The sequence below is a fragment of the Chaetodon trifascialis genome, chromosome 6, assembly GCF_039877785.1.
Source record: "Chaetodon trifascialis isolate fChaTrf1 chromosome 6, fChaTrf1.hap1, whole genome shotgun sequence".
NCBI classification, from domain to species: Eukaryota; Metazoa; Chordata; class Actinopteri; order Chaetodontiformes; family Chaetodontidae; genus Chaetodon; species Chaetodon trifascialis.
The window spans coordinates 27,973,665-28,209,574 of NC_092061.1; the positions used below are offsets into that span (position 1 = coordinate 27,973,665).

At 40.9% G+C, this 235,910-nt stretch overlaps 4 protein-coding genes across 6 annotated transcripts; 2 read left to right on the plus strand and 2 right to left on the minus strand.

The window, feature by feature from the left end:
• Positions 1-533: 533 nt before the first annotated feature.
• adgrd2 (adhesion G protein-coupled receptor D2) lies at positions 534-37,867 on the plus strand. Its single transcript, XM_070963984.1, has 25 exons — positions 534-578; positions 860-917; positions 1,103-1,342; positions 1,442-2,071; positions 4,093-4,215; positions 5,358-5,452; positions 6,123-6,413; positions 8,433-8,544; positions 9,856-9,990; positions 10,340-10,448; positions 17,375-17,480; positions 17,587-17,642; positions 17,838-17,964; positions 18,170-18,273; positions 18,875-18,977; positions 20,137-20,290; positions 21,799-21,932; positions 22,433-22,548; positions 24,980-25,100; positions 31,773-31,814; positions 31,954-32,007; positions 32,160-32,307; positions 37,268-37,326; positions 37,416-37,446; positions 37,854-37,867. Exons 1-25 carry the CDS (start codon positions 534-536, stop codon positions 37,865-37,867), a joined length of 3,207 nt encoding a protein of 1,068 aa, XP_070820085.1.
• An 11,025-nt stretch (positions 37,868-48,892) lies between these two features.
• Positions 48,893-73,373, minus strand: LOC139332446 (steroidogenic factor 1-like). 2 transcript variants are annotated; one of them, XM_070964409.1, is made up of 7 exons: positions 73,347-73,373; positions 65,155-65,259; positions 64,529-64,670; positions 63,151-63,806; positions 54,036-54,155; positions 52,611-52,758; positions 48,893-49,146 (listed from the first exon to the last, which is right to left on the minus strand). In XM_070964409.1, the coding sequence occupies exons 1-7, from the start codon at positions 73,371-73,373 to the stop codon at positions 48,893-48,895; spliced, it is 1,452 nt and encodes a 483-aa protein (XP_070820510.1). The 2 variants fall into 2 exon arrangements, with proteins under 2 accessions (XP_070820510.1, XP_070820509.1); XM_070964408.1 differs by lacking the exon at positions 73,347-73,373 and adding an exon at positions 68,107-68,128 and having other exon boundaries at positions 65,155-65,273.
• A 15,323-nt stretch (positions 73,374-88,696) lies between these two features.
• On the minus strand, positions 88,697-181,698 carry nr6a1a (nuclear receptor subfamily 6, group A, member 1a). Of its 2 annotated transcripts, XM_070964026.1 has the most exons (11): positions 181,400-181,698; positions 158,040-158,087; positions 130,965-130,988; positions 104,031-104,261; positions 102,072-102,127; positions 100,993-101,153; positions 99,611-99,841; positions 97,942-98,196; positions 96,032-96,153; positions 95,784-95,936; positions 88,697-94,531 (listed from the first exon to the last, which is right to left on the minus strand). In XM_070964026.1, the coding sequence occupies exons 1-11, from the start codon at positions 181,464-181,466 to the stop codon at positions 94,401-94,403; spliced, it is 1,479 nt and encodes a 492-aa protein (XP_070820127.1). In that variant the 5' UTR covers positions 181,467-181,698; the 3' UTR covers positions 88,697-94,400. The 2 variants fall into 2 exon arrangements, with proteins under 2 accessions (XP_070820127.1, XP_070820129.1); XM_070964028.1 differs by lacking the exons at positions 130,965-130,988; positions 158,040-158,087; positions 181,400-181,698 and adding an exon at positions 114,149-114,258 and having other exon boundaries at positions 94,303-94,531.
• Positions 181,699-184,692: 2,994 nt separating this feature from the next.
• LOC139333023 (olfactomedin-like protein 2A) lies at positions 184,693-208,812 on the plus strand. Its single transcript, XM_070965262.1, has 8 exons — positions 184,693-184,976; positions 194,718-194,981; positions 195,767-195,874; positions 196,026-196,202; positions 197,715-197,958; positions 200,342-200,641; positions 200,845-201,030; positions 204,169-208,812. Exons 1-8 carry the CDS (start codon positions 184,908-184,910, stop codon positions 204,771-204,773), a joined length of 1,953 nt encoding a protein of 650 aa, XP_070821363.1. The 5' UTR covers positions 184,693-184,907; the 3' UTR covers positions 204,774-208,812.
• The last annotated feature ends 27,098 nt before the right edge of the window (positions 208,813-235,910 follow it).

The following is a 235,910-nucleotide window of genomic DNA, read 5'->3' on the forward strand; positions in this document are numbered from 1 at the left end:
ACTTCATTTGCATGACAAAGGCAGATGGCTTCAGGGTACTAAGGAGGGAAGGAGGGGTGGGGGGTCTGAAGGGAGGCAGGAGACAGACTGGGACTCTTGGACAGACACACTGGGATCACTGGCTCTCTCCCAGTCAGGAGACTAGAAACTCTGTTGGACATGCTGGATATTGAAGCCAAAGCACTGGATGAGGAGTCTGGACAGGATTTGGGTTTCATCATACCACACATGGAGTTTATTCTCAGATTTGTCAAAGAGACTTTTTGCTGCTTTGGATTAAAATTGGGGAGTGTACAACTGAGAGTGCAGTAATGAATCGGGATGGACAGTTTTTTAAAACCACTGGTGGAACAATGACACACCAAAATGCTCCTGGCTTTCCTTGCTATGCAATACTCAGAGCTACATTTGATATATTATTGGCTTAAACACTCATCATTTTTTTAAACTGAAGAACATCTGTATCCAGCAGAAATATTTTCTTGGTAAGCTTGGTAAGGTTTATTTCAGTTGGACACTACACTGGCTTAGAGATGACTGGAGCCCTGCATGCTGGACTCATACTCTTCTCATTTGTGGTAATAATCTTTTCATTCTATACTACATACTATAACAAGAGCCATGCAAACAGTTTTCTGTGTTTCATTTTTAACATGTATTCAGATTTCATTGTTGTGAAAATGCCACTCAGAGCCTCAACTTTGCAATATTTTAATGTGTGGAATTCCACAACACATTGCCCATTTATTTTTAAATGACAGCAGGTTTTGAATGCTACTTATTACATGTGCAGGGAAATGCTTCACAGCAACTGTTAATTAAATACAATTCTTAATTAAAAAACCTCCTTCTCCTGTAGGTGTTATGTGAGAGTGAGCCAACATATGCTGGACCAGACAGAGCAGGGGACTCACATGGTGAGACTCACTTTTGGTGGCTACTGAGTGGCCAACAGTTTCAATTCATAGTACTGGCTTCTCTTGTCGGTCTACTCTATCAATCAAAAAAAAAAAAAAAAGAGGATTAATACATATTTGATTGATCCCTCACTATTTTTCATTCATGCATTTGTTGTAATTGTTTTCTGTGTCTGACTCCCCAGAACAATCTCGACTGGTCCATCTAACTTCTCACTGGGCCTTCCAGCTGGTCAATGACTCACTGGCCTTCTCCAGAGCTGACAGCTTCTGTAGAGCCCAGTTCAGTTCCCTTGCCACCGTGGACCAGTCAGAGCATCGGGAAGGAGCCATGGAACTGCTTTGGCAGATTGGAATTCACTCACCTATCTGGGTTGGGAATCCCAAAAAAGCAGCCTCCAAGCCTTTGGCCCTCTCCAAGCAATGTGAGTGAAATTGTGGGACCTACAAGTTAACAAAGTAAGTAAAGACATACAAAACTAAAACGTAGAGTTTGATTGATGACTTCTTCTGTTCTTGTTTAGATTTACAGGTCTCTGCTCTAAACTTCCCAAGAGAATCCCGTGAAGGCTTTGCTCGTGTCAATATTTCCTTCCCTGCCCTGTCGTCCGTCAGTGTGTGCGTTCGTGTTCAGTGGAACCCAGAATGGAATGAGGTGTCCACCATCTTCTCCTATGCTGCACCTGTCTTTACCAATGAGTTCCAGCTAAGAGGTCAAGTGGACATGCAGGGACGCATCCTTCTGGCAATCATCATCCATGGAAAGCACCTGCCATATAAGGCATCCTTTCCCAATGACGGAGCTTGGCATCACATATGTGTCACATGGCACCGGAGCACTGGCCACTGGGCTATCTATGTTGATGGGGACAGGAAGGACATGGGCTCAGGGACAGACATGTCCAGGGATATCTACGGGGATGGGATACTAATTCTGGGTCAGGACCAAGATTCATTTGGGGGGAATTTCACAGAGCCCTTTTTTGGAAACATCACTGACCTGAATATTTGGAATATGTCTCTGGACAAAAGGCATGTTCTGTCCCTCAACACATGTTCACCCATGACCCAGAACGTGCTTTTCAGTTGGAACCTTGACCACCTAAGCAGCCACCCAGTGGTCAAACAGGTGCAGGTCCTTCTTTTTTGCCCAGGTAAGATCACATTTCAGGAACTTTCTAGTCAGCATCTCATAATAATTGACCAAGACATTGACCGAGACTGGTCTTTTTTTAAGGATTTACCAAATTGATATTCACCTTAATATTCAATCTTTCTGTGCCTGAATCTGGAGGTCACAACTAATGGCTCCATAGGTGAGAAGCAGGATGCCCTGTAAGAGAGTTTGAAAATTTTAAGCGGTCACATCAATGGAGGCATGTTTCAGATACCAGCGAGACATTGAAATACAATCCATGAGGTCCAGTTTGAGTAGTCAAGCATGGCATTGGAACCCACGCTGTGCCATTGCAGTTGCCTTACTCAAAAGAAGAAGAATTGTTCTCAATCTTTTTCACATAGGACTAATGTTGAAAAGGGAGCACAAGTTAAGCCACTGCCAGCCAAACCTTTATAGTCCAAAGCTTGTTAAATCATTACATTTTTGATTAAATGATTGGTGTTCGTAGGAACACTCTTACACTGATTTGATCTGAGTTTGAAGTAGGTGAAGGTGGACATGTTATAGTGTCCCTCTATTCAAGACAGTCATGGTGAGTTCACACCACACACACAAAACACAGAGTTCTGTGGTCATCCTTCATAGGGTGTCCTGGTTAAAGGATATTCCCAATTTATTACAACTTTGGTATTCCTTGTACTTTCAACCATCATTTCTTTCAGTAATATTATATTGTTTCTTCTCACCAAATTGCTAAGATCTGGCTCTGAAGGGGCAAGAAACATGAGCAGGAAAATTTGTTAGAAAAATGAAATAATTTTAAAAGAGGCAACAAAGGCAAAAGGTAACTTTATTACCAAAACCATCGTACCCAAACTGTTTACCCAAATTGTCTTTCCTGGTTAAACTTTTACATAATTTACTTATCATAGTTAGTACTAATAGATACTCATACCAAGAAACATGGAAACAAGTTTCAGTTGCATCTTGTTACACACAACATAATTCAAATCAGCCAAAGCATGTAAAGAGAAGTCTTACTCGGGCTGTGTAGACAGATGTATAATGTCTTGTATAGCTCTGGAGGATCTTTGTCAAGTCTGAGAAAATAACCCTGACTGACTACTGAATACTTTATAGTAAATGTTTTCCTCGTCTTTACGACCAAACAAACCAACATAGGACTGTGCCCTCATTCTCCCTGCATTTACTGCACACTGGAATGATATGATTATTCATTATACTGATTAAAGAATGGTCCTTACCTGGACTATATGGAAACTGTCTTGGGACAACTTCTGTTTTGATTTAGTGCTATAAAAATAAAATGTAATTGAATTACTGTATATATTGTATATTTTTGCATAAACCACCATTTTGCAAAAAGAATCAGAAAAACTATGACTATTGTGTGCAGCACTATGTCCCCTTGTAATACATTTTTAACCTTTCTCTTGACTATTTGTTTCTACATGCTAGCCTTTCTTATCCAGTGGTTCCTCTTACCTGTGTCTTAGCTTTGGAGTCATTCAGAAATAATTCCTCCCTAAAGAGGTCTGTAAACTCAGAGGGTGTGAAACTGACCAGTCTGACACGTAGACACCTCCTGAAACACATTAAGTAAAATGAAGGATGAGTGAAAGGGAGACAGAGAAGGGGGGGGGGATTCCCACAGCTCCAGCAGTGTGGGGGCTGCTAGTTGAAGAACAGAGCTCCATGCAGTGGTGAGCAGAAACTCCCCCACTGTCTAAGTTGTTTTTCTCTTACAAGATCCATGGAGACATTTTTTTTCACAAGTCAGTCGTAAAGAGTTTATAGCTGATAATGATGATGATGATGATTCTTCTTATTATTATTCACCATTTGTATTCATAATAAATATATTATTCTTTAATTTGCTGTCCATCCTCCTGAATGTCATATTTACTTCATCCATTGTTCATATTTTTCACCAGTGAAGACATTTAGACATACACAAGCAATCTCTCTGTCTCTCTGTCTTCTTGTGTGTCAATGTGTGTTTTAATGTGTGATCATGTGAATGTGTGTGTGTAGCAGTTTACCAGCAGATGGAGCTGCAGGGCTGCAGGACGCTGCAGGGCTGGTCAGATCAACTCCCGCTGTTTGGCCTGACAGACTGTTCTGATCCACTACCATTCATCTGCAGGAGCAGCAGAGGTGAGCCTCACACACAGTCCACAACCTTTTGGGGCCATCAGGTTTTGCCTGGGTTTGTACACCAATTGTTAATATCCATCAATGTAAGTGATAATTCTGACTGAACCTATTGACTCTAAGTGTTGCAATTGATAAGACAAAACCTGTAGTGTATGAAGGAGATCTCAAACACTCACTTTAAAATGTAACCAATGTAATGAAAACATTAAAGCTGATCTGTATCAGAAACAAGGCTATTCCTAAAATTTTATCCAGGGCCATAGACAGGATTTTAGAAATACTGAGGTCATATGTCCAAATACCACGAATACAACTCTAGTCCCACAGAAATAGTAGACCAGACAAAAAAGAAAGTATGTAAAATGTTATTATTATTTACTGTTGATGTTTCATATTTTATTCATTCTGTCAGCTGTTAAGGGTTTTCTGTATTTTTTCCCCTGGATGGAGGTCTAAAAGCTGTTTTACACAGCGTGCTGCTCCTGACCCATTTCATTCCTCACATTTTTGTTGCCATATATTTAATTCAAAATTAAATATACTGGAAATAGCCAATAAGATACCCACCCATTTTAAAGTTTCAATTGGAGAATGCTCCTCCAAGGTGTCTACAACACCCACGTTTCCTGAATAGTGTGATGAGTGCCCTCAAGAAGGGCAAATTTCCACTGGGGATAGGAGGGGGCGCATCCCCTCACTTTTAGAAATCCTTTTTTGTCCCCCTCACCTTTTTTGTTTCAGATTCTATTTGTGTTTTTTACATTTTTGCATAAGTATGTCAGACATTGTCTACTAACTTAGTTAGTCAGTTTGGGGATATAGTTTTGACCTGTGACCTTGACTGGTCACTGACAGTAACCTTCGAATGATTGCTGTCAGTGGTTACTAGAGTCACAAAATTGAAAAGGCAAATGTAAAAAAAGATTTGCCTGCTCTAACTAAATTATAGAGTCTAAGTCTTAAGTGAGGGAAAATCCCTGTTGACAAGGTGGACAGAGATCACATTCTGCTGGATGTTCAGTGTGTTATTCTACAATGCTTCAGTGGGCTCAGGGATAGCCAGCTAAACAATGAGTTCTTGGAGCACCAGAGCAACCAGCCATTATATCATATACACTGATAATATGTTGTTTTTGGCACAGAGCGATACCTGAAAATGAAGCAGATGAGTGATTTTCAGAACTCTCAGCCCACTGCTTTTATGAACCACCTGATGAAGATTTCCAACAGCACCCAGGTAGACAACAGACACATCTTCATTTAGATCACTCACCTGTCTTTCCCCACTTCTTTAAAGATTTTGTTGCATGAAACCTGCTGTCTTCAGTTCATCCAGAGAAAGTGTTTTAAGGCATATTTAGGGTTGACCATTCCACTTTTCTTTGTCTTTTGTTATTTGATTCCACTACTCTGTTTTGTTTAAGGCTTTGGTTGTAAGTCTTACATGTATGTTCATGGGGGTTTCATATAGATTGCTGTTGGCTGATACCAATATTTTAAACAAAAGCTGAATGTTTTGTGTTTATATAAACAGCTCATTTTCATGCCAAATCATCTAAATAAATAAATAAATAAAAATAATATGTTAATTTAAACATTATGTGGCATTACCTGAATTTATTATCCCCTAAAATTACAAAAGAAACCTTTAGATTTAGATCATTTTAGTATAAATGTTCTGGTCAGGTAACAGCTCACCAATAGTACTGCGAAATTAGACAAGAAACATATGATGAAACATGCTAAATGATATCCACATAAAAGATGAAGCTCTCAGTTTGGTTTCCCATGCAGTCCCATGAAAAACATCCAGTGTTCATAACAAATAGAAAAACACTGTTTTGGATGACAAAATGAAAGAAGTGCTGCAGCTTTGTTGAACCCAGTGCCTCTGTCTCCACTCTCAGGTAGTGCTGGGGCAGCAGCTGTCAGGGCTGAGCAGCCTGGCACAGGCGTCTGCCCTGCTGGATGTCTCTGTTCAGGCCCTGGAGGACACCCAACAGGAGGGACTACAGCCAACAGACATGGTGTCCCTCATCCAGCTACTGTCTCTGGCTGCTGATGTCCCTATACAGCTGCTTGCCAATGCCACCAACCACAGCCAGGACAACATCCAGGAGCTTAGCCAGCACTTCATCAGTGTGGCTGACAACATCATCAGTGAAGACAACTCCCTCAAGTGGAAGGCCATCAAAGAGGTAGCACATATACGTTAGCAATGCATATTCTCACTTCAGTCCTCACTGTACACACATGTACAGTAGAGTGTGCAAATCTGTGCAGTTTGTGTGTTGTATATGCATCTGACATGAAATGTCAAGGATTCAGAAAAGAAATCAATTTAGAAAATTCCCACTGGAAAATAAGGGAAAATCATGTTTTGATTAGGCTACTCTACAGGCATATGGCAGAATGTATTTTTCAAGACTTGATCCAGTTGTTCCATTAAAGGATCACTTTAGACTGTTGAAAGGGTCAGGATTAGGTTTGTTGTACTCACAAGGCACAGAACTATAATGCCATGGTCAAAACTGAAGCAGCAGAAGCCAAGATACTCTGACTTTTAATTTCATAGGGCAAAGCCCCCAAAAACTGGATCCTGCATTTCCCATGATGCAACTCATATGCCATATTTTGTTGGACCCCATATTGTCATGCAGGTAAATGCCCTTATCTTTCAAACTCAATGCACCACCTTGTAACAAATTCTCTCTGCTAGAAACTTACGGATGTATAAACCCAAGCCGTTCATCAGGATAATTTTGTCAGACTTTTGAAAAACCCTTCAAAGCCACAAGACTCATGCAACTGTTTTCACAGGCCTTACACTTATTTATTTTTTTATTCTTATTTTCATCTTGTAACTAGCAACACACATTTCTCTACACTGATTATCTCTATACTAAGTTCACAGATTTCTCTTACCATCTCACCATGCAGCTCAGCACAAGAGTTCATCTCATATCCAAAATATGCACTGATGCAACCAAACACATACACATCTCAGAAACAAGCCTTGAACACTGACAGCATTTGTCTCCCAACAAGAAAATTTCATCATTCATTACACAATGACCTAATTTACTGCATGGATTGTGTTACTTTGCAGCATATGCTTTTTTGAAATATGCATCAGTAGGCTTTATTTTCTTAAAATCTGTCAAGTCATTCCAGTGACGCAATAGAAAAGAGGTACATACATATATATTCATGAGATGTACAGGATAGCTACAGATATAGATATACAGCAGTCATAGTCACATTGTAGTTCACATTCAGGAGAGATATCTGATCATTTGTTTCTAAACTTTGTGAGTTTTAAAAGAGTTTTAAAAAATTCCACTCATTAGATAGATAGATAGATAGATAGATAGATAGATAGATAGATAGATAGATAGATAGATAGATAGATAGATAGATAGATAGATAGATAGATAGATAGATAGATAGATAGATAGATAGACTTTTTCATTTTAGCTCTTTAGCACTAGGGGGCAGTATGCTTCTATAGATACACCATTATAAGAGAGATCATCAGCAGCACTGGAATGATGAAGTTATCTCAGGAAGAGGTGAAAAGAGCTCACAAATGCAGTAGCAGCCTCCATATGTCTTGAAAAACAGATTTCAGTGAGGGAATCGTTCTCTAACCCAGTTCACAGTTGGTACATTGCGTTCTCCAAACTCTATTACCAAGCCCCCTTTCTTGTCACTTCTGCCTCTACACTATTGATGTGCAACTTGATGAGCTTGCTTTATGACAAGTGTTGTGTTTCTCTCAGCGCTTGCCTCCCTTCCCCCAGTCCTCTCAGCGTTCCAAGGCCACCTCAGCCCAGACTCAATGGCTGAGCAGTACTCTGAAAAACCGTGGCTGTACTCATCCACAAACCTCCCTCGCTCTGCTCAAAGCTCTGTCTCCAAGGCTCAGCTCTTAGATGGGCGTATTGAATTCAGAATGAGGGATTTCAAAACAGATAATGGCAAAATCCATGATTGTACCCTGCATTATAGGCCAGTCTATTGAACTGTGCATGCCCTCTTCAGCCAAACAGTGCGTAGACTCCAGCAAACAGTTAAGCGCTGAAAGCATTTTCTTATTGTGTGGCATTTGAATGGTCATTTTGAAATGTACCTCTTTAGCTTTGACGGCTGTCCTCAACAGGGCAGAGTGGATGAGTGTTGCTCCTGCTGAGATGCCAGTGCTTCATGTGTTTTAGGTGGTGAACGGCCCCATGGATGTAGTTAAGAGTATTGATCGGATGATGACCAACCTGAGCCCTCACTTGATGGCAGAGACTGGTCACCTGACCATTCACAGCCCCAACATCAGTGAGTCTCACACACACACACACACACACACACACACACACACACACACACACACACACACACCACACACACACACACACACACACACACACACACACACACACACATACTGAAACATATAAAACAAATCGTGCAAAGGAATTTTGAAATGAAAGGATAACACATTTGAGTTAGATCTGGGCCCATCATGGGAGACCTTTGCTGGGATAGGGTAAAACTTTGGGGAATACTCTTGATTACCAAGAGATTTGTGAGGAGGTTGGTTCATTACACTATGGGTTTCATTCATTTCATATAGCTCTGGCCGACACTAACCAATTGCAGAGATCTCTGAACAAAGTAATGTCCAGTAAGGGCGAGAAACACAAGACGTCAGACGACCAGAAAGGTTGTGAACAAAGCCACAGGTATGAGAAACTTATTTAAAGGAGACAATGAAGGTGAATAGTAAAATTATGACCCAAACTATCTGCTGTAAACATCCAGCAGACATGCAGCATGCATTCAGGTGTGCTTTCTTTGAATTTGACCTCCACATAAAGTGGACCCTAATCTGCCAAAATTGTTGATGTGTTTTCAACCCTTCTAACTGATTGCTTGTGCTTGTTGTCCTGTTGGACCTATTTTTAGCAACGTCATCGAGTACTAGCGATTTCAGTGACGGGGCAGAATTTGAGGAAGAAATTTCAAAATAATGACATCCAACATACACTGCCCTCGCCAATTGCATTGTGAAGATTTGTTCGTGGAACTTCTGACATCTCAACTTTTAAGGTGTATAATTTTCCTTGCATTGTACTTGCCTCAGGATGCCGCAAGAAAAATCTCAAGTAGATTCTCAATAAAATAAAATACTGCATTCTTGCAATCTGCCAGAAATATGCCAAAGTTGCCATGGTAACACTATTCAAGCAGAGTTTAATCAATCTTGATTGAAAATCAAACCATTACTCTTGATTTGATAGTGCAGTTATTAAAAATGTCTGGTGAGAAGCACAGAACAAGGAGTCAGAAAAACAGGGGTGTTACATGCATATAACATGAGAAAACATGTAAATGATGTAAACAAAGCAAATGATGTCATTTGAAAAAAAAACATACACACATTTTTTAACATTTTCTTTGATAAGGATATACTGTGCAATACAAATTGTCAGCTTTGAAAAATGTATTGCACCATCCAAATGGACTTCATAATATAACATTACTCATCTTTTGTTAATGACGTGACCTGAAGAAAATAAAAATAAACACTTTCTTCTGATTCTTTATGCAGTCTCAGTCTGGTCTTTGTTGTCCTGTCTTTTTTAGAACTGGAGGTGCAGCAGCAGAGGCTGCAGGAAGGATCCAAAGGATGGAGCTTCTGTGGACCTGAGACAGAAAAAAACACCAACCTAGACTGTATTTTAGTCCCACATCAGAGGATACAGGATCTCCATAACAACGGTAGGAAAATGCTGCATGAATAAATCCTCCTCCTCCACTTGAATTTACAGCAATCACTTATTCAGACTCATCTATCACAATTCTGAGTGTTTGCTAAGAGAGAAGACGCATTTTATTAACCTAAGTCTTGCTATGCACTAACGACAGACTTGTGTAGCTTGTATTCACCTACGTATACTCCCAAGGTCTTGCAGTGAAGTGCAGATGGAGGCGCATTGTTGGGTTTTGCAACAACTATTCATTTTGAACAATAAGCAATCCTAAATGAACTACATTTCTCTTAGAACTGTTTTATTTGGCTGTCTGATGCGCACTGAAGCCTCATCTTACTGTTGTGTTGACTGTGCAGGCTTCCATAAGCTCACGTTGGTCAACACATGGTACAGCTTTCTGCGGCCTCTTTTCAATCCTGAGGAGAACATCACCATGGTTCCAACCGTTACTGATGGCAGGCAGAGGTAACATACAAGCACAAGTGGTGCTGGAAATGGATGCTTTTTTTAAAAAAAAATCACCACACCTGTCACAGTTTAGAATGCATTTTTTCACCAGATTTTGTGTTTTGCAGTGTGCAAAAGACTTGTGGGCTCAAAGGCTACTGAATGCTCGAAATATACTCCAAAATGAAGATTACTACCTTTTTGTTGCCACAGTTTTGTTGTTGTCAAGAATAAGGCAGCACTTTATAGGACAACACTGACTTTAATCCACCTAACACCTATTGTCATCACAGAAAACACCAACACCTCCTCATACCTAAACAAATGAAGCAGTCTACTGCCAATGACTCCCAAAGTGACACTGGAGTGACATCTGACCACTGGAGACTAACAGCAATGGCCACACCAGACAGTCATCATCATGTGGTTAACATGGAACAATTGCACTTTGCTTTGATTTAGGCACCCAAAATTTAAGTACTTTGTTACATTTAGGCAACAAAACTGCTTGATTCCATCTTGAGGAAGATCATGGTGTGTGTTATGTATGTAGCGCTTTCTGTACCCATTACTATAGGCAGTGCACTAGGTTCATAAAATTCTCCTTTATGAGTTAGTTAACCCTCTATTTATATATTATGCGGGTTTATATTTAAACCCTTTAGTTTAAACACAAATGTGCTCCTTTGAGTTTTTTTCGGCTATAATTTACCATTTATGAGCTTAACCAAAAAATAGCTTAATAAATGTTGAATGTTGTAGTAGCCTAGTTCATATCATAAGAATCCCAGAAGTGCACCTCAGCACCGACAGGAGACGCAGGCAGGCTGACGTGGAGGACCGAGCTAGTCAGTCCAAGAAAACACTCTTTGCTAATTAAAAACTTAGCTCGTCTCACCCTCCTGCTCCTCTCCCGCAGCCGTCCTCTCTGCTTCTCCAGTCCAAAAAAATCCCACCTCCTAGCTCCACCACCAATCACACAACTTGAAACGTAACATGATTCACGAGCAGCGGATCACAAACATCAAAATGAAACAACATAGGTTGTAGTCAGCTTATACCACATGCTAGTCAAGTACATTACAACCAACCAACTTAAAGCTGCAATATAATGTTTGTATTCAAGTAACCATATTAATAACATTAAAACACATTAATATGGAGCAAAATTTACATGAACCTATTAGTTTCCAAGAAAACAGTTATTTAAATATTTAGGAGTAATTCAAATATTAGGGAGTAACTTAAATTAGCCGGGGCTACACCCTCCCCCTGCTAAATGTCTGATGTCCCTATCAGACTCACCAACAACACACTATACCCACCCATAACAGCTCACAAAGGGCTCCCTAAGAAATTTCTGAACTGAAAGTTAGCAGTGGTATATTAGTGTCTTTGGTCTCTGGGTCACAGTAAAAAAAAACTATGTAAAAAAAACCACTGTAAACTATGGTCACAGGTCTGTCAGTCCAGGTGTGTCATAACTGAGGCGCAGGACAGGTTTCACAGGCCGTTTCGCACAGGGTGTTTGGGAGGACTCAGCATCCACAGCTGAGATGCTAGGGGCAGGGACGTCTCCCTCGTCCTGCTCTGTGTCCACCACAGAGTCTCGGTGTGGCTGAAAGAGTTCTTCCAGATCCTCTGTTGCTTCTGGCAGTTCATCAGTTTGACTGCCCTCTTCAGGTGAGTCATTAATGTTGGAGCCAACCCTGTAGCATCATTTCTGGTGCTATTGTAAGCATGTACCAGCTGGCTTATATGTTGGCTCCATTTTGGCTTTTGGGTTGGATCGAGGGTGCCGAGCATTGACAGGAGAGTGCGAATGAATCTCTCCGGTTGGGGGTCTCCGTGGGGGTGGTAAGGAGAGGTTCTCGACTTGCGAATGCCCAGCATGGTCAGGATATCGTAGATGATTTTGCTTTCAAAGTCATGACCCTGATCTGAGTGGATGCACGCTGGCAAGCCATAGTGTACGAAGAACTTCTTAAAGAGGACCATAGCAACTGTCAGGGCTTTTTGGTCTTTGGTGGAGAATGCTTGAGCATACCTTGTGTAATGATCCGTGACAACCAGCACATTGTCAATGCCTTTGGAGTCAGGCTCAATGGAAAGGAAGTCTATACAGACCAGGTCCAAGGGACCATTGCTTGTGAAATGTTGCAAAGGAGCAGCTTTTGTGGGAGAGACTTCCTGGCCACACATCTTCCACAGTTCTGGATGTAAGTTGCAATCTCTGTGGTTGTCTCAATTCCGAGATGGCCAATGAACCGCTGATAATACACACAGAATCCTAGAAAAGAGCTCAGGAACTTTAAGTCAGTGGTTTTCTTCCAGTGGGTAACTGCACTGACTTTCTCAGGATCTGTAGCCACGCCAGCAGCAGAGACAATGTGCCCCAGGAACTTTACTTGGGGTTGACAGAATTGGCACTTGTCAATGGAGACTTTGAGCCCACATTCCTCCAGCCGATCCAAAACTTTAAGGAGACGTTTCTCGTGCTCTTCTAGTGTTTTTTCAAACACTATTAGATCACCTAGGTAGACAAGAACTTGGATCAAATTCACGTCTCCATCAGCTTTCTCCATCAACCTTTGAAAGGTTGCAGGAGTCTCTGAGTCTTATGTTGTGTGTTACACCTTTTGCAAGGCCCACATCCCGCTCATCCAATGAGAATACATTCACTCTCTCTGACAGTTTGTTGGCTAACCTTTTTCTCCAAGCTTTGGGAATAGGCAAATCCCCAAAATTGAAGAGCTCAGGATCAATGGACTTAGTCTATGGTGACTTCTTTAGCTCAATGACAGAGTCCACCAGATACACTTTGGCCAGCACTGTACCAGCAGGGAGAACAGACTCTTTTTCAGACTCATTTCTCAATAGGAGTGTGAAACTATTGGTGTCCATAGCAGAGGGTGGCAGAACTACTGGTGGAACCAGGACACCAGCAGGTAGGTTAATAGTTTCATCGACCTCCACCGTTAAGATGCTTTTGTCCATAGGCTGCTGCTGTTCCACTTTACAGACAGCATAGTGTGCACCTCCAGGCGGGATATTGAGAGTCCCAGGGCCCTGCCTATTTCACCTGACCAACTGCATTCATTGGTGGGTTACCAGGTGATGGCTGTTGTTCACATAAGGCCGTGCATATTCTCAGTGAATGAATGTCGTCACTTCCTTCAAGTTCATCACATTGGTTCAGCAAGGACCGCAGTTTCTTTGTGTTGGTGCCAATGACAACAGGAACTGGATCTGGGCTTGATGGATCAGGGCATATTAGAGCCAGGAAACTGGTGTGCCAGCTCTCAAATATGATGGTTTCTCTGGAACCGCTGTCCAAAATAGCTCTTCATGGCTGACCATCAATTTTCACATTAGCTGTCATGGACGGGCCAACCAGTCCCTCCGGTAGGTTACGAGGCTGCAGTGTGTAGACTGAACCATTTCTGACTGAACCAACTTCCTTAGACTCAGCAGAGTTTTTGGATGACGTTTTATCTCCCTCACTTTTCTGCAGAGCGCTGAGCAGTTTCTAGATTACTTTTGCATTGTTCTCTGGGGCTGTGCAGTGAGTGGCAATATGGCCATTTTCTCCACATCTGTAGCAGAAATAGCTGTCAGAGTCTTTTGCATTATGAGGTTTGGGTGTTGTGTTAGGTATGGTCTTCCCATCCCTCTTTTTAACATCTGCAGGCACTGAGCTGTGTGATACAGACATCACTGTTAGCTGATGTTGCAACTGCTGCACTTGTTGCTTTAACATTTGAACCTCATTTTCTTTTTCAGTGCCTGTAGGTTTCTTGGTTGGTTTAGACTTTGACTCAGTGTGTTTGTCTTGCTGTTTTTTTATTAACTCACAAAGCTCTAAGCGAAGCTCTTTAATCTCTGCCTTCAACTCTTGAACTTCTGTAGCTTTGGCACTTGTCTCGTCTCTGACTTTTACTTGTCTTACTGTTGCATTTAATTTGCGTCTTGCAGTTTCATAATCTTCTTCCTCACGAATCTCATTTAGCAACTTTAAAAATGTAGGTTTGTTTTATGTTTCCCTCAATCTCAGGTGTAATAACATCATATCAGAGTCAGCAGCACCTCGAATGAGTTGGTCGATTCGAGCATGATTGGCTCTGTGACTGGGGAGGCCTCCTTTTTGCACAACTTTGGTCAATAATCGCTCCAGTTTCGTGAGAAATCAGAGAGCTTTTCACCTGGCTGTTGGTGCAAACTAATGAAGGCGAAGTATAAGTCTTCTCCAGACACAGGTGTGCCAAAGGCAGCTTCCAAGGCCTCAACATAGCAGTCAGGGCTAGCATCTGGGTCATTCAGTCTTACGGCCTGGATTATTTCCGATGCAGGCCCTTTAAGGCTCTCAACTATTCTCTTTCATTTCTCTCTTTCAGAGCAGTCACACTCTTCAATCATTAGACAAGCCTGTTCAAGCCAATGATCAAGGCTTTCCTCACCTGCTGGTGTGGGGAGGTTTCCAGAGAACATCCGCAGGCTCACTAGTAGTTCTCATCGTTTTTCCTAAAAGATCTCCAACCGCTCGGATGATGGACTTAGGGGAACTCCCTGGTGGATCATCTGTAGACAGCATTGCTTGAACATCTTTTAGTGTTTTTCCTTCATCAGTCATTAGTTTGTTGAGCTTGGATACAAAGTCATCAGCAGGACTCACAGGTTCAATAAAGAGGAAGACTTTCCATGGTGAGCCTCCCTTTAATGGCTGCAGATGAGAGGGGATTCAGCCAGGAGCTACAGCTTCACAGAGTACCTGGTTACTGTCAGTCTGAGTGCCACTTGGATGTCTCTCACTCTTACTCTCCCAAATGCCTTTACTGTCTGAGCAGTCTCTTCAATGTCTGTTTGGTTAGTATCAGTCAGCACATCAAAGAGTACAAAAGCATGGTTTGGGTTAAACTCTGCCTCACTACACCAGCTATGAAGCTTAGCTAACTGGGATTCTGTCTGCTTGGCCATTATACTGCACCTGCTACTGGAGCACTTCAATGTTTATGGCAGGATTCAAAATACTTATTTAAAGGGCAAAACTAACAGTGTAAAAGAAATGAGAATAATCCCAGTGGTGCCTCCAATTTATGTAGGTTTAGGCAGCGCCCTAGGTTCGTAAAATTTAACTCCCTTATGAGTTAGTTAACTCTCTATTTATATATTATGAACTCTCTCGAGTGAATAGCAATGTCACTTTAATTTCAGTATTAAAGGATCACTTCCTACTTTCTTTAAACAGTTATGACTATATGCACTTAAAATGAATCACCTGACAAGTATGTTTCCAATGGATTGACTTAGAGTTTATTAACAGGAAAAAAAAATTATACTTGCACTGAAATGAAATAACACCCAAATTAAATAGTAAACCAATAATATGGTTTCACTCTTTTTCCTTAAAGCAATACTCTGACAACTCAAAAAATGAATTTAACTTAATGTCCCTTTAATCTATTATACCAGAAAATAGCTTAATAAATGTTGAACACACCAAAAGAACTTTTATAGCACCTTTTAGTAATATTCCACCCTTTTTCTGGGCCCAGCCACACACACGCACAAGCCGGCAACCAGGGAAAACAAAAACATGAACAAAACAAACCCCACATTGCAGGCCTGGTCGAAGCTGGGGAGCATGGCGGCCAAGTACAGTGGAAGCTAGTGCACTTTGACTGTGCAGAAACAACAGCTGAGTATTCACAGTAGCCTAGTTCATGTCATAAGAATCCCAGAAGTGCACCTCAGCACCGACAGGAAACGCAGGCAGGCTGCTGATGGGCTGATGGCAGGCTGGCAGCAAACAGGTGATGACCAATGGCTGGCGATGACCGTGGAGGACCCTCGGCGGCAGAAATCTTCTTCCTCCTCACGATAGGCTAAGAGCACAGCTAGCCGCTGTTCTCCGTCTCCAAACAGTCACAAATCCAAACGGTCTCAACTTCTCACCTCCACTTGTGGCAAAAAACATCAAAACACGGAAGACAGCTGACTGACCGGGCTAGTCAGTCCAAGAAAACCCTCCTAAAAACTATTAGTTCGTCTCACCCTCCTGCTCCTCTCCCGCAGCAGTCCTCTCTGCTTCTCCAGTCCAAAAAAAATCCAACCTCCTAGCTCCACCACCAATCACACAACTCAAAACGTAACATGACTCACGAGCAGCAGCAGTTTGCGTTCAAGTAACCATATTAATAGCATTAAAACACATTAATATGGAGTAAAATTTACATGAACCTATTAGTTTCCAAGAAAACAGTTATTTGAATATTAAGGAGTAATTCAAATATTAGGGAGTAACAAAAATAAGTCAACAAAGTGTTTGCTTGGACCATCCATCCATCCCATCTTCTCAATATGTGGACTTTCTTGCACCATATACTGGGTCATCTGACTTTGTCCTTTACTTCCATTGTTACTACTACAGCCACTAGAGCTCAGCACATTTAGTCATAATAGGTTATGTAATAGGTTATGAGACCAAATATAAATATGGGCTGTAATAACTTACTAGCACAGATGATCTCTACAGCTGATTTTCCGGTAAGTACGGGCTGGATAACGCACAGATGCAATTAATGAAATTAAAAAGTTATCAACCTACATAACATAGGCTTAAAGCGAAGAGATTTTGGCAACACATTTAAATATGTGATTTTGTTTATGTTTTATGTTTTCATGTTTTATGTTTTTGTCTAATTATTAGCACCTGACAAGTGGTGGGTGGTGAATCCAGGTTCTCTCAGCCTTCTCTGTACCACAGAAAAATCTAGCGTCTTGGTTGTGAAACTGTTACAGCTAACACATTAGCCATGATGTTAGCAAAAAAGCCCATCTTCCCACTTCAGCTAAAACAGAAAATGTCCATAGCAAATGACTTGCTAATTTCCTTGCACGCTCTTTGTGTCCATCGTTATAATGTATGAATTTGTGTACATAACCAGGTATTTAGGCACTGTCCTGGGCTCTTCTGTCATATCCACCACAGTGCTGGGAGATGACCAGCTGGTAAGCACAGCAGTTCACTTCAGGCTCCAGCACAGAGTACAGGTCAGCAAAATCTCTCTGAACTGCCCTCTTTCAAATTATATTGACATCTCCATCATGTTTTCCTCAATTAAATATCATATCCATTATATACTATATTTTTTTACAGAATCCCACCAGTACTGTGTATGATCCAGTATGTGCTTTCTGGGATTTTGATCTCACGTAAGTACCAATGAACACAAAGTGTGGGCAATTTGGAGGTCTCAGATTCCTCTGCAGTACAACAGTTATCTTACCTGTTTCATTTAACAAAAATGTGCTAAATGCTGCAAAACTTTTAGAGTGGAGAATATTTTCATTCCTGGCATTCTTGTTTGTATGTATATATGTAAGTATGTGCCATTTATGTCTAACTAGTCCAGAGGCTGGTGGGTGGTGGAATACCAAAGGTTGTGAGGTGGTGTCCAAACAATATGGATACACTGAGTGCTACTGTAACCACACCACCAATTTTGCATTGCTTCTTCAAGTTTATGAAGCCCAGGTAACATTCCTCTCTTCAATTATCACTGTGTATTTTGTGTAGGCTTTCATCTACAGTATGTACTGCTATTTACAGCTCATGGTCTCTGTGTGTGTGTGTGTGTGTGTGTGTGTGTGTGTGTGTGTGTGTGTGTGTGTGTGTGTGTGTGTGTGTGTGTGTGTGTGTGTGTGTGTGTATGTGTGGTGTGTGTATGTGTCTGTGTCAGAGGAGCCCAGAGAACGCAAAAGCTCTGCAGGTGCTGACGTTCATCGGCTGTGGAGTGTCTCTGTGTGGCCTCCTCTTCACCTTCATCCTCTTCATCGCTGTGGGGTGAGTCACACACGTCACAGAGTGCACTCTGTAAAGCGCACAGGGTGAAAAGCATTTCATAAAACCCTGCCAGATTCACATCAATAAATGGAAAAAACAGAACATTGTGCTCTGTAGATATGTCAACAGCACCATAGTGAAACATTTTTGAAAAATCTTGAAAACTACTGTGAGATCTTTACTCAAATTTTTTATGCTGTGCATGCACGGATCTCTGTGTGTGTGTGTGTGTGTGTGTGTGTGTGTGTGTGTGTTTGTGTGTGTGTGTGTGTGTGTGTGTGTGTGTGTGTGTGTGTGTGTGTGTGTGTGTGTGTGTGTGTGTGTGTGTGTGTGGATCTGTATTACTTATGTTGTGGGGACATAATCTGTTTACACAGTCACATTGCGGGTCCTCGTCTATCTTATGGAGACAAAAAACAAGGCATGATAATATACATCATTTAATTTGGGGTAGACAGGATCAAGGTGAGGATCAGGCCAGTAGTCCACTAGTTATGGTTAGGGTAATGTCCTCTGAAGTGATGGAAACACAACTCTCTCTGTGTGTGTGTGTGTGTGTGTGTGTGTGTGTGTGTGTGTGTGTGTGTGTACACCTGTGTAGTGTTCCTAAATCAGACCGTACCACTGTCCATAAGAACCTGATTGTTGCTCTGGTCGTTGCTGAGCTGCTGTTGATGTGCAGTGAATGGGCATCTGCCAGTGAGGTGAGACTCCAAGTATTACATATTTCGAAATTTGAAATGCATTAACAAACGTTAACGTTAACAAATGCATTACAAATAAAATGTATTCTTCTTCTTCTTCTTCTTCTTATTATTATTATTATTATTATTATTATTATTATTATTATTACACAGTACTTACACCTGCTGTTCACAATTAGCACCATAACTGCAGCACATTGAATGGCAGCTTTGATTCAAGTTCAGGCAGTCTAACAATTCTGCGCTTTACTGTTTTAGCTCAGTGCTCAGTCCACCAACCTGCTGTACACTACCTGCCCAGCACTTAACAGCACACAAAGTTAGCTGCTGCAAGTTTTTCTCAACAACATTAACCATTAATGTCCAAATAAACAAAAATCAAAGTCAAAGTTGGGGGAAAAAACATCATCCAAACAGTAGTTACCATTTATTAAAAGTTTAACACATGAACCAGCCACTCTGTTTCTGTAGGACTGCGTGGGTGTTGTTTTTGACTGACAGTGGTTGTAGCCTAAGCAAATAAGCTCATAGTTCTCATCACATTTTGATTCACATGAAATACATTGCAAAGATGAAAACAGAAATATATTAATCTGTAATGTGAAATAACCAAAACTGAAGCTGTCACTCATAGCAAGACACTGACAGAAAATACATTTTCTGGTTTTCTGAAATTCCAACTGTACCACTACTTTTGAGCTGTTAAGTTGAAGATAATCAAGTCATGCTACACCCTCTTTGTCTGCAATACTATAATGGTTTTCTAACTGGACAATTGATGCCACTTAGTCCTTATCTCAATGAAAAAACTCCTAATAATCACGTAATGGTAGTGGATGGAAACAAACATTCATTCACATTTTCTTTTGTCTTCACCTGTGCAGTCCTCAATCTATACATAAGAAGTATTCCTGTGTGTTTGACACCACATCTCAGATTTTTTCATTTCAGTCTTAAGATCAAGATTGTCATAAAATCTTCTGTCGGCCTCTGTCTCATGTGTGTGGTTTTGATTTCTCGGGACTTTTTTTTTTTTTTTTTTGCACTGATGAAGTACACACTCAAAGAATAGTAAAATCACTTTCGGAAAAGTACTGTAGTTAATACCATGACCCAGCCCTCAGACCGTCTTTGTTTTTGTATACTTTGAATCCTGCAGGCAGCGTGCTTTGTGGTGACTGCACTACTCCACCTCTTCTACATGGCCTCCTTCTCCTGGATGCTGGTAGAGGGCCTGCTGCTCTGGAGCAAAGTTGTGTCCGTCAATATCAGTGAGGACCGCAGGATGAAGCTCTACTACATCATTGGCTGGGGTGATGTCTCAAGATAATTAAATTATCTCTCTCACTATCTCAGACAAAATAGATATAAGAAATAGAGAAATAAGCAAGCATAACATCAGTTTTTAACTTCACCTTTTATTTCACACATATTTACCAAAATATTTGTTTTAATGTCAAATGTGTCCATCATCATTAATAAACATTTAAATCTGTTGAAGAAGTGTGTTACAGACAGCTAAATACTCAGTATTGCACTCAGTTTGGTGCAGTTGTTAATTTATGACTGTGTCTTTATGCAACATAACAAATGAGGCTGTCACATTTTACATCCAAATCTCCATCTATTTGCTTGGTTTCCATACACTTCATACACTAACAGAGTAACTTGGCTTCTCTCTGCATAATTTAGATAAAAACATAAAAGCAAGTGATAATCTTTGCAAGGTAGCTGTTTGTCAGATTAGGATTAAGAATGACAATAAACACAGAAGAAGACTTTGTAGTAGAATGTAGAACAAAAAGAGGAGAAAAGTGTTATAAATGATTCTGCCTCTAAACTGTTACAGCACAATCTGCTTGAAGGCCATAGCAATAATCTCACCAAGTGTTCACATTTACAGTTAATGTGTATTTAGTCATCCCTGATGACTTCACTTGTAAAGCTTACTGAGAGAGGAATTTACTTTTGCCTGGTTCAGCTGCTGGAGGAATGGGACATGTTGCTGGCCTCAGCAGAGTTCATGTGGGGACACAGGCAGGGCTGGGGGGGCACAGGCAGGCAGCCTCATGTTGCTACTGTGGCTAAATACCACTTCTATTTGATGCCTTCTGGGAAATGAAAAAGTCAAAAAGACCTCAGAAACAGTCAATACAAACTGTCAATATACCATTGCAGTATCTTTGTATATTCATTATGAACATACATGACTGGTGGCCTATACGTTCCTCACATTACCAGGTATTCTTACTGCCATTGCTTCTGTAGGGTTAGACCACATTTCCCAGAATTCCCTTTGCTTCTTTTTCACTGTTGCCCTCTTTGATTTTACAATAGGTAATGTTGTAGGCATTTTTTTTGCATATGGCAATATTCGTCTGTCATATGTCTGTGGTTGGAGCAAAGAATCTTAGCTCCTGATCAGACTTATGTAAAACATGTTGTGGCTATTAAGTGACCTTTACTGTTCTGATACTTACACAAACACTATGTGATGGATGTGATGTGATGTTATGCTCTCCTATACTGCAACCTTAACACAGTTTAAAAAGAAAAGAAACATCCTGCTGCTGCTGCTGCTGTTCATGTTCAAATCCATCTGTGTGCTATGTCACATGCGCTCACAAACACTCAGTATTCAGCTCTTCATGCAGATGTGCTGAATGTTCCCCATCAGACTAAACAGGGCCAAAGAGAACAGAGCAGACTAAATAGTGTCTCCGGCAGTCAATGTTCCTCTAATATGTTTTTAAACATGCTGCTTCTTTTGTTGTTACCACACTACCCCAGTTCATTTTCTTTTGTCATATTGTTTTTTCAGGACTACCTGTTCTAATAGTTGGTGTAACATTGGGAGTATCAGTGGACGAGTACAAGGCAGATGATCACTGCTGGCTCAATGCGAAGACTTACACGATCTGGGCCTTTGTGGGACCAGTTATATTTGTCTTAGCGGTACGTAATCATAATTTGTTTGTGTGTGCGTGTGTGTGTGTGGGGGGGGGGGGCTGTGTTACAACAGGAAAAAAGATGAAAATGATAAAGAAGATAAATATAATAAGTAAAACAGGTATACAATGATGTTGAGTGGATTTGTCAGGAAGGAGCTGCAGTATCTCTCCTTCACCCACTGCCACCACAAATTAAAAAAAGGTCCGCAGGAGCACTCCCTGCACTCGAGAGTATACACTGCTAATGCATGTACAAGATTATGGTAGCATGATTCTAGATCAAGATGGAGCTTCTGCATTATTTTCTCTATGTTCTATTTGTCAAGGAGCAATGAAAAATGACGTAACATACATCAGCTGTTTACTGTGATGTGATTTCCTGCAGCCTGTGGAGGAGGGTAAACTCTCTCTCTTCTACATGAGAGCTTGAGTCAAAGTGGATCTACAGAGGCACGTCTCATGTTTGCTGGAGGCCATGTTGATGCTGTTGTCCTCTGCCTGCAGGTCAATACAGTTGTGCTGTGTCGGGTTGTCATGGTGACAGTTTCCAGTGCTCGTCGTCGTGCTAAGATGCTCAGTCCAAGCTCAGCATCAAAGATGCAGACCTTTGACCTCACCTGGTGAGATAAATGGCTTATCTGTCTCTCTCTCTCACTCTCTCTCTCTTCGTGCTTTTTGTGTGCTTTCTTTCATGTATCTTTTTCTCTTCTGTGCTCCCTCTCCCTCTCTCACACTCTCGTACTCTCTCACATGTTTCCTTTTTGGTCAAGCCAGCCGTAGTCAATAGAGACAGTGTGAGAGTTTGGAAGTTTAGGCTCGGGAGTCTCCTGTGGGAGTTGTAAGGGCTTATCAGCTTAACACCTGGTCCAAACAAAACTGAATGTGTGCGTGCGTGCGTGCGTGCGTGCGTGCGTGCGTGCGTGCGTGCGTGCGTGCGTGCGTGCGTGCGTGTGTATGACATGTGACATGACATGTAAGACCATGCCAACTTTAAAGTTTGTGCTGTTCACTGAACAAACCTAATTACTACTGGTTAAAGGCCTTTCTGTAACATGTGAATCTCCCTCGTCTTTGGACCTTGAAAACATAATTCTAACTGGCCAAGGATCCCATTCTTCGACCTGTTATTTCACCACATCTTACAGAAATGCTGCTACTTTTATGATTTCCAATCATGTTAAAGGATATGTCTGGCCATGTTTTGTTTATTGTCAACAAATTCTGTGAAATGGCTCATACCAACAGTGCATTAGTGACTTTGTATGCATTATGTACACTGGACAATGTATTAGGTTGACTTTTTGACCACCCTACCCTTTCAGTGGTACACAGTCTCAAACCCCTTCATTCCTGCATTAGTCACACATCTTTGAAAATGTGTCACAAATATATGTTGTGATCTTTAGAAAAAGCTCAGTAACTTAGAACCTTAAACAGCTGACCACTGTAGTTTTTTTCATCAACTCTTCCTCAAACAGGATGCAATGGTGCATTTGCTGGGTACTATATCCAGCAAAGGGATAATCCACATTTGGTGTATGTGAGGTTGAGATATATAACAAAAAATTGTACTACCCATTCATTGTCAGTTTAGGTCTTTTCATGGGATTTGTTGACATTAAGGACACTATAGAATATCACCAGATTTTTCTTTTAAATAGAGCCAGCTTGTAGAAAAGAGACATTTTTGCTTTGTTATTACAAAATTCCTATTCCCTGTAACAACCACTTTCAACTTTGCATTCATACTGTATGATTGGCATTCAGAGGTTGAGCAGCAAACACGATTTGCCTTTTCATTGTGTCAGGTCTGTTTATGTTGCTATTGGTTACAGGGTGATAGTACAATCATTTCTTGTAATTCTTCTACAGTATGGTTATGAATGCAAGTGACATCTCCTGCAGAATAACCACACTATGGTACTGCTGAATGATTGACATTATTATAATAACTGTATGTAATTGGATTATAAGACAAATATTTTAAAAATGTTCTCCAAAATACAGGTGAATTAGGTGATTCTCATCTTGGGACAGCAAACATCCAGAAGACAAACAGGACTATAGTACTCAATTCACAACATTTAAGTGTGCAAACAGACTAACATTTCAACACTACTGTGTCTTCATTAGAGTCAAAATGGACAGAGACATGAGGCAAACAACGCATATAGTCAATCTAGACCAGGGGTATTATTGTCACTGGATAATTGGCTGAACAGCCCATTACTAGCATTTTTTTTTTCCAGTACACTAGAATTAGAAGGTATCATTAGTATCTTATGGCTGAGAACAGACTTGGTTCTTTTTTCATATTCAAGTGAAATGTCCTTCAACCAAACGTACAGCAGATCTCGTCTGTCCAGATATTCATTTTGTACATTTGTCTTAGCCTGATGTAAATGCTACAGCACCATTCCCCCTCTCACTGGATCTCTTCAGTCCCTCACAAACAGACTGAAAGTAGATGTCTGTGCCAGCTCTAGAGTGTTACATGAATTCAGGAAATTAGAGGGAAAACGACTTTCAAAAATAAAAGGAAAGCAAGGGAAGTGGGTGCTGGCTTTGTCCTTGCAGACACAGTGTAGTCTGAAAACTCAATCTCTACCCAGGTGCAGCCATGTGACAACAATAGTGGTTTGAACAAAGGCAACCTTTTCCGCCTTGCCCCATGAAATGGTTATTGGCCGTATAAGCACCAGGATCATTGAAAGGATGATTGAAAAGGAACAGGAGTATGACTGTGGTAGGCGGTAAAATCTATAGCTGTGTAGTGATGTTTGATGAGGATTCAAGGAGGAAATATTTGAGGAGAAAATGCTGCTGGCTCCTTCAGTCTACATTCATGTTTTCTAAAAAAAAAAAAAAAAAAAAAAAAGACAAGGTACACGGAGTACAGAGGAATCAAATGGCACAGTGTGAAGTTGTGTTTCAGCAGTCTGTTCGACCTCACTCTCATGCACCTGTATTGGAGAGTGTGTGTGTATAATTTATGCACATCCTGTATGTGTATTTATGCTTCATGTGTGTGTGGTTCATGTATGTCGGCAGGGCTGTGACCCGTCCAGTTCTTATCCTGCTGCCGGTGCTGGGTCTGACCTGGCTGTGTGGACTGCTGGTTCATCTCTCTGTAGTAGTTGCCTACATCTTCATCGCTCTCAATGCCTTCCAGGTAAAGAAAGACATGGAATATCTGCAAATTTGATCTTATTTTCATATCCAAGTCTCACACTTCTTACAATCTGGACAATGGTGTAAGATTAGGGGTTACTGAGAGCTGGACAAACAAGTTTACATAAAAAACGGTACGTTGAAATTATTAATACCATTATGCAATATCAAGTTGTCAACAGGGTACATAACTGCCTTTTTTCCCCCTAAAGCTCCTGACTTGTTAATTTTCATCATTAGTCACAACTGACTTAAAAAAGAGTCATGCTATCATCTTTAAGGTGGCTATAATCAAGATTTTGATAATAACAGTGTATCAAATGGCAATGTGAAAACCTTGGGCTTTACGGAGCTTTATAGTGAGATTCAGCTCATTGTTTATCTGTCTGGCTACAACTTCAGTGTTTTGGTTCATCCTCACCACTCTCACAGTGTCGTATTCAGACAAAGCAGGCAGCTGCTGTCAGTGAGAAAGCTCTAAGAACCCACTGCACACGACCTGCTCAGCAGCAAACAGCAGACACACATAGTTAGAGGTCAGAGGATGAAAAAAGTGGAGCATTAAGCAATTTGAGACTCAGATATTCCCTCAGGAGTTGATGGAGACAAAGTAAAGCTAATATAAATAATATTGCATATTAGCCTTCACCAAGTAGACAAACACAATGATCCCAATGAATGCTAATGTTGCCATGTAGGAGTAAATAAGCAACTGTTTACTAACAAATGTCACTGCCATACCAAGTCTGTAAGGTAATGTGGCATTTTGTGAAATTCATTATTTATTCATCCTTTACTGACATGGGCAAGGCAAGGCAAATTTATTTGTATAGCACAATTCATACACTAGGCAATTCAAAGTGCTTTACAGAAGCATAAAAATCATAGATTTTGATTAGAAGAGAACAAAAAAATAAAAATAAAATACAATTAAAGGAAAATTAAAAACAGACACCAGTAGAAGACAATAATTTAGCATTTAAAATGATTAAAACCATTGAGTAAATATATTTACTTTAAGTAAAAGCTGTAGCAAATAATAATGTTTTCAACCCTGATTTAAATGAGCTGACACTTGGTGCAGACCTCAGGTGTGCAGGTGAGGAGCATAATAACTGAAAGCTGCTTCACTTTGTTTGGTTCTGATTCTGGGAACACACAATAGACCTGTCCCTGATGACCTGAGAGGTCTGGATACTTCATATGGAGTCAATAAATCTAGAATATATTTTGGTCCTAGACCATTTAATGCTTTATAGACCAACAGTAAGATTTTAAAGTCTATTCTTTGACTCACAGGAAGCCAATGTAGTGATCTGAGGACTGGTGTGATATGGTCCATTTTTCTGGTGTTTGTAAGGACTCGTGCAGCCGCATTTTGGATCAGCTGTAGTTGCCTAATTGATTTTTTGTTTAGGCCAGTAAAGACTCCATTGCAATAGTCCAACCTACTGAAAATGAATGCATGAACAAGTTTTTCCATGTCTTCTTTGGACAGACAACCCTTGATTCTGGTTATATTTTTCAGGTGGTAGTAGGCTAATTTGGAAATCAGCTTTAAATGTTTTTTAAAATTCAGGTCCGAATCAATAATTACACCAAGATTTCTGGCTTTATCTGTTGTTGTTAGTGACATGGAGTTAAGTTGAGCACTGATTTCTGACCTTTCATTTTTGGGGCCAAAAACAATCACTTCTGTCTTATCTGCATTAAGCTGAAGAAAATTCTGGCACATCCACTCATTGATTTGATGAATACACTCACTCAGTGAAAGTAAGGGACTGTAGTCATGTGATGACACAGAAATATAAAGTTGTGTATCATCTGCGTAAGTATGATAAGAAATATTATGATACTCCATAATCTGAGCTAGGGGCAACATGTAGATATTGAAAAGAAGTGGTCCGAGAATGGACCCTTGTGGAACCCCACACATCATCTTTTTTCGTTCAGACACATGCTCACCAATTGACACAAAGTAGTCTCTATCTTGTAAATAGGATTTGAACCAGTGTAGTATAGTGCCAGTAAGTCCCACCCACTTTTCCAGTCTGTCAAGAAGTATGTCATGATCAACCGTATCAAAGGCAGCACTGAGATCTAATAATACTAAGACTGAGGTTTTGGAGGCATCATTATTCAGATGTATGTCATTTAAAACTTTGAAAAGTACAGTCTCAGTGCTGTGGTGTGGACGAAATCCAGACTGAAATGCATTAAAAAGATTGTTCTGCATCATGAAAGCATGCGTTTGTTGAAAAACAACCCTTTCAATAATTTTTCCTAGAAAGGGAAGATTTGATATTGGCCTGTAGTTACTTATTACTGAAGCATCCAAATTAGTCTTTTTTAGGAGAGGTTTTATTACTGCAGTTTTCAAGGCCTGGGGAAACTGACCGGACTGAAGAGAATTATTTATTATCTGCAACACATCTGGAGCTATGCAATTAAAAACATTTTTAAAAAAGTTTGTTGGCAGAGTATCAAGGCAGCATGCTGTGGATTTTAACTGTGATACAGTTTCTGTCAGCCTTTTATGATCTAGAAGGTTAAAATGTGCTAGATTAACCGGAGAATAAGAAGGCACAGATGGACTTATCATTTTGCCTGAGTTGGAGCTGCACACTTTTTGTCTTATCCTTGAAATTTTATCTGTAAAAAAGGCTGCAAAATCATTGCATGACTTGGAGAGCAGCTCAGGAGGGACTGATGCTGTGGGGTTTGTCAGTCTATCCACAACAGAAAATAAAGTGCGGGCATTATTACAGTTTCTGTTGATAATCTCTGAGAAGAATGCTTGCCTTGCCTTCTTTAGTTCATGGTTATAGGTGTGGAGACTGTTTTTGTAAATTTCATAATGAACCTGGAGTTTGCTTTTTCGCCACCTGCGCTCTGCCTGTCTGCAGACTCTTTTCTGGACTTTGACCAGTGTGGCGTTTCTCCAAGGTGCCTTTTTCCTTCCTGACAAGGGTGACATGGGTAGATATAGGTATTCACATTGTGATCAAGATTGCTTTTCGAGGGACACCTGAGCACAATTGAACAAAATGATTACAGGTAACATTAAAAATCCTCAAGTTAGTTTAGTTTTAAAATCTCAGGAATAAATGATAAATGTAATTTTCAAAGCTCTTTGTACTCATTCAGTTTCAGAAGAGTTCAGTTCAGAGTTCAGAGTTTATTTGTTTTTTGTTTTTAAATTCGGTTTAATCATGCGGTACAGCCAAAGTTCCCATGACCTGACTCACTTGGTTATAATGGCTGCAGTCAGTTCTGAGCAGAGGCAGAGGTTGAGGCAGGGGTAATGTGGCTTGAGTAGTTCGAGTAGTTTGAGTTTTATAAATAACAGTGGGGCTTGCAATGACCAAAGTCTATTGGAGCTGGGCTGCAGTTGCTAGTTCTGGCCCTCTGTCCAGGGTGCCACTAATCTGAGTTTCCTTCTCACAAGTAACTTCATTGTCTAAATCACATCTAATTATTACCTCACATATTCTACATACAGTGGTATTCTACATAAGTGTTAGATGGAGCACACGTACAGTCCTAACAATTGTTGTGATTTTACACAACCTCACCAGTTGTGGTGGTAAAAGTCTTTTGAGTCAATTTCAGGTAGTAATTTCATGGGGTTCTCTCATGGGTGGAGGTATCTTGTCCTACTGTATGGGTAGCACAAGAGGAAATAATATTTTGTCTTGTCTTGAGTGTCTCATTTCATTATATAATTTTTAAAATTATTTATTCATTTAATGCAAGTGGAAATTTTGGTGACGTGATTTGTGTTAGAGGAAAGGTGAATGGGTAAAATATCCACAGTGAATTTTAGGGAAAAGAACATTAGTTTTCATTATTTAATGCCAGGTGTATGTGTGCATATTCGTGTGTGTTCTTGTGTGTGGGAGAGGGCAGTCAGGCCTTTGAATGACAGGTCATACCACATCTACCTCCAGCTCTCCTCCCCTGATAACATAGCAGTTACTTCCTCTCTCAGACACCGTTCCCTTACTTCAGCCTTTCTCTATACACTGTCCCTGTTTTTCTTACACCTTCCGTCCATTCTGTACATCTCTCTCTCTCCTTGTTCTCTCTTACCCCACTCACCCTTTCCTTGTTATTCCCCGGTCTTTAATTAATCAAAATGAGCTAGCCCCTGGGTGACCCCCAGAGAGCTGCTAGTTAATTTAGATTTACTGCCAGTGTCCAGCTGAGGGAAGATAACACTACAGTAGGAGTTCTTCCTCATGTAGGTAGGAGGATGATGCTGGGCCAGCCCAAAAAAAAAATCACTGGGCTGCTTCAGCAGTCTATAAAAATGAAGTATGGGGGTGAGAGCTCGCAGGGCAACAGAGTCTCAAAAATAAGATGTAGCAAAGGCTTCAATTCACTCAACCCTCCAGTCCAGTATCTGATATTAAACCAAAACTTACACTTTTGCTCCTGTCTGCTCCAGTTCTGTAGCAGTAGTGCTTTTGATTAATTAAACAGAGACTCTACATTCTAGATTTTAACTTATTAGACATAATGTAGGCAATGCTGTGGTGCAGGTATACGCACTGCAGTATGGCTACTATATTTCTGTCATTTCTATCTCTTTACATTCACACGCTGTAGCTATGAGATTACACCCAATAATCAAGGTTAGAGTTGTCCGTAATAGGACTGTTTCATTAATAATTCTTTTTCAGTGCTACAGAGCAGACTCTTTGCTCAAATGTTTCAATTATACAGTGCTTAATCACAAATTATTACATTTCTTACAACACAAATTCAAGCCTCTGTCTCTTGCAGCTCCAGCAAAACAGAGAATTAAAAAGTAGTTTTCCCAGAGAAAGACACAACCCTTTATCAGCACACGAAGCACAGGAAGCCCAGAGAGCATTTCTAAGTAACTAAACAATGAAAACTCAGATGCAATCATAGTTTGATTAGTGTGTCCTTCAATAACAGAACCCATATCTGACTGATTATGCTTATTCTGAAGAGAAACATAATCGGCCAAACGTAATCAGAATGCTGTGCCTACTCGGGCTCCACCTTACTCACATCACTGTCTTAGTCACATGTTTGTATGTAAACAGTCTCTCATGCATGTACATATCTGCTCCAAAATAGCAGACTTGGTAGGCCCTGATTTCCTGTGACTTCTGTCTTCTGAAATGTAAACTGTGGGCTCTTGACAACACCAGCAAGAACCAATCAGCTCATCTCCTTCTTTATCCAATCAGCAACTTCCCCTCTGCGCTTTTCATATCCTACATTCTATTTTATGTGTAGCTTTATATTCGGTGTGTGAATTTTTCGATGAGTTTGATGAGACTGTAGGAAAACTAGGGCATTGGTTGTTGGTCAAACACTTGAAATGACCTAGTGTATGTTTGTGTTTTCCTGTTGTGAATAATGACTGTTCTCCCTTAGAGGCAAAGGTGGAATTAGCATGATGTCATAGTGACACAAAACTTCTTAGGGAGGAAGTTGGGGTGTGTGGTTTGGCATGCAGTGACAGCGGAGATTGCAGTTTGCATCCTTGTGTCCCCTACCAACAACCAAAGCCAGTTTCCTCCTCTGTTCTTAACAAAGTAATTTTAGATGCCTAAACTGATCCAAGCCGTAATCACAGAGGTGACAGATCAGAGAATGCTCTATGAATCTCTTTTGTCAAGGTCATGTGTGTTCTGGAAGGCACTGATTACTGATGTTATCCTAAAGATAATGATCATAAAATGCTCAGATTGGTTTTTGTGGAAAGTTTGCAAGACTTGTTGAGTTTGACACTACAAAGTCAAACTGACTCTTAGTTTACTTTAAAGAATAGAGTCTGTTTCACACCACAAGAGGTTTTTCCGTAACAAAAATGGCAGCTAAGGTCACCACTATACTTTACCAGAAGTCCTCTTCAGATGGTCAAACAACCTTTGAATTCCCTTATTTCACATGTTTCCTTTGTCAGAGCTGGGGGAGGTGAGTAACTTTCCTAAAGTGACAAGCTGACAATTAGGCCGAGTGAAGAAGTGATCTTGGTTTGAATTTCTCTCGAAAACTCTCTTTTTTAATTGGTTACACAACTACTTCTGACACTTTTCATGCTTACAATGGAGTAAATTGAATGAGAGACTTTCTGAAAACTTGTACTGTTATGTACAATATTTAAAAGGTTATCTCCCCTTCTCTACGATGCCTTCTCTATGATGTCAAGGCTTTTCTCGCTGCCTTGGAGTGTGGCCGTTGGGAACATCTGCAAACATTTCTGCCCACTGATGGGATCACATTTTTGTAGTAACCCCACTTCATCAATACATGATTGAACATACAGGAGGTTCTTAGACAATCTTAGAGAAAACACTTTTTCCAAATTATATTTCTGGTACAGATTTTCCCTGCAAAAGTAAAACAAGAGAGATCCAATTTGGATTCAGTTCAGACACACCCTGATGAATCCAACTGAGGCTTGTGCCAAAAGGGAGTAGAAAAACACACAGATTGAGAGCATGAAGAGCTATTTTGCAATACATGGTTCTCTCTTTGTTGTTTAAGAGAAAAACAGCATTTGACAGAGACGGCATAGTGGAGTACTAAATGGACTGAAATATTGTCAATAAAAGTTAAATGAATGGAGTTTATTCTTTTCCACTTTCCTCTCACATGTTTTCCTAATGCATCTGTCTCCTCTCAACAGGGCCTGTATATCTTCTTAGTATATGCTGTTTACAACAGTGAGGTAAGGAGGCATTCAGTCCATTGTCAGTGCATCTGCCTGTCACCACTGCAGCAGAATCTCAGAATGTATCTTTCTATGGTATGTGAGGCTGCAAGCCTTTTGGACAAACCAGTGGGTGTAAACGCTGCTTCTCATTTAGGTGAGGAATGCCATAAAGAGGATCAAAGAAAAGAGGAAGGCCTTATCTTTCACGGTTAGTGAGTAAAAAGCACACAGCAATGATTAGGTCCATCGGTTTGGTACAGAAAATGAATTCCCTCTTTACAAATGTTTTTCTTACTGGAACTCTGACTTTACTTTTTTGTCACTTGCAGCACTTGTTTTTGGGTTGTTGTTTATTTTCAGAACTGTTCTCAGCCAACCAGCTTCTTACCCTCCCAGAGGGTGCCAGTTACCTCCTGGGGTTGCAGTCATCCAACTCCCTCCAGCCCTGAGACCAGTGAGACCTCTGGACCCCTCAGCTCCACCTCCACATCCTTGGTCATCAAGAATGGTAGGCTGTATAACCTGGAATTGATATACGTGTGTGCAACATGGTCATTATTCAAGTATTATTTTAGGGGGCTATGGGATTTTTTTGGTATGGATTTGTAGGCTATTTTAAGACACCAAACAGTCAAATGCATATGCACATTTATAAGATAAGATAGAAGAACAGACAGACAGACAGAAGAAGAAGAAGAAGAAGAAGAAGATAATCGTTTATTAATCCCACAAAAAAACAACTAAATAAGGTATGCTAAATAAGAAACAATTCAAGTAAAACAGACAGTGGTTGAATTCACAAGATTGCACATAGGAGTTATTGAACTGCACACTTTAGTATACAGTGATGTTGCACCTGAGTGAATTTGTCAGGTGTGTGTGTGTGTGTGTGTGTGTGTGTGTGTGTGTGTGTGTGTGTGTGTGTGTGTGTGTGTGTGTGTGTGTGTGTGTGTGGTTGTGTGGTCTGCTCGGAGGAGTGTTGATTGGAAAGTCTGACAGCAGAAGAAAGGAAGGAGCTGCAGCATCTCTCCTTCACACACTGTGGGTGAAGCAGTCTGTCCCTGAACGAGCTGCCCAGTGCTCTTGTGTTGGATGGGACATGTTTTCCATCAGTGATGATAGCTTAGCCATCATCTCCCTTTGTCCCACCACCTCCACCAGTTCAAGGCCCCTTAACCCTAACCCTAAGATGCCTTAACCCTAACCCTAAGATGCCTTAGCATCAAACCTTGCACCATGGCGACATAAACGGTATCATGCGCATTTAATTTTAATACACAACACCATCAAATCAACATCAAATAAATTACAGTTTTGTTACAGGAAAGGCAAAGTGGACAGGATTTGTCTCCATAGCAACAATGGCTGAGGATCATGGGTAATCTAGCCTTCCACTATCCAAAACTCACAAAAACGACTTTAATTCTCAGAATCAACAGAGAAATAATGAAACCTGCTGGCCATAATATTAACTTATCATATGTGTTGAGAAATAGTGAAGATGTCATTAAAAGAAAATCTTAACCTGGACAGCAATGCACCTAGTCTATTGGAAGTACTTGGACTTTGATGTCATTTTAATGCTTGAATTTCTTGGTTCTTTTCTGAAACCATCATCAAACGTGCATAACATAACAGCTCAGATAACCAAAAAATGTTAAAAAATCAGTCAAAGACAAGACAATAAAGCCAACATTATCTATCAGTTCAAGTAAAAGTGAAAGTTGTTTTAACAACATGAAGGCAAAGGTCTAGAGGTTAAGCCTTACATTTATCATTCTTACGGAAAGCACAATAACAAATTTTATCATGGTCTGGGATGAGCAATCTCACTCGTTATTTTAATGGATTTCAAACGTTTCATGAAAAGTCTCTCATACATATTTTTCATAACTCTGACAACATCACACTACAAAACATTTCACCACATACAGACTTTCTCTCACAGAAATAAATGCACACATGCAGTACCAAAAATCTTTTCTTCCATCATTTTCCTGGTTCAGCAGCAGTAAACACCTTCTTCAGCACTCAGTTACTGTCCAGACATGCACCACATGCATCAAAATAGTTCAGGATCTGATTCTAATTATCTGCAATTTATGCAAATAAGGTGAACTACAGTTGGGCTCATTTCCATCTGTAGTCTTACTAAATACCTCGCCACATTTAATTTCCTAATGGTAATTTGTAACAGGCTGAGTATATATCCTCCTATACTTTGCACCGTCATGCTGGATTTCCATCCATCCATCCATCCATCCATCCATCCATCCATCCATCCATCCATCCATCCATCCATCCATCCATCCATTTTCTACGCCGCTTATCCCTTTCGGGGTCGCGGGGGGGCCGGAGCCTATCTCGGCTGTCAATGGGCGAGAGGCGGGGTACACCCTGGTCCGGTCGCCAGCCGATCGCAGGGCTGCTGGATTTCCTTATGTCTATAATTATTATATGCAGTATATTTCTGAAATGCAATGAAATGTTGGTCAGGCTTAGGTATGAGGAGTGAGACTGGTTAAGGTTGGGTAAGATTATCAGTGAGCCAGTCAGAGGGGAAATAGAGTGGGTGCTACCTTCATCATTTGGTTTGCCTATAGTTCACTTTCATCTGTTGCAAATGGAAACTTTCAGGTTGCTGTTCACCAAAAACATGAGCACATTCAATGAGTGCACTGGTTTTAGCGCATTCTTGAACAACACTGGACTTTGGATTTCATCTGTGGTTTTCTATCAATGTAGCTGACTCTCTGACACTAATTTTGCATTTCATGTATCAGTTCAGTTTACACTGACTGGGTGACCATTCAACTTTCAGGTAATTGTCCATTTAAAGCAAACAATGCACAGCTGAAATTGTGGTCAGGAATTCTATTTTCCCTAGGCTCATAAAGCCCCACCTCACCCCACATATACAGTATAGCTAGGCAGTGGTTTGGTTTTTTTTTGGGAGGGGGTGTTTGTTTGTTTTTTTACAGATGTTAATCCCACCTCCGGGAGAGCTTCAACCAGATTCCGAGGGAGGTTGGAGACATCAAGTCTGAATGGACCATGTTCTCCACTTCCATTGTTGATGCAGTCGTCTGTAGCTGCGACCGTAAAGTCGCCAGTGCCTGTCATGGCAGCAACCCCAGATCCCAGTGGTGGACACCAGAAGCAAGGAATGCTGTCAAGCTGAAGGAGTCCTATCGGGCCTGGGTGGCTCATGGGACTCCTGAGGCAGCTGACAGGTACCGGCAGGCCAAGTGTGCGGCAGCTAGGGTGGTTGTAGAAGCAAAACTACGGGTCTGGGAGGAGTTCGGGGAGGCAATTAAGGAGGACTACCGGTCAGCCTCGAAGAAATTCTGGCAAACCGTTACGCGCCTCAGGAAGGGGAAGCAGCGCTCTGTCAACACTGTTTACAGTGGAGGTGGGGAGCTGTTGACCTCAATTGGGATTATTGTTGGGCGGTGGAAAGATTACTTCAAAGATTTCCTCAATCCCACTGTCATGTCTTCTGTAGAGGAAGCAGAGACTGGGGACTCGGAGGTCGATTCACTGAGGTAGGTTGCTGTTCCCGGTGCATGTTGGAATCCGGCAGGGTTGCCCTTTGTGACCGGTTCTGTTCATTATTTTTATGGACAGAATTTCTAGGCGTAGCCAGGGGCTCGGTTCGGGAGCCAGCAGATTTTGTCTCTGCTTTTTGTGGACGATGTTGTCTTGTCGGCTCCCTCGAGCCAGGACCTTCAGCATGCACTGGGGCGGTTCGCAGCCGAGTGTGAAGCAGCTGGGATGAGAGTCAGCACCTCCAAGTCCGAGGACATGATTCTCGACCGGAAAAAAGTTGGCTTGCCCCCTCCAGGAGGAGGAGTTTAAGTATCTTGGGATCTTGTTCACGAATGAGGGAAGGATGGAGCATGAGATTGACAGGCGGGTCGGAGCAGCGGCAACAGTAATGCAGTCACTATACCGGGCTGTTGTGGTGAAGAAGGAGCTGAGCCGAAAGGCAAAGCTCTCGATTTACCGGTCAATCTACGTTCCTGCCCTCACCTATGGTCATGAACTTTGGGTCATGACCAAAAGAACGAGGTCCCAAATACAAGCAGCTGAAATGAGTTTCCTCCGCAGGGTGGCAGGGCACTTAGAGATAGGGTGAGGAGCTCTGTCACCAGCTCAGAGTAGAGTCGCTGCTCCTCCACATCGAGAGGAGTCAGCTGAGGTGGCTCAGGCATCTCTATCGGATGCCCCCTGGATGCCTCCCTAGGGAGGTGTTCCAGGCATGCCCCACCGGGAGGAGGCCCCAAGGAAGAACCAGGACACACTGGAGTGACTGTGTCGCTCGGCTGGCCGGGGAACGCCTCAGGATCCCCCTGAAAGAGCTCAAAGAAGTGTCCGGGGAGAGGGAAGTTTGGGCGTCCCTGCTCAGACTGCTGTCCCCGCGACCCGGCCCTGGATGAAGCGGGAGAAGATGGATGGATGGATGGATGGATGGATGGATGGATGGATGGATGGATGGATGGATGGATGGATGGTAATCCTACAGTATGTCACCATTTACTTTTGGCCCAACAAGCATCACTGTATGTGTCTGATTGTAAACAGGTTTACCCCTCAGCACATGCTATGTTTATAATCTTTTTGTTTTGTGTCAGCACAGAATACCTGTGAGAGCAAAAACAACGTGCTGCATAGATATAATGACTTATGGTGGTTGTAGTTCTGAGTGTAGTGCTTCAAAGTATTACATTTTAGTGATTTACAAAGCAGCAGGAGTGAACATTCATATTTTTTTCACCCAGATTTTGCTGTAATTTCTTTCATATGAAAGTATTGGATGGACAAACAACATGCTTAGGATTTTGTTATTCTTAGACCCTTAGTTGTGAATGAAGTAACAAGAAAGGTCAGGGGGTCAACTTTAGTATCTATCCTCCATCTTATAGGTCACTGAGGGTCAATGATGGTCTTTGCTGATGTCATTTCATATTTATTTTCTATGTCATAGCTAGTGACATCTCCAGCACATGCTGTGAATGAGTCTCTCCTGCACCTTCACTACACTTTGTGACTGAAATAAGTGAATGATGTGAAAGGATAAGGATAGACTGGGGATCAGATTGCAGATGAGACCTTCTCACTTCATTTCATATCTTGGTTTATTTCATCAGCAGCAATCTGTCTTGCAGACACAAGGTCATGATTAAATGACATTAATTGTTTAGAAATAAAAGGGCAAATAAAGGGGATCTGTATACAGAAGGAACCAAAAGACTTTATACTGAGAATTCTCATAATGTTCTATTGTCAGTTATATTGTTTGCAATTTTGTTTCTCTGTGTGTATTTTATAAAGGTTTTTTGTATTGTGCTTTGTGTTGTTTGTATGTCTTTGTCTTACATGTTTTGGCCTTGCGTAAAAAACAAATGTGTTGGCCTGAAAGAGAAATGCAAACTTTCGTTATAAATGGGCATGTTATTGTCTTTCAGAAAGCTTCAGAAAGGAGAGCTTTGTGAGTTTCTCTTTAAAACCTGCATCAGGAAGCCAAGTAAGTCACATGATGTTTTATCACGGCACTACATACATATATCACACTATTAAGTATGGTTATTGTGTATGTCTTTTTAATTCAAACAGGTGGTGCAACTGACTGGGTTCAAGCCATCAGGTACAATTCTGAGTCACTTGATACTGATCTCAAATCATTTAAGAGTTGGTGTTGGTTGAAATTAAGAAAAAGTAAACACTATTGATGCCACACAAAAACTAAAGGGGACACAGTATAGAATAGCAACATAAATAGTAGCTACAAAGTGTATTTAGACAAGATGATACAGTAAATAATTAGATACAGCAAATTGCTCTTGAGGGAATGGAAGTGAGGCAGCACGGTGGCACAGCAGGTAGTGCGCATGCCTCACAGCAAGAAGGTTGCCGGTTCGATCCCCGGGCGGGGCCTTTCTGTGCGAAGTTTGCATGTTCTCTTGCGTGGGTTCTCTCTGGGTACTCCAGCTTCCTCCCACAGACCAAAAACAGGCTCATTAGGTTTATTGGTGACTCTAAAATTGCCCCTAGGTGTGAGGGTGTGAGCGTGAATGGTTGTTTGTTTTGTGTGTGGCCCTGCAATCGACTGGCGACCGGTCCAGGGTGTACCCTGCCTCTCGCCTGTTGACAGCTGGGATAGGCTCCAGCCCTCCGCAACCCCGAAAAGGATAGTCAGGTATAGAAAATGGATGGATGGATGGATGGGAATGGAAGTGGATATTGGGTAGAGTGCCTTGGATGTGCAGATAGCAGTGTTAGCAGCACAGAATGCAGTTATTGCACTTTTAACAGCAAAAACATAGCATGTGAACTGAGTATCTCAAAATGCAGAGACAGTGGCACAGTAGCACAGACGTACACAAACACTCACACGGTACAGCAGTGTGACTGAATTACAGTGCAGCAGGATTCTGGTCTGCTGAGAATAGCAATGATTGAGTCAGCAGCAGGGACAAAAGACCTGCAGTAGAGTTCTTTCACAAACCTGCGTCACTTTAGACCCACTGAAGAAATGAAGAACAGGACAGCTATTAAAAATACAGGATGTTTCATAAAAATACTGGGAGGAAATTGAACATTTTAATTGTCTGTGTAGTGTATATGTACAGTCACTGTGCAAGAAATTAAAAGTTAAAATGTCAGCTGCCTACATGCCATGATAACAAAGGTGCCCTACCCTGGTCCCAGCATGGGCCAACACTGGCCCAGATTCAGTCTAAGTACTGGTTACTGGTGCTGGCCGTCAGCACAAATCAGCCATGCTCGTAAGACAGTCCAGATCTATGAAAATCTATAGGTTTTGAGAAAAACCACCTGCACTATGAATGCTTTCACACAAGTTTTTGGTTCACTTCAAGTGAACTCAGCTGTTGCTCAAACAAATGACAAATGGCAAAATCCCTTGCTCAGATCTAGTCAGGGTTGCTCTTCTCTTCTTGTCATTATCTTAAAAAAAAAAAGACAGAAAATGCCAAAAACATTACAAACTTAAACTGTGGTGCAGTTCATGGTGTGAAAGCAACCGCAGGATTTTGTGAATTAGATTAAATTCAAAAGCTAATTTACTAAAAATCCATCTGTAGATAGTGAGGACTGTCAAGAAAGCAGTACTCTAACCAATCTGTTGGAAGGATCGATGTATAAAAGTAACTGAAGGTAACTAAATCTTACTTGAGATCAGGTCTATCCCTGCTTTTCAGGGTTTCAATCAAACACAGGGCTAAGATTGCTAAGATTGACTTGGAATTACAGATAAAGGATTCAACTGTACTGTCCAGTTAAATCCCAATAAGTCACATGCTTTGACTGCTTTGAAGACTTTTTTACTGAAGATCCTGAACTTCAAGTGTGAATCCTGAACCCTGGACCTGGGTCATATGATGGCTGCTCCATACTGTCATAGGCATCTGACCCTGTGGTGAACACAGATTGGCAGGGTTTCACTGATCTCTCACTGCTGATGTGACAAAGAGTTTTGACTGCAAATACATATATCACTACATTTATTTAAGTTTGGTCAATGCCATCACCTACACATTTTTAAAATTGAAATGGTATTGTTCACCACCTGTAAGTTTCAACATCCACGTGTCTTTGTTCCTTCATGATTTCCCATGTTAGCAATGCATTGAGCTCTACCTGCTCTCGCTTTGTCTGGTTTTAAATTACACTACATAGGAGCATTTTGAAGCAGCCTTGAGAACAAAAAGAAAACTATGTATTTGCATTTATTCTCATTGAAATTCCTCATTTGAGTTGACTGTATGAAATGACTATTTCTGTCAGTTTATGTTAATATTGTTACTATTAGCAGAAGAGTTCTTTGTTGAGTGTGGAATTATGGTCTGAATGCTGAGTTTTCATATGTGTGTTCTCAATTTTCACTTATACATAAAGCAGGAGAAAACACAGAATAGTTGTCATTGTTTGAGTTGTGAAAATACTTTTTACTAAGTATTTGTAGAAAACATCGTCAATGAATGACTTCTAAACAGTATAAGATTCCGAAAACCTTTGTGGATAGATGTGTGTGAGGAGTGCATGGGTCAAAGCACAGCCACTGAAAACAAAAGAGATGCAAGGAAGATTCACATATGATATAAAGAAGTGACTGGAGGAGAAAGAGCGAAAGGAGTTTTATTTTTTTATTTGATTGTCTCTGTTTACCTGCACAGTGGACAGCATTAGGACTGTGTGAAAACTGCCCCAGTGTCTTTTGTTGATTTCAATGTGCAGGCAGACACAACAGATGGTCCCCATATTTCCAGAGGGTTAAGTCTCTGTCAATGGCTCTAAATTGCCTGGTAGTAGGGAGAAGGAAGTATGTCACAGATTCATTAAATGTTTAGCCGTATGTGAAGAAGGCCTGATGGATGGCGTTTGAGTGCTGCTGGGTGTTCATTGTTGACCGACGAGACAAAGGACAAGTTCATTCCCTTAATCAGGAATGGACAGTGGTAGCTATTCACGCTATCAGCCATTAACCACTCCAACACCTGCTCACTCTCACTCTGCCTTTCATTTCCCTCCTTTCTTGTTTTCTCTTTTGTACATAAACACACTTGCACTTCTGTAATGCAACAACATTAAACATCAGATTGAGCTGTGAGTCGTAGCTAATGCCTTTCACTTTATTTCACCACAGGTTGTTGAACTGCAAATGGAGTGGAGCCTGATACTCAGCTGCAGTAAACACACACCACACTGAAGGAAGAGAGAAATGGTCACACACACAGATGCCATGTGAAGAAGTGCACAACCATGACATATACGCACACACACACACAGACACACTGAGAAGGAGAGTGTGGAAGAAAATAAGCATGAAGAAAGGATGGAGATGTGAGCTCCCTCTTCTCTCACACTGTCACTGTTCTATTCTCAGATCATATTAATGTTCTTGCAACTACTCACTTGTTTAGCACATGGCTTGTGTTTTTTATGGTCAACAATCTTTTGGCAAGGAGCTGACTGACAGTCAGATTTGAGGTCCTTTGGAACAAATAGGTTAGTGAAGTGGTGAGTTTTGGATCATGGGGTTCATCATTTAAGCTATGTATCCCTTGTTGCCTGATAACAGTGTGAGCAAATGAACTGACCTCTTTAAGGAATAGATGAGTGTTTTTGTTTCAGAACCTAAAGCTTTTCAGAAGACAATTCTTGGTTACTTCACAGACCTCATTAATGAAAAGTTTTTAAAAGTAACTTATACAAAACAGCAGAAATACTTCCATGAAAACTGTAGACAGTTGTTTCTCAGACTTATTCTGCACGATCAGGACATTGTATTTGGAGAGACAAATTGCTGTTGTTTTCAGCATGAATGAAATTCTGTTCACCTCCATTAAAGGGGGGTGAAAGCAGAAATCACAGAAGCAGGTATGTCAAAAGTGAAAACAGCTAATAAAACTAAACAACTATTTGTTGCATGGCTAGACTAATGTGTTTTTTGCAACATTGGTGAGCTAACCCTTCAATTTAAAACCATGGAATAATATTCTTTTACGTTTACTTAAAATATTACTGACTTACCAATGCTCACACAGTATCAGCAACAACTGTGTTGTCTAACTGTCTTCCCCAAAGGCAAATACAGTTCTCTATTGGACCTCCATGGTGGTGCCTACTTGTGGTTGCTGTGAAATTTAGTAAGCAACAGTTGCCATGTAAAACCCCCTACAGTTCAATATTAGCTCAAGCTTGCCAAAAAGAACAAAGGCTCATGGCCCTAGTATGGCTCAGGGCATGTCTTATTTTTATCAAATGTTTTCTGCATGGATCACCAGGTTTCATAGTTTACCTTGGTGGAAAGTGTGTTTACAGATAGTTACATGAAACATTGAATGAGACTAGACCACTGTAGCTCAGCAGCAGCTGTAAAACACCACCAGACAGCAGTGAGATGCTGTGTGTGAAACACATATGTTTGAATGAACATCCCAGACATATTCTGAAGACTTGAGAAACAAGAGGCACATATTATTTTGCCTTCTGCCTTTTGTTCTGTAAGCCATGACTCTAATCAATCTTAAACCTATCTACAGTATCTACTCTCACACTACTGTTGGTTTCAGACACTGTAGAGATGTCTTATTTCTCCCTTGTTCTGTATTGTTACAAGAGGCAGCCATTTTAACTCTCCCCTATCTTTACAGCACAATGCACTGTAAACTAAAGGCCCACACTGTTACAACATGCTGAATATCTGTGGATACACCACAGGTCTGTGTCTGTCGCTAAGAATCATGTTGTAGTTGCTCTATATCTTCAAATAAGAATCACAGTTGTGGTGTTAGCTACTGTATTCCAGTACTCAGCTACAGTCTCTGTTGCATTGTTAGACACAGCGGTTTTTGTGTGTTCTCCAGCATGATCTACATGTGGTACCTTTAGACATTTTTGTATGTGGATGTTTGAGGAAGAAATCAATTTGCTTCTGAAGACTTTGTTCCACCATGACATGTAATCACTGCTTAAAATATGAGCATATACAGTTGTGAAAAAGTAGTACACCACATGAAATGTTTGTTTATGACATAGAATGTTGACCCATTGATGTTTGATCTTCTTTATCTGTAGATAAAGGGTGATGTAATTAAACAAAAAAACAATGCTAATTTGATTATGCAATCAATTATTCAACAAAAACAGATATTATTTTCATCTTGGGAACAAGAAGGCACACCAATGGCTTCAGGAACTAGCATTTAGCAGTGACAGAGAGAAATATTTGCCTTCCCTCCCCTTTTTGGAGAGGATTCTTGCATTTGTTCAAATCTCGCCACAGCATTTCAGTGAAATTCAGTGCTGATTTACTGATGTGCTTCAGATCATTATCCGGTGGAAGGTCCACTTTCTTACTTTAACCTCTTACACGTTCTCCTCAAGCACTCTCTGGTGTGCCAGAGGCTTTATTGCTGATTCAATGATCAGGAATTGACAATGAGCAGTCCCTGGAACAGCAAAGCAGCCCACCACCATGTTTTAAAGTATGAGGATCTTCTGGTGAAATACGGTCCTTGTTTTTTTGGTTTTGTTTTGTTTTTGTTTGTTTGTTTTTTATTTTGTTTTGGTTTTTTTTTTTGGGGGGGGGGGGGTGTTTGTTTGTTTGTTTTTTTTTTGGGGGGGGGGGGTTTGGTGCTTTGGCCAAACAACTCTGTCTTTGACTGCCTGTCCAGAGAATATTGTTGCAGAAATCGCCATCCAAGATAATCATTGGCAAACTTTAGTCTTGCATTGATGTTTTTTGCAGACAGCAGTGGTTTTCTCTGGGCACACACTGCCATTCAGGTCTAATTTGTGCAGTCTCTTTCCAATAGCAGACTCATTAAAATCAACAGTAGCATGACACACTAGGGTTCTTAGAGACGTCCGTTAGCATCCTACGGTCGGCACCTGGACTAAATGTACTAGGGCAGCCTCGCCTAGACAAGTTGGAAGTAGTTTGAAATCTTCTCCATTTGTATCTGATCTTCCAAACAATGGAATGATTTAGTCCCAATAATGTACACATTTTCCTAAAGCCCTTCCCAGAGTTATACTTCTCTACAACCATTTTCTTGTAGGTCCTCAGAGAACTCCTTAGACTTCAGCATCATGACAGAGCTTGCATCAAAAACAAAGAGCTAACCAGCCTAGATGTCTGAGGTTTAAATAGGACAGAATCCTCCAGTTAACTCTTGGCCAGATGATCTAATCATTTGTACCTGATTTTAATTCAATCCATCTGAAGGAATGACATATGTAGGGGGGTATACTTACTTTTCCACGAAGGAAAGTAGCATTTCTGTTGATTCAAACTGTAAACATGATGACAGAAGATCACTTTTAAGTGTTGCTGGTCGGGTTGTGTATATGACCTTTATGTATCCACATTGTTTAAAATGAAATATTTCCATATCTAAATTTGCTGAAAAAGTCCCACATTTTGCTCACACCATTGTGTGTTATGGCGGCATTCGTAGTGAACTGTAATAACACACATAATGCTGTCTGATGCATGATATCAATAGTCATGAACCATCATAGGTGAGACTTACAATATATTATAATAACAAGTGTCTTATGGATGCTCTTGACAAGTTATAAACTAGCGGCTGACTGATGGAGCTTACCCATCATGACTGCCTATACACACCTCAGCACCTCACACCCCACCTCAACTGCAGTAAGGACTCATAGTATGCCATGATAGTCCATGCAGTCTGGTAAGTTATCATTGTATGTGTTCAGTAAAGTGAAGTACATAATGATTAAAGTTTCATCATAATAACACACTATAGATGTGGTCTTCATAGAAAGTGATACCCACATTTTCCTGGGGTGTACTTACTTTTTAACATGACTGTATATTTCTCAAAAAATGAGAATGAAATTATAAATATCACAGTAAGATTTATGTCTGTTTTTGAGACATTGACTGACGATTTTCTAAAACTGATGATTAATGTTTTAGAATATAAGTGATGTGAATGCTTTTTCTGATAAGTCAGACAAGGCTAACAGACAACAGCCACAGTAGGACTGCTGCATTGAATCTTGTGTGTTCAAGCTCTGTGTCATTTGTGTGCAACTGAATGCTATGCAATAATAGCCGAAACACAAGCGGAGCTTCGCTTCACTGAATTTTATTGGTTTGATGCTATTACAATAAAATATATTTAAAGAAACCAAAAGGTGTTGGTCACTTTCACTTTTGGGAGAAAAACACTTTAGTTTAAGACGGGACAGACAGTCATCTCACAAGAGAATAAAAAGTGAACTAAGAGCAAAAACAAAGGCAATATCAAGAGAATCAATTCCACAACAGTAGCGATTTGACCTCAACATAAAGCAGAGAACTTTTTTGTGTTGAAATGTAACTTCATCTTGCAGTAGATATTCACTTCACAACATAAATATACTGTACAGAATGATAACACACAACGGTCTCAACAGGAAAACCAAGGTGTGTGTGTGTGTGTGTGTGTGTGTGTGTGTGTGTGTGTGTGTGTGTGTGTGTGTGTGTGTGTGTGTGTGTTTTCAGGCAGACATTAAGTTAAGGCAGGCGGAGTGATTGTCTACGACACATTGAAATGGCGGATGCTGCCATGTCAATGGATGAACAAGGAATGATTTGAAATGTCCACAGTGAGAAAGTTGAGCTGCACAATATAACAAACAAACACTGTTTTGGCTGTCTTTGTTTTTCGTTTGATTCCTGGTGACAGGGTCAGTGAATATCAGATACATTGTCATCATCGCTGAGAGTCACGGCTTTTAAAAAGGGTGTGTCACACAAATCTGTCCAGTTCAGGACAGCATACATTAGTGTTACTTTTCAACACAGTAGAGCCACAGATAAAACACGGACTGCTACAGATATACAGTACAGTGTTTTAGACCAATAGTTCAGGTTTCTGATTCTGTGTATGGGGCTGATAAGGCCTGCAGTGTCGTCAGCTGGTTGCCCATTTTGTTTAAAATGTATACGATGTGCAGCAAGGCTTTCAATTACTATTCTGATCGGTGGATTTAACTCTAACATGTTTATTTATTTAATCATTTATAAGGGACAATTTGAAAAAATCATTATGTATATTAAATAGTCTCTCTCTCTCTCTCTCTCTCTCTCTCTCTCTCTCTCTCTCTCTCTCTCTCTGGTTCTAAAGCTCTGAATCACAGTACAAATCTCTCATTTTTAAAGTGATTTAAAAAGGTATATTGTGCTGATTGATGGCGAATTCCACCAGGTTGAGTAACAATTGGCCAATCAGAGCTCTATAGGTAGGTTTAAGATTTTAGATGTCATCTTCCTACACAGGTAGTGAGCTTCCCAGCCTCATCCATCACAAAAAGCATTAGAAAAAAAGCCCACAAAAATGGTGAAAGGTGCGGATGAGATTGAGGCAGCTGTACAGGTTGTTGAAGTATGCCAGTGTAAAGAAACTTGAATCAACACATTTTTTCTTAAATGTTCTGCTCCTAGCAAACATTCCTGAAGCATCTATATTGACAAATATGTCAACTTGCAACTGATTGAATAGGGTAAAACAAAAGCAAAATAACTCCCTCCTCCAAAGAGAAATTGGCTAATATTAAGATGATTTCAGCCTGAATGGATGAAAGCTGTCTTGTAAAAATTATGTTTCTAGAGTAAGTAGTAATTTGCCAGCAGATACAATTTAAAAGAAATCTAATGCCATGTGAATTATGTTTTCAAAATAAAGCAAATAAATAAATAATTCTTTTAAATAAAAGAATTTGCATCCTGCAAGGAGGAAGATCTTGGTTCATATACTCCACACACCAACATGTAGAAGAAGGAGTTAAGTGAACATCCTGTGTGTTTTGGACTCAGTTTAACACTGAAAATTGATGGGAGAAAACTTCTAACTTTGGGGGCATTTGATGACTGTCCATTAGAAATTTTTCTGAAATTGGGGAAAAGACCTCACGTGATTATACACTTGCCATCACGCTGGTGTAAATATTTACTAAAGTATCAAATGTGTAAAAACTGGCAGGTGAAAATAGTCTAACAGTGTTGACCAAGCAACTTGGAAAGTGTAGTGAGCTAAGCTATCAGTTACTCTATATCAAACTGCGCTTCACTGCACTGCAGCTACCCCCAGAGAAATGTAGCACGCTAAGCTACAGCAACATGGCAGAATCAGTTTACTACATCAAGATGTTTTTGTTTTCATTCAAGCAACTTCATTCCAAGTCAGTGCTATCTCAGCTGTCAGTGAAACAGATAGGTAGGAAAAAATGCTCAATTGCTAATTAAAGAATGTGCTTTCTGCTCTCACTGCTCCAAAAAAAAAACATGGCAACAAAAACAAAAACAAACAAACAAAACATGTGCTGCACATAATAACAAAAAGCAGATGTCCCGAGTGTGTGTATGTTCATCTGTGTGTGTGTGTGTGTGTGTGTGTGTGTGTGTATGCATGCGCATGCACCAACCTGTGCTTGAATGGGTGTGTTCAATTTAGACATTTGCAGGACAAACTGTAAGTTAACTCAACATTTAATAACTCAACGCAAATCACTGTAGCAAAAGAATAAGAATCCAGACTCCCTCTGGATCAGTTCCTCTCTATCATCACCCTCTGTCATATTTCCATCAAGTGAACTCAAGCTCATGTGTCTGTACTCCCCTGCAGCAGAGACATTGTAGGTCTGAGCTATTACGTGATGCCACCATCAAACAGTAGTGCTTCTGTCAGCTACACATGCATGGCCATATATGTGGCTGCTCCACGGTGTTTGAGCTTCAGAAATACTTGGGGAAATGTAGCTTTTTAAAATTTTGTAAAGATTTATGTAATCTGTAGGAGCCATTGGGCTTGAGGATGAGAGCCATATAGGGAAGGAAATGAGAGGGTGCTGACAGACTTGGTTTTGGTCTTTTCATGGGATTTGTTGACAATGAGGAAAATAAGCATTAACATTAGTTACAAAGCATACCTTTGGAAAATGTAACATTTTCATTCTGTGTACTAAAAACCCTCTGTACAGCAGCTTCAGTATCAGCCTTTATACACTCAGTTCAGTCAATCCTTAGTCCACATACAGTACAGTGTGTTGAAAAGTGACACAAATGGGTGTGAACATGAAACCTTCATTTTTAAGAGTCCACTGTTTCTTGAGGCTTTGACCCATAAATAAATGAATTTTTACAAAGAAACTTGAAAAAAAAAATGTTTCCAGATGCATCTTCCTCCCTGTGTCATCTCTGTCTGGTTCCTCTGTGAAAAGTGAAGCACAAACATTTACAGATGCTTCGTTTTGCTTCACGTTTACTGAAAAACGCTGTCTTTGTCATTCAGCCGTCCCTTATCATTTGCACATTCATGTGTCTTTTTCCCCTCCTCTTTCGGCTCCTCTCTGCGCTGGATTCCTTCATTTCCAACAATGATGCATTGCCACATATTTTGTCTCTTTCTCATTCTCTCATTATTTTATCTGTCTCGGTCCACCTTTCACTTTCTGTTTTCATGGTAAGAGTTTGATGAATGATGGAATAAGTATAATAATACCATTTTTCTTAACATGTCTGGCTTTGATATATCAATATATCAACATCTAAAAAGATTCAAACAAAACTATATTGAACGCCATAGAGCTTTCATACTTGGGTTTTGGTGACAAAAAGAATGAGTGCAGAGATACGAGTTGTACTATTCTAGGCTGACGAGACCACAGTGTGTCATATTATCCTGAAGTCTGTCTTCATCCAAAAAATAATGATTAAAAATCTAATAATAATAATAATAATAATAATAATAATATACTGTCGAAACAGTGTTGGTGACCTTGGAATCATAAAGTTGCGTCTGACTTTTGGATTAAAAATAGCAAATTGTTAATATTAGAATCAATTTCTGAAATGAAGCAACAAAATCTGCCATACAAAGTGCACATTAGCTAACCCAGCAAGCTTCAGCAGATGTTACCAAACAAACAGTCCCATCCGGTGAAGTGACAGTTAAACATCAGACCAGCCAGCAACAGATCTCACAGTAAAACTCTTATCAAAGTGATGCTGGAAAGTGTTTAGAGTGAAAGAGATATTTAGGTGTGGATGATTCAAAATGATGACATCTCAACAATCATCATGTTTGGGTAACTGTTCAGTATTGGTGCAGGCTGGAGCCTCCTCCTCCTCCCAATCTAAATGTTTGCTGGGCAGCTCTGTTGTAGAAAATCTTGTCAGTGATGTTGGATTCTTATGATATTTATTCAAAGAGGAAATCATTTAACTCTAGAGGCAGATCTAACTTTAGATTTTTGAAAACAGGGCAGAAAATCAAGTTCAGAAAAGTCACATTAATGTGCCTCTGTAGGTTATGAAAACATGAGCATTCAAAATCTTAAATCTACCTTGAACACAGATGAAGCTTTATAATCCCAAACTCAAAGGACATTTTCTTCTCTCTAACTCAAACAAAAGCCTTCGTGAAGATCACAATATGAACCTGTCTATCTTCATTGGATTTTTTCATCTCACTCACACTTTGCCTCCCACACACACATACAGTCTCACGAGAGACACAACACATGATGGAGCATCCTGCGTGCATCCCTCACACACACGCTCTCTTGGCGTGCAGCATCTCGATGAGCAGGTTGTTGCAGGGCACCTCTCCACTCAGATGCTTGTAGCACAGGTAGTCCTCTGCCTGAGTGCTCAGGGAGCGCAGCTCCGGCAGCCGCACCACCAGCTGGCTGAACTTCTCCTGGAACTGTGGGTAGGTGGACAGGGTGTACTCCAGCAGAGCCCCGTTCACCTGCTCCTGGACGCCCTCCACGAATGCCTGGTCCTCCAACAGCTTCACATCTGCACACATGCAGAGGATGGACATGCATCACTCAGTGAGGACAAATATGAGCCTGCCAACGTGTAGCAGAGCCAGCCATATACATCCCTCAAACTTCAAAGACCTTAAAACTCATGCTGTGCATCCTAACACTGTTCATTTCCACAGAACTTCATTTTGGACTCCAGTGAAGGCACTTTGGATGGATTGGAATATCCATCCATCCATCCATTTTCTATACCGCGTATCCCTTTCGGGGTTGCGAGGGGTGCTGGAGCCTATCCCAGCCGTCAACGGGCGAGAGGCGGAGTACAACCTGGACCGGTTCCCAGTCGATCGCAGGGCACAAACACACAACCATTCACACTCACACTCACACCTAGGGGCAACTTCAGAGTCACCAATTAACCTAGAGCACTAGGAAGTCGGAGTACCCGTAGAAAACCCACGCATGCAAACTTCACACAGAAGGGCCCGACCCGGGAATCGAACCGGCAACCTTGTTGCTGTGAGGCACGCACATGATTTTTCCAAACTTAAATCTAATTTAGAGGAGATAAAATGATATAACTGGATTTTAAGAGGTTAATGATCTGCATCGTCGAAAAGATAAAGGAGCAAGACACAAGATGTGGTGTCATTTTATCACAGATGTGTCTTGTTTCATAGATCTAAACTGTGCTTTCCATCAACCTGCTTTAATGCATATTCTGAATTTCACTGAAAGAGTTTAGTATTGTATTTGTATTTGAAAATATGTCTTGATATCACGGGAAAGTTTGCCATTTTAACAAAGAGAAGATTTAGGTTTAGATCCTATTCAGGGTAGTGTAGATACTCATTTACACAACAACTATTTCAATAAAATGGTATGACCTAACAAGAAACAGAAAGGTTAAGCAGCAAGGATTCCCATTCTGAGTGTAAAAGTTCTTCCTGGACTTTGAGATACTAGTTCATTAAAATAGTTCAAGTAATCTTATCTTGAGTTTGAGTAACTGTAGGTGTTGCATCTCAGTCTTCACCAGGAAAAGGAGGCTTATACTCAGGCTGTGTTTCAAAGCAAGAGAAGTATTTTAGAAGCATTTTTTGTTCTATTTGTTGAAATTATCTTTACATCTCAACAGCAATCAGTAAATCAAGTGCTGTCTGTGGCTGTCCCACACCACGCTAAAGCAATATATGCAGCCAAAATGTCTCAGTGCTAAAATGCCAGCTTGACAGCTGTGAGCACTACCATTTTCATTATAAAAATGTCAGGTGTTCTCTGACATGAGGATGAGACCTGACAGTTACAATTAGTTGACGTACATATGAATTCACACACTGATGACGCAGCATCGGGAGCAGTTTTGGGGTTCAGTATCTTCCCCAAAGATACTTCGCCATGTGGACTGCCAAGGCCAGGGATCGAACCACTGACCCCCTGATCGGTGGACGACCACTCTACCTACTGAGCCACAGCCACCAAACGAGGTAGTTTCTGCGTTCCAGTAGACCTGAGCCAACAGACTCTGTCAGCAGCTAAACCAGTAACACAAAGCCTACATCCACAGCAGTGAGCAGTCAGGCACCCAATTCAGACTGAAAGACTGAATCGGATTTATCATGAATATCATGACTGCTATTTAGCGTGTGTTTATATGATTGTGGAATTTAACCGAGTTGTTCATTTTAATATTTGTTGAATACATAAATGCAATTATCACTACTCTTCTCTTGTGGACTCGTTCTCTAGCAGGAGTCAGCCAGTGCGATGGTTTTGGAGAGAGGCATGAAGGGCGGAGATGGGACATTTCTGTTGCCTGCTTTAAAATGTAGTTTACTCTTGCAGGTTTCTCCAACTTTACCAAGTCCAGCTTTAACAACTGAGCCATCACCATGACAACTGAGCAAACTGCATACCGTTGCGTGGACTGTGAGGTGCTGTTGAAAGAAAAAAAGGCTGGAAAGTGGACCTTGATTTAGGATCACTTTCGACAAGGTTCCTGTTTTGTTTTGCAGATTCTTTTAACAATTTGCTCAAAATGTGCACATTTGGATGGAAACTTTTGGCCTTTTGGAGGGTTTTGGCAGTATGGGTTTTTGAAGGCTTATACAGATAATATATTTGCACTCACAGTGCTTTGCTGTTCAAAGCCAATATTCAATATAAAATTTCCATTCAGAGAAATTCCTTTTATTTGTTCCAGTATGTTAGTGTAACATTATGTAAGTGAATATTAAAGAAGACACAAAGAAGACATAAAGCTGCTTTAATGTTGCATGCAGCCCATTCATTTAATGCACAAATCATGGCTACTAGATTTTATGGTGTATCTATTCTTCATGTATGAAATAAAGTGAGTGCATAGAGGGCGTAGCTCTGTGTGTGTGTGTGTGCAAGTGTGTCTGTCTGTCTGTCTGTCTGTCTGTCTGTTTGTGTGTACGTATGTGTGTGCGTGTGTGAGACAATAGCCAAGCCCTCCGGTAGACTGGCATTCAGCATCAGCTGAGCCCATCTTAGAGACTCCATTCACACAGTAATTAAATGTTTTGAATCAATGTTCTGAATCATCTTTTCAAACTGCTTAAGGGCAATTAAATGACCCCCGACAAACCTGACTCTGAAGATGAGGGAGAGCGCGAGCAAAGAAGCCACAGGCAAAGACAGCAAATATTTTCTGCCTATGACAAGTGCTCTCACCATTCAAAAGCTCTTTGTTCCCCGCTTTGCTAGCGCTAAACAGCAAACACTTCTGGGAATCTGGGCAAGCCACATCTATGCTCTCTCCATCTGTACAAGCCACTACATGAATGTTGGCCCTGCCATCGAATGACAGACCCATCCATTACGCTTCTTTTGAATGCCATTAGTGGACAATGGAGGAGGATGTCTTTGTTAATATTGGCTTTGTCAATCCTAGAAATTTAATTAAGTGAATTTATTGGAGGAAAAAGGCCAGTTTGGAAGACGCTTGTAACCTTACAGATAAATAGGTACTGCAGATAATTTGCAATTGTGACATTTTTTTCATTAAAATGTCAGTGTTGCTATTCAAATTCCGCCAAAGCACAGCATCAGTATAGCCCTGCAGTCCCATGAAGTTGATTGAATTTTACATCCAAATCAGCTATTCTTCTGAAAACTCAATCTATAGTCTGCACATATAAGATCAGGCCTTTAAAAATACATTTCTTTGAAGAAAGGCCAATCATAGATGAATCATTCTTACTTATATTATGAATGTTTAAAGGAAGAGACTCTGTACTGTAAGCCTATATATTAATACTGATTTTCCATTTTGAGCTATTTTGGCCTGACAAACCTCAATACGTCTGATATATGCTAAAATGACAGCATTTCTTTTATAACATTTTATTTTTGCCAGATGATGATCAATAACTACGTCATTGTTGGCTTTTTCTATTCAGTACTTCATCTCTGGCTACACCATCTGCACATACATCACAGTGATGAAGCACAAACATGAGGCTGACTCACTGGGGTTGAACAGCAGGAGGAATTTCAGGCAGGCAATCTCCCTGCGGTCCACCTGCAGGGTGCGCAGCCTCGCCACCAGCTCCTGACCCCTCTGTACCAGACTGGACAGAGTCGTCTCAGCTTGGGACAGGATGAAGGACAGCTCGACCTGAAAGCATAAGCTACGGGTTCATTTTCTAAGTCTCTTAAATTCTTGAGACCCTCATGTACATATTGTTTAATGGTTGCAGAGAAAAATATAGAGGCATGAGAAGTCCTGTAATTCTCCTGCTAATGTTTTCCAGTATCAGGTACATACACAGTATATCTGTATTATCTTCTGAACAGATGGGAAAACAACAGAACATTTCTTTACCTCTTTATCTGATGTATATTGGGTAAATAGAACTGATTTGTATAAATGAATAATTGTTTTAGCAAAATGGATTTTGTATGATGTTCAGCTGTCAGTATTTCAAACCTGAGATATATCAAATGATGATTATCAGTATTCTACAGTATGTGAATAATTCACATAAGCAGCTGTATGCTGATTTGACTAAATACATTAAATGAGAAATAAGCTTAATAGAGGCACAAAACTGTAAGAGTGCCATGGCCTCATGATGTTGCTAAAAAGCAGGACCCACTTTAAGGTTTTTATCAGTTGATAATGCTCTTTAGTGCTACATATTGCCAAACAATTTTCAAAATACATTAGCACCAGTCAGAATCATTTCCTAAATATGGTAATTAGGACATCATCAAGACCCCCTTATTATTCACCTATTTGGCATCATTTTAAAACTGACATAATATTAAAAAATTGTCTTCAGGAATCTATTTACTTCATTCAAACCATTCAACCAGCTCTAGGAAGGCTTCTCCAATTTAAAACTGATATGCCGACACACTATGTAGACTAGCATATGACATGCCTTTCACTGTCAGTCCACCTCTTACATAATAGAGTCTCCTCATGAAGCATGAAAGTATGGAATATCTAACATTTGATTTTGTCTTCATTCTAGAGATCCTTCCACAGAATAGGTGTGGTGGGTCACCATTCCTTGCAGAGATACTGACTGTAAAAGAATTTCACTTTCATCTGTTCTGGGGGGAACACTATATATTGTACATCTAGTTTTGGCATGAAAATAACCACATTTGAGAACGCAGCATTGTTATCAACCTTTTGAGTCTTATAAATACCTGTATAGTGATTTAAAAATTAAATAAATAAAAGATTCTGAACTTCTTAATTTATTTGGTTCATTTTGGTCCATTTGTTAGATCAAGCAAACGAAATAAACACTGATCTCCATTCTGAAACAACAGTGCAAAGATTTCAAACAGCCTCTCTTTAACCACATTTTGAATGCAGCCTGGTGCAAGTAAATGAAACAGGCAGTGGGCTGATGGGAAGTTGTGTGAGGGAGTTGTTACCTCCTGGCCGGTCACCAGCAGGATACTGTCTTCCTGTCTATGTTGCACTTGTCTGAAAATGTGATCCAGGACCAGAAGTTCAGACCAGCAGTTATGGAGGAGCTTCATTTGATCCCCCACCTTCAGGAAACACACACACACAAACACAGAGAGAGAGAGAGAGAGAGAGAGAGAGAGAGAGAGAGAGAGAGAGAGAGAGAGAAGAGGAGGAGGAGAAGGATTAAGAAAGAGAAAAACAAAAACATATTATCTTAAAGCACGTCTACAGTCTGATGTTCACTCTGTTCAAACACATGTATCTTTTTTCTGTCTTTGTTGTGTACTGAAAATCAATATTCTTTGAAACTTGCAAATAGTTCTGATTATTCTTCTGTTTCTGTCTCCCACAGCCTCTATGTTCATATTGTATGGAAGAAATCAATATCCTCTTTTTAAATGTATTTTGCAATTGCATACTTTGTGTTGTATTTATTGTGGTCAATAGAAAGGTCTCACACAGCTGAATTCCATCAATGTAAACTCACTTGTTCATTAAATTTGATTCCAGTTTAAATGAATAAAAAATACTTTCTACCCTACTGTCATGCTAGTAATCCAGAGCCAAGTCCCTCTGAAATATGTGACAAAAGAAAAATGAAACAAATGAAAAATGATGAGAGCATAAAAACAAGGAGTGAAGAGAAATGCAGTGACGCTCTGTGATACTTGTGTGCCCAAGTGTGTGTGTGTGTGTGTGTGTGTGTGTGTGTGTGTGTGTGTGTGTGTGTGTGTGTGTGTGTGTGTGTGTGTGTGTGTGTGTGTGTGTGTGTGTGTGTGTGCGCTGATGTCTTGGGTGTTTGTGCTATGCTGTGTATTTACGAGCATCGTCTCAGACCTGTTCAACCTGTGGACCTCTCCCTAACCCCCACCTCTTCCAGTCACATCTGCTCTGCTGTGGAGGATGGGTGTGTGTGTTCAGATTGACCCCCACATCCCACCCCACCCCCCCACTGCCCGCTCAACTGCAATATTGTGTATAAACTGAAGGACACGACAGTCAGTAATTCTGCAGCCACAGCTGCTAATAGGCCCAGAGACACATTCATCTGACACAGAGCTGACAGAATTACTGTCAATCTAAATGAAACTATATATCAGTTGCAAAGCAGAGGGTCCAATCTTGTTGTACACACTCATCTGGACTGGTGTAGAGGTGGGGGTCTGGGTGCACAGTGATAAATGAAAGGGTTAAGGAAGCAAGAGGTCTTCATGACCTCCTGCGCTTCCTCTCCAAAAGGAGTTGGATACTCAGCTGAAGCCAAAAAATCACTCTGAAAAACCCCTTAAATGTGCTGAACATAGGGAGAGGGGCTTTATTTTATCTCCCACATGGATTCTCATTGTTTCTGTCTGTCCATGTTCAAACATGGAACTGGGTTAGACTAATATATCAGGTTATATGCTGGTCAAGTGTCATGTTCTACCTGTGAGAGCCACATTGTATCTCACAGCCATGAAGTAAAAGTCTGTGTGATTGTCACAGAAATTCAAAGGTGTACACTGTAATTATGATTCAGAGGTGATATGTCAGTACACTGTAACATTACTCTGGTAGCTCTTCCTCTACGGCTGGCCAGTAGTGGAAGCAGCAGGCTTTTTTTCTGTACTTGTATGGACGACCTCATAAACATGATGGCAGCAGAACAGAGGTTCTCCTGATGAAAGCCAAGACAAAGTGCTGAAGTGTTAAATCCAACAAGCCAGGGTTTAAGCTGTTTTGAGGGAATGCAGATATTTGTGTATACCCATCATGCTTGGCAAGCAAATCAGTTCCTTAAATTTTGAAGACTTATCAGTTGAGGATGAATATGTTTGAGTGGGATCTGCAGTGGTCTGAGTTAGTTTGGTAGATTTTCAACCATGCACAAGAAATGTTCCATTACTGTGTAGCTGTAACCAGTAGCTATGTTCAGTGTTCAACCAACCCATTCTCATTCCCAGACCAGCAAATACTGGCGCTTTGTCATTACATCACTGTGTCTCATACAGACCTACAAGGTCCACTTTAGCATCTGTATGAGACACAGCTTTCAAAACCCTTCCGCGTCAGTCCTGCCGGAAAGCCTCTCTAAAACATGGGTTGTAAAACACTTACAGTTAGGTTAGGTTTATGCATCAGAACTACTGAGTTATGTTTTGGCATCAAAAGGATTTGCCTAGGTATAAGATGATTCACTTTGGGGATCACTTTTAGTTCCTCATGGAACACATCTTTCCGCCCCACCTTCATCCACTTACAGACTTTCTTGCTCTTTTTTCTACGTCACCTTGCTCTAAGCATATAATATTGATAGGTTTACATTTGAGTTAGTGGAAAGCCCAGTGCATTTCATACTGATGCTGAATGGCACCTTGTGCATCTGTTTGAGACATCAAGGGGCATGACAAAGCATCAGTCTTTGATGCTCTGTGAATGAGACTGGGCTCTATAAGCAGACATAGAAGCAATGTTTGGAGATGAAAAATCAATGCAGAACCATGATGAACTGCTTTAATGTGTGCAAAACAACATACTCTGGTATCCTGAGGACAAGCTATAGGCCAACTAACCAACACATAAACAGATTCAAAACAAACTTAACCTGTGTTGCAGCTCATTAACAACCTGTCTGGTTGAGCTGCAGAAATACAAGACAGGAAAACTGGCAACAGTGATGCATAGTCAGAAGTTCACAGGCACCACCCTGAACCGAGAAGACTTTTTCCATTCAGCCGACCCACACTTATCTTCACTAACTGCTAATCAATACAATGTTAGACTCACACTGGGAAAGACAGATAATGAACTTATCATCAGTGGACATCATTATCTAAGATCTTAGATACAGAAGAAAAATATCAATACGCTGTAAGGTTTACCTTAATTAAAAAGTGTCATCTTTCAACTGTTTCTTCAATTTCAAACAGTGTATCTCTATTTTTTTGTTCAGAGTAGATATCTATTACATCTATTTCTGGGCAAAACTCTTCAAAATCTTATTGGACATGTTTCTTTTAAATTGACTATCTCCAGTATACTACCTCTAGTGGCTGAACATTTATGATGTTTATTGTGTGCATTTCCTCCATGTTCAACAGGTGAATGGAAGGTCAAACACAAGACAGGACAAAGGCCACCTCTGGAGAACTGCAGCAATCAATAGCTTCCATTCTGCTCACAATATTACTACAATGTAGACAAGCCTAGTGCTGGGCTGCAGTGGAGAGCAGACATTTTCCCGTTATCATCTGCATGGAATGTAATTATCTAGCCCAGGGAAACAGCTCTTTCTGCAGGAGGCTTTCTTGGCAAAATATGCACAGCTTTGTACTCACTGTCCATGATGGTTGTCCATTGTACAAAAAAATGTTCCAGCTATCAACAGAAATATTTTAGATGTGTATAACACAAGCTTCTAAGGAGGCTGCACAGTTGTTATGGTGAGAAAAATTATATTACAAATGAGTGAAAAACTGGAAAACTATGTGACCTTTTTCACAATATGTAGGTTTTTCCTATCTCTGAAGGAATAAACCCACATCTTGATTGTAGATGTTTATATTTTCCCGCGTGTGACAATGCTAAATACATTTTCCTAGCTAGCATACCATCATTTTCACTCTTTATCTTCACACACAAATTGACACCAATGATCAAGTCTATTGCAACTGAAACAGCAATGTGAAATGTTTACATCATTCGAGTCATAAGCAAATTAAAACTGGCTCAAAAGTTTGACAGATTTTTATGGCTAACCAGTTATGTCTCTAGGAAAATACACATACACATACTAATTTGCAACAGCATAATGACCATCTCCACCAAGTCTTGAAGAACTTATCTGCAAAACTAATTTCTCATGTATTTCCTTCACTTTCTATCTTTACAATGTAATGTCTGTTCAAAGCAACTGCAGAATTTAAAAAAAAAAAAAAAGGTCATGTTTATAGTTCACATGTTTTTGATTAACGTTAGTGAAAGATGTCGGGCTTAATTTAACACAAATCTTGGCAACAGTTCTGTTTCCCTCTAAATATAACTGAAAAGACAAATTAGTTGTGAGAATTTCAAGAGGACAGGATTGGTCTAACATATGTGGCATAATAAAGACTTGGCCAACCATGTCACAGTGTTTCAGAAAAATTTCAGTGATTGAATAGTGGGTTGACAAAAGAGTGCATACACAGGCAGCTGTTCAGTACTGATGCATGTTTTTAGGTTCTGCTTCAGTAATTTGTGCATGTGTTGGAATGAACATATAAAGAGGATTAAGGGACACCCTGAGACTGCACTTGAACAGGGTTCACATTTTTGTGTTACGCCCCCAGTCATCAATGCTGCAACTATACTCTAGATGTCAAAATGAAAATAACAGAAAGTGCAACCTCATTTTTAAACATGATGACAAGACTGTAAAAGCAATTACTACTTTGTTTTAATGTATCACCTTCCTGTGCAGCACAGGATTTCTCCAATAAAGACAGGGACTCACTCACACTGAAGCTGTTTTTGACAAAAAATGTATAATCACTATTATAAATATAATGTGTAAACAAGTGGACAAGTATATCAGAATGTTAATTTTGTCAACGAAAATTCCAACAATAAGTATTCGTTGACGTCATTTTATTGCATGACTAAATTGTAACGACAACATAGATGAAAAAAATATTGATAACAAAAATTACAGCGAAATCCCTGTTCATCATGCCCTGACAAGTGAAGACGAGACAAAAACAAGTTGTCTGTGTTGGGGCGGACAAGCTGGTTGTTGTTTTCATTTTTAACTAATCACACACTTTTACTGTACATCCAGTCACAGCGCCATGTATGCAGAAAATAAATAGGATCAGCCGTGAGGAAACATAATTGTTTTATTGCACTTTATCTAGCACACTTAAGGCATTATTATATGATTTATAAAAGTATGGTAGGTCAGTCACACATTCCAGCCTACTGACTAAATGCATAGTTCAAAATCCATTACAGTATCATGAAAGAGAAAATTATGACTAAAACAGTTGAATAAAATGAAAAAAAAAAAAACTGGATTCCACAGACTAAATCTTGACAAAAGAAAATAAAAGACTAAAATGTGACTTAAACCAACTACAGTTATCAGTTAAGCGACTATGATTAAAACTAAATTTGAAATTATTTTCAGTAAGTGACTAAGACTAAAACTAAACTTAAAATTATTCTCAGTAAGTGACTAAGACTAAAACTAAACTTAAAATTATTCTCAGTAAGCGACTAAGACTAAAACTAAACTTAAAATTATTCTCAGTAAGCGACTAAGACTAAAACTAAACTTAAAATTATTCTCAGTAAGCGACTAAGACTAAAACTAAACTTAAAATTATTTTCAGTAAGCGACTAAGACTAAAACTAAATTTAAAATTCTTGTCAAATTAATACTGATGTGGATTCAATAGTAATGTGTCATTAAGATCTATATTTTTATGTAACAACTTCCATGATATGACATTTGAGCAGGCTTTCTGCTTCTGTCCTGCATCAGTAATGCAGAGGAGTATTTCAGCCAAGCATCCTTCTAACACGAGCGGTATAAAGATACCTTGTTGTTGTTGGTCTGAGACAACACGTCTCATCAGCACTACAATTTGTTTCTGAGTAAAGGAAGGTACAGAAGAAACAATGCTCTTGGATGTTCAGAATTCAGTCATCATTCATAGTCATTTAAATACTGTAGCTTTGATATTTGAACACTGGGAGAAGATGAAATGTTGTAAAAATCAGTTGTGAATTCGATTCATGCAACAGACAATTTGTCGCATGCGTTTATTATTGTTATTACTGCTGTATTAGTGATGTTGTGTGAATGACCATATTAAAATATGATCATTTTAACATAATGTTAATGTAGACAATGGCTACTGTCTTTACTGACGCACTTTTAATAAATCATCCACTTAAAAGGGTTTGTGTGCTCAAATTACAAGAAAAAAATGATTAAATTAAGTTAATCATCGTTTCTTCCATACTTCTAGCAGGATCTATCCATGCAAAGAGTTGTGATTGTATGTTGTATTTGCTCAAAATGTGAGCATGCCCACCTTCTCTGTCTCTAAAATTTCTACCTTCGATCCACCTAACACACTGTCAGCCATTTAATTTAGTATTTACTTCTGACTGAAAGGAAATTTTGATTGTGTGTTCTGAAGAAATGACATGTGCCGATGCTGTTTCTAGAAAGAGATGTTGAAATTATTACGTCTGCATTCTACTAGGGTGGACACAGAAATCTTTGTGAAAGATATTTCAAAACCTGGACAAATAAAACTAAAAATAACTCCATGGTTAGATGCCACTATAGGTGCATGGAACATTCAGTGTGTTTGAAGTGTGTAGTATGAGGCTCATAGAAGATGTGTGAGGCACTGTGTAGCATTCAGCCAGTTGCCCTAAAACGTGATTCACGGTAAAAGTCTGTGCTGCACTTTGTGCAAAGACACATCTACTTCAGTCTGTTGCCTTCTTGGTGCAAGCTGAGCATCCACACAGACAGAAACGAGACAAAGCTTTACACATGTTTCAGGGATTTGAACATCGATAAGTGATCCAACTCTGTTGATCACTTTCTGCTTAGTATGATCTCCAGCTAAATAGATATCCCAGGTGCTAAGAGTCCTGCTAAAACATGGCTAGAAACACAATTTGAACATTAACCCAGAAACCAGCTGTAGAATACGAGGTGGCTCGGTTCAAGCCCATGGTAGTCCCAGGAATGAATATCAACAAGTGCATAAGTGTGAAGCAGAAAAGGAGCAGAACTGCTCTGAATGTACCAAAGTAAATAAACTGTATTTGATCAAACGGTGGGAGGGAATCTCACCAAATCTCACCAAGGCCAGAATCGACCTTTCTGTTGCTAAACTGTTTAAATGGTTGAATCAGTTTGAGCATGGCTTGCTGAAAGACATTTGTTTGTCAGCACATGACTCACAGAGAAAAGTAAAATTTTATTCATTGTTGTGTAACTGGCCTGATTTGTCAGAAAGGAATTATAATCCTCCATTTTCCTCTGGAGCAGTCAGTGTATTCAGCCATATTATCAGCAGCAGCACCGTTAACCAGTTAACCACAACAACAGCATTGATTTCTCCAGCACTTCAATTTGACTATGTCACTAAATCATCTACACTGTCCAATACAGCATCATGTCACAGTGCTGGGGATGATGGAGGGCAGCACTGATGTATGTCCAATCATTATCCACAGATGTGTGTGCGTGTGTGTGTGTGTGTGTGTGTGTGTGTGTGTGTGTGTGTGTGTGTGTGTGTGTGTGCGTGTGTGTCTGGCATGTCTTACTCATGTTGTGTGTACATGAATCTGTTTACACAGTCACATTGTGTAAAACATCCCTATAATGTAAATCATGAAATTTTAGGGCAGAAACTTGGGATAGGGGTAATGATAGGGTTAGGTTAAGGTTAGGGAAGTAGTGCTTATGGTTGGGGTAAGTCTCCAAGAAGTACATAAACGTGACTCTGTGTGTGTGTGTGTGTGTGTGTGTGTGTGTGTGTGTGTGTGTGTGTGTGTGTGTGTGTGTGTGTGTGTGTGTGTGTGTGTGTGTGTGTGTGTGTGTGTGTGTGTGTGTCCGCTACTGTTCAGCACAGACAGGAAGCACAGAGAACACCAGCCAGGAACAATTATCCTTACAATGCTTAAAGTATTCCACCGCATGGCTAAAACAGTCCTCATTAAGGTAACTTCATATTTTTAGTGTGTATGATATTCATTAAGGATTATGCTGACTTGTCTGTAACATTACATTTAGCAACAGTTTCCATGAATAGAAATAAGCAAGAAAATACAAACATCTCTTTTTGTACATTTCCATTAAACATTATTGAATACAGTGTGCGCTTATGTGTTGATAGTGAACACCAGAGCATATAACCCACATCACGCATGTAAAAAGGTTATGATGCTTAATAATTCAATAATACGTGATGCAGTCATTACATAAAGCTTAATCTTTCTTTTGCTTCTCTTCAAGTAAATAGGGAATATTCAAGTGTTTGTGCATGTGTTAGTTCAATTAATGTCTAATTTTTTTATCAAACAGATCAGAGTTTTTCCCTTCCTCTCTCTAGTCATTACCAGAATGTACAATAAAAGACTTGCTTAAAAAACCATCACAGTAAACACTGATAAATCAATAACTTTATGTTATTATCAGCATAAAGTTTATGTCATTATCAGTTATCAACAATTGATCCAGTAGGTTTCTAGTTTCTGCAGGTTGATTTTCTTAACACAAAAATCAGCTGAATCAATTGAATTGAAAAAAAAATAAATAAATAAAAAAAAAAAATTAATGCCATTCATCCATATCTCATATATTTTTACAATTTGCTATATTAATGCTCATTTGTCATTCACTAGCCTGTTTTTAATTTTTCTTCTGTTTAATGGGAGAAGGTGTACAGCCAGAGGGAACAGCTAGTGCTAGAATTTGTGGTATGGACAACACGCCAATTCACACCACCACTAAGGGAGAGAAACAGAACGTGGCATTCAAGGATTCATAATATTTTGTCCCCCAAACCAGTCGATTTATTGACACATATGAGATTTTTATAACTGAAATCAGGACCACTGACGTGTCAAGGCGAGCAGGCACAATAACAGGAGAGATTATTATTTAAAATCAGTGCACAGTTCCTGCAGGGCCTGTATTGCCCTCATCTCCTAATGCAACATTTCATCCTTTTGTAAACCAACTATCATCTCTGTGAAGTGTAGCATAAATGAGCAATACAAATTATTTTTTTGATGGATGCCCATGTCTGTCTTAAAAATATTTAGTTCCACAAAAATAGGACTGTTTCTGTTTATAGGCTATAAAAGAAAAATGTATGGATTGTGCAGAATGTGTATAAACTAAGGTGAAGAGACGGGAGACAAACTCAAGCTTGTAACTGTGATATAGACGATTACAAAGAATGGAATTTTACATTTAAAACTGTGGAGTGCAACTGGAAATTATGACATTATTCTCCACCATTTAGAACAGGTGCATGCATGCATGTGTGAGCATGAAGATCGAATAAAGGGGTTGGGACTTACTCTGAGCTCCTTGAAGAAGATGCAGCTCCGGGCCCACTCCACTATGGAGAAGAGAGTCTGGTCTGCCATGCGACACATTAGACTGAAGGTGGTGGGCTTGTCCAGCCGGCCCCGACCGCTCTGCTCCTGCTGCAGATGAGCAACAATCTTATTCTGCACCACCAGCTCGTCTGGATCGCAGCGCAGCAGCTCCAGCACCAGCGGCGGCAGGCTGGGCGGCTGTGGTGAAGCTGAGGGGTACATGTCTGGGTAGGGGTATCCTGTCAGAGACTCGGGGGAGCTGGTATAGTCGGGACACTCTGCTTTAATTGCCCTGCCGGGGAAGGCTGTGTACTGGTACTGACTGGTGAGGGGCACATGGGACTGCATGGCCATGCCCAGGGATGGGGGTCCATAGAGGTTGGCCTCGTAGTCTGTAGGGGTGATGGAGCTCGGAGTGGAGGGGAGCAGACTTTTGGAGATGGTGGGCAGGCTGTGCAGGGTGCCGGTGAAGCCGTAGTCAGTCTGCAGAGGAGAGGCCGGTGGAGGAGCTGTGCTCTCCAGCTTGAACCCGTTGGATCGTATCAAAGCCTTCTTCTGCTGCTTCAAGGCCCTGTCTCTCTTGTACATGGGGCCAAATTTATTCCTCCCCCCACGCATGCGGTCTGCGCGCACCGCTGTCACACAAGAGACAACAGGTGAAAAAACACATTTCAAATGAAGCACTTACTCTACTGAACTCCCCTCTACTGCTAAGAGCCCCTTTGCAAAGATCCTTGATCAGCATTGAACTGTAACAGAGAGTAAAATAACAATTCACATTTCACCCTCATCCCCAACTATTCCTACAGAATGAATAGCAGATATGTTGGTCATTTTTGCTTCCCTTTTTAGGGCTGAGATGAATCCCCAGAGTGTGTGCAGCTCAACTCCTTCTTGTAGTCTAAATAGAGCTTTTGATTTAAAACAGGGGAGTCTCTGGGGTTTTATCAGTAAGTCAAGAATGTGTCCTTTTTCTGCTACGGAAGCAGGTGCTTTCCTGCATTGCTGTCTGGGAATTAATCCCATCCCATGTGTTTAGGAAACAACATGGGAGTCACCAGCCCACAAATCAAGATATATTTAAAGGGGTTTTACTGTAGTCATCGTAGGAGATGGTATATAATTCTTTTAAAAATAAAATTAAAATGCCATGAAATACACAAAAACAAATGTGTAACAATGGTCAATAATAATAATAATAATAATAAGTCAATAATAATAAGTCAATAATAACAACATTCGTCCCTATTCATTTCTCTCTATTATTATTGTTGTTGTTGTTGTTGTTGTTGTTGCTTATGTTGTGAAAAGAAGAACTGCTCTATTTTCATAGGGGCTAGTTAACAGTGAACTGTACCTTCTAGCCGCATCCCGACGCTCAGGCACTTTTGGAAGCGACAGAAAGGACATCTCTTCCTCTGAGTTTTGTCTATTTTACACTCCTGGTTCTCCGCACATGTGTACCGCTTGTTGTTCTGCACTGTCCTCTTGAAGAAGCCCTGAAAGACAGACGACACATTAGAAACAGAGGACAAGATAACGGATTTAGAGTGTATGGTATTTAACATTTAAGCACGCAATGAAACGTCGCGATGAAAATGACTTTTGTATTCATTAGAATTTGAGATTACTATGATTTACTCAAAAAAATCCAAAAATTACTCAATAATGGAATATTGTGCTAAAAAGTGCTTAAGGATTCTTTATCTCTGCAGTTTAAATAAAAGAGAAAATACATTTGAAATACCGATCAATCTCTTTATAAGTCAGAATATTTGATGAAGTTCACTTTGAACACTTTGATGTGATCATTAATGAAACTGAACATAATGACAACATTAGTTTAAACAGCAGATATTCTACGGGTTTTGGTATATTGGACTATCAATAACTAATTGGATTGATTTAAAGCTGGGTGACAATGTCGCCACTCTTCACGGAGCTGCTTCGTGTGCCGACGTGTTTTCAGGCCGTCATTGTTACCTTGCAGCTCTCGCAGGTGAGCAGACCGTAGTGGTATCCAGACACTTTGTCTCCACACACAGGACACAGCTCTTCCAGGTCATCATCATATGTGTATTCCATAACCTTCAAAGTCACACCTGGACACACACACACAAACACACACACACACACACACACACACCACCGCATACATGCATCCACCCACCACAGACAAAGCGCCACATTAAGCGCACAATGCAAATATCCCGTGCACAACTTTCTGTCGATAATAAAATGCCGTCTGTTTTTCTTTTTCATTTAAATGGCTTAGTCATGTGTCTTAATTTGGATTAGCTTTAATCTAAGCGAAATAGTTTCAGTTCTGCGTTGTATTTTTTTCTACCCTTTAATATAATTTAATCTGACATAAAAATGGCTAGAGGAAGTCAAAGAAAATAAGAAAATCTTTTTTTAAATAAACTTTAAAATACCCCCGGTGTTCCACGACAAGGGTTAACTTTTTAAACTATATTTGATCGAAATCATACTTTATAATAATAATAATAATAATAATTATTATTATTATTATTATTATTATTACGGTTATTATTATTATTAGATGTATATAAAATATGCATGCGGTATACACGTTTTAAAATGAAGAAAAGCTTTATATAATAAGACCTAAATGAAGGTCATCTTCGTTGCCCAAAACATATGTACATCCTAAATATATTCCTCTAAATTGAACTATTTCAATATACCTCATCTTCGTTGGTGTAGGATATTTTCTGTGTAGGCCTACAAGATGAGAGGTCTTTTTTTTCCCAATAACATTCCCGCAGTTGTTCAATATGAAAGAAACAAATATATGCGCAGGCATCTTTAAAAGATATGATGGTGTACAGATGAGATGATAAAGTCGTATAAAAGTTTCTGTAGCCAATAAATAGATACAACAATAAAACGGAGGCTATAGTAACCTGTGGTCTCCAGGTTCATCCACTCTAGCTAATAGCGACCAATTCCGACACAAATGTATTTTCTCTCTCTCTCTCTCTCTTCAAAGACCCCTTTTTTCATACCCATTAGCGTGACCCCGCAACACGCACTGCTTAGACGTGGGAAGAACTGGTGCTGTGGGTGCTGCAGCGCCCCCTGCTGAAAGAGGGTCAAGCTGCAGACATGCGCAGACCTCTATGCCAGGCGCAAATAATAATAATAATAATAATAATAATAATAATAATAATAATAATAATAATAATAATAATAAACGTGTTAACGTTTTGAGAAATAAATAGCTATACTGAATAACTTTTAATTATTAAAATAACGCTGTGACTCAACGAAAGTTACCTCCTCTAGCTCGCAGTGTAATGTAACTGGAAAAAAACAGCTCAAGAGAAAAGGTTTGATTTATTATGGGCAGCCGCCGCGCGGTGCATTATCATTACGCAGTCATATCACACTGATATTCTGACTTCCAAAATGTATTTGGCGAAATTGAGCTCTTGGGCTGTTTCAAATATTGAGAATATTGTGTGTGTGTGTGTGTGTGTGTGTGTGTGTGTGTGTGTGTGTGTGTGTGTGTGTGTGTGTGTGTGTGTGTGTGTGTGTCAGCGCCCTGTGACAGAGTCAGAGGTTTAAATAATGTAAAGTAACTGTGCTGTTAAAATAACATTCCCGACGGCCTTTTTGACTTGTTTTGTAGTATTGCAAACAATTTATTCTGTCATTTGATTCTGTACATTCCACAAATATTACTGATGCAAAAATATCCCTGAGGAAGATGCCATTAAAAGTCACTTCTTGCTGGGACAGCACTCAAAAATACAATAGATAGACAGATACATTAATGGGTTAAGGTAAATGTCTGTTCTTGTCCGCTTCAAACTAAAATATGGTTAACGTGAATTCACCTCCACTGAATCCATCGAATTAGCGCGCACTTTAAGTCTTGTTCAAACGGCTTATTTCCAGGCTGTGTGAGTGGATGCTGCCTATGGGCGACAGCTGCAGGCACCGGCCTAAGAGGTGACGGATGAAGCCTTTATCACTGAGTATAAAAAGAATGAATCACTCACCCGGTGCGTTTTGCATATGAAGTGATAAACATATTATCACAGAAAGAGTTGAGTTGAGTTGAGTTGAGTTGAGTTGAGTTGAGTTGAGTTGAGTTGAGTTGAGTTGAGTTGAACTGAATAAGAAGGGGAAAGTCAGTTATCCGCGGCAGATGTGCAGGCCGCCGCACTGAGCCGTCAGGCGCCCGCGAGGATGAAAAGGTGATGCAACTCCATCAGCAATACAGGTGTGTGTGTGTAGACACACGGTAATTATTATGATTATGATTATGATTATGATTATTATTATTATTAGTAGTAGTAGTAGTAGTAGTAGCATTATTATTATTACTAGTAGTAGTATTAATTTTTAGATGCTTTTTTTGCATTCTTAAACGATCGGCCTGTTTGTTGTTTTGTTTTTTATGTTGTTTTTTGTAACCTCGCTGCATAACTGGGATTTGAAGAAGTTTTATTGAATTAGGCACAGTCATAACGTTTTGAGTTAATTACTAGGCTACTTATTATTATATACTTTTATTTTGTATTTTATTTTTGGAAGTTGTTATCACTAATATTTCAGAATTTCTGCAATAATTCTTTTATCTTTTTTATACTATTTATTTTATTTAATAAATCTTCTTTAGAAAGTGTCATTCTGTTCTAAATTGGGTTTTTGTTTCGGTTAATTGCCGTTCTATAATGGGACTTAAACTGCATTTGACAATAAGTATTATTGAATTTTTCTGTATTGTGTCTTTATTAGACAAATACTAAAGCCAGTAACTGGAAAAAACAGGTTACGGATCTGTGGGTGTACTGGAGTAATTGTAAGCGTTAAACTGATTTCTCGACTCGATCAAAAATGTCATATCTCTCACCGACATACTGTGAATGCAGAAAGCGGCTGTATAATCAGAGTCACACTTACCGTGAGCCTTGTCTCCCAACATCTGAACAGAAGACCTCAGCCAGTCAGTGATGATTGTCTGATAATTGAAACCTGAATGTAGGTGTTGCTGCAGCCTTGCATGGGCTGAGGAGGACAAAACCAAACCAAAAAAGACCAGTGCAAATCCGGAGGGTCACTACCTATAACAATGATGGTTTAAGAGCCAGTTGGGCCAGTATGTGTGTGAGGATGATCATTGAGGATCGCAGAGTGAAACTCCTCCAGTCCGCTCGCTCTTTACTGCGATTCCCTTATCGCTCAAGTTAGATTGCCATAATGCAATTGGTCGACGCCGAGTCACGTGACGGATGCTCGCTGACTCCTCCATGAAAATGCCTGGACTGATAGAGGAGACGCAGTAAATATACAGACACACCAGGTTAGACTGATTAAATTATTTGGAAAAAGAACAGCCCAAAATGAGTGCACATGTAAAGTTTGTCAGTTTTACATTTAACATTCATTTAACTTTCAAATGAGGCCCAAACTTGATTGGAGATGAGGGTGAATACATCAGGCCGAAAGTTCTTAATACTACTACTACTACTACTAATAGTAGTAGTAGTAATAATAATAATAATAATAATAATAATAATAATAATAATAATAATAATATACACATATAAATGTGTATATAGATAGATATATAGAGAGAGTTGTTTGTATGTGTGTGTGTGTGTGTGTGTGTGTGTGTGTGTGTGTGTGTGTGTGTGTATATATATATATATATATATATATATATATATATATATATATATATATATATATATATATATAGTGTGTGTGTGTGTGTGTGTGTGTGTGTGTGTGTGTGTGTGTGTGTGTGTGTAGTATATGTATAATTCTGTTGACTTCTATATTTAACTGCAATGTTTGGCTGTATACACATGGAGTAGTAACCTCTCATACTGTATGCTGCAGCAGAATTAAAGATGCTGGCATTAATATTAATTGACTCCAACTGGGCATTTTGCTTGGTAAGCACGATGGAAAGTCATTGTTAGCCGGGGCAGGAAGGAGTGGGTGGCTGCTGAGGATCTGTCAGGCAGCCGAGGGTCAATGTGTGGAAGCTCAAACAAAGCTGAGGGTCCTCAACTATAGACCACTGCATAATTTTAAAGACAGGAAACACAAGGATGACTGAAGTCAACACAAAACATTCCCATTCATTCACTGTCTTTGATTATTGTTACTTTCTGCAGTGTCAGCTGGGGTCAGTCTCTGTAGTAAAGTGATGGTTTTTCTATCAGCAGACTCCTCTTCCTCATGAGATTGGGACGCTCACTCTTGGTAAAATTTGTCCTTGATGAGGAGGGGTCCTATGAATGATTGATTGATTGGTTGATTGATTTAGCTTTCCCCTATATATGTTTACCAGAATTGTCCCAGTTGGTCGTTGTATGGAGGATGACAGTTACTTTTTATCCCTTCAGAGTTGAGACAGTTTCTATAAGTCAAATTTCAAAACATTAGATATGTAACCTTTTCATAACATTGAAATGTCTTTATCACAATTTACATAGGCAAATCTTGATACTGATCAATCCTTAGATTTCTTAGCTTCAAAGATCGGCCTCTTAATTATATCTTCAATTCACTCAAAGTTTAAATCTTGTCATTATTATTGCAAGTCCTTATTGAGGACTGTTTACAGTGAGAAACTGCAACAAGTCTTCTTACCAACAGGTTGTTTGTCAGTGCATCCGAGGTTTTGATGATATGTAATTACCAGGGGTGAGGTGAAGACACACCAGTACTACTTTCATTCGAGGTTAGGCAACTAAAACTATGTTAATGTTAGGGGCTGATTATAGCAAACTTCGACTACTGAAGTCAATCACATCACTCTTCCATCCATAAAACTTTAATGGAGGAATAAAAATGTTAGGCTGCTGCCTGGTATGCTGCTGATATTTTTTATAGGTCATTTTGCTGTTCCTGGAACTGAGGATAGAATTAAATTCCTTTGGTCCATTAGGAATCAAATTCAGTTCTTTTAACCTTTTCCTCCATTCAATTTCACAATAATTTTATAATGAAAAGTCAAAAAGATTTATCTCAGGTTTATTTACCTCAATTTCTGCCACATCTTTACTCAGTTATCCTATAAAAAAAACAAAACAGGAAGTGCCTTAAATAATGAAATGAAAGTGTTTCAAAAACATCCCCCTATGAGACATCCGCACTAAAAACTAAATTATAAATTGCAAATCCTCACATTGCTTGACGATGAAGTTGAATATAGAGCTGTCAGGGTGGAAGAAATTGTAAATGGGTAAGGTCCTGGTAAAAGACAGTAAAATAAAATATGTCTTAAAGCCACAGTGTGCAGAAGTCCAAAATTTCTGAATATGGCACCACCTGTTGGTGACCTGTCAAAGCATGGTGGCTGCCTCATTTTTCTACAAAATTGTCAAAGCTTGGCAAGCTATTGACAGTAACTGGTAGTATGTAAGTATGTAAGTAGTATGTATGTGGAATCATTACCACTACCCATTACTGAGTATGGTTTAAGGTTATATTTACCTTAAAAGAGTGTTAATTTAAATCTGTAATTTTTATTGATATAATCATTTTAAATCAATGATGATTAAAAGCCAGTCATTGCTACACTTTCGCCATTCAGAACTTTCTATAACAAGTTTTGGTAGTAACTGATGCAGGAACTTTCCAACAGCTTTATGCAAAGATTAGTAAGCTAAATGAACCCATGCCCTGTCCCTGACAAAGTGATGGAAAGAACTTGCACAGCACATCTCTGCCATTAGACTGTTTGCTCAGCAGAGGGTGCGCAATGGGAGTTCTATCTATCAATCTCTTTCACCCCTGACCTCCCAGAGTCACTGCAAGGTCCTCGATTAGCCTATATCTACTCATCCGACTATTAGGGAGCACATCCCACAAAACAAGCCGGGCCAACTGGAGCAGGAGGCCCCTACTGAGCCGGGCCCTCTGTCACTGGGGCCAAGAAATATGGCCTATCTGCTGTTTGTCTCTGGCATGATTTTGTTTTGCAAGTGTGCTGTGGCTACAGGTCAGTGGAGCCCCAGCATCAGACAAGCTCTGTCTCTGTCTCACAGATATATTTGTACAATAAATAAAGGGGAAGGGCTAAGGCCTGGCTCGTGTTTTGACTTCATCATTTATATTTTGTTCATTTTGTACCCCCACACCAACAACCATTTTCTGCTAAAGTGGCAGGATCTTTGTGGATAAAAGAAGATAGCACTGCAATCACTCTGGGTGAAAGCTACAAGAGGTTCTCTGTTGTGCAGAATTTGAAGATAATTTGTAAGATTTCAGATTCTGAACTTGTTGATCCCTTGTTGATCAGCTGCCTTCTTCTCCTCTCCAGTGAAGAACACAGTAATGACTTGGTTTGCTGGTAAAAATAATCAACTAATTTATTAAGAAACAATTGCCATGAGTATTGCACTTATTCAGAAGCACAGCTTCAACAGCAATGTTAAATAAGTGAAACAGAAAAATGTGAAAAGGTCATTTCAGTTGGATCTTCGCAAAAAAAGGTCACTCTTCATGCCACTGCAGACCCACAGTGCAGGTAGACATAGTCCATTTGATTGTGGTCAGTATGCATCATTTTCTCTATTTGTTATGTAATACATTGGCATACATGTGTGATAGAATGGGATTATAAAACTGCTTGGCTGAATACTCAGTTCTGATTGCTCCAAGGGTGGGCATTAATTCTCTGTAAAGTGGCACCTCAGTCTGGCCAAACTCAAATGCGATATCATTGTAGGGGTCTATGACCTTTTATGGCTATGCAAATATGAACGTAGTTGAACTACCAGCTAACTACTGCAAAATGTTTGTTAACCTTCTCACGTATTTACATGTAGTTCACTACTCATTAATGCTGCTGGCATCTATTGAAGCCTTGCAGTCTGGCTAATGTATGCTAAACTCTGGCTCAACACGTCATGATTCAATACTTTTGTATACAACCTTTTTGTCACCCAGTGTGAGTGGACATCCAGTCCGAGCTGGGTCACCAGTCAGCCAAGAATTGTTGAGTGAAATGATAACAGATACTAAAATAAATTACAAATATATATCCTGTTTAAATATAAGTTTAATTTACTGCAATAGATGACTTTGTGAGTTGCACTTGTGAAGCCTTCGTGTAAACAAACAAAAATTATGTCTCATATCACATTATTGTTTCAGAGGTTAAGATAAGATAAGATAAGATAAGATAAGATAAGATAAGATAAGATAAGATAAGATTTATCCTATGCCAGGGAAAATCAATTGTCAAAGCAGCAAAATAGTAGGACAAACAAGACAAATAAAAGATACAAAATAAAATCAACAATAGATAAAAAGATACAAAATAAAAGAGTAAGAATAGGCTTAAAAAAAAATGATAAAGCTTATAGTTTGGACTTGCTCAGGCTTGCCTTGGACCAGCCCCTAGTTATGCTGCTATAGGCTTAGACTGCCAGGGATCTTCCCATGATACACCCCGCCCCTCATCTGACAGGTTCTGGATTGTGGATCGTGGTTGATTTGAATTGAACTGAAATGCATTGTGTGCAAAATATTTTAAAGCAAGCATAGTTTACACCTACATTTGCTTGCTATAAGTCGTCTTCTTCACTCCCTTTGTTGAGTGCAACAGTGTGAAAGTTCATAGGGTACCTGCAAAATGTGTTCATCTGTGGAAAATAGAAAATATTTGCATTTTGACTACCAAACTATAGTAGTTCATTAATGATAAAACTAATGAGCAAGTACAGATATTGTTAATGAAAATGATCAGTCTGTCTGCTTGACTTGAAGGTAACTAGGGACAGGTTTACTAGTTACAAGCAAGCAAGGACAGAATTGTGAGTGTAAGAGATGTTTTGTTGCAGAGAAATTGTATCTGTAGATTTTCAGTTTTGGCAGTTGGTGTCCATCTGATGCAAACCCCAGTGTACGAGTTTTGTCATCCTGCTGTCCTTGCCTGCTATGCAGTCAGGCTACTTCCTAACATGGAGACAGTTGGTTGACAGTATTGTTACACCTTGGAAGTTTTTGTTACTATCATTGTTGGATTTTTTATTGTATAACCCATTTTGAGCTAAGCATACATGAAATCAAGGTTTTGTTCTCAAAAGCTGCCTAGTGATATGATTAACATAAGACTAATCAACATTTCTGTTTTTGACTCTAATAATCTTCCATTTAAATCACTGCATACATTTGAGAACATTACCAAATACCACTGATCCCATCATTGGCCTTACCAATAAAATGTATTTATTTTCAAATCCTCAAGAAAGGCCTGTCTTCCAACTGTGATACACAACCACAACCTTTATATTTAATTAAATGATTCATTTCTACCACAGAGGAGAGCTGATTGGACAGGTGAGAGCACTAGGGCTTCGTGTTCCACAACATGAGAAGAAGAATACTGAGATTTTGTGCTAAACAGCCTGCATTCAGTGTCCTCTCAGTCTGTCCTTGACTAAGACAGGGTGCAACCACAATAAACCACTTAGAAAAGGGAAATTAAATAGAATGACCACAATAGCCTGGAGAGAAAGCAGACATGGCAGGGGTTTTCCTCTGTGTCATTCCACAAGGTCAAAACAAAAAACCCTAAACTCTCTGATCCCTATAACACACAGCTTCTTGAAATTTACTCAAGAAAATGAATTCAACCTGTCAACTGACCTGCATTAGTACTACGCTAAATGGTGGATTAATTGGAGAAGATAATAAATCGCTGTTAACTTGTCTGATTGACTCATGCCCCCTGCTGGTATATTTTAACCACTGACTGACAGTGTGGTTCCTTTTTGAAAAAAATCATTTAATTACAAGGTTTTACAAATTCAGGCAATATTCATGTTTAAACAAATGACAGCATACAGTTAAATAATTATTAAGTACTATTTGCTAATAGTAGACATCAGTAGCAGATAGACAGCATATGAGTAAACAAGTAAAATGATCAGACACATTAAATAAATGAGGTTTTCCCCAAAGAAATCCTAATCTTGTACAAGTACCAAATAACAGGTAGCAATGTAGAGTAACATGCACACTGAAACTACACTGCAAAACTATATGGACACACCTGAACATTACCATATGTGATAGTTGCACATGTCATGCCAGATAGTGGAAACTGGCTGCAGAATGACAGACTGGTATTATACTGATCTTCAGCAAGTTTATTTTCACAATAACTAATTAGCTACAAGCTGACTGCACCTGACCACCTGAATTTTGGTGATGCCATTGAGACTGAAATCAAGTTAGCAAGTGTGGTAACTGTACTGTTTTGGCAGTGAGTGCATACTGTACTTAAACTGCAGCTTTGGAATGTCACTGGCAAATAAACTTAAAGATAGAGGATAGACATACACAAGAGTGTAATAGTTGATGTTTTTTGTTTTCTGGTTAGCTCACAAATTTGTATCTCCACCACATTTGCTTGTTTGTTTGCTTGCTTGCTTGTTTTTCTACATTGCATTGTGGGGAAAATAGACCTATAATGTTATCAGAAATCTGGAAATTAACCAGTGACAGTATAGCTAGTATAGCTGTCACCTGTGTGTGGAAGAGTAGCAGTATGAAGAAGCTTCTATTTAAGAACCTCAAAATTGTATATGAGGGAAGCACATTAGTAAACACTGATTTTTCTCATTTATAGAAAGTAACAAGAGCACAGAGTCCAATGGTGTCCCTGTCAGCACCAGAAATGTAAAGAGAAAGACTGGCGCTGACAGAAGAAGAAAAGGTTCTCTGAGTTTGACTCTGGAAGCACAGGTTCACAGCACAGGGCCCAGAAAACGAAACACATCCAGAGATAAAGAGGGCATCATGGAGTTGAAGAGGACCTTGGAGCCTGAACCCTCAGAGGATGTTGCCAGGGTGAAGGGGACAAAGAGGAATGTCACCACAAATATGGACAGACCAAGAAAGAGACAGAGGGTGTCTGAATTGGACCAGAGACAGACCGGTCAGCTTCCAGGCTGGCCATTCCCTGCTGCTGACAGCAGTGCACGGACCAAACTCAGGAGTTGTTGGAGAATCACTAACCATAACCACTATTAGCTGCAAGAGGTGTCACTTCAGCTTGTTTTTCTTGGCCAACTGTTGTACTGAGTCTCAAACTGAGCAATTCCGTTTGCTTCCTGGGATCCTGAAGAAGAGTTTTTGTTGCAAGGATTTTGTATTGAGCACTGACTGCCTCCTTGCTGGAGGTGTGAGAGCATTTTCCCATTATGTATCTAGTTTGTTTTTTCCATGAGTCTGTACACACCAATATGAGTCATAGAAATAACATCATTTTTTAAGAAAGTGAAAATATTAAAAAATGATAGGCTAATAATAGGCTTTTTCTTCCATTTAAAAGTTCAGCCCCACATTTAGAAACATTCTGGCCCTTGGACAAATGTAGTTGATGGCCCCTGATATAGAACCAGTGCACAGGGTTGCTGAGGTCAGGGTGGATGGACAGGCTAAGACTTAGACTTAAACATTTTGTTAAAGGTAGTCAGCATTGGTTTCTTTTAACCATGAGCATGATTGCTCCCAAACTTTGACCACGGGCATATTATTCTCAAAATGATGACAGAAGTCCCCTTCTGTTAACTAAGTACTTTAACCCAAACCGTGATCTATCACTAAATCTAACACCATTGTTTTTGTGCCTAAACCTTGTCGAAGTCTAACTATAGCTTTGTCACAATACGAATGATTTTTTTTCATAATGGTTCATTTACATACTTATTCTGATTTATTTACTTTACAGATGGTAATATTAATGTAACTATGATTATAAGTTATTTTCCAGCATTCAGTGTTCATTTCAACATCAGTGTCGTATATGTCATGTTGCTGTTTTAGCTGGTGCCCAGGACAATGCTTGCTTGCGCCTACGGAATGCGAGTGCTGGCAACAGGATGCAGTTCACTTAACAGCCACCAGTGTCATTAATAACAAGGATTTTCTCTAAGTTCCCATAGTACCTTTAACATCAAATGAACATACAGTATGAATGAGTTATTTTTTATTTAATACATAGGTTTGAAGAAAATATTTTTTAAGTTTAAAATTACAAAAAGAGAATACAAAAGGAAGCACTTGAAAACATGACAATATGTTTACAATTACAATCAGTCATTTGGCAGACGATTTATCCAAAGCAACATACATATGAATTCACACGCTGATGTCACAGGATCAGGGGCAATTTTTGGGGTTCAGTATCTTGCCCAAGGACCGGCAAGGCCAGGGATCAAACCACTGACCTTCTGAGCCACAGCCACCCTATCCCACACAGTGATTTAAGAACATTATTACAGTATCATTTTTTACTCTGGCAGAGGCTTCAGTGCAATTTTAATGTGATGTATTCACGTGGGAGGCATTTGCGGCCTAAAAATAGTCATTTTTCTTCTTAAACCGGCACCTAACAACATTTTAAAAGGCATTTTTCAATTTTCTGTGAAAAGTCATTATCAGGCCAATGAATACCAAATGAATAACAACACAAAAACATCATCTTAAAAGTACAGGCTGTATGATGTGGGGCACTTGTGAGAGCTGTACAGCATTGTTGCAGGCAGTAGGGGAGAGGGTGCGGGGGTGTGTGGGGGGGGTACATAATAAATCACCACCTCTTCTTGCCCTTGACAATGTTCCTGATTTTGAACAGCCCCTATTCTTGACAGCGCTCCTCTCAGAACTTGGCTTTTGTGTTTGGTTAACAATAGAACAGCACTGTTAGTTAAGGCTAAACTCAATTGCAACCTTGCTCGCTCTTAAATATATCTCCTGTATAATAATCCATCACAGTGGGCAACAGCTCTGCAATGAACCACTTGGTTGCACAATTTCATATGTGAAACAGTTTGTCTGTATTCAGTGCTTAGAAACATATTGATTATGAAGGAACTAATGAGTGAATTGATGGAACTCTTAGCTTGACTCAAGCAAAAAGAGCAAATTCTGGCTTATTTCAGACATTTAAGTCTATAAATCTGTGTCAGTGTCATTCTCCCTGACCTTATTTGTCTCCAATCTTTTGTCTCTGTTAAAAGTTAAATAACTCTATTTCACCAGGAATGGTTTTTACAAGAGCCAAGACAGCAGCACCAGGAAAAATAAACGTCCCAAAACATTGGAGTTTAGACACATATAAAACAGGTGTGCAATGAATTCGAAAATTTACAAAGCACAACAAAGATCAAAAGGATGAAATAAGGAAAAAAAAGGTTATATCAAATCACATAAAAACAGAAATGCAATAGATTACAATTTCAAGTAATTCCAAAAAAGAGCATCTTGCCTGCAGTACAAAGTGAGTGGATCTAATAACTTGCAAAGAAACACAGGTTTCATTATAAATTCTAAGATGCTAATTAACTAAACTGTGATCAGCTACACTTCCTTTGCACCTTGTTTTTTAGGGAAGGACTCAATGAAGGGGGAAAAAGGGGAAAGGGGCTGAACCGAAATTATATTAGTATGCAGAGAGTGGAACGTGTAAAATATAAATGTAAAGCAAATGACACACTTTTGGCATCACTTTGTAAGGCACCGGGTACCCCTTTAGCATAATTTGTCATTGCTGGCTTAGGACCTTTTATGGGATATGTTGGCAGTAAGAAAAATAGGGAACATCAACTGAATTATACTTTTTCATAATTAAATTAATTACTCAATCTATGAGATCTCATATGGATTCATGGTAAGTAGCAGGCCAGCCGATGTCGATGCACACAATTTTTACACACATTTTGTCACACTTAATGTGAAATAATTAGAAAGTTTGCAAACATCTTACAGTGCAAATATTGCCGTAAACTATGCCAAACACTCCATCCAAACCGCTTCAAATAATCCTTGACCCACACACCTCTCTGAGAATTTGGAGAGAGATCTTAAAAGTTTTTCGATGCATTTCATAACAAATGAAAATGGGAAATAAAACTGACTCCTTTTGGTTTCTTTAAATCTCTTTTTGTCTCCAGATAATTGCCAGGCTTATCACTGTTTATGTCGAAGATGATTTTAATACATTATGAGTGTGGTGCTGGGAGATTTTATTATCTGGACACCAGATGTTGCAAGTGTAAATTTATGCCAGAGTCACATTCATTTCCAAGGCTAAAGCAGGCTCATTGGTGGGTAATTAGCTGTCATAAAAGAGGCCTTTACAAAACCACCAAAATCACACTGAAGAAAGAGAAAAGCGCTGACAGAAAGGCAATTCCAAATGCACTTACTTACAAAACAAAGTGAATTAAATTCTTGTCTGTAACAATCAAGGTTTGTTTATCAATTTATGCAAATAAATGCTGTGAGGTCAGGGGGCATGTGATGGTGCTGTTATTATTATGTAGTCACTGAGAACAGTACATTCATGGACACACTAAGGACGTGATTTCTGGTGATGATGAAAGTCCTGCATATGTGTGCATGTGGTCCCATGGCCAGATGACTACATTTATGTCACGTGGCGTTACTCCTTGAAAATATCATTTCAGCTAGAAGTATGTGCATTCATCAGTAAATAAATATAACGTGTCAGGGCCTCCAGGTGTTGCAACTAATTTTTAACCATCGGCAGCAGTACTGTTCTTTTTTCAACCTCATCACTTGCCATTTTGATCATTCCATGACTTTTGGTTTGCAGACACAGAATTTAAAAAAAAAAAAAGCAATCTTATCAGTTGCATTTAAACACACAGTGAAGGTTATATTCAGCTGTCAGCTAGCTTTAGTCTCAGCTGTGTATCCTTTCTGAGTGTCTTTGCAGGCTTGAGTCATTCAAGCTTATGTTCAGTGATTACTAGCCATGCTTGTTAAGCACATCCTCAACAGATCCTGACATAATTTTTATCATTTAGCTCAAGTTCAAAGTTGAAGAAAACCATTGATGAGTTGTTATGTGGGTAGCACTTGGCATTGAAAAATGTAATACCTTAAAATTTGAATCAGAGGCAATGCACAAATCATTGCAAGGAAACACCATCACTGTGAAGGAATGGAACAATACTGGAATTGGGGAGCCAATGTATTGGAAGAGCATGCAAATCTGTTGCAAGTAACTCAAACATTTTTCATTCTTGACATTTCAGGCACTGCATCAAGCAGAGCTAATGAAAAAAAACATCCACTGTATTGGTCTATAAGCTGGTGTAGTAATGTTGTTAATGCATTTTAATCAGTCTGTGCAGCACAGCTACTCGGCAACAATATGTTTTGTCTGGTTTACCTTGAGTGCATAAATTGATATTTTGACACTCTTTCTCTCCATACCATTTCAGCCTTGTTCTAGCCTGATGCTTAGCTTATCATCTCTGGCGGGATGATTCTGTCACTGTCTGACAACAATACGTGTCTGGTAACATCTATGTGAAAATGTTCTTGCAGATTGTTGCCATTTTCCACCAGCAAAGCCCCACCGCCAGGCATTTCTTCCAGTTCTTGTCATTGCTCTTTCACAAGGCTCCACCACATTTTTAGAAAATTCTAGTTTTTGTTTGTTGTTATTTGTACACAAGGAAATCATTGGTCAAAAAGCAGATACCAAGGCTAATTTTCTGAGCTGAATCACTGTTGAGTTGTGTCGACGGGTGACAATCACAAAGTAAAACTGTAATGGATTGGTCATTAAAATAGAGTGGAAGGAGAAATAGAAACACATAAGGAGAGAGCTCTGTCAGGAGCACAGAGGAAATGGCAGCAGAGGCATCAGAGAAATGTGAGGGAACAAGGTTATCCCCCTCTGGAAGTGTGTCAGTTGGCAAGGGGTGAGGAATGGCGAGGCTGTTCTCCCGTTATCGGCGTCGAGGTTGTCGCAGGTCAGGGTCAAGGGGAGCAAGATGAGAGGGATGGGGGAGGGAGGTGGGGCGGAGGAGGTGGGGGAGTGTGGCGGGAGGAGGACCACACCTGGTGAAGGCACGCTTCAGGAGAGTGGTGGAGCACACGCTCTGCTAACATGAACCAGGAGAAGCCAAAGTGGAAGAGTTTAGAAAGAGCAGCACAGCCAGTCCCAGCCTTGACATGTGTCTTGACTGACGTACAATAGGCCTAGACCACACTAATGTGTGTTCATGGGGGGGGGGGCCTACTTCATCTGCTGAGTAGAATGGAATCAACAGACTGAATGTTGTATTTGATATCTTCATAATCTTATCTGACATTTGCAAAAAATCTGATTAGAAAGGTTATCCCATAACACACACCACCAACAAAATACTTCTTACTACTTCAGCAAATCCTCCATTTTCTCTGTTCTCTCTCTGAACACTCTCTAAAAACAGACTATCAAGTATACTGATGCTGATACTGCATGCACATGGAAAAATCTGGGACTAAAGACAATTAATGATGAAATGAACATGTATATCTGAGATTTACTTTATGTCAGCAACTGGCCTGCAAATAATTTTTAAGATACCTACAGGAATTCTATGAAGTCTTTCTTCCCATTTTTATGTCACAGTAAAACCAGTTGATTAATGTCTTTGGCTGGGTATGAGGTCGCTAAATCATATTTGTGATGTTTACATTGCCATTCAAAATCTGGAAAATCCATTTTACAGAGGACATAAAGAAAACATGGGAGGAGGTATCAGGTGTAAACATATCAGCTGACCTCTGTGAAAGACAGCCTGTCTGTAGTTTGTCACTACACACTAGTTTGATAAATAGTATCTATGTTCCATATGTGTGATATGCCTCACAGCTATAACAATAAAGAATTGGAAACAAGTATTAGATTTAATGGACATAAGTGTCAGGCTGAATTTGAGGAATTCTAGAATAGCTTTGAAATTGGAAATTGGTGGTGGCACGGTGGAACAAGTGGTAACACCTCACAGCTAGAAGGTCCCGGTTCGAATCCTGCTGTGGGCGCCGGGGGGCGTGTCCTCCACCATGCCTTCAGTGCCTGCTGCTTGAGGAAAAAGGGCCTTTCTGTGTGGAGTTTGCATGTTCTTTCCCCGTGTTCACCTGGGGGATCCTCCTTAAAAAAAAAAAACCCTACTAAAAACATGCAAGAAGATCACCACCTGACTGATGGTGACAGTCCTCCTCCTGGTCTGTCACGGAGGAAGGACTGACCAGGATGGGTTAAATGCGGAGGAAGCAATTTCACTGAGGCATGGCATGTGCATGTAATGTTGTTGTGTGCACCGAATAGCATATGCATGTTGTGTTGTGTGGGTGATTAATAAAGGAAGAATCTTAATCTTAATCTCTTAAATTAAGGGTGTAATACAGCTTTATTACATCTATAGTGCAGACATTAATTATAAACAGTTAATATAGAACTGTTTATGAAAAAACATTTTAAGATTCATGGTCCATTTTGAATACGCACATTAAAACTACAGATTATTTACAGCTTCAGTCCAACTGGAGTCCTTCAACATCACACATGTATCATTTTAGCAAGAATTTAACAGAGAGGCAGGGCATCGGATATTTCTAACCTGATATGAGTCATGCACAGGCACACTGTGATGTATTTTCATCATGCAGCACAACATATTTTTCAAACAATTCAACTGGCTGAATCAGCTCTCTTGGACAACTCACAGGTTTGATGTCATAACACTTCCATTTGTGAGACAAGGATGACACATAACATTTCTTAACGAATCAAGGTCATTCGTTGAAATAACAAGCAATAGTATCGGCACAGTGCTGCTCAGTAGGTATGCTACTCAGAGAAAATGAATGAACACAAAACTTTATTGGAGATTCACCATGAAAGCAACACAGGAAGCATGTTTTGCTTTTCAGATCCAATGCAGCCATGCAGTCTGCCAGCAGCTCATTTTTGAATGGCCATCCTGTATCATAGTCATGTATGAACAATTTGCCATGTTTCTTTACTGTCATTCAGCCCAGGGACAATTTTGGACAAAACCCTTGGTGGGCTCTGCAAAGATGCTTGACATTGAACTTTGCAACAGGAAACAGAACATGTCTCTGCCATCAGTTTGAAAATAATGAAACTTAGCTTGCAAAATACCAATACGTCGCTGCACCAGGCCTCTACTCTGAATGCCCTGATTTCACAGTAGGCTCACCCCGCAAGTTGATGGGATTGGTTCCTCAGGTATGTTTTATATGAAACCCTTTGTGGCACTTGTCCAATGCAATTCCAAGGTGGAAATGCTCAGACATGGCGATGAAAAACACCATATGGGCATATTAACAAGGTGAAAAACCTTTTCACTGGAGGGGGTCTTTACATCTGTTCATTTTTCTATTGATTCGATTTTTCATATTTTATTTATTTTCTTAAAGTTGGACATGACCTTGGTCTTACAAACATTCTTCACAACATTCTTGACAAATCACATTAAAACGAAGCCAGGCACAACGCTGCTGTTCAGCATGTGAAATTTGCAGGCTGTTCAACTGTCTGCTGTATCAGAAAGAGTGATATGACTCAGCTTACAATGTTGGTGGTGTGGTGGTGGAGTGGTAGGAACATCAGTTAGCAGCAGCAATAGTTTATATTGAGTAAGATGGGTGAATGATGGGGTAGTGGGTGGCATTTTTCAGCTTGAAAGGTATTCGTGGCCATTGTCTGGTAGCAGTTAGCAACAGTAGCACTAAATGCAGACCACTGTGTTACTTCAATGTGTGTAGGTGTGTGAGTGCCAGTAAGGGAGATCAGCTAATGTGATGGCTTCAAAGACATGTCGTGCTCTGAGCCTACACTGTGAGACACATGTCAGACATCCTTCAACACACACACAGTCAATTTTCTTTTGTCCCTGTTGTTTTATTACACAGCAATGATGCAACTTGACAAAAACGTGATTACCTATCGCAAGTGACGGATCCCCCCCAGTAAAATGACCTGAACCCACTGACTTATGCAAGGAAATCAATATGAACAACTATTGTATGCTTTGGAAAATGAAACATAAAATATAGGCAATCACTAGGTAATTGTTGATAACTGCATTTTCTTAAATGATGATCACCTGATTTAGACTTGCCAATTGAGCTTGACAATGTGATACAATTCAAAGCTGCAGAACATGGTAGGAAGTGGACCTTGAGTTGAGATTGTTTTGTCAAACTGCTGTTTCCTAGGTAAGGAATGGACCATCGCACTCAACTTTTAAACTGTGACTGAAATTAAATTGCATGTTTTTTTGTCTAAGACAGCATACATATGTGCTCTGTAAGTACAGGAAAACAAAAGAGAAGAAATATATTTTTCATAGAATTTTTATTCTGTTGTATGTTGGATCATAGTTAGAATATCTACAGCTCAACAGCCTCCATTCACTGATGAAGACTGTGAAAGCTCATGAACAAGCTAGTATGTGGACCTTAAGTTCAGATTGTTTTGTCAAATAAGACTTTGACATCCAATGATCAGTGTTGGGCAGTAACACATTCCTTAAAGGATTAGAACTTTGGGACAGAGTGGTCCAGTTTGTGCTGGCTTGATGCAGGGACTGGAGGTGAAGAGAGAAAGATAGCATCAACCTAGAGAGGAGAAATGAGAGTCCTGGCAAGAACAGTCTAATTAAGTGGTCTAATTAACATGTTGTTAGGTGGCTTGCTAATGTTAATCACTGGTGAGCCTACATTCAGGAATGACCTGTGTGTGATCTTTACAGTGAATTACATCTAGAGTGCTGCTGCTTGCCGTCAGCAGGGCTGAGCTACTTGTTGATGGTCAGATAATACCATCAGACAGTAGCCTTGCTGCTTTCCAAACCATAATGTCTTGTCATCTCTTTCTAAACAGAAGATATAATGGGTGAGCGTGGAGGCAGAAGTAGAAGTTGAAGTAGAAGTTGTTTAAAGGCACCTTTGATGGAAGTGCGCTAACAGAAAAGATGTGATGGCTGACAGATGCCTTTTTCTCTTGATCAATTAGTAAAACACTAAAATTATTTTTCAGTGAATAATATGCAATGAGAAACTGATAATATTTCTCAAGTTACTTTCCCAACACTGGTTACGATGATGCTATAGGTGTACCTTCACTGAAAGTTTCATAACATCAAATATTGCAGAAGTATTGTAGTTGCAGTTAGTTAGTTAGTCGGGATCAGTGATGAATGGGAGGGTAAGTCATGCAACAAAATTCAATGAATCATTTTTAGGCTGGCACACTTTAAATGTGCAAGCTGGGTTGCATTTTCTTGGCTATTATTGTCATGTTATATCAGCAACAATAACATTATACTCACTGATGTAGTTGCTTAGATCTGAGAAATTGGCTTTATTGCTAAATTAAGTTTTCTAACTAAGTTTGAGAACAAAGATTTTTCATTTCTGCACAAAGTACTTAAGCTTGCCTGATTTATCTTCTTCGCACCCCTCCCCCCAATCCCTTGTCTCTGGTTTGAATGTAGAAACCATCAGGGCTTTAACTGAAAATTCGAGAACATCCGAAGAGGCGGCTCGCCCACCCTCAACTCCCCTGGTTCCATCCTTTCTCCACACCAGCAGCTCACACAGGTCCATTGTCACACTCCATCCATCCATTACCTGGATCTCTCTTCATCCTCTCATCTCTCACCTTTCTTCCCCTACTCTGTTATCCCTTTACCCTCATCCCTCCATCCCTCATCTCTTCATCCCTCGCTCCTCATCCCCATCCCTCACACCTCATCCACTCATTCCTCTTTCCCCTCATCCCTTCATCCCTACATCCTGCCTTCCCTTCATCCCTCAACCCTCACCCTAATATATTATCCTTCATCATCTATGCTTTCCTCCATCTATAATACGCATTAAACCATTATAAATCTGTATCTGATTGGCGTGGTCTTTGTTAGTGAAAGTCTGATGGATAAACTGTGCAAACTGATGTATGAGACTAAATGAGCTGACTGACTTCCATTGGTTGATTTGGTACCTTATACAGATGGTTGCATTGAGTGTATTGTATTTACACTATAATTGTAATGAAAGCAGTGATCCCACTGTGAGTTTGAGGTCCAGCTCGAGTCTTATCACTGTGTATGTAATGTGTAGGTGCTTTATGAAAGAGAAGGAGGATGTTGGTCTTTAGGTACAGATAACACAATTGCAGTGGCATTTGTGAAGGGCAGCATCTGATGCTTTGTGCCAAAGTGAGATGAAACACAAACACATCAGGCAAATAAACACCCTTCACGCTGATAATAATGTGTCTGACAGTGAGGCTCCGGTCCTGCACGCTTATATAATCATGTATAAAATTCATCCTCCGGGCCCCCGACCCCCAACCCAAGCCCGCCAGTGATGTTGTTGTGCCCTGGGGGATCCGCAGCCTTGACTGGCTCTGATCTGATTAGAGGCTTGTTAGGGGGTGGAAGGGTTGGGACGCTCTGTCAAAAGGCACTCTGTCAGCCTTGAGGAGATAAAGTGATGCCTCCTGGACCTCTGGCACTCCACACTCATGATGCAATCAGCAGCCTCACTGACAACCATCACTCACTGATAACCTGAGTGTGTATGAGTGTGTGTAGTGAGGTTGACTGGGTGTTTAGCCTTAGTATTATTTTAGCAGTGCACAGGGCATTATATTAAAGCAACCATCCAACATTGTGAGATTATATGATATGGATGATATCATTATATCAGTGTGCAGTGGCAGAAATATAGATAGATCCAGTCTGCTTTGAACAAAGCAGTCTATATACACTCTAATCAACTAACTCATGTCTATGATTATGCATTTTCTATCTGTGTGGATATATGGAATTTGAGAAGGCTACTATGGCAGCGTTTGGAGAGAGTTTTCAGATCAGCCATCATGACAACCTGTTTTAATTCATCTGTTTGCGTAGCTAAAGTCAGTCTTGGCCTCATATGCATTTATTTATTTCAAACTGCTACTTTTGATAGTTGTGAAGCTCAGGTAAATTTAGTAAATATAGTAGTTCATTGTTTGAATGAAGAAACCTTCATTTATTATATTCTGAGAATATTCTGTGCTTGCTACACAGATTCACAATCTGTCTGGACCACAAAAGAATAATTTTTTGGGGGATTTTACTTTCATTTTATCCAAGAATTGTGCTGTTAAAATCTGACATGAAATCCAGTTTGTCTGCAATTATACTGTATGTGCTGCATGGTGTGTGTAATGTGTAATTGTCAGCAGCTCAGTTTGTGTCAGATAGAATCCTGGCATAGTAAAAACTGGACACACTGCACAGAATATGGGCAGAGCAGGGGGTTAAAAGGAATAGTATGACATATTGGGCACTCTTATATATGTTCACTAAATCTAAAACTACAGCTAGTGCCAGTTATCTTAAATTAGCATAAAGATTGTGAGCAGGGGGAAACAGCTACCTTGGTTCTGTGTAATGGAAGAAAATCCAGTTGCCAGCACCTCTGCCATATCATTTAGTCATATGCTGTAAATTGGAAGAGTCGCCATTGCATCCAGAATGCCGTGTGCAGTCACTGTGCTCAGCGGTTGTTGGTCAAGAAATAGCTCTAATAGCTCAATAGCCTGTGTGTAGGCAGTGATGAAGTCATGTCTGTGTCAGCAGTAAACAGTTTCCCAGTTTGTTTATTAATGTTATCATCAGAGTCAGTTTGAATAAATAATCTAATCTGAAAGCAAAGACAGTGATATTAAGTGAATGTCATTTACCTATTGTGTGTCAGTGTGTGGGAAGGAAGCTTTAATAAATCCAAGCCTTGATCCTGGACTGTGAGTGAAAACCATCAGATGCACTGCCTCATTACTTCAAATCTGCGATTTGTAAATATTTGTGTGTGTTTATGTGGGTGATATTATTTGCCACCTATAGAACTTCCATCTGTAAGTTGTAACATTTTTCTTGCACTTAGCCTGCTGAGGGTAACTCTGGAGTTTGTTCCTGTCACAGCCCCAAAAATCCTGGATTCTAATATTTTCTCTTCATATGTGGTATTCATGTTTTCAGGCCTGTTTGGAAGTCAGAAACTGACCTGGCTGTTTGAGCCATTATAACTTAACAAACCCAGCTATATTACACTGGACATCTTTACTTTTAATCCTATTTGCACTGGACATGTGGACATTTTTACATTTTTTACTTTTAACTTTTAATTCTTTGCTCGCTGTACTTTTAGATTATTTATCTATCATCTATCTATCTACTTTCTGCCTCCAGAGCATCAGCACTATACAACATTTGTCCCCTAACTAATATAGAATGACATTTCGATGGTCCTCTCCTACTTATGGCTTACAATTTCATAATTAAGACATGGTATGTCATTAATATGACTGAGTTCTTATAATGATGAGACATTAACGAATTAGATAAGAAAATTTCCTTTAAAAGAAGTCAGTGTTATTCTCTCTCCATGAAAATACCAAAACCAGCAATGCATTAGTCTCAACAAGTTTTTCACTGCCTTGTCACAAAATCATCGATAGGTACTGAAGATGTACATCTTTAAAAATGGCTCACAAATACAAAGTTTCACGTCTTAAAACTTCATGTCTGTTTCCTGGAACAGTTGCTCACTATTTTTAAACACACTTTGCTCAAACAGGAGGAAATGCATTTGCTGGGGACTATTTTCCGCTGTGGATGAGTCCACATTTGTCACTCTAGTGAGTATTTAAAAATAGTCAAAACGCTACAGTGTACATACTACTAGTGTGTGTGTGTGTGTGTGTGTGTGTGTGTGTGTGTGTGTGTGTGTGTGTGTGTGTGTGTGTGTGTGTGTGTGTGTGTTCGTAGTTATGCAGGAATTAGCCATTGATGTGTTTTTAATGGTTGTGGGACAATAATGGAGCTCTGTGGCACAGAGGAAGAAGATACTGTATATCAGGCTTTCATATACACAGTACACTTGCTTGTACTGTAACTATTGGTTTTGGTCTTTTGTTGGAAGTTGTTGACAATAAGAAAAATACTGACAACTGAAAGCCTTATACTTTAATGAGGAAAAGTGTTGGAAATGGCTTCAACAGCATCTGTTGTCATTTCAATTGGACAGTCAAAGCTGTGCTGTCGAAGTGCGCTTTTGTTTGGATCAATTCAAAATACAAGTGCAGTACAGATCATATTTGAAGAATGTTTTTCTTTCTCAGTGAAATACTCTTTGAAAATAGGAATTTCTTATGAGAAAAATCAATTCAGATCTAAAATCTATTCAAGTCTAAATCAAACATGATGGTAAAATATGCTGATTGTTTTCCTGTATAAATGTATGAACAATTATTAACAGCAGCAGCCAAGTTATTACACTGTATATATTACTAATTTCTCAGCATTGATCAGTGGAGATGAAACACATATTCTCATCTTTGTTGCCATGTCTTTCAGTAAATGAGTTGATTTGGCATATTTTAACACATCTCTGCTGTATGTGTTTTATGATAGTCCCACATTGTGAAAAACACTTTGGAGTGTGCTGAGCCACAGGTCAGGGACAAACACATCCAAGCTCCATTCCTACAGCGTTACACTCTATACCCTCTGCCTAGTTATCCGTCAGTAAGCCCAGTATCACTGAATAAACTCTCATCACATCAGTTCCTGTGATCACCTTACCTCTCTCTGTGTATGAAAATCAACATTTAACAAAAAAAATGAGGACATTCTGTGTACTTGCATAATGCTCACATTTATTTGGTTTCAAGTCCTAACACATTCTACACATGCTTTTAACACGTAATGGATCACATTCTTCACAGGTAGTTAAAGTAACAAGAGCAGACAAGAGATTTTGGAAGAGAAAAAAATAAAGGCGTTTCAATTGTCTTTTCACAGCGATGACAGTGTGGAAATCTATTTCTTCCCTGAGATATGTCAAGATTTTTCTGCTCTTTTACTTCCCCGTAACTCTTCTCATCTTGTGCTCCTGTACAACAGGCTGCTAACAGTGGTGAGCGAGTCTCTGCACATCAGCCAACTTAAAGCTAAAGCTTAAAACTGGTGCCTCAGCAGACAGACTGAGGAAGGATCTGGAAAGATGAGATCTGCATCTTGAACCTGAAATGTTAATTGCTGCAACTTATTAAAAGCTCTTACTATGACCCTGTGCTCCACATCTCGTCTTTCCAGGGCTCGAACTGTTACAGCGCTGAGGTTGGACATATGTGCTGGTTTGCCTGTACTGTCCTTTCACAGGAGTCACTCTTTCACTTCATGAAATGGATAGTGATTCCTCCCTGAACACGGCTGCTAGAAATAGTGCAATATCTGGCTTAATCCTTTCTTTTTTTAAAAGGAAAATTCAGCATTTTTCCCAACCTGGATGTTATTTTTCTTTCATTATTGATATGTGATGTGTTTTTTATTTTCATTACTGAGATCTGGGTATGTGGTGTCAGGAGTCCTAGACAATCAACATGAGCAGTCAGACGATCAGATTTGAAATAAATCCAAAAGAAATGTCTGTTGCAACCACCCACTGCTCTGTGATACATAAATATCTACAGAAAGCACAGTGTAGTAGTAAATAATAGTAACTACAGATGTTATAAGTGAACATTTTGGACAATATCTAATGATGGTTCTGGTTTTCACATTCAGAAAAGGTGGTTCAACTGTGAACTCAGCAACTCCAGGTCTTTGCAATCAAAGGTCCAGTGTGTTGGATTTAGGAGGATCCATTAGCCATATTTCTGCAATAGCCCAGAATGGACAAACCAAACACTGGCTCTGGAGCAAGCCTTTTGCATGCTTATGTACCTGAAGGCCATTCTAGGTTGCAATCTGCAACCTCACTGCTACATGCCACTAAATTCCCATTGAGTAAAATGTACCATAAGTGACTGGAAGGAAAAGTATGCAAGTAAGATCTGTGAAAAACTTTAAAGGCAACACTGTTTCTAAGATTTCCCTTATTACAGGGTGTCATGATATTTCATGGCAGTAAGTACAGTAAGGCTGGCAGCATCGATTCAATAGTCATAGAGGTCCAACCCCAGTGACATCACTGCAGTAGTCTGTCTGTGGCCAAGTGAGCGAAAGCATGTAAACATGAGGAGGTGTCAGTTTGACCACAATTACATTCTCCTATTGATAATTGATCACAGGCTGCATTGAGTCAAATATGATAGTGTTCCCATTGTTACCACTCCATGTTACCTTGAACCGCCTTTCCAATGGACAACAATCATGGAGCACAATGGGAAAAAAAAACACACTGGCATATCATGATGTGGTGAGTATAGTGTACACAGCAAACAGCTATTCACAAGATAACATGACGTATTCCAAAAAGGTCAACACAGGAAAATAAAGCAATGTTTAACTGAAGAAAGAATGCATCACGTGAAAGCTTAATCAGTATGCTGACATTGTCATTGACATTTCTTCATCTTTGGTATTGGATTCATGATAACAGGGCATAAGTGACATGAAAGATGACGCTAATATAACATGAAACAAAGCAAAAAAGGAGGAAGAGGATCCCTGAAATGAGAGATTAAGAGTGTTCGGTGTGTAACATACTTACAGCTGGAGGTCAGAGAAAATAAAAGTTGCTGACAGCAGGCGAGTATGAGGTAGAGGATTATGAGGCAACAAGTTTACGCATTAATAAAAAAGAGGAGAAAAAAACAGGTATCAGCACTTGTTATAGATCTGAGAGGTCACGGAGTGAAATAAGAGACACAAAATAACAGAACATTGGTGCAATGAAACCAATAAATAAGACAAAAATCACCTATTTGAAAGTAAGCAACATGTTGACAAATAAAGAGGTAGTTTCAGTACAGAAATTGCAAATGACATATCCCTTGTCTGCAAACAAAAAAATACACATACAGAAAATAAAAAGAACACTTTTCATCATGTCTGTCAAAATGTGACAGGAAGTCAGAGCAGTGGCAGCACGGTAGCTGAGGTGAGTTTTTATTTAATGCTGATGAGCAGAGGCGGGTATTGGTATCATTTGCTGCAACATTAAAGGAAAAATCCCCCTTCAGATCTTCTTCCACTGTCAGATCTCAGCAGTCTGTGATGTTCAGTGCATTCCTGGAGTTACTTTGAGATGAAGTGACTGTGTTGTTGGCCACCCTGAACCTTTCTCTTCTACCTCTGCAGCACTACATTTCCTAGACTGTTTCTGTACAAACATCAGTGCAAAATGGTTGCTCAGCAAAAAAAAAACAAAAAAACTTTGCTCTTTACATTCTGACATTAAAACTTGCTGGTATATATTAATTTAGATATTTTTTTGTGTGGAGAAAAATCTACTATGAAACTCAATTGTAGCTGTGTCTCAGCAGTGGTTAAGAATTTTAGGGGGATATTTCTTTTAAAGATACATCACATCACTCAGACTTTGTTACATAAAAGCACATATCCCTGAGATTATGTGGCTTAAAGGGTCAGTTCACTAAAATTGCAAAAGTTGAATTCCATTCACCGCCCTTGTTTTGGGGGGAGGCAAATATCTTAAAACCTGGACAACTAAAACCAACGCTATATGAAGGGCTCCATATTTAGGTGAAATGACCTTTAAACTCAAGTCTGTGTGATGAATGATGCACATTTTACAAAATGGAGATCTTCACTGCTCTGAGAATCCTGGTGGCAGAAAATGACTGTAATTTTATCCAAGTTATGAACCAGAGATGGCTACAAAACACTACATTCGCATTGTAAAATGATTCAAATAATACATAAAAGGCTCCAAGATATCAGTATTGTCCATATAAAATGTGGCTGAGTAATACTTTTTCATAAACCACTGTGGACAAGGGAATGAGTTATTAAAAATCATGTCCAAAAAAGTCAAGAATTCATTCAAAGTTTATAAAATGATAGGGGTTGTCTTCACTCCAAAAAAAAAAGAGAAAATGAATATGTGAAAAACAACAAAAACCCAAAACATTCATAATAACTACAAAGGTACATGAAAATGTATAAAAATCAAAAGAGGCTAACTGGAACATCTGAAAGAGGAACACTGCATTGGACTGGTGGTGGTGTTAAGGCTGCACACAGAGAGGTGGATGGTAACAGGAAAGAGAAGCTTCTCACTCCATCCATCACCAATGCCAAGAGAAAAATCCACCCTGTATGTCTCACCTTCAAACTACATCCACTTTCACTGAATGAAGGGGGGTGGAGGGTGGGGGTGGGGGCCTTGAGGGAAATAATGTGGAAAAGAAAAACGCTTTTCTACAGAGGACCTACTATGTCCTAAAACCTACATCTACTAATACTACAAGTACATCAGCGTGGTCACTGAAGAACTCCTGAATGCAATACATAACACTCACTTTACCCTGTTTAGATCCAGGTCGGCAGGGACCTGAGAGAGAGGAACACACTGGGTGGGCAGTGGCCGAGGTCAAGAGTCAAGGTCTCCAAACCTCACCGTCGTGTGCAAAAAAGAGAGTCGTTGCGAGGACTGCATTTCAAATTGTTTGTACATCATGAAACAGCCTAAGAGTTGAAGAAGACACTTCAAGCGGTTTGAAATGATCATCTCATACTTCAAAAATAAAGACCATTTCCTATGGCTTTTTTAATAATGTGCATATCTATCAAAGAGGGTATGCAAGCCAGAGGTAAGTCAACTAAATTCTCTAAACCTCGCCTGGATCCACTGAGACATGGGTCGAATCAATCACACCAAATCCACTGCTAGCCAGCTTAAAGTGATAATCTGCAAAGCGTGTGTTAGCCAGTTCATAAAACAAATTTCCTTTGGTGGTCTGGTGGTCAAGCTTACCCAGTAAAACCCTGAGGACCACATCTGAACAGTCTCTGGTGCACACTTTCTAGTGGCCCTTGGATGTGGATCAGGTCTGATTGCTACTGGTCTACAAGTTTGTGCAAAATTTTGATTGGACTTGACAACATATGAATACAGTACAAGTCGCTCTAAAACTGACATGAACTGACTAATGGAAGTCTTTAATAGACCAATTGGTTTTCCAAACTGGTTTGAAGCTGGATAAGCTCACAGAGGTTTGCAGTCTATACTGGTTTCAAATGACCTGGAGGCCACAAACACAGAGTGTTGAGCACTTTTTATCAACTCAGGTTCATCTGACACACTTTCAGACTTGGGTCCAGTTGTTGTTGGTTCCATTCTGGTTCTAGTAAATCACTAATGTATTTTATGGACCCATGAACATACATCACTGTTCAAATCAACATGAACTGTGTTTCTGGTTTTTGGTTTGCTCTAAATAAAGCGAAGAATGCGAGATTTCACAGACACCACTTTAGCCAGTACCGTGGACCTTAAATTTAGGTGATAGTGTGTTGAGCGCAGGCTAAAATGCATCAAGTTCCTGGCACTGAAGGCAGCAGAGCCCAAAAAAAAAAAAAAAAAAGCCATCTGACAAGAAGCAGAGGGAAAAACAAAGACTGGGAATCACATCTGCTCTGTGCATACGTGTGCACAAGAAAGAGTGCACGTTTAGCAGCATTTAGAATGAAATCCAGCAACATACTCGTCTGTCCAGCAGAGGGTTCTCCCCTCAAACACAGATTGATTCATTTCTTATCCTGATCCTTCATTGACAAGAAATCATTTTTGTGGAACTATCAGCTTCCTACCCATCACTGGGTGTTTGAAAAAAGCATTGCATAACACTTTGGTCAAAAAAGAAAAACAATAAATCTAAAAAAACAGCAAACCTAGCTATCCTCCCCTTCCCCTGCAATAGCGCCTTACATCCCCAGTCTATGATTGTAAAAAATACCCGTATGCTCCTTTTTCAATAAGATCCCACAGATCCAACAACTGTCACCTTAACTCATGGAATGTTAAATTGACAAGACTGCCTCCCATAAGAAGGATGTCTGAGAGTCCATGCAGATAAAGTAGCTCAGTTTTGCTGATTAATTTTGCATTTTCAGTGTAATAAAACACTGTTTTCCAATCTTAGATTTATCCAACTCCTTTGAACATTCAGTCTCTGATTGAGGTGCCAAAGCATCCACAGGGATTTAGTTTTAGACTGGGCAACTCTTCATTTAACAGCAAGAAAAAGTACCTGAAAATAGCAACAATATCTTCCTGAGGTAGTCTCAAAACGCTCGTCATGTGTCTATCCGCCCCCGTCTGAATAAAATAAACTCTTTTAAAGTCTAGTTCTAACAATAGCAACACTGACACATTGAGCAAACTGGATACACACTTGTAAACTCCAAAGACCAATGCATCTACGAGCATTTGTTTTGTACAGAAGCATGTGCACAGTGTAAATCAGCATACATTCAGCTCTGTCGTGTAATAAATATATAAAGAAAAAAGTTACAAAAAACAAACTAGCTGCTTGTCACATTCACAAGAGGGGAGACCAGTCCCTCGACTCGGGGGTGGGGGGTGGGGGTCTAGTTTCCAGAGGAGGTGGTCACGCAGGGCGACAGGCTGGTCCTGTAGCTGGTCAGGCTGGATTTGCAGGAGTGCAAGACTGCTTTGAACAAAAGGGGAAGCTGCTCCAGGGGGACATTCACCAGCTTCCCTGTAAATAAACACAACATGCAGCACTTCAGCTTAGGACTAGCTTAGCTTCTCTGTAACAGCCTTTTTCTTCTACGGATTCTACTGAGTCCTTTAGAATTAATTCTGTGAGTAGTATCATAGTCACCACTCTGCTGCTTTCAGAGAAATACTGTTTTCATTCACCTATTAGTTTCAATGGCTTCTATTTCACAGTTTTTGCTCTGTGCTAAGACGCTGTCACTGAAACAAAGTACTTATATCACAAACTGGAAGCTAACCACAGCAGGGAGGGACCTGTTAGAAAGATTTCAATGTGAAACATCAGTGCGTCAAGATTCATAAACAGTAACTTTAACACGGATAACTTAAGGAACTGAAATGTATTACTGAGTGGAAACAGTGTCCTTAAAGTGGTAAACTCAGAGCAGCAGAGTGAGGAGCATGGCACAAACGAAGCTGCAGTAATGGAATGGAAGTGCATAGCCAGTTCATAGCCACAGCTGGGTTTGAGAAACAAATATTAGAACTGTGGCGATGTCACCATTGTACCATGAAACCACTGTCCCCGAGTGCTCCTTAACGACTTCTTAAGCAACTGCATGTGTAGGCTACCCCAGAGGATTACTGGTACAATATGGATTGTGGTATGGAGCTATCATAATCCTACAGTTGGCTATGTTTTGTGACTACTGAACTTCCTCCTACTGGATGTTAAGATGTATGGCATTTGTTCACCAGGGTCGAATGCCCTATCTCACGTTGTTAACAACAGTGAAAAATAATTTGTGTATCTGCCCAGTGATTCACATCTGCTCCAACAGTTATGGGTCACATCTTAGGTTCTTCCATGGCTCATACTACACCCTTCTACAAAGTTTCATGAAAATCGTGCTATTAATTTTTCCAGAATGCTGCTGACAAACAAACAACCAAGAAAATAATTGAATACATCCCTCCTTGTCAGAGGTAATGAAGGCCTTGTTTTCTATGCAGGTGATGTGAACAAAGACCATTTATGGTTGACAAAATCCTGAACACACGCTGCACGAGGAATTTTTCCATTGGTCATTGGCTGATTGATGGAGCCTAACAGTCGACATGTTTTGGCTAAGTAACGCTGGATGAGCATCCCTGCTAGCACTTGAAACAAGAATACATTTCTAAAGTAAACAGCATCTAAAGGCAGCATTATTCATTACACCATACAACTGTTGGATTTCACCAAAAAATGTATACTGCCTCTTGTCCCATACATTTCTTAGAGGCCTCACCTGCAATGCAGCGAATCTCCGGGAGACACATCATAATCTCAGGGAAGCGTTTGGGTTGGTGCGGGTACTTGTATTCAGTGTAGTCCTGGCACACATACCAGTAGCGCTTGTTCAGCTGCTCGAGCTGGGAGATGTTGGACAGTCCTCTGATATCTGCAATTACAAATGAAAGAAAGTCATTTGGGGAAAACAGAAAGGGCCAAGAAAGTCTTTCCCTCAGTAATAGCAGAGCTAGCTAGCATTGTTACCTTGGTTGAGGAAGTTGATGGCTTTCATACAGGCATACTCCTCATTACTGATCTTCAACTGATGAAACTTGCGAAACAGATATATTAACCTCTCCATCACCTCCATGCCGTCCTCGCTGAAGCTGAGGAATCAGATACAAACTCGTCAATAATGCTGGAAAATAATGCTGTGGTACATAACATATACAACAATGTAATAAATAATGTCTCCAGAGGATTAGTTTTTGGATCATTTGAAGCCAAATTCTCCAAAAGATGGACTGAGTTTTCAGACATTTACTGTCCGCATGTTCCCATTAAATCTACTGTGATGAAAAAAAAGGCACTCCAAAATATATAAAATCCCTCAAGCCCAATTATCTTAAGCCTCTATGCTTCAATGAACAAGACAAAAATTAGGGAGGGAATGCGTCAGATCTACCAAAAGTGCTTAACAGACGTCTTGCTGATCCCACAGCTTTTTGAAAGAAAGATTCATAAAGTTTAATTCCTCTCATCTCACTTCAATTCCCCATCTTTCTGGCTCTCACAGCTCCAATCTCTCTCACACACATTAGCGCTGCCACTGTAAATCAGATATGCACTCCTAAACTACAGCAAATTGACCAAAGCAACAGAACAGCACCGTATATTAGGAAAATGTGTGTCACAAGGTCAGATAATTCTGGTTTGATTTACACAGAGCCAAACCCCCACACATCCCTTTCTACCTAGTGAGGGACATGCAGGTATTTCACATGCCAGACGGTGCTAGCCACAGCTCTGTCCTAAGGAGTCCTCCCATTCTCGGACCACTTCACTGGCCCTCATCCAAAAACAATGCTTTCCCTGCTGTCATAGGGAGAAATATCAAGCCCTTTCGGAGATACTGAGCTAGAATGGAATGTCTCGCTTTGCAGGATTATTGTTACAGTGGGGAATATTTAATTCCTGATATCCACCTTTCCTCTTAGTCATATAATGAATCGGCAAGGTTCCTGAAGGCAGCATCTAATGTATAATATCTTTTGTATGTTAATGGTGGGGCTGCACGGTGGCGCAGCAGGTAGTGCGCGTGCCTCACAGCAAGAAGGTTGCCGGTTCGATCCCCGGGTCAGACGGGGCCTTTCTGTGTGAAGTTTGCATGTTCTTCCCGTGCATGCGTGGGTTCTCTCCGGGTACTCCGGCTTCCTCCCACAGACCAAAAACATGCTCATTAGGTTAATTGATGACTCTAAATTGTCCGTAGGTGTGAGTGTGAGTGTGAATGTTTGTTTGTCCTTGCATGTGGCCCTGCAATCGGCTGGCGACCGGTTCAGGGTGTACCCCGCCTCTCGCCCATTGTAGCTGGGATAGGCTCCAGCCCCCCGCAACCCCGAAAGGGATAGGCGGTATAGATAAGGGATGGATGTTAATGGTGCAATAGAATCCAGAAAAAGGAGGTAAGTGCTAGTATGAATCAGTGTAGGCAAGACATTATCAACTCATGAGTGAGGGCTATTTCCACAGTCCTTCTTCTGACATCAGACTGATGAGAGTGAACTAAACGAGTAAAGTTGCAGGCCATGAGAGTTGAGGGAATCTTCAGTGATCATTGTCTGTGGGTTTGTACATACGAGCAACTCCTTTCACATTACGAATAGTTATTTGAATCAGCGTTAGTATAAAATTATTCACCAGTGATTTAAGTGATTAAATATACTTTCAATGAAGTCATACTTTTGGTTCTTTGTTTAATACTAATTACCAAATTATAACTGTAGTGTGGTTACATAGAGATAGGGTGGTTACAGTTATAATAATTGTAATGTTGCATTTAAAGGATAACTCCAATTTATGTTTTGCAGTTTTTGTTTCATACCTATCCCAAACTAAAAAATAGGGCAATAAAACAAACGACAGTAGCTCTGACAAAACTCCTTGTCACTCACCCCTGCAGCTCATCGTCAGATGGTGTATACTTGGCCGTGACGTTGGCTAGGTCTCCGAAAATCTGGGCGCTGTAGATGGTGAGGCAGGAGAGCAGGATGAGCTCCTGCCAGGTGGAGCTAAGCAGGCAGGTGTAGTCCTCTATGGAGAGCTCACAGAAAAACGGCAACTTTTTGATCCAGGAGATTTGGCGAAACAGAAGCTCGTCTGCAAGGCGGCACAGAAGGGCGAACAGCTCCACCTGTGTCACTTTGTACCTGGGAAACAGGAAGGTAAAGAATAAGGGTAATGCTGAACATGGAATCAGGCAGACAGTATACGGCTGGATAATCTGGATATTATTTTAGTGGACTCCTCCACAACAGAATTTATAAATGGTCATGGTAGCTTCCTGGACAAAACGGGTGATCTGAACAACAGGGAGCAAATAATTCTGGTGCAACAACAATTATATGATCAGGGCAGCGATTCTCTGTTAACAATACCACATCACTGAAGACACATCATCATGCCTACCATTCCATCTGACTGTTGTTTGTTTGTGTCTGCCTTCTGCCTGAATGCATGTGAATGTAGCTTGAAGAGGGGGAGGCTTGTGTGAAAGCAGGTCTGTTATGTTCACTCTGCATCAACTCCAACATGATACAATTTGAGAAATTATATATTCAATGCTTGTTACTCAACCACACGAATACTCAGGGTTTGAAATGATACTGGCCAATCAGCCAGATGAGAGTACAAAAACTGCAGCAGGCTTTAGTATTATTGTCTAGTTACTAGCCAACGTGGTGGACGCTGTATAAGTTAAAATATTACTGTAGGCTTAGGCCTCAATTCTTCATGTATAATGTGTTTGACTAGTTTGATTTGTGAATAGGTTTGAAGTGGACCCAATGACTTGTGATCTGGTTAATTTGGGGGGGGGGGGGGGGGGGGGGAGTTTTGGCTAATTATATCAGAATTCCATCCATCCATTTTCTATGCCGCTTATCCCTTTCGGGGTTGCGGGGGCCAGAGCCTATCTCAGCTGCCAACGGGCGAGAGGCGGGGTACACCCATCGCAGATACACACACCATTCACACTCACACTCACACCTAGGGGCATTTTAGAGTCACCAATCAACCTAATGAGCCTGTTTTTGGTCGCATGGACGCATGCACGGGAAGAACATGCAAACTTCACACAGAAAGGCCCGACCCGGGAATCGAACCTGCGACCTTCTTGCTGTGGGGCACGCGCACTACCTGCTGCGCCACCGTGCAGCCCTATATCAGAATTCATTATAACTAATTCAGAGCTTTGAGTCTATTAGCCATTTTGGCTGTGATAAATATTGTTTGTGGAAAAGTTCTGAATTCAAAAAATGAATTTGAATTTGCTCGTCTGTGTGAGCGGTTGTAGAGGAGGTGAGGACATTCAACGTCTGCTGAGACGGCGGTTTGTTCCACTAGGTGGCTCCCGTTTCCTGCCCTGTCTACTTTCTGGTCTTGACACATGATCATTGATGAACATGCAAACATACAAAAGACCAATACAGTGCCGAAATTTCACAAAATATACTTCAAGTCGTCCAGCAGTTTGTGTCCTTCCTGTCACTGTGCTTACTGGTCTATGTTATATCTACAGAATGGAGTCAGTGGATGCAGTATCTTGTGTATGTATTGACTCACCCATCTTCTATGAGCATAGGGGTGGCCAGGGGGGCCAGGTCTTCAGCAGCCACCAGCTGCAGCACCAGTGGGTGGGATTGTGGGTAGAGGGTGCGGGGCTGGGGGGCCAGCAGGCCAGACTGGGCAGCATAGCTGAATAGGTGAGGTAGGAGCTGGTAGTGTGTGGACATGGAGGTGTTGATGTACTGGTCCCTGAGGGCCGCCGTGTAGCCGTTCATTTCCACAGAGCGACTGCAAGCACACACACAAGGTTACACACACTTGTTCATATAGGCAGTGATGAAATGAAACTAAGTACATCCATCCATCCATCCATCCATCCATCCATCCATCCATCCATCCATCCATCCATCCATCTTCTATGCCGCTTATCCCTTTCGGGGTCACGGGGGGGCCGGAGCCTATCTCGGCTGTCAACAGGCGGGAGGTGGGGTACACCCTGGACCGATCGCCAGCCGATCGCAGGGCAGCAACTAAGTACATTTAGATGAGAATATTCAGATAAGATTTGTAGTGTACTTGTAGTGAAGTATTTTCACAGTGTGGCATTAGTACTTTTACTGAAGAAAAGGATCTGAATACTTCTTCCAACACTGCATATATATTTTTTTTAATTTTAATTTTTTGTTAATATAACAAAGGAATACTCCGACATTTTGAGAAATATTCCTGTTTACCATCTTACCGGATACAAATATTAATATATCTCATATCTGTGTGCACAGTACAGAAAGAGTGATTTGCCCTGGCTTCCAGTGTTTATGCTAAGCTAGGCTAAACATGTCTCAGACCTACTATTCTCTCTACTGGACACATAAAGTTTTCCATCCAACTTCATAACCTTTAAACTTTATCTATGGAGGCATGCTGGAGCTCCATTCTCCTTGCCATTACAAATCTCTGTAATTTTTTTAGAAACTTGTAGACAAAACTTTGCAGTTTATTTTGTACCTGCATACCAAAGCGTACGCTGCACAGGCATTCTGCTATTGTTCATTTCTTCTCAGATTTAATTTGATAAAACAAGTATTCCTCTGAATAGCTATGTGGCTGCAGAGATAAACCTACTGTTTATACAAAATGAGACTGAAATAAATATAGTCATGTGAGTGCCTAGACAATATTCGTCCTTGATGAATGTAGATAGACAATATGCTCGTCTCTGTAGCAAGAACAGCAGATAGTGCGGCGAGTTCTTTGTGTTTGCTATCATCGCCAAGCCTGAGGAGCTGTATATTCAGGCATTCTTTAGCAGATGAATACCTTAACCAAAGTCTGGGTGAGATGGGAACAAGGTGTAAACTGTCAGGGCCGGCTCATTATCTCAATGGTGTGCCCCACCATGGCGTTGCACGGTGGAGTAGTCGAGATGAACAACTCACTTGGATGACAGAGTGGAGGCGGGTGACGGCTGGTTGCCCTCTGAGGCTCCGTTGCTGGGAGAGCTGTGGTCGCTGTCACCATTGTTGCCCCAGGTGTGCTCCGGGGCATCCTCCTTGAACTCCTGCCCCGACATGATCCGCTCTATCTCCTCCTCTGTGATCTAAACACACACAAAGAGGGTTTGGAGCTTACAGCTCATCGTCATGTGACCAAAAGCACTGTGTCTCAGTTGAATTGATTAGCACTGACTAGCACCGCACTGCTTTTCACTAAACTGTTGGGGAGCAAGGACACAACCACACAATGAAACATAGAGCTAGAGAAAGAAAGAAAGAAAGAAAGAAGGCAAACAGGTATGTGCCTGTGTGTGTATTTCACTAGCTGATACACACACACCTAAAATAACAGAATCCTTGCAGGTCCGTACAGAGAAAACACAGACAAAGCCATTCTGAAGGGCATTAGCATGCCTAAAATATGTCTTGTATATGTGGCTGGGGTCAATTCACTTTAATTTCTATCAATTCAGCACATACACCGAAACAGCAATTCATTCCATAGTAATGCCAGAGAGGTCCTTCTTTCATTAGGTCTTAGAAAGAAAGCCGTCTTTTAATGGAAGCAGGCGCTTCTATTTTTTATTTTTTTTAAACTTGCTGAATTGAGCTGCACTGAATTGACCACGTCCCTCCCCTGAATAGTGGCTCAGTGGTACTTAGCCTGATGTCACACATTTTCCTGACCATTTGTTCTCTCGCCAGTGTTAATAATGAAGGCTGCACTGAATAGGAAGTAATCATCAGCTACATGATTATACTGATGATACAACAAGGTCAGGGCTCACTCTCATTACATGCTTCACAAGTATTTCTACACCCAAATCATTAGCATTACAGCACTCCAGCTCAGTGTTATTTAAGTGATTGGTTTGTGCTCTGCATGTATTCACCATGAGTGAGTTAACTCTGGGACTGAGTCAGAATAATATGTATTGAGTGACTGTAAGCTAGGAGAGGGTCAGTGAATGTCACAAAAACAACATTTCTGCTGATTATTGAACATGAAGTTGGTAATTTACCTGAACAGGTCCGATGCTTTTGTTCCTCCCCCCTGGCATGCCATCCTCCCTGATTGCTACATGACAAAAAGAAAGAATAGAAATCTCAGTCAACATGTGTTCCATTAACATAACATCGTACGTGATTAGTATCATAGTATGATAGCTCTACCTAGTGGCTGACAAATCACACAGTGCTTTGCTTCACGTCACTAATTTCCATGTGGTGATTTTTCTCTTCAGTTCTGACATAACTTTTCCTGCTTCTGTTGGCAGGCAGACATTTTTTTTCTGTTATCTGGGAATGGTTGGTCCAAATCTGGGAGTTAAGCAATTCTATTTCATGTGTCAAGACAATCTTGCTTTAATCAAAGTATTTGGAGAATAAATCTTCTAAAATGAGGCAGAGTATTGAAAGGTCACATACCAATTCTTATCCACTAGGGGGCAGCATGTACTTATGGAAGCATGAATGTAACACAAGGACAAACTACAGCTCCTGTCCACTGACTTACCACTATGTGTGTCACTAAGCATCCCAGAAGATCTGTGTGTGCAACGATTTATTGGCAGAACTGATGTATTTCAGCCTTCATCAGAGCAGGCTGGAGCTCTAACACAAAGGCAGCTACACCTGAATCTTTTGATCAGTTTATGAAATGCTTGGTAGAGCACATTTTGAGCTGTGAGACATCGATGGAAAAATGGTTGCACCTAATTCAACCTGACTGAAACATCTTTAGCAATGTTATTGTTCAGATGGCTTCCTTCAGGAGGTTGGCAGCAATGAATCATTCTTTACATGTGACATGTCATAAATAAACATTTCTTTTATTTAGTTGAGTTTTAGAGGACCTAGTGAGCAGAATGATGTAAATGAAATGAATGTCTCGTAAAAGTTGATGACTTTGTAAAAATTCTTCAAAAACATGCTCTGCCAACTGATAGAAATGTCCATTACATGTGTTACTAACATTTTTGACTTAACAAAAAATAGATACTGCCATGGGACACAGAGTCTTCTAATTATACACTGTTAGAGAGCTGATTCATTTGATATTTATTGAAATGATCATAATATGATTTTTAAGACTTTCAAAGCTGGTGTATGGGACTTTTACATATAAACTAATGTAACATATAAGCCCTTGACAAATGCGTTCACACAATGCTGATTAAGTCCATCACCACACTCATCACCACTGTGTCACTCACAGCACCAGAGGTTTTAAATGTGGTTTCTGTGGCGACATTCCTGCACTGGTGCACCAGTAATGATGCCTTTTATGTCAACCAGCAAAGAGCTGACGGGGGAACAGCCACTGCGACAAGTTGCTACAGCAACTGGGAGTGTGGCAGAGCCTGTGGCGTCATAAGCACGTTGACAGTGTTTGTGTAATTACTTTCACTTCCAGCAGGGGGAGACAAAATTTCTGCACTGGAGGTCTAAAGGTTTTTTGTTGGTTTTTTTTTTCATAAAAATGTGGTCACATATATACAGGTGACGCTGTATTGATTGATTCATCAAAGCCAGATTTAATCACAGTAACAGATTTGAACCCAGGGGGTGCCTAAATTGTATAAGAAATACAAGCCAACAATGGTTTATAGAAAATAGCAAAAAGGGGATCCATCACCTGAAAAAGTGTTGAGCTGTTGGCACACAGATGTTTGTACATGTTTACATGTTTTTTTCATCTGTAACAAGTAAATGTCTTACTTTCTGAGTTTTACACATTGTTGAAAGTGTAATAGCCCTGCAATCAGCTGGCGACCGGTTCAGGGTGTACCCCGCCTCTCGCCCATTGTAGCTGGGATAGGCTCCAGCCCCCCGCAACCCCGAAAGGGATAGGCGGTATAGATAATGGATGGATGGATGAAAGTGTAATAGAAATGGATCGAATCATTTTGCAGAGGCTCACAATTGAGTGTTTAAAATGAAAACTCAAGGCATGTCCCTGTGATGTGTCCACCCTTTACCTTTGCGGTTCATCCCCATTTGCAAACACTTGAGCAGACGGCAGTACTGGCAGCGGTTGCGCTGCTTGCGCGACATCTCACAATTCTTGTCGCGGCTGCAGCGATACACGCGCTTGTTGCAGATGCTGCGTTTGAAGAAGCCCTTGCAGCCCTCACAGGAAATGATGCCATAGTGCAGGCCTGTGGCGCGATCTCCACAGATAAGGCAAGTACGCTGGTCAGTTGGATCATCTGCAGAGGGAAAGGAAATATAAAGAAAAGGGAGGCATTTAGAACTGCTTCCACCCACCTCTTCACTGTAATTCATCCACACTGTGAAAAAAAATAGTGGGTGCAAAAACCTTGCTGAAGGCACAAGTTTTTAATTGAGATCATGGGGGCGGTTGGGGCTTAAGCACTAACCAGGCGCTGGCTAATCCAAAGCATTCTTAAGCTCTAACTCTCATTATGTGAAAGTGGAGGTGTAACAGGCAGCAGGACGGGAAAGTCTTGTGTATGTTTTATTCAGTAGCTCTGAAGAGAGGAGGCAGCAAGCTAAAACGACATGACTGATTTGTTTACAGTCTCTCCTTTCTCTTTTCTTAAACAGAGGTATCACATGAGGGCCCTAAGAAGACCTCTGAGACGTATTACTCTGTCTAAAACATTGTACTTTGTGAAACATTGCTCCATTAATTAGTGACAATTCAGTGTTTAAAATTGGATATATCCATACAGCAGGTATAGTATCCTTTAAAACGCGTCATCTTGTAACCTTTTCTTTCACTTGGTGGCTAATTTTCCAGCCAAGCCAATACAGTGCTTTGAAATCCGACAGGACTGGTGCACATCAGCCTCTCATTTGCCTCAATGTTCCACACTGGCGCTCTCTTAATCAGTAACCTTCACCGTGTCTCCTGAAAGAGCCCATGCTTTTTGCTGATGGCTCCAAACTGTGAAAAGTTGTTGGGACAGAAATAGTGACGGCAGTAATTTGGAACACCTGTGAGGGAGTATTTAGGGGCTCGGGTCAGGAGGAAGTGGGAACTCACAGCAAGGAAGTCATGTGGAACAGGATGTCTTAAAACAAAGTAAAACTAAAAACAGCAGTAGAAATTACACATGATGTGGGTTTCTAAAGCTGGCTGACAGCCTGCTGACCATGAAAGAATGAGACATTAAGACGGCGAGAAAGGAAATGGGCCGAAGTCTTACATACTGGTTTGAAATGACTTTGGAGGTGTGAGAGAACATGTGTACTGTATCTGACAAGGAAGGTGGGGAGAGGATCAATGAGAGATGGATCCTACTGAGGACCTTCCTTGTGAAGCTACTTTGCTAATCATGAAGGTGCTTTCAAACTGTAAAGACAGCAATCTGAGAGAGCTGCTGAAAATCATCTCTTAATCCCCCATCTACCTCCAGGCCACATAATGCACATAACCAAACTCACTAAGGAAGCTGAGAATTAAGTTGGAGCGCGTTCTCTGCTGTCCACAGCGGTAAGCTTTATCCCCCCCCCCCCCACACACGCACACACCAAGGAGCCCTCCACCACCCAACCCCCGCTAATAGCCGCAGAGCAGATGGGTTGGACTCCATGGTTACAGAGAATAGCAAAGCCTGCAGGAATGTGGCGTGCTGCTGATCTGTATCTCAGCTCAACTGGGATCAAACATATCAGGACCGATAGAGGTTAGACTGATACAACATGGGGATGCGTCTGATATGATGGAGGTTCCTCCATAGTGCTGGTTTCACAGGGAGTTCAGTGGTGGTCTACATGCTTCTTTTACAGGTTCACTCAACCTGATAGGAAGAGAAGTCCTGACAAAACACTGAGTACCTCATCTGTTGGTTGTATCAAAAGGACTGTTAACTTCAACAGAACTGCAGCTTTACAAAACTATCTGCATCAGCAACAGCCATCCTATTCTTAATATCAAGAAAAAATATTTTTTTTTCATGTGTGTTGGTCAATGGACAACTAGAGCTGGATTCTGTGACGCCTCCTCCCGAGCTTTAGCAGTGCACAGGGACAGGCGTGGAGGGAGATGTGTACAGCAGGGAACGTGATGAACAATGCACAACGAAAAAAATGTTTTTTTTCCCTTGTTAAATATATTTTCTACCTCAGTTGAGACTTGTTAAATTCCAATTTCAGCAGTTTTGTTTCTTAAAGTGAAGCAGCTCTTACTACATGGCTTGGAAACGGTCAAACATTTGGTTGCATAGCAAATAGAAATGTGTAACACTCACAACTTGATTTTTCTGTTCTTGAATACACTACAGGCCAGCTTTCTGTTTTGATGTTTGAGCAAGAGATAAAAGGTTTCTGATCACAGGCTGAAGAGGAAGCACAAGCACTGGTTGCTGGCTGACGTAAAGAGCTGTAATTTTCTACTAAAGAGAGGCCATGGTCATGGTGAACACAATGTGGACAGCAGCATGTGTGCTTTCTTAAAGGGCTTGCACATGTGAAGCCACAAAGGGAGAATGAAATAGACATAAAGGTCTGAGGCAGCTGTCCAGCTGGGTTAATGCTGTCTGGTGAGCCTGGAGATTAACCTGGACATCTGATTAATGTGCGACTCTTGTGTAATGCAACAAGCGGCACTACACACAGGTGGGACCTTCACCCTCCTAAGGGATTCTGTGATTGGAAAAGCAATAATGGAGACAGACATGCAGGTTTCCTGCATGGCTCAGTGTAGAGCAACACACTGACTGACTGCACGCAGGATTTCTACTCCTGCTGCTGTATCTGTTCGCTTGGTGTACTGAGGAAGATTGCTTGGACTACTCCTTTAAAATGCTCCACCAGCTGATTCAGTTTAAGCCTTGGTCGCAGTACAGGACGGATACTGTCACACACGAGAAGACAAAGACTCACGCACGGTCACCTTTACCTTACCACATTGCTGCAGACTGACTGATTGATTGACATCCGTGATGTTCTTTTCAAATTGCTTGTAAATTGTCATATTTGAGAAGCTGAAACCAGTGAATGTTTGATACACACACACACACACACACACACACACACACACACACACACACACACACACACACACACACACACACACACACACACACACACACACACACACACACACACACACACACACACACACACACACACACACACAGTGTATGTCATGGGACATGCCTGGAAGAAACCTGATATTGTGACTGTTGTCAATGGTTGACCTAGTCACCATCACTCATTGAATGAGCAATGTTTTGACGATAAACAGACCAAAGTAACATCATCTTTAATATTCAAATGATCAGGATTAAGCTTTTTTGTGTGTATATAATTTAAAAGGCCAGCTCATCAGAGGCATGTGACTGAGCTGAGAGCTAAGCCTCCCAGAGAGAGGGGGTTTTCAGAGTGGGCTGCAGGGTTCATGTACTAAAGGTAATTAGAAGGAGGTGGGGGGGCACAAGGCATAAAGCCTCTTCCAGATAATGAATGGTGAATAGAGGACTTCTAAGACCCAGAGACAGATTACCATTTAAATGGTGTGAGGTTTAAATTTGCTGCCTGCAGAAGACTGTAGAGGCAGCCATACTGTACAGAGACAATGGGGCGTCACACGGTGAACCCACCCTGGGATTAGAATTTAACTATTTTGGTGATTAACTCTATCCGCCACAGAGGTTAAGACGACTCTGAGAGGAAGCCCTACAGTCAGAGAAATATTCTCACTGCTGTTGACTCTACATATAGTGATTTCTTCAAGAGCACACCATGTGACCTAGATACAGAGAAGACTGACACTGTTCCACCATTCAAAAAATAAGATTGATTATTGATTGATCTACAGGTTATTTTCTTGATAAAGCTTTTGGTCTTGTCCACCAGCGCTGTCCATAACCTAAATATATTCATTTTACTATCACATAAGACAAATTCACACTTGAGAAACTGGAATTGGGAACCTTTGGTATTTTTGTTTGAAAAATTACTTTTGATAATGCAATCATCATTATCAGAATAAAGGACAAAAAATAATCAGAATCATGGCTGAGGAATTGTTGTCTATAGACACTACAGTACTTAAAACAAAAGAAATACCTTCATGAAGGTGCACAAGATCACAAGTAATGTGTGGATTTGCTTTTTGGGATTCATAGATGTCCTGTAACAAATGATTTATTTTGAGTTTTGTGGGTTTATGTTCATATATCTATGGTTTTAAGAAACTATATTATTTCAAATAGTCACTGTGTCAAAGATTAAACAAGGTTGCTTCTTTTGAAAAGCTTACATTTTGGAGATTTTCCCAAGACAGCAACAGCATCCAATATATTATACAGTCTGTATTAATGAACGTGTAGCTGAGTATGTACCTCTGTGTTTATGGGTACAATTATCTCTGTCAGACAAATGCCATTTATAATCTTACTTTCAATCAAAAAAATAACATGTTAGATCATTTTCCACATTCTACTGAAATCCTTTGAACCCTTACAATGGGGAGGTCCTCCAAAATAATGGTTGTTAAATCCTTAAGATTCATTTGTTCAAATCACACTGTTGGACGGCCAGACTGCTCTCACAGGAGGCAGTTGTTCCCTCTTCTTTTTGAAGATTCTGAAAACTATCCTTTTACTGTAGGTTGATTACACTTAACCATGATGTTACTGTAAGCAGACATTACATGAGGCCATATGATGGACCCCAGCATCATAAAACATGTGGAAGATCAAATAAATGACAGTCACCTCCTCAGCCAGCCATTTGTTGGCCCATGTGCCCATTCAGAGAACACATTAAAACCATATATTTCACTGGCCACCCTATGTGAAATGCCTGACTTCCTTCAATGGGGTAAAGACACAATGGCTATTAGCTGCCTTCATTCAGGCTTATTTGCCAAATCTATCACCCTGTCTTTCAAGTGCATGGCCACCATATAAACAAGCTGATTCACACCTTCACACACTTGATCTCAGATTGTCACGTCCTATGACTCCTCCCCCTGCTGCCTGTAGATGACAGTTAAATATTCATCACATTTACACAAGAATTTCACCCCGTAAAGGTTCTGTCTGCAGCTTATTTGACCCTGAGTCTGTGGCAGTTTGATAACGTTTCTAACATGCAACACTGCCAAAGTGTGATAAAGATTTAAGAGAGAGCCAAAATGAAACAATGACATCTTGTGCATTTTTTAAAGGGTCAGTTCACTCACATTACGAAAAAAAAAAAAAACCCACACTTTCTCTCTTCTCCCTTGTGGTAGGTTTGGAGATATCCATCCATGAGATTTCTGCCTCCACGCCAATACAATGGCAAAGGATGGAATTTCATTTGTGGTGCTCACAATTGAAAAATGTAAAACCTTGTAAACCATAGTTACACTGAAAACTATTCACAACAGGGTCTGTGGATTATCCAGATTAACTGGGCCATTGTTTCAGGACACAACGTTGCAGGGTTTGTTTGTTTGGTTTTGGTACATGGGCAATATAAATGAAATTCCATTCACTTCTGGTGTTTTGGGAGAGGATGAAGAAGTCTTAGAGACAGGCAGAAAACCTGGACATTTCTGCATAGCTAGATAACATTTTCTACATCATAATTTCTACATATCTGATCTATTATATGAAAATCAACATCATCAGGTATGTATTTGAGAGGCGACATTGTACTTTACTAGAAGGGTTACTAAGGCAAAGGTGAGCCCATGGTCAGAAATCAACTCAGGATAATCAGTGTCCTCAGCTGAACAGTCTTATTTCATCAGCCTGGTTGAATGCTCCTCTTCCCTCATGACAGTAGTTGGTGAAAGTGTGTGAGGAGGAACACAGGCCCATAGATCATGTAATCATAGCTACTTGATGCATTACAGCCCTGTCAAGTTTAGACAAAATGGAACCATTCCATTTTCCATAACAGGGACATATGTTTGAAAGTACAGCAGATGTTACTTTAACTGACAGATGAAGACAGCAGAGAAAATTTAGGGGAACTGCCCCAATCTTAACATGCAGGTCAGTTTACTAATCATGAGTAGTACTACTACTATGATGTCTTGCCTCATGACACTGCAACTGCATTGTGGGAAATGCAGGAAGGATATCTGAACCTTAGCTACTTAGAAATGCAAAGTAAAGTAGTGAAATTCATGATTAAGATGGCTGCATCCTGAAAAATGTTCCCACTATTAAGTAACAATGCTGAATTAGATTGGAGCACTCTGCATTTTTGGTGTAGTGCTTCTCATCAGAACAGAAAGGCTGTTTTGTCAGATGAATTCATCAATGAATGATTTCAGTGTCATAAAAAGGAGAACCACAAGGTGATGATAAGGAGTTATAAAAGCACTGCTTCATCTTGAACTCCACCCTCTGTTTTCTCTCTCTAACTTGGGTGCAGGAACCCTTGATGCTCTCTCTCTCTCACACACACACACACACGCACACGCACACACACACACACACACACACACACACACACACAACCTCAACCCCCAAGGCCCATTAAAGGCTGCATTGTTTCCCAGGGGTCAGCCTGGGTTCCATTCCAAACTTTAACGCAAACCAGGAAATGCAAGTCAAGCATTTTAAGCCCCTGTCAATGGCAAAGACAAACAGGGCTCTCATTTTCCACTGCTCCCAGTATGTCCCAGCAAATGTTCACTGTAATACAGCTGATTCACTGAGGTGTGCATCGCCTGTCACGAGGAACTATAAGGAATAGTCTTTTCATCTCATGCAGAGGAAAAGAGGTTGAATGTTCAAGGAGAATGGTTTTTGGAGACTGAAATCAGTTGAGTGCTATCCCAAAAAAAAAAAAAAAAAAAAGGCTGCAGCTTGACGTGCTCATGCTGTCCTCTGGGGCAGAGTAAACAGTGCCCAGGTTTCACCATCTCTTTGACCCTCTGTGAGCTGCATCATGTTGAGAACAGAGATGTATCGTGGCCAAATCTCCCTATTGTCCACACCCTGCACGCACAAAGGCTGATGTATGGTGTAAAACAGCCTTTTGAGAGGCTGACAGAGCAACAAGGGCTGCTTCTGAAGGGGTTTTCTCTTCAGGTTTTGTCTCGGGCTTTCCATCACAATCGTGCCCAGCTGAGACAGGGAGCGGGGGTTGGAGGAATCTGCTGTACTTTTCCGCTGCTGGCACCCTCCCTCTTTCCTTCTCTCTCAGCCTTTCTTCTTCCCCTTTTCTTCTCCGCATATCTCTTTTTCTCCTCTGAAACTTATCTTTCCTACCTGGGGGTTAAAGAGGGAAGCATTCCAGCCCTAAACTATGACTGGTATGTACATGGACATGCATCTAACACATTGACAGGGGTTAATGGCATCTGAGGACCCTCCTTGACTCTGATCCAGCATTCCTGGCAGCCCACACTGTGATGCTAATCTTTAAAGTTACGTGCATGCAGTTGCAGATTGGGCTCATCCACGAGACAATAGTGACTTGTTGACATTGCCATCTTGATAATATACACCCACGCTTAGAGGCTAAACCATTAGCATTAAGTAATACCATACAAAAGACAGGCTACATATTAATGTTATGCTAATGTGAGCCACATGGGATGCTACTTTGTTAAATAATGTGGCGAGTCTGGCTCACTGTCTCAGCTTTCTTTACATTTAAATGTATTTTTATTTAAATAAGGAATGAAATATTGCTATTTTCAACATCGTTTGACACAGTTTGTGTCAGAGAAATGGTTACCAATGCAACCAAAAAACAGGCAAGCTTAGCATTGGTTTCATGTTGTTTTATGACCGAAACGGCTTCACTCAGTCACTCAGTCACTCACTCAGTCAGTTAATAAATATTAGTAGTGAAGAAATATCATGGCCTACTGAATATTTTTAGTCAATTTGAAAAATGTTAATGGATAAAACATGCTTAGTAATACTACTTATTTTAATAAAGTTGGTGTGTTTTTTTCATTTATTTTTGGGATAGATTTCGTGTAATACATGCTCATTGCTTACACTTCAATAAAGCACTGTTTAAACCTGTTCCTTGGTTCACAGAAGATGAAAATGCTGCTAAAAAGACCCTGGCCCTGAGCTCATTTTTAATGTAGGGTCAGGACATGCTGATATGAACCATGTGGTGAGTTTTACAGCCCAGGCTTAGCGATACACTCACAAAGTGCTGTTAGTGAATGTTGAGTCTCCCTTGTATTGACAGGAGGGGGAACTTCCACAGAGCCAGCACGACAAATTCCCACTGATATTTTTCATGCAGGAAGGACCACAATACTGCAAAATGTCCACCATTAAAAATGTGGAACATCTTGTGCCGTATCTTCTGTTTAGCAGACATCTCGTTACATGAAAGTAAGCAAGGAATGCATTTGCAGCGCATCCAATAAGTTCAATCCTGTGTGAGGGTTTGTGTGCAAGGGGGAGGGTGCAGGGCAGTTGAAATAACACACCCCTTAAAGACAAAGATCTGCAACATGATGGACTTGACGTCTGGTTTGACAAGGCTGGGGAGATGGATACGTTTCAGTGAAATTAGGAAAAAGGAGTGTGTGTTGCGGCTTCTGTCATTCGTTATTTATAGGCTAGCATTACGGAGTCACAAGAGTCCCTGACCTCCCCCACTGTTACTATTGATCTTCACACGGCTTCTGTCCCCTGCATCTACATCCAAATAAACAACCTCTCACCCTGCCCTCTCTCTCTCTCTCTCTCTCTCTCTCTCTCTGCTTGCCTCTTGTGCTTTGTTTCAGCTCTTTCCTCTGAATTACTGCATTCTTTCTAAAATACAGAACAATATCAAAACAGAAGGACTTCCTGCTGAGAAAAGCAATATAGTGACTTAAAGCAGTGGAAGTGGAGTTAACCCTCCCTTAGCTGGAGTACAACCAACATGGCTGCTGGCTAGGGGATTAACATAAGGGGGGAGGGGACGAATACAGTAACATGGTTACTCCACATGCCACTGAAGTCCTTGAAGGAAAATATCAAATGAAGGACATACCACCAGTAATTCATTAATTGTGTTTACAGTCCCTGAGCGCCGATTTTGTGTCGAGGATTAGCAAGTTCCTATGAAAGTGATTTGAGTGAACTGTACGATCAATAAACACAGAGAGATAAATGCTTATCAAAGGACATGCAGCAGTGATGAGCGGTGCAGGGCAATTTGGTGAGTCACTTTGCTTTGCCATGTGGACTATATCTGAAGAGTGAGAAAGGATCACAATCCAAATTCCTGCAATACAAGGGGAGGGGGTGGGTGGGAGGGAGGGAGGGGTGTGATGTGATGCGAAAACTGCCAAAAGAAGGTTATTTTATTCTAGTATTTTAGATCATTCACATAAACAGCCAAACAAAGCAACAAAAGAGTGATGGGCTTCAAGCAATTTGGGGAGACCATCAGCAAGTTCAAGGAAAGATCGCCCACTCAACAGTCACACACTGAAAAGGTGCTCTTTGTATGAAACTACATCATGATTCAAAACACCATAAAAAGGTGAAAGCAAGAAAGGGGCAAAGGAGAGGAGGGGATTAACAATATGTTAAAGTACTCCTAGTTTTGGGCCCAGCAGGGCGATCTTCATCATAGCAACGCTGGTGATTGTGTACAAACCTCAGCCACATCCCAAAAATCAATACATATGGAGGGACACTGTGCAAGCACTGCACTGAGATACGTCATAACACACACATAAACAAAGCACTTGATGGCATCGATCGCAGGGAACACTGTGAAAAGCTGGGATATCTCTGCTCATTAGCATGGCCTGAGAATCATTAACAACTCTCAGCATACAGGGCCAACCCGAACAAATGTAGCACCAACCTAGAAGCAATGTACCACTTCTTTATTCTAACCACAAAGAATTTCTTTGGAGCAACATGTATCTGCTCGTGCTATTTTTCAATATTTTCATTGAATTCATTATTGTAAGTTCAAGGCAGAATAATTCTGAAATACCTTACTGCAGAAGTTGCTTAAATGTGAAGCAACATGCGGTCTAAGAAACAGCAGTTAGCCTCATCGAACAAAACATGCACGCAAAGAAAATATTACATCATCAGAATGCAGTTTAAATACATTCTGTCATTATTCACAACTCTCCCCTTCTATTCTCATACAATTATTATGAGCTTAAGCAAAAGCTTTCTCTGGTAGCCTCCCTTACCTTCCCATGTATCCATTTCATGCTTCTCCCAGTCTGCCTGGACCCCATTCACGCTGGACTCGGCTAAAGAAAAGCCACTGGGCCTGGTCGCCTCATGACTATCTTTTCTTTCTCTGCCTCTCTCTGTTCTCTCTCCCTGCAACCTCTTTCCTCGACAGCCTGCCCCTCTCTGACCACAGCCAGAGCTAAGCAACAGCACTGGTCACTTTACTGCCTGGTCACATGACCGCAGAGTTCAAGCCCCGGGGTCACCGCTTGGCTTGAGGTCCAATGACAGCTAGGGGTTATCTGAGTGGAACTGATAGTCCTATTTTTGCTGCCGTTCAACAATACTACTCCCCACTACCCCCTCCCAGCTCTCACCTAAATTAGCCTCCCCTCCCCTCAACCATGCCTCTGGCACTTCTGAGGAGGACCAAAGTGCATGTCCAAGCATAAACACAGATTCAAGCTGACAAAACACACAGACATTAACTAATTGAAGCACTTAGTGCAACAGGGAAGAAGGTTAAAGCTTAAGTTTCTCAACCTGCTTGGTTACAAACTGAGCACAGTGGAAAGCCGAAGGAGCTGAGACCAAGAGAAGCGCTGAGGTGGATCCTTTTCAGGAAACTACTTTTTGTTCCTACACATCCTCTATGTGGGAGTCATACCAGCAAGATCTGCATGTGCTTCAGTGATTCAACAGGGATGTCCAAAATGTTTCATTCCCCCAACATAAAATGCTGTCCTGGCTCATCTAATGTCCTGTCAATGATATTTGCTAACACTTACTGTCACATTTGAAATATGTACTTTGTTTGATCTCTTAACCACGATAATGTTTCAATTCAATATTCCTTTATTAGTCCCGCAAGGGAAAATTCGAAAACATTTGTGGATGTTGGCTGGTCATGCAGTGCTGGAAACCAAGCACACTGAGAGGAGTGTAAATGATGTGGTGCAAGGTACAGATTTAGAGTAATGATTTCACATTAGTGCCAAAAACAATTTGATGATCAGTCATTTAGTGGGTCAACAGAAATTTAACTGGAAATCTTGGTGGTCTAGTGGTTTAAAAGGCATACCATATCACTAAGGTGTCCCAGTTATGATCCTGTCCAGGTCTTTCACTGCATGGAGAGACAATATGAATAGTGGACAGAGCCTCCATGTATGAAAAGTGAAGTGCCTTAAACCTACATTCTTTCTAATGGCCTGCGAGGGCCTTGTAAGAAGAGGTCAGATTCTACGTAAGCTTATGAGAAACTAATCTTGATTTACTGTCTCATAAAACATTTTCCGGAGGAGTTTCTAGTCTCAGTCAAGTCTATGACACAGTCTAATATTAATTGTGTAAATTATGGTCCCGTTTAGGGATGAAGATGGTGACAGTCATAATAAATGAGGCTTCAAACCAATGGGTGACATCATGGTGGCTCCATCTACTATTTATTATGCAATCTATGATTGCATGTCAACAAGTCCATCCCTATGTTTTGTGTCCATGTCTCTACTATAAATTATTTAATAAAGTCTAATGAATAATGTAAAGAAAAAAATATTGCTTTGATCATTGTCAAGAAAGATGGCAAACATCTGTATATGTATTCTCCAGTGTCAGGATTTACTGATTTTGACTGATTTTTCCAGTTTCCAGTTTTTTTTCCAGTTTCCAGTTTTATATTGCTGTTCATAGAATAGCTTCTGATTTTTCGTTGGAAACGCTGTTTTCCAATGAAAACCTATGCTGAATATTATATTATGTTTATATTATGCTGACTATAAACATGACAGAAGTCATTGTGAGTACAGTATGACCCTCAGTCTACATCTTACAAAAAACAGGCCTGAAGCTGAGCCTCAGTACTATCTCTCTCTTTTTTTCCTGTTTCATTTTTTTCTCATTTTGTTTATATTGTCCCAAGGTAACAAGTAAGATTGTTTTGGTAGTTTTGCTGAAACTCTGGTAACATAATGCAAATAATATTGGAGAGAAACAACCAGCAAACATAACCCAGCCCTTAAAAACACATGGTTCAAGAGACCCTTCTGTTTCCTGCCTGCACCTTTGACATCACTGGCCATTCAATTGAGATTCACCTTTCAGGAAATCCATATTTCAAAATTTCTGATATGATTCATCCTTAAACCTGTGAGAGCTACAGAGATATCTTACCATCTAGTGGGTTCTCTTCCTTCATTCCCTCCAGTGGCCTGGCTAGGGGACCATAGTGAGAGGCGTCCAGTGTTTCACCAGTGTGCCACACCCTAAACTCTACTGGCCAGCCTGATGCTCTGTGTACCCAGCAGCCTCCTCTTTACCTGACCCTCACCTCACACTACAGTGGAAAAGCCTGTCCTAAGCATCCAGCCAATCTCCCAGCCCACCCTCTCTAAAGCTCCGCCCTACTAATGCCACTTGTTCACTCTCACAGCAGCAAACCCCCACCCCCAGCCCAACCCCCCATGTGAATGCTAATGACTCGGCTGCACTAAGTCACATATAAGAAGCTTTTCACATTCAAATGCAACACAGAGAGATAGCTCATGTGAATGCATACAGGCAGAGAGAAAACTGAGACGTGCCGCTGGGCTCCAGGGGATCCAAAGAAACAGCAGTTGAGCTGTCATGTCGGCCGAGTTGGTAAGCAGGTAGAAATATGAAGACACGAGTAACCTGTTGGTGGGATCAAAGGCAGTCTCACCATCTCCCATTTTACTTTACACTAATAAGAGTCTGCTACCATATGTCACTGTGTCAAAGGCAGGGCTTAAAGGAAGGACATGACCCAAGTGTTGTAACTGGATACATGTTAACACGCAGATTTGAGCAATAAAATTCTTTACAGTTCACCAAGAGCTAACGGCCGGGGAGTAAATCAACCTAAACCTACTTAATACAGGCAGATGACCTTATTATCTATTATATTATTATATTATACTAGTGTTCCTCCAGCCGATAATAATCATCATGACAGAAGTTCTCATAGTTCAACCAGCCTCTTATTTACCATTACATTCCTCATACCAACAGATTCAGAAGCCGGCATTGTTGACATATTTTCAGTCCAGTTATACTAATAGGAAATCAAACCTGAGTCCTGCAAGGGGGAGGGAGTGCGGGGAGCCATATGTCACCCTTGACCTTAGCACCTTTCCTCCCATGTGGCAAAGATGAACAGCATAATCAGCCATATTGCCTTTAACCTTGAAGTCAGTTGCAATGTTGACGCTTTGCTGATTATCTGCTGTCATGCGGCCGGAGGTGCTACCTGAGACTGGGCCTGAGGCCTGATAAGATTGAATAGGCTCTCTAAAATGCACATTCAACACATTTTTAGATCCTTTTCCTTGCTAAATAAAAAGTGTATTTGATTGTGGTTACTGATGTTGGTTATTGATAATATGTTTATATTTAAGTAATAACTTTGAATTGAAGCATTGACACATTTGAAATTTTCTTTTGTAGGTTTCCGTTTCTCAGGGTGTTGATTTGTGCGCCTGTGGGGAGCCTGTATTTGTAAATGCAGTCAGCACAAGAGGCAAACATACATAGATAGTTGAGTTAGATTGCAGTTGTTGGATGTGATTTTCAAATAAAAATCCTATGCCATATTACAGCTGTTGGAGAATTTGGTACCAAAATAAAGAGCACCATTTTAAAAAAAGAACCATCTTTTTCTTTTCAATAAATAATAAAATTAGAACATTAATCACAATGATCACAATGATCAGTATGAAGCTAACTTTAGAAAGCTGCTCCAGCTTTTCAAAGACATGCCAATCATAAGTGTTAGGAACTGTCTATGCAACTTTGGACAAATGAATAACACCTGAAAACTGTAACACCAACACTGAAGTCATAACATCTATATTGGCATTAGGGGAAGGTACTGGACCTGAGACTTTTTGGTAGTGACTGAAATGGCAAAAACAGAGTGTCAAGAACTGAATCAAATTGTCTGGTCTGATTTCGTCATCTTGTTTATTCTTCTATGATCATGCAGGTCCTGATTTAAATTAAAATTTTGAAATTTAGGGACAACCTGTCCTTGTGTTGGAATTTTGTGAGGGACCTTTGTTGCATCTCTGCCCTCTGATTTCCATCTCATTTCTCTTCTATCACTATCGAACAAAGACATAAAATGACCCCCAAAGTAATAAAAAGAAGAGGAAAAGACTTGAACTCCTAAAAGCATATTGTTGTATCCCTGGACATGAGAAGTGTGTTGAAGTGAAAATGTGATCTTAAATCAGCCTCGAGCAGCCTGAGCATTCCTGATACAGTATGTTTGTTCTTGTGTTCGAGTCTTTCCTGCTCCTGACACACATGCAACAAAACCCTTTTAGATAAGCCAAACTTGTTAGCTAAAATGCTAATTTGATTCAATGTCAGCTCGTATTAGCTGTTGTGTGGCTTGTTTTCTGCATTTCCCTAAACATTAGAGTAACAAAAGGCATTTCTTTTGTTTGAGCTCCCCTCCCCCCGCTACACACTGTCACACAGGCCAAACCTCTCGACTCTCCAGACAAAGAGCTTGAAGAGAAACAGGAATAGCCCACACTGCCCTTCTTCTCCTCCAAATACATTCTGATTCCCCAAAGCAAGCCACGGCAGCAATGTATTTTACAGGCTTCAAGGAGAAACTATCATTGTTCCTTCTTGAAAGAAGGATCACACACCTTTCCAAAGCACTTGACCACCCCTGAAGGCCAGTAAGACAATCCTCAAGAATGTCTCATTATAGAAAAAAATGCTCTCAATCATGTGTCCTTTAGAGAGCAAACATGAGGAACAAGTTGTCACACATGGAGACTTGGTCAGGACCCCTCAGTGTCACTTTGAAAAGCACTGGGTATCCCTTTAGCGCCATTTCTCTATGTGCAGGGGAGTCCGACAAAGTTTCCCTCTGTAGGAGGATTGGGTATTTGGATGGGTCAAGCACAGGACTTTCACCCAGGAGACAGATTTGTTTGTATGTGACAGATTAGGTGTGAGAATGTGTTGGCCAAAACACTTGGATTTCTGCTCCTGATAAATTAGATGACATGCAGTTGTGGTTTTCTGAGGAAAACTTTTCATGAGTATGAGTCTTGTGCAATCTCATTTTGTAGTATGTCAAATAAAAAATGTCAGTAAGGAAAATGCATTAATGCACTGCTATAGTAAAAGTGACCCGACAATGTTGGAAACTGAAGTTCAATCATCACCAACTAAGAAAAATGTCAGTACTAGGGGTTGCTCTCATAAAGCCATTCAGAACAGTATTAGCATTGATAATGGAATTTTTCCCCTATGGGAATTGATGAGGTCTACAATTTTCTTTCGTAGAACGATTGATCAATTCTAAAAATAGCCAGAGTATCCTTCTGGCAATCAATAGATCAGTTAATTCAGTGGTTATCAACCTGGGGGACAAGATAAACTTGAAGGGTCATAAGATGATCAAAAAATAAGAGAAAAAAAATGTTCTCACACAAAGTTCTTAGTCATAACTTTTGTGTTCTCGCTTTTTTGGGCCACTTGAAATGAAGAAAAGAAATCAAACTATCCAAACTATGGCCATAACCTGTGATGAGGTGGCCACAAGCAAACTTAATTTGTTTAAAGGGGTCGCAAGCCAAAAATGTTGGGAACCACCATGTACAGGGACTGTCTACACATGATGCTGATCTCAGGCTGTTCTGCTGTCAGGACAACTCAGAGCTTTGATTGCTCGAGGTGATCACAGCTGTACAGGAGATGACCTAAGCATTGTGGGTCGTGTCCACTCCTGCAGATTAGATTTACAATGACCCACATTACATCCCCTGGATGCATTTGCTTTCTGGAGGACTGATGACCAGCAGATCAATGCAGCTGTTCTCTGCTTAACTTCCAAAGGGCAAATAAAACTGAGGTGACCTGACCACCATCTTGGAGTTAATGATCACTAAAACAGCCACACACACGAGCCATCCTCAATAGCCATTCATCATGTTTTTAATTGTTCTGACAGAGAGGAATTATGAACAGATTCTGCTCTTCTGTTTCCAATCATTTCTGTTTGATAAATTTAAGACTTTGTTGTTAATGTGTGAGAAGATGCATCTATCTGTTAAAGAACAGTGTTTTATGTAATTTCACAAGTTACATCAATGATGCCATTTATTTTGCAGTATAAACCTTAATTGATGATGCTAGTGGATACTCTAAATTCTATATCTATTTCACTCTGTATTAATCAGAATAACATACAGCCCTGTTGCTCATTATAGAGTCCAAGCAGCGAAAAACATGAGAACATGGCTGTAACTTCACTGAATTCCTATTTGCTTACACACTGAATATAGGGGGTTTTGGTGGACAGGGTTGATTAACCTGTTTATCAGGCCCCGAGGTGAAACTTGTGTTCACCTGTTGTTGTGCTGCAGTACAAGTTAGGCCAGGGCCAACTTTCAGGGTCACTTTGCCTAGCTGTAAGAAGCTGGCAGAAATGAAAAGTGAAAATTCAGATTCTGACAGTGCTTGGTTTTATAGACTGAACTGACATTCGTTTATCCTCTGCTACATAAAATGACCTCATTCACTGTATGTTGGTCTTTATTAAATTGTTTTAAGCATAAGAGATGGTAATTAAATGTTTAATGTATTACTGTGCTCTTAAGAGGCTGAAAAAGGCACACATTTATGTTTCTTGGTCTATAACATGGTGCTGCTGCTGCTGCTGCTGCTGCTGTCTGTCTGTCTATTGATGTGACAGCAGTGAATTCTGACTGGTGCCTTGACCTTTATGGAAAAGTGGCCCGTGGGATAATTCAGACATGAGAGTGACATATAAAACTGCCAGCACATTGAGGTAATGAAGAGGATGACTGAAAGGACTCACCAATGAAACTGACAGGTAGTATCACCACCTTGTTTGGATATCTGTGACTTTAATAATAAGTCTTTTCACACAAGACATTTGCATGCCACATTAGGAAAAGCACAAATAATAAACCAGCTCACTGTCATATTGTCATCACTTGAATGATGTTTATGTTATTACTAACACCTGTACTTTTCCTACTACTACATGTCACAATGCCTGCCATGACAAAGTTACATAGTATTTCCTACAGCGCAGATGTTAAAAGGAACATCCCCCCTCACATCTTCATCCACTCTCACATCTCACCAGCCTGGAATGTTCACTGCATTCCACTTATTCTGGGATTAAGTGTTATAATTGACTTTTTTAATACCTACTCCCTCCAACCTGCCTGATCCACTACCTCTTCAGTGACTGATCTCCCAGAATTCCTTTCATCCCTTACTGAGAAACCCACATCCTGTCGGTACATCGCACTTTGTGGAGAAATTGGTCTCTCCTACACTGATTTCCTCTCTGTATGGTCCTCTCTGTTCTGATTGCTGAATGTAAGTACAAAATGGTGTTACTAAAAAACAGCTCATGGATTGTGAGGGACAAAACCCTGATGATGACATGCCATGATATCCAGCTCTGCTGTGGCAGGAGAAAATATCCATTATCCAAGTATAATTTTAGCCAGTTATCCATGAGAGGAAGAAAAATACACCATGCAACATCAACACCCAGATATACATCCAAGATAGATTCAAATGTCTTTAGGTTGGATGTGTCCTCATCTCTCATCTGTCACACTTCTTATTTGGTTGTCTTTAGTGTTCCTGCTGTCTAATGACCTATGGAATGTTCTAGGAATACTACATATCAGTCAGACACAGGAAGACACAAAGGTCTCACAGAACTGTTATATGCACTACAATGAGGCAAACCCATGTTTTTATATGACAAAATTAGACTCAAAATCCATGAAAAATATCAAAGACTATAAGTATTAACCGGCTAAGGAGCCCAGAGTTTGGGGCCCTCATTGAGTTTTTCCACTCTCAGGTGTTTGTGGCAATTGAACTACACAAAAATGTATTTCTGAATATAAACCCTGTAAACACAACATAAACTTAAAAATGAAATCCTTGAAACTGGACGTTACACTATTTTGGTGAGGGCCTCAAAAATTGTCAATAATACAGTAACAATAAATAATAATACAGGTGTCATCTTAATCCTTTCAGTTTATATTTTCTGTCAATCTGGAGCCATGAGGCTCACTCACTCACTATGCCTACTACTAATCAGCCTTGTTTAACACAGGTTTGCACAATTTCAACATGTGTTGGTTTTAGTGGTAATTGATTTCTCTCACTGTAAACAGCCTTAATCAAGTTTGAATTTTAAGCCGTCATTCCAACAATTCACTCATTCCTTTCTGTCATGAATGCAGCATCATTACTCGATCAGAAGGTTGTGGTGGTAGTGTTTATGGGCTTTGGCAGTACCACACATCCCCACCAGAGGGCAGTATCATACAAACATGGACCCCTGTGAGCTCTGAGAGGAGACAAAGAGCCAGATAAGTCAGCAGCATGAGCTGACTTGTTCACTCCCAAATACCAACAGGCTGATCAGTGGAGCAATGTGTGACCTCAGAGGCAGCAGGGCAGCCATTATTATCTATAGATGTGGGCCAGCAGCTTTAGTGATGGAGGGTGCTGAGGGGGCTCTGACTCCTAATCGTCTTATCTGCTGCCAAACAACCAACACCACCTTTGATGTTGTTTGGTTTCTGTTAACAGAAGTGGTTTCTCTTCCAGCGACGGCTGACAATTCTAGATCAAAATATAGATTTAGCTCCGGCGTTCAAAAGCCAAAGTATGGAGCTTGTGTTACAAAACACCATATGCTCATTTTGAGAGAAAATGATGTTCATGGCTCTCTGAGACTTTATGTTTGTAAGAGAATCCTAGCTCCATGACAAATATTTGAAAGACTAGCTGTACAATTATTCAAAATGTGGTTAAACTCCTCACACAGATCAAAGAAATGCAGGCAAGCCCAAACAAAACCACTACAATCAGGCTTTAGAGGTAGCTTTGCAGCAGAGACCCCACCCCAAACCTCATGTACCTCACTGGCATGAAGCCTGTGCACTCAGCAGCTGATGGAAGTTTATCAGTGCTGCCAGGGAAAAGCCTCTCCAATGGTTTCCCCCTCTCTATTTCATTGAAACTGAACAGTTATTGATAAGAGCCAGCATCAACACCTGAGCTAATGAGCCCAGTCGTGAAAAAAAATCCCTCGTTTAATACTAGAAATATTCCTCACAGGAGTTAAAAATTACTGGTGGGATATAAAAACACTATAGAGCATCATCTGGATTTTTGCAGTATCCATGGATGTACAAAATTCAGCATTTCACTGCTTCAGTTATAAGCAACACGTTACAATAAATGTGAAACAGAACATGAAAAGCGTGACATAATATCGAAAATGAGTAAGACACCACTGCCAAAGGATTTCGTGTTCGGAGTACTTAGAGCAAGAATTGTTACGCAGGCTTAGAAATTTGCACATTTTCATACTTTCCATGCGTCGATGTGTAATGAAGTCAACAGATCTGAGGACAATTTTCTCTCCACATGCCATGAAGCCACAATCGGACGTAAATCTGGCATCTCTGAACGTGCATGTTAAAGGAGGATGAGACAACGAGACGTGGAATCTCTGTGTCTTCCTACCATGTCGGTAATGACAGGTTAGGTTGGCAGCGGGGTGTCTGCTACGCCTCCTTCAAGAGAACTGCTGCTGAAGCCTGAGTGGGACTGGAGCCTGTCAAATTACAGTGGGAGCCCACCTCACTTCCCACTCCCTCTTCCCTCCATCTGTCTGCCGTCTATCTCTTCACTGCCACTCCTTCTTTCAATATCATTTGCCTGTCTGTCCGTTTTGTACTAGTACAACTCATTTTATGACTGAAAAATCATTAAACAAAAATCTTACATCAGTATGGCCAGCCATGTCCAAATTTTTGAGTAACACCGGGCAGATATGTGTGATGCCTTGAGAGTATTTCTGAAATTCCCTCAAAGGCAGATTTTCAAGATGGCAGCCAAGAGTGCCTCTGTCCCACAGTGCACAGGGGAGACTGGATCTGCTGCACTCTGATCAGTATTTGATAGAGTATCTAAGACTAAGAGACTGCCAACCTTCCGCTCCTGCTTTGAGGCCTAGACTTCATGTGTGTATTTTGAGAAAATGTTGGGATATTTGGACTTTTAATATGTCACACTGATTAAAAGCGATGGCTCTCAGAGGCCATTTTCTGCAGCGGGTAACAATAGAGGTCCCTACAGTATCGCCTCTTTAGCCCTTCCCCTCCCATATTCCTCATCCCTGCTTTGTCCATATCTAGCTCATCCCCTATTTCTCTCATCCAACACCCCCCATATACTCCCACCCCCACCCCCTCTCCATCCCACTCTATCTCTTAACACCCCCCACTCCTGCTCTCTTCTCTCTCTCCTCCTTTTCTGTCCAGCCCTCCTCTTCTTGCTCCAGAACTGTCAGATGGCATTAGCTCCTTTCACGCTCATGGCCTGTAGGAATAACAGCCGTGAACCTCGCCGAACAGCGCCATTCTCCTGCTCCAGTTAGCTCTTCACTCAGCACAGGCTGTTGCGCAAATACCAATGTTATTCACGTTGTGCCCCATCACTTACACAACATGCCCCACTAAAGGGCAAAGTTAGGCAGACGCAAATCTCAGCGGAGAAGGTCATGGCGCTGAGTAAAGATATGCCTGCATTGTATAATGCGGTCACGCTCGCTCATAATTATCAGCTCGTCCCCCTGACTCTAGGATCGACCCACAGCTTTGCTAAGATCTGGCTCACGTGGATCAAAAACGGATCCACTTCTTATCTACTTATGGAGCCACAGGCCTGAAAATTTGTTAAATATATCGTGCTCAGCTTATTTCCCATGAAATTTCAGCTGCAGGGCAAGTTGTGGTTGGTATTAAAAGCCCACTGTGACCAATAAGCTGTAAAATGTGCAGAAGTTTTTATTGTGCAGAGAAACAGGGTAAAACGATTCAGATATGGCATGCATACATGTAACAGATGCTTCATACAGGCTGCTGATCTTTATGCCAAGCCTGTTCAGTAGTTATTGTATTCCACTCTGATTTCACTGTCTTCAAGAGTCTTCTATTTTCAAAATCAACATACAGATTGATATCACGGCCAGACGTATTTCAGTTTTAATGGTGTGCATGACCGCTGACATGGGGTAGAACACCACAAAGTAGCAGAAGCAGAAAGAGCCAGGCCAAGCCAGCATCCCTCAGGGTGAGAAACTGAACACCTGCATCTAATTTAACCCAGCTGAAGAGGAGATTTCTGCTTGTAGCTGTTGTCACTGTGTGTCACATAGATTTGGGGATTTCAAACATGTAGCATTGTTAATTACCTTGATTTTGTTTTAAGGTTAGCTTAACATACTTACTTTAGGATTTTAATTGGGCCTACAGACCCTTGTAAGCAGTAGCGACTGGGACAAAAAATCAGCCCTGGCATTTTGGACGAGACCGGCCCACCAAACTTGACAACGCACACCTTTTCGGTCTTTTCGGTCTCTTGACTGTGTATACCAACTCTGCAACTCTTTAAAGCCACGTACCTTAAGCCATGCAATGAGTTACCAGGAATCAATCACATTAAATACTTCCAAAAGGTGTAATTTATTAACACTACAAAAAAGTATACTCCACCACTCCATCACAGTAATGGATCTTTAAGCAGAACTCATCCTATTGGGTGTGCCTATGTGTTTCAGGGAGGAAGAAAAGAGAAAGAATAGAGATGAGAAATGATGGATCAGATGCTAACTCTTCCAAGAGTAGTACTCAATAAATTGTGAACTGACCCAGTCCAAAAGGATGAATGTAGCTGAACTCCTGAATGAACTTTGAACTCTGTGTATGAATGTTTGCGAGAGAAAGAGAGAGTGATTTGATTACTGGTCAATCTTCAAGAAAAATAGCAGTGTAGAAACTGAAAACTTAAGAGGGATGATGACATGAATGAGGGAGAGAGAAAGAGAAATAATAGACATGGTTGATTGATCTGATTGTCACTGTTTTCCAGACAAAGCAGTGCTGAATAAAGAAGGCCTGTGAACTTGGGCACATCCTTAAAAAAGAAGACATCATCCTGTTTGTGTGTGACAGATAGAAAGAGAATGAGAGGATCTGTGTATGCATTATATTAACTGTGAACTTACCAAGGAAAAGGGATGCTAGTGAAGTCATCTCTTTAATCATCCCGTGTGTGTGTGTGTGTGTGTGTGTGTGTGTGTGTGTGTGTGTGTGTGTGTGTGTGTGTGTGTGTGTGTGTGTGAGAGAGAGAGAGAGAGAGAGAGAGAGAGAGAGAGAGAGAGAGAGAGAGAGAGAGAGAGAGAGAGAGAGAGAGAGAGAGAGAGAGAGAGAGAGAGAGAGAGAGAGAGAGAGAGTCAGTGTCGGAGTGTTGGAATCCTGTCAGAAAGGAGGAAAGCCGTCTAGCTTACTGCAGGTTTTACTGCATGTCCCTGTTCAATGTCGCCAGCACCACTGTCATCGGCCACGGAAGCTGATGAAGGCCCTTACGTGGCAAACATATCAGAAATTTTGCGCATTTTGCAGCGTTGGCTTGAAGAGCAGCTTCTTCTTGTCTCGCAGTTTCTCTGCACCTCTTTTTCGTTTTCTCTCCACTTTCAAAGATCCTAACAGATTACGTTACCGACACAAAAGAGGGGAAGTGTTTCATGATATGATTGGGCGAGATGAGCCTCATCGCGTGTCAATGAAGAAAATAACCTATGGGCTGCAGACCAGCCTGTGTTGAGGGCCGGTCGGTGGTTATGAACAAACTCTTGCGCTGACTTTTTTTTTTTTTTTTTTGCTGAATGCATTATACCAGCAGGACCAAAGCGAAAGCAGTTGGTGTTTAACGATGTGATTGGGCCAGCCCAATGTCAATTGGGCCGCTGATCAACTGTCTGGTATTCAATTCAGTATTCCTTTATTAGTCCACGAGGGGAAATTATTATCATTATTATTATTATTATAGCCCAAAATTATGGGCTGGTCAGACCAATATTTAAAATTTTAAAAAAAAGTGGCCGACTATCGGCCCAAATAGCACGTCGGCCCACTGGGAACATGCCCGGTATGCCAGATGGTCAGTCCGTCCCTGCTTGTAAGCCAGTCTAAACAAATGCAAAAGAGGTTTGAACTTGAGAGGAAATAACTTGGTTAATCAACTAAGTATTAAGACTACAATAATTGATTAATACGCTGCAATATTACACACAAGTGTGAAGGAATGTAAACACTGCAAATGCATTTTTGAGGGGAGATCTGTCTGGGCGACGCAATTATCAGTTTGACAAGTAAGCACAGATAGATTAATACAAATATGAGGAGAGTGTAATTTCTCATCACTCTGTACTCAACAAGCCCAGCATGGAAGGAAGGCTTAGAGGCTAATAATCAAAGCAGATTAGCCCAAGCTCTGATAGATGCTATGCGAGCCTGCTAATCATCCAAGTGATAACCATGAATCATCCGATCACAGTCAGAAATGAGCAGTGTGTTTCAAATTACAATTTTGATGGAATGATCTCTGTATCAGCAACCGATCAAAGTGTCTCTCTTTGACTTCCATTTGCTCTTCTAGTCCATGTCGCAGTAATTCCTCCGTGTTAATGCAGTATGTGTAAGTCAGTGTATATTAAGTGCGGCGAGGAAGGGTGGGCGGGAACGCTGGATCTTCAGAACACCGGTGTGACTGTGATCTCCGGCCTGCCTGCCCTGTGATTTAGCCTTGAAATGACAGACTTGCTCCTCATTGGGCTACGGGTGGAGAGCTAATGACATGCTGCGTGGGCTAACGTGACTATTAGCCCACTCTGAGCAGCAGGAACTGACAGGAACACAATTCTGTCATTACGCCCTGAGGAGACCTCTAATCAGGGAGGCAGGGACACCAGGAGAGGCCAGTCGCACTGGTTTCGGTGTGGAGACAGAGGTAACTGATTGGCTGTCTTACCTCAACCTTGCAGGTTGAGGTGAAAGGCGTGCCATTCAGGTTGTGACATGATGTGAAATTGCACGGAAATCATTTCAAAAGATTTGAATTTTAAGTGCGCATTGCTGTTTTTACATGCCAAAGAGGAAAAGGAAGATTCAAGAATATCTGACCTCATTGCTACTAACCTGCACATGAAAAGCAATGAGCATCTTTTTTTTCTAACCAACTCTTATCAAATCTGTTCAAATTTAATAAACTTTCCATGGGGAACTCTAAATAGCTACATACTGCCGTGTAAGTGACATTCTTGTGTGGCCTGTTTTTCCAGAGAGGAGTCATGTCACTCAGGTCATGCCTATCTGGTGACACCTGAAGCTGATCAACATGCTTCTGCATCCCCTCTACTCCACTTATGTTTTACAATCTACACATTCTGATTTTTTTTGTTGGTATGTTCTGTAAGACGTCTGCTGCGTGTTTGTGAGAGAGAGCGGGATCCCTGCATGCTGTACAGAGTGAAAGGCCCCTTGAGGCAGACTGTGAGTTGTGATACTGCTCTATACAAATAAAAACCGACTCAGCTGACTGACTTGTGATTCCTCTCCACAATTATTTAGTCTATAAAACATCAAAATGCTCATCACAATATCTGAGAGCAAAAGGTGATATCATCAAATGTCACCAGTCCAAAGCCCAACAATATCACATTTACTGTAACGCAAGACCAAGGAAACCATGACATGTTTGCCTTTTTATTCTTAAACAGTTGAAAGATGAACAAAATTGTTGCAGATTAATTTTATTTTGATGAACTAATTGATTAATGGACAAACTGTTGCTGTAGCAGTTTTTTTTGTTTGTTTTTTCATTTTTACCATTCATTGAGAAATTAAGTTCAGCTATCCTCACCATGGCTTTTCTTTTTGTAGCTGGTGAATTGTTACTCAGTGATACTGAATTTGACAATTAAACATAATGTCTGTTTTTAAAACATACGACACTTTTCATGGCTTTGAACTGTCTATCTGTGGATTTGGTGCCACAGACATACTTACTCTAAATGTGAATTTGGTATTAAAGAGCACATTTAAAAGCTTTCTCGAGCTGGTTATATGGTGCTACATTATCTTAAAGTTTGCACATTCTAACCTTAACATACAGAACAACACCCATGCAGCCTATTTCATTTCCCTCTAACAGTTATGCACTATATCTGAGCATCGATATAATTCTCCACGTCCTTGACACTGCGTGAAATGTAAACCCCAGTCATCATATACTTCAAGCGGATTAAAGCAAACAGGGAGAATCATTAGGAAACAGTGCTGAGGAAGGTTTGCCCAGGAGCATTTTTCCCTGCAGTAGGTGGAACACAGGAATGTGAAAAGCCTCCATGCTGTAGCCCCTGAGCCTGTATCACTGTGATAATCATACATTATAATCAGTGCAGGCACATACCTACCTGTCTGAGTGCTGGATTGTGAAGATACAGAAAGATCCTGAGAAATGGACTTCATTCATCTGTTTTAAAGCAGATCTGCTTTCGTGGAAATTGGATATTAGAGTATTCATTTTACCATTCACTTCCCTTACATGAAAACCACTAAATAAAAAGGTTTTCATGGTGGTGCTAGATTCTGAGAGCCAGCCTGTACTGCATCTGTAAGACTTGACCAGACAGAACCCAGCTTGTACTGCCAAGTGTACGCTTCAAAGCTCAGACCTGACCTGTTTTGTTTATCCATTTAGCTCACCTGGCTAATGCAGTGCGGCGGCTACACATCTATTTCACTCTTGCCGCTGAGCATTGTGTCTCTACTGATGCACAACTGACACAATTAGAAACAAATATAAAGACATTTCTTGAGAAAATACATTTGAACATACCTAAACAATGAACCCACCTGAGCACAGAGCTTTGTGGTGTGGTGGTGGCAGTAGTAGTGATAGCCTAAGCAGCATAGTTACAGCAGCAATAGCAGTAGATACTACCCAGTGACACAGTATACGTGACCTTTGGAAATGAACTCAAATAAGTCTTGATAATATAATATAATAATTGATAATAATTGCACTAAATCCAATTTTGAGGTATTTGAGAATGTCCATTTTCTGCTACTGAATATTTCTACACAACATGTTAGGCAAAAATATTGTCCTTCTTACGCTCCTACATGTATTTGACAGCTATACATAAAGTGTTTTACAGGAAGGTATTGCTGTTTACCGAAGCAGAGGATCTAAATACTTCTTCTATCACTGTATGTAGAATGAGATTTTCTGTAACCTACAAAAACAAACTGAAACTTCTTAAAAAATTCACAATATAATTGTTCATATAAATTAATAATCTGTTTAAATTCAGTCTTCAGTTAGTAAGAATATAACATAAGTCAAGAATAACAAAAGACAGATATCTGCATGGATTAGGTTAACAAATGTCCTCCGTCACAGGAAAATGAGCCTGCCAACAAGCATGAAAGCTCCACAGAGCTGGTGGGTGCGTCAGCAGTCTGACCCCAGCTAATGTCACAAAGTGTCACGAAGACCAACCAAGCTAACGAAGGAGAAGGAGCACAGTCCGGTAAATGTGTCACTGGGCAGATAACGATGCCAAAGGCTGGAACAGAGTGTGAACTGCAAATTCTGGACAACTTTCATAGTCCAACATCATCCAGTGTTTCTGCAGTGTTCACCACTGTGCATTTTTTCAAGAAAACAAAGACTGAAAGAAACATAGAATCCCTCCCTACACCACTGGTAGTAGCAACAATAGCAGAGTAGCATTAGTGGTGGTAGTAGCAGAAACACATTACAGGACAGAATGTCAATCGATTGACGGTTTAGTTGCTATGTTGACAGATAACATTCATTAAACAGCACTTCATAAGATCAAAACTTAGATATTCCACTTACCCAGATTACTTTCATTGATTGCATCTGTGGAAACAGAAAACAAAACCCTTATCAATATACATGATCAATAGAGATGGAATTCAGGACATATTTAGGCAGTGAGGGTCCAGTTTTCTTCACTGGTAATGTTATGGCTATGTGCTATGTCGAGACACGCCGTCTGACAAGCTGAGGCCTGCACTGCAGGAAGGAACAGGTAATGTATGCATACTGAATCCAGAGCAGCGTTGCACTACGGTTCATTTTTATAAATATCCGACTGTTTGTACTCTGGAAGTCTTTTCTGGAGAAGGAGCTGCACTGCAATGATCTACTCTATCTCAATACTTGTGAGTCAAGATTCGGTTCACCCAAATTCATGAGCATAGATTTGGGTTGACGGATACCAACGTCAAACTCAATTACTTTATGTCTCAGTGAAATAAAAATCAAATGTCAGAAAAAATAAGACAAGTCCTGTTTGGGCAAGTTATATAAACAAATACATATTGCATAAAGCAATGAAGTCACAGTTTTGCAGAATCAAGCTCTTTGTGTGTACGTGCCTGTGAGCAACTGCACTCACACAAAAGTGTATATTGCTTAACTGACAAAGTATGTGTAAAACTTCATTCTTGACCTTGGAAACAATGCTCTGACCAAAAGAAAATCTTCAGGTCACTAAACATCTTTTTCCAGAGATCCTCAGCAGATGGAGTCTACGCTGAAAAAAGCTTGTTTTTTTCATTGTGTCCAACCACACCAATAAAATGGAAGTGAATGGAACAGCATTTGTGGTGCTCACAGCACTGAAATAATAATAAAAAAAAAAGTCCCAGTGACTCTGGATAGACAGAACACTGTCAACTGTTTTCATATTTCTCTGGAGAAACCACATCTCTTTACCCCAGATAATAAAGCCTGTCTGCATGGCTAGATACCACTGGGATAAGTGTTTTGTAATTTGGGTACAGTGACCCTTTAAAATACCAACAGCAACAGCAATTCTACAATTAAGACAATGAAGTACTACCCCCACCCGCAAACATCCTCCTATAATGCCTGTTAAACCATTATTCATTATATAAAAATATAAGGCACGTCAAGCATCGCAACAGGGCATGTGTGAATATTTAACACTGGTAAATAGATGTCTTAAAAACTGCACATAACAGCCTCGGTTGACTTATCAGATTAATCTAAAGGCTACACAACCCCTGCCCTCCTCATCAGCAGCTTAGCGAAATGCTCCTGACATCCTCACACCAAGCGCCGAGAGCGAGGCAGCCTTACGAGGCAGAAATGGTGACATCACCCCAACAACAGCTAAACAAAATAGGCCACAGCTGTTTGGTTCTTTAGGCTACAAATTAGACTCAATATGTCACACAGCATCACATCACAGCAAGGACTGTAGAAATAAGCAGCGAGCCGTTTCTGTTGGACTGAGCTGCTGCTATCTCTTTCTGCTTGCTTACTTTCTCTGTTCTGTTTTCAGACATACAGATACAGACCTCATGCTAATTTGCACTAGATGAGGAAAGAGCAACTGAGGGTGTATTGGTGAGGAATGGATGAATTATGGAGGGATTTAAATAATAAATGGTCCCTCTTCAACCAGACGAGAGAGTCTTGAAAGAGGGGGGTACTCAAGGAGGTAGTGGGACACTTTGTGGAAGCCATAGACTCTCTAAAGATCTGGGGCATATGAATTATACCTTACTTGGTCCATTATCGCTTATCAAAGCATCAAATGAATTATTCTGCTGGGGCCCTTGCAACTGTGCATACAGCGCTGCTATAGTTCCACTTCAACAAGAAAGCAGAAGGATGGAGCGATGCTTCCTTATGCACACATATGGAAACAAAGATGGAAACACCTGGGAGGGATCAGTAAGCTGTCAGAATGGAGGCATTAAGCCGTCATATATAAAACAGTTCATGAATCCTTTAATGATGCAGTTTACGTCAAACATCGTTCCTACATTTATCTCTGAGATGAACTTTAAGTAATCCTTGAAGGGTTTGTACAAGTCAGTCCGGAGACACTTGAGGCAAAGGGAGAAGAGAAATGGGGAAAGGGGAAGGAACAGGGTGGGGGATCAGTCGTGAAAAGGGAGTGTCACCCTCATAAACTTTGTTTCTCAGACCTCCACTTGGAGACTGTAGTCTAAAAATACTCCAGCTGTACTCTGTGGAAAGGCTTCCCCAAAAAACAATTCAATTTTTTCCCAGCAGCATGTGGGGAGCATCTTAGACAGAGTATCTGACTGAAGAACCAATCACCATGTTATCCACAGGCTTGTCTGAGTCTTTCATTCCTGCCACACAACGCAGAGACACAAAGTCTCCTCTTAAAATCCAAAGCTTTTGATCACAGCTGCTGAATACCAACCCAAACACAGTGTTTCAAGTGACCATGTAACCAAGGAAATATGTTATCTGGGTGTATATGGACTGTTTGGCCCCGCTCACTCTTGTGTAGATTTTGCAGAAACCTCTGAGAGACAGCAGTTCCACTTTGTTTGTCACTGCACTGCAGATTCATACTCCAAACATCCAGTCAAATTTGTTCACTGCAGCTGACATGTAAACTAAGGAACAATGCAATGCCATGCTTTGTGCTACCTACTAACTTGCTATGTAACTCACTGAGATGCTGATCAAACTTCTATTGGATTCCACTAACATTTTGCAAGTTGTAGTATTTTGTGTATGCACCTGACACAGAGGGGCACAGAGGTCTTCACACAGCATTCAACAGTGAAACTGATTTTGCAACCAGTCCTAACTGAGTGGGAGAAACAACAGAAACAGGAACAGTAAATTACAACTAATGTACATTTTCACAGATGGTGACTTCCTGATACTAACATCTACCTAAATAGCTTGAATACTGGATATGGACTATGTGGAATTGAGCTATCGAAAGAAACAAACTAGCAATTTTCATCTCCCATGCTGACGTTACAGGGAATCTAGAAATGGTCTGTCATCCTTTGACATAGTCAATGCTGAGTGCAGAAGCTGATGCTGGAGTGCCATAAGATGCCGCTAATGGCTGCTAGATGCTGGCTCAAAAAGAAGTGCATGGAGCTTACTTTGACCGAGCCACAGCACAAAGTTAGACATCTGGGTCTCAAATTACTCTCAAGTGAACTTCTTAGAATGTGTGCAGTAGTGCGAATTCAGAAAAGTATTCTTTGCTTAAAATAGGCTTAAACAGAGGAATGTTTAGGGGGCTGAGGGCTTGCCTTCACTGAGACATATCTCATTTCAACAACAATGAAAGTTTGTTCATTGATCAAGCTTAAATGAGCTGCATCTAGTTAATGACATTCTGTACAGTATGCAGCTCATTTACATACATATACTACACTGCTGTTGCTATTAATAAATGCCCGCTGGATTTGTCTACAAAGTGCTTTGTGACTATGCCATGGTCAGCAATGTTTGATGAAGTTTTATAGTCACAGAAACACAATCATACACACAATACCACATGTAGTGAAATCTGTTCTCTGCATTTAACCCACGCCAGTGTTAGGAGCAGTGGGCAGCTGCTATGGTGTGTTGCCTGTACACCATCATTCCACCTTATGTGAGCATTCTAAAGAAACCAATTCTTGGTATTTTGCTACTGTTTTGCTGGACTAGTTGAAATGCTTACTTTGGTGGGTGGATATGATAAGAAGCTTAGGTTTGAAGACAACTGTCAAAATAACTGCCACTCAAGTGGTTATAGTTTTAATGGGATACATAAATCACCATTGATGAGATTAGCCGTAATCTTCTAAAGTTCAGTGCAAAAGTACCACAACAGAAACAAAATTCAAAAAGCACAGTCGTGATTAACTGAAACCAGCAGTGACAGAAACACAAAATTATACAGTACAGTATGCTGATTCCCACATTTAGATGACAAAACAAACCAGTTTCAGCTTCACTATTTCAGTTAGAGTTTGGATGGTATCATTTGGAATACAAAGATGCAGTCCCTCCACATGGCTGCAGTATTAGTCAGACACCTGGCCAAGAAATCAGCTGTGTTGATCAAAGCCCTAAGCTTGATAATAGAGGAGTGTGTGGTTTACACACATTTTAAGAAATCAGAATTCTGTAAAAAGCCAGCTGTGCATTACTTAAATATAAGTAAAAGTAGTTTTTTCTTTAATAGTAAATGCAAAGCAAACTCATGAACTAACCCACAGACTAAAAGGAGTTGTGTTCTCCCACGTAAAAGAGGAAAAAGACAAAGCGGACCAACTGTAGAAGCAGTATGTGTCCCTGCGTGTTGAGACACCTCCAGCCACTCTGCACTGTTTGTGTTTGGTCTGAAGTTGCAACAGGATCTGAGGCCCAGGCTGGGGATGTCACTCCTCAGCTGGGTCCCCTGGGATGTCCTCCCACTCTGCAGCTCTCCAGCCCCTGAGGAACCCTGAGAGGGGGGACTGGGAGCAGTGGGGTCACTCCAGTGATGTTCCTGCTCATCGTCACATTACCCCCACTGGCCCCATCCAGACACCCAACCCCTGAGAAGCCACAGCCCTCAAAGTGAAGGTCAAAGAGCCGAGGAGGACACAGAGACGGCCTGATCAAAGTCCAGCAGCACCTTCATGTCAGCTCTGGAAATCTGAGCCTGTCTTATGTTGTTTTTGACTCAATTCTCTGGAAAAATCCTGCTTTAACAATAAACACAGCTTTCTCTTGCAGTGCAAGCCAAATGTTTGCTGCATCTGTTGATTAAAAAACTTGATTTTTATTAATTTCTATAGATGAGAATTTGTATAAGAGAAAGCACTTACACAATCCAATCCAGCATCATTTGATTCAGAGCAGAATAAAATGACACTGATTAGGAGAAAAAATGTGAAAAAGGGAGAAAAATAAATGGGAGTCCCCAAATGAAAGGCGAACACCCCCTCACTTACATGAAGTATAATCCATATTCCACATATTTTGACATATTATCCTAGCCATCCAATGCACCTTGTTATTTTAGTATCTGTGGCTTTTCCATAACATAGTTATGAATGACAGTGCTGAAATGAGGCGAAATATTTTTCATTTAGCAGGAGTTTGTGAGTGTTTCATCTTATTGCTCAAATGACAGCTTTTAATGCCGCAGCATTCATAACCCGTGCCTCTTATCACACCTCCCTCCAACACTTGATGGAATTTGCCATCACACAATGGTTGGAAAATACACTTCAAAGGCAAGACGCATCTAATCTCTTCCACTCTGCACATTGCAAATTTGCTGTGATAATAAGATCCTGCCTTCCCAAGCGTTCTTAGGGATCTGAACCAAGGATGAGAATTTCATCTCTCTCTCTCCTTTTCTGTTGCTTTCTATCTCGCTCTCTCCCAGTATGGCATCACACGAAGGGGGTGGGGGATGGTGGGGGATGGTGGTGGTGGGGGGGGCTGTGCTGCAGTTTGAGAGAATCTCCGCAACAGCAATACTGCATATCTGTGGAACCCATCCCATCCTTATGTAAAAGCCCTATTTTACCATTTTATTCTACAAAGACACACACACACACACACATACAACAAGAGAGAGACACAACTGACAGCACAGCACAGTGACCTAGTTTCCATGTGGCCCAGAAAGATCAACCATGACTCCCTCAGAACTGCTATGGGCACAAAAACCTGGTTCAGTGCATTCAGTCAGGCCAGTGCACATCGGTGAGCAGCCAACCTACAAATCACACTTCCGTCGTTGCCTTAACTACAGTTTGCAATTCTGAGACATACCGCTGAGATCCCAAAACAGCACCACATCCACAACAAAGTCAGAAGACAAGTGTAACTGCAGATGGGAAGGCAGGCAGGAAGCCCTGCAGGTAAAGTTGTGTGTTGTGTTTAGTCTGGCGGAGGGCAGGTTGAGGACAGGCTTGTCATCGTAGGCACAGCTGCAGGACATGCTGCAACAACACCCCCTCCGACCCCCACTACTCAACTCCCAGTGCCCTACATACACCACTCCACCCCCTCCAGGTTATCTGTACACATGGAGAAGGTTATGGATGGAGATGCTATCACAGAGAGCGCATTAGCACAACAAAGAGGTGTTTTAGAGAAAGGCCCGCCAGGATAATTAGCTGATGCCTTACCAAGATGCCGTGTTTGATACAGAACAACATGCGAATGTGAAGACATGGTGCTGAGCATTAAGGGAGGAGATGCAATTTGAGCCATGGCCAAAAAAAGAGCCACTGTAAAATTGTGGCTTTCATCAACTAACTTATAACCAGAACTTCAAAACTTTTCTTCCTTAAAGGAACTTAATGGTCCGATGTCAAACGAAAACATTCAGTGAAATGTTTGTGAAAATCAGTGGAGCTGGATTATTGTTGCTTTTTTGCGATCCTATCTAAACGTCTGTTTAATGCAATGCAGTATATAAGTGACAAAGCAGTTACTATTGAAGATATCATTCTGAACCGTTGGAGAGTGGCACTTTCTTTACTTTGCAAAACAATAGCAAAACCAAATGTGCTTGATCAAAAACAAGCAAATAAACAATTGAAATATGCAGAAATACTGCGCTCACCTGCTCCAGGAAACACCTGTTCTCTACACTGAATTTTACACACTTGTGTGGTGTTTCTATTACTCTTACACCACAACAAAGCCCAACTGACTAGTGGATGATCTCTTAGTTATTTTGCTAGCTAGCAAGATAGTTTTGAATAAGACATTTAAGCGTTTGCTGAAAGTGTGTTTTTGTTAGATTTTTTAGTATACCTTCTTATTTTTGATTAAGCTAGGCTAGAAGTAAAACCCATAGAGGACAGAAACAGATAAATCAATCAGTATTACGTCTCAGTGAAAGATTGTTTCTTTAAACTTACCACGGATGTAGGCATTAATATTCAATTTGACACGGTCAATGTACACAATACTCGTGCCCTAGAAACTATACATTTGAAAGTAGCTAGCTCTACAAACATCAGCGGACAGTACGAGTGCAACATGTATTTTAGGAAAAATAGACAACCATTCTAAAACAAGCATCAACGTAAAAGCCTTCCCTGTAATAAAACACAACGTTGGAACAACCAGCCAAAAATATGTATAAATCCAGCTTCAGTCTGACTTTAACAATTCTGCAGCATTTTATCATTACAGGTGACGACAGATGCTGCCTGCAAATGGTACAGCATGTCCATGACAGTGACACAGCCACTTCCTATACCTCTAACGTATCCAGTATTATGATGACAGCAGAAAGAGAAAGACATGTCAGTGATAACAAAGCCTAAAATACAACGCAAGTAAGTTAGACTGAACGGAAAATTGAGTCCTTAACTCTGTGGTCACTGGTGAGAACAGATCTGCATGCACCTCTGTGTAAAGAGTAACGATGTGATTCAGGTGAGTAAATGACATGTGAGATCTTCAGCTGACCAGGGAAGTGAATGGGTGGAGTTACTCCGCCATTCTGACCTCCACCGAGGTATCTGCACTAATATCATCTCAATCGATAGGGGAAGCGATCAGTGTTCTGTTAAGGCTAAACAAAAGGCTTGTGTGGCAGCGTGTTGTGGAGCGTGCAGCGCTGCATGTTATCCAGGTCAGAGTGATCCAATCAGGTGTGAATGAAAGCACTTGGCGGCGCTCCAGGCCTCGCTGTGCCGTCATCACTCAGGGTGAAGGAAAACACACACACACACACACACACACACACACACACACACACACACACACACACACACACACACACGCACACGCGCGCGCACACACGCGCACACACACGCGCGCGCACACACGCGCGCACACACACGCGCACACACACACACACACACACACACGCACACACACACACACACACACACACACACACACACACACACACACACACACACACACACACACACACACACACACACACACACACACACACACACACACTTACTACCACTTCAATGCAAAAATGACTTCCATAACAACACAGCAATACACACAAGAGATCACAGAATCTGTGCAGGCTGGACACAATAGACCTACACACTGTATATATATTTACTTTATTGATCCCCTAAGGGGAATTCTATAATTATATAACTCAATTTTATTGGTACAATCAGGAGTAAAATCAAGCACAGAAAACTGAAAATGTGTGTTTACATCTTGTATGAAACAGGCAGAGCACTAACAGACCTATCAAAGCTGTCTGTCAAAGTAAGCTCAAGGCCCATTAACAGACAAGCACAGCATGGTTTACTAAATATTATGGAAAAGGTCTTTCTGTAGATTTGACTGGTGTTATAGAAAGATCTGTCCAGGCTAAAGCTTAGTTTGATTTTTCTATACAACAACAGATTCAGTGATGGTATCGAAACTAATGTCTTTTAATAATAGTCTTTACAAATAAAACCCTTGTTTAAGAAATATCCTTTTTTTCCATTCAACAAAGACATTTTGAAATGTTAACTGTCTAACTCCACATATTATTAATTAAAAGTATAACCAACCATAAAATGTGGATTTCCAGATTTCTTCCAGACATTTTTTAAAGTCACATAAACAAAAGTTTGATGAAACAGGATAACATTTTTAAAATGACACACGTGTTTTCCATGTCCCTGACGCACTGACGCTCAAACACCAAAGTCAAGCAACAATAAGCAGCCCACATGTTTGAGTGACAGAGGGCTTTAAATCACAGCTTTTATCAAAAGACAAGAAACACAATTCCAAATGTGACCAGAAATGAAATTCAAATTTAAGCCGAAACGCATTTCTTAAATGGAAGCATTACAGCAGGAAATATTTCATATTAATTTATTTACCTCAATATTAATGAGAAGTTTGCTAAGTTAAACCATGGTCAGCATCCTACACTAGGGAATCCACTATGATTATTTTCACCTTGAATTAATTAACCAATTAGTTTTCCAATTAATCAATCAATCAATTGGTCTGTAAAATGTCAGAAAATGGTTTTGTTTTGTTTTTTTAAAGACACACTTACACCACAATAAAACAAAGAAAAACAACTAATTCTCACATTTGAGAAGGTGAGACTAAAGACAGTAGGGCATTTTTGCTTCATAAGACTTAATGATTCATTTCAATATTAGTTCAGATTAATTTCCTGTCAACTGACAAATCGATCTATCGAATAATCTTTTCAGCATTATTAAAAAAAATCATTTGGATGAATTATAGACCTGAAACGATAGTGAATAATCATTTAAGTCACTTATTTTCTTATAAAATAAGACAGAAACTCACTGGTTTTAGCTTCTCAAACATAAGAAGTATATACATACTCCTGATAGCTCCATACTGTCCAATCACAGCCGTTAAAACTCCAATAAAGACATAAAACTCCCAGAATGGTTTTTTTTTTTTTTTTTTTTTTTTTTTTTTTCCTGAGCAGTCATCCAAACTCCACCCAGAGCAGCAGCCATTCAATAGAGAAGCCTTCTACTTTCAATGGTCTGAGCTCGGACCAATCACAGCACCCCCTGCCCCCACTCAGTTCTCAGGCCTTCAGCCAATCACAGAAGCCCTTGCTCCACACGTGACTCTATGTGCTGCTGTCCATCAACTGCCTCATATATAGTGCATGCAACAAAATGTGGAGCAGTTCAATAACTTGCGTCGTAGCCAGTCTCTTGCGTGTGTGTGTGTGTGCGTGTGTGTGTGCGTGTGTGTGTGTGTGTGTGTACGTGTGCGTGCGTGTGTGCGTGCATGTGTGTAGGTGTGTGTATGTGTGAGGGGGGCTGCATGCATGTGGGAATGCGCGTGCTTGTTTACCTATGTTGAAGCACGGAAGGAGAGAGGGAGGGTGAGAAAGAGAAAGAGTGAGTAAGGGAGAGAGAGAGAGAGAGAGAGAGAGAGAGAGAGAGAGAGAGAGAGAGAGAGAGAGAGAGAGATATTTGTAAGTCACTTGTATTTGCAAACTACTGGCTGAGGTCCCACTAGAGGCAGGGAGATCAGAATGAAGGACTGTGTCAGGAGTGTGTATCCGCAAGTGAGTGAGTGTGTGGGTGTGTGTGTGTGGTTGTGCATGTGTGTGTGTGAATCTGAGAGAGACACAGAGAGAGAACGGCAGACAGAGAGAGGAACCCGTTCAGCCCATTTCAGCAGCAACTTCTCAGTCTGTCTACATGAGGTTTTTCCACGAATATGGAAGCTTTCGCTCTGCTCTTTGATTTTTTTCTACCATGCAGTCACCACAGATTCAGAGGTGAGTATTTAAACCGCTCATCCTTCCCACAGTCTTTTCATTTCCAACTTTGCCGGTTCAACACTTGTTTTACACTAATGCATGATCTGCAACTCCATTCAAAAGCCAATGACTCTGTTTCAACAAACGGAAATTTAGACAAACAAGTTTTGACTATCACTTCCAGCAGACGCAAAATCCATTTGTATTTGTTCATCATGTGTGTGAGAGTGTTTGTGCTTGGTATGGTTTGTCTAAAACTGTGTGTGTGTGTGTGTGTGTGTGTGTGTGTGTGTGTGTGTGTGTATGGTTGAAACCCGACAGAGGCTCTGTGTGTGGGAGAGTTTAGAAAAGGATGTATGTGTGAGAGAGAGAGACAGAGAGAATGTGTGCACCGGACAAAGTGTGCCAAGTGTGAAAAGTGTGTGCGTGTGTGTGTGTGTGTGTCTGTCTGTCTGTCTGTCTGTGTGTGCATGTGCGTGCGCGTCTTTTTTTCTAAAGCTTGCTCTGTGGGAATGCAGACTGCGGTAGCCAGTAGCGATGTTTGACTGGGAGGAACTGAGCCAGACAGTAGACAAAAGCGAGCAGGGCCGTCCAGACAGGGCAGGTCAGCCATTAGAGGCTGCAGTGGAGGGACAGGTCAGCCAGCTGCTGCTCCACTCCACGAGGGGATACCCCGCCTTAGCGTTAGGGTGAGGGTTAGAGTTGCGGTTGGGGTTAGGGGTGACCATGCTTCACTTCATAACCGCCTCACAAAGTGCTCATCTTGCACCTCGCCCTCTCCCACTTTCAGAAACCCCGTGTGCTTTGCAGGTCAAAAATCAGGCAGTTGAGGCATCAGTTGAATGACTAAAAATAGTTTCCCTTGCATCATTGTGAAAATCTTCCAGCAACGGTTTGTGTAGAAATGTTGCACGGTGCCTTTTGTAAAGCGGCTAATGGTTCCAAATCTAAATGTTCAAAAAGCTGAGTTAGAAAAAACTACTAAGGTGAAGGGAGGAAAACGCAGTAACAGAAGTGTAAATGTAGGAGGTGGTTAAATATAGACAGCAAGAAAAGAGGAAGAATAAGAGAGACTCATTTTCACAGAGCTTGTTTTTTTCTATTCCCTTTTTCGCTGGATTTCCCCGCCGGCTGGCGTGGGGGTCGCTGGGTTTGGAATGTATTTAGTGACAGGAAATACTGGCTGTCCCTATATTTTTTTGTCCCAGTCTGCTTTTGTCCAAAGCTCTTAATCCACCGCAAAAAGCTGAGTGAGTGAAGGAGTAGCAACAACTGAGAAAAACATCGGGCCGGATCACAGACGTGCACCACGGTTTGCTGCTGTAGTCAAGCCTTCAGAAAAACACATTCACAGACAGCACGAAGGCTTAGCACAGGATGAACAAACAACACACACACATAAATAAGTCTGGACTGATATCGGAGAACTGGGGATGACGAGAGAAAGCAGCTCTTTGAAGCTGCTATAAGACTAAAAAACAAGTGTCATCACTTCAGGTCACGAATTCAGATTGACAAACAAAAACAGCAGTCCTGGCTGAGGTCTGGAAAACATTTGTTCAAAAAAAACTGTGTACATGTAGCACATCTGAGGCTCTCAGACTGAAAAGCAAAGTACAACTCATTCTCTGAAATGCCTGTACATGTAGAGTCTTGTTACCCAGATAGACATCTCAACCTTCATCACCGGCAGTGGCTGGCAGCTCAAGTCATACACTCTGTAACCCCAATCAACAGAGGCTTTGAGTGAGCTCGTCACGGAGCACATGCCTCTGAACTATGCACTTCAGCCTACATATAGCATCTAACACAGAGTGCTGTGTCTCAAATGAGAAAAAAGACCCCATTCTTACAAAAGCAGTGGCAGTGCAGATTGTTGAAGGACTGGTCTTTGTTGACAAAATGACAACGCGTGGACTCTGTGGAGGTGAATTTTAGGGACTAGATTTTTTGTCACTAAAATTGCTACACAGCATTTTGGAAAGCTTGATGGTTTTGTGAAGTCCAGTATCACTTGTTGATCAGCTCATATGGTCTGTCAGTTCAGAGGCGGCAGCAGTTGTGTAAGTGGCTCCTGTGACCCTGCACCTCGGCCCAGCGTGGCCCAGCCTGAGCTGGACTTTGGTCCCAGGGTTGGAGCTCTATAAACCCCTCTGCACCCCTTGCTCCCTCCCAGGCCTGTGTGTGTACCTGGATTTGAATAGAAACCAGACAGCGATGCCCCCCCCCCCTTCTCCTCCTCTGTCACCACTCCCGGGCGGGACAATGAGGATTTGTTAGTGCTCAGCCGCGAGCCTGCTGACACAAAGCGTATAGCCTCCCAGTCCCCAGCCCTGGAGTGTAGCAAGCTGAAGCACAGGCGGGCAGGACACCAGCAGGGGGGCCTGAGGTGGGGGTTGGGGGAGTGGGGGCAGTTTTGCAGGGGTGGGATTAGCTGACAAGAGCTCTGAGTTGGGGGATGGGGGCCTGAAATGAACAGGAAATTACTGCCTTTGATGAGTTAGAGGCAGATTCGCGCAGGCTGAACTCCTCCGGGCCTCTTCCCCCGGCCGTAAAAAACCTGTTTGAGCAGAAAATGTCAAAACACTTCAAGGCCCCCATGTGTCACTTCCCTCTGGTTACGATGGAGTTGTTAAGTCCATACACAGGTGCTAAGCAAACACTCGCAAAAGTTTGCGCTTTTTCTTTTTTCTCCTCCACCACCGCTGCTTGCTGCCCCCTCCCCAGCCTTTCCGTTCCCTTCCTCTTCCTCCCTTCAGACGCCAGCCCCTGACCATGTCATGGGAATCCTATTAAGCTCTGTGTCCATCCAACCCATTTTCACCCACAGAAAAATCACAGCTCTATCTATATCACACTGAAGGGAAACCACAGAGCCCAGCGTTTATATTTATACTTCTGCATAAATATTTCAAAAGTCACGAAGGCGTGGAAAATATTGTAAATATACTGGTCATGACATCAAAGGAAGGGGAGCAGAGATGAGGAGATAAATGGAAAATATGGATTCTTATGCTTTCAATGAATTGTCATTTGTCTCGGTAAAGCACAAAAAAAAAAGAAATTTGTCCGCCACATTGCCAAACAGATTTGCTGGGGCCTTCAGCCATGTTTGACTGAAACAGCAGGAGGATGAAGTACTGTGCTAGTCTCCTTTTTACAAGGTTGATCCCTACCTCCTTCACAATTAAATAATGATTCAATTACATTCTTTCCACCGACAGCCACTACATTTGAATCTCTTAAACGTCTCAGATAGTAAACTCTCTTCGTGCCGTGAGTGTGTTTGCGTTCCTGAGCGTGAGGGGAGATGGTAATGTGTGTTCAGTGAATATCAGGGTCGATTAGAGAGTCTCGTCTGGTCGGGCTGCAGCAGATTAGACAGGCGGAGCAGATACAGGCCGCGGGCTGGTCGTCTGGCGCTCTGACCCACATTGCTCTGATGTGCACGTCACTTCCCATTACACTGACAATTGGACGCCACATCAGCTGAACACGCCGTGATCTGCATACCCTCCCCGCGGGCGAGGCCTCGCTCCCTGTAACCTCATGCTGTCATACACCAACCTTGGCCTTCCCGCCGTCAGGATACAGGAAGTGTTGGATGAGTCACAGTGAGGCATCGCCATCACGGCTCTCTGTCCTAACTGTGTGGGTGGCAGATTTGGCACGCTAGTAGAATGTTGACCTTCATGCTAATATACTAATATCTAAGCTCCAGTATGTCAAGTCAAATAAGTAAGAGCGTGTGATGGAGCATCCTCTGTGCTTTATTTTTAGCCAAAAGCAGCATGTAACTAAATTAATATCAGCTCTCCGCATTAAGGGCTGTCGAGGACAAATATTCAGATCAGCAGCTTAAAATTTCGTCAGAAGCATTTGTCACCACAATATCTCGGACAGGCTTTTCATATCAGCTGGTTGTTTATCCTTGTCGTCTCTCAGTACGCAAAGTAATGCCATGACTGGCTGCAGTTTGTCAAGCAGTTTAAGTGTCCGTGATGGATATGTTGCTTCTCCGCTGCAGTTCCAAGCCTTCTTCTACCTCACATGTCCTGGCCCTCTGAGGCCATGCTGAAAGGGAGTTTAAGCTTTTGGTGAAAGTGCAGAACAGTCACAAACTGACATATTCAATTTGATCTCTCAGTCTGACATTTCAATAAGTATTGGGAGCAAAAATACATGCGCCCAGGCAGCCTGTCATTGGTGCGCCTGTGCATTTATATGTAGGTACAGAAAGCGTAAAGTGGCCTCTGTGGCGGTTCTGCAGCTGGCTGACAGAGACAGGTCTGTTTGCAGGCTGCCTGAAAGATAATTGGCAGCTATGGAGTGAAAAGCGGGCTCAGCAACAGATAAGGGCCGTGTGGAAAGCTCCATAATCATCACGGATTAGCAAATGATAAATCATGAGTTCACACAAGTATGCTGTCACTGCTAGAAGAGCCGGGGAGAGAGGTAGGAGAGAGCGGCTGAGGAGAGATATGGAAAGAGTGGGGTAGGGAACATGTGAGAGGGAGAGAAGAGAGTGAATAGTATGGGAAGATGTGTATGTTTCTGTTGTAATTCAAAAGAAAAACACAATAATACCATCTAGCAGGTCAGCAGGAGAGGCAGGCTGAGAGGGGGAAATGAAAAGAGAGGAGAAATTAAAAGCTCTGCCAACACTCGGGCTAATACAATCTTCTGCCTGTCAGATTACCTTCTTTAATCCAGAAAGGTTTAACGCCTCTTAGAAATCTGAAAGGAGACATGAATTCAGCAGAGATTTTCCTCTGCTAGAGAGGAGGAAGGTGCCGGGGAGGAGGGTTAAGTCTGTGAGCAACTCTCCAAAGCACTAGCCTCAACAACTCTGCTGCACAGTCACAAACTGCTATGCAGAGGATCAGCCAATTCAAACCGCCACAATGTTCGACTCAAACATCCCCGAATTATACCGCAGTGTTCGTCTGCCATTGAGAGTCTTGCATTTATGAATCTCTAAAAATATCACACATGAGCTCCTTGTTTTATCCACAGTGAAGTGAACGGTCGCCTGTCTTTCATAAATACAGTAGGACAAAAAGATGAGCTTAACTTTGGCTTAAGCGGAGCTGATCAGGTCAACAGAGCACAAAGCACGGTACAGCGCATTAAGGACACAGTGTCCCTGCTGGTGCAACGTAGCAACACAACCCCCTACTGGGACAGGGCGCAATGCCTTGTAATGTTTGTCACGCAAAAAAAAGGGAAAAGAAATGAAAAAAGGTAATGTGGCTTTATGGGAATAAAACAGCACCATAGACAAAACATAGAGAGAGGATAATGCCTTGTTTAGTCTAGTTGGTGTAGCAAGGCGCAAACAATGCCAGTATTAGGGGCTCTGATTCAACTGGAGCTAAAAATGGAGGACAGTGTGGAATGGTATGGTATGGTTAATCACACCAGATGAGCAAAAATGAGCAATTCAAGGTAAAAATGTTGTACTTTGCATATCTCCCATGGTCACTTTGTGTGTATGCTGCTGCGGTTTTCAGGGTGCACCTCAATTCTGACACCGAAACGAGTCGTTCTGCCTCTCGTTCTCCTCTTTCTGCTCAGTTATTCTTGCTACACACATCAGCAAAATTATTTAGATCGACTAGGTCTGGCCGGCCGTAAGGTGGCACAGGCAGCACCTGGGGAAAATAATGCTCGATCAGTATCCAGGTCAGTCCCATGCTGGCCCACCCTGCTGGCTCCTGATAACGGAAATGTGAAATCAGAATTGCCGCTTGTGATTTTCATTCCACTGCTTCCCTGCTCCGTGCTATTTTCAAATCTCTCAGTGTGAGGCTTTCCTGCTTTGTGGGTGTGGTGGGTGCAGGAGATGGAGGATGTTTTAAGATGATGATGATCATGGTGATGGCCCGGTTTCCTGCTCCCTGATGTTTATTTCTCCAGTCCAGAGGGTGCAGCGAGTTCGAGCACCAGGCAGACGAGGAAAAACACTGATCCTTGTGCTCACCAACGATCCCACCACTGCACTGCGTCAATTCCACAGATTAAAAACGTGGATTATGTGCCATAAGTGAACGTTGTATAACCTTTTGTTTGGGTTTCACTGGGGATAAATTTGTTTGCGTTTGGCAAAACATTTCTGTTGTGCTTTAATGACTCAATTTAGGCCCTGAGATCCAAACAGAGCTCCCGAAAAACAAAATATGATAGTTGGAGCAAGGATTTTCGGGAGTGAAGTTTGACAATGCCAGCTTTCAAAAAGGGCCGCGAGTCTGACCTGGGGATAAAGTCTGTTGAAGATAAAAAGTGGCAGCAGGCTCCAGAGAAATGTCACGGTTAAATCCAGAAGACAACCACAAAGGACTCTCTCATCCCGCTTTGTTAGAGATGCTCAAAACTGCTGCGAAAAGAGCCTGGGATACATATTCATCAGCCTCAGTGTTCATGACTGAAATGAGGCGACAAAGCTTTGGAGAAGAGAGAGGAGTGTGACATACAGTGCAGTTCTCTCGGGCATGCTGCAGGAGTGGATAAGTCAACTAGAGCCAGACTGACGTGACGTGATCAAATGCATCAGCGCTGGGTTCAAAGGTGCACAGAAGAGAGAGAAAAGACAGAGACAGAGAGAAAAACAGGGCAGACAGGCATGTCAATCAGCACTGGAAAGGGTGAGGATACTAGCTGCTGCAAGGAGGAACTGAGGAGAAGATGGAGGGAAAGGTAAGTCATATGCAGTGAGGGTGGTATGAAGAGAAAACAGTATGTCAAGAGACAGTCACGGGCTAATAATAAGAAAGGAGCTGGCAGCAGAGATAGGAGCTGGCTCAACCACAGTTAAGGTTGCAAATGAAACCCCTGGAGCCTTGGCAGGATGATCCATGGCACGTGGAGGCAGGGTGTTTCTGGAAAGGCTTGGCACTCCGCCTGAAGGAGTCCCTATGCTGGAGCAGGGCCGGCCTGGACACTGCTGCCTGTACCAAGGCTCAGCCTGTATGGCTTTTCAGGGGTCACAAATCATTTTATGCAACTCAGGATCCAAAGAAATGCACTAAATCAAACCATGCCTGACTGGAAAATGTGGCAGAATTCACTTCATTTGGCTTTTTGCATGGGCTACTTTGTGCCAATATCTTGCATCCTCAAAGATGATTAAGGGGAGTTGAGCACTTTCGGACCCTTATGCTAACCTTACTGTGAACCCAGTGAGAGTCCAGCGACCTTTGTTGCAAGTCATCTCCTCTTTCATAACCACGACTGCGGTCAAATAAAGGCAGAAACATGGCCGAATAATAATAACAATAATCTGCATTTTTCCCTCTCTTCATGAGACTCACCACTGAAAATTATACTCATAATAATAAATACAACCTATTCATTTATACCACATTGCACAGCATCAAAACCGAATCCAATGCTTAACTAGAATCAAGTTTAGGGGCTTCCAATATATAACTCAAGCAGTTGTGCTTGATTTGAAATATGTAAGTAATCACATGACATAATATTTTCTGCATCATGTGTGCTGTTACTGCTGGGGCATTTTTGTTACCTTATATTTATCTAACCCAAATTTATTGATGTATTGGCTTCTCCACTTGATAGCAGCACTGTTACATCACAGACCATTCCACTTTCCAAATGTGTGACAACAAACGCAGCAGTGTGACAGCTGAATGTGATACTGCATGAACTCGCTGCACAGCTAAATCTCATTATAAACTTCTTAATTCAAGCAGATATTAAAATGTCCAATCTGACTTAAAGCCTATTTTGCGACTGACACAGCAATTAAAGCATATTTGTTGAATTTGATTGAGTTTGCACATGAAGAGGATCACACACTGCACGAGTGATTTTAGCGATTTAATCTCCTCATGCACTTCCATTAGGAGATGTCTCACAGTGCCAGTGGATTGTATAATAATAACTGTCAAAAGGCGTGATGGGATGGGAAAGTGTGGAAGAGCATACGCTGGCAGCGTCCCAGCATGGGTATTTGTGGGCAGGCATCTGAGCTATACTGGACGTGTCAGGTTATCTGTAGGTACAGTTACGTGAGCAAAACATCTGCACTCTCAGAGGAAATGGACAGATATTTAGAAAGCTTTGAATGTCAAATAGCAGGAATGGATGCTACATATTTCCTAATCATATTTTATCTAACATGAGAAGGCGCTATCATGACATAGCCTGGGATATTCTGTGAAATGACCACAATGTGAAATGAAAAATAGAGGAATACATTTTCCCATGAAAATAGTTGGGCCATGACAGACCGGTGGAATGTCAGGGTGTGGAGGTTGGGGGTTTTGAATGTGTGCATACATTCATGTTCCAATCCAAGGCCTCCCAGATCAGTTTCTGACTCAACACTTTCAGTTCCTGGCTAAGAGTTCTCAGACTGTATCAGAAACTTAACCAAACTGAGTTGAATAGCCTCAGCTCCTTCCCCTGGGGTTCTAGCCTGAGAGTAGATTCTCACATCAACCACGTTTTCACATTTTAGTCAGTGTTTAGGTCCTTGAACATTTCACAAGGCTTAATCCTCTCAAAAGACAAACCACAGCACCATGGTCACCTTGATAACTCTGCATGTGAGCATCTACTATTCACTCATCTTGCTCCTGACCTTAAGTTCATCTTTCTCACAAGAAACAGGTTAAATGCTGTGTCCAACGCATGCAGTCCTAACATAACTGGCAGGTACGATCCACTGACTTTAAGAATTCGAGCTCATTTCGCAAATTTTTTTGGCATCTGTGTTGCGTTGTCCTCGTTTTCGGCAGCACGGAGTTCTGGCTTCAGACCAGCCAGCTATGCAGGCAACACGACAGAGAGTACACTGTGTGCTTCTCATTGTCCAACCCCTGGAATGCGCTGACGACGCAGGGTTCACACTGGTTCAGTCGCACTGTTGCACTTTTCACTCTGGCCCTGTCAGGCTCTCATGCTCACCCAGCTATTTTTACACACGCTATACTTTTGCAAGTTTGTCAGTTATGCAAACATTCTTGGGACCCCGCCAGCAGCGGTATTATCAAGAACCCTGATGCGGAAGTACAGCCACACCTCAAACTGATGAATAAGTCAGCGTGCGTGTAGTCAGATAATATACGTTTCCCATAAGTTTTCTCAAGTGCAGGGGGAGTGGAAGTCAAGTCAGATGAAAAAAAGAGGGGAAAGAAAGAGAGATATTTGCAAATGAAAAAAGCTTCTCTGTGTCTCAGGCATGCGGCCAAACAGTACAAGTGCCAAGGAGGGAAGCCATTGAAGCCCGAGCCAAAGGGACTGAAAAAACTATTACTTCCCACCTTGTCTGTGAGTGGAAACACAGAGAGAAATTAGGAAAATGTGGGAGAATTTATTCTTCCAAAAGAAATGGAATGAAATGGGCATCGAGCTAGTAAGAGCTTCTCAGTGATAAGAAAAAAGAACAATAGCTGGCGATGGCTTGTACAATGAAGTGGGCATACGAATGAAGCACAAAAGCTATTGTTCAAAAAATAGCTGTTGCCAATTGTACATCTATTTATTAAAAAGATTTGTCCAACACCATGTTGGCTATTTTGATTCAAGGTTAAAATAGGCAAATTCATCTTGACCTGACTCTCAGGCTTTTGTTTGGGTGGAAGCACCAGACAGCAACAACAACGGCGCTGAAAATAATTCATGGAACACATGAAATTGAGAAGTGTTTCAGTATTATATTGTTGTAATAATGCTGTCTCCTCCGTGGTCAGTGAACTGTGTCAAAAGAGAAGAAAGTGAATTGTGCCTCCCTCTTCACAAAATGTTCATTCATTATGCAGAAAGCAGGAGAGTGTGGTTTCTGTCTGAAAGCCTGTGAAGAACACAGAAAATCTGCAGATCCAATTCTCTCATTTTCCATCTGATTGATCTAACAGAACACGAATCCTGCAGAACTGCAACAAATCTCTCTACAATGAGTTGCATCATATATTCCTACTACCTCCCTAACAGGTTTCAGTACCTCTTCAAATCAAAACCCCAACCTACATTAAGTGCCAGAAATTCAGCAGGAAAAGAGGATGCAGAACAAACAACATGCAGTGTTCTAAATCTCTTCTTCTGTGTTGAGGGAAGCAGGCAAAACAGGGGAGACAGACAGACAGACAGACAGACAGACAGACAGACAGACAGACAGACAGACAGACAGACAGACAGACAGACAGACAGACAGACAGAGCATTAATAAAACATGACTGCATGATTTTCCAACCTCAAAGAGGCGAACACAGGAAGGCGCACTCCCAGAGCAGTAGCTGCGGTTCAGCGCAGGGTGAAGGGAACAGTAATCTCTAACTAGCTCAACACTGCAGTGCACTAGTTTGAGCTGTGGGGCACAGCAGCGCTCTCTGATCACACTTGTGCCAATTCGCCGCCTTCCACAAGCCTGACTGACGTCGTCTTCTGTCCTTTCATTCATGCCGTTTCTGATTCTTTTTTTGTTATTCTTCTTACTGCAGGCTGGCGGTAAAAGAGGTGCAGGCTCAACAGAGACAGACCACAGTTTTGTTAGTAGTTTTGCAGAAGGTGATGATGACGATGATGACAGCCATGATGCTGTTCACCGTGCCTGCAGGGCTATTTAAGGAAACCGAAGCCTTTGCATCACCGCCTCTCGTCGCTCCTGCTGGCTTCTCATCAATGTCATGTGAACCTACGCACCGACATGGGTGGGCCCTGGCATGGAGCAGCTCTGCATAGGCCAAGAAAAATACAGAAACTCGCACGCACGCACGCACGCACGCACGCACGCACGCACGCACGCACGCACGCACGCACGCACGCACGCACGCACGCACACACACACACACAGGACTGTGATGACTAACTTGTCTTTCTTGGTGACAATTAGTAATATAAAGTTAACATTTTCCATTGTTTTAACCATCTGTGGACAGCTGAGGTGAATATATAACACACTGACAGGTCTGACATCATAGCAGGCTTACAAAAAAAATTAAATATATGAAAACATTTCAATTGCAGACATTTTAAATTTATATGTGGTTTGAATGGGAACCAACAAGCAAGCGACAGTGAGCGTTACTGTGATTTTCCACTTGTCTGAGTCAAACTGCAGCGACAAAGAGAGGAGGAAGATGAATGAAAATAAACTGGATAGCTTCATTTTTGGTACTCTTATGTTGATTTTCTCTGACAACTGAAATAACTGCCATCAATCAGACAAACCAATGGTGAGACACACAGTCCTTCCTGGTGCCTACGGTGAACATTCAACGCTGTCGGTGAGTTTGAGCTCTAACCAAAACCATCGACCGTTGACTGTACCCTGGGGACACCACAGCACACATGCACATGATCTTCTGGAAGCCATACATTGTATTTCAGTTCTGCTCTCATCCAGAGCAAAAGGGAACCACACTCTTCGGGTGGACTGCAGATCAAACCTGTGGCCTTCAGTTGGCTGGAATGGCTGGGACACATTTCATCAGATGCCAGATCAGCTGTGACGCAGGAGGCGCTCACTATTAAGGCTGCAATAAACATTCATTGCTGTCGGTGGGTTTACATGAGAATAACTCACTGATCAATGAATGCAGACTGCGGTTCAAACACCTCAGAAACCAAACAGTCATGGGGTTCGACAAGAGCAACTGATGATACAACACGCCAACGGTAATGTGGAAAAGGAAGGTAAACCAATGTTTTGCATGATCTGTGTCCTGATGAACAGGACGTCTTCAAATAGATACCACTAGCTGTCCCTCCATCATTCACAGTTTCACGGTATAGCTTTAAATTAATTTGAAAGTTTGCCTAAACCAGATGAATATATTTTCCTCAGTTTCTGCTATTGCTATCTAGACACATAGTTAGTTTTGGTTTCTTTGTCCAGGTTTTGAGATTTTTGTCTCTCTGAGTTCCAATACAATGGGAGTGGAGGGAATTTCCCTTGTCATGCTCACACCACGGGGAAAAGTCTGATATTTGAAAACGTCTCGTTGCAGAAATACTGCCTCCCTAATAATCAAAACAACACTCTGTTGACAGTTTTAACGAGGACTATTTCTTCAGCAGAAAGTAGTTCCAACGAGGACTGTTCACAGCAAGGTCTGCAGAAAATCCAGAGTAGAAAAGACGCTTGCTTCTGGAAGAGATGATGCAGAATCCTTCAAATGTCATTTCTCAAAGCTGTGAGCAGCACAAACAAGATTTCTATCACCTCCATCGCATGAGGGTGGAGACAGAACTCACAGCATATGATAAATCTGGATAAATAAAGCCAAAAGTATCTGCATAGTGGTAAGTAATAAAATATTACATATTTCAAAGCATACCATAGAGTGTCAAGCATCACAAATTGTGGTGTCAAATCAGGCAGTGAGTGTTTTTAATTCATTACAGTACCCAATGAAAAAATCAACTTACAGAAACTTCATATTCAGTATGATGAATTATCTTATTTACTGGATTTCTGAGGCTGACACTGATGCAATACTTGGGAGCTTTTATTCTTGATGTTTTAGACCAGTGATTCAGGAATGTTCTGTTACCTGAGGCTCTTGCTTTCACAGACACTAATTGTATTTCTGTGTTGTGTGGACTCAGCGCAGGCATTTTAGCTGACGGTCTTATCCAAAGAACACAGGTAGGGGGTTCAGCATGTTGCCTAAAGCAGGCTTCCCACCATGACCCAGATGTTAAATTCCATGACTTTCCCTTGATTTTTCCATTACTAAACATGACAGTTTCCACAGCCTCAAAATTGTATTCTATGAAAATCAACTGCAAAAGAATGTGTGAAACAAGCTGGAAAATCCTGTCAACTACGTTCCATGAAGCTACCGATCTTTGGATATTCTGATATCCCCTGACCTAAAATTCCCAAACTCTGCCTGTCTGCAGCTCCTCTCCAGACTCCACATACATGCAATATTGCAGGAATTCCAAGGCCAGAGGGAACAAGGGCACTTTTAAAGAGAGACAGGTTGCTGTGGGAGCTGTGCCTGGGACTTTAGTAATTGCAGGACAGTCACCAAATGTACTGTAACTAAGATGAAAGGTGAAACAGAGAAACATGCTAAATTCTCCCCAAGCTCAAATCAACCCACTCAAATATATATTCTTAAAAAGTGAAACAATGTGTGCCCACAATTGTTGGAAAGTTAATCAGCCTCATAACTCCATTTCAGAATGTAATTGGAGGATACAGACATATGGAAATAATCTCAACATTACGCCCTGTAAGGTTATGTTAACATCGCTGGGTAATTTCAAACACATATGTATTTTGGATCTGCTCTGGCAGAAAAATGGCAGTTTTTTCCTGTATTTAGAGAGGTTAAGTCTTAAATTCAACTGTCAATAATGAGCAAACTAACACCATTTCTCCTCACACACAGAGATTCTACCTCCATTGTTGAGAAATCTTGAGGTGTAAAATATAACCACTGTGTAATATAAAATCAGTATTTTCATATATCATCTTTGACTGCTTTTCAGATGAAATTACTGTGAAAATGTCCATTTGTTCTTTGCTCATACAAAACAATTAAAGGCAAATGTGGAACCTAACATATTAATTATTCTTATTTTCCCTTTTTTTAGAAAGAAAAAAAAATCTTGTCTGTTACCTCTTATTTAGAGTCTCTGAGAATTGTATTCTTGTCATGGAGAAAAACGTCACTAAAACAACCAAAAATTCTATAAAATTAAGCTCTTTAAAGCCTGAAGCTTTTTTAAGCTCTGGGATACATTACTGAGTTTAAAAGAGGGATTAATCTACAAAGAAATAAGTGAATGACTTAATGAAATGTCAGCACAGGTTTGCCGCAGCTTTGAGTAGAGTAGTATATCTATAGAGGCCTGTGTGCAGTGGATGGATACTGTTCGCTACATATATTAGGGCCACACAAAAGTCTGCTTGTTTATCCCTGTGGAGTTGGGCTTTGTCATCACACACTGAAGTTATAGGCACTGACACTGGGAACAGCGTGACCCACTTCTCCCTGACCTGGAAACACTCCGCAGGCTGACCCCGAGTCTAACAGCATGAGTTGCATCAAGCGAGAAAAAAAAGGGACAGTGAATCAAATCTAGGCTAATCATAAATTATTAAAGGCTAAAATGATAAGAAAGCATGGAGGTCAGCAGCAGCAGCTCCCAAACACTCTGCAGCACTCACGCCATGTTCGCAGAGCAAAAGGCTGGGGCACCCACGGGAGAAGACGAGGAAAATCAAGTGAAAGAAAAAGGCATTTCATTCTTTATCCGCTTATCTATACATTCTCTTCAGTCAAACACAGCCCTTAGGCTAACAGTGAAATCCACTTTAAGGGAGCGAAAAAACCTCAAAGGAACAAGGAGAGGCATCTTAAGCGGCATCAAGCGTTTGACTGCTCTGCTGTGTAGCACGCAGAAAAATGAAAACCTGGTGATCTTGAATGACTTTTAGGCACAGGCATATGAAGTTAGCCCAGTTATGTGAGGACAAAAGAAAGGCATGTGCTGGATTTCAGCCAAGTAGTTCCATATGGGTGTTGAGTTCATTGGGTCCAGGTGGCACGTGGGAGCATACATCACATGGAGCTCCATCATGGATCTGCTGCCCCCTTGTGGCTTGGAATGTGCAGTGATGCAGGAGGCCTGGATGCTTGTGCTGAGTTATGAGGTAAGTTTCATGACAGATGAATGCCCAATTAAAGAGGACATCTTTGCAAAACATTATGTAATTTAAGTCTTTCCCTGGTTTATCACATTTCTTTAAGCTGGATACCATCATATAAGATTATCCATTTGGACATAAAAATTGTCAGACATACATAACATTTATCTATTTTTTACCTCCAGTACATGTCAATACCTACTGTGTACATTTCCCAAGAGATGATGGCTAAAGTTTACTGCAAAGAACTGAAAATGACACCTAGACTCACTGAAAGCACTCATGGGCAAAGCTGAGGAGAAAAGTGCTGTTCCCAGCTGGTAATGATTAACCATGGAGTAAAGGTAGTCACCAAAGGACCCTGATAACCCCACTGGCAACCCACTCGGCAGCTATTGGTCAGCTGTGGAGTTGGACTAAATGGGGGGGGGGGGCACAGCACGGTGTCAAGGAGGAGTTTCAAGAGGCCAACAGAGCCAAGTCAGGGTGGTACCAGAGGAGGAGCCATGGAGTCAAAACATGTAGCAGACTTTAATACGTGGGATGTGATCTATTTTCTGAAAGAGACTTGCTTTAAATTAAAGTTTTAAGAAAAACACAAGTCGAAACGATGATTTACATCAAGTGTAAGAAATTTGAAAGATAAACTACTATTTCAAATGTCCGTGTAAATGATTAAGTGTGCAGTTTCAGCTTTAATGGATTCCTGCATTTTACCACTAACCCAAAGAGGTACAACTGTGCCGAGGACACTGCACTCTCATAGGTGTATAGCCCTATGAGGCACAAATCAATGCCCAATAAATGATCATCTGCACGTTCATGAAGATAGTGATGGATGCTCCAAGTTTGGGGATAAAGATTCAGATGAAGGGTCGAGGAAAAAACAACAACAAAACTTTTTCATTTGAGATATCTGAGTTGACATCAGGACTTCAACTACAGGGCTAGTGTCGAAAACAGCTGTTGCTAATTCAGCTATTTGGCCCCTGACCTGGGTTTTTCGGTCGCTGAATGGGGGTCTCTGAATTCCCACCCCTGTCAGAGCATTTACAAGCCTGAGGAGCCCTGCTGCAGCCTCCCTTGACCCCAGCATCACCCTTGCCCAGTGCATGCACCGAGGCATCCTGGGAGGAGAATAGGGCCAACAGAGAGAGAGAGTGGCCGCGGCCGCGAGCCCACCTCGTCAAGTTTACAACCCAATCAAGCTCAGCCTCATAAATCCACGCCTCCTCCTGCAGCGTGCAACAATGCCGGCCATTCACTGTGTGCGCAGGTTTAATAGTTCCTCTTCAGCTTCCTTCCACTTCTTAGTGAACACCACCCCCTACCCGTTTCCTCTAGCAGGTTTATAGAGGCAGCGATGAGAAAGCCCAGGCCGGAGGAGAGCTGCACACAATCAGGTCAATGCAGAGTCATGGCGAGGTCAGCAGTTTCTGAACTGTGTCCGACCTCTGACCCCCCCATGGTACCACCTGGCGCTTCGATGGCAGCCAGGGGAGTCCTGAGTGAACTTCGCCTGAACCTGGACCTTAACATTGGACCATTGCCTCACCCCTGGTCCTTTGTTCCCGGTTTCCTCTGGGCCAAAAGTCACACATTTCTGACATTTTTACATCTCACATTTTACGTTTCCATTTTATCCATAACACAGAGCCACTTCAGATGACAGCATGAGCTGTGCCTTTCACACAGGTTATGTTCTCTGACCACTCCACCAATACACATCTGCACAGACACAATGGAACAAATCAGAAAACAGAAAGGTGGATTTCCTTACCTGAAATGTACAGTATTAATCGTGTTACATGTGGCTGCTTGATGCTTGATTTTTACTGCACACGCTGTTTTTTCCAGTTATTGTTTAGGAACCAGATGAGCCATGCTCATTGAGGACGCTAACCCATTATTATTGAGCTTATACTCCCCTCTGGTGGATTTGACAGGAAATTATATGATATTCCATAAACTTTCAGCACGCTACATCTCTTAACCACTAGATGGAGCTACTATCTAATGATTTTATTTGATACTAGGAGGTAAAATCTGACCCAAAATGCAGTATGAACAGAGAAAAATGCTTGTGTTTTTGTGAGTTCTGTTGATTTTTTTTTTTTCTCACATTTACAACTATAATTCAGGGAAAAATCAGTCAGGGCTACATGCCCATTGATTATTACAATTCACTACTACAGAATGTAGTGGGAAAAACAGATTTACTCAGTTAGAAAATATATCAACTGGGCTGTATCTTTCCAGCTGTTTGTGAACTCACCCATGCCGTCGTTCTGTTCAGACTCCAAAGGATGGTCACTGTAAAAGACTGGAAAAAAAGATACACAGAGGTAGGTTAGCTGTAAGCCACTTGTCAGAGAGATATACATACACTGACACAGACATGAAGAATAATATCATCACAAAACTATGCTTTACTGGACAATTCTCCAATTTCCTCAATGCAAACATTACACACAAATATTTACGAGGTTCAAGATGTGTATCATATGGACTCTTGGAGAGCGTTTCCTTTTATTTAGATAGAATTACAGAATACATGCATTTGTCTTTGTAACACTGAAGTAGCAACACAGTTAGAAGCAGCACAGCAGCATGATTAACCAAGGCACACACAAGTATAGCAGACTTTTCAGACCAAAGAGCTCAAAGAACTAAAAGAAGTAAACTCTGGAACTGATTGTGCAACACATTTTTCACTCACAAGCAAACAACACTGAGTAATCTTGTTGTTCTATGTATTTACTGTTGTGCTATGCTGATGTTTCAGTGGATGTAATGAGTGAAAGAAAAGGAGACATGCAGAGGTCTAAGTATTATTTAGTCCAGGGCTTGAACTGGAATATAAACACTGTTAGAAACCAGAACAGCCTCCTTAAGCTTCATATGAGGGCAAGTCTTGCACAAGGCTTGCCCTCATATGCATTTTCAGGTACTGATTTGTAGTAGTACTAACAGACCATTGAACAAGTTAAGAATACACATCCCACAGAGCTTTGTACAGACCATTCATGAATACAGGATTTTGGAGTCCAGAATAGAAATCTAAAACCCAATTCCTTTTTATTTGTTAACATATTTGTTACAACAAAAATAATTATTGAGGCAATAATACAAGAGCAGCCCATTGTTGAGTGCATTAGAGTTAAGTCTTTATATAAAGAGGCAGTCCTGTGCATCAAGTGTAAAGCCCAACAGGACTGTTTTATCCACCAATATCTGCTCTCTTCCTGTGCAAGAATGATTGTTTCCTGGATGAACAACTGGGAGCCTATCATGTTGGGTGACTGAAATGAATTTATCAGTGGGAAACTACACAAAAAGAAACATGAAAAACAGTTTCCCACATCCAACCTACTAATTGGCTTGAAATGAGGCTTTATGTTCTCACAGTTTCTCCCTCAATATCAAATACATCAACACTGCTTCAGTTTGTGGGTCTACAATAGATGCTACTAACTTCATTAGCTGCAGAGCTAAAATGATAATGCCAACAGACTAACCAGCAAAGCAAACAGAAAAGCAATGTAAAAATGGCAAATCCTGCTCTGTATTGGCCCTCAAAGCAGTCCCAAAAAAAAAAAGGTTACCGCACACATATAGCCTAAGACCTCAAGTTAATCCAATGGTTCTTCACTTCTTGGGATGGTGGGGAAAGATGAAGACTTTAGTGTTGGTTCTATGACAACAACAGAGAAATTGGTGTGCTTTTCTTGTACTGTCACCTTCCACATCTCGACATTACCGAAGTCAGTGTTATAACAAAGAAAATAGTTACTGAATCTAACTCCAGTTGTGAGTACGTTTGTAGCCTTCTACCTGCATGTTATCACAGCCATAGTAAAGCACATTATTTTTACTATGCTAAGACATTTGTCACAGTAATGATGGTATGGCAAAATCAGAGAACGTAACTCCAATGATGAAATCGGTATACTGCCCACCCTTAGGATGGGTTAACAAGACCAGAGGTTGTTTGCACATGATGTCATGTTATTCTTTTGTTGTGGTGCTAATTGCAGATGGAGGGCCAAGAGTGATTTTCTGCATAGGAAGTGCTATAACACACACTGAAAATGCTTATGTTTTGTGTTGCTTACGGTTGCTCAATTCAATCAAACAAAGAAATCACAAGGAACTTTTATTGAGTTGTTGAAAAGTTGTCGTTCATAAGGGTGAAAAATGCAAAAGAAATTGACAAAAGAACCAGAAAAAATGGCTTGTTAACTGTCTGTGGTCAAGAGGAGCCGAGTCAGATAATGGTGGAAATGGTGTAACATCAGCTATTGTTTTAAATCTATGGAAATAAATTTAATATAATGGCTAAAAGCAACGCAACTAACATCTGTTAAATCAACGTTAACGGTTTCACCTAAACTAGCCCAGTAAGAACTTTCCTTTATCTTGTCCATTGCAGTTTTTACTTGCAGCCCTCCATTTGAATTTAACGTCACGTCTGCAAACAATCTACTAAGCGAATCTTAGTTCAGTCAAAGAGAGAAAGTTAAATTCAGAATGTGTACGATTGTATTTTTCTGTTTAACAAGGAAGATAAGTTTAAGAATATTTCCTTTCTTGATAATTTGTGAGTTATTTTGTTTATTAGACTAATAAATAAACAGCTGGGGGGGTCACTGCAAGCAAACCCATGCAAATATATCAGCCTCACCCATCGCTCGTTGTTGGGCTGACATATTCATAATCCTACATATCGCTCAACCCTTCAACTGAGTGAAAGCCAGGATCAGTTTCACCAGTGACATTCTATTCAATGAACTCACCATTGGGCATTGCTATAAAACAAATAGCAAGCACTGCAAATTAGAGACAACAAGTAAGCTAATTTCCATCAAAACAAAGCCATACACAATAAACAGGATTCCGTTAATATATTAGAATACATCTGGGGATCATCTGACTTAGATCTTTATACAGTGTGTAGCTCTCCATGGCATAACATATTCAGGCTTGAGGTACCAAACCAGTCCCTCACCCTCCACCACACTGACTGGCAGCATATCGGTCTCAGTCATTTGGCATACCAACTGGTTGATGGCCTTGGACCGCCACACATCATGGTTTATCCCCCCGGCTAGCAGCGACATGATTTTTGGCTGTGAGCCAACCTTCGACATGGCAGCTGGGTGCTTGTTCTTAATGTGGAAAAGCATAATGCTACTAATGGGAAAAAAAAAATGATGCTACTAGTATAACATAATGCTACTTCCATTATTTATATTAACATTTGCTAACATCCATTACATCTGTGCAACTGTCTTGTGCAATATTACATATTTTTTAATGTGTTTATATGTCTTTCTGCTGTGCATAGTTGCATACTGTCAGTTTTTTACATATGTAAACAAGGTACAACATTTAAATACGTCAGCCTTCCAGCTGTTAGAAGGTGTATTTTGCTGTTTTTATTATTACTAACATAGCTAGACTAGCTGTTTCCTCCAGCTTCCAGTTTCTGTACTGTCTATATGATCTCAATTTTGAAAACTGTCCTAACAAGAAAAACTACAGCATTAGTAATTTGGCCAACACTTAAAACAAAGTATGCACAGATCTTCCTGACAACGTGAACCTTTACGCCTATGTAAATAATGACTGTTGTCACAGAGAAGTAAAAGGGGATTAGCATTTGGTTAAAAAGGAGGTCAGTGTGGGTGGTTGGGCTTGCACAAGTTTTCACTGAGAAGGCCACAGTAAATCTTGGTTCCTTTGAAACATAACAGTCTTTCAGTAACTTTAAGTTTTTTTTTAATTATTAACTCAATTTTAATCATAGTGGTTGCAGTTAAGATGATTTTAGGTGACTTTCCATAGATAACCATTATAATATTTGTTAACTGTACGGTAAATACTGAACCAATCAGGGTGCATCATAAACAGGAGAATTTGACCACACTGATAGGACCAAATCTGATTCTTAATCCAGAGTCTGATATATTGTCTATCATTTGGGTCTAACCATAACCCCAGGACAATCTGCTTGCTTCATATTGGTTACCCTCATGCTGTCTGAGCTTTATTTTACACCCACTTTTTTCCCCATCTTGCCTCCATCAGCAGCCTGGCCATCTGTGCAGCCTGCATCTGCATCCAAGTCTCACTTACAAGAAACCCGGCAAGCTCTATCACTCACATCCAGACGGGTGCAGAGTGTGGGCTGTCGGTGCCTCAGATCCCCCTATCTGTGTCAATGTACCACCCTGCTATCAACAGCTGTAGACCCCTGACCTGACACACGCCAACTGCCCCCCTCACCTCCACCCCTGCCCCACAGTCAACACCAGCATATGTTCTCCCTGGAGCATACACCAACACACATAAGCTCTGTTCCAACACACACGTGCCTCAGTCCTACTCCCATGAACAGACACACACTTATATTGACGAACAACACACAAACAAGTATGCAGACAGGGATAAATGTCTGTGAGCACCTCCGACACACCGAGATTAAACCAAACCTCTCACAAATAATGTGTTCAATTTTCTTTTGCTGTAGCACAGCATAGTCTGTGACCAATCTGACAGTTTGGTGTTCATTTGATCAGGTTTTGATTCATGTCTGAGGTTTCTGCCGCCACCCAAAATGGAAGTGAATGGAATTTCATTTGTCCTGCTCACAGCAATTAACAAGACAAACCATCAGTCAATGCTACCATCAGCATGCTATACATGATCACAGTGGCAATGCTGACATTGTGATGTTTATCAAATATACTCCAGAACATTACAGAATTCAATAAGATCTACTTGAAATTAAAGTTTTGTACCTGTAATCTTTTGTTAGTTTTGTACCTACAAACTCTGTATCTAAAGTTTATACAGTCAAATCTGCATTTTGAATGTTTGAATATTTATGTGTTTTCCCAGTTAACTAAGTGTTCATAGTAATTGATCATTTCACCTTGTTCCATAAAGCCATTTCTGAGCCAGTTCTGAGCTCCAAAGAAAGCAGCTTGTCCAAAACGAAATGTCTTTCTCCTCTATGAATCCTCCCTTTTTCTTAGTTATGTTATTAGTTATGTGTAGAAAACCTATCCATGTAGTAAACCTGGTAAAAGTATGTGTGCACACACACTGGTTTTCTGAAACTTGCTACTGGTTATACTGTTGTAATGTTTCACTGTTCATTTGAAACTCCCATTCTACATTTAAAATCATTACTGACCATATTGTTCATTATTTCAATGTTAATATTTACTCCATTTTATGTACTTCCAGTTCATTTAATCTATTTGCGGGATTCTTTTATAATCTATTGTTAGAGTCATCCTTACTTTATGTATCTACTTGTTAGAGCTAGGCAGAATTTCATGACTTCAATGACTGGAAAAGTTTGCTGCTGGACGGTAGAAGAACGCATTTTAAAATCTAAAACGCCACAGCACGCTTCAGAAAATGCTCTTTCAGCATAAGGCCAATGTCTGTACAAGGACAAACTGTGAGGATATTGGTCAGTCAATCAATCAATCAATCAATCAATCAATCAATCCCTCCTCCAACACGTCATTTTCCAATTTTCAGTGCTGCTTTCTGGTCAGCAGCATTGAGTTAAGCTTTCACCACCTGAAAGGAGCAGGCACATCCGCATTTGCAGAACAACCAATGGGAAAGCCCTGACCTGTGATTGGCCTATGTGTCCCCCTAAAGCCTGATTCAGAGGTTTCTCTCAGGCCACTTGAATTACAATATACCAAAAGGTTATTATGAATTCTTTCTTTTCAGTGATGTGAAGAAACAAAAAAAAGCCAAAAAAAAAAAAAAAGCCAATGCCAGCCTTAATAGTGGCATTTCTTGGATCAAGATTAAGACTTGTTTCAGTCCATACTCCAAGGCTGCAGTGTTCTCTAATAATGGACCAACACTAGAGAAGAATGGAGCTCTCCAGTGTGTGGTCTCTGTTGCTAATCCTCCTGACAGTTTATTGACCATTATAGCCCGAAGGCTGGGAAGGCTTCCAGCAGCAGCCAATACAGCGAGAGCCAGCTCCGCTGTGGCCCATTGTGTGATGACAAAGAAAGGCTGCATCTTTAACCTTTCACCTCTAAAACCTCTGCAACCTCCAGCACAATCAGTTCGCCATCAAAATAACATACCGCCTCTTGTCCCCTCTGTCTCCCTCCTTGTGGATGGAACATGCTATGCATGCTCAATATGGTATTTAGCATTAGTGGCTCAGTACTGTATCAGCCCTTCAGCTCAGAATCTGTGAGCGCTTATAGGCAGACTGAATTGCAAGTGTAAACAAGTGAGCGCATATACGTTTCTTTAGGGTTTGATGCTTTGCTTTGTCATATATGATAGTAAACTGAAAATCTCCTTTTGTTTTAGACTTTATATTTCAATACAGCAGAATTCACATTGCTTGCTAGAAAGTGCCATATGGCTGAACTTGTTGATGCAAGAGGCCACAAAGTCTCCTACCCTCTGAAATCCCCAACCTGCAGCCATTAGTACTGCCCAGGAAGCCCCCCGTCAGCATTCATGCAGCCCCTATATCAGTCCATCACTGTCCCCTGCTCTTCTGTCCCAGATGGCTGTGGTTCCGCATGGCCAGTGGAGGGCAACACCAGCCTGTTATCTGAGTAGGTTGGCCCCTACCTGCCTGCCTGGCTGGCCGTGGGTCAGCCCCACTCTTATCTCACCACTACAAAACAGTCACAACCTATCACATGTCACACTGTAGGCCTGTCTGCACAGGACACTGCACAGGACAGAGGGAGAAATGATGACAGAGGTGTAGTGAGAGGAGTCAGTGAATTGGTTTCGAGTAGAGATCGACCCATTTTTCAGGGCTGATACCGATACCGATTATTAATAATCAAGCGAAACCGATAGCCAATATTTAGAACCGATATTCGTTTGCAGTAAAAATGAAAATTTTGTCATCAAAATTTAGAGTAACACACCTGGGACTAGAATGAATACAGTATACTGTTTGTTTTGTGAAAGAAAAAAAAAGAATCACAACATCACAAAACACACAAAATCTTAACTGAAATGCCTTTAAGTTTAATTATTTTAAAACAAAAAGTGGTGATTAATGATTCCCTTCCCTTCCCCTTAATGATTAAGAGCAAACCAATAAAGATGGTGGTAGGAACCTTGGCTCACTACATTTATTTGATAGCTTTAGTAGTTACTTTTCAGATTAAATTTTTACATAAAAGAGCATAATGAGTAAATAAAGATTAATCTTTCAGGGGTTCCCAGAGTTTTTCACTTATATTTATTTATTTATTGTTATATTTGTTTATATATATTTAGAGAAATAAAGGCACATTCTGAATCTCAGAACAGTAGGCTAGATGTAAACTCTTGTGCTTAGAACTGTATGTCGTATTACATGAATAAGAATAAGGCACTTGGCAACTGTAAATGCAAACAATAAAGGCTTCATTACACACATGAGTTGTAGATGCGATGGTAAATTTATTGATTGAAAATAAAACGACTGAGAATAATCTCCTCGACGTGTGCTCTCTGCCTGACTCATATCCCTGGACTTTACAAGTGACAGGCAAAAAGATGATCATTTAACACCAGTAGTTATGTTGCTGCACCATAGTGTAGTGAGAGCACGAGCGCTGAGGGAGAGGCGACAAGGACACGTTAGCGTGCAGTACTGTTAAACTTATCAGCTATAATCACCTCCGGTGTTGTTTATTGATAAACCAGGAGCCATCCAACAGGCTGAGACACGTTAGGAGATTTATTATTCCCACAAAGTAACGGTAACTGAAAGGGTCTATATTATTATTGTGCGTCTGGCCACAGCTATAAAGCGGTTGCGGCAGTTATAACGTAGCGGTGGGTCATCATGAAATATGCCTTGTTGAAGTTGTGAACAGTTTCATCTCCAGAGCCAAACAGCGGAACTAAGCAGGTTTTCCTCCCTTATACTTGCTGTAGTCTACCTACCGGTATGTCGTTAGCTCTTCTTTTTTTGTGTGTTTGTGTTTTTTTTAAGTAAGTAAGGAGCTTCAGGTCATATTCACTTGGTTACATTTTTTTTTTTTTGGGTGCATCACACTATTTATCTTGCAAAGTCGTATGCTTGATGTGATTAGACAAGTAGGTCGGTGAAATGTCAACTCTGGGCTTGCATGTTGTCACTGAAATTAATCATAAGGTTGTGGTATTCTTAAAACTTCATCATAGAGGGTTTTTATTGCAACTTCGACTGACTCTATTGCCTTATCTCTGCTGGATCGCCGCAGCAGTTGTCTGCTTCTCCGTGTCTGTGGCACTCCATGTAGAGGCTTCAGTGTTGATTGGCTGTCACTGACTCACTTGTGCCATGTAGCCAATCAGTAAGGGCTGTGGGTGGGACATTCTTACACAGCCAAGAGCGGTGACTTCAGGGGGAGAGACGGCTGCATCAGAGCCAAAAGAGTGCGTTTTAAAATACATTAATTAATTTTATCGGTTATCGGTGGAAAAAACGGCCGATGCCGATCATCGAAAATATAGCGAATATCGGCCGATATTATCGGCCAGGCCAATAACTGGTCGATCCCTAGTTTCAAGGCTGCATTTATGGCAGATGCCACACTAACCTAGCTGTTGGCCATGCCACCACAGTGGGGTCACACAGGTCCTTCTAACAGAACCTCTGATACCCCCACTGAGTCTCCTTCCTACCATGAATAAACCCATTAAAATGATATTCTGTCCTCTTTGACTGAGCAGTCGCAGCTAATAGAGACACAAGACATAACTTTCCATAAGAATCAGTGTTTTTTTTTGTTTTGTTTTTTTTACATCAAGACAAACCACTTTTCACCCGTAAATAGATCATTTTGATCACCCCCCAGCTGTTGTGGTTCAGAGATGTCTACAATATGTTTATTTATTAGTCTAATAAACAAAATAACTCACAAATTATCAAGAAATGAAATATTCTTAAACTTATCTTCCTTGTTAAAGAGAAAAATACAATCATACACATTCTGAATTCGTCAAGTTTCTTCAAACCTGGCAGCCTGTCTTTTAACAAAAAAAAAAGAAAAACAGACTGCTGCTTACATCACTGCTGTTATAACCTTCTTACACATTAGACTTTAGAATTCTTTTAATCTCATACAAGGCAATGCACGGCAGAGCCGCACATATCTTTGAATTTAGATCTCAAATCCTGGTCAAATAAAAACAAAAGACATCATTGGTCCCAGACCTCTGAATCAGAGGTAATTGTGACTGCCATTTCAAGCAACTGGAGAAACACTTATCCAACCAGAGCTCTGTAGGCATGATGTCATGTTTGTACATACCAAGCCAGCTGCACAGCTACACCCATGAAAGAATATGGAAAGAAAAATGCCCACAAAAAAATGGCAGGAAGCATGGATGAGACTGACAGCTGTACAGGTTGTTGTAAATCGACACACAGAGTCTCCTTAACTCTTAAATTTCCTCGATCTACGTGACACTGTGGTAACAGCTGCACCAGCACCTGAAAGTGGCATAGTTACTTAAATTACTTGATTAACTTGTATATAAATGTTAGTATTGCTATTTCTAATGAATGCAAAGCAGTAGGTAAAGATTCAAACCAAAGCCAGTTCATGAAAGCGTTTGTCTGACCTTACGCATTCTAGGGTGAACAGGGAGTGGTGCATTTTATATTTCTGGCTCACACTGGGGGAAGAGAATACATGAGCAATGAGAGCCACCATGGCTGAGCCTACAGAGAGCTCTGCCTCCAGAAGCTTTCTCCAAACATCTCTCAGTCTCACAGTCACTGAAGCCTCTGTATATGTAAACAGCTGACTGACTGATGCAGGGAGGACATCACAGATGGGAAGTGTTTTGTAAGATTACACTTGAACAATACAGTTGTGGGTTGTGTGACGTCAGCTCTTCACTCAATCAGTCAATCAATCAATGACCCCTCTCGACTGTAAGATGGATGAGAGGAAGCAGCAGTCACAGATAGATCATTGTTTTCACTCTGCAGCAGGGCAGAATGAATCCTGTGCTTGCTGAGAGGTCAGAGCAGAGAGGGCCGCTTTACCCCTTGGGCACCACCCAATCCACCCCCTCCCACCCCACCCCACCCCCAACCCCCCACCAGCAGAGACACCCAAGCATGACAGTAAGGAGTTTCAGTTTGCCTCAGACAGACTTGAAGGAGCAGATGGAGTTATAACCAAGTGGAGAAGGGAGTCGATGCCACTGTTACGCGACCACCTGGCTTTAGGAGGCTGCTGCTGCCGGATCACTCTATCTAGCCTCATTGTTCCTTTACGGTAGGTCAATGTTGCTTCCAGTGGGTGTGACCGGCCTGCTACCTTACACCGGCTCCCGCAGGTAAACGTAAATCAAACACTGTAGACCCCACGTCAACATGACAAACAGTCCAGTTCCTGATTAGCAGTCTGTCTTTAGCAGAGAGTCTCTCAGCGCTCCATGGTGGATATTACATGTGACAGATTGTGAAGGAACTCAAGTGTTCCTCCGTGGTCATCCCTTTGACCTCTACACCTGACCCTTGACCTCGGTGTGTAACACAGCACAGCACAATGTCTACTCTGTCCTCCCCGCAGCTTCAGGCTGACAAAGCACACAGTCCCACAGCGCTGCCTTGCAGTGCCATTCAAGTTCACAGGGCACGCTCCGAGGCTCACATTCAGGCCAGAGGATTGACACTGTCTGATCACCTGGAAGTGACAGAGGGAAGATTATTTCATGATCAGTGAGAAGAGTTTCAAACTTTTTTTTAACCTTTGCAATGCCCGCAAAATAACATTATCATCACCTGGAACAGACCACTTTTAAGGCCTGTAAAACCGAATTTAAGATATAAAGTCTTAATTAACTACTTTTTATATATCTATAAAGCTTTATTATTTAATATCAGATATTTAAAAAATTTCCATGACTTGTAGATGCCTTGCATTAATTGTCACCATATATATATATATATACATTGTTTTGTTTTTTTTACAGTATTTAATACAACCTAAGGTGTTCAGCTCTGCAGGACCCTCTGCTCAGTCCATTATTACAAACACATGCTGCTCAGATGTTGCTCTAAAGGAACAGTTTGGCATTTTGGGAGACTCTCATTTGCTTTCTTCTCAAGAGTGAGAGTGATGTAAATCTCATGTATATGACTTCAGTACAGAGGTGGAGTGAGGATGTTGTCAGCCAAGGAGGAAACAGCCAATGTGGTTCTGAGAAAGACAAACGAAATGCCGACAATACTAGACAACTACACAGTGTTGTGCATTTCTTTGATAAGTGCATACACAGAAATGAAACAGACATATATATATATATATATACATATAGACACACGAAACCACATCCTGACTTCAGCTCCATACAGAACACACAGACGTGAGTGATCTTTTATTGTCACTCTCAAAAAGAAAGCGAGTGTATTTCCTGAAACGCTGAAGTAGTCCTTCACAGATTTCAAAGATACCAAGTAAGTCAATTCACTTAAAAGAAGGAAGACTTTCAGAACGCAAGTAACTGACACAAAAGACTGTTTTACTTATTGTGTACTTATCACCAGCTGGCAATAGAGAACTTCACAACACAATGACAAACAAGCCACCATCGGCCAAAATACAACTATCCAATGGAAGTAAGGAGATACTTCCATATATGGATCTAAAGTAAATATTGAGAACACCCTAACTCTTTATTTCAAAGCATAAATTTAGCTTTTTCTGAAAACATGACTAATCAGTGATGGATATTTGTGTTTAACCCACTTAAGGTTATGGTTAACCCTTTTTATTTAATGCCGGCCACAATGCAGCCTTGAAGATCAAACAATGGGGTGAAGACCACTTTTAATAGCCTCTTCCATAGCACAGTCATCAGCATATGTTGTGTTAAACTAATGAATGTATGTCTTTATCTCTGCTAATCCTAGTGGGCAGCCTGGTTGAGGGTCACACTGTGGTCAGCGGGGCGGGGGCTCCGTCACCACCGCTTGACACGCTCAAAGGAGCAACTTCCCTTTCATCATACCAGGGGTCAGAGTTTTACTACCTCACAGAGCCAGCAAGCATACTGCACTGTGCAAACTCAGGCTTATAGCAGCCATCTGATAATAATCATCTTACACAACCACAGCCCCCTCACCCCAAAAAAGCCAAACTAGAGGGATCTGCCTGTGGAGTCACCATGTTCCTTACATTAGGATGTGTTTCACCTGTTAATCTCAGCTCAGACTACCAGGATCCACTGATCATGTCTGACATTAAATTGTGATGGAAAACTGATCTGGGAGACAACATTTAGCCTTGAATCTGTGTTGCCTTGTTGAGGCAGGTTCCCATTCTTGACCTCTTGAACTGTAGCGTAGCTTATCTGGAATGTGTTGAGTAACAATGGGTCATTTTTAAAATTAAATGAACTTATTAGCATAGAACACCTCCCTGTACACAATGACATAAAAGTAAATGTCTCCAGTTTACTAGTTTACTACCAAAGGTCTTTGGGGTCTCTGTCAGTATTTACTTCCATAATAAATGTCATGGTCATGTATATTCGAAATAAATCACTATTACAATCTAATTTCAGTATTTCGACTAGAATTATTTCTTTTCCACTGCAGTTTTGCTTGCGGCTGACTTGTCGACCATGAAACTGACAATGAAAAGTCAATATTATAAAATGCTTACCATTCAAAAAAAATAGCAATATATGATATGATAACTTTTAAAGTTAAGTTTGAAACATGAAAGCTTCACTAACAGCTGACAAAATGCTGTTGTTGTTGTTGTTTTTGTTGTTTTGTTTTGATTTTTTTTTTTTGGGGGGGGGGGGGTCCAACCCCTGTCCATAATTCTTTTTTTTTTCATCTGTGTGAGGCTCCTCCACTATTGCTGGGGTCAATCAACAGCATCCAAAAAGATAGCTCCATTTAGTATGAAAGTTGCCATATTTCAATATATTTCCTTCACTTTTTGTAACATAGTCAACACTAACATAATAATGTATGCTGCAATTATTAGTCAATTAAACAATTAGTCAATTACAAGAAAATGAATCATCAAAAGTTTGTAATTAAAATCATTTACCAAAAAATGCAGGTTCTACACTGTGAGAATTCGTTACTCTGATTCATATTATTGTATTTTGGACTGTTGGTCGGACAAAATCAGATGTCTGAAGACAGCTTGGGCTTTGGCCAAATGTGATGGACATATTTGTCTATTTTCTTATATTTTAAAGACTAAATGAAAAAAAACAAATGAACAAATTTATCAAGAGTAGAAAGAAGCGTTGGAGGCGGTCTTCGTACGCACTTGGCCCATTGAGGTGCACAAACATAAACTCAAGACAGCAATCAGGGAAGGTTTGCTCATAACGGTTTGTGTTTGTGTGTCCAGGTAATAAGTGTTTAGCAGAATCCTGTGAAAAGAGTCAAAGTGCACAGCTCTGCGAGTCCTTTCTGTTGACTGTGAAATGACTGTGGGGTCTGGTCATCGACTCCGTCTGTAAATCAGTGAGGATGACTGCGCTGCGACAACCAATCGCCATCTTCTCAGCATGGAAGGATCCATACACCAGACAAATGACTTGTGACCTGAAGTGGCTTTCTTCTCTAATTCAAATATCCAAATAAGTGACACCTAATTGTTATGACTGCTGACAGGACACCCTGCTTTCCCCTTTAAAATGGAAATAGCGTTTTTAAAGTGAAAGTGCTCAGCTGCTCTTTTATAACACTCAGGACAACTGCATCCTGCAGCACTGCAGTTTCACAGGAAAGTCATCTCTACTCTACATACCAAGTTCAGTGTTTTACAGCTGCCTGTAAACTCATCCTCCACCCAAATTCAAACTCAAATTGAAGACATTTATGGCCTCTGGCTACGCTACGTGTTGAATATCACAGAGGCTTGACAAAAGCATGGCTCACAGATTGCAAGTGTCAGTGTACCAACTGTCCCCCATACTTACTGTAATCTACTCCCTTGCAAAATATAGTTTATGGCAGCTCTACGCTTCCTCCCCATCCTCCCCTGCAGCTCATTAGCAGCTGCTGTTGGGCCTCAGTTGTGCCAGGATCAAGCAAGCACACATCTCAGAGAGCAGCCTCACTACCATCCCAGCCTGTAGCTCATGGATCAAGTGGAGGCTGTAAATACTTTCCAGGGTTACGTGGAGGTCAGCAGAGAGCGGGCCATTAATGCTTCAAGAGCAACATCCCTATGACCCTGGTCACCGTTCCCATAGCACTCACTGCCACCTCCCCCACGTGTCCATCTCAGTCCGCACAACAACAAAATCACAAGCACAGCCTCGGGGGAAGAGCTCAGTGTGTGGATGAGAGCACTGCTGCAAGACGACAGAACGTTTGGGAGCTTAAAACAGCACATTGGAGAGGTTTAGTTTATCAAAGTGACAGTAGTCTTTAATGCCAACATTTTCAGAAGTTCACGTGTTTCTCTCCATCCTTCCCTGAGTGATATGTCAATCTCATTTTGTTGTGGTTTTGTTTTTGAACACTGCACAAGACTGAAACAAGTCAATTAATCAACGAGTCAGATGACAAAATCTGCACCATTTTTGATTAGTGATTAATCATTACAATCACTTTTTTCTTTTCTAGGTTATATCTTTACATGGCAGTAGGGCTGGGCGATATGGCTGAAAACTCAATTGCAATATAAGTGTTTTATATTGGTCGATATCGATAATTATTGTTATTTTTTATTACCTATTTAAAATAAGGACCATGAGAAAAATACATTCAATTTCAACATTTTTATTTTAAATTTAACCTTCCTCTGATTATAATCCCCTCAGCTATCAAGGTAGAAAGGAAAGCAAATGTCAACACAACCATGGAAAACACTCAAATAATAAATGTAAAAAAAGTGTAAAAATGTAAACAGAGAGAAACCTGAGAACTTTTTTTCTGCAGGTTTAGTGCAGGAAGTTCACAAGCTGAAAAACATATTTGAAAAAATGTTTTCAAATATGTGCAGTGTTTTGGAAACATAGCAGAAACTGAGGTAGACTTGACATCTGTAACATACAAACAAACAAACATGATAGACAGCACAGTAACACTGACTGAACTATAAAACCAGCCTAGACATATGAACAACTTTAGTCACTCTTATTACTCTAAACATACATGAACTATTCAATTATATTTTTATTGCAAGTGTGTTTAAGAAAAAAAAAAGTACGTGTAAGAGATGTTTGTAAGCTGGCTTCTCCACAGTGCTCAGTGAAGCATGTCTTTAGCTATATGATATGCCGCTGCCTCCATTATGTCTTCGTGCCTTTTAGATGATTTGTCATCAGGCACTGAAGCAGATACCTCTGCATGGTGGTCAGCTACAGTACATGGTGGTTAAATAAGTTTGCGGTGTTACCGGTCTTGGTGGGGACAAAAGTCTTGCATAAGTTACAGACCACATTGGTCTGACTACGGTCCGACTTAGAAAATCCAAAAAACTCCATACTGGCAAGCTGACTTTCCCTGTTCTATCAACAATTTCTTCGCTCGCTCATCTCACAGCAACAAACACGTGACGACACGGCGCAACTGAACTTGATAATGTTACATGATTGGCGTGTTAGCGTGTCTCTCTCACTGATTAGCGATTACTCCCCACGTTGCTAAGTTACCTGAGAGCGAGTGCCTTTGTTCATGCAACCAACCTCGCTTTGCAACTTCAGGTTTCTTCCAACGAAAAAAAAAAAATTATCGAATGCTTTATCGAACGCATTTTATATTGATATTGATGACGTGTCTATCGTGAGACATATCGCTATCGTTCTATCGGCCCAGCCCTACATGGCAGTATTTTCTGCTTTTCTATTTTGTGTCAGTATAAACAAAAGATCTTTCTGTGGTAGACATTTGAAGACATCGCCTTGGATTCTGGGAAACCGGGATGGATTTCTCACAGTTTTCTCATATTTTATAGATTAATCGCTGAATCAAGAATATTGAAGACTGATGATCAATATTCTGCAAGTTATTGAAAATTACTAATTAATTACATTTACTTGTGTGAATTAATTTACCACTTCCTGCACATAAAAGTCATTTATTACTATGGAAAGAAACGTTTCTGCTTCAATTCTCTTATTAGTGCACACATGGCTACATTTTTACAGTATAGCTGTGCCACAGTGTGGGACAGACAACTGTCAATTTTTTTACATTTTGTCTTTTTTTTTTTTTTTTTCGGTGTACATGTTCAATGTAGTTATAGGAGCTAGTAATACTCCCAACCACCGGAGGGCAGCAATGACTGATGTTCCTATCTGTAAGGTATCTTCAATTGTCTTGGTTCAACAGTGGGATTTTGGCAGAAGAAGTCCTACAAGATGCCATCAATAAATGTAAATGTTAACCAAGCCAAACCATGCTTTGCTGCATAATTAACAAATCATTTGATAATTAAGATTTGATGAATCCAATTTCCTTCACTTTATATTAGAAACATTTTAATTGCTATGATGAAAAGCAAGCTCATGCTTCCTGAACTGTCTTGCGCCACCGTTACTGGTGACGTTACATCATGAACTGGAAGTTCGGGGATAAGGCTGAGTTTGTGCACTTATGTGCACTCACACAGTTAAAAATCTAACATCATCATTGTTGAAAGGTAGTTACAGACTAACAGACTTTTTGAAGCTGATCTGTGAGTTTCTTTTCTTTTCATTGCATAACAGCATCATTTTGGGGCTTGGAAACTGCAGCCACAATTAAAAACTTTCTCCAACTCATCTTCAAACAAAAATATTTTTTCTGTCCAATGCAGAAGAAAACTGAATTGAAACTAAAAGGGCTCTTTTAGATAATGCTTATATTTCTCAAAGTAAGGTATCATTTTGGTATCAATCCCAAACCTCAAGTACTGTATTCATCCAAGTATTGAAAAATGCTAAACATTACCCATCCCAGTGATCAAAAAAGAGAATGAGATCATTCCAGGAGTTCCCCATACTGTAGAGTGATTGGTAAACTGACACTTCTTACAGTGTTCAGTAGCAAAGTCCCTGAAGTGCCGGGTTCGAGAGTCTTTGTGTGATAACGTGGCTCCACTGACACTGCAGTGTGATGTGACTGTTTGAGTGTAGTCCTGATAAGATAAGTGAAAAGAATGATTTGAACCTGGTGTGTTGTGTTGCATTGTGTTGCGTTGTGTTGCGTTGTGTTGCGTTGAGCTGCGTTACGTTGAGTTGCGTTGCGTTGCATCCTGTAGTGTTTTACTGACTTGTGTTGAGTTGTGTTGTGTTTCGTTGTGTTGTGTTGAGCTGCGTTATGTTGAGTTGCGTTGCGTTGCGTTGCATCCTGTAGCGTTTTACTGACTTGTGTTGAGTTGTGTTGTGTTTCGTTGTGTTGTGTTGTGTTGTGTTGAGCTGCGTTACGTTGAGCTGCGTTACGTTGAGTTGCGTTGCATCCTGTACCTGTAGCGTTTTACTGACTTGTGTTGAGTTGTGTTGTGTTGCATTGTGTTGTGTTGCGTTGCGTTATGCTGAGCTGCGTTACGTTGAGTTGCGTTGCATCCTGTAGCGTTTTACTGACTTGTGTTGAGTTGTGTTGTGTTGTGTTGCGTTGTGTTGTGTTGCGTTGCGTTATGCTGAGCTGCGTTACGTTGAGTTGCGTTGCGTTGCATCCTGTAGCGTTTTACTGACTTGTGTTGCGTTGTGTTGTGTTGCGTTGCGTTATGCTGAGCTGCGTTACGTTGAGTTGCGTTGCGTTGCATCCTGTAGCGTTTTACTGACTTGTGTTGAGTTGTGTTGTTGCTATTGCATAAACATCTGGCCCTCTTCATTCTGACCACACACTTGTGGGTTGCCTGGAAACAGCAGCATCAGGATGAAGGACATTCAGCATCTACACCTACCAGAAGCCCCACCTCGGCAACACTGGCCTCATTCCACACACATCCTCATCATTCAATGATCCCATTATTTCTACATTATATTCATTTGTCTTTAAAGGCCTCCTTTGTTCCTTCTAAAATCTGCATCAGTCATCATTTATTCTCTTGTGAAGAAGAACATGAAGACAAAACCTAGTATTGAAATTTCATTTTCATTTTTTGTAAACTTTCATTTACTCATATTGCAAAATTCAATAAATAAAATGCCTGATTGCAATCATCCTGAGAACAACTACAACAACCACTGATATCTAACCAAAAGTCCAACTAACCAATCAGCAGTCCACAATCAATCCAGAATTGACTATAGTCACATTAGTCAATAATTAGGACAAACAAACCAGAAAAAACAAAGCATGAAAAAGTAACTATCATGTCCGGATGTATTAAAAAACACATTAGTAAAACATTTGTCGAAATGCATTTTGAAATAAGGTCACAAGACATTTTGGAGACTTCAGTCCTTTACAAAAGAGTAAAGTGAAAAAACCTGCATGACAATTAAGAGCACATGTGCTTCTTAGACATGATGGCTTTAATCCTGTGTGAATGTGAAATTTGTGAAGAAAAGACAGAAGGAAAGTGAAACCAGAAGACAAAACACAAGGTGCTGTACAAACACAAGGAAAAGGTTTGAGCCCAGAGACCATCAGCAGCCACAGTCACTGCTGGCGCTCCGTATGAGAGTTAGAAAATACACTTCATAGTTTTAATGTCAGACAACTAAACAGCTCGTACTCTTTATGAACAACATTATGTTCAATTCATGTACGCTTTTATATATATTAGAAATATATATATTTTGGTTTATTTTTTTTAAATGTGTGTGATTTTTAGGGAGAGGAAACAAACAAATGGTTTCTTTTTGCAGGTATCTTCACTTCACAATTCAGCTCTGGTAAAATCAGTACTTTTACTAATAGCAGTATCTTTCAATGAAATGTCTTGTAAAATCAGTGGCTTCTGAAGCAAATGTTTCATTTGTCTTTTTTTGTGAATGTGTAAGCATTTTCATTTCTGTTTTCAGTTGTATTTTTAACACGTTTATTTGGACTTAAAGCAATCCTCTCAATGTAAAAAATATTTTCAATGCACAGTATTTTTTATCTGATCAGTACAACTCTGAGTAATTGGCCTGTTTTAATTTTTGCTCCCAAAATGAGATTAATATTAATATGGGGGACAAATGAACAGTCTCTACTTTTTCTCTCCTTTTTACAGCACATACAGGGCCTCACTCTGATAACACTCTTCAAGATCCCTTCATTCATCAAAATGTAGTCTTTGAATGGTAAAACCATCTGCTGTGGAGCGTGCTGTGAGATAAATCACTCTGTTTGAAATGCTAATCAGCCTGGGTGAAGAAGTTTCTCAAATTGGGTGAAATTATCTTGGAATGGGTGGAGTCCGAGGATTTCCCATTGCTTCACTGCATTTGAAACGAGTGAAAAATTGAGATATTTTCCTTCGATTTCAATTTATTTTGTTTTGAAAAAAAACTGCAACAGGAGGCCAAATCAACACCTGATGTTCCCTGCACCAAGACACTGTCACCTGACTGAAGACTGTTCAGTTCACACTGGAAAAACAGAAACTGTTGGCAACTTGTAGAAAAGGTGACATTTTAACATTTAGTATTAAACTAATTTACACAGAGCGTGTTTGATTTGATTCAGGGCCTCAGAGATCTCACAAAGGAGACATCTGCTGGATTTACTTTTTTTTTTTTTTTTTTTTGGACAGAAATGTAAAAGTGGCCCTGCAATCGGCTGGCGACCGGTTCAGGGTGTACCCCGCCTCCCGCCGATTGTAGCTGGGATAGACTCCAGCCCCCCGCAAGCCCGAAAGGGATAGGCTGTATAGATAATGGATGGATGGATGTAAAAGTGACAGAATCCTTCAGACTTTAAAACCTCAATTTAAAAAACAAATTTCCACATCTTCCACTCAGTGGAAACAGGAATCAAAATACTTGATGAATTACCTTCACCACCTGCTAAATTCTTTTTTCAAAGAGTAAAATCAGAATCAAACAGAAAAGCTGAAAATCCAAGACTCCAAGAGAAGAAGAATTAGCTCTGCTTGATTCACATCTGTTTTTTAAAAAGAAAGAATCATCTTATTTCACTACTTTTTTGTTGTGGAGCTGCAACGAATTGTTGATTAATGAGGAAAAAACAGCAGCTGCTTAGAGAATCGTTCTGTGCTTCCACATGAAAGGACTTGCATCTCTCCTCTGTTCTGCATCATTATACACTGAACATCTGTTGATTTTGAACTGCTGATCACACTAAAGAAGAATCTTGAAGACATGACCTTTGGGACAATTATTTTTAGGCATTTAGTAGAACAAATGATTAACCAAGAAAATAATGAGCAGATCATTCCCATAATTTGTTGTGTGTGAAACATTGTTTATTAAGTTTTTCATCTTAACGCTACAGCTCATTTTATATAATAAACTGGTGGAGTACCCCCTGGTTGGGGTGTGTGTGTGTGTGTGTGTGTGTGTGTGTGTGTGTGTGTGTGTGTGTGTGTGTGCGTGTGTGCGCGTGTGTGTGTGAGGGACAGAGGGACAGAGACAGAGCGAGGCGGGGTGCAGTTCTTGTCACTGCGCTGGTGTTGACACAGATCTACTGATAGTGGAGGGAGTCAAGTTAAGAAGAAGGAGAAGAAGAAAACACGACATGATGGATCACATCTGCCGGCGTGGCCCCCTCCCTCCACCTCCACCTCCACCCCCCCACCCCTACCCCCACTAGCACCACCACCAGCAGAAGCCCCTCCTCCCCTACTGTACTCCTCCTGGCTCATCATTCAAGCGTCAAGGGGAGGGGGGTTCACATCCTGTCCCTGCCCCACCCACTGCCAGCCGTCCCCTTCACCCTGCCCTGAGGGACAAAACAGACCCCCTGAGCCAGAGCAGGGGCTGACAAAGCACTTTCTTTCAGCCTATCTGCCTCACCATGCCAGCCTGCAAACCCCCGAGGCCCAAACATAGGTCCACACAAATACTTAACCCCTCCACCCAACCTGTCTTTCTGCTCCTTCTTCTTCCACTGAGTCTAATTACATTAAAACAAGCATGCCTCAGAGTGGGAGGGGGAACAAGCCAAACTCCTGGTCAATTCAAAGATCAATGGAAATTGAGTTTGTTCTTCAAATGTGGTTATGTGAAGAAGCTGAAGTCGGAGCTGGAGGAGGATTCGACTGCTCTGCTTTCTATGGAACAACATGAGGTGATAGAAAGGCTTTGACAGCCAACACTTCTCAGCGGTCAGTGAGGGGCTGGCCAGCAGGACTGTGCCTAACTATTACGTTTGTGTTACTTCATCAACTCACTATTTTTGTATATCTGCTTTTCTTTAGCTATGTGACTTTGACTTGTTTTTGTCTGAAATGTGCTATATAAAGAAAGCTGCCTTGCCTATTGTAATTAATTAATTGAATGATAATTTGATCTACAAAATGTTACAAAAACAGTGAAAAATGTCCTTCACAGGTTCCATGAGCACATGGTGACATCATTATATTTCTTGTGTTTCCAACCAACTCCAAAAAAGGACAATGTGACAGTCAAACACTGCAAGTCATCACAAATGAAAAGTTAGACCTTAAAAAGTTTTGTTTTTATTTAAAAAATGACTGATGATTAGTTATCAAAAGAGTCATCAATCGTTTCACTCAACCTTTTATTTGACTGCTCATTTCACCTCTGCATCATTTTAAAAGGTCGTCCTTAAATCTGAATTAATATACTCAATATTCAGCATTTAGAAAATGGTGAAAAACTTGGGCCCTTTTCTCTGTGACTCTCTGGACTCTGTGACAATTGATTATGTCAAAATGAAACCCTTATGAAATGCTGATAAAATGTTTTAAAAACATATTCAGCTGCCTTTGGTTTATTTCATTCAGTGTCTGTTTATTTCTGCATTTAGTTGTTTATGTATTTCTTAATTGTTTTTGTTATATTCGCCCATAACTGCTGCAAAGATACTGCACAATATACATCATTAAATCTTTCAAATTCTTCATTTAAGTTTAGAACAGTGGTAAATAATAATTATTTTCATTGTTGATTAATCTGATGATTGTTGATTTCTTCTTTTTTCTTTTTTGAGAAAATGCCAGAATAATTGGTGTTTTTTAATCAACAGTCCAAAATCTAACACTATTCAAAAAGAAAGGCAGGAGATAAACACATCTGAGAAGCTGAAACCAGAGAACGTTTGAGACTTTTTACTTGATAAATGACTTTAAAAGAGAAATGATCAAAATTTGCTACCGCCAATTCTCTGTGGATTGACTAATGGATAAATTGTTTAAGTATCAAATTACACCATGCCTAAAAAAAAAAAGCTTTTGACATTATGAATTCATCTACTTCTAGTTGTTAAAATAAAGGTTTAAAAAAAATAATATCTTTGATGATGATTTCTTTTTCATTTATAGAAAGCTCTATGTATATGCAACAATTACCAAACCACAAACACGTTTTTGGACGAGACAAATCCTTCATCTGCCTTCAGAATTCTGCTCTTTCAGTCTACTGATACTCTTCAATCAAGGGCCCCAATCAGAGTTAAGGACCACACAGGCCATGGTGAGCCTTCTCCAGCAGGCACAGTTCAAGGAATTTTAATCTTGGAAATGTCAATAAATCTTCAGTCACCCGCATGGAGGCACGATATGGGCCTGGCGCCTGAGACAGACGCTGCTGCAAGGCATTGTGGGGCTTAGTTTGGGCCTGATCTGCTCAATATGAAACACGTGAAGAGAAAATGAATTGTAAGTGAACTGAATGAGATGTAAACTGGAGGGAAACTTTCTCCTGAGCAGCAGAGCCAGACTCCTGTTTGAGCTGCGAGAGGAACAGAACTGCCAAATGAACCCATCTTGTCTCTGTCCCTGTCTCTTCCCCTCGCCCCCATGTCCATCTTGTCCACCCTGTGCAGCGCCGGATTTTGGGGACTGAACGGCTAATGGCTTCGGGGCGTTCTCCAAGTTCAAAAGTTCACCTTTTACGATCTCCCTGAGCCTGACTGACCACCTCCAAATAAAAACATTCCGACCTCTGTTCCCAGCAAGCCCAGCTCCAGCTATCATACACACACACACACACACACACACACACACACACACACACACACACACACACACACACACACACACACACACACACACACATGCACGCACGCACGCACGCACGGACGGACACACGCACGAAGCCCAAGAAGCAAGCAAACACACGGGTACGTTAAAAAGACAATTCAATCATGTCCACTGTCGCAAAACATGGAAACAAACGGACCTCTGCAGCATTTCAGTCCCGCATGTGTCCTCTCGTGTGAGGACAGGCCATGTCGCTTCACTTGTTGAGACTCGGTTCACGTTTGAGCGCCCAAAGTTCATTTCAACAGACACAAATTACGACACTGGTTTCACGCTGTTGTGTTGTCCTCTCTGCGCTTATTTCCACTGCACGCATGACAGCAAGGTGTGCAGTTTGGAGAAGTGGCTTTAGGAGCTGGTGGCAGTGCTCCCGCAGCAGTGAGGGATGCGTTAATAATACCTAAACAAAAAATAGTGCAGCTCATGTTTGCAGGTGAGAAAAGGCGTGATCCGGTCACGGGCAGCACAAGTGTGTTACACGGAAGAAGTGGTGATGTGTGTGTGGACATGCAGGATCACGCTCCGGGTCGTGTTTGCCTACCGTTTACGGACTTGGCGTTGTTTCTCTCCGGGTAGTCGAACCCATTCGTCCTCTTCTCTATCTCCATCCTCCTGCATGGGCTGATCCCGAGCCAGCCCGACGTCGCCTCTCACCGCCACGAAAAGCTGCACACTGCTGGTGTGGGTGAGATGACAGTGCTGATGACGGTGATAGTGCAGTCTGAGCTGAATGGAGCTGGCACAGCTTTGTCCCTGTCCTCCGCCTGGCTGGCTTACTGCTCGGACCGCCGTCCCATGATTTAGCCTGCTTCTTCCAGTCAGCAGGGAATAACTGGCTCCACACCCCCAGGGGTGGTGCGTTCAAACCTATGAGGAGGGTGGAGGATAGCGGCCTCTTACCTCCTATTAGCGAGAAATCACACACAGAAGTTGCGTGACTAAGTAATGTTCAATTGTTAAAACAAGACTGTGGAACTTTTGAGAGAACATATGGCAGTTCACCTCTAACAAAATTCACATTTGAATCACGAACAGTTAATTATCAATAATCATATCCTGATAATATTATGTTTATAGTAGACAACGCAAAAACTGGACCAAAACCAAAATAATCTCAACCGTACTAAAAGAAAAAATGTGCCAAAATCCAACAATTTTGTTGTTTATTATACTGGATTTATTAAGTACAAATTGTGGTATTGATACCAAATGGGCCATACATTCATGGACAATACATGTTAGCTAACCCTAAGTGTCAGTGAACACAGGAGAACTCCACATTTCCTCATGCTTAGTCTACTCAATTTATGTTCGTGAAAGTACAGACTGTTTTAAATCTAAATCAATAATTAATCCATTCTCTCAGAGAATAGCTTAGTGAACAGGGATTTTCTCTGTTCATTACGCCTCATCATTACGCGATGACGTCTAACATTCCGAGAATCGTTTATTCCCACACAACTTGAAGGCGGCACAAACACACAACAGAGATTACACAATTTATGGACTACATTCTGCGGGCATTATGGGATATGTAGTGCCTCAGGATTCGAAGCGAATTTTTGATAGTGGGCCATCATGTGAAGTTGAAAGCTAGTACGCTAATGCTAATACTATCATTAGCTTCTGGTTGTTAAGATAGAGGGTGGGCAAACTGTTCCACAAAGGGCCGCTGTGGCTGCAGGTCTTCTTTCCAACCAAGCAGCAGCACACCAGACTTGACTCATTCAATCAACTGATCTCACTCAAACTGTGAGCTCTTGATTGGTTGGAAAGAAAACCTGCAGCCACAGCGGCCCTTTGTGGAACAGTTTGCCCACCCCAGAAGGAGAGCATTGGCTGAAAGTTTCACTCGTATTGAAAAGATGAATTTTCAGTTTGAAATAGTTGAGACTGTGTAGTGTCCTCTGGTGGTCACATTGTAATGTGTGAAAAAAAATTCAGATCGTTAACCTAAAGCCAACTTTAGCTAACTAAACCATACATTTTGTATGGTGTTAATGTTTCAACGTTTCTTAATACTTAAAAAAATAAAAATGCTCATGTTTTGACAGTTATCCTCCCTCACTCCAATCAATGGCTAGCCGGAAACTCACGCAGACTTGTGTGAGCAGGAGCAAAGATGTTGAAGATTCATTGTGCTGTTTTCACAGTCTGGAGGATGAACAGGGTTTACAGTTTGCTGCAGTTTGACTGATGACCTGCTGTTGTAGCAAAGTAGAAAATCCCATTTGTCTCTGACTGTAAAAGAAAGAGACAAGACGCTAAGCTTACCCTGCACCAAATTCATCTACTTCTTTGTTGCACTATGAGCAGTCACCTGCATCACCCAGGCCTACTTGACATGTAGATATTTTGACTTTTATAAAATGCACGTACCAGTAACTATTTGCAATCAAAGAGCAGTTAGAGGCTTAATAGTGTGTTATGTCACATGGTGTGTTATCATACCCACGTCTTGACGTCTTGAAAATAGTGTTGATCTAATGTGTTTGGTGGTATAATGATAATCATCACAAACATTTAGGAGTCTGTAAGGTACAGTGCTGATAATTGTATGTGTTTCACAGGAAACAACATTATGAATATTTGACAAATCATCTAATAGTACATATAACCTTCACTGACTCATTATGGTTTCTTTTTTGTGTGTGTATATATATATATATAGAGAGAGAGAGAGAGAGAGAGAGAGAGAGAGAGAGAGAGATAGATAGATAGATAGATAGATAGATAGATAGATAGATAGATAGATAGATAGATAGATAGATAGATAGATAGATAGATAGATAGATAGATAGATAGATAGATAGAAGGTGGGAAAAGAAATTAGAACAAACTTGATGCTGTTGAGACTGTTAGTGTGTTTCTCTTAATGTCCTGCAGATGTCTCTACAGACTGCTCTGTGTCTCCTTTCAGGAGTTCTCAAGAACTCCAGGGGCCCCAGATACCAGAGGCTTACTATGTGTCAGCTGGTTCATGTTAATTGAATTGAAAATTTGTTTGTTAATATTGACTACTAAAGCATAATATCAGTGTTGACAGTCCCAGTGTCAAAATCTAATTTTAGACTTTAAGTCAGTTCTGTGCTTAGGCTGTATGCTGCATATTGCTAAAGTAATGTGTTTAATAAAATTGCCAGACTGTAAATCTGGAGTACAGTATAATGCACAGAAAACTACACATTGCACAGAGACAAGGGGGTCTCAGCAGCTGATGTTTCTCCTCGGGCCCAATTTCAGGTTCATGGTTCCCAACTGTATATTTTTTTCATTCATTGTTAGGCACTCTGTTCCATTACATTTGCAAATCGGTCGTCTGCTGACGTCCTTCGACTGCACGCCCTGCATCTGCGTCCACTGTCTTACAGCCAGGGACGTCTCGACAGACTCAAAACTGTTTGGATTTTCAAACTAATGATTGGCCAGCTGATGGCGTCAAAAGCCCTTCAAATTTCTAATGCGTGTCAGCGCAAATGTGCTGTCCTTCTGAAAGGGTGTAATCCTTCCATTAGCACTTACCATTAGAGACACTATTTAATATAAGACATGTGCCTGAATTAATGAAGTGTTTGAAAATAAATAGCTAGATAACTTCATTAAAAATAATAGCGAAGTATCTAATAGATTCATTCGTATTATTATTATTAGTAGTAGTAGTAGTAGTAGTAGTAGTAGTAGCAGCAGCAGTATTAGTAGTATTATTATTAACCAAACCCTGCTATCCTGTGTAGACTGAATCCACGCTGATGGCATGTGTGTGTTTGTGTGTAAACCCCTCCCATAGGTGGAGGGCAGCGGATGACAGCTGATGCGCACTATGTGCCGGGCTGGAGACGGAGCGCGCGGTGCAGTCAGGGCGCACAGAACAGCACGCACACTAACATCCATCCTTACAGACAGACAGACGGACACACACTGTACGATCCTCCCTGTGTGAAGAGGAAATGGAATTAAAATAGGCGCACTTCTTTACCTTCTGGACTGAATGCAGTCTGTCTGTCGCTTTGGATTTCTCAACTTCACGCCGACACTTGACGCCGGAGAAAATGTGGAGATACACGAATTTGTTCGCCTTTCTGCTGGTTTTGTGTAAGGATGTGTCTTCACAGAGCAAGGTAAGAAAAGACACTAGACTGGCGTGATTCACTTTATTTTCAGGATCCTCATTCATATTGCCTTGTATTACATTACTGTATGCAAACAAGGGTTGTTCAGACCCAGTCATGGTCAATGTTTAATTACAGCACATCCTGTTGTAGCAGTATGTCAGCCTCCACTTATTGCGCTGTACTTTACCTCTTACCTGCTTCACATTCATGGTGCCTCTGCTTCAGACAAATTGGTGACTTGACCAATACCCAACATTTTCCCCATGCCAGACCTTTAAATTTCCTGTCTTAAGACAGCAGATGGTTCAGGTTATGTGTCATCTTTTATGATTGCAGGTAATCCTCCCAATGAGGGCTTTTGTGTGACATGAGTAACAATAGGTTTATGTAATGATACCTCCAGTGTGTGCAGGCCTGATGCCAGCAGAGTGTGGGAGAGATGGCACTCAGTGGGGTAACAGTAATATCTGGCTGCCCTTGTTTGCACAGCTGCTGGACTCCAGTAACCCCTCACTCTCCCTCAGCCTAATCCAGCTCTACATATACTCACACATACATGCACACACACACGCACGCACACACACACACACACACACACACACACACACACACACACACACACACACACACACACACACACACACACACACACACACACAGGAGTGAGTAGCAGTAGTAGTCACAGCAGTGTTTGCCGTGTTATTAATTACAATAGTAATAGAAACCGCATGTGGTCGTGTTAGTAGTGGCGACAGTATGTGGACACTCCTGTGCCTGGTGTGGTCTAGGTCCCTTTGTTCCAGTGAATGCAAATCTTAATGCTACAGCTTACAATGATATTTTAGACAAAGTGTATTTCCAGCTTTGTGTCAGCAGTTTGTGACTGTCCCTTTCCTCCTTCAACATGAAAATGACCCCATGCACAAGCCAGCTCCCTAGAGACATGGTTTTCCCAGTTTGGTGTGAAAGAACTTTCTGCCTTGATCTTAACCCCATCAAACACCTTTTAGGATGAACTGGAATTTCAACTGCGAGCCAGACCTTTTCATCTAACACCATGGTTGGACCTCCCTGGTGCTCCTGAATGGGAGCAGAACCATGCAGCTGTGGTGTCCTGGTAGCTCACCTGGTAAAGGGTGCGCATCATGTACTGAGGCTGAGGCCTGGCAGCTGCATGGATTCATTTCCAACCTGCAGCCCTTTGCCACGTGTCTTTTCCTCTCTCCCCCATTTTTTGTGTCTTTAGTAGCTGTTCAATCTAAGAATGGCTCACCCCCCCCAGAAAAAAAAAACAAATCCCTGCAGCCAGTTAACAACAGCTGGTAGACAGACTGACCCAAGAAGAATGGAGGTATCACATTAATACCTATGTTTAACCTTCACTTGTGGCTGGAATGTTTCAATGTCTATACTCTTGGCCATACAGTATAAATCAGGGGGAAAGTAGTTACAGAAACTGTTGTGTCTGTAATGGTAGTAATAGTAATTGTCCTTGAAGACACATCATTGTGGCATTATTGGTATTACTACTTCTTACAGTAGTCAAGTAGTCATGTAGAATTAATGGTCATAGTGGTAGTGGTGAAATCTAACCCTAACCCTAAGCCCCCCACCCCACCCCACCCCCTTTAAAAAAGTATTTAAAGAACTGAGCAAATTATTTAGTGAACTCATTTTTTAATTAAACAAAGATTTCACATTACAATGAGCTAAGGACTTTCTAAAGGCAACTGAGGGTTTGTAGTAAATGCAGTTTTGTAGTTCTACATCTCTATATATCATAGCATGTCTCACAATACAACACCATTCCTCAACATCTATGCAGCAGTGTCACAGCTGCAGTCATGTGTCCATTGGAGACACCCAGTCATATTCTCTGTGGGCAGACTGGTGGCACTTGCATTAATGAGAGACAAAGCCTGCTTAGGAGAGGGCTTGGAGGGCACCAGAGGGTGGCATGGGAGCCATCACATGCACCTGCTTCATGTTTTGGTTGTGAAGAAATCTGAGGACAATCAGTGTAAGGTCAACTGGGGGCTAGAAGCAGAACGCAAACTATGCTTTGTCTACCTCAGTGAAACAGCCCCCACTAGCAGAGACAAGGCTTAATGATACACTATGTATTCACTTACAGGTGCTGTAAGGTGCCTTATAGTCTCAGGGGATGGACACAATGTTCATGAAATGACATTGTGTCCATGCCATGTTATGCCAACATCGTTTCATTTGGGATGTCAAATGGACTTTGATGGAGAGTCAAATTATTAGTGCGCAGAAAGTCAAGTCTTTCTGTTTGGGGTTAAAACAAAGCTGCAAGCTATTGGAAATGAGAGAGACTACTACCTCATTCATGCAAAGGCAATGACCTGGAAAAAACTGCTTTTGGTGTTAGTGGTGTCAGTGTGAAGGGGTCAACATTCACCGTCTGCCCCAGGTGCATGACCAGGGTTTTACACAGGTCTGACATTGCTTGGTGCTCTTTCAAAATGGTCACATGGTATTATGTTTTACACTGTTATCCTCCATAGATTGTGAGGATGACTACGAGCTCCCTCACACATGACTTTGATGGTTCTTGATCCTTGAGCAATACATTAGCTCATTTAAAGTTGCACCATTCCATTAACCTGTATGGATGCCAAAATCACAGACAGTGTGCTGTATAACAATTCAAAAGCTACATTTTTATCAGTCTATATCAGGGGCTCATGGCCAGTTTGAGTTAGAAGTAAAAGAGAAGTGGGTGGACTGTCACCAAAAATCTTATCACACAGCCTTGTTTTTGTCACAGACTCGTTTACACTCCACATGTTGCCAAATTCTTCATTTGAAAACATCTTTGGCCTTTCTTTTTCACAAACTTCTGTTTTCACATAGTTCTGCTGTTTGCCCCCTCTAAGCAGATCCCATAATACTTGAGAACAAGATTTATGATCACAGATAGAGTTCATTTCAAATTTTGCCCATTGCTGTCTGCAGTATATGTCCTCATTTGTGTGTGGCCTGTGTAACGTCCCATGAAAGGCAGGAACCATCTCTCTGATCTTCACAGATCTGGTCCTCTGTGTCATGCAGTATCCTGCTTACAAACAAGTACATTAGGACACACCTAAGGTCATTCATGTAAAAAGACGTCACAAAACCCTCAAATTCACTTGGTGAACAACTACAAACTCATGTAAAAATAGTTTTCTTCAGTCCTCATAAACAGTACAAGCAGTATAAGAGACCTGAAGCTCTCTTACATGTGACATATTTCTGTCAAGAATGAGCTGGCAAAAACAACAGAGCCATACTGTATTTTTCAGGTATCATTGTCTTTCTTATTTGACCTTGCATTGTGTGATATAGTGATGGTAGGAGCTATTGTAGAGACTTTGCACTTTTGTCGCACAGCAGCTATGGCTGGTGTCATGCTGGAGGTCCCAGCCTAGTATTTTTAGAAACTATATCCATATCCTTTGGAGTTTGCATCCCATCATAGACTTGGATTTAATGTCTTTTTTCTACAATCTTTCCTGAAACCATAGGGGCATAGTTTGACATTTGGGAAATACACTCATTCACATTCACACCTATTCACATTCACATCTTCAAGTTAAAAGAAAAGATTTATAACACTGTTGTAAATTAAATGTGAAGCTACCACCAACAGCTCAACACTGGAAATGGTGTCATCAGATTTTTCTTTTTCCTGAGTATTTTTACACTCTGGTATTACTACTGCTACATTACTGAAGTAAAAGGTCTGAACAGTTTTTCCACTACAGGTTATATTTGACATATTAGTTGTGAAATACCCTTTAACTATCTGAGTTGCCATAGTTTATCTGTCAATTCTAAAATATTGTTTCTGGCCCGGCTACGTCTCTACACAGGTCCTGTAGAGGTCTTACAAACAGGCTCAAAAATGTATAAATATTGCTTGTGGTGTGGATGTAGATCATACAGTCTGTGGTGTAGATCGGGCAATGCAGTGAAAGGACATCATGTGGTTATTTCTCAGCACGTTTACATTGTATGACAGCATGCAGCTCTGCTGTCCTTACTCAAGCACAAATCCAATAGAACATTGTAATATAAAACAAATGACTGATTTGACAAATGGCTGTTTGTTTTTTTTTGGCACTTGTCATACTAAACATTTAACAAACATTTACATATTATCTTAAGCTGTGATTAACATCTGCACTATTATATTATCAGCTGTCTGTTGGAGTTTGTTCTTGCAGGTAACACTGACCAGCAGGAGGTCAGTGACAGGTTTTGATGTTGAGTTTGAGTACTCTCACTCAGCAGTGATACACTGTAGTCTTCAACATCTCCCTGAAACATCTGCTGTGACAGTCATCTGGGGACAAGCCATTGGCAACATCTGTCATTCCAGTCAACATACACACACTAATAATTAGTAAGCGTCTCTTTGTGCTCATGAATGGGTTATTATAGCATGTGGATTTAATTAGGGAACCACATTGTCGGCCTGATTTGTATCTGTGTATTTTCAGAGGGTTTTCACCCTCAAAACTGATTTCAGTGTTGAGAACAAATCAAATGTGGAAGTGTGTAAAAAGCCTGTTCAAAGGTTTCCCAAAGTTCTTCAGAAAGTTACTGTGGCAGCAGAGGAAACTTCACAGAAGTAATTCATTAAGTCCTCTAAGTCATTTTTTCAGTCATCACAGCACAACATGACACAAAAATGAGAGTGTCAGGAGGTAAAACAGCAGCAGGAATGTAGATGTGTACCCCTAAAACCAGCGAGTGCATGATACAGTTTGTGTTCAGCTAATTAACATCCCTGTGCTAACGCCAGTGTTGTTGTTTATAGTCTGAGCCAACAACCTCATGTTTCACCTCCAGACTGAAGGCTTTAATAGCCTGCCTTTGAACCAAGGTAATCTTTACAGTGGCACAGTAAGACTTTATCATAAGCACAGCTAATTACAGTAAAAATCAGGCAGACTCTTTGGACTGGAATGTGGAACCCAGTTTTGGTCTTGAGCACCCTTGACATGAGATGATGTGGATTTGCAATAGCTATAGTCCATCCTTTAAAATCACAAGCTTGATAGGCTTAAGACTGATTAGAACTGGTATTCATTGTGCATTTGTGGGAAAGTAGTTCAAAAAGCAAAGAGTGGGGGCTTGAATTAGCTGCAGGTCATAACAGGAACCACGGTACTAATGTTGGTGTTTGAAGGTTGGAGCATGCAGCTGAACATTTGAGCTTTGCCACAAGATATCAACTGCTCGCTTTTTTCACCACACAGTTGTCTCAGTGATTGCCAGCTGGCAAAGCACTAAAAGGAGAGGATATCCTTGTTTTTATGAACAAGGCTGCAGATACAACAGACCAGTGCTACTGAAACATTGACTGTAACTCTGAGGCTAACAAATGCAGCAGCTATTGTGTAACACATCTTGTGTTTTTAGCAATCCTGAGCACAATTGGGGTTTCACTTCATCACTGTCAGGGTGTGTTAGCTGTTAAAGGCTGCAGCGGTTGATCTAATAGAGCTCTCTGCTGTGTCCAGGCTCTTTTCTTCCCATTGTGCAGACATGAGTTCATGTTTGAGCCGTGTTCTTTTTGACCTGAAACTTGACTGCACTTGAGAGGTCAAAGCCAAAGACTCAAAGCTCAAAGCATGCGTTAAATACTCTGTACTTTTAATTATTAGCACTCTTAATTGTGTTGCCTGTTCTCATGCTGGTAGGTCAGCTTGGCATGAGATGCTGGATGGTCAGTTAGGCATACAAGCACATATGATTTGACAGGAGGAGAAGGCAGCTGCTCTGACTTGCAGAATGATGCAGATTTTTCCTGATAAGCAGCTGCCATTCTTTCTCCCGCAGTAAATTCTGCAAGGTAATCGTTTAGTCCTTCTTGACTAGACTAAACATTAAGTACCGAAGTAAATCTGGCTGGAATTTCTTTGACTTCTCCAATTTAAATCCAAGTTAAGCTGATGTTGCTATGCAGCAGTCAGTGTTTGGCTGGGGTTGAACAATGCAGCCCAGCAGGCCTGTAGGCATAGCTTCTGCTAAAGAAGTTTAATCTGCTAATCCACTCTGTTTTCATGTGGCTGTAGGATTTGTCAACCTGCTGCCTTTTCGCTTGACATGGGTCAGGATTGGCCCGGCTCTGCACACAGGAGTCCTGCCCCATATCAGCCCCCCTCCCAGTATGTCTGCAGTAATGGAGGGAAAAGCACCCCCCCCAAACACACACACACACACACACACACACACACACACACACACACACATCTTCCCCCATCACTCAGCCTGCATTCCTTCACTAATGAGCCCCCCCCCCCCCCCCCCCCCCCCCCCCACCTTCAGCCTTCTCCTGCAATGCTAAAAGCTTTCCTAAATTGTTAAAATTGTTGCCATGGAAATCCATTAAGTAATATAACGCCAACATGTCCAAATCACAATGACAGAATTCTCCCTCACTCTTTTTCTGGCCTGGTTGTGCGCTGTAAATTACTAGATGTGAAAGTAATGTCTCCTATTGTGTATAATTTTTTTTTATTTTTATTTTGTTTTTCATATTTAAAACCGTTTTTCAGGAATTTATTTTACTTTACTGGACGTGTATAAATTTTATGAATTTAGGTGACTCATAAGAGACATGTTTAAAAAAGTAAAGTCAAGATTGATTTCGCAGAGACCGGGATGTCCTGATTTTAGTTCCCAGAATGAGTCTAGCTCAGAAAACGCTCAACCCTATATTTATTTCCCATAATACCACTAATAGTATCTTTTCGTCCAACCCGGGACAGCCCTGACAACATCATAGAGTTATTGTTACAGGCTTAACAAAGCTCCTTCAGAGCTGAAGCTGCTTCAAAGACTGAAGTGCAGTGTCCCTTTATTATAGCCAGAGTGTACAAATCAACATGTAGCTCAACTGGCAGACATCAGCATCAACTGCTGTGCTGTTGTAAAGACTTTCTCCATGAAGTGTTTCTCAATTCCGGTCCTCGGGCCCCCCTGCCCTGCATATTTTAGATATTTCCCGCTCCAACACACCTGATTCAAATGATCGGCTTGTCATCAAGCTCTGCAGTGGCTTGATAACGAGCCACTCATTTAAATCAGGTGTTCTTCAAATGTGTTCTTCATATTCTGAGAATACTGCCTCCTAGCTTCAGTCACATGAGGACAGGACGACAACTCATTAATGAAGAATCTCTGTGTTGTTGAACGATCTTCCTGATAAAAGTGATACCACATGTGCACCCATCCTGCAGTTTATAGCGGCCCCTAAATCTCACAAGGGAGGGAGAGATGACAGTCCAAACCTGCTCCAACAATGATCCAAGGGCCATGACTCCAAATATGGGACCGAGTTTGCCAGAAGGTGCATCTCGTGAACTGAACACATAGGTGAAAGCTAGTGAGAAACTAAACTAGTACTGAGAAAATCTGTCATTGTCAAAATTAAAGCCTGCTGTAAAAACAATTTAGGAACAATTCCCAACAGAGGTTACAAGTGAAAGCTTAAAAACGTGGTGTGTCTGTGGTGGGTGGACATTGAGACTTTAAATGGAAATTGTTCACATCAGAGTCTGTTTACAGGTGTTTGGAGGTGGTATTGCATATGTGAAAAAAGTTATATAATATACATATAATATAATATGATCTAATAACATGTATAATATGATGTGTGTGTGTGTGTGTGTGTGTGTGTGTGTGTGTGTGTGTGTGTGTGTGTGTGTGTGTGTGTGTGTGTGTGTGTCTAAAGAGCAAGCTGTTTGAAGCCTGACAAGTTGCTTCAAGTGATGTCTCTTCAGTTGGTTAGGGCTGAACACTACATGTTTGAAAATGGAAAAAAATCTGGGGGTGTGGAGTTAGAAAGAAGCTAACCAGGCCCCTGTCATCCATTCCTCATTTCTGCTTGATAGTAGCTCGAAGCTACATAAGCTGCGTTACTAACCAGTAATGTAGGCCCTAGTTTCTGATGAGGAAGAAGAATGCTTTGAATGAATTAGGTTCTGGTTCTGCTGCAGCAGTTTACATACTTTTTTTTAAACTCTACATTGTGGGTTGGACATTGTCATAGGAGTGTAATGGCAAATTGGTGGAGTACTCTCAATGCAGTAACCAAAGTTCAGTGGCACTCTGCCGCTGTCGCTTGTAAAGTTAGTCCATAAGGTGTCCAAATGAAAGTTCATGGTATGTCTGAAAATGGAAATGGTTCATCCTTTTTTAAAAGAACATTCTCAGTAAAGTTCACAGTAATGTGCCAACATCCACAACAAACTTCATGGAAATCTAGCCACTGTATTGTATTTTGAGATGCCTTGTCATTGGCCAAAATGTTTGAGAGGACAGATGGATCAACTAGCATACCAAATGATTGACTGACCTTTTGGAAGTCCTTGGGTCCTTGCTGTTGTTCAGACCAAAAAAATGCCGAAATGACACAAGCTATGGATAATGACTGACATGGTCTCAGATCTCATTTTAGTGCTACAGTGTACAGTATTCACATGTATTTCAACATTGTGCAGTGCAGGTCTTGCTATCAATAGCTATTCAATATCATGACAGATAGGAACCAAGTGTTTTTTGCAGTCCATGTCAATTTGCCCCAAACAACTAGTCAGCAATATAGCAAGCTACAGCTAGATCATATGTGTTTGCAAAGTGTGCCTGTGCTTTCTTTGTATGACAGCTCAGACTCTGACTGTTCTCAAACCCAGCAAATGAAAATCTAGTTCTGTTCCCTTTTCTCTCCTTGTTCCTCTTGCTTCTTAAAGTATGAACTGGAGTCATGACGACTTGCTTAAGTTGAAACATTTTTATGTCTTCACCTCCATCTACATCTTTTCCTCCATGCGCACCCCCCGGTACAACTGTGTCATTGCCTCGACTTCATATGGAATCAAAAATATGTTTTGCTTTCAGTCTGAACACACCTTTATTCAGATCAGCTAACAGCAAGGCAGCTATAAAGACACAAAACCAGTTGACAAATCTAACCTACTAGGTTTTAGTCTCTTGAACTAGTCCAACATTCACCATGAAATAAGGGAAGGAAGATAATAGACAAAGTGGAGAAATTCACAGTCATATCACACATCGACTATGCAATAAATATGTGCAGTTGAAGTCTTGTATAAAAGCTATCTCCATTGCATGCCATCCTGTCCTTGTCCCACATATGAGGAGTGTTCCTGTTTATTAAGTAAGCCATGGCTGGTCCATGGCCTGCCAAAGCTCTGTCATCATACATGGCAGCCAAAGGCCAGCTGGATGCAGAAGTCTTTAGAGTTATGTTGTCTCTGAGGCTTTCCTCTGAGTCACACTAGCTAACATTCAAAAGAGGGGAAGCATGTGATTATTGTTCAGGATGACTTTCCTTCCCTTGTTTTTGTTTCCCTACAATAAGAATGGATGTATTATTCATGAAAGTCCAGGAGGGTTTAGACTAATGGAATAGATGACTGGAGGAACTCAGGATTCACAAGTACAAAAAGAAACACGCTTTGCACTGGGTTTGGATAACATACTGTGCAATCCATGTCATTGATATCCAAGTCTGATGTGTTAAATCAGTGCTCAGCTGCTTATTTACAATAGTGCCACAATAACGAGACACTTTCATTTAATGCATTTAAGAGACACTTACAGCGTAAAAGTAAGATTAGAGTGACAACAAAACAACAAAAAAAGGACTCAAAATGGCATTTTTTTCTTTGGATTTGAAAATGGGACAATTGACATTCTGTCTTCCAGATCTTTGGAGAGACTGAGCCTGTTCGGATGACGTCAGAGGGTTCAGATTGCCGCTGCAAATGCATCATGCGCCCTCTGAGCAAGGATGCCTGCCTGCGGCTGCGGAGCGGCAGCGTACGTGTGGAAGATTTCTACACGGTGGAGACAGTCAGCTCCGGATCTGACTGTAAGTGCTCCTGCACAGCCCCACCATCCTCCCTCAACCCCTGTGAGAATGAGTGGAAGATGGAGAAGCTGAAGAAACAGGCCCCTGAATTACTTAAGGTGAGGAATGATGACATTTAAAGCCACTGTATGAAGAATGTTTATGTGTTCATAGTATCACATACCACATAGTATCTTTACCAAAATTATTTGAAATCATCCTCTGGCAATGATGAGTAACCATACAAAATGACATAACAACAACATAACTAATTTGCCTGGACCAAAAACGTAGGCAAACACACAGAATTACAAAATAAGCTGTAAAATAGCAAAAAGAGGAAGAGAACAAGTAAATGAAATGAATCCTACAGCAGTCAGTGCACTTGTTTCATCATTCAGAGTGTTTGTGAAATAGATCTAAAAGCAAAGTGATGACAAAGGTCCAAAAATGGTCATTCTTCAACTTTCTGTGACCTGAGTATAGCTGTATGTCATTTAACATTCTTTGTGAGCACACCTCTGCACATACCTAAAACACATTTTAGTTTTCACAGGCAGGAGAAGCTCGCTATGCACCATATGAAACAAAAGGCAGTTACAGATGTTTGATCTGAATACTCTTTAAACTGTAGATTAACCCAATAAATCTCTGAAGGAAATTTTTGCAGTGAAAAGGAAAGATCAAAATTAATTAAGACGGTCTATGAATGAACCCTAGACTGAGAGCACTGGGCTACACATTGAGCAGAATGTGGATGTCAATAGTGTTAATCACAGCAAATGTTTGAGAGGGCACTTAAGCTATTACTGCAGTTGAACAGAGGCACATAAAGCTGTCAGGTTTGGGTTCAGGAGATGGTGAATAATACTACTTCTTCCTTTTTTATGGCATGAATGACCAGCTCCAATCTATGGTGGACCTCCTCGAGGGAACACTTTACAGCATGGATCTAATGAAAGTCCACTCCTATATCAACAAGGTGGTGTCTCAGATGAACACCCTGGAAGAGGTAGGGAAACAACCAAACTCATGTACTTTGTTGTCAGTGTAATCAAAGGGTTGCTATGAAACATGTATGACATCAAAGGTGGTTTATGTGTAGAAGCTTATGTCACTTAATGAACAGTGATAACTGTGATGATAATGTTGTCATCTTGCAGACAATTAAGACAAACCTCACACGAGAGAATGAATTTGTTCGAGACAGCATGGTGAGCCTCACTAACCAGTTTAAGAGATATGAGAATTACTCCAACATTATGATGAGTATCAAGAAGGAGATCTCCAGCCTCAGCCTGCAGCTGCTACAGAAGGACTCCTCTGAGAGCAAAGCACAGGTGAGTGGAAACTTTTCTTTTCTTTTCTTTCTATGTACATACATAGAAAACAGTCCCACTGAAACTGTTTTCAGAGAGAAAAGCTCTAAAAACCCACTGTGCACTGCCGACTCAACACCAAACATTACTTGCACACAGTTAGCTTCTAGCTGGTGAGCATAGAAGTGCATCTAGCTGGTAAAGATATTTTTCTCTGGAGCTGATGGAGACTAGACTAGACTAGAGCAAAAAGAGTGAAGAGAGTGGACTTCATGTCATTGTGACCAGTCACACGACTCCCCTCACAGAGTACGATCATTTCAAACAAACCGTTAATGGTTTTACCAATCATTCCCAAACATGTGTACTAATATCCTTTATCCAATCATGTGTTCACAAAGTGGTGAACCTCTCTCCATCCTTGCCTGTGAACGACTGAGCCTTTCCAGGATGCTCCTTTCATACCCAATCATAATACTATCACTTGTTACCAATCATCCTGTTTACCCATGGAATGTTCCAAACAGGTGTTTTTGGAGCATTCCACATCTTTCCCAGTCTTTAGTCTGTCCCAACTTGCTTGTTTTTCACAACTTTTTGGAATTGGGGTTGTAGAATAATTTGCTGTAAACACGACTTATAATAATGGATATTATAATGAACCATTTAGGCAAATTTAAGATGTTTCCTTACCTGTTCCAAACACAGTTTCAAAGTTATCTAAATCCAAAGGACTGTACTTATCACACCTGACAGTTACTATGACAAATAAGATGAAAGTGTGAAGAATACTGAATGAGCACTGTTTTGTTTGTTTGTTTGTTTGGTCTTCTCTCTGGCTCTACTCAAGTTGCCTTGACTACAGCCCTTCTGTTAGTACAGACAGAACAGTGATGCTTTTGGGGCAGTAGAAATAGTTTCAACAGCCCTGTACTAGTAGTGGTAACATTGGTAACCTTATTAACACAAGTTCTAATAGTAGTGCACATATAAGCCATCATTTGTATGAGAATATATGTTTTATGTTAACACACCGTGAGACATTATCAATTGGGATATCCAGTCCGCGCTCACAAGAAAGATGGCCATATAGGTCATCCGTTCAAGTAGGTTATTATGACCCATATTTATGTTTATTGCTAGGCCACAACCTCTAGTAGCCTTAGAATTTGTGACGGGAGCAAAGGAGGGAGTCAGTTGACTTAGTATAAGTGCAAGAAAATTAAAGTGCATATGGAGGAAGGTGGGGTGGATGGATTGGCCAAACAAACACAGGATTTTCACCCAGGAGACCGCTGTTCATGTCCAATGTGAAACCAGTGTTCACCTATTTTAACTTACATTGTGCACATAAGTTACATCGCATATATAACAGTATACTTATTTTTGCCCATGATAACTTTGCGAACAAACCAATCATTTTTGGTGAATAAACACAAGCAAAAGACACTTTTTCATAAGCATAGTCAACGTAAAATCCACAAGCCAATATTTCCTAGTGTCCTGACATAACCTGAATGTCCACATTTACAGGACACGAATGATGAGAAAACCAAGGAGGCTGTAAAAATACCCAACAAAAAGACCCCTGGAGCCAAAGCCCCACCCAAACCACCCAAAGAAAAGGCTGTGAAGCCCAAGAAAGAGGTCATTAAACCTGGGAAGCCGGTCAAGCCTGACCCTACAGCCAAAGCAAAGGTGGTTGGCAATCAGCCTGGAGTGGTGAGGGGCATCACATACTACAAGGCTGCCAAGACTGACGAGGATGAGCACAAAGGTGAGAGTTTTCAGCTTGGCTGGGGCACTGTATACTCTCCCAGCATAGTGGTGTGTTCATTGAAAGCCATCCTCTCTGAGCTAAAGCAAACATTGTCCTCACACTTTAGCTGAGCTTGCACTCCCATCTGTGTGCGATCATCTGTGCGTGATCCACTGTGGGTGTTGAAAATGATCCAAATTAGTTTCTCCATCTAATCTGACCCCACATGGCACTGTGCTGCATCAGAATCCACCACTCACAGAGCCAATCTTTATTAGCTGGATTTAGTATCTAGTAAAGGGCAATATAAAGTTTTCCTGAGAATGCTGTTTGACACACATGTGAGATCAGGTTGTAATTGTGTTATGCACTCAAGTGCAAGGCAATAAAACGGAACCTACTGTTGTATGACTCACAAGATCCCCTCAATACAATACTGCTCTAGTACGTGCAGGATTTGATTGCTTTTGCACGTTCAGCAAGCAGGAAATCCAAATCTTTTATTGACAAAATACATGGAGCTGATGGAATGCTGTGTCAAAGGAGTGCTGCCATGTCCATGACATGCCTCAGCTTCAGTCCTCACAACAGTGTGTGGAGATCCTCACCAATGCAGAGAAAACATTTCCTGACTCCTTCCAATCCTCTTTAAGTATAGATGAGTGAATAGGTATGCTGCGTTTGCACAGGGCACACGCACATAATGCTGTCAGACCATGTGTTCTGCCATGTATGTGAACTTCAACAAGCCCAGCCACCCTTGTCAAATTCCTGAAACCAGTTAGCTGCATTTCCATAATCTCTGGCAAAGAGCAGGATGCAGGAACCTTTATTCATCAAGGGAAGGTTGATACATCTTCATGGTTTTTCCTGAAATTCCTCTCTTCAGATTTAGTTAAAGTAATACACATTTTACAGGGAGATGGCCAGTCTAACCGCAGTTCTCTACTGTTTGCCTCTGATCAGCTATGTTACGTGACTTGCTTAGTGGCACCTTGGAGGAAGTTGTAGAGAGAGAGGAAAATTTTAAGCACCTGCTTTACCTGCCTACAGTCATTTTACCAGCCTGCAAACTTGAATCATTAACCATGTGGTTACAACAACCTATCAAGTCAATTGACAGTTTACAACATGAACTGTAAGATTAAGGTTAAGGCATTTGTAATTAATGAAGATCTTTCAAAGGTTGAAAAAGTTGCATTACCAATGGTAAAGGCTAGTGGTGAAAGCAAATACAATGTTCCTTTGTTTATTTTCAAAAACTTAAAACACTGTCAAGTATGAAACATTGGAAATAAGACTTAAAAAAGAGGTCCTTTAAGACACAGTATCAAAATGTTTTAAAGGGCTCTTTGCTATGTATAATAGTAAAGTAGCAAAAGTAGTGCAATGTGCATCTCATCTGCTTTACTATATATATATACACACACACACACATACATACATACATATACAGATTGTTCACTGAATTTTATCCAAAGGCTCTGCAACGACATTTGGATCATCACAGAACACTTAAGTCAAAAATTCAAACAAACTAGAGAATAAAATGTGTTGTCTGATCACATCCAGCCCAGAGGCAGAGCTGTTTATCTGAGGCCACACTCAGAGGCAGTAGGATTTCAGTAGGATTGTAGATGCATTGAATCTATAAGTCTGTAACTTTTTTTCTGCATTCATTTACTTAATTCGTGCCTATTTTGCATTATCATTAATTTTTATTCCTTGGTTTTGATTTTGCATAGCCTCTTTTTAATTATGAAAAAAGTTTTCCTTTTTTTATCATGTTTTCATTGTCAAAAATAACATTGTCTGTTGGACATTTGGACTATCACTTCGTTTCAAACATCCTGAGATCTTAACACTGTAATGGGAGCCAAAGATATGATGAAATCATTTTAGGTTGCAGCTGTAATAACTTGCTCCCATTTTTGTTTAAAGCAAAATGCTACCTCATACCAGACACCAGTTGTGGCTAATAGACAGCAGAACACAGTTTGGAAGGAAAGAGGAGTTCTCTGTGTGCTGCATTGCTGATGAGTCTTCTTTGATGTAAATTTCTGCAACACAGAAGACTATATTTCCCACTGTCACAGAGCCATATACTGTATGCACCGCACACTGAATAAAATGTGTCAAAACCCCTTTTAAAAAGCAGTTGAAATACAATTTAGTGACAATGACCCTGCACACTACTTGATCACGAAGCTCTAATCTAACCATCACTAACGAGAACAAGAAGCAGCTTGTCTGGTAATACTCTTCTCTGTCCCCACTCAGCCTCAGGCCTGTTTCACCTTGTTTGCTCATCTGCTGTATTTTGAATAAAAACTATCTTTGAGAATCTTAGATTCTTCTCTATGTCTTAGCCTGACTGAGCACTTCCTCCCATTCCTCCCAGACCATTCTGCCAAAACGTACATGGTCCATCACATCACAGAAAACCAGTCAGAGGATGGAGGAGCTGAAATGGTACTGGAAACAATTGAGGCCACTGTGGCTGAACCCATTGCCACCACTGCAGCTCCCACCACAACAACTACTGCCACCTCCACGATGACTAGTACCACAACTACCAGCACTACTACACCAACTACTATCACCACACAACATGCACCAGCTTCTGAAAGACCAGCTCCAACCATTGTGTTGGTGCTGGACAACTCCAACAACAACAGCCGGCCCAGTCTCCACAGAGCAGGTACATGCTAAAACCACTCTGTAAAAAAGTTGAATATTCGGTTACATGCAAGAGCTGCAGTGACAGAGGCCATTCGGCAGCAGAAGAATTTATAGGTTTATTTTGATGAGATATGTGTGAGTGGGAAATCAATCTAAGCCCATTGTCATGCAAGTCATTCTCTCCCAGGCATACATGTCGACTGTCCTGCTTGTTTCTTCCAGGGAAGATCCTCTACTGTGAAGGGACTGTCGCATCCATTGAGCAGCCAGAGAAGCAGCATAGTTATGGGCGCAACGAGGGAGCCTGGATGAAGGATCCCCTGGCGAAAGATTCCAAGATCTATGTCACTAACTATTACTACGGTAACAACTTGGTGGAGTTCCGCAACCTGGACAACTTCAAGCAAGGTGTGCTTCAGTTGTGTCTTTTTACAGTGCCCGGTTGATCCACCATTACCCCAGACTTAAGCAGTATTTCTGTTTGATAGAATAGTTTAACAGTTGTAGATATCTAAGGCTTAGGTTTGGATTCTTACGTCAGTGTAGTAGGACTTCACCCTTTGATGGCACCTACACAATACTGAACAAATTTATCGAACGTGATATTTGTGTCCTGTCCTATTTTGTGTATTTCAGAGCATGTTGAGAATTAAATGCTAACAGATAAATTTCCTTGGTTAAAAGGCTAAGATAATTTCTAGGTTAGGATACTTAATTACTTATTAATAGCCATAGATATTAATAGCCATATTGATAGTCATAGCTAAACAGACAAAATTCCTCCACCCTATACTTTAGAACAGTGTTTCTCAACTGGTGGACCCACTTTTGGGTCACAGACCCATTTTCAGTGGGTCATGGGCATTTGCCTGGGCAAAAAAAATGTTAAGAAAAAAATCCTGTGCTTTCATTTTTAAGGGGATTTTTTTATGCAGCTTAGTGACATCTATTCAAGTCTTGGCTTGTCATTCAGGGGTGATGGTGGGTCACAAAGCCAGACCAATTGAGAACCACTGCTTTAGAATACACCTTTGTCTCTTAAATAGCAGATATCCATCAGTCCATACAGTCTGTATCATGATTGTGTAGATTCATTTGTAGTACTACTGTACAAGCTCAAACACTGTGTTACAGTACAGTAATATAGAGTGCAATTCACCATGAAGCCCCATAACCTGCTGAGAACATGACCTTTAAGCCATTTGCTGTTCAATCAACGATAGTATACTGGTCTATCTTAATTTGAGGCTTACTGTAAACCAAGATTTAAGACTAAGAAATTAATATTTGAAAGGCCTTAATGAGAGATTAAGCAGTATACGTTTTCAAACACCAATACCAATATTTTTTGATTGTACACTGCGATTTACTGTTTGGGGTGGGTTAGCAGCTTCGTAACAGGTTTCATTTCAGCGTTAACAGGCTGACACATATTTTCACTTCTACATCTTTTTCATAATCTAACTCAAAAGATCATTATTGTCCCAGCATACTGGCCTAACTCCAGTAACACCCTGTTTTAATGTATAGCTATGTGTTTTCTATGTCATTTTTGATGTTGATTCATGTTGATTGTCCAGTGAGCTCTGTGAGACTGATGAGACCTGTGGAATGCAAGTCTTCGTTGTTTCATGGCTCCAGTGGGTGGGAAAATCAACTCCTTTCACATCCAAATCAACTGAGGAATTGGATTACATTCTCTAAGAGAGTTAAGATGATCTCCCCTCATAGGACTTGGCTTGTTGATCTAGATGTGTTTGGACAATGGGCTTTCTAAATGCACTTACATGTGAGGTATCCTACAGTGCCGTGAGCTCACAGCTGTGTGCAGATGACTAGATATTTGGAGTAGCGGTGATGCCTGCTGTTCCCTGACATGTGCTCCAGCCTTTCCTTTGAACTGGCACAGCGGAGAGGGATTAAGAGTGTGGGCTGGCCTTAGGGATGGGGATGGTGGGGGGTGTTCTACTGAACGTTGTTTTTGTCCTTCAGTGAGCTTTCAATTTATTATCATTATCTAAATCAGACTTCCTGAGGTTGGAAGGTTAGGATAGCACATAGGATGTGATTAGGAAATGACACCTACACTACACAACGTGTTTGTTCAGGAGTGAATTACTAAACAAACTGTGTCACTGTCACATGAAGCTAGTGTGTACACAGTCTGGCATTGAAAAAACATTGTCATTGGCTCTATGAAGGACATAATATCAGCTAAGCACACACACTGCTGAATGTATCCAACTCAAAATAAGTAAAGGACAATGTATCAGTAAGCACAACAGCACAGCAGAGGGGTCTTAAGCATCCTGAGGGGGTTTACTTTATTTTGTAATAATGACCAGCTTGCTGTAAATTATCCTGCTATTGCATGGTTGGCTGTTGACCAACCATATTATTCATTTTAAATGTTATTCATTCATTTTATTACAAGCTATATTTAGCCCGTTTGCCGGTCAGGACCGTCAAGCAGCTCTTTTTTAGGTTGCAAATGCAAGTCATGTCTCAAGGAACGATAAGCAAATAGCAAGCTCTTTCAATGGACCTGACTACTGAATATTCAAATATTATGTCCAGCTACGCAAGCCTTAGCTGTGGCTATCATACTTACTTTTTTATGTTGTGGGTCGTTATTAGGTAAAAACACAAGCCTTCAGCGTGTTTGCTTTGAAGTCTCAAATCAAGTCTTTAGATCATCAAGTTTCAAATAAATCCTCACACCATAGCAGTTGCATAGCATATACAGTTGACCAATCAGGGCTTTGTATGGCAGATTATAATTGGAGATGTCATCTTTCTACAAAACTAGCAAGCTACCAAGCTATCTTGATACAGCTGTACAGATTTTTGTAAGTCGACAGAAATTCTAAAATCAGCATCATTTTTTGATTGTCGTGTAAAACTTACAGGAAATGACATTGGTGGGATAAATATATTACTCGCTGCAGAAAGATTAGGGCAACACAAAACAAAATACCAATACCCATTTGAGAAACTGGCTAATGAAGTGAACCTGGATAAATGCAGGTAATTCATTTAGACTGTCGGGCTAATTACATCAGTCAAGTTCAAGTCCAGTCCTATGTCCAGATTTTGAGTGAAGTCTCCAGATCTGTTAAAGCAGTCAAGAAGTAATTTTTGATACAATCAAAAATCAGGAGAACTTATTGACTGTGGATTGATCTGATGTGGGACTGTAGAATAGCATTGCCTTGGTGCAACATCTGCCATATATGTTTGTGAGAGTCATAGATGGTGCTTAGGGCTCAGTACAGTCCTGGCAGTTACTGGAGCCTGAAAATCCATAAGGAGGGATTGTGCCTGTAGTTTAAGTTCTAAGAGAAAGAATGACCTAAAACAATTTGGCTTTCCTTGGAGCCACAGTGGAGCGGCAGCTGGTGATAATAGACACTTCCACATGGGCAGTTATGGGCCTTGATGGAGACAGTTGCATCAGAGTTGAAACAGTGGTCTGTTTTGTGCAGCTGAATATGTTCATCCATGCTTCAGCAGCTAATGCTAACGTCGTATTATTGTTTATTGCAGGCCGATGGAGCAACCTTTTCAAACTGCCTTACAACTGGATAGGTACAGGCCATGTGGTTTATAATGGAGCCTTCTACTACAACAGAGCCTTTACCAAGAACATCATCAAGTATGACCTCAGGATGCGATATGTGGCAGCCTGGACACTGCTGCATGATGTGGTTTATGAGGACACCACCCCCTGGAAATGGAGGGGCCACTCAGACATTGACTTTGCAGTGGATGAAAGTGGCCTGTGGGTTATTTACCCTTCCATGGACTATGACTACAACCAGCAAGAGGTGATCATCATCAGTAAATTGGATCCTGGAGACTTGTCATTGAAAAAGGAAACAACCTGGAGGACAGGTCTCAAGCGGAACTCATACGGGAACTGCTTCATCATCTGTGGTGTTTTGTACGCCGTCAATGTGTACAACCAAAAGGAAGGTGAGGTGAACTATGCTTATGACACCCACACCAACACTGAAGCCATCCCACGCCTGCCCTTCACCAATGAGTATTCCTTCACCACCCAGATTGACTACAACCCCAAGGAGAAGGTTTTGTATGCCTGGGACAATGGCCATCAGCTCACATACCAGGTTAACTTTGTCGAACAGTGAGCATAGTTCACAGTAGGTCTGCTGGTATGGCGCCTAAATAGAAAGAAAATGCTCAGTATTTGACAACCTAGAGGCAGCCATATTGGACTCAACAAGACAAAGGATGAACCTACACCAGCCTTCCACTACCAATGCATGCTATTCAAACACCTGACCTCACAGTGTACCAAACATACATGCCTCAGATGATTATTGGGATGTGACTGTACGATATGTCAATATAATGGACAGCGGAAATAACCTCACAGGTTGAGTTAAAGCTCACTAGGCAGAGTTTAGGAAAGATTAGATATGTTCATTTATAAAATGTCAGCAGGCTGGCTAACTAGCAGACAGATTGATAGGGAAGGGGGTGGCACTCATTTATTGTCAGTTTGGTAGTTTCTGAGACCTGAAACCCCAAATTTGGGCAGAGGCATGAGCAGTGGTTGAGTGAGTTGGGGTCATGTCAATCAAGCAGATAGTTTCCCAAGGATGAGCATTAATATCTTTTTTAAAAGACTCCATTAGATTTCATTATAAGATATATATTGCTAAATGTAAGTTTAAAGAGGTCATGGTTCCTGTAATTAGTATTCCTGTCCATGCCGATGTGAAATGATCCCCTCCTAATGCAACAAAGTCTTTGGATGTAGATTTTCTATCCAATTTCTGGAGTCACTACACATCCACTATAGACAGGGGAATTCATTACAGCAACCAGTATCTCTATAAGCATACATTTGGCTATGTGAGTATTTTAGTAAAAAAGACACAAACATTTCAGAACATATTCCTGAAACTGAAACTGTATTCGCCCTGCGATCGACTGGCGATCGGTCCAGGGTGTACCCCGCCTCTCGCCCGTTGACGGCTGGGATAGGCTCCAGCACCCCCTGCAACCCCGAAAGGGATACGTGGCATAGAAAATGGATGGATGGAAGGATGGATGGATGGATGAAACTGTATTCTTAGAAATGCCTAAGAGTGAATAATAGGAGTAAAATAATCAAGAGCCAATGAGACCATACTATCCTGTGGAAAGGAAAGAGAGTTCAATCAGAAAGTTCAGTCAGAGACATTTAGAGTATGTCAAGATATTGATTGTGTGTGGCAAATGCTTCAGCGGAAAAGGGTCTGCTTTGTCAGGGAGCACTTAAAGAATCAGAGCAGCAACTAGGACTCTGCTTAGATAACTAATCCGCCTAAAATATTCTGATACGTGAATGTTAAATCTTAATTAAGCCAATGTTACTAAAACCAAGACACCTTGACACCAAAATTTGAGCTGTGCACCAGTAGCAAACTATTATCTGTGTTTCACAATCCATTCTTATTTAACCCTCCTCTGCCAGAATATATACTGCTCCACAAAACAGGCATGATTTTTAGACAGTTGTGAGACAAGACTTGATGGTACATCTCTTGAATAAACTGTGTGAATTTATTGGCCTGTTAGCAACCAAGACTTATTGTGAGCAGATACTGCCAGCTACACAATCCTGCAAGTAGTTACTATGGCCTCATTTCCACTGCATGGTACAGCTTCGACTCCACTTGACTCATTTTACTTTTTGCATCAGGTACATTTCTCAATTTCATATTCCACTGCAGATGGTACTGTCTTAATGTAGGTGGGATTCTTAGCTGCTCAGGTCATAGTGATGCCACATGAAACTGCCTTCATTTGAGTTCAGTTCAGACATCATCTTCAATGCAACATAAACCCTAGGAAGAATGGAGGATATGGAAGGGATGTTATTTCGATTCCCTGTATTAGGCTGTTTTTGCCTAACAGCAAGGAGACACACTTTGTTTCAGGGTGGGCTGAAGGCAGCAGGAAAAGAAAAGACTTGAAAAAACAGGAGAGGTTGGGAAATCCTACATCTGAGCACAGATGATAAGACAACTCTAGTTGCTCCATGGCAAGCAAGGGATGATTCTAATGATGAGTCTGTCTGACCCATCAGTGGTCCGCAGTATTTTTACTCCATTGTTTAGTATCGGCTCAGCTCGCTTGGAACTTTGACCAAGGTGAAACCAAATAAAGTAGCAGGTACCAGGTGCTGCCCCCAACTTTTGCCAATGGAAAACCAAAAAATGAGTCAAGTCAAGCCTAATCTCTATAAAGAGATATCTGCATAAGAATGCAGACTCTGGAGGCAAGGGACAAGATTTTGGTATATGAAGCATTCTGGATTCCATTTGTAGTCTGTTTGTAGTCTAAATAGCATTGACCAGTCACGTTCGAGCAGGCTTTCGTTACACACAGGTAAAGGGTCCATATGAAGACCAAACGAGGTGGAATGCATCGGCTGAAATGAACCCATCAGCTATTGTCTGATGATAGCTTAGTTTCTTAGTAGCTTACTTGGCTTTCTATTTATAGAGATTAGCTGAAAGGTCGTCTTTGCTTCTGAAGTTGATAATCAGATTGTAAACAAAGACCTGCACACAGAAGAGGAAGTCTTGGACCAGAAAACCGCTATTTGAATACCCACTGGTTACAGTGAAAGCCCAAAAACATTGGTCGTTGCACCTACAGGCACCTACACAGACGATAGACGATGGTGTATCAGATGGTCTATCAGACAATAGACAATGGATTCCATGATTGGGTCAAGCTAAGCCGTATCATGAAGTGAAAATGAGGCATATGTCCTCAAGCCTCTAGACCGCCAATTTCATGCAGACATGCAGATGAACTGTGCCGCTTTCAGGTGTGGTTGAGCCTTATTAGGCAGAAGGGTTATATTATAGTGGTTGCACTGTACATCTGCATGAATATGATTGGACTCTCCTAGCCAGCTGGTAGCCAAGGGGCTGATGAATGAGCCAGTGATGGTGAAGCTTTGATAAAAGAGTGGATGCATGCAGCAAAAGCATGCAGCATCAGTTAATACAAGCACAACTTCAATGCCCTATCTGAACACTGTGTTGTATTTTTCAGTCATGAGTTTTCTTGAAGCCAGCATAAAGTTACATGAAATGCAGCTTAAGAAATTTGTATTTACCTTCAGTATTCAGCAATCGTTGTTGTGACTTTGTATGAACTTAAGTTTGAAGTGAAGATGACCAAACTAGCTAAGCTATTAGCTTCCATAGCATTGCATGGCTCAATGTAATAACCATAATCAGGCTTTGTAATCTTAGATACCTCTTCTTTTATCTTTTGCCTTTTAAATGCGCTTCAAATATTTGTACACAGGTAGCGTTATTTGATCCAACAGCCAACATTTAACTCAACCAATGAGATTATTTCTGCCTTCAGACTAGTGAGAAATGTTTGTAAAACTAAACTATCAGCTGTTGTTGCCCATCTACTCCATCCTATCACCAAGCACTTTGATCATGAAACTGCTTTGATTATTATTCCGGCCTCATGATGCTTCCTGTCTCTTTACCATTGATGTTGTTTTGAGGGATGTGTTGAATATAATATGAATTCCAAAAACAAGACAATGTACACATGTTTCTATGCTCATGTTTTTTATATTTACATGAATTCATTTGACAATATCATACAACTTTTTCTGATTTCCAATGCTGCTTGTTAAATTTTTGTGTTGTATAAACATATGCAGCTGTATTGTTAGCAACATTTAGATAACCACTACATTTTTCAAAATTATTGTTTGAACATTTTCACCTCAGTGGAAATAAACAACCGTAATCAATCATGCTAATATAAAAGGTGCATAGTACATTAGCTGTGCCATCTTCAGTAATGGAGACCATAAACCATGAATGTTTTTGTTTGATGACTGACAGTACTGTGTATATATGCTATAAGACCCATGAGGTAACTTTTGCAGCACTTTACAGTGTTGTTTTTTTCTTGTACACCATTCATGTTTCACAACCACATTATTTTGCCTGTTCTTGAATAATCAGGTGTGTTTTATTAAGTTTATTCATAAAAGGTATGCTGATCGCATAAAGTAATATCTTCAATTGCAAGGTCTTAATACATGAATAATGCCAGGAAATGTAACACAACGCTTGAAACCAGCTGAGTGTGTGTGCCTGTGCTATGAAATAAAATTTCCATGATAAAAGTCTGTTGTGAGCCTTATAAGACAATCCGCAGTGACCCAGTAAATGCCATGCAGGACTTGCCTTACCCACCACATGCTGAAGGGATGATGACCAGTGACTCAAATCTTCTGATTTCTGGATAACAAAGCTCTCAAGAGCTGCGTTTAGTTCTGGGGTAAAGGTCACCATGCTCTGCTAGATGTGAATCCCAAAATACACTAAAAGGAGCAGCCCTGGGTCATGGTAATAAGGGCATGGCTGCCTGATTTCTTGGCCAGGGATTTGAAAATGTTTTACTTCAGCTGTAAGTCATGTAACTCCGGAGGGAGACATTGAAATATACCAGGAACAGAAGGAGGTGTGTGGTAGGTCCACGCATGTGGTCCTCATTTAAAGAAATCAATTCCCCAACTCTTGTCAGTTCTGTATTAAAAGAACATCTCAGTGCATTTTTTTTTTACACCCAGATAATGAAGTTCATTAATGAGTGCAAGGCAATGCTGTAAGTTTGATGAGTTCAGCACTAAGGGTGTGTCCAATCATGAACTCTGTCACGAAATGTTAACATGTTGTTGTACAGGAACAATGATGTGCACACTAGCTGTGGTGATGAACACTGACAATTCACATGACCTACGCTGCTTCAGTCCCAGCCCCGTATGGCAAACACAAAGGCTCGCCTGTTGCTAAATCAGGACTCAACTTGATCCTGGTCACATCAGCGGGGCCTCTTCTTCATCATGTACCATTATGTCCTCACAGTGCCTGGCATGTAAAGCCTTTGTCCTTGTTACATGTCACAGAAACTGCACTGAGCCTTATCATTCATGTTCAAGAAGTAATTGGGTTAATGTAGGAAGAGGCTCTCCTCAATACTGCAAAAAGTATGGATTTAATTATCTGGTGCTAATTAAGTCACTTGCACACTAAATGTGGCATGTCTTGCAGTATGCTTGAACACTTATTTTAATCTTTAAAGTTACAAGACAAAAACATTTCAAGTGTCAGTCTTTTGGCTTGCACGAGGGTATATTCTCAACTTTACCTTGAAAAAAATATCTAATTTCAGTGTGTGTGTGTGTGTGTGTGTGTGTGTGTGTGTGTGTGTGTGTGTGTGTGTGTGTGTGTGTGTGTGCGGGAAACCTGAGTTTTTGGCTTGTGATGAGAGTGTGAGAGTGTGCGCTGTTATCTCAGACAATATATCAGACAATTTTGTGCAGTGGTGAATGTGGCTGAAATAGTGCAGGTGCTAACCTTGCTAACAGGACTTTTTGGATATTTACACATAAACGTACAGTTATTTATCCACTGTTATTAGGAACAGATTCACAAACAAACATTAAAACATTACTGTCCAACCACAGTCATTTCAGGAGTTTCTAAAGTTCTCCCAACTTAAAGAGATGATCTCCCCTTAAATCTTCTCTGACATTTATTTATTTATTTATTATTATTTATATATTATATTATATTATTATTTATTATTATTTATTTTTTTCACATTTATACACAGCAAAAAGGTCCAGTGTTGAATTAACTCCCTAATTAACTCACCTTTTTTTCAGGGTTTATATGGCTCCATACTCTACAGAATTAAAACTCTTAATTAAAAGAACAAACAAAAAATATTTTCAAATGCAACATTTATTCCAGACATTGCAAATGATGGGATGATGATGTCATCTACAGCATTCTATGAGTTTTGAATATCAAATGGTTTATCAAAGTTAAGCTTAGACATTTTTATTATAGACCTTTCCTCATTTCCTAATACATTAAATGACGTGACGGTGATGATCAAAACTCTCTGTCAATGTTTCTTAAAAAAAATGTGACCAACCAAAAGTATATCACTTATTTGACAAAAGACTGGCCTGTCTTCTTCCATTGCACTGCAAATAACAAGTCCAGCTTTATACTTTCTTGTCTCCAACAGACGAAGTGTCTCTGTCACTGCTTTCAGGACTTGATCATGGCTCCAGCAGGCTCCTCAGCAGCTGCTCAAAGGTCCGGGCAGCTGCTGAGGAGCGTTCGAGAGGTATTCTCTTCAGTGCAGGGGGGTATAGGATGGTGTTTTGCTCTTGCCCCAGACGTGGAGGATTGCTGGACTTGGTAGGCCATCATACACAGCCTGGATCAGGAAACAGACTCTGTAGTAGTCTTTTTGTTCTTTCCCCGGCTTCTCTCTTTTGTCATTTCTGTCTTCTTCTTCCCCTTCCTCCTCAGAGCACAAGTCACTAAGCCATTGGGATGACGACAGGAGGATGAGTTCATCTGGAATAATGGAATACTAATGCGATGAACAAAGTCTTGGTAAGGTGTTGACATGGCTGCAACATCTTGCTACCTTACTCTTACTAATTATGTCATAGTTTGGGGCATGTTACAGAACACACCTGTAATTTTGATTCAATTTCTGCACTCACCTGGGAAGATGACCAATAGCTGAAATCCCTAACACTGGCAAGCACCACATAATTCTAGGTGGAGATTTTAATCTAGGCAGGCGGTCCACCAAGTACCCCTCAAGTCCTCTAATGTAATGTTAAAGATTGCATCCCAATTAGGAATCTCAAAACTCCACAGCTTAAAAAAAAAAAAAAAAAAAAACAGCAAAAATTTTTCCAATTCATCTCATCTCTTAATTTGTCAGCAGTGTTACTCTGTGAGATGCTCTCAAAACATCTGAATGAAGGCAAGTTGTCTCCCATATTTCCCACTTGAGAAAGGTTGGAAAGGCTAGGCTGTCATAAATCACAAATGAGCTTCTCAAATTTGACAGAAATTAAGCATAGCTATCGAGCCTTTAGTCATCTGGCTCAGTAGCCATGATAGCTTTGAGGGCATCACTTGTCACAGCCTGGTCCATAAACTCTGCCTTTATGCGGATGACTTTCTCCTGTACTTTTCTTTTCCAACTTCATATGTTCCCCTCCCCAAATGCTGCCACTGAGGGAGGGGAACTGTTGCAAATTGAGGTTGCAAATTAAATCTCCAGAAGAGTTGATTATTTTTCATAAACAAACCACTGGGAGATCAATTCTGCAGCTCCCCAAGTCTAAAGGAGGTCTGGTACTTAAACATTTTTATCACTACTTTTGTGTCTGCAACATTAGTAAACTCCTGTGTTCGGTTAACAGCAATGACTCCTGTCCACCCAGGGATCAGACTGAGATATCATCTTTTCTGTTTTTTACATTCTGTGATTTGCTCTTATCCTCCCATAGTGGCCAACAAAATTTCACACAACCCAGTTGTCATTAGTACTATTAAGATTTGGCTTCAATTCAGGAAACGTGATCTCCAAAGAGCCTCAATCCATGCACCAATTTTGAATAATCATTCAAATGATTTTGATCATGACTTGGATCAAGACTTGGATCATCCCCCTAACCCTGATAATGCTTGATGACCTTTATCAGAAAGGGGTCTTCTCATCTTTTGCATCTATCCATCCATCCATCCATTCTCTTCCGCTTATCCGGGGCTGGGTTGCGGGGGGAGCAGTCTGAGCAGGGACGGCCAGACTTCCCTCTCCCTGGACACTTCCTCCAGCTCTTCTCGGGGGATCCCGAGGCATTCCCAGGCCAGCCGAGTGACATAGTCACCCCAGCGTGTCCTGGGTCTTCCCCGGGGCCTCCTCCCGGTGGGACATGCCTGGAACACCTCCCTAGGGAGGCGTCCAGGGGGCATCCGATAGAGATGCCCGAGCCACCTCAGCTGACTCCTCTCGATGCGGAGGAGCAGCGACTCTACTCTGAGCTCCTCCCGGGTGACAGAGCTCCTCACCCTATCTCTAAGGGAGCGCCCCGCCACCCTGCGGAGGAAACTCATTTCAGCCGCTTGTATCCGGGACCTCATTCTTTCGGTCATGACCCAAAGTTCATGACCATAGGTGAGGGTAGGAACGTAGATTGACCGGTAATCGGCTCAGCTCCTTCTTCACCACGACAGACCGGTACAGTGACCGCATTACTGCAGCCGCTGCACCGATCCGCCTGTCAATCTCACGTTCCATCCTTCTCTCACTCGTGAACAGGATCCCAAGATACTTAAACTCCTCCACTTGAGGCAGGAACTCTCCCCCAACCTGAAGGGAGCAAGCCACCTTTTTCCGGCCGAGAACCATGGCCTCGGACTTGGAGGTGCTGACTCTCATCCCAGCTGCTTCAAACTCAGCTGCGAACCGCCCCAGCGCATGCTGAAGGTCCTGGCTCGAGGTAGCCAACAAGACAACATCATCAAAAGCAGAGACAAAATCTGCCGGCCCCCGAACTGAACCCCCTCCGGCCCCTGGCTGCGCCTAGAAATTCTGTCCATAAAAATGGTGAACAGAACCGGTGACAAAGGGCAGCCCTGCCGGAGTCCAACATGCACCGGGAACAGGTCCGACTTACTGCCGGCAATGCGGACCAGGCTCCTGCTCCGGTTGTACAGGGACTGTACAGCCCTCAACAGAGGGCCTCCAACCCCATACTCCCGGAGCACCTCCCACAGAATGACGCGAGGGACACTGTTGAATGCCTTCTCCAAGTCCACGAAGCACATGTGGACTGGTTGGGCAAACTCCCATGAACCCTCAAGCACCCTGTGGAGGGTATAGAGCTGGTCCAGTGGTCCACGGCCAGGACAAAAACCGCATTGTTCCTCCTGAATCCAAGGTTCAACTATCGGCCGGATTCTCCTCTCCAGTACCCTGGAATAGACTTTCCCAGGGAGGCTGAGGAGTGTGATCCCCCGATAGTTGGAACACACCCCCCGGTCCCCCTTTTTAAAAAGAGGGACCACCACCCCAGTCTGCCAGTCCAGAGGCACTGTCCCCGTCTGCCACGCGATGCTGCAGAGGCGTGTCAACCAAGACAGTCCTACAACATCCAGAGACCTGAGGTACTCAGGACGGATCTCATCCACCCCCGGCGCTTTGCCACCGAGGAGCTTGCGAACTGCCTCAGTGACTTCAGCCCCGGTGATGAATGAATCGACCTCCAAGTCCCCAGTCTCTGCTTCCTCTACGGAAAACATGACAGAGGGATTGAGGAGATCCTAGAAGTATTCCTTCCACCGCCCGACAATATCCCCAGTCGAGGTCAACAGCTCCCCACCTCCACTGTAAACAGTGTTGACAGAAAGCTGCTTCCCCCTCCTGAGGCGCCGAACGGTTTGCCAGAATTTCCTCGAGGCCAACCGGTAGTCCTCCTCCATGGCCTCCCCGAACTCCTCCCAGACCCGAGTTTTTGCTTCTACAACCGCCCGAGCTGCCGCACGCTTGGCCTGCCGGTACCCATCAGCTGCCTCAGGAGTCCTGTGAGCCAACCAGGCCCGATAGCTTGACGGCATCCCTTACTTCCGATGTCCACCACCGGGTTTGGGGGTTGCCGCCACGACAGGCACCGCTGACTTTACGGCCACAGCTACGGACGGCTATCTTTTGCATCTCTGTCAGTTAAATATAACTTGTACAATAGCCATCTCTCTCCTTTTTTTCCAAATAAAGCTTTTTGTCCAAAGGCACTTTCCAGGTTTCCCTAATCACACCAAATCGGAAATTGTCCAGTTTCTCAATATTGACTTTGATCAAAAGCGACTGATATAAATTATCTGCAGCAAAATTGATCCTCTAGACCTGGCCCCCACTTTAACTCTCAAAGATTCCTGGGCTCCAAGGGCCATTTCAGTGACATTGCCGGTCTAGTGCACTTGATCTATATGCAGCAGACATGGCCTACTGCAATGCAAAATTCTCCACAGAGGTCATTTGACCTACATTGAATTGGCAAAAATATTACCCAATAGATGCAATGCCTGTAATAGATGTCAGCAGGCCCTAGCTGATCATATACTGTACATATTTTTTGGATATGTCCGATGCAGAGCAGCTTTTGGTCCAGTGCATTTGGAACATTCTTGAACAGGCCCAGCACAAATATCCTTAACCTTGACTGCTCTGGTGCCCTGATCAATACAGCTTTGTATTGTCTTTACCACCCTGTTTGCTAGTTCTATACTCGCCAACACATGACAGGTTGTGTGTTGGGGATGCATCTGGGGAAGTTAAGATTGACTCACTGAAAGAATCTCTGAAAATCCTTCAAGACTTGGAATCCTCTACTGGCCTATATCAGTGACCTAACTATCAGCCCTGAGGCTGATGACAGTTCCTAGGTAGAGCTTGCTTGAGGGAAAAGGGGGACCCTCACTATTACGTCCCTTTCCTTTCCTTTCCTTTCCTTTCCTTTCCTTTCCTTTCCTTTCCTTTCCTTTCCTTTCCTTTTATTATTATTATTGTTATTATTCCTCAAGTAATATTTTTTTTCTTCTCTCATCAATTAGTTTTGTATCTCATTTGTTATTTTAGTTCTTTAGCAATCAAAACAGTTTAAAAAATTAAGACTTGAGACTTGATTTGGCTCTTTTTTTGTCTTGACTTGACTTTTGACAGTTGACACCATTGGACAATAGTGACAATTACTTTACATATATTTCTCATTAGCATGGTGAAAGCGTTGCTGTTTTCTCAATCACATATCTTCTCTCAGTTGCTCAGCTCTTGATTCTGATCAAGTAGAGCGATAGCATCCACACAAAATATATTTCTCCAAGTATTTCTGAAGCTCAACACAGTTTTCTGCTGCAGTCTGAAATGAACTGCACATGTTTTGTTTGTTTTTGCTGCCATGTTGGTTTTTGGAGCAGTGAGAGCAAAAAGCATAGATTATTCTTTAATTAGAGATTGAGCATTTTTTCCTACCTATCTGTTTGACTGACAGCTGAGATAGCACTGACTTGGAATGAAGTTGCTTGAATGAAAACAAAAACATCTTGGATGTAGCGTGCTACATTTCTCTGGTAGTAGCTTTGGTGTAGTGAAACTTCATTTAATTTAGAGTAACTGGTAGCTTTGCTCACGACACTTTCCAAGTAGCTTGGATGAATCCTCTCACATTCATCCTTATTCTTCATCTTCTTTTTGTTTTATTGTTGGTAGCCGTTTGAGTGAATGACTTGTCCTCATTAGATGTTCCATATTCTATATACTGCCACATGTGTTACTGGAGGACCCAGCAGTCATGCCTGCTGTCAACATTACAACTAAAGTTTTTCTTTCCTTTTTTCTTTGTTTTGAAAGGTTGAAAATAAAGGAGATTTACAGGAACATATTTAACCAGGTGGACAATGGAAGAGATGGGTAAAATATGAAAGAATCCCAGGAAAAACAAAAGGGTTGATAAGTCTGGCCAGAATCATTCTGACGGTTAAAACACAAGACAAGAAATGACATGATGACTGACAGGCATGGACTTCTGATTTGCTGCCAATCACACTGAAGCTCTTTATGTTACATATGCTTTTAGTTGGGTTGATGACAAAAAACAAGTATTCAAAAAAAAAAAGTGTAAAACACTGCAGTGTGAGATGTTTTAGATTTGCAGGATGGTGTAAGGTTTAAATTTTGAGCTCTCCTCAACAACACATTGCAAACACATTGGTGCTCACACTGAAGTATGTGTAAACGGAAATGGGACTCGTGACTCAAGTGTTATGCTGAACAGAATGCAGAGAACTTCAACATGACTTTAATTAAGACTCTTTGGGCTATTTCCTGTAGCAGTCACTTAGGAGAAAGAGTTGGCTGAACAGGATGTAAGAGCAGAGCAAGGACAGTGAACATGCAGCACCATCCTTTTGAAAACTGCATGGAAACTTATGCTTGGTCAACCTTCTGTCAATCCCCTAAGCTTTATGAAATCTTGTGTGTAAAGCCAGAGGGGCTAATACTCAATAATAATCCAATTATGAAGTGCTTTTCTCTGAGCTTGTCTATGGGAGCTGGAACACACTCAATAATGTCTCATGCTCTTTGCAGAGGGGGCTTTCCTGAGGTTTAGACTAGTGACCGGGGAGCACACCAAAGAGGGCCATTGTATGAGATACAATGCAGGCCTTTGGAAATTATGGAGGAGGAGTGCTTGTGTCAGGACCTCACATCAACATATTGTAGCAGAGGCGCAGACAAAGATGTCCCAAAACACCCACAGATTTTGGCATGTGATCGAGGCAAAACACTGCAGGGCATAAACAAATCTCAACAAAGGTTATTTATGAAAGTGAAAAATTCTTCCAAAAACATCCATACTGTAAGTCATTTTGATGAAGTGTTGACCTCAGGTCCCTGCTTCATTTTCATTTGAAGGGAATAGAGTCTTTCAGATGTTATGATGAAATAACAGGTAGTCTAGCAAATGGAATCCAATATGTCTTTCCAGAAATACACAAAAGATTTCTTTTAATGTTTTGGCAAGGAAGGGAGCCCCATCTGTTCACTATGGTGACAGGAAAATCACGCTGTCAACACACAGGAACAATAGAGCTGCTGCACTATATGAATGCTCTTTAGTATTCATATCTTAGATGAAATTAAGAGATACAGAAAAGGAAGGATGGTAAAATGAGCATGAAGTAAAGCCTTGCTTGATGTCGATCCATTCACTGCTTCACAGTTTTAACTTCAGTGAGAGCAGCCTGGCTCACACTGCTGCTTGTATGAGTTTGGGCATGTGTCTGACAGATTTTCCTATGCAGACCTTTAGAGAAGAAGAAGAAGGAGAGAGAGAGAAGAGATGTACTTTATTTATCACATCACATCACAATGCACACTACATGCACACGCCATGCTTCTTGTGAAATTATTTCTCCGCATTTGACCCATCCTGGTCAGTCCTTCCTCCACCACAGATCAGGAGCGGTGGGCTGCCAGCTGACAGCAGCGCCCGGGGACCCAGTTCCTTTCGTCACCATTGGTCAGGTGGTGATCTTCTTGTATGTTTTTAGTGTTTTTTTTTTATGGAGGATACCCCAGGTGAACACGGGGAGAACATGCAAACTCCACACAGAAAGGCCCCTTTCCTCGAGATAAGGTGTAGCAGGCACTAAAGGGATGGTGGAAGACACGCCCACAGCACCCCAGATGGGAATCGAACCCGGGACCTTCTAGCTGTGAGGCGAGAGTGTTGCCACTGTTCCTGGACTTATCAAGATTCTGACTCTTGTCTGTGTCTATGTTTTGTTTTGTTTTTTTTCTATGTAATTCTTTTCTTGGTATCTTTATGTTCTTCATTATTTTTTATTTTAGCCCCTTGCAGACAATTGAGCATGTTGGTTTTATGTCTGAATAAGCACTTGAGACAAGGTGATGGTAGTCTTAGTGCTATAGCTTGGACCAAGCATTTCCAGAACGCTTTAGAATAAGTCTAAATCTGCCATCAGATTCATGTAAAGGCTCTAGCAGCGCAAGGTACATGTAGCATTTCAAAGCTGACTTCAAATTCACTTGACAATAAGATTACAACACGGCTGTTGTCTGGATAAATCTAGACAGAACATTAATGTAAAGGTCACCTATGTCTGAATAACAAAGCATCACTCTTCTTTTTTCAGAGGCATGTCATTTACCAATGTATTAACTGTTTTCCATGATTTCTATTCATGCATTTCTTCATGTTTTTTATAAGCTACATATAAGTAAAGTTACACAAATGTTTATCATTAAGGGTTATTGTGCAGTTAATATCCAGTCATCTGCTCTGTTAGCACTGTTTTCTTTTTCCTCTGCCCTGACAATAACGCATTGCACCTCGAGCAAAGATTCAAATTTCATTGTACATATTCCATCTTAAACTCCAGCTCACTACAAGGCTTTATCAGAGTGTTGTCAGTGTGGGTATCTGAGTCCTAAAAACACGCACATTGTGCTCAGAGTGGATAAGTCGGTTTCCATTTGTGTTCAGTAATCACGTCATCTTTCAGGACTTCCCTTGCCATAGGAACTGAAGCAACAGTGATGACTCTTTTACAAGCCAGAGAGAGAGAGAGAGAGAAACATAGAGCTCGCCAGAGAGAAATCCCCTCCACAAAAAACCCTGCAAATTACTTCCAGACCACATTTATACCGACAACACCTTCTATGCGTCTTTTTGAGAACAGAATAACAAATACATAGAAAGCTATCTACATATTTTTTTCTGGGTTCACAGCCATGATGGGAAACCTGATTGGTTGGTGTCATGGAGTTGGCACTTGTAGCCTGGTCTTGCTTTTAGGCCAACAGCAATGTACTGTAGGTTTTAGAGACAAGCCACCCACCAGAAGGCTTAATGCAATCTACACAGCCACATGTTCCATCCCAACAGCTGCCATTGGCTGGCACTTATGGAACAACAGCACCAGAGTGACTTCAGCCTCAGTCAGCCCTGCCATCCGTCACACACCATCCCCACCCAACACCACACGCCAGTGAGGCCAAATATCAACACCACTTTGCAGCTGTTGGGGGCTGAAGGAGGGTTGAGGTGTCACCTCATCTGAAACAGGATTGATTTGTTATAAATGTCAGAAAATTCTTCACAGCTGTCGAAGAAATGACTCTTGTATCTCAGAAACAAAGCACAACAATTAAAGCTGGGCATAGGGCCCGCTTTTCAGTTAACATTATCAGCTGATTCAGGTTAAAGACATTCCACAAAAACAACTCAGAGCTAAGATAATTGGCCTAATGCAGGCCTGTTTAAATAATCAAGACTGGCAGAACACTTCCTTCAGACCAAAAACTGAAAGATTGATCACAGATCTAATTAATTCACAGAGGAGGAGTAAGCTGACTTGTTTAAATACTGTTAAGAATAAAAATATTACAAAGAAAAAAGCAAAAAAAAAAACCTTCATAAATAAAACCATGTGTTTTATGTTAGATCAACATGTGTGGACATAATGGAACCAAAAGAGCAATTGCTTATGTTCATGCATCATGAATGAGTCAGATTGGTAGTCATTGACTATGTAGTTTGTTTACTTTTTCACAATCACAATCAGAATTGGCTTTACTGGCCAAGTATGTGTGCACATACAAGAAATTTGAGTTTAAACATCGCACTCAACATACTTACATCAGGAAAAAGGACATGCCGAATGAGGAGAAAAAGACAAAAATACAAAAGACCGAACAATGTGTGTACTAAAGAATGTATACGAAGAATGATGATTCACTTAATCACTTTACTGAAAGTTAGAATGTTCAGGTATTTATATTGACAGTGACAGCGAAGTACCAGAGAGCACAGCACTGAGCACAGCCATCTTTTTCCCAAGTGAGGTGGCTGTGTCACTGTCCAAAGGCTCTATAACTGTTTATTCTGCTCAGCTGTCAGTTCAGTTCAGTAGTACTTTCAATCTGGTGCTAGTCCAAGCTGGGAAGTGGAGGTCAGCACAAAACTAGCCTATGTTATATGGGGTTAATAGCTCAGCAGCCTTTTATTTATGACCAAGGTATCAGGTGATGATGGCTTCCATGGTCATTTTAGTAAACATTTTACCAGGAAGTAGCATACTGTGAATCACAGCTGAGCTCACACCTGTGCTCTCAGTCACCAGTGAGGAGCTCCACTGCTAAAAGCTACTGATCATTCAGTAACAATGGTGATCCAGTGTTGTCAGCTTACTTTGAAAATTTGTTAATAAAGATTTGGGTGTATATGTATTGAACAGGCATAAGATGAATATTAAAACTCTGAAGTAACAATATCAGTCAAACAAATGATGGCATGAGGAATGCCTTTTAGATTGCTTTTATGTAAAATCAATAGAAGGAAGCTTTGTTTTACACTATTCCATTTGACTTGTGAACAGGCACAGAACAAGGAATGGTCAGTTTACTTGGTGTATAGATTGATAAATACTGTTGCACGTTGATGCTTTTGATTAAATGTGTCTTTGTGTTGTTGGATATTGTCAGTCAGCTACGGACTGAAAATTGACATCAGCCCCCTCTTTCTTTCTTGCTAATCATTTGTGTATGTTGAGTTTATTTTATGTCTATGAATCATTATGTGTATTTTTGTTTGTGATCTTGCTTGCCTCAGATTGCCCCTTGAGGAATGAACAAGTAATTTGAATGAGTAATTTGAACTGAACTGAACTGAACTGAACTGAACTGAACTGAACTGAACTGAACTGAACTGAGTAGTTTGCACTCAATTGCGTTGCATGCAACTCAATAGTAGTGGCATCTGAAAAAACAACCTTTAACAAGTGGAAATAAATAATGCCCTGAGATGGGCTGGTTAGCAGAGGGACTGTAGACAGTTCATAATGATTGTAAATATACTCCATTTCAAAAGGCTGCTGGGGTGGAATTCTATAGAAAGTGGCCTGTTTCAGTCTGGTCAGAAGATTTCAGCTTAAAAAATTAGCAGGTAGCCGAAATGAGCTTATATAACAATTGTTTGAGTGAGTGCACATAAGTTGCCATAGTAGGCCTTGTTTACCCATCCATCCATCCATTATCTATACCGCCTATCCCTTTTGGGGTTGCGGGGGGCTGGAGCCTATCCCAGCTACAATGGGTGAGAGGCGGGGTACACCCTGAACCGGTCGCCAGCCGATTGCAGGGCGCCTTGTTTACCCATGTAAACCAAAATCAGAGTACATAAACACTGTGCAGCTGGATACCACAGCTAATATGTTGTTTTTGTGGTTTGAGTGAATTTTCCCTTCAAAGATGGGCATTTGGAGTAGCCTTAAAAGATGAGGCTCTGTTGCTGCAAGTTTACAACCACTACTGACAAGCAACAATACAAGTAATACCAACACTGCTGCTGCTGCTGCTGCTGCTGCTGCTGGGATATACAAATGCTACCACTGTCCTTGTATTGTTGCTGCAGCTGTCACTAGTTTTACTGCCTTTGCTGTTGCTCTTGCTGTTGCTTGAAGCATTATCTATAGTAAAAGCACTAGTTTAATAGTAAAGCTAGTGGCTGCTACCATAACATTGTGCCAAATGCTACAGTACCACTGGTAGTCACAACGGTATGAAAGTTGCAGTACCGGCCTTGTAGTAGTTCCAGCTGTTTGCAGTACAGCTATATATATATATATATATATATATATATATATATATATATATATATATATATATATATATATATATATATATATATATATATATATATATATATATATATTAGGGCTGTCAGTTTAATGCGTTAATTAGATTAATTAATTACGCTGCAAATTAACGCACTATAAAAATTAACGCAATTAATCATGAGTGGCAAGTCAATGTGCAAGCATTTTAAATTTGGCCCTTTGAGTGACCCGTAGGCTGCAGCGGCAGGTCGCATCCTACCTGCGCCACTAGTCAAAAGCAGGGTGACAACAGACATGGATGCGACACCGGAGAGCGAGGCAAGTCTACTTGGACCTTTGAACGGCAAGTTTATTTATAAAAAGAACAAAGACGGGACTATTAACAAGAACGCAGTGATTTGTACCATGTGTAAAAAAGAATTTTCCGATCACCGTAGCAGCTCCAGCCTGAATTATCATTTAAACATTAAACATGTAGTTGCTGCTAGTGCCGCTAGTGCTACCGTGAGCTCACTCCGCCAACCCACACTTGCTGAGTTAGGAAAACGAATGAGCAAAGCCACGACAGAAAAACTGACAAACTCAATCGCAAAGTGGGTTGCTGCTGATTGCAGGCCGATTTCAATCGTGGAAGACGAGGGCCTGAAAGAGGCGTTTCAGATAGCGTCATCTGACTCTAATTTCCAGCTACCGTCGAGAACTACAGTGATGAAAAGAATTCACCAGCTGTAATGTGAATGTCAGTGAATTGTAATGTCCTAGAATTCAAATTCAAAATTTGGGGACCTTTAGCAGATATGAGATTAAAATGCGATTAATTAGATTAATTAATTACAAATCCTGTAATTAATTGGATAATTTTTTTTAATCGCCTGACAGCACTAATATATATATATATATATATATATATATATATATATATATATATATATATATACATATACACACACACACACACACACACACACACACACACACACACACATATATATATATATATATATATATACTATCTGTAGACCCACTACTATTTTGCCTGCTCCCACGGCTGCTCCTGGTACAGCATTAAGGTGTGATCTTATTGCATGTGATGGTTGTAATGTTATATAAGCTGTCATCATGCTGTAATACTTAACTATACCATTTGCTTCATATTATGGATATAATGTTTTTTAATGTCATAGACTGTCCCATAACCTGTTAAATTCTGCAGAAATCCAGTTCTGCACCCCTTTAGAAACATTTTGTCCTCTGCATTTTGTATTTATTTGTAACTGTGCAGAGGGTGAATGTCCTTTTGCAAAAGCTTTGATCAAAGCATTTGTTGATGGTCCCATGCAATCCCAGACATACTTGACATTCAGCACAAAGCCATTTTCTCCCCTGGCCTTGAGGAATGCTGGCGGAGTGACAACAGCCTGAATCTAGGCTAATAAAGAATGTGACCATTGTGGTGACAGTCAGATCTTCTTTTTCTGTCCAGAACCACTGCATGCAACACAGACAGCTGTTGTCTAGAGGCTAAAGGCTATGACACCCATTTCTCCTGCATTCACACACTCACACAGGCTTTATTCATCACACAATACCAGAGGGAACTTCTGGAAGTGATCAGGGCAGCATTTGAATCATTAATACAGATGACGAGAAATTTTGGAAGATGAAACAGTCTTCCCTCAAAGTGTTTAGTGCTTGGGTGTTCTGTCTACACCCATGCTCTTACTTAGACTAATACTCCACAGCAGAAAACTCCTAACTGCATTAACCAGGTGTCCTTTCAGTGTATCCTTTGACTTCTGTCTGCTGTGTTGGAGTATGATTGTGGACTGGTGTTCCAGTCCCCCATTTGAAGAGGAAAAGGAAGCTATTATCATGTCTGCTATCAGAGAGCAGCATGACAGGAGTCACTTGTCTGCTTCTACTCTGAGTCAATCCTGGCAGAAACAAAACACAAGGCTCCTTTTACATCAAAGCTTGTAATGATTTATCAAATCAAGAAATCATTATACATGCAATTATCTTCAATTTCCTAATTTCCTTCTTCCTTTTTCTTGTTTAACAGAATACACGATGTATCAAAGAAATTAGCCTTTTCTTTTTAATGGCTGCCATGTATGAAGAAGCTTTCACAAACCAGCGGATGCGTCTGTTCACTGTCCTGTTTCACTGGTCAGCAGACGGTTTTCTCTTTTTTTACTGCATTTGTGTGTGTGTGTGTGTGTGTGTGTGTGTGTGTGTGTGTGTGTGTGTGTGTGTGTGTGTGTGTGTGTGTGGGTGTGTGGTGTGTGTGTGTGTGTGGGTGGGTTTAATCTCTGTTACATGGCCAGAATCATTATCAGAATCATGAGATACTGTTTTGAATTGCTTGTGGAAGGTAAGTCATTGACCCACTAAGTTGTTTCATTTAGAGTTTGCATGTTCATTGGTGGGGCGGCACGGTGGAGCAGCAGGTAGTGCGTGTGCCTCACAGCAAGAAGGTTGCCGAATCAATCCCCGGGCGGGGCCTTTCTGTGTGAAGTTTGCATGTTCTTCCGTGCATGCGTGGGTTCTCTCCGGGTACTCCGGCTTCCTCCCACAGACCAAAAACATGCTCATTAGGTTAGTTGGTGACTGTAAAATTGCCCCTAGGTGTGAGTGTGAATGGTTGTTTGTCTTGAGTGTTGACGGCTGGGATAGGCTCCAGCCCCCCCGCAACCCCGAAAGGGATAGGCGGTATAGAAAATGGATGGATGGGTGGATGGATGGTTGGATGGTTGGATGGTTGGATGGATGGATGGATGGATGGATGGATGGATGGATGGATGTTCATTGGTGGATCTCTTTGTCTGTTGCTGAGAGATGTAGTTTGTTGAATTATCCCCACTTGCATTTTCATGCAGGACATAAAGCTCCATCGAGCCATTTCCACTAGATGATTAGCGTTTCATCTTGTCTTCAGCACTGAAACAGACTGTTGCTGTCCTTCCTATGAATACATTTTTTCATATTTTGATACGGGGGCATGCTCTTGAAAAAACAAAAAAACAACATTGAAATTAAAGTGTTGAAAAGAGTCTGTTCTCTAACAGTTTTTTCAGGGTTGTGGGAGCCAGTACACACATATCTAACACACATTTTTGTGTATTCAATAAACCCCACATTGTCAGTCTTTGCAGTATGATATGGAACTCATGGAGACATAGGATCAACATGGAAAGACAAAAGTCAGCCAGCTAACTACCTCGTCACTGTGTCACCCATAAAGTGTTGAAAATGACCCACATTTGAAGAGCACCAGCACACTGTAAGAACATAGTCACACATTTGACAGCAAATGTGATGCATTGAGACCAACTGCTGTTTAAATCAAATTCACCCTGGTGTCAAAAGGGGAAATATCTGTGTAATCCCCTCTGGCTGGTCCACACTGACACCCATCCAGTGGTGCAGATCAGTTTCACCACTGGGTGTGTTGAGGTTTACCATTTTTAATGCACTTAATGTCTCTAGATCCATAGGGACGTGTCAAATATTCAACACCTAATGCTGCCTCTCACAGATGTCAAATAGCGCAGCGCTCAAACTGCAGAGCTGACAAAGAACAGCTGAGGAAACTGACCATGTTGTGAAACATGAGGTGAGATGCATTACAGCCCTATAATGACTCATGCTTTGTTTAATAGATAATGTAGGCTGATGTATCTCACAGCCACTTCTGCATCATATTCCAAAATGAGACACTGTTTCATCATCTGTGCTCAAGATGTGGTTAATCTAATTAGTAGGGAATGTATCTGATACCCTGCAAACACATATGGAGCATTATGAAAAAAAAGGGAATCATATCTCTGTCCTCTTACAGGTGGCCTTGTGCACTGACCTAAGAGAGCAAGTATTCAGAACAAAGGAAAGCAGCCTGTGGTCATCGTCATGAAGAGGCCTTCATGGTTTACACACCAAAGCAGATATTCCATCAGCTCATATGCAAAGCTCTGGGTCTTTGAATAAAAGTGAGCAGCAATTCTTCCTCTAGAGACAAGGGATGGGAACAGAGACAGCCAGACTTCCGGCATGGCAGTGATTTCACCAATTAGGTTGGCCATGCCAAGCATATCAATGAAAGGAATCCAGTTTCTGTATCCTGCTGTCCTCAGAGACAGGGATCATGTGGCCCATCCCAGCACGCTGAATGATAAAGAGTCAAATATGAAAGTAGATTTACTGCCAGATGTTGGCAGAGCATGCTTCATTTCACTTGTAAAACAGAGAGGAAAGCAGAGTGAGCATGAAAGCATGAATAATTCCAAGACATTCTTTCTGGTGAATTGTCTGAGTTGTCTTACGAAGGAAATGGTTGCCGAGGTGTCTGCAGAGATTCAGAGTGCACAGAATCTCAGTTAAAGGAATAATAATGTTTCACATCACCTCTTCCACATTACAGGCCACACAGAAGAACATACAGTTGTGAGATATCTAAACAAGTTGATGTGTTTTGTTTGAGAGTTTGAGAGTTATGTTTGTCTCAGGTAATTCACCTGGTAGAGCATGTTACGTGTAATAAGACCCATATTAAGGAGTCCTCACTGCAGCGGCCTGAGTTCACTTCCAGCCACGGCCCTTTGTTGCATGTCACCCCCCCCCCCCCCCCCCCCCCGCCTTTCCTGTATCTCGCCAGCTGCCACCATCAATTAAAGCAGAAATGTCCAAAAAAAAAAAAGAAAGAACTTTTTTAAAAAATCTACCAAAAAAGAAAATATGTTGAAAGTAATCAAAGCACAATGGTGGACAGTAAGTGCCACTTTATACTTCTACTCCACCATATTTAAGAGAGAAATAGTGTACTTTTACACTATTTAATAGTAGGGAAAAACTACATGAAACTTGGCCACCTTAATTGTGGTCTCAGTAGAGAGACAGCAGACAGCAGGATCCTAATAACTTTAGTTGCAAATGGATGAAGCGCCCATGAGTTATTGCAATTTGAAGTAATCTGACCACACCAACAGAGGTTTATTAGTGTCATAGATACACTTGGTGCATAGTATGTACCAGGTTTGGTGAGGATTGGGTGAAATATGTATAACAGTGGGTCAAAAGTACATCTAACAAATAATTCAAAATGGTGAAAAAAAAATTCTGACGGAAACTGGCAGGCCTATGTCAAACGCTTCAGCATTATCCACTAAATCCATAGACAGTAGATATTTTGTTCTGTCTCATGTTTGTTGTTTGTATGTTATTAACCAAAACATTTTGTAATATTTTTAGCTGATTTCTCACCACATGCAGCATGCCATGACCTCTGAGTATGTGAGGCACTGACACCTGGGGAAGCTGTTCACCAAGTTTCAATATTGTAGCCTTTATAGGTTTTGAGATATTCATCATATTCACTTATTCCCCATAGAAAACCATACGATAATAATAATAATAATAATGATAATAATAATGCAAAATCAACCATGACAGATATCAACACCAAAAGTCACAGTGGCACGTGTGTAGGACTAGTAGCACTCAAAAATGGAAGGAAATAATCCTGCTGCTACGACTACCACCAATAATAATCATCATCATCATCATAATATGAATAAATAACAAAGATAACTATTCAATATACTTTCACGATTGGTACTTTTGATGCTAAACAGGCTACTGTCAATCTTTATCCAGTGACAAATGAATGCTTCTTAAAGAGTAATGAGGTCTACGGGAACACAAAGTTTTGGTTTCAGTTGCGAGATTTCTGTATCTGCGTCTTCGTCTGTGCTCTCACTGGTTTAAAGTTGGTGAGACTCAACTGGAAAAGGCAACGTCATGCACTTCTGAACATGATTCAATGTTTAAATCAGAATCTGATGACAGTCGTGTGCTTGTTTAGTCCCTGTCAATCAAAGCTTTTCAAACAACACCCATGCAGTTCTGACAAAGCAGGTTAGCTGAGTTTATGACTGCTAGATTCTTCTTGGCATTCTGGAGCTGGAATAAATGTAAAATGTGTCTCCTCCTGTGTTGAGAAAGCTAATGAAATTTCTTTTCTTTTTTTTTTCAAGTGGTGATAGATTTAGTCACTGCTGTAACATCTCAATCTGCAACAAGAAAGCAAAGTGGACATTTCAATGGGAGTCAATGGAATAAACTCTACTGTATCATGGGTGTTCTGGTGATTATCATGTAATATTTTGGAGACCAGTATAGTATCTCAGAGGAGCATCTGTGTGTGCACTGACTTCAACAGCAACGTATGCATCTCAGTTTAATGTGAGCTGACTGTCTGCAGGAGGAATGAGAACCTGCAGCACAATCAGCACATGAAACCAGATACTGAGCCCTGATCAGGGTGGATGCCAGATGGGTCAGTCTTACAGTGATACATTACTTATTAGTCGAGTGTATATGCTGTAAGTTTACATAAAAGTCTGCACTGTATTGTATCCCTCAGTTATTTGGGCAAGTAGTTTAACTGTGAAAGAAATCTATTCAATCAAACCTGAATACACAAAGAACACACAGTACAACAAAATAAATGATTATATCAATCAAAACACTGTGGATGCCACAAAAAACACTGTCAACGTCATTATTCAACACAAACAAGAAAATATTTCTCACACATTTCAAACTATACTTTTCAGATTTGGATGTATATTCTTTGTCTTTTTTGTCATTTGTTTTTCTTCCAGTACCATTTGTACTGTGAATGTCGTCAGAACACATGAGCATCAGGACAGCACCGCTGGATTCAGGAAAATATCTGAAGATCATTTAGATTTTACAGAGCACACCAAGATTTCATGTGATTGGCCTGCTGGCGCACATTAAATGAGAAAAACGTGTCCAGCCATACATTTATTCCATAATATATTTAATCTTAATTTTACATTGGTTGACTTCACTCTGTGTTTCCATATTGTAACTCTAGTTTAGTCTCTTTACTCATATCTTTTGCATGTGTGTCCATCCATTCTCTGCTCCTCATCCTCAGATTTCATCCATTTTTGTTTCTGTTTGAGAGCTGCTTTGCTGAAGTTTGTCATTATTGAAAGGTAGGCTGCAGGGATAGAGAGGTTGTATAAAGTCCTCTGAGTCAAGCTTGTGATTTTGTGTTGGCCTGACTTAACATAGCCGTTGGGTGAAACCTTGTGTCTTAAAATGGCACCTTGTCAGGGGCACAGAACAATTGCCTCAGTATGATATGGTTCATTTTACAGTTCTTAATCCAGAAGGGATATATAAATCAACTGATGCTGGATTCAACCATGAGAGGTATAAAACCCTTCAAGGAACCAAAATCATAAGACAACATGGAGTTTAGGTCAGACTCAGAGCCAAACAATGGACATGTGTGACAAAGATGTGAATGCACTCATCGTATTATGGAAACATACCAAAAGAGTTATTTCTCAGAAATGTCACACAGCCTGTACTGCATTAACTGTCTTGTTAAGTTTTTTTTAACAAAGGACATCTGGAATCTCCCTCAGTAATACTGAATCTTGTTAAGATGGTTTTAACGAGGACCCAGACCACTTGCTGCTCTTTTTGCACCTGTCTCCTCCAGTTATGGATACCAATACACACCAAGTCCTAATTATGACTGGGAATTCTTTCTGAAAGGTCTGCTCTGTCTTATTTACTCATTTGCATTGAATTAGACAATATAGCAGTGTTTGATGAAAATAGTGAACATAAATAGAAAATAGCAATAATGTGAACTGTAAACTAAAACACAGGTGAGCATGCTGTTCTTCTGGGTTTCTGCCAGTTTAAAGCTGTATTTGTTTGTATTGTAACGTTCTGTGGAACCTTTTCTTCACATGCTGATGAAACCCATGCTTGATTGCTCTACCTTGTGCTTCAGTCATCACAACACACACATACACTGTGCTTTTCCACAGGACTTCAGAATGGATTGGTCTACGGTCATTGGACTCTAATCTCCACAGGACATGTGAAGAGTGTTTTCAAGTGTTTCAGCTTTCCTTATATAGTAACTCTAAAAGCTGTGTTAATAACTCAGCACGTCAACAGTGTCAACAGTGAGATGAGAGCAGGCCAGATGATCTCAGTCAATAGGCCTGTTTCACTGGAAATGCCCTCAACCAAGCCACACAGTCTTTAGATCAGCTGGCTTTCACGTATAAGTGACTAAACTCATATTTCCTGTAAGGTGAAAATGTCATCAGAGGTCAGACAACTCAGGTCCACAACATGCTCATTCTACTTATCACATCTGACACATACTACCTTAACATTAACATGTTAGCTGCCGGCTCTGCTACACTTACATACTTGAGGTCCGGCTGGAGACCTTTGTTTGCTTGTTTTCTATCATCTTATTTCCTGTCAGCTCTCTCGTCTGAGAAAGGCATGAAATGCCAGAACAAAATATTTAACTGACATAAAAGAGGCCAGCATGAACAAGACGTACTTAAAGTGTTTAGAAAAGTGGAAATTTGAACATGTGTAATTCCATGACAGGTGGGCAATTCCATCACCATCACAGTTGTATGACGGAGTCAAACACTCCACTGAAGCACTTCAAAATGAACCTTGTCAGGAGATTGTTTTGTAAATGGATGGTTTCATTAACAGATTACACAGACTGTTCTCATTGCCAGATCAGCAAACACTAATGTTTTGTCACGCTCCTCAGCATCTTTTACTGATGCTGTGGTCTGTATGAGATGCTGAGGGACATCACAAAATGTCAGTGTTTGATGACCTGGGAATGAGAGTGGGTGGGGTTGTGGTGCAGCTACAGAGCCTAAACATATAGCTGTGGTAGCTGCGCTGTTGCTGAGCTCCTACAAGTTTCTGATTCCAGTTGTCCAACTGAAACTTGTTGTTCCAGTTGTTGAAAGTGAGGAAAACCTGACACAAGCTAAAGAAAGAATCAGGAATTGTCTCTTTTTCAGTAACACACACTGAGCAAAGCCCACTCCACTGCAAAAGCTTCTGATCCCTGCAATCACCGCTCTTCAGAACACTGAATGAAATAAGGCTAAATAGTAATTGTACAGCAGTAATCTCCTATTCAGTAATGGGACATGGCAAAATACAGGTTCCCAGGATGTAACTCCAGTTAGCTAAGCATCACTCAGTGCTATATCACACAATAAATTGGAAAAATATGCACACTGCCAATGTGGAAATATACACTGCATGAAAAACCACATTTACGACCAGTAAAACCATCCCATCCTCCCGTGCTTCTGCAGCTGGGGTCATATGCATGCATGTACATGTGTGTGTTTTGAAGACCCCAGCAGTGGTTCAGTGGGACATGAGTAGTTTGTTTTGGATTCCAGTGCAGTTACAGACACAAGCACACATTGCTCTGCTATGGCGATTACCAGCTCTCACTTGGCTCATTGTCAGAGATCACAACCCATACTCTCCCAGCAGAACTGACCTCACAAATCAAATAAATAAAAAATCAAGGATTCTGAATAAGGCTGCACTGCGCAAAAGGTTATTTTCTCAGAAGTAGTGTGTTATGTGCAAAAGATCCGCTTCCTCTTTGAAAAGTGTTGCATGGAAACACATTTTTATGTGAAATTCATCTGGGCTCAGAACACATCAGGGGTTTCATAACACTTATGATATGCTGTTCACGCTGGCAAGAATGTGTGGAAATCCCTGCCTGCTATGCTGCTCCTGGGAAAAATGTCTTTTTCCACTGATAAAAACTTCAGGCTGTCCTCAGTGAGGTAACGCTAACGGTCTGAACAACATTCCCACAACTTCTGTCAACATGTTTGGGGCTCTCTGGCCAAGTAACAAAGCCAAAACTCACTCTAGCTTTCATGTACGGTGCTCACTATGAAACCAAACATTTACTTTAATACTTACATCTTACAAAAACTGTCATGCACGTTGTGTAGAGAGAAGAGCTGAGAAGCAATGGCAGCTAGACTTTAAACTTGCTTAACAGATATTTTTTGTTCATTTTTGAACTTCTTGCATCTTCCCCAAGTGTTTTGATGCAACCTCCACAACACTCAATTCAACACTAAGAGAAACTTTGTGTGCAGTGAGCCATGTTCCACTAAAACGAACCATGAAAACACACAACAGTATCTTATGTACATCATATGTACAGTATGTTGTTGCTTCAGTAACATTCTTCAACTCAATTTTTTGCCAGATATACAGCCTGACTTTATCCAAAACAGTTGCAATGACTAACATGTTAGCAAACAATTGTTTACTTACAGTACAAATTGGAATCACACTTTTGTCGACTAAGTTTCTTTCACATCACACTTAGTCATTTGATTCACTGTTACCAACACACAATATTGAGTAACACAGTTTTAACTAAGCCACAAAGGCAATCTCATGTCCAGCAAATGATTCTTAACTCTATGGGTGGCAGTAGCATTTTGTATATTTTAAACCTTTAAAGGTGAGTTAGAATGTTTGGGTTTTGAATATTCATGTATTTTGAAGACGGTGTCCAACGCTGGTGCAGCAGCCAAAGCCAGCACCAGTATCTGAACGGGTAAGCAACTGGTAACTTACCAGAGTAGACTTTGCAAAAACTTGCATGGGAATAACTTTTTTGTAACTGTTATGGCGTGTCAGTAGTTGGAAAGCACTTGAACAAAGTTTTATAGCATTTACAAAATAATGTTGCCCAATTTTTTGCTTGATTGCTTTGCCCATTGTGAAAACCCATCCATGCCTACAGCAGATCATGTGTCGTTCATCTGTCCTGTGTTCCTTTTCAGCCTGCACTATGTTTAAACATTCTCTTTTCACAAAGTACTTCAGGCTTAAAGCAGATTTCATGGTGCTGTGATACTGCTGCTTCATTACTCAAAACCTGCAGCAGCTGAAAGGGTGTGACAATGAAATGTTTCTCCCAACTGACGTCACACAAGCTCACAAGAGGTGTAATGAAACACCTCGTCAGTGAGGTGGAGATCCAAGAGGAATGGGTGGGGATCTTGACCCAGTGAAGCTTCTTTACCCCCCACCCACAGAATGGAACACGTCCAACATGCTGAGTTTGAGAAAGGCATAATGATATCATGGTTCAGACCAGGAAAACCCCCAAAATGATGTCGAGAGGGACATAGCATGAAGATCCTTTAGACAAGGGCAGCAGTGTGGAGAAACATTTCCAGCTCACACTAGCACTCTTTTCACAGAGGGGACCCCTCAGGAGGAGGGGAAGTTGGTGAGAATTTGGTCAATATGCCCTGTGTCAAAAATGGAATAATTGAGAATTCTGTTGGATTTTCATGACCTCATCTGCTCCAGTGGTTGCCACTATGCAACAACACTGATCATACAAAGAGCTAGAAGAGATGATGGTTTCAAAATGTGCCTAGTCCAATAAAACTCAAAATCAATATAGTTAAGAAACAGGCCAAAGTTGCCTCAGAGTCTCCAGAATTGCAGCTGACTTGGAGTTTTGAGAGGGTATTGCACCAAAGATTTGTTTTGGAGAAAACTTTTGTTGTCAAGCAACTTTGGTAATATTTCCAAAGTCTAGACAAATAGTGGGCGAGACACAATGTGTAGCATTTTCTACTGATGACCTCTGACAGTCTACCAATAAATAATACATTCTAAGGTACAAAGATATCTGTTTGGGAGTTCAGTCAAGCCAGTGAGTCACTTTCTCTGTTACATGATTTTAAACACTCACACTATCGGAACCGACTGGGATTTTCGTTTTCATTTTGATGGTTGACACGAGACACATTACGCTACCTTGGTGATCTGATGTTTTCCGTGCATGCGTGGCTTCTCTCCGGGTACCCCGGCTTCCTCCCACAGACCAAAAACATGCTCATTTGATTAATTGTTGACTGCAAAGTTGCCCCTAGGTGTGAGTGTGAGTGTGAGTGTGAATGGTTGTGTGTTTGTGCCCTGCGATCGACTGGCGACCGGTTCAGGGTGTACCCCGCCTCTCGCCCGTTGACGGCTGGGATAGGCTCCAGCACCCCGCAACCCCCGAAAGGGATAGGCGGTATAGAAAATGGATGGATGGATCTGATGTTTTTTTGTTTGTTTGTTTTTTTCTATGGATTGCATTATCAGTCAGCCAGTGTGCTGCTTGGCCAACTGGTCCAGACAGCACAATCAGGTCCAAATTTCCCTATGTCCAGTGAGCACGAGTGTTAAAGTAAACTAAGATGGTGAACATGGGAATTACATTACAGAGCCAAGCTAGTTGCACACTATGGCTGTATGCTCATAGTCGTATTGATGCATTATTATTATTATTATTATTATTATTATTATTATTATTTAATGAGCTTATGCCTCTTCAGGCACTCGTTCTCTGGGACTGTAGGGAGGGAGAGCATGAAAAGGACACTTGGAGGAGAGGAGGTCGGTGGCATTCTCTTTAAGTATAGTTAGTATAGTTCCCACATAAATGATTAAACCTGGAGTTCTATTTGCACATTTGCAGTAACGTGCTCTAATTACATTAGCTCTCACATGTTTGCAGTGTGTAAATAATACCTTATAAGCACCACATCAAAGCAAAATGATAAAGAATGGTGGTTTGGGTGACCTTAGCCATTTAATGGATGTGAAGATTCTTTGGCGTTCTTGGGGTCAAGAAGAGAGCACATCAAGGGGAATTGGAATTTGTGTATAAAGATAGAGTTTGGATGAGAAGAGTTTACCCTTCTGTTTGGTAGCAGACAGACTGGGTGGAAGAGAGAAGCTTTAGCTGGGTTAATTTAGAAATAAAGGGATATATTTGATGGAGAAATGTAAAAACAAGTGTGTATGTAGGGGACTGAGTGAGTTAGGGAGTGGTGAAAGAGGGGGAGGGAGGAATAAGGGAAAACTATTTGTTGAAACTGTTTATTACTGTAGCAACCCAATTTTCCCACAGGGATAATGAAAGTTTCCTCCTGCAGTAATAGATAAAATTGTGGTTACAGAAATGAGCAGAAGATTGATGGTTTGAAAACCAGTTTGTGATGCCATCTCAGCCCTCAATAACTGTTATTGAGCTGTCTTACTCAGAGCATTTATTTCAGCTGTTGCTCCACTGGAGCTGCTCAAAATCCAACTGCCTGAACTCGTTCATAGAAGGTAAGAAACGCTGCACAGCTTAATGCTTGTGGCAGCAGTGTTGAAAGGGCCTGTGAAACATTGTCCCCAAAGGCCTTTGGAAAGCACACACACATGCTTTCTATTCTAATCTTGTAGATGATGCTGATTTTTCTAATGTGCTAAACATAAACATCCTTATTGAATCAGTTCCAGAGCTGCTTGCCCTCTGATCTTTGCAAAATAAGACTGAAGTCAAAACACATGCTCACACCATCATGAGGCTGCAATGATTATTACACCCTCCAATGCAAAAGTGGACATCATTTTACTGCTCTTAAAGCCCTATTGTCATGGTGCTGAAAATGTAAGGTGGTGCTAGAACAAGTAAAAGAACACAACAAGGCTTTTAGTAAAGAACTTAAGTATGAAAAGTAAAAGTACTTACTATGTTGAATGACCACTGTGGTCTGATTATGGTTGTGATGCATTAACAGAATTTGAACGTTGCAGCTGGTCAGACTGGAGCAAACAACTGTAAAAAAAAAAAAAAAATCCTGTTTCTTGGGACTGTGGGGGGAAACTGGAAGAAACATGGAAATTCAAGACAAAGAACCCAGCCAATATGATTCTTTTCAAATGGAATTATGCTTTTAACCAGATGAAGATCATTGTCAAATGGAGCTGTTTTATTAAATGTTTAAGATTTTGTGATTTTGTAGAAATGTATCAACAGCAATCAAATCTCTACTGTGTAATGTGTTCATGCATCCTCTGAGCCTAGTAAGCTCATTTTCATGTCACTGTGCCTGAAAATGACATAACCTGTCTGCAAAGTTGAGTTTTTAGTCATGTTAATGTTTTAGTCAGTCAGTCTATCACATTAGTCCAAATGGAAGTAATCAATAATCAATAATCACTGGATTAATTGCCATGAAATTTTGTAAAGACATTTATGGCACCCAGAATATGAAGAGACTTTTCATCAAGCACCACCAGTAGGTTTTCACTTATCCTGTGAAGTATTTCAACATGGATGTGAACCTTACGTCAGCAGTCGGTCCATAAAAAGGAATTGAAAATAGAACAGAAGGCAGCTCCCACAGTAGATGCACATGTGCCTAATTTAAGAGACTGCTGCTCAGTCAGTTGTCCCTGGATTAACAGAGGTCAAGAAATAAACCCATCTCATGG

Bases quoted from the DNA above. Each gene is read 5' to 3' on its own strand.
- nr6a1a (XM_070964026.1), bottom strand. From the start codon at position 181,466: ATGGAGATAGAGAAGAGGACGAATGGGTTCGACTACCCGGAGAGAAAC. The intron at 104,262-130,964 runs GTAAGTGGAATA...TTCCCTCTGCAG, and splicing joins AATCAATGAAAGTAATCTGG to ATGATCCAACTGACCAGCGT. The intron at 96,154-97,941 runs GTGAGTGACAAG...CTGATTCCTCAG, and splicing joins TCTGACGATGAGCTGCAGGG to CTTCAGCGAGGACGGCATGG.
- LOC139333023 (XM_070965262.1), top strand. From the start codon at position 184,908: ATGTGGAGATACACGAATTTGTTCGCCTTTCTGCTGGTTTTGTGTAAG. The intron at 194,982-195,766 runs GTGAGGAATGAT...ATGAATGACCAG, and splicing joins AGGCCCCTGAATTACTTAAG to CTCCAATCTATGGTGGACCT. The intron at 196,203-197,714 runs GTGAGTGGAAAC...CCACATTTACAG, and splicing joins CCTCTGAGAGCAAAGCACAG to GACACGAATGATGAGAAAAC.
- LOC139332446 (XM_070964408.1), bottom strand. From the start codon at position 68,128: ATGTTGGGAGACAAGGCTCACG. The intron at 64,671-65,154 runs GTAACAATGACG...TCTGTCTTTCAG, and splicing joins TCACCTGCGAGAGCTGCAAG to GGCTTCTTCAAGAGGACAGT. The intron at 49,147-52,610 runs GTGAGTCAGCCT...GCATGTGTGCAG, and splicing joins CCTCCTGCTGTTCAACCCCA to ATGTGAAGCTGTTGGAGGAC.
- adgrd2 (XM_070963984.1), top strand. From the start codon at position 534: ATGACTGGAGCCCTGCATGCTGGACTCATACTCTTCTCATTTGTG. The intron at 9,991-10,339 runs GTAGGAAAATGC...TTGACTGTGCAG, and splicing joins ACAGGATCTCCATAACAACG to GCTTCCATAAGCTCACGTTG. The intron at 17,643-17,837 runs GTAAGTACCAAT...ATGTCTAACTAG, and splicing joins TTCTGGGATTTTGATCTCAC to TCCAGAGGCTGGTGGGTGGT.